The 248464-nt window shown below is 45.2% G+C and overlaps 7 protein-coding genes and 1 long non-coding RNA gene across 17 annotated transcripts; 5 read left to right on the top strand and 3 right to left on the bottom strand.

Moving 5' to 3' along the window:
• The first annotated feature begins 2924 nt into the window (after positions 1-2924).
• Serpina6 (serpin family A member 6) lies at positions 2925-13145 on the top strand. Its single transcript, NM_001009663.1, is given in 5 exon segments — positions 2925-2977; positions 5462-6068; positions 7989-8259; positions 11068-11212; positions 12761-13145. Coding segments are annotated over 4 exon segments (1191 nt in total). The 5' UTR covers positions 2925-2977; positions 5462-5479; the 3' UTR covers positions 12947-13145.
• Positions 13146-28578: 15433 nt separating this feature from the next.
• On the top strand, positions 28579-37022 carry Serpina10 (serpin family A member 10). Its single transcript, NM_133617.2, is given in 5 exon segments — positions 28579-28666; positions 30993-31725; positions 33041-33314; positions 35423-35573; positions 36671-37022. Coding segments are annotated over 4 exon segments (1311 nt in total). The 5' UTR covers positions 28579-28666; positions 30993-31031; the 3' UTR covers positions 36863-37022.
• A 2097-nt stretch (positions 37023-39119) lies between these two features.
• Positions 39120-129737, bottom strand: Ppp4r4 (protein phosphatase 4, regulatory subunit 4). Of its 4 annotated transcripts, XR_015622111.1 has the most exons (26): positions 129436-129737; positions 128030-128103; positions 101689-101791; positions 77669-77816; positions 77186-77259; positions 75024-75130; positions 71445-71552; positions 67810-67931; positions 66220-66342; positions 64914-65083; positions 64494-64613; positions 61291-61368; positions 60577-60660; positions 59150-59332; positions 56419-56524; positions 54912-55059; positions 52281-52425; positions 51361-51402; positions 51203-51277; positions 49569-49638; positions 48533-48619; positions 47586-47679; positions 45522-45592; positions 42545-42698; positions 40600-40774; positions 39120-40116 (listed from the first exon to the last, which is right to left on the bottom strand). XR_015622111.1 is itself a non-coding variant. In NM_001414974.1 (25 exon segments), coding segments are annotated over 25 exon segments (2634 nt in total). In that variant the 5' UTR covers positions 129559-129737; the 3' UTR covers positions 39120-40749.
• Positions 129738-129971: 234 nt separating this feature from the next.
• On the top strand, positions 129972-151883 carry LOC108351293 (uncharacterized). The gene is made up of 8 exons (XR_015623322.1): positions 129972-130076; positions 134166-134328; positions 134440-134599; positions 140140-140198; positions 141139-141703; positions 143817-143977; positions 144461-144595; positions 149941-151883. It is a non-coding gene; the product is annotated as an uncharacterized LOC108351293 (long non-coding RNA).
• Positions 151884-192382: 40499 nt separating this feature from the next.
• Ifi27l2a (interferon, alpha-inducible protein 27 like 2A) lies at positions 192383-193869 on the top strand. Its single transcript, NM_206846.2, has 4 exons — positions 192383-192432; positions 192542-192571; positions 193075-193236; positions 193661-193869. Exons 1-4 carry the CDS (start codon positions 192426-192428, stop codon positions 193747-193749), a joined length of 288 nt encoding a protein of 95 aa, NP_996728.1. The 5' UTR covers positions 192383-192425; the 3' UTR covers positions 193750-193869.
• A 1874-nt stretch (positions 193870-195743) lies between these two features.
• Ifi27 (interferon, alpha-inducible protein 27) lies at positions 195744-202233 on the bottom strand. 2 transcript variants are annotated; one of them, NM_203410.2, is given in 6 exon segments: positions 195744-196025; positions 196425-196586; positions 198286-198315; positions 200159-200290; positions 201006-201157; positions 202162-202233. In NM_203410.2, coding segments are annotated over 5 exon segments (549 nt in total). In that variant the 5' UTR covers positions 201124-201157; positions 202162-202233; the 3' UTR covers positions 195744-195918.
• Positions 202234-210760: 8527 nt separating this feature from the next.
• Positions 210761-228050, top strand: Ddx24 (DEAD-box helicase 24). 4 transcript variants are annotated; one of them, XM_087554152.1, is made up of 10 exons: positions 210761-210812; positions 211068-211226; positions 212140-212862; positions 216856-217362; positions 218106-218259; positions 218517-219032; positions 220050-220125; positions 224887-225075; positions 226066-226195; positions 227572-228050. In XM_087554152.1, the coding sequence occupies exons 3-10, from the start codon at positions 212145-212147 to the stop codon at positions 227835-227837; spliced, it is 2556 nt and encodes an 851-aa protein (XP_087410278.1). In that variant the 5' UTR covers positions 210761-210812; positions 211068-211226; positions 212140-212144; the 3' UTR covers positions 227838-228050.
• A 1113-nt stretch (positions 228051-229163) lies between these two features.
• Otub2 (OTU deubiquitinase, ubiquitin aldehyde binding 2) lies at positions 229164-247712 on the bottom strand. 3 transcript variants are annotated; one of them, NM_001401354.1, is given in 7 exon segments: positions 229164-231262; positions 232042-232236; positions 232569-232653; positions 234523-234641; positions 235284-235379; positions 242379-242696; positions 247513-247712. In NM_001401354.1, coding segments are annotated over 7 exon segments (1023 nt in total). In that variant the 5' UTR covers positions 247516-247712; the 3' UTR covers positions 229164-231055.
• Between the last annotated feature and the right edge of the window lie 752 nt (positions 247713-248464).

Genomic DNA, 248464 nt, shown 5'->3' with positions numbered 1-248464 from the left:
GGAAAGCCGTGGAGAGTAAAGCAAAATAAGTGGCCTTCCCATGATAGCTGATGGGGGCTTGAGGAGTACCTGGTTCAGTATTTGCCCCAAAGCCTGAGATCAAGAGTAAGAACAGGTGGCCCCAGTGGCTATAAATAACAGGAAAGGACATAGGTGGGTCTCATGGCCCAAAAGACAGGTTGTAGTGTCAGTGACACCACAGCCCAGGTTCCATATTCTCAATTCAGGATTTAAGAGAAGTGTTAGAAGCCCTCTGGAGAGCACCCAGCCTCCCTATGTCACCCACACACTGACACATGGCACTGGTTGACATCTGTATTTGCCAACATAGCTCATGACTCCTTGGGTAAATAGCCAGATTGGGGAAGGCCAGCCAAATGACTCCTGTGAAAAATGATCACAGTAGTCTTTGGCTTGACATGATCTTTCCCATGCCAGGCAAGGCCTGGGCCCAGTTTTTCTGAACATGAGATTCCAAAGAGCACTGCTGTTGTGTGACTTTTCCTGAGGAAAAGTCCCACTGTGACAGATCCAAGAAAATATTCCAAGGCCCATTTAGTCAATCAGCAAGTTTACTGGGCCTACTCACGGGAGCTGGGGTGACTCAAATCAACCCTGTCAACAAAGTTCCTACACTAGCATGCATGGTGGGTCACAATGAAAGACTCCTTGGAGCTCTGGAATGAGGAGACTTACATGGTGCTCAGTCTGTGGAAGAGTCTCCTCTACCCAGTAATTGTTACCAGTTATATAACCTTGAGACGGGGCCTTGTGAATCTTGTAACTTTCAGGAGTTTCCTGAGCCCTGTGAGTTCTCTGTTGACTTCCTGAGTCTTTCGTGATTCTCTCCACCTGGCTGACCCTCACATCATCCACATGGTACTGGTTTTTACAGATATGGAGAATACAAGAGTTACAGGTTCACTTAGGCATCTGCACACATTCCTACAGAAGGCAGTGGGAACAAATTCCCACAAAAGAGCCCCTGGGATGGTTAATAATGAGTGAACTGTAGGTGTAACATTTGAGCATCGGTGGATATCCCAGGATGCCAAAGATACCAGGAATTGGGAATGTTCAGAAACATGCCAAGGAAAGTCATAGAAAATGAGCAAACCAATGAGACGGGTTGTATGGGCTGCAAACACCAGCCTGTGGAAGCAGAGTGGCTCAGGCCTGTTGGGAGTGCACACCAGGATATCACCCAGCTGACTCTGCCTCCCCAGTGCCAGAATTGAAGGAGCACACCCCCACACTCAGTTAACTGTGAATAATACTTAATCTACAAATTAGAATGAGATAAATCCTTGGCTATCAAGTCCAAAATGGGATTACAAAATAGAAAGCTTAAAAAGAGTAACAATTGGCAGCAGCTCTCTGCTCCCAGACCCGGTGAGAGAGAGACCCAACCGCCTGGTCAGGTGGGCACTCCTGAGGCTGCAGAGCGGAAGAGACCACCAACACTGCTCACCCCTGCCCACATCCCTGGCCCAAGAGGAAACTGTATAAGGCCTCTGGGCTCCCGTGGGGGAGGGCCCAGGAGCGGCAGGACCCCTGCCAGAGACACCGCCGGACCCTGAAGGAAAAAGAGTAACAATTAACAAAACTAGGGTGCCCAAACTTCCAGGCATGACCTCCAACCTTTCTTCTTTCCCATGGGAGCAGCTTCCTTCATTCTCAACTGGAAGTGGTGCTGCTGTCAACCAAGCACAGAGCTCTGAGCTTTGGGCTTGGGGCTCTGGGCTCCAGGCTTCAGGCTCAGGGTTTGGGGCACAGGGCTCGGTACTTGGGGCCGGGGGCTCAGAGCTGAGGGTGGGGAATCACAGAGGCACATTCCTTTGAACACTGTGGCTGGTCCAGGGATAGACAAATAGTCCTATCCATTGTCCTCTGAGGGAATGAAAGAAACTCTGAGGCAGTCAATCAATCAACCAACCAATCAATACATTTTCCTTCGCTGTTAGCCTGTGAGGTTCTCGAGACCATATCAGTTGGGGCTCCGGAAGACTCTTTCTCCCCAAGGAATGACAGGAAGTAGTAGAATGAATGTGGAAGTACTGCGGAATGAGAGAGAAGCAAATGAACGCCATAGCGACGGACTGGAGACCCTGCAACCCTTCCCACTCTTTGGGAGTCCTATTCATGAAGAAAGACAAACAACCACAAATGATATTTCTTGTAACTTTGATGCATGTGTCGATCTGGGGAATAAAACACTTGGGTGGGAGGAAGGGTGCTGGGCTTGAGGATGGAAATGTTTGCAGGGCAGCTCACTTCATCTGCAACCCTTCTCAATTTCCTTATTTAAAGACGAGATGCTGCTGAGGTATGTAGCTCAGTGGCAGAGTCCTTGACCAGCATGCATAAGGTTCAGCCCCTGGGAGCTACAGAAAAAATCAAATTAAAACCAAAAACAAAACTAGGTCAAGTCAGTCTCATAAGGAAGGGAGATAGTAGCAGTCTGATCACTGAATCATTGGGAGGCCTGAGATAGCCCAGGGAAAGTCCTTGCATGGCCACACATTCATTCATGCCTCTCTGTTTCTCCCACCCTTGCCTGATTCTTCCCCTCCTGGTGCCAGGCACCTCGCTCCCCACAGAGTCCATGCCATGGTGCTTCTTAACGACACCAATGAGTCCCCTGCCAGGTGGCACAGGGCAACCACAAATACTGACGCAACTCCAGCCACACTTTGATATTAAAAATAAAACTAGGGGACAGGATGCAGTGTCAAGTTAATTTGCAGAATTGCATGTTTACCCTCACTTTTTATAAAGCCTCCCATTGGTTGATGCTCAGGGGGTGGGGACCACCAAATGGTGAAGGCCACTGCCCCTCTCCTCTAACCATTAACCAGCAAGATACCAGCAAACAAGATTTAGTAGGAGTCTCCCCGAAGCCTTACTGTACGTGTGCTAGGATTCCTGGGCAGCAAAGCACAACCAGAAGGAACAGCCGGAGCCCACAGCAGCAGACGTGAGTCACCCCTGAGAGCAAGCACTCTGTGCCTCTTGCTCCTGCCATGATCCCCACCTCGACATCTGCTGCACTCCAGAACACAGCCATGCCTGTGGCTTGCTTGAGATTTTAATAGATGAGCATGATGGGCAGCTAGTTATGGCATGAGGCAACCATGTGGAAGACTTCTCAGATCCCACAGTCAGTGGTTCAGCCACTGGGGTTTGAGTTCCCCTGGACTCCTTACCTTGCAGGAGGCTGTCACCTGTTGCCTGATGGAGCGGCCTTAGCATCCAGGAATGGGAGGAAATCTCAGACCTCAGATGGATTAGTGCCAGGTAGCACTATTGGGTGGGGTCGTAGTGCACAGCTGGTATACACAGGGACACTCTAAAGAGTGCCCACACACCCTCTGCCATAACTCCTCATTTGGTAACTTATAGTGGGGGTGATGCAGCTGGAAGGAGAAGGACCTGCTTCACTCTGCATCATAACAAAAGCTATGATGCCTAAATCCCTTCCTGGTCCCAGACACAGAGGAGTGGCAAGGAAGATATTACTAGAAACACATGACCCTTAGCCTTTTGTGTTGGCTGGCCTTAAAGAGTCACCTTGCTGGCCAAGTGGTTTTCATAGAGAAAGTAAGAGGTGTGGCTCTGAGGACAGCCAGTCCTACACGGAAGCTCTGCTTCACCCAGCTCTACAATGAGGTCTAGGATGACTCCCAAATGAGTCTGTGTAAGTCATACACTGATGATGGCCACTCCAGGCATTCATAACAGTCTTGTGCAGCAGGGGGATTTAATCTCCATCCTGCAGATCTGACAGAGGGAGAGTGAGGCACACAGTTGCACCCAGAAACAGCAGGAAGAGAAAGAAGGTCCAGTCTACTGTTGACTGGGGTCCTTCCCCAAAGGGGATTCATAGACAGGTATGACCCAGTGCTGAAACCAAGATGTCCCTGTATAGAACACAAGAATGGGGACAGAGAGAAGGGGTGGAGAACGGCTTCCTGGAAGCAATGACCAAGCACCTGAGTCTCAAAGACCAAGAGGGAATGAGCCAGGGAAGAGAAGGAAGGGATGGGCCTAGAGTAGAGCCACAGGAAGCAGAGTCAGAAGAGGGCCATCTTTACCTCCAGGTTTCAGGCCAGGCCAGAGATCAGCAAACACTAGGGGATTGTAGTGATCTGCCCTGCCTTGCCTGCCCTGTCCTGCCCTAACCTCTGACCTGGTTTGCAACAGAGTAAGAATGGGGGAGGGGGCTGTGACACTCAGCAGTGCTGCAGCCAGATGGCGAGCAGTCCAACATAAGAGTAAAGGAATGGGTCATGAGGACCTCTAGCCCCCATCAGTTAGGGTGAGTCCCATAGGGGTACTGGGGGACTCCTGTAAACTCAGCTTCTGCACAGTGTCCTGCCCTGACCTCTCCTCAGTCACAGATGCTATCTTTCTGGATTGGGTAACCCTCAAAACACTGATGTCTAATTTTGATCCATGGCTCATCTTGTCTGAAAACTTCACCAAGGGATGTGTGTTCCGACCAAGTCCACTAGCCCTTGCCTCTTCTTTGGGTCTGACTCTCCTACATCCTACATCCTTCTCATCTTGACGTGCTCTGTAAAAAATAAAAAAGATACTTCATGTAGAGGCTGCTTCGTGTAGCCAGTGGGTGCACAGGAGTAGGGCCATCTACTGAAGCCTGGCTAGTCTCTCAGGAGTGGCATTACTAAAGAGAACTGATTCTCCCTATCCCAGATGCCACCAACGCAGAGCCTGGTTTGCTCATAGATGAGCATGACTCTCAAGCCTACCTTGTCAGAGAAGCTTCTTTTTTGCCGTATACAGTGGTTAACACAGAGGCCATCAAGTCAACATCAAAGGCTTTTAAAACCCACATAGAATGTTAAAGGGTGGGTTTGCACAGTAAACATTCCAATGGCCCCTAGCTTGCTGACTTGTCTGCACCCTGCCCTTTGGTGGCTTCCTTTATCACTCCATCAGCTTCCAGTTGATGTCCAGTGACTTTTCACTCTGACCTGGAGTCCAAAGGAAACCCATTTTGCAGAATTTAGTAATGTGCAAACTATGTGTGGTTTGGCAAGCGCTCTGTTTTGAAGGAAAACTTGGTCAGACATAGATCCTCTATCCTTGATTAACCTTCTTTTTTTTCCCTTGAATGTTGAATATGTGATTTGTGTAGGTACCTTAACCTGTGAGAGTTTCTGACTGCCTAGAGATGAATTAATGAAGTTTATTTTGTGGGTTTAAAAAAAAAACTTGCATGAGAATATAGGCAAAATGCTTGGGGGGTGTTAGGCATTTAGCAACCACACTGAGTCAAACACATCTTCAAATGAGGATCCTGAAGCCCAGAGCTCTGGGTTGCCTGGGTCACAGCCAATGTGAAGGAAGGATAGGGACAAAGTGGGCCTTTCACAGCGCCTTGTGCCCCTGACTGTATGACTGTCATAGCATCTAACAAGCACTGTTGATTTGGCAGGGCCTGGTCAACTGAACAATGTCACTCGCCCTGTATACCTGCCTCCTCTGGCTCTGCACCAGTGGCCTCTGGACTGCCCAAGCCAGCACTAATGAGAGTTCAAATTCTCACCGAGGCCTGGCTCCCACCAATGTTGACTTTGCCTTCAACTTGTACCAACGCCTAGTGGCCCTAAATCCAGACAAGAACACCTTAATCTCCCCAGTGAGCATCTCCATGGCTCTGGCCATGGTATCCCTTGGCTCTGCCCAGACTCAGTCTCTCCAGAGTCTAGGCTTCAACCTCACAGAGACCTCTGAAGCTGAGATCCACCAGAGTTTCCAGTACCTCAATTACCTTCTCAAGCAGTCCGATACTGGCTTAGAGATGAACATGGGCAATGCCATGTTCCTCCTCCAGAAGCTGAAGCTGAAGGACTCGTTCTTAGCAGACGTCAAACAATACTATGAGTCAGAGGCCTTGGCCATCGATTTTGAGGACTGGACTAAAGCCAGCCAACAGATCAACCAGCATGTCAAGGATAAGACACAGGGGAAAATTGAGCATGTGTTCTCAGACCTGGATAGTCCAGCCTCCTTCATCCTGGTCAACTACATCTTCCTCAGAGGTACTGCTCTCCCCTGCTTATCATGCTAAGTTCCCTCTACTGCAGATTTCTCTAGAATCCCCAAAGCCATCCCACTCAAAATGGCCTAGAGCTCTCAGCCATCTCTGACCAGGTCCTACCCCCTAACAAATGCCAGTCTCTACCAGGTTGGAACTAGGATCTCCACAGGACTGTTCTTGAACACTTCTTAAAAGCACTGCTAAAATTATAGATTCTAGAACTCATGATAGACCTCCTGGAATGAAACCTCTACAGGACAACCAAGAAGGTGTCATCACTGTGTGCCCCTCCACCAATCTAATGTTGCTTTGGAGACACCTCATCCCCGAGAATCAAATATGTAAGTCTTGTATAGTACAGATTCTCAGGGGAAGGTGATGATGCTTCCTCCTTCCCAGGGACATTAGGCAACCTTGGGGGAACAGTTTTTTTTGTCACAACGAGGGGTGAGATAGGATGAGCTATTTGTGTCCAATAAGTAGAGACCAAAAAGGCTGCTGAACATGGCCACTCACAATACTAACCATAATGTACACAAACACAGGTACACATACGCACATATGCACGCACAAGCAAACATACAGAGACCACACGCAAATACACAAACAGATACACACAGCCCCCACACCCCCATGGTGCCATGATCCCTAAATATTCAGACTATCAAGGTTGAAAGCCTTGGTCTAAAATCTTCTACTTTTTCTGTCTTCTCAGAGTTGTGCCTCAGCTCTTTTCTTCCTCTAAGTTCTCAAGACATAGCAAACACACACACACACACACCCCACACACACACACATACACACACAACACTGATATACAATCACATACACACACAATACTGATATACAAACACATACAGACCATACATATACACACATACAAATACACAAACACATACATACCTCTCTCTCTCTCTCTCTCTCTCTCTCTCTCTCTCTCTCTCTCTCTCTCTCTCTCCAATATCAAATTCCTCCCCTGTCCTTGCGCATCTTGCCTCCACCAGAGCCCACAAGAGCCTCCCAATACAGTGCTATGACAAGTTATGGCAGAAAAATAGCTGTATGCATTTGTTAGCTGACAACCATGGAAATCAGGAAAATGGAATGGGTCACTCTGTGAGGAACTAGCTCCTGACAGAAGAAGCTGAGGGGGAAGTGCTGCCATCAGACAAGTTTTGACTCCTTCTAAGAAGCAGCATTCTTTCTGACAGAACTGACCAGTACTACCACAAGCAAACAGGCTGGATGGTGACCCCACCAGCTGAGGGTAACAGGGGACTGAGAGCCTGATGGCATTCTGTATCCCAACTCTATGCTCAGGAAGCCTCACTGTCTGCTCTCTTTCCAAGCGGCAGAGGCATGAGCCTCCTCCAGGAATGGGCCACACTGTCAAGGTGGCTCATTTCTCCCCAAACCAGCTCCTCTCTCTTCCCACCAGAGACCCTGAGTTCACAGCTTGAGTTCTAGGACCACTAGAATTTTCAGCACTGAGGCCTACTTCTGACCCAGAGGCTCAGGCAAGCATCTAGCTTAAGTGGGACATATCCTAAATCCGAGAGACCCAAAGCTGTTTTTTCTCTTCCCTCGCCCCTGGTCCCTAACCTCCTGGGTTTGGTAACCAGTCTCAAGCAGAGCTAATCCTCAGCCATCCAAGAGGCAGGGGAAAGAACAGCCCAGCTTCCTGCTGCTGCTCCACTTGGTTGCTTGTAGAACAGGCATTAAGCCCCTGGAGAATAATCAAAACTCTGGAAATCTGGAGCTATTCTTGGCACACTGCAGGTGGCTGCATAGCTGGTTCCTACAGAAACAGTTGATGAGCTGTTGCCCCAGAAGAGGGTATCCAAGGATTATTTTTAATTTCACAGTCCACAAACCTAATCATTGATATCCACCTCATTTCTTCTCTCTCACATCTTTCCAGGCATATGGGAACTTCCCTTCAGCCCAGAAAATACTAGAGAGGAGGACTTCTATGTGAATGAGACAAGCACCGTGAAGGTGCCCATGATGGTCCAGTCAGGCAGCATTGGTTACTTTCGTGACTCAGTCTTCCCCTGCCAGCTGATACAGATGGACTATGTGGGAAATGGAACTGCCTTCTTCATTCTTCCAGACCAGGGCCAGATGGACACTGTCATCGCTGCACTTAGTCGGGACACAATTGATAGGTGGGGCAAGCTTATGACCCCAAGGTAAGCCCTGCAGCCAGCTTATGTGTTTCTGTGTGTGTTTCTGGGAAATGAGGCAGGTAGAGTTTTCTTCTCTTCAATATACACCCACACACGCACACTCGGGTCTTACTTTTCCCATAGGCTGTGAGGTTCTCTAGCCCAGAAGTTATACTTATGATTCCTCTATCCAGAGGTAACTTGGGACATGCCACAAATCCAGTCGTACTTTCTTGTGAATTTTATAGCCATACCCATCTTGAATATTGTATTTTTATATCAATTCCTTATAGAGGGAGCTCACCAAACACTAATCTCCCATTTTTTTTTATTTTCTTGGCTGGCTTTACTATAAAAGTAAGCCTCAGTGTAGATCTTTGGAGCTTCTGTAAAATACAATGCAATTGGCATTTGCATCCTGGGCAATGAACCATAGTGGAAAAACTCATGGAGAAACAAATGTTTAGGTGCCCAGTGCGAGCATGATGCTCTAGCTGCATTTCTTTCTTAAGAAAATGTCTTGTAAATGAGTTTATACTTTTATGTCTGGACCCTGTGGTGTGTATGATCTTACCTCAAGGTATGGCTCCTATTTCATTTTTAAAATTCAGTACTCAAAATTAAACCAAGGGTCTCTCTTTTCTAGACTTACTACTGCACTTTATCTCCAATAACCCCCTTTTAAAGGCAAAGTTTACCCAGACCGGCTATCAACTCATTCTGTGCCTCAAGCAGGCTCTGACACATCAAACTCCTGCTCTGGGGTCTGGAGTTGCTAAGATTACAAGATTGTGACATAAAGTCCAGGTTCATTTCTTTGTAATTATACAAATATCTTTAACAATCATACCCTTCCCTCCTTGTTCACAACTTTTAACATGCTCTTTTTCTGACCAGATTGTATATATTTTTTAGATCTTTCCACTCTGTTCTTTTGTTCCTGATCTCACTGTAAATCTGCACCCCCTGACACCTGTGCCCAAAAAAAAGGGCATCCAGCAGAACCCATGACCTGACTGCAGAGTTACCTTGAAATGTCCAGTGCTATGTGATTTTGTTCATCATCTTTAAATGCATGCAAGTCTCAAGGCATGAACAAAGAGTGGATTGCCAGAATGTAACATGAACATCCTTTTGTCCTGTTCCCCACTCCGCTCTTGTTCCCACTTGAAACTCAAACAGGAGCACTCTTTACTCTCTATATAGATATGATTCATTCTGATCTTCTGAGATCCTACTCTAATCACATGTTAAGCTCCTTTCTATAGACTTGTAGAGTTTCTGTAGCCCATATCTCCAAACATTTCCAAATTCCTCAAGCCAGTTCTCAAGGCTTCTAAACACATTTTCAAGTATTCACAGAAATCACCCCATTCCTGATACCAATTTTTTGTGTTGGTTTTTTTCTATCAATACTAGAGAGAAACATTAAAAAAGATGGAAAGATGTGTTTTTGTCTTCTGTTTCAGAGGCTTCAGTCCATAATAACTTGGCTGTTGTTTTTGGGCCCATCTGTGGTGAAGCAGAGCACTGGCTCCCTTTTGCCCCTTTTGTTCAGTCAAGACACCCAACCCTCACTTAAGATTAGTCATCCATCTATAATTAAACCTCTCTGGAAACACCATCACAGATGCACCCAAAAGTGTGTCTCCTAGGAGATTCTAAAATCCACAATGAAGAATAATCATTACAAGTTCATCTCTTGACAACTTAATACTCAAAACACCATTTTTAAACTATTAAATCCTATTACTGGCCCCCATAAGTGCATAACTATCCCATAATGCAAAATGAATTTAATACTTCTTTAAAAATTCAATAGGTTTAATATTATTGACACTGCTCAAAAGTCAAAAGTTTCTTTGAGACTTGATGCAGTTGATACAATGATCTTGACTGTAAGTCCTTGTAAAATTAAGAAACCAGTTTACATACTTCTAATAAACAACATTACGGAGTAAAATTTCCAATGACAAAAGTCTGGATTGGGAGAGGAGAGATAGAACAAAGCAAGACTGAAATTCAGAAAGACAAAAACAATATCCTGCAATTTTATGTCTGGCATCTAGATCTCTTGGTGGCATGACCTAGGCCCCGACAGCTTTGGGTAGCCCCATTTTCTCACGTTTTCTGTCTAAAGATGATGAAGTCTCTCTCGGGATGATTCCACTCTGTGCCTAAAGTTTCCTTGGCAGTTATCCCAAGGTCATATCATTTTCAACATTCTGGGATCTACATTGTTTGGTCTCAGAGACTTTCTGGAAACTTAGTGCCAGCCTCTATGACCCTTCGATTTTGCATCTCTCATGCTACCAAATTCTACAATGTGGATGATGTCAAGTTCTGCTGTCTGGTTGAAATGCTACCCCTTGAACCACAGACATGTGCCTTTGTGTCTGATACTTAAAAGATACTTTCCTAGGCAGTTATTTTCTTACAGGTATCTTGAAAACTCTATTACTTCAGGTGCTATCTTTTCAAATGATAATTTAGAGCTCTTGATGAGTGAGTGGAAATTTGCACTCAAGGCTCTTTTCTATTATCCCAGTGAAGAGTTCCTGGTTTCTCATTAATAACATTAATCTTTTTAACAAAAATATGGTCACTTTATCTAAACCCATCCTATCCCCAAGTTTAACCAGGATAAGCTATTTTCATTGCCAAACTATCTATTCTCCACACCTTTCTGTTCTGATTTTCTGATATTCCTCCCTGTAAATCTGAATAAATTCAGCAAGTAATAACAATGCCACAATTTAAATAATGTTTTCTTGAAAGGAATCATCCAGGGAATACCTTTCCCTCTAACTTCTTTTACTTCACCCTGAACAGGCAGGTGAACCTATACATCCCGAAATTCTCCATGTCTGATACCTATGACCTTAAAGACGTGCTGGAAGACCTGAACATTAAGGACTTGCTCACCAACCAATCAGATTTCTCAGGCAACACCAAAGATGTTCCCTTGACATTAACGGTAAGTGTCTTGGGAGCCTTTCTCCAAAATCTACACTAAAAATCTTAATAGCAAGCAATACAGCCTATTTATTAAAGATCCCATAGGTCCCAAATGACAAACCCCAGGTTCAAGCCCCTTCAAGCACAGTTCAGTAAACAGGGGCTCAGCAAGAAAATAACCACACAGAAAGCTAATGACTAGTGAGGGTCATAGACATCTTGGCTACCATGGGATGGGTGGCTACCCATCCCATGAAGCCTCACAGAGGATGAACAATGGAAAACAAAGTTGTCATGATGGAAGTGAGAGCAGCCCCTGGCAAAAAGAAGTAGAAGACAGGGTGGAGGTCTCATTGACATCACACCAGGCCTTCTACTCAATTTCATGTTTCAGTTTTCAGCTTGATGTTCTGAATTCATAACTTTGTTCAGGACATTTTGATTGAATATCTACTATGTACCTGTGCTAGGATCTGGATCTGTTTCCGTTACTCAGATGTGGTCACTGTCCTCCAAACACAAGGGTTCAGGGTGCATGAAAACATTACTTAATGATCTATGAGTTCAATTAATGTGTTGTGTGAATGGGAAAGTCCTTGAGAAGACTCAGCCACACAAAAGTCTCCTTTTTATCATTAATTTATTTAAAAAAAAGACAAGAAGGGGTACTTTTCAGTATAACTGCATAGTAGTGTTGAAGAATTGACTTTTCTAAGCCCTAAAGGACATTGATTAGTGATGGGAGCTTTAAGTTCATATTCAAGGGTAATACACATTGTCCCAGTACTCAGAGGGATCCTTAACTTAGGGTGAAGAGCTCAAAGTGCTCACAGAGTTAGCAGAAAAACAATCATTGGCAGCAGCAAGAACAGTGGAATGCTTGACCTTCGACCTGTCAACTCAAAAATCTCAAGTCCTTAAGAGCTACTGCAGAGATGCATTCCAATCATGGCTCAGCTTCTGCCTGGCTGCAGGAGCCCATCCCAGAGAGATTCTGAGCCCCTCAGACTTGCTGTGAAATGAAGTTGATGAGAGAGTTTCCCCACAGGGGGTACAAAGAATACATTGACTGTCATCCATTGTTTAGTTATCAGGGTAGGATCTGTCCCAGGATTTCTAAACCAGCTGTTGACCATTTGGCTGTCTTCGGACTTCTATAGAATGCTAATCATTAAAATGAACACCCCAACAACCAGGGCTTTACATTTCTGCTTCAATCTAGGCTTTCCTAAGCCAAGTAGGCACAAGCACATCAGACAAGATCCACTCTGCTGTTTGCATAGCAGATTAGACAGAGTGCCATCTCTTAAAGCCCTGGGTCTGGTAAGAAGAGCCCAAGACTTGCTCTGACCTCATGTGGTGGGTGTCACCTGCCATTCCAGCGGAGAGAAAGTTGGGTGCAGTCTGAGGTCAGAGCTGCTGTTTTGCTACAGAGCACACACATGATGTTTTGAGCACTTTGGCTATTTCACCTTCCATGGAACACACAGTGCCCCTGTGATGGGATGTGAGCAGCTCCTGCCTCCTACCAGGGATTTACTTCCTGCCTTTGGTGTGTTTCTCACAGATGGTCCACAAGGCCATGCTACAACTGGATGAAGGGAATGTGTTGCCTAATTCTACCAACGGGGCTCCCCTACACCTGCGCTCTGAACCACTTGACATCAAGTTCAACAAGCCCTTCATCCTCCTGCTCTTTGACAAGTTCACATGGAGCAGCCTGATGATGAGCCAAGTGGTCAATCCAGCCTAAGAACGTGTCCTGAGAAGCCTTGGTGCCATCTGACTTTGAGGGATGGAAGCCTTTCCCCAGTCTTCTCAGGGTCTCCCCAACCCAATCTACTTTTAGATAACTAGCAATGAGTAGCCCTTGTTGCCACTCTCAAGACAAAGTCACTTGAGAAGGGAGCACTGAGAAAGAGGTAACAGTTATTAAAGGATGTTTTTGCAAACTCTGGTGTCCCCTTTCTTGATTTAAATATAGGCAGTGCCTTATCACTGTCTTCACATGGGGGAAGAGCAGAAAACTCTCTAGGGTGTCTAGGGTCTTTCACTTCTCTAGGGTCTAGGGCACTAATCCTATTCATGAAGGTTCCACCCATTTGACCTAATGTGACTCCCTGATAGGTTTCAAATGCTAGCTATCAAAATGAATCAGTAAGACATTAAGTTCATAACATATAGTCCTACCACAAGAGAGGTGAGTCCAGCCAACAAAGCCACCTCTCATTCTGATAGGAACCACACATGGGCATGGGCATCTTCGATCTCAGTCACAGGTCCATTGTGTAGTACGTGGCTTCAGAGGGGGACTGGACTGAGACAGAGCCCAGCCAGGTCACAGAGTGCTCATAAGATGAAACCAGAATAGTGTGGTTGTCTTTAGAAAGTTTGGGGAAGAGGGGCTGGCAACTTTTAGACGCACAGTGGAAGGGTCATGGTGGCACGGACCGAGTTGACAGAGAAGAAAGCAACAGATGTGTGGTATCAATTCTAATACTTGATGGTTCTCTTACTAGAAAAATCAACACACACACACACACACACACACACACACACACACACACACAGATGCAAACTCCCAAGACTTGGGCCAGCCATGCTGAGGCAGTTCCCCTGCCTCTACCCAGAGTGCCTCATGTTACCCTGAGCAGAAAACGGTTTCTGCCCCACCATGGTTACAGTTTTCTTTTGTTTTTATTTTTGTTTTTGTTTCTCTTCATTTTTTGCAAGCCAAAGAATAACCAAACTAAGTTCATAATCCCAACCATTCTTAAACATGTGTGGGTTGCATGTGTGATATTGTTTCAGAATATGCATTTTTTATAAGTGAAAATTGAGCACGAATCAAGAGTGTCATTTGAAATCAATAGGGGAAATATTTTATTAAGCCATATATTGTTTGGGAACCAGTAGAGACCGAAGGAAGGGTGTGATTCTTCTCATCCTTGAAACAATTCCAGGTGAATCAAAGATTTGAGCACCAAAGTTGAAATCATTAAATCATGAAGTATACAGTTTTAAAACAAACCTCAAAAGGATGAAGTATACTTAAAACTGGAATTTCTGAAGAGAGGGTTGCTGCATTGAACTTCATAAATGAAGCTAACTGGGTTTAAAAGACAAATGAGGGAGGGATAAAAACATAAGAGTTAATTTCTCTACCTTGTCGCTTAATATTTTAAAATGCCAGGAGGAGGTTGTGTTTGGTTGGGGACAATGGTGGCTGATTGAATATTTTTTTGTATATATCTTCCTGGGATACTATAAAACCAATACTGTAATGATAAAACTCCCTGTCATTCAGGCTTCCACATAGCAATATCATCTGAAATTGGAGCCACAAGAGAGGGTGGATGCAGGAGACAAAAAAAAACAGTGGAGAAAATATCCTAGCATTATTGGAATGTGGGGTAGGTAGACTATGGAGCTGAGTTGGTAGGAACAGTCACTGGAGGTATGTCATTGGGTGCTACACCGTTACCCTAGCCACTTCCTCTAGTCTGTTTCTCTGTTTCCTGTCCACCATAAGGTAAGCAGTCACCTCCTTCACAAGTCTCTACACAATAGAGTAACCTATAAATTTGCTGGGTTTGATCATTACATGATGGTTAGGTCCACATTGGTAAATTCAAGGATACTTAGAATATCAAGCTAAAAACTAGAACTCTTGAAAACTATATATAAAGAAAGATGTCTTTAAAGTTCTGGGAGTGAAGGAGGGCAGTGATAACAGTTTTCAGAAAGAAGAAGAAAAAAAAACCCTTCATAAATGAAGAGGCCCAGAGAGACAAATCAGCAGTTAAGAGCACTGGCTGCTTTTCCAGAAGAACTGGGTTCATGTCCCAGCACCACCCTGTCAGCTGCTCTCTAACTCCAGTTTCAGGGGATAAACGCCCTCTTCTTGACTGTGTGGGTACTGCACACACATGGTGCACAAATATGCAGGCAACACATCAATACACATAAAATAAAAAAACATGTGACAGCATGAATGTTGGAAGACAAAAGATAAAACATATTATGGTTATTAAATATATTTTAGAGTAGTTATTTGGGCAGGAAGATGATTCCAGGTGGGAACTTGGACCTGTATGAGAGAAGGAAAAGCATCAGAGATGTAAATCTGTGGGCAAAGGGGGAAATGTTTCAAAGGTGTCTTTAAATTGTTGTAACAGAAACCATAACAATTTGGCATGCAAATTATTAATTTATTGCTCGCCAGCTGTAAGTCCTTCCATCATCACTGTTCTGCAAATCTAAGTGCATTTTTAATGCTTCTGCATCCCACGCTGGGCACAATGCCGGCTTTTGTCAGTAGAGGGTACCAGAGAGACATTGTGGAATGAAATGGCTTATTCACTTTCCTGGTTCAGACCAAATAAGTGAGACAGAGCAGATGATAATTAGAGACAGACAAACACACACAGAGAGAGAGAGAGAGAGAGAGAGAGAGAGAGAGAGAGAGAGAGAGAGAGAGAGAGAGAGAGAATAGATTCTAGAGATACAGAATATAGTCAGAAAGATGGATATGTAGCTATATAGATGTAGTCAGATGATGGAAATATGTACCCTGAAAAATAATAGCTGAAAGATTAATTTTCTCAACTATATATCTTGAATGCCCAAGTAGACACTCATGCATACCTGATTCTTAAAGCCAGAATCTTTCTTACATTAAATTGAATCTTACTAAAGCAAAACTTAAGAAAAAAATACTGATTATATCCACTGTCATCACACTGTACTGGGATTATTTATCAGATGAGGCGATTAATTAAAGATAAGAAAGTAAAACTGGGGTGGGGGGGGGATAAAACTTTAAGCCTTTTCGTGCTGTGGCCATAGCCTGCATTGCTAAATAGACCAAACGATGCCAAAGTCTATATAAAAACTACACAGGAAAACCAATGATCACACAAACTCAGTAAACGGATTCATCAAGATGTCGGGTTATAATTAGCACAAAATGACACTCTCCATATTCATAAGTAACTGCCAAACAAGCCATTCAATGCCAGAGCAAAGCCAGCATAGCCTAAAAGATACAGCAACATGGGAATGAGTGTGAAAATGCTCCAAACCCACACTGAGTAAAGCAAGATGCCCCTTAAATCTACAACGTTAGATGGGAACAAGTGGAGAGTTACCCCTTCCTGAGTGAGACATACTGTTTTCTCTAATGTAATATATTAACTTACTGGGTTCCAGTAAAGATACCAACAAGTTTTCTCATTGATCTGACAATACGATATCAAAATCTAATTAGAAAATGCCCAAGGATTCCAGGACAACAGTAATTTGGAAAAGCTACAGGATCAGGAAGAAGGGGAGAGGATATTGCGACAGAGAGATAGTGGAGGGCACAGACTTCGTAGGCAAAATGCTGGTACATGAACACAGGCAGACTGATGGTGTAGGATAAGAACTTTAGAAATGGGATGAGGGACAATCGACCCAAGCAGAGTGTGGATGGAAAACCAAACAAATAAAGGAAAACTGCTGCTTTGTAAGATAATTTTAAAATGTTTAAATTTTGATTATAAAGTCTAGCTCACTGATTTACTGTGATTAATACATCATTTAATATGATTGATAATTAAAGGGGAAAGATATAAAGTCTGAAAATGACCCAAGCACAAATGATAATAATATTATTTGATAATGAATGGCTTAAATAACAGGGACAACTGAATAACCATTTGAATCAGGGACAGGGATGGGGAGAGCAGACCTTGATCTATTCAACATGTGAGATATCATACAGGAATAAAAAGGGTGGCTTGGAAGCGGGTGACAGTGTTTCTGATCCCTGCATGAATGAGGCTGTATGCCTTGGTGAGATAGGAAAGGTACGTGTGCGTCTGTCCTCAAGAGTATTCTGGTGTGAACTGTGAGTTCAAAAATCACAAGTGGGGATCCCAGCCATGTCCCCACTTGCATCTTACTTCTGTGACCGTGTACCTGGAGTCCATGAAGGCCACTGTAAACTCAACTTTGATGAATGTGCCAGTCAGCCCCCTCTCCATGGAGGTCTATGTGTGGATGGAAGAAACAGCTCCAACTGTGCCTGCATTGGGTAGTGGAGTCACCGGGACACACTGTGAGACTTTGATGCCTCATTGTTGGTCAGAGCCTTGTCACAACGATACAACATGTGAAGACACTGTTGGCAGCTATATTTGTCACTGCTAGCCTGGACACCCTGTGTGACATGGACATAAATGAATGCAGTAGCAGCCTCTGACGATTTGGGGGAGGAATGTGTAGAGCTGTCCTCAGATGATCAATAAGGACATATTGTAGGTCTGCTTTCCTCCTTCAACCACGTTGGGGCCTCAGGCTATGTTTGTATCTGTCAGCCTGGATTCACAAACAATAGCCTAAACGGTCCTCTGAGAGACTCCACCCAACAGCTGACCTAAACAAATGCAGATGCCCACAGCCAAACATATGACCGAGCTCTTGTGGAAGAGTTAGGAGAAGGATTGAGATACCAGAAGAGGGTGGGTACTCCACAGGAATACCAACAGGGTCAACTAACCTGGACCCTTGAGGGCTCCCAGAGACTGAACCACCAACCAAAGAGCATCCATGGGCTGGACCACCCCTGGGGTGCATGTACAGATGTGCAGCTTTATCTTCATGAGGATCACCCAACAACTGGAGTTGGGGCTTACCCTGACCGGCCTCAGTGAGAGAGGATGTGCCTAGTCCTGCAGTGACTTTAGGTGCCAAGATAGGTTGGTGCCTAGGAGGAACCCCTCCCCTCTTCTCAGAGGTAAAGGAGGGGGGTGGTGGGGGACAGGCTGTGGTGGGGGACATAAAGAGGGGAGCGACAATAGGGATGTAAAGTGGACAAATTAATGGAAAAAAGAATAAAAAGGATCAGAGATCTAAATGTAACAAGTGTGAAAAGGAGAACATCCTTGTGTTCCCGCTCTGATAAGAGGGTATCCTGAGATACGGGAGCCCAGGAACCACACAGTTCTGATAAGCCTCCTCAGCAGAGCATTGTAGCTCCCAGAAGGAGAGAATCCCTACCTGAGCTAAGGAGTTCAGGGGCCTCAGCCGTGCTCCTTTTCTCTGTGACTTCTTCCAATGAGAGAGTCACATCAGGCAGGAATCTGGTGAAAGAGATTTATTGGAGGGACCAGGCTGTGGAGGGACGAACCCAGGAATGGCTGTCTGTTGCTCCCAGGGAGCAGACAGCAGGGAATTGGACAAAGGGGCGGTGCTTATGTAGGATTACTTAGAGAGTGAAGCTTCTCAAGACAGGGTGAGGATTTGTGGGATTTCAAGTCCTGAGCTTGAGTGCACTCAGGGATTGGTGGTTCTTCCTGCTCAGGAATTGGTGGGTTTCCTGTTCAGGGATTGGTGGGTTTTCCTGCTCAGAGTTTTCCTGGGTTTTTTTTCCCTTCCCCTTTTCCCTGTATCAGGCCCATGGATTAGGGTGAGAAGTCTTCCTGGCCACAGCCTGCTTTTGCTGAGTGCCATTTCTGCAGGACTGCTAAGGGTGTTGGGGGGTTTGAGGGGTGGGGACATGCAGAGGATGTGCAGCCATTGTGGACAACTCCTGTGGGGAAGCTCCTATAGTGGTGTTTCATGAAAGCTGTAGGCTGAGGCAGGAAAGAAGATTTCACCACTGTAGACAGCTCCTCATACTGGCGGTAGGCTGAGACAAGAAAGATGTTACCACTGTGGACAGCTCCTGAGGGGCAGCTCCCACTGAGGCAGAAGAAGGTGGTGAGCCACTGTGGACAACTGCACTGTGGAGCCTCCTGTGACAACTGCAGGCTGAAGAGACACTGTGATGCCTCCATTTTGAACAGCTCCCGTCAGACATTTTAACTGAGGCGGCCATAGGCAGGAGTGGGAAGGAGAGGCCTACAGCTCAGGGACTACAGTCCCTCCTACACTCATTTGTTTCAACATGATCCTGAGCTGTTGGTGCCATGGGGGAGGGAGGTTCAGAGGAACCCATCGAAGTATAAGACCAAGTTCGTGGGTGAAGTCTATGACAGACATGCCTTTGAAGATTAGAGCCAGGTTTTCCAAGATTTGGAGAGCTTGTGCTACAAACTCCCCTATAGCAGGACTTTCTGGATCAACCAGGAGTTTCAATAATGACACAAAGGCTTTTTAATATTTTAAAGCTTAGGCCTTTTAGCTAGGACAGTCTCCCAGCCAGCAATCTAGCTTAACCCAACTAATCCTGGCACTACATGCTACCATGTGGCTAGCTCTACCTCTGTGTTCTGCTCTGGTCCTCTGGTCCATCCATTCTCCTCAGAGTCTGCTGTCAAATCTCCTGCTTCTGCTTTCTCTCTTTGTGGCATTTTCCCTGCCCGGAAAGTCTGTCGCCCACTTCCTGCTTCAGTTACATACTATCAGATCTTTATTACACCCGTCATTAGTGAAAGAACCTCTGAACAATTCTACATTGCCTTCATGCAAGCGAAGAAGGAAGAATATTTACAAAATAGAAAATCCAGTGATGGGCCATAGATATGGCAATGCCAGAGTCCTGCCAGTACTCAATCTCTGCAGAATCGACAATTGAAAATACAGAGACACTCCTTTACACAACGTGAAGAAAAGGTTACCCCAACACTCCTCACTGCCATAAACACTACACAGAGGTGCTGTCCTCACTATGAAAGCTTGAAACTTGGACCCAAAATAAATGTTTTCTGTACATTGCTTCTCTCTGCTATTTTGTCATTGTGATGAAAGAAAGCCACTAGTGCAGAAAACTGGGACCAAGAAGTAGGGACCATTGCTCTGCTAAGTCTGGCCATGTACTGCAGCCTTTGGAACAGAAAGGTAGAAGAGTTTGTGCTGGGGCCTAGCCCCAGCGGGGGTCCTCTTTCTTGTCAGTTTGTCTTATAAAATTTGGGGGTAAGACTTTGTCTTATAAGATATTTAGGGTTGCTGTATAATAATAAAAAGTTTACTTATCTAAGTAAGTTACTATGATACTGTAGCTGACCCACCTTCTGTGTTCCTCTGAGGCCAAAAACTGCATTTTCTGGCAGTTAGCACCTCATCCTTAAACAGCAGGAGATAAAGGCTAGAGCCTTTTCCCTTTTGTCCAGATGCCTCTTGTTTGTGGGGCTAGGGAGGCATTTGGAGCAATAAACTTCTATTGAACCAAAATAAGAGAATAACACTTGCAGAAGGAAAAACTTTTACATAGGCAAATATGCATAAACTCACATAAGTTCATATACAGATTCACAAATGTATATTTATATATTTCCACTCACACAGTAGGGCTCAGCTTGCATACATTCTTACAATTACATTCTTACCCACACACATGCATGCTTACATATGCATATGGAGCAAAAGACCAAGCACCAGTGCAGAAAAAACCTCACTCATTCTGGATGAAAAATGTGCTTGAATCTTTATTTGCTTTGTTCCTTTAATAAGACTAAGCCTGACTTGTTATTAAGAAAAGACCTGTTCTGTCCCATAGTAAGAAGCCCGCCTGCTCCTTCTGCTCTCTCTGCAGTGTTTTCTTTTTTCTTCTTTCCTTCTGCAGTCTTCACATTGCTCTCTTAGTATCTTTTGTTTCCTTAAAGTCTCTACGTTATTCCACTTTGCATTCTCCTTCTTATCTTGCTCTCTCCTCCTGCTCTGATGTCACAATAATGCTCTTAACGCCTTTTCTCCCAATGCTATGCCTATACTTCTAAGTTCTTAAGTTCGGTTCTGTCTAAAAACTTCTCCTCAGCTCAGTTCTGACTCTTCTCTTTGTCCTCAGTACTTAAATATTTTTCAGAATACATGATCACATGTTAAAAAGTGCATCGGGGTTGGAGATTTAGCTCAGTGGTAGAGCGCTTGCCTAGCAAGCGCAAGGCCCTGGATTCAGTCCCCAGCTCCGAAAAAAAAAAGTGCATCACAAGTTCACTCAAAAATCAAACCATAAATTGAAATAGAAGTTTACAACAGAGAGTGTATACATGCATATCCACTAGGAGTAATTATCTGGCTAAACACCCATCACCTGTCACAACTCCACAGGTTCACAGAAGGTTTAAAACCATAACTAAGTCATTAGTGAAGTTTTGTATAGATAAACCCAGTCAATATTTTGTCTTCTGTTCTAGCACCTATAATAAATTGTTAGTTCCCTTTTTATGACCATTGGTTAATTGTTTTACAACCTCTTGGAATGTGCTCTGAGTAGGAGAAAGTCTGGTTACCATCTAAGAGCAATTAACTGGTGATACTTAGAAGGCTGACAGAGTTCTACATTGTAATTTTGACTATCAGAAAAGGGGCTAATAGCAGTCCCACTATCATAGAGTTTAATAATCACTGATATGATCTTAGGAATTCCTATAGGATCATCATTAAGACTTAAGAAGTCACCTATTTGTCTATATGGCATCACAAGACAGTACATCTTCATAGATCTGCAGAGATCTGCTCCAAAGGGGTGACCAAATTCTTAATCATTATTATATATGTTTAATAACAGGAAAAGCAGACATATATTAATAGCAGATATCTTTCCTAAAATGAATCCTTTGCAGCCTTACTAATAAGGGCAAACCTGTCACAGATTATATAATAATCCAAAGCAGGCCATCTCAGGATGATCACCTGCTAGTTATTAGCTTGTCCCATTATGGCTCCTGACATGTATGGTGCTATGGGTAAAGGGAGCCCTAGAGTGTTGTACATACAATGTTAAGGCCATTGTGGCAGGACTCATGAAAGTAAGAATGCCGAAACCATATGAACAGCAGAAACTGTGTTCATGGTTTCCAGGTGGGAATAGGGGTCCTATTGGGAATTGTAAGCCACTCATCGTGAATTTTAACAAAGAATCTGGCTATGTTCTACCCATGTCAGGAAGATTTGAGTCAAGAACTTTAAAAAACATACAGATTTGTTTGGCAGGTGAAATGTCAAGACAGTGCAACATTCAGACCACGGTTGTTACTTACCCCATTTGTAGTGATAATTCAGAGTGAAACGTAGAGCAGAAAGGGAGTAGGTTTGATGCTATAGACAAGGTGAGTGTAGAGAAAAGAGCTGCAATTGTTAGTGATGGGCATAATTGAAAGGCAGTCATGCACTGTGCCACAAGAAAGAAATGTGTCCTGAGAGGGATACAGCCCTCCATGCCAGGATCCCGGTGTGAAAATGCAAAGTCATTAGAAATACCTTCCTTTAAAAAGGCAGCAATTAAGAGGATTGAGCCTCCAGAGCACACGGCTCAAACAGAGGCACCTAGATGGGTCTTCTTTCCAGGTTAGATCACACAGAAACTTAGAGTGCTGCAGCCATGGCTCAGGGTTAGAGATGGGGTGGCTACTTGGGGAGGGCAGGCTACTCCCCAAGATGAACACAGAGCTTGATGCCATCCGACTTCTGCATGAAGATTTCAAGGGTTAGGGGATAATGGAGATCTGTGTCAAGGCTCCAGAGAAAAACCATAGACCAGATAACATGGAACAGAGCTGGATTTCATGTATGGAGAGATGTGCTTAGGTAAAAACTAAGTTTCAGTGGAGACCCCCCCCCCAAGGAAGGCCATGTGTGCCACAGGGAGCAGAGATGCAGGAGTGGAAGTGACCATGCCCTTTGGAGTCTACACAATGTCACCACTTGTCACAGCTGGTTTTGGGTCCTTACTGTGGCACAATCTTTCCTGTTACTCTCTTTTGGAATGGGGACGTTTACTCTGTGCTGCTATACACTGTAGGTGTAATACTCGTGATATTATAGGGGCTCACTGCTAAAAGTTTGCTTTGAGTCTCGGAAGGGACTTTTGAGTTTTTGGACCTTTGAACAATGTTGGAAACTTTTAAGACTTTGGGGACCAGTAAAATGAATGTTGCATTATCAGATTTCCATACGCCACAGCAAGGGCATGGTTTGGATGTAAAATATCCCCCCTTAGACTCATATGTTTAAACACATGGTACCCGATTGATGGCACTGTTGAGGGAGATTATGGTCCCTTAGGAACATGGAACCTGGTTCATGGATGTAGAACACTTAGGGACCGACCTTTAAGGACCATAGCTGGGCCCCATTTCTGATTTTGTTCTCTGTTACTGGATTCACCAAGATGTGGGGAGTCTTTAACACATGCTTCTAGCACCAGGAACTCTGCTACATCTTCCCTGCCTGCCATAAAGGATAGAAATTGTGAGCCAAAATGTCTTTCCTTCCTTAGATAGCTTCAATTGGGTAATTTTTCAAATGAGAAAGTTAACTGAGAGATTAGTTTATAATCATAATTTCTTTATAAGTATATAATTACTTTCTAATATAACATATAATTTATTTATATATAACAATTTAATTTAATTTAAATGAGCAGAAAGTCATGAACACAAACAAATATAGGTTTGGCAATCAAACCCTTGGACATATGCTCAACTTCACTTAAAAACCGCCAAGTAAAACTACACTGAAATCCCATTTGCAAACTACTAGGTTGGCAGAAATGTGAGTGTGAGGTGTTGGAGCCTGAGTCTGGAACCGTCCTTCTCACAAACTGTGGTAGATGCCAGACTTTCCCTGCGAAGGGAATTTAGCAATATACTTGGTGTTTGCTTTCTATGACTGATGTAACCAATTACCATACAGCAAGTAGCTTCAAACAACAGAAATTAAAATCATGCAGTTTCAGAGGGCTAAGTCCACAAGCAAGGTTGTCCATGCACTGTCTCCCTCCTAGCTTAGTGAGTGTCAGCAACCCTTGCATTCCTTGGCTGCGGATGTATTTCTGCATCCATCTTTATGTGGCCTTTCCCTCTAATCTTTCTCTACCTCAATCTCCCCCTGCCTTTCTCCTATGAGAACTTTCACAGTGGGAGACAAGGCCCTCTTCATTGGAGCAGTCTCTTCCTCCCATTCTTAACTACACCTACAAAGACTATTTAATCAAATTCTGCCACATTTACATGCTCTGAGACTTATCTCTCAGAATATATTTTGGACCATTCCCAATCACAAGTCTCCTTATCATCACATTTAATGAAAAGTTCTTTTTTAAAAGATGTGTTTATTTTATGTGTATGAGTTAACACTCATACACATAAACTGGATGCATGTGCACCACATTCATGCCTGCTGCCCAGGGAGGTCAGAAGAGGGTGTTAGATTTCCTGGAACTAGAGTTAACAGATGGCTGTGAGCCACCATGTGGGGGCTGGGAGCTAAACCTAGATCCTCTACAAAAGCAGCTAGAACTCTCAAGTGTGCACGCACGTGCGTGCGTGCGTGTGTGTGTGTTCATGTGCACACCAATCCCAAGGCATGTACTGTATTTCTCTTAAGCTTCTCTCCCATTTATTGTTCATGCTTAAACCTACATCAAAACCTCTTCTTACTCAACTCCAACTTTATTATAAAACGAACAAAAACCTTAGGATTTTAAGCATTTACCTTTGATCCAAAAGCCCTGCCCTGAGAAATGTATGCTAATGACATACATCTGGCACTTTAAAAAACAATCTCCCTAAAGTATTTTGTAATTGCAAAACATTAAAAACTTACTTAAAAGCCCAAACAGAAACTTGGTTGAGCAAACCCTAGAGGACTGAGAGGTCATATAAAGAAGCAGTAATCCCTCTGGGCATCATGATTTCATAAGGAAGAAATAAGGACGTACAAACACATGTTTGTTCTCATATAAAGAAATGCAAGAAGAAGGAACTGAAAAGAAAGTGGTTAAATAATGCACAAGAGATGGGGAGGGTTAAATGGGGGTAGCAGGGATGTTAGGGGTGGTGGGTTTCTTCTCGCATCGTTTTATATGACTTAGACTTTGGGAATAATAGTAACATCTTGCATACTCAACAATGCAATTAAGATGACAAAATTCTCAAAGCCATCTGAAAAGAAAAACAAAGGAGGATCCGCACATTTCAGAAAGGGAACAACACAGAAGGGAAGAAAAAGAATTGAGCCAAGGATCTTTGGGACATGATGTTTGGACCATATGCTCCCCCTTTAAAGGAGAAAACACTGCCAAGAAACCTCCAAGTTTTCTTTGCAGATCTGCCTTTCATACTGGGGTAAGCATATGACATTATGATATTATTTATATGTCTTGTGGGGCTGAGAGAGGAAGGGAAATGCAAACATGGAGCAGGAGAGTAAGGAAGAGTGCTGGGGACAGAGCTCAGCAGGAGAGTGCTTGCCTAGGATGTGTGAGGACCTGCATTCAATCCCAGCAAGAAAGAAACCCAGAGGAAAAGGAGGTGGAAACAGAGAAAGACAGAGGAGACAAAGCCACTGAGACAGTGACAGAAGAGAGAGACAAGTAAAGACGAAGGAGACAGAGTGGCAGGGAAGGAAGGAGAGGGGTGGTAAGGATAGACTAAGAAAGAGGAGAGGAGAGGAGGGGAGGTCATGGAAGGAGGGGAGAGGAAGGAAGAGAAAGGAAGATGAAGAATGGTCCTATACATGAATTGGAGACATAAACGTGTGGCTTAGAGAACACATGAAGACATGAAGACATAGTACATGAAGACATAGTTTAAAAAAAAAACAGCATTGAAAAGCATTGAATATACTTGAGATTCATTGAATATACTTGAGAATCCATGAATCTTTTTTAATAGTGCTAATAAATAGACAGACTTATTTTACATATATTAAATAGATGGAAAGAGTTGCATGAATATATATGTGAAAGGGTATGGGAGAATGAAGCAACGGACTGTGTATCCTGTAAAGATGAGGCAATCAACAACCTTTCTATGAACTCAGCTTGGTATGGGGACATCCATCCTGAGCTGCAACTACTACGATTGCTCCAGCATGATCCTAATTAGTTTTCCTACGTAGTTTCCCAGATACCTATAAATAGACCAACCATTCGCATGTAAGAGCCTTAGTTTAAGACATCATTCTAGCACAGTGAAGACACTCATCCTAGCAACCAAGAAGGCCCATGTTTAGTCCCAGTAATGGAATGCACTTGGACCCGATACTACCAGGGTCATGCTTCTGTCAGTAAGTCCACAAAAAACACACTTTATGTCAAATATCTGATCTAGGTTTTTCCAGAAATATCTTTCAGATCCCTATCCTTACTGTTCTTTACTTACTTTCATCTCTCCTCCAAGAAACAGAAAAATCCTGTGGTCAAATCAAGAGATCACCCACAAAGACCCCAAATATCTCAGATAATTGGTGTTGATTTCTGTGGTTCTCCACATTCCTGTGATAACTATTCTTTAGAGGATGATGTAGGCAAGAATGAAGAATGAGAATAAATGGGAATTTTGTCACACCCCAAAGGTAGAATTTAGGAGTTTGCTATTCCATTAGTCATGGCCAGGGCTTGAGTTCGACACGGTAGCAAACTCTACTGGACTTGCTGTTTGCTTTGGAAAAATGTGATTACATTGGAATGTGGAAAATGGGCTTGTATCCATCCTGTAGGTGAAGCTTGCCTGCTCTTTCAATATGGGTCAGATAAGAATAGATGAGAAATGCCTCAATGGTTAAGAGTGACTGCTCTTCCAGAGGTTCTGAGTTCAATTCCCAGCAACCATATGGTGGCTCACAACCATCTGTAATGGTATCTGATGTGCTCCTCTGGTGTGTCTGAAGATAGCGACCATGTATTTATATATATATATATATATATATATATATATATATATATATATAATAAATCTTTTAAAAAAGGATAGAGGTCACTCACTTGACAGAGCTCTAGACCTGTCAACAGCAGTGTCCTACTTCTCTGGATAACTACCTCCCCACACTGAGGCAAACTAACCAATAACAAAGCAATTGTACAGGCTGGTTTTATGTGTCAATTTGACACAAGCTGGAGTTATCACAGAGAAAGGAGTCTCCCTTGAGGAAATGCCTCCGTGAGATCCAGCTGTAAGGCATTTTCTCAATTAGTGATCAAGGTGGGAGGACCCAGCCCATTGTGGGTGGGTGGTGCTGTCCCCGGGCTGGTGATCCTGGGTTCTATAAGAGAGAAGGTTGAGCAAGCCATGAGGAGCAAGCCAGTAAGCAGTACCACTCCATGGCTTCTACATCACTTCCTGTCTCCAAGTTTCTCCCCTGTGTGAGTTCCAGTCCTGACTTCCTTTGGTGATGAACAGCAATGTGGAAGTGTAAACTGAGTAAACCCTTTCCTCGCCAACTTGCTTCTTGGTCATGATGTTTCATGATGTGTTGTGCAGGAATACAAACCTAAGACAGCAATGTTATGATCTTTAATAAAATATACTAATCCACATCAATGTTGTGGTTTGAAGAACTGAAAATGCCTTGGGAGTCCTTGGTCCAGGTGAGATGTGTCAGCTAGCCACCTCTACCCATGAGAAGCAGCCTGCCAGCTGGTGATCACCTGCCTGCTGTATAAAAACCACTCCTAGGTCTGCTTTCTAGTAAGGTGGCTCTCAGGATGACAGGCCACAAACTTCCTGTCAGCCAGTGCATTGCTTAATGGAGTTCTTCCCCAGTGGCTACCCTCCTGTCCAACCACTGGTCCTCCATCATGAGATGAGCAAATGGTCACACCTGCTAGCACAGATATCCTGGAATGGCACTGTATTTTAAGACATGTTGTTGTTGTTGTTGTTGTTGTTGTTGTTGTTGCTGTTGTTGTCGTTTGCCTTCATATTATAGTTGGAATATTATTATTGTTTATCTGTTTTGTTATTTGAGAAATCCTTTTATTTATTTTCTCAGATAGGGTCCTATGTAACCAGCCTGGCCTTAAACTTGCTATGTAGCCAAGGACGACCTTGAGCTTCTGATCCTCCTGCCCCCACCTCCACAGTACTGGGATTACAACTGTGCTCCACTGTGCTTTATTTTATGCAATGCTGGGGACCAAATCCTGGGAACACTCAACAGAGCTATAACCCTAACCCCTATCAATGTGTTTTTGATTCTGTGGGTAAGCTGTATTAATTTTGTCTCACTTCAAGGATAGGAAGGGACACATAGCAAGATTTACATATGACAACCTAGTAGGTCTGAAAAGTTGTGTCTTACAGGATGCCTTCCAACTTTGAGTGCTTGAGAAGGTAGTACATTGACCTTGTGGCAGGGCTTGTATTGTAAGACGTGACCCAGCAGGAATCCAGTATCCACCACTGGGCTGACAGTTCCTTGCGGACAAGAGAGTAGGTCTTAAATGCTACCCAAACCCCTTTATGGTCCCCAGAAGCAGCCATGAAGCCCACCAAAATTCTAGGACCTTTACCCCCCACCCCAGTGAGAGTGAGCCTCTTGTGAGTTCTGGTTATAGTTGGGGCCACAGAACAAGCCTAGGGAATACCAGAAGTTCTTTGGTTTTCCAGAAACTCAGTCACATCCCAGCAGGGTGTTAATCAGTAACAGTTCCAAAAGGCCCACACTTTGGATTAACAAATATTTACTGAAGGCTTCAGACTGCAAAACGTATGCTTACTTCTTTGCTCTGAATGATCTTCTCTACACCAGAGGTCCGGAACTGGTAAGTGCTGGTGGATGGTAGGGGGCCCTCTAGAGTGTCTAATAGGGAGGGGTGGGGAGAAGAGCCATTCTTACTGTCTCCCAGTGGGCTTCAGCGGGGAGTGTGGTGGAGTGGGGGAGTTTCATCTAAACTCCAAAGGACTGTACTTTGAAGTTGGGCTCCGGGTAGCATAAAAGGCATGTTAGCCATAGATAGATGGCCAGGGAAGGGCTCTGAAGGCTTGGTATTTATTTGCCTGCCCCAGCTCACTGCCCAGGCAAATGAGCCAGGGCTGGAGAGAGGCAAGGGGTGTACTGTTCTACACACATGCTCAGGGCTGAGAGTCAGGTAGAGGCCCCATTTCCTGTCCATTTCATAGCCCATTTCAAACTGTGTGTGACACCTAATGGTGCCCCAGGTCCCAGGAGCACTCTGTGTATATTGTGGATGGTTCCCATGATAATCAATGGCCAAAAAGGACAGGTTACATTGTTCAATAAGTGGGTGTAGTAACGACCAGATGTTACAGAGCTACTTCAGGAGACTTAGTTCTAGGAAAGGGGAACATTGTGCTGGTGTGTTGGGAAATTTTCTGATGGCTGAGGCAGTAAGAAATAACTATGGAATTGGAACTAATCTGAGGGCTTAATTTACAAGGCAGAGCTAAATGCCATGACAGAATTCTCATGGGCAGCTCAGGCCATTGGGATGAAATAGCCAATTCTGGAAGTTTAACACGTGTTTTCACAGTTCTGGAGGCCCTAGGTGAGGGCTAGCATGGTTGGGCTGCAGTGAAGGCCTACCTCCTGGTTTGCAGGTAGTGAGTGGTCTTCTCAGTGTTCTTGGTGAAGAGAGGGAGGTTCTGGTGTCTCTTCCTCTTTTTAAGGACACTAAATTCCTCACAATCTCCCCACAATTCAGACTTCATTTAGTTATTTTTCAAAGGCCCCACCTTGTCATACCCTTACCTTGGAGGATATGGCCTAGGTTTCGAGTTCTGAAGGATGTCCATTTAAAAATTGAAGGTATGGTACTGGAGATGTTTTGTACCTAGAAAGAGGTAATGACCCAACACTTACACCAATGTGGTGACCTACCAAGGGATCTTGTCATTGTGACTGGGAAGCAATTCCTAAATGGTGACATTTGGTAAACCCAGCAGGGTCTTTAAAGCTAGAAGGTGGGGACCATGGATTCTTTGGGGCCATTTAGCAAAGCAAGGGCCAGGGCTTGTGTCCTGGGGCTGTTTGTGGTTTGTGACAGGTACAGAAGAGGGACTGGGGAGCAGTTGGAGAGCTTCTTGTCACATTTTAACTTAGGGTCCAATGGTTAGAATGAGGAGGAGCTCTGCTGATAGGAGCTATCATGAATCTCTAACACCTATGACTTGAGCATCTTGCCATCCAGGCTTTCCTACTGTCCAGTGGATAGTGAGCTATTGGGGACATCTTAGTGGCATACCCAGTCAGCCTCTAGGACACTGGTAATATTGCTATGAGCACAACGTAATGGCACAGCCCCAGAGCAGGTTTTGTATCTGAGTGTGCAGAGAGTCCTCAAGAGAGGAAGGGACAGAGAGTCAGAGGAAGGAGTGTGGGGCTGGAAAGCCACTGCCAGGGCAGGGGTACACTCCCGCAGCCTGGGGAACTGGGGTATGGCCAACCCGTGTATGCCATCACAGGACAATAAGACTGGGTAACTTGAGTCCAGGTCTTGTGTAGAAAAAGAATCAGCCGTGTTTCCTGCAGCCATCTGGAAGCTGTGGGTAGAGGAATGAGAGGAGACCTATCAGGAACTGTGTAAGGAGACGCAGGAAAGGAGAGGGTTAAATCGAAAACTGTGTGGGGAAGCCTCCTTTTCTTTGCTGGATTCCCTCTTGGACCCTACAAATCCCTAGTCAAAGGTGTCACACATCAAGGTCAGGTGACTCAGCATGGAGGAGCTGTTTGATATGCCTAATGGCCAAATAGAGGAAAAGCTTGAAGCAGATCAGGAAATGGCCCCAACTCCTACCTGCTCCTGCTCTATATCTGGGCCTGCCAGAGGAAAGCAAAGAGACAGAAACTAGGGGAGGGACCTCAAGCTGCTTGAGGACCTGCTCAAGAAGATGGGACCTGGAGGAAGTCTTGTAAAATGCCCCCCTCCCCAAACCAGGTGAATGAATACACCACCTTTATGGTCCAGGTCAGCCTAGGGTATAGCTAACCAGCAATAAAACCACAGGATCCCAGACTTTACTTGGTAGAAGGAAGAAGGGTCACGGGAGAAATGTTTTCCTGGCAAAGACATTTGATTCAGTGTTGAGATATTCTTTATTCTCATCCATTCATTCTTTCTCTCTGCCTAGGATGAAGGGAAGTGGCCCCTGGCCTCCACAGCTGACCACATGAGGGTGGTTTCTAGCCTCTTTCTTCCTGTGCTCCTTGCAGAGGTGTGGCTGGTGAGCAGTTTCAATCTCAGCTCCCATTCACCAGAGGCTCCCATTCGCCTGGTGTCTCAGGATTACGAGAATCAAACTTGGGAAGAGTACGAATGGGCTGATCCCAGGGATGATAATGAATACTGGCTAAGGGCCAGCCAGCAACTCTCCAATGAGACTTCAAGCTTTGGGTTCAGCCTGCTTCGAAAGATCTCCATGAGGCACGATGGCAATGTGATCTTCTCACCATTTGGCCTGTCTGTGGCTATGGTGAACTTGATGCTGGGGGCCAAGGGAGAGACCAAAGTGCAGGTAGAAAATGGGCTCAACCTACAGGCCCTGAGCCAGGCAGGACCCCTGATCCTTCCAGCCCTCTTCAAGAGAGTCAAAGAGACCTTTTCCAGCAACAAGAAATTGGGCCTCACCCAGGGTAGCTTTGCCTTCATCCACAAGGACTTTGAAATTAAAAAGACCTATTTCAATCTATCCACAATGTATTTTGATACAGAGTACGTGCCTACAAATTTTCGAAATTCTTCACAAGCCAGAGGGCTCATGAACCATTACATTAACAAAGAGACTGAGGGGAAAATCCCCAAGCTTTTTGATGAGATTAATCCTGAAACAAAGTTAATTCTGGTGGACTACATCTTGTTCAAAGGTATTTTGAATCTTCTGTTGCCTCAAAGCCAAAAGAATCTGACTCTATTTCCCCCCTTTCTTCTTCTGGTCAGTGTAGTTAGTACTAAAGGATGTTCTGCAAACAAGGTCCCTGTTTTACACGTTCAGTATACATTGAGGAGGGACCAATGCTGTCCCTGAGGTCCCCACTCTCACCACCTGCAGACCTGCAGGCCTCAGTTTCCATAGCTCTCCTGCCTAGTTTTCATCTAATGTTTGGAAGAGGTCACACGGGGCTATTAAACGAGCAGCTTATGATCAGCAAGACTCATGCTGCATCTGGGCTCCCCATTCCCTGCTTTTGTGATCTGGGGCAAAAATCTCTGCCCTTGGATGTATTGTTGCTGCCATTATTATAGTGGGCGGGTTTGTGCATGTGAGTGCAGATATACCAGGAGGTCAGAAGTACTGGATCCTTCTTGAACTGGAGTTGTGAGCCACCCAACATGGGTGTGGAAAACAAACGAGTCCTCTGTACAAGTATGAGCTTTTATCTGCAAGCCATCTCTTCAGTCCCTTGGTCTTGGAAGTTTTATGTAAAAATCGGGACTCTCACTTGCTATAGTCACAGAGCTATAAGAGCTGACATATGCAAGGTACTATCCACCACAGGAAGGAACGGGTTGCATATTCCTTCTTTCTGGCAGTCAATGCAGCAAGCAGAGTAGGGACACTGCTTCCTTTAAGGGGATAAAGGTGAAGGTTGGGGAAGCTAGTTTGAACACGCTCACACAATGACTGGCAGAGGCCAAATGCCAAGGGAGATCCCATGATTTTTGTAATCCCAATTTCTTCCAGCTCTAACAAAGTATGGAGTGGATGAATCTGGAGCTTATGGCTATACCAGGAGATTCACAAAGCCTCAGGTAGAAGGACCATTTGCAGACACTCAGAAACATGTTCAGTATAGAGTCATGTAGTGGCTGGCCTCACTTGCTTCCAAATCCACATAAAGTCCTGCTGAGCTGGCCACACCCCCATACCTGTAAAGTGTATGTTTGCATATGGTCATGTTGGGGCCATGTGATAGCTAGGGGTCCCTCATGCACCAGGTATTGGAAGCCATCCTCCAGGAAATGAGCAAGTTTTGGTTCTGTGATGGGTCACAGGTAGAACTGAAGTTTGGTCTTTGAGGAATTGGATGCCTGAGCTGTGGTCCATGCAAACTTGAAAAAGGAATGGCACTCTCAGTTGGGAATAAAGGGGGCAGGATATTCTCTCCCTTACCACTTGTGCAAGACCAATGTGTTCTGTGGAGGCTTGTTTCTACAGGGGCTCTCTTCTGACTTGTTCAGGCAAGTGGCTGACTCCATTTGACCCCATCTTCACTGAGGCTGACACTTTCCACCTGGACAAATACAAGGCAGTTAAGGTGCCCATGATGTACCGGGAAGGGAACTTTGCCTCTACCTTTGATAAGAAGTTCCGTTGTCACATCCTCAAACTGCCCTACCAAGGAAATGCCACCATGCTAGTGGTCCTTATGGAGAAATCGGGTGACCACTTGGCCCTGGAGGACTACTTGACCACAGACCTCGTGGAGATGTGGCTCCAGGATATGAAAACCAGGTATGACACTTCCCCTGCCATCCTCATCAACACTCCCAACTAATTTTACCTAATGCCTCATGGCTTCCTGCCCATGCTCCCCACTGATTGCCAAGGTCCTGTTTTACTGTATCCTGAGCATCAATCCAGGTTAAGTCTAGCTTTATTGTTCTAATGAACAACAGTTGTTCAGATATAACAGTTTGTCCATTGATACCTGTTGATACCATGGCTACAACAGTAAACAAGCCGGGCAAAGGGAGACACACAACACTGTAAGAGGAAAAAGCACTTCTGCAGGTGCAGGCCAAAGCCAGGGATATTCTTCTCTGGTGATGAGGGGTGAATTTCACTGGGCTGTCTGAAGAGAAGAGTGTTTAGAGGCAGCTTTGGGATAGAGCATGGCTGGAGGCTTTAACAAACAGAAAAGTGGCCAGTGTGACTGCATCCATGCAGAAGAGGTGAGAGGATTCAGGGACAGCCACCCCAGAACCAAAGGTCATGGGCTTTACCTGCAGGAGATGGAGAGCCACAGAGGCTTCTGATCAGAGGCTCAAGGAGACCTGATTAATGTATCATACAAGGTCCTGTGCTAAGAGCAGGCACAAATAAGGACCATGAAGAAGCTAGTCAGATGGGTGACAGACAACTTCAAGATGCTGCCATTTGGACTATGGTGGGAGCAGGTGAGGTGACAAGATGTAGACAAGACTCTGGATCTGTCAGGAAGTAAGAAGTAACAAATATGACCAGATATGGAATGGGATGCAGAGCAAATAAAAGTGTAAATAGAAACAGATCCAAAGAGCTATCTGTCAGTTAACAGTAGCTGTAGTTTTGGGCCTCAGTATCTCAATGGTAAGCATATCACTAAGAATGTGAAAGGAACAGGTCTTATAGTGGGTTCAGAGCTCAGTCCTAACATCTGAACTAGAAATGTCTCCATAAGCTCCACAAGAAAGAGGCCAGGCCAGGGCAAAGCCAGAGTCTGACTCTAAGAGTGACGGGTGTATGACTGGGGGTTAGTACCGTGAAAGCAGGTACATGGGAGCCTGAACATGGGAGACCCTGTGAGGAGAGAAGAAATGGAAGGGCAGGGTAAGAACTTAGGTGTTTGCTGGAAGTCAGTCCACCTGCTGGAGCACAAGGCAGGCAGCTCCAATAAGAATCTTGTGGCTGTGCCTTTTGAGTCGTGCCACTCCAGCACTGGTAGAGAGGGAACTCAACTGAAGGGCCTGGCTACAGTTTTCACTTTCATTTTTCTGTCATTTTTTAAAGCCTTTCAGCATTAGCAAAGGAATGGAATGTAAACCCTAACAAATATTTACTGAGTGAATACACCTACGAACTAAAACTTAGGGCATTTCATATCCTCAGTTTTTTCCAGCATGAAGCCCAGCCCAACTACACAACAGGGAGAGAAGTGGGCAAGGGTATGTTTATGAAATAGCTGCTGTGTATCAGGCATTATTCTGCACACCTTTCATACGTCAGTCACTCTTTGCAAAAACTCTGACATTGGTACATGTATTTTTGACTACTCTTTACAGAGTGAGAAAACTGAAAATTAAGATTAATTTGATTCAATTAGTGGCTTTCATGCTTTTTTTATTTCCGAGCCACAAAATTCATCTTTCCAAATCTCATATTCTCAGAGAACTCATAACAGATAAAATAAACATCTCAGAGTCTCCCTGGCTAAGAAAACAGGGTTGTGGAAAGCTCTCTTTGCTTCCCTTGTCTGCCCATTCCCCAAGTTCTCTGGAAATATCAAGGTCCAGGGTGCTGGGCTGGGAACAGCATCCCTTAGCAGTCAGCTGGGATGCAGGGAGCACCTAGGGAGTTGGTTAGGGTTGTCGTTTTGAAACATACAGAACTGAACATGGAGTCTGGCAGTCTTTACTAAGGGATTTGGGGAAGAGAGCTGATAAAGTAGCTCACTGGCATTAACACAGTGGTGCTTCAAAACCCAGAAGTACTTTCTCTGAGATAGAACACTATGAAAGGACCCCATGAACTATACACCATCAAGCAAAGGAAATAATCTTAGAGGAAGGAAGAAAAGAGAACACGTCCTTAGCAGCAGCCCCAGCCATTTCACCATCATCTGTCCTGTCCTTGTGCCACAGAAAAATGGAGGTCTTCTTTCCCAAGTTCAAGCTGAACCAGAGGTATGAGATGCATGAGCTGCTCAAGCAGGTGGGAATTAGGAGGATCTTCTCCACCTCAGCTGACCTCAGCGAACTCTCAGCCGTGGCACGAAATCTTCAGGTGTCCAAGGCAAGTCGTCAGGGACCATGCTGGGGCCCAGTCTGCAGCTCACAATGTCACTAAAACCAACAAATACTTTGCAAAGCACATTGCTGTGATTAAATGACTAGCTGTAGCAGAGAATGTTACTCCAGAATTAACGACTTCAAGTAGTACCCAAGCTGAGGGTTCCAAGGACCTCAAGCCATGCTACTCAAACACCCTTTTAACTAGGTTCTCGTTGGAAGCGCTTCACCCCTCCTCCCTCCCAAGGCTTAGGGAAACATCTGTCCCTCATACAGACTGGCTTACCACCCATCAGTACCTTGGTTGAATATTGAAAAGACTCATGAAATTATACCATCTTTAGCATGAAAGAACCCCCGAGTCGTCACCTGGTCACCCTCATTCCTTGTGATGGACACTCCGCTTCCTCTATGATTAGCTTCAGAGGACCCTATTCCTCCCAGCATGTCTCCCCTCCCCTTCCGGTTCTTCAGACGGAGAACCTATCCATCCCTTCTTGGTTCTTGCAGCACATCTGTGCACTGGAGTAAAAGAGCATTCCTGGCCTGGATTCATTACAGCTCTCTCTTCCACCATTGCAATCCAGAGGGTTGACGTTTCCCCATACAATTGTTAATTCTGAGAGATTTAGGATGGTATTCTATGTGAACTGGAGCCATTATGGTAAGCTTGGCTTGAGTAAAGGCAACCAGGTAACCACAGACCCTTAGGCTGACCCTAAAAATGCCTCAGAGAAATACCAGACAGCTTAAAGTGCCTTCAAAAGCCAACAGTTCAACTCAAGAATCAGCATCACAAAGTACATGTTCAATAAATACTTACTAGATGCCTGCATATAGAGATCTGCCAGCCAGGTTCCCTGGTTCTAAGCCCAGGATGCATTGTCCACAGCCCGCAGCACCACTTCCCATAGCCTCCTGGTATAGTTTGGATTTCTGAGGCACTCTCTGGTGCAGTCTTATGCACCGCCTAGCACAGATGGGCTGCCACTGTGAACCGCAGGAGCATGGCTGGGTAGGCAGAGCTACTGTGGAAAATTTTTGTCAGTTCTCCCTTCCCATTGCCACACAAACGTTCATCCATGTCCGTTCTCTTTCTAGGTCGTACAACAGTCAGTGCTTGAGGTGGATGAAAGGGGAACTGAGGTGGTGTCAGGGACGGTGTCAGAGATCACCGCTTACTGCATGCCTCCTGTCATCAAAGTGGACCGGCCTTTTCACTTCATCATCTACGAGGAGATGTCCCGGATGCTCCTATTTCTTGGCAGGGTGGTGAACCCGACAGTCCTGTGACTCGGGCATGTAGGACCTCGGCCACCACAGGTGCTGAGCCAGAGGTGTCTGAATCACAAGACGCTGTTGGTAGACGGTAAAGGATGCATTCTCTGTACCCAGCCAGTTTGCTATGGCTGTTGTCTGATTAACACTGAAATTAAAATGACTCATACTTTAAGGGGATGTGTGTGCAATCTGTCTGGCATTGTAAACTTGCTCCTGAGAGCCCAAGACCAGCTGGGGAGAGTCTCTCCCTTTCTCTGCCTCTCGCATGCCTGGACTGACAGCAGTCAGTAGGACAGCAGGTGTGGGTCAAAGGCTCTGGGGAGAACATGCACATTCTCCTATGAGCATGCTTCTCCCACTCTAGATCCTTCTCTTGCAAAGTATGTGTTTTATTTAAGTCTGTCTCAGACTTTCTTTCTCCTCTCTCTGTCTCTCTCTCCTCTGTCTGTCTTTCTCACTCCCCTCTCCCTACTCCACTCCTCTTCCCCCCAACCCCTACCTCTGCAAGGGCCTATAACATAGACTTGGCTGGTCTAGAATTCTATGTAGACCAAGTTAGCCTTGAACTCACAGAAATCCACCTGCCTCTGCCTCTCTGCCTCTGCCTCTCTGCCTCTGCCTCTCTGCCTCTGCCTCCTGGGTGCTAGATTAAAGATGTGCACCACCATGCTCAGCTTTGTGTGTGTGTGTGTGTGTGTGTGTGTGTGTGTGTGTGTGTGTGTGCGTGCGTGTGTGTGTGTGTGTGTGTCTGGCCCAATGGCAATCAACTCTGTGATCATGCAGTAGTCACATGGCTCTGTCACAGGAACCACAGATCACCCAGTTCAATGACTTCATTTTATAAGGATGTGGCTGGAACAAAGGCCACATCCGGATTTCCATGAGTGACAGGCACTTTCTTCCTCTGTGCACTCTTTTCCTCATAAGAGTTTATACGTGAACATATAAATACATACACTAACAATGACCTTTATAATCACTTTGGTATAGAGATGAACACAGTCTCAATTACATTCATCGTTGCCAACAAAAACTATGCCTTGCTCATTGCTGATTAAGAAAATACCTTTGTGGGTCTCAATAGCATGAAGGGTCTTGACTGTATATAGTGCAGGGAGTACAGGGCCCACTGCACATGTATGTCTAACCTTAGATCTCAATGGCAATAAAACACCAGTCCAAGGCCAATCAGTGTGACCAGGGTGAGCCAATCCTTCCTTCTTATTCTGGTCCGAGGCCTTGGTGCTCTATCTTCCTTTCCTAAAGAATCTGTCAGGAACTGCTGAGCTGTCCTTTGCCTCAGTCACCCACTGTGCTTAAACAAAAGGAAGCATGGACTCTGTCCCAGTGTGAAAGGAAAACGAAGACACCTCTACAGCCTTCTGGGCAGCCATGTTCTAGCTTATAGAAATAAGGCAGTGCTTTAGGAGGGAGTCAGCAATCGGTAGTCATCAGAGGCCAACCAATCAGCCGGGCTGACTCAATGCTTAGCTGTAACTGTATCAGATGGTTAATATATACGCACACAGAAGACTGGTGTACTGATTAGTTACTTGGTGACAACCAGAGGACCATGAGTAGGAGGTTCTGTCAAATCAGTCTAAGCCAGACTTCCCCACCTCAGTCTCGGCATTAATTCTCTTGGAGTTATTCCAGGGCATTAACGGATGCTCATTTAGGACCAGACAACTCTGGGGCCTAGGAAGAGAGATCGAGGATGGCTCTAGCTGCCATTCGGGACACTTGTGCTCAGTTATTAGACATGTTTGTGGGAAAACAGTACAAAGAGAAAAAAATTAGCGATCTATTTTGTATATGAATGTTTTGTCTGCATGTTCATCTGTACACCAGAAGAGGACATTGGATCCCACAGGACAACAGTTACAGATGGTTGTGAGCCACCATGTGGGTGATAGGAATTGAACTCAGGACCAGAAAGAGGAATTTGAAAAGACAGTTCTGGCCCTTTTCTCATTTCTAGATGAAATCTAGAAAAGGAAGCCTATGGCTCTACTATACATAAATAGACACGGCCAAACCCAGTGATAGGCAGGCCACCACTGCTGCAGATGGAGCACAGCACTCTGTCATGCACCTAGTTAAAGGAAGATTAAGTCTTTGGACAAAGTGAAGATATGAGTAGATACGTGTTCCTATCCACCACTCATTTGCTTTTTAATCTTCCTGCTTATCTGTCTCTGGGGTATAATTTTAACAAAGATTCAAAAAAATTTTAAAGTAATACTTGTGAAAAAAATACTTCCAAAAGTAATTTTGAATGACTGTTTTAATTGAGAGTTTAATGACTAAGCAATTGACTTCCAACTTTATAAGCAGTGGTGACTAGTCTGTCAGGTCACTTTCCTTTATCCCACATATATAACAGGAATATGAAAAGCTTATAAGTAGTAAGTGTATTATTTAACAATCAAATTGAAACTCTCCATTGTGTCTAATGTAAACAGAATCAATGCCGCCGGCATGGTGAACTAGAATACTGGAAAACTGACATAGCCTCGCTGCCCCTTGTGCACAATGAATTCTCCAGAACACAACAGATTCAAGTCCATATGTCTAACACTAGCAGGAGACACAAACTACTTAAACTGAATTTCCTTAGGCAGGACAGTCAAGTTTCTCAGGGCTCCTGGGCTTTCACTTCTGACTGTCCCTGATAAAAGGCACTGAGTCCCTGAACAGTGCCCCAGAGAGGCCATGGGGAAAGAAGGGGTGACAAAGAACAAAGAAGCAATAAGTGACTGTCCCTGAGTCATTTACAGTTGATCCATTATCCTCCACCAACTCATTACTTAAAGATGAACTGCCTTTTCTTTATAGAGTAGGGACTGTAGGAAAGTATTTAAAACTTTTCTCACAAGTACAGGTATCACATTAACCTCTGCTTTATTTTAAATAAGCTCATTATCCACTTCACATTATAAAAAGTAACCACGCACACGTATGCATTCACAAATTAGATCATCTTTATCATACATCAATATATCTTTAAAAAACAAGTATTTCTGTTATCAATATAGATATATGCTGATTGCACTTGAAATAGAGAAGCTGACAATAGCTTCATACATTCTATCTCAGGAAATGACATTTTAAAGTTAAGGACAATATATGTTCCACAGGCAAATTTTGATGGAAGTATTAGCATCCGTACAAATGGGTACTGCTGACATGGCGTGAGCATGATAGCTTGGAATAACAGCTGATTCCAACTGGATTCACCATTTGACATTAAGGACAGATACAATCTAAAATGTAAACAAAGCATTTATAAAAGAAATTCTAGGAATTAAGGAAATCATCATCTATCATTTTAAAGGTATTTGTAGCTAGAGTTTTCCTGAATCTCTGCAGATTTTCATTGCTGAATCTAGACTGGGGCCATCCAGGTGCTGACACCATCGCAGAATCCCAGGACCCATAGGACCACAGACAGCTGCTCCGGTTGACCTTTCTGCTCTGCCTAGAGAGCTCACAGGAAATACAGTGCCTTCCTTACCTCCTGTGTCCTAGCCCAAGTAGTTACCAGGCAGTCGATTTAGACAAGCAGGCTAATTTAGACTGCTATGGAATGTCTAAATGCTACAACTTTGCATAACAAAAGCCAGCCTCTCACTTAAAGACAGGCTCGGCTCTAACAGTCCAGCAGGCAGTACACACCTCAAGTTGGAGCTCATTACCCTGCACTGGAACACTGGGATTCAGAGCCTTCATTAAAACCCTTGTCATACCTCCTAGGGAAATCTAATTCCAAATAGGGTAAGTTTCACATCAGCTGCACCATATTCCTTCCTCCCTTCCACACTTTAACAAGCCTGGCCGTCGCTGTAGCTCTTCCACCGTCTCCGCTGACTGCTTGACTCCTTCACCAAGCAGTTGACTTAAGAATTGGACTTTCTGGATTTTCTAATAAAAGAAGGAAACAAGAGGAAGAAGAGAAGGGAAGGAAATAGAGAAGGAGAAAGAGGCCAAAAAGGGAACATAGAACAATTACTCATATCAAGTAAATAATGGAAACATGCTCCTCTGAGTAAGACTACAGGACGATAATTCTTACAGAGAGGAGACTAACTACACATCAAGGAAGACTCAGAAGCTCATCCTGGGCATATCTAATGGCATCCCCTTTAATCACACAACTTTCCATACATGTTCAACTTTGTATACACAGGGAATTACTCAGGTTTATCAACTGTCCACCCCATATTTCCTTTATGACACCCTGCTTGTCAATAGTCAAAGCGGCATTTGGAAAAGCAGGTGAATGGGCTGCACAGATTCTTTTCTTTAAGAAGTATAACCTAAGGTAACACTTTCTGCAAGCACTTCATAGGCCTATTTTAAACAAAGAGGACTTCGTCTTTCTAATTTGCAATTGACAGTCTCTAAACTGTGACTAATTCTTCACTGAAAATAGACCAGTGTAGAAACCCACCACCCGTCCAATGAACGGGCAGCTTAGACCATGTGTGGGACAGCAGGTGCTGCCCAGGCAGCATGAGAAGGAGTGGCTGTGAGCGCTGGCAAGCCTTCCTTCAGACCGCTGGGAAAGGTACAAACTCTATGTGCACCCTTACTGGTCGTTACTCTAGATTCATTTCGGTAACTATCAAAAGGAGAAAATTCAATCTGCAAAAGGGAAAGATGTGTCCAGCAAGGTAAGAACAGATACGGCATCTGAAATGAAGGAGAGCTGCCGTAAAAGCAAAACCAGTTTAACGATGCTCCCATGTTCCTCAGGAGAAGGCCATGGCTGTACAAGAGCATCTAGAGTGACAGAAAGATTCCAGGCTCCAGAACTGAGAGGCCCACGGCTCCTAGAGATGCTTGGGCTTTCTTGGAAAGAGCACCCATCAAGCTGGCCGGCACTGAGTATCTGAATCTTCCTTCCGTCCTAGGGGTATCTGCACCACTTTATCCCAGTCTCCTGAGCTCCTTAAAATCGTTAGCTTTGAATTCTGTACATGTAGCCCAGGTTACAGCAAGAGGGTCTCAAGTTCTAGGCCAGAGTGGGCTACATGGTGAGCCCCATCTCGAAAGCAGAAAGAAAGGAGGAGAGGGAGGGAGGGAGGGGGGGGAGGGAGGGAGGGAAAGCTCATGAGTTTAGTGGCATAGGGTCAGAAGGAAATATGGGTCTCCGAAGCTTCCCTGTGGTCTGAATGAGTGCTCTGTGCAAAAACTGGGACTAAAGCTGGGACTACAGCCTGGCTGCCCTTGGAACGCCATCGTGATGATTTTCCGGATATCACATTCTTTTAAGTGTTCAAAAAATAGTAATTCAAACAAGATGCAAATAGCACACAGAAAGAAATCATGGGAGAAGAAAATAGGCCCTTCATATCTTCAACTTCAAAGCATAAGTTTTGACAACAAACATTTCCAGCTCACTGAGCCCACACTTCAGGGTTCTGTGCTGTTGTGGAATTTCAAAGCGGCAACAGCTGCGTCCACCTGGTAAGGCGATCGGATACTACGGTTAGGTATTTACATACCTAGTAGACAGTGTGTCGGTCACACATTCCATAGGACCTCTTACACACACCGACATAGTGAAAATTTGCCCTAGAACTAGCATCTCCCTGCTAGAGACATTTTCAGTTGTTTGAAGTGTGGCAGAGGGAAGGAAGGTGCCCTGAGCCAAACAGCACACTCAGTGGTGGGTCACCTGGTACTCACAAGGTAGCCTTCCGGGGCTGGGCATCTTTACTTCCACTACTCTTTGGATCAGCTGTGTTACCTGGCCCACGGGAAGTGCTGGGCAAGACAGGGTTAGGAGAAAAGTTAGCCGGAACGGAAACACTACTGGTATTGCGAGTCCGGAATGAGTCATCTGAAAATGGAGAGGCAGAGGTGTTGGCACACTCAGAAAGATGTTCACCAAGGAGAGAACACCCCAGACAGTGGACATTTTTCTTGTAAGTCAGTGTTATAGAGGTATAGTTTATACACAGTAAAGTGCACTGCACTAAGATTCGCCATGTGTATGATCCACTGCCATTACCACAATTAAGACGTGAAAGCAAGTCATCACCAAACGTCTCCTGGACCTGTCAGTCACTCTTCCTCCAGCTCCCAGTCTACAGACCTCCAATTTCTCTCATTAAAGATTAGCTTGTACTTTCTAGAATTTTACATAAAAAGATTCATACAGAATATACCATCTTATTTTTTTCATATGATCAGAAAAATTGAAATCATCCATATAGGAATATTAGTGCTTCATAACTGGTACTATGTGGATGGCCTAACATTTCTCCTAAATGTTCACTGACAGACATCTAGATAATTCAAGTTATTGACTATGATAAATAAAACCGCTGTGAACATTTGTATGTGAACCCGTGCCTGGCTGTTTTATATTTCTCAGTGAATGCTTGGGAATAGATGTGCTGGTTTCAGTGTGTAACTTCAGATGGAGTTGCCGACACACTGTCTGTCTCCTACTAAAGCTCTCTGTGAATGGAAGCCTGAAGTGCAGGCTCCATCCTCGGACTTGGCATTATAAGCATTTGAATTTCAGACATGTTAGTGAGCAACAAGCAGGACAGCATTTTCCTCATTGCTGCTGCTTTGTTTTGTTTTGTTTTGTTTTGATACAGGGTCTCCCAGCCAAGGATGAACTTAACTCCTGATCCTACTGCCTCCCACTCCTGAGTGCTAGGACTGTGGGCATACACTGTTATGTTCCATTTCCTCACTGCTTTGCATTGATCTTCCCTAATGACTGGCGATGCTAAACATCCTTTCATACACTTATACCTTTACCTTCCTTAAAAGTTCACATTCAAATCTTTTGTCCTTTTTAAGCTTAGCTGCCTAGGCTTAGACTCCTCAGGGCAGTCTGAAACAAGTCCTCTTCAGATCAGGCACAGCATGTATTTTCTTCCACTCCAGGTCTTCACTTGTGTTTTTCTATGACCCTATCTCAAAATCCCGAGCTTTAAATTCCAACACAATATACTATGTCACTACTATTCTGCTATGGTTAATATAAACATCTACCTGCTCCAAAATTACAGACTTCCTTCCATATCTTCTTCAAAAATTTGTAATGTTACCTTTTCTGCTTAAGTTTACATTTTGAGTTAATTATTTCTATATAAGGTGAGATATGAATTGAGGTTGAAGTTTGGGTTTTCTTTAATAACAAGTACTCAATTGGTCTAGTGCCATTTTTTTAATGCATTACCAGACATGGTAATGACATCATTAACTCCCATGATGAATGCACTTCTGTCTGATTTCCAGTGATATTCATGGTCTACCATGTTGATTTCTGTGTCTGGATATCAATGCTTTAATTATAGAAAGTGTCTATTCTGAAAATAAAAAGTTTGCAAACTATCTTGTATGTTATACATAGTTATAAGAATAAAATAAACATAGTAAAAAGGGAAGACAGAATACTCAAAATAAAATGTAGCTAAGCTCTTTAAGATTTCAGGTCCTATAAAATTAAAGGCCACTATTATCTATTGTAACATTTACCAATCATTATTATAGCACTTAACCAATATTTCCAATTTACAAAATTAGAAAGCCACAAGTAATTTTTAGTAATATATTCTAGTTTTTTCTATGAATAATCTGTCTTCTACTGTAAAACCCACAAGTCAGCAAACTTTGAAACAAACACCTGCACAGGTGGTTAAGTTTATCCAGCATGCAAAGCCTGTGGCTGCCATCACACTGCAGTGGCAGAGTTGGGTGACTGTGACTAGCCCACAGTGTCTAGAACATTTACAACCTGGTCATTATATGGATCTTCTGGCCCTTGGAACAAACTTCTAGGACAATAAGATAGTAAGTGAATTCTGCTCAATCAACTTCTTTAGAAATCACTGAATGTCTTCAGCAAGCATGTAGACCATGGTCAAGCAACCATACCATAAGTCCTTCTCCTCTCTTTATAAGTGCCACGCTCTAAGTCTTGACATAGTTAAGTATTTCTTCAATTGCTGTGTTACAGTAGCATTAAAGGCCCATTAAGAGAAAATGGTTGCCTCCTACCTAAAAGAATGGTATTTACCTCTGGATGGAAGCATACCACTGTCTGCTCAACCACAACTCAGGAAACCATGCTTAAAGAGGTTTGAAGAATAATTAGCCTTACATGAGATGACATAGTTTTCTTCCCAGAATTCCTTCCCCTAGGACAGTCCCTGAAAGGCCTTCTGCAGTTCTATTGGATCTGCTAACTCCCTGTTCCTGACACAGAAAGGCATAACTTTCCTTGTCTTCTCTCGTCTCTTTTAGATGCTAGCCAGAGCCTAAAAGTGCTTTCTCTGGTGCTTTGGATTCCCTTATTCTTTCTCACTTCTGCTGCACTGGCTTAACTCAGACTGCATGACTTTGTCCTTTTCTCATCTCCTTTTCTCCTGGCAGCTGTTAAGATTTACAACTTGCCTATCCTGTTGTTTTTCTCTTAAATTCTGATAAAACTCCCCTCAAGGTTCAAGTTTGCTTATAGATTCTTTTATTAAATAGACTAGGAACCCCAGTGTCCCCAGTGACAGGAATAGTTTAATTGCTTAAAGACTTGATGAAGACACGTGTTTAAGAAAAACATCACATCTAGAATTAGAGAGACAAGTTGCTTAGAGAGAGTAATAGCTTATTAAAATAGCCATTTTATGTTTACACTGCTGCTTACCAGTTAGTGACAGCATGGCGGTCCTCACCAGCCCTGAGACAGAAGACGAGTGTGCTAAGGTGGAACTTTTACTAAAAAGCAACATGACTCAGTTAGAACACAACCACAGTTTTCAATCTTAGTCACCTAATACTTGGGGGTTTTAATCTTGTTTTGTAAATGCTCTTCTTTCCCTCCTCCTCCTCCTCCCCCTCCTCTTCTTCCTCTTCTTCCTCCTCCTCCTCCTCCTCCCCCTGCTCCTCCTCCTCCTCCTCTCTTTCCTTTTTCTCTTCTTCTTTTGAAACCTGTCTTTTCTGAGCAAGGAGCTTGTCAATAGTAAACAGCACCCCTGCGTGCCTTGCTTCAGGTTCAGAATCCAGGGTTCTGCCTTGGACTCCTTGTGTGCACACACTTCCTTTCATGATGGACTGTGATGGGACTGGAAGTGGGATGAGCCCTTTCCTCTCCAGTTGGCTTCGGGTCGTGACCCTGAGACAGCCGTACACTGTGCTGTCTAATCTCAAGCTCAACCATGCCCAAACTGTGAGGCCAAAGTGGACCTTTTATCTTTATAATTTGATGACACCATGCACTTTGTTATAGTAACTGGAAGTTGACTATAATAACATGTAATATTAATGTATTCACCTTTGTACAAATATAGTTATAAAATACAAGTTTAAAAACAAAAAATAAAAAAAGAAACCTGCTTTTTGTGTTTGCTTTTTTTTCTTGCATTCATGCTTCAAAACACACACCTTTTCTACAATGTAAAAGCATTCCCTTTGCTTCTTCAAAACTACAGATTTTCTTTTGATGCTCAGCTTACTGTGATGTCAAAAGCTAGAGCTAAAAGTCTAGATTAAGGTATAACTGATAACAGAAAAAACATTTTCTTCAATGTGTTATCTTGAGAAATTTAAAGGCATTTGTGTTTTCCTTTTAATATAAAATATTTATTAATTGAGAACTTCATACAATGTATCTTGTTGGTTTGGTTTGGGTTTTGGTTTTAGAAACAGGGTTTCTCTATGTAGCCTTGGATGTCCTAGAATTCACTCTGTAGACCAGGCTGGCCTTAAACTCACTGATCTGCCTGTCTCTGTCTCCAAGTTCTGTATTAAAGACATGTGCAACCGCTGCCCAGTTTATAGAATGCATTTTGACCATATTTCCCCCTTACACTCCTCCTTCTAACTCTTCCTAGATCAACCCTGACCTATCTCCTCACAGTCTCCCAACTTCATGTCCTCCTTAAAAAACAAAAACAAAGCAGACAAACAAAACCTAACCCCAACAACCTACCAAGGACAACCTGTGCTGCCCAGAGGTGTGGGGCCATCCACCAGAACAGAGCTGACCCACCCAGGGCCTCGACCTTAAAGAACAGAGATTCTGCTCCCGGAGAAGCCAGGAGCTGTCAGGAGCTCTCAGTTAGGGGTAGGGACTCCATGCTAGAACTCAGACTAGCTTGATCTTATATACCGGTCTTGTGCAGGAATCTCCTGTTTTCTTAAAACGGCTTTGCTTTCCCAAGGACCTATAGCTCTAAACGCTACATGCACACAACACAAACAGCAACAGTGGCAGCCAATCATGCTGCTTCGCTTCTAACCACTCCCTGTCAACTGGACTGAGGCTCTAAATGGAAAGCAAATCCGCATCTGCTGTCAGAGCCCTGTCTGGGCCGCCGCACTGGACGAGCATGCCCATGGCTCCTCTACATGGAGAATGATATGAAGCACACCCACGTGCAGCCTGTGGCAAACAGAGCATGCTCACAACCATCTGGAGTTAAGAGGTGTGCACAGTAGATCCCTCCCTTCTCATACATGGTGGGTAGAGTCTATAATGTTATCATACATCACGGTAATAGTCTACTGGCAATACAAAGGTACCTATTTTTAATGAATATTAAACACCTTCTATTTTTAATGTGATCATCTTTACAGAAGTGACAAATTGTTAGCCCATAAAAAATTCAAAATTAAATCTGATTATAGTGATATTAGTATTTCATGTAAATAAATATGATGACCACAAAAGAACAACTCTAGTTAAGAATAACCAGCTGCCAGCACATACCTAACACACTTGTCTAAGGTGCCATATTTTGCATGAAAAGCTTGATTATTAAAAGATTGGCTTCGAGTCAATTTGGATTTCTTGATTTCTTTGCCTAGAGTAAAACAGAAAGAAGAAAATTCAGTTTTCTTTAGCTGTTCCAACCCCAAAGTCCTCCTCAGGATACACCATTTCTAGAAAAGTCCAGAAGGATCAGTTTGGCCTCCTCAGTCTGAGCGGACTAGAATTACTGTCATTCAACCTACCCATTAAGGATAAATGAAAAATTAGCTGGAAATGGCTAAGAACTCATTCACAGTGGAAAGTGTAAATGGCTTGGTGGGAAAGAAGATACTCTACACAGACATTTCTGTCCCACCCTTTGACCGTCACAATATTGAAACAGTGGGCCTCAAGGAACTAGAATGCTCTCAGGAATTTCATGCAGGGAGAAGAGTGAGCCTGAATTCTGGGAAGCAGAGGGGATTTTTTTCTCCTGCAAAGAGATTTGCAATCTATCAGATGAGATGGCAGGAGAGACAATGTGTCAGTGGAGGACAGGGCTGCACCTTGACCTTGACCACCCTGATATGCATAACTACAGACCTCAACCTCATCACAGTACCCTGAAAGTGCATTTAGCAGTGAGGGGAGGGAGTGGCGTCATGGAATCTTTGCTCCTCTTCCCAATATAGCCGCATTGAATAAGTCTCCATTTTTGTTTTCACTATCAAGAACATAAAAGAATACCCTTAAAACATGTATCCAATTTGTCTTTAAAAAATTTATGAGTCACTTAGTGGTGGCAAATGCCTTTAATCCAAGTACTCAGAAGGCAGAGGCAGGTGGATCTCTGTGAGTTCGAGGCTAATCTGGTCTACAGAGTGAGTTCCAGGACAGCCAAGGCTACATGGAGAAACCCTGCCTCGAAAAAAAAAGTATGAATCATAATACAGAATGTTTCTTACTTGTTGACGGGGTGCTAGAAGAGGGTCCAGGAACAGAAATGGCCGCATTCTTGGACAGGCTCTGTGTTGGTGTCCTGGAGTCTCTGCCTAAAATAAACTTTTAAGTTGTACAATTTCATCTGACTTCTATACAATCATTATGTCTACTCACCAGCACGATTTTCCAAATGCTCTTACTTTATATACTTCCACATTTCAGCCTCTGCTGTTTAAGACCGACTCCACAAGCTCACAGCTGACATTCACATTAGGCGTCCCTTCCAGAGGCTCTGAGCCTTACATTAGTATCATTATCATTATTACTATTATTAGCCTCCTGTTGTTATTATTATTTTATATTTTCCTAATACCTATACCACATTAACCAGCCAATTCTCAAAAATAATGTTTAAAAAGAAGTGTAAGAAAAGTAATATTCCCTGCCAAATTAAAACTTAGCATAGTCTTTCAATATACAAAGACACAAATGTCACTGTGGCATTGGTAATTCCAAGGCCAAAAGAATGGAATCCATCTTTGGGTAGAACCTGGGTCTGCTCCCTTAGGAGTTAATCCAGTCGGGCTGCTCAGGAACCAACTTACTTCAGAAGACAGATTTGCCTTGATAAAGAGATGGGAGGAATAACTATCTCTTTAATGATATTTCCCTCCCAGATTCCTGGCTTCTGTGCAATTGCTTACAAAGAGCTGCAGGCATAGTTTCAAATGTCTGCTTTTCCTATTGCTTTCCTCAGCATGGTTTCCCTAAAGCTTTGGGCTTCATTCTCTCTCAAAGCTCCCACCTTACGGGCTCCCTCTACCCTGTGGTCACCTCCATTCCAGCTGAACTCTTTTCTTCTTTTCCATCTTCCACTCCAAGATTAACAGCTTGTCTGACCCAGGGTTTTTCTTTTAAATACCAATAAAGTTACTCTCAAGCTTCGATTTGCATGCATTCTTAAATTCCTCTGCTGAAACGACTGAGACCCCCAAGCAGGGCCCTGACTTCCCCAGGTATGTTTAACCCTGAAGCATAGTGGGGAGACAGAGCACTCACGTTTCTTCTCAAAGCTTTTGTCGCTGGTCAACCTCCCGTCATTCTGATGCTTCTCCTTCTCTAGCTGTTCCTGTTGGGACACAGCACTGTGTTACAGGTGCAGCTTGGAAGCTTGCTCTGGAGAAAATGACTCTCCGCTTTAGAGATACAAATATACATCACAAAAAATAACCCTTTAAAATGGATTTTCTCTTTTGTGCTTGTGTTAACGAATTCAGTTTTGCTTTGTTTCTGTGGCCCTTTTACATCACAGAATATTGCCCTTGGAAGTTTGTCCAGCTAAAACAGTGACTCTGGCATCGCTCTATAATGAGCATTTTTTCCCCAAGGTGTTTGGTTTTTCTCATCAACAGAGAGTAAAACTGTGGTTATTTAACCATGCCTATTTCAATTCTATTCAGCAAATGACAAAACATTTTTCTTTACAAAGTCTGAGAGGAAAGAGAAGTCTGCCAAACACATTTAAAATATTTAAGTTTGATATGTAGAAAACCACTTAAGTCTGGCATTTTCACACTGAAGATGCTGCAAGGCTGACTGACCGTCAGCTTGTGAGTGTGTGGAACACTGCAGATGAGAGCCCAACAGCCTGGACCAGCTTCAGTCCTTCATACGGGTATCTACTGTCCACCTCTGGATTTGTTCTAACATCTTTTAACTATTAGGCAAACCTTTGAAATATATTTTTGGGAACTAGAGAGATTGCTCAGTTGCTAAGAACAAGTAATGCTCTACCAGAGGACCCATGCTGCATGAATAACAATCATCTGTAACAAGTTCTAGGGGATCTGACTCCTTTCTCACATACATAACACATAACTAAAAATAAAACAGGATTGTCTTTTTAGTGGATGGATACTGAGATGGATGCTGAGGATGAATAGATACTGAGGTGGATACTGAGGTGGATGCTGAGGTGGATACTAAAGTGGATGCTGAGGATGGATTCTGAGGTGGATACTGAGGTGGATACTGAGGTGGATGCTGAGGATGAATAGATACTGAGGTGGATACTGAGGTGGATGCTGAGGTGGATACTGAGATGGATGCTGAGGATGAATAGATACTGAGGTGGATGCTGAGGTGGATGCTGAGGTGGATGCTAAGGTGGATACTAAAGTGGATGCTGAGGATGGATTCTGAGGTGGATGCTGAGGATGGATGCTGAGGGTGGATACTGAGGTGGATACTGAGGTGGATGCTGAGGATGGATACTGAGGTGGATACTGAGGTGGATGCTGAGGTGGATGCTGAGGTGGATACTGAGGTGGATGCTGAGGTGGATGCTGAGGTGGATGCTGAGGTGGATGCTGAGGTGGATGCTGAGGTGGATGCTGAGGTGGATGCTGAGGTGGATGCTGAGGATGGATTGCCAGGGACAGGAGGGAATGTCTCAACTAGGACTCAATACATGTGATTACTTACACACTAGTTTCACTTAAGAAACTTATTTTGCTAAACACTCTCAAGTGTAATTTTTCTTCTAATTTATAAAAAATAAAACTTCAGAAAATCGAGGCTTTTCTTTAGCCTTTTAGGAAATGTGGAACAACATAAAATTGAAATAAATTAGGTTATTACAAAGCTCAGCTATTGCTAAGTGGAAAGGCCTGTGTCCATGGGAAACAACATACCATTTCCAAAAACAGCAGTTCCTCTCTTTCTTTCTCTTGATCCAACAAATCGTTCTCATAATTTTTTTTCTGGAACTGTGTAAAATTTAAAATGACACTGTCAGTCATTAGTGACAACTTCTTGTTGATGTAAATGTCTCTTAACAGCGTGTACTTACCATATCCATAGACATTTCCATTCTGTCCAACTCTAATACTGTCTACAAGGAAAGAGGTCAGAAATTACACAGATTCAACAGTAAGAAAATGCAACCAACCAATTATGTCAAAAAGGCGCTTCCTTTCCCAAGGAGTTCAAAGGGAAGAGTTAACACTATGATATTAATAAACTAATCTGTTACCACCAATAAACATTCAAAACTGTTTCAAAGTCACACCCATTCATACCTTTTTATCCATCATATAACAGTATCAGTTACATATTAACTATAGCTTTTGAAGGCTAAAGCCTTTTTAAGGTTTGATATCACTAACCCAAATTCTTTACTATCTTAGTTTTCCCAAATTTCCACTCAACCCACATAACAGGCCTGTATGCTAGAGCAAAGTCACATAGCCTAAATGAGGACGTTTGGAAAGAGCTGGGCTGAGGTGAGGCCGGCTCTCCATGGTGGGGTCTGATACCAATCAGCTTGTCCCCGAGCAGCCAGTGTCTAGATCTAACCCTTCAAAGTCAGAGACAACTGAATCCACTCTTACAGGGCCTTCGCACACTCCTCCAGATAACATGACGTCTCTAATTTTCCTGTCAGTAAAATTTCCTAATTTTACCTGACTGTGATCACTTATAATAAGACCTAGGAAAAGAGGTATTAGTCATCATCTAAGCCAAGGTCACAAACACCTCGCAGTCGCTCAGTTCTCCCACAGGGAACTCCTGAGTGACAAAAACTGACTGCCCTTTAGAAATAAATGCCCATTGAAGGAACTGCTGTGCTAACAGCAGCAAACACACACCCTGCTGTCTATTCATTCTGTCTGCACTTGAAAAGCTTGGTACCCTATCAGGCTAAGGAAGGGAAGCTGAGGTTACCTGCTATGCTTTGAGACACATTAACTCAGCAGGAGAGACACTCACTTTTTTCACAATGGCCAGAACATCTTTATCTTTTTCTTGACACAGGAGTTTTCTCACACACATTTCTAACTGCTGGAGGAGATGCATATCTGCAGGTATCTTCAGAGCGGACTTCACTTTGGGCAGCAGGTAGCAAAGTTTCATTCTGTAGTGACAGCAAGTTTAATAACTAAGAGTAATGGGGATGTGCCTCAGTTCGCCTGCCCATGCATCAGGTATGCTCGGAGTGCCTACTGTTTATAAGGCATCCATTATTTTGGATGCCAAGACACAGAATGGAATCAAACCAACAAAACCCTCTGTCCCTCAGGGGTTTGCATTCTAGTATGAGGCATGGAAGACAGAATGCATGGATAAAGACAATGTCCGCCAGGAGTGGTGGAAGGTGGTGTTGGAGAAGTCAGTAACGTTTTCACTGAACAGATGGTAATCTAGGAAAGACCTAGGAAATCAGGAAGCAAGCCACTCAAGCGTCTGAAAAGCATTGTGGCCATCATGGAAGGCTTGCCTAGTGATACTCTGAATTAGCAAACTAGCTTTGAGGTAGAGTAGAGCAAAGATGAGCTTAGGAGGAGACCTGACTGGTGACGGGGCCTGTGACACTGCGTGGAGCCAGGCATCTATTTCAAATGCCCTGAACGCACTGGAGGGTCTGAGCCCAGGAGTAAAATGATCCAACCTAACTTTCCTAATCACCATGTGCTGCTTTGCCATTAGACCAGAAGTGGTTAAGAAACAATAGAGAAGTCCCCAACAAGAGCTGACAGCACTCTGGGCCAGAAGCAGCAGCAGCAGGTACCCAGAGAAGCCTGCAGTCTGCATGTATTCTGTGAGCTGCAGTGTGGCCTCAGAGATTGCAGTTGGGATGGGGGAGAAAACAGGGTTTAGGATTTGGCTTAAGCAGGGGGAAGATGAACCAGCAGCTTCCTGAGATGCAGAGGACTGCAAAAGGAAGACAAAACAGACCCAGCACTGAATGCCAGACAGATTAAGTCTGGGAGGCCCATTAGAACTTCAATGGGGATTAGAAATCTGCAGCTGGCTCAGGAAGCCTGTCCAGGTGGATGTCCTTGCAAGAGATAAGGTGAGGAAGGCTTGCAGCTGACAGTTTAGGCCTAGGATGAAGACACTTAGCATAGGGGCAGTGAGAGAGGAGGAGAATGGGAAACATCTAAGGTACCGCCACTGTGCAGATCAGCTGGGTAAAGAAGAAACCGGGAGGCTCAGGGAGGAGAACAGAGAACCCGGACTGAAGAACAGAATCCCGGGGAAGGACGGCTGCCACTGAGGTGCTCTGCTTTGATAAACACCAACTCTGCCTCTTTTTAGGCCAGTTCTGGAAAGGGATGCCTTACAGCCCCTGCAGTCATTCCCTCATCATGTGCTCTCCGGGTTAATGCTCTGTATTGCTTTTGCAAACCTTGAGGCACCTACATCCCATTCCAAGGGTTGCCAGGATGCTGTCTGCAGGCCTTCAGGTGAGAGCACTGCCTACACAATAGCCCTTGGCTCTGTGCATCTGAAGAGGTGAAGAAGCTGTCTCTGGGATTCTCAACATTAAACACCAAGGGCTCTAACTCACTCACTGCTCAGCACAGATAGAGGGGACGCTTTAACTAAGAACTCTCAAGTCCTCTCCAGAAAACTTCCTTCACTCTGGCCACGGAAGAAAAGGTTCCTCTGAATAGCAACAGGATTTTCCCAGCCTGGACGGTGTCTAAACTCAGTAAATTAAATGTTAAACCATTCACCTGAGAAGCACACAAAGCATAAATCACTCTTTATCACCTAAAGTATGTCTAGAAAACATTGATTCGTGGGCACACAAGATTATAAAGTTCTTGAAATTAGGGACTAGAGCTTTTGGTAAACAAGACTTTTAAGGCTCTTATCATACAGATGACATTTGCTGAGCCAGGCTGGCAGGCTGGCCTTGACTTGTGCTTGCTCAGCCCAGTAAGCTAAAAGATCTCAGATATCAGTGAAGAGAGTGACTCTGTCTCCCAAGACTATTTACTAACCAAGCCATGAAGCCAACTGAGATGTCCATCAACAGACAATTGGGTGAAGAGAACATGGTATATAAATACATTGAGTATTCAGCGCTAACAGAAAATGGAACACTGCTGCAACCCAGATGAACAGGAAGGCATTCCCTACAGTGAAATAAATATTGCCCGTTCCTTTTGAGATGTGGAAGCCAAAAAGGTGAGCAATGGAACGGTGCTTCTTAGCAGTAGAAGGACGGTTGGAAGGAGGCAGGCGAAGAACACCAAAAGCCGGTTAATATAGGAGGAATGCCTTGCACTCTGACTACAGCTCACAACAACTTACTGTACATTTTATAAATAACTAGAAGACCAGGCTGAAGGCTGTGGGCACATAGAAATGACAAATAGTTGAGGAAATGAAAATGCTAACTACCTAGATTTTATTGTTACATCTAATACCCAAATTATTAAATTATCATGCTATACCCCATACTTGTATGACTATTAAGTTAAGCTTCAAAAATAACAGAGAGCAAGCATCAATTCCTCACTTGATTAACTAAGAAAAAGGGTTTGCAAATGTTTACCACAATAGAAATGAGAAATGCAACATTTTCAAACCTTGAAAAGTGATACGTACCTCACATTTGCCACTGGGTCATGTGTTAGTTCAATAACAGGTAGAAAGAAATATTTGCAGAAAAATGATCTGGAAAATATCTCTATGATAAATTCACAGGTATCCAAAAAGCGAAGTCTATTCCAATAACTTTTTCCTTGACCCAACTCTACAAACAACAAAAATACCATAATACAGTATTTCCTACATGAAATTATATATTACAAAACGAAACACCAAAAATGTATGTAAAGTTTAATTCTATCTGCAATCTATTTAACAAATATAATCAATAAGAGAAAAATAGTCATTATGTGCTCTAGATTTGTAGACTACAATATTTACATGTCAAAAACTAGGAAGTGGTGTTACTATACAAAACACCAAGAACCACTTTGGGATGACCTGTGATGACTGAATGATGAGGTCACTATGAATGGCCGCCACCTACATGCTAAGGACCCTGTACACACACCGTTTTTATACCTGGAAAACAGGATGATGGGATGCATACTCTTGGACTAATTCAAACGCAGGCTCTCCAAGCCTTTTAAAATTAAACTAGTTATTCTCTTTTTGTTTCCTTAAAGGTGTCTGAAGTGGAGAAGTCATATGTAAACACAATTACTATAGGTCAGTATTCAAAGCATAATTTTCTCATTTTTACATAAATGAGCAAAGGCAATGTTCTTAATACTTAAGACCAAACAGAATCTTTAAAAATCAAACAACGTACTCTGAATGGAAGACCCTTCTCATGCAAAAGGAAAACAGAACTAAATCAGGTCATGGGAAGAAAAAGCAAAACATACTGAGCCTAACTGTTCTTAAATAGAATTTCATAAAATACTCTTTCACCTGAAATGTGGTATTTCTTGATTAAAATGATAAATTATAGTAGTTAGGAAGTCTGGATAATAGTTTTATTAAAAACCAATTAAGCATAATTGTAGTCAAAGCCAAGTAGTCAGTGACTAATAAGCTCACTAGACAAATGTATATATTTGCTACCAGATTAACACCTTAAAGATTTTTGCCATTATTTTAGCCCTTAACAAATCACAATAAGTTTGCATGTGTTGACCTAGTTTCTAAACCACTACAGCTCACTAGAGTCACACCATTCTGCTAACCAATGCTGTTAACACCATTCAGTAAAAAATTATAAGCCTACATTTTATTCATTCAATACATACTGAGAACAGCATTGTATAATAAATTATTAGATTTATGAATGCTATTTCACCAAGGTAGAAATTAGCCTTTCAACTTACATTTACGTATTTTAATTTCTCAAGTGTTGGAATTCATAAAAGGCCACTCTGGTTAAATATTATTTTCATCTATGAAATTTTGACATAAAGATTTCCAAGACAAATACAAATTAAACTTCAAAATTCAAATAAAAGCACACACCAGATTTTTACCAACATCAGTCCAATTTTGCTTCAAAAAATTACATACAATGCATTAAAGATCTAATTAAGGTCAATTATTTTAGTAACTTTTTTCCAAAATCATTGCTTACGTTCAATTAACTTTTGAATGACTTCATGCCTCTGCTCTTGTTTGCGATTATATCGTAGAAAAATGCACAGAGTTCGTGCTGCGGCTCTTTGGACAGGTAAGACGTTCTTAAATAAATAAAACAAGAAGGATAATCATCACCCTAAGGTATGTTCTCAACAATTACTCCCTGCCAAACCAATATCAAGCAATTGCTAAATGAGACATGTTCACTATCCTGAGCTCACACCCTTCTGGAAGGATCTCTACTACTTAATGTTACTATCACCTGGGTACATAAAATATCCTCTGACAGGCTAATCCTGCACAGTCACATCCAGGTGACTGGTGTTTGACTATCATTTCCCTGCTACCTCATCTTCAGTGACATGTTCCTCAGAAATATTAATGATTTCCACATATCTGACAAACATTCTGATGAACATAGCACATGTCAGTTACATCACCAGAACCGTGTAACCTCTAAAGTAGAAATGTAGAAATCCATGTTCAGATTGACTACTGAGGAATTTAGGGACTGGTATATCTAGGACTAGAGACTAAATGTCTAGGATAATGTTCTTCACTGAGGGATCTCCAGCTCCCATGCCTATGCAAAAGCTGTCAAAGGCAAAGGCCCAGAACTCTACACAATGGTTAACATTAGAGAGTGTCATCACACAGAGCAAAGGGACCCCAGCTGGCTGACAGGTAGCTCCAATGTTCCAAACCCTCTCTTCAGATTCCCATCACACCACTACACAGAACTTTAAATTGAACCAGCTACCTGTACTGGAAATTAGAGAGGAAGTCTTAATACCATAAAAGAAAACTCTTTAAACCAGATATACCCTGACCACTGTAATTCATGTACACCATCCTGCCTGACTTATCTACATTATAATTCTCCATTCACCGAATGTCCAGACTACCACAGTGGGACCCTGAACAGCTGTGTGACACTGAGACAGTGGTGCTGGCTGTGTCCTTCTCCACCTACACATGTGTCCGTCCTACTGGGCACCATGCTATACTGGGCACCATGCTATATGATATTGTTAACTGTTGGATACAAAAGGAAGGTGTTTTCTAAGGTTTAGAAATGAAAATTTAAGACCTGTACATAAGCAGAAACATAATAGAGCTTAAATGAATTCCAGATAATGAACTAAATAAAAGCCTATTCCTCTCTTCTTCAGTTTATTATAGTATGACAGAATTTCAAATATATATATACAAGATGCATGAAAATACCCTTAGTTTGTACCTCATGTAATATGTCTATAATGCAAGACAAATATTCATTTAGGACAGAAATCAATGAAAAGGGCCTCTGAACAGCATCCATGAGTTATCTTCTGACTACTACATATATGTCATGATACCTGTATACCCTCACACATACATATACAATAGATGGATGGATGGATGGATGGATAGACAGACATACAGATAGAAGCACAAAACTAACAAGGAGTTATTATTGTCAAGTCACTTTTTAAGATTATTATACATAGGGTATACCCTTCGATTCCTCAGATTTCCATTGGTACGTGTGATGAGCTTGTTGGGTGGTAGGTAATATTGTGTGCTTCCTATTTTTTAAGCTAAAAAGAATAGCATTAATATTTTTCTACTTTCTAAATCTTTGAAGCTAACACTTCTTTAGAATTTTAAATGAAGGTATCCTCATTTCCCTTTTATGAAAGTGAAGATGCTCCTGCTAAGACTGTAACATAGAAACATGGTGTGTTTGTTTGTTTTTCCTGTTACAGGAAATGGATGACCTTATGCATGCTCTTCAAGGACCTTATTGCTAAGCTACATCCCCACTAGCTGCAGCTTTAAAGAAATTTACAAACTTCAATAGGATGCCACCGTGAATATACAGTGAACTTTAGGCTAAACAGACAGGTGCATTTCTCAGCCTCTCATGGGTCCTCCACTTCAGAGAGGCTGCAGCTCACTGCTCAGTGAGTGTGGGAAGCGAGTCTGGAAGTGAGGAGAACTGTGAGGTTCTTATAAAAGGTGGATAACTTCACGAGGTTCCAGTTAGCTATCTAGAAAGCAAGCTGTTCCTCCTCTCCTTCAGCAAGAGGCTCTACACCAAGGCTTGCATGCTTCCAATGTAACTGCCCTCAGGGACTATAACAGACACAGTCCAGACTAAGGGGGCTGCAGGGAGCCTTGGGAATAAAGGCCTGACAGATGTGAGATGCTGACGTGGGGACAGCAGGAGAAACAGCAGTTGACATTACAGAGTCCTGTCAATCTTTCTCTCCAGTGAACTGAAACATGTCTGAGGTAAAAGGGCAGGAACTGTATCTAGTAGGTTGAGAACTTGCCTAGCATGCATGAACCCTGAGTTCAATCCACAGCACCACAGAAATCAAGAATGGTGCCACACACCTATAGCCTCAGAGTTGGAGAGACAGAGGCAGGAGAACCAGAAGTTCAATGCCATCTTCATCTATTGGTAATTTGAGGGCAGGCTGGGTTATGCACACACCACTTCTCAAACCAACACAAAGTCTGAGGCAAGTTTATCCTGGCAGAGTACTTGCAATCTTGGTCACACCTCCCTCCACTGAAGAGCGAAGGGCAATCAGAGGACACTTGACTCTCTTCCTCGGGACCTGGGGGAAAGCCACCCTTTCAAGCTGATAGGAATTGACTTTCTTGAAAAACTAAAGAATTTGGTAATGACAAAGTAATCCCCAATTTCAAAACAATCAGGGGACTTCAGGGCTCACATTGGTCATCATGATGGTGAACATTCTTTGTAAGAAACGGTAATAAATCTGATCGCTCGATATGATGTGAGGCAGGCAGGTGTATTTCTGCAGCAGCTTCTCATGGGTCCTCCACTTCAGAGAGGCTGCAGCTCGCTGCTCAGCGGCCGTGAGTGCTGGAATCAAGTCTGGCAGTGAGGAGAACTGTGAAGAAACCCAAGGAAAGAGCAGACGGTGACTAAGGTCATCAACTGCAGCCTGAACCACCCCCACGGAAGGACTTCAGAGTTTAGAAGGCGTGTCAGTTGTCACCGAGTGGCAATTAGCAGGCACAATCAAACATTTTGTAAAAATGCTTGAGTAAAATTTATAGCACCAGGAAATGAAATCCCTAGAGTCTGGACTTGTTCTTCTTCCTGACAGGTTGGCCATCAGGTTGGTTACCAAGGCAACTATTCTAACTAGCTCAAAATTTCTTACATTTCACTCTGGCCAAGCTTGGCCTTCTGATTCTTACCCATTGTCCTATTTGTTATCCTCATAATAATTATTAATACTGAAAGTATGAATCCAAATTCCAAAGACATTAACAAGAACTGTGGGAGTTGGCACTACTATGTAACTGGAGAGGGCAACTCGTGCTGGCAGCCTTCATGGGCACAGGCTGTAGGAGTATTGTAAAGACAGTATGTTCAATGGTTAGAAACGCTGGGTCTAAAAAGGGCCTCCTTTAGAGCTTTTCAAATAATCTACACCAGTCTACTGTCACCTATACAGCAGAAGTGCAGGAAACAGCCCAAGGAGAAAAGAACTTGGAAGAAATCATTCCTATGTCACTTCACCATCTGGGAAAATACAGGTATGAGCTGCCTATGACTTTTAGGCCTCCAAATTCCTTAATAACAGTACAGAAATTGGGACTTTAAGATGTTTTCAATCAATTGTCAGTATCTCATGGGAATCCTGTCAAATATGGCTCAGAGCTGGGATGTAGCCAGTCCTTCCTTTTCATAGCATAACTAACTCATGTAAACGTCTATATATCTGTTGTTTAATTGTATGCATATGTGTGGCGGGGAGTACATGAGTTCAGTGCCAAAGGCAGCCATAAGAGGCATTAGATTGCTCTGGAGACGGGCACTGGTGGTTGTGCACTGTGTAATAAAAAAGCTGGGATGGAACCCAGGTCCTTCCTTATAAGACTGGTAGAGCTTTTAGCTGCTAAGCCATCTCTCTAGACCCCTCATGTACATTTTAAAGCTGAATGGAGATGCGCTGGCTGCATCCCTGCATCCTCACAAATGCACAGAGGGCTGGACACTGACCAGCACAAGGGCAAGAACTATGTTAACATTTCTCACACCTTCTTCTGCTGTTCCCTCACAACCACCATGCCGAGTAAGATAACAAACCTCCTAAGATAACATCTCTTGAAAGATGGGATTTACCTTATTTTCCTGAACACTGTTTTCTCCACCAGTAGACATAAGTTCCAAGATTTCTGGGAGGTGATTTATAAGAGCATCTAGTACCTTTTAAAGAGATATTATATTCATAATGGTTATTATCTTCTAAATTAGTTAACTCCACAAATCAATTTATATATAAGTATTGCTGAGCAAACAGCATTTTGGGTGTTCCTTTTTTTTCTTTTGTAGAAAATCAGTGTAGCTTCTACTTGTCTAAATTGGAGAAAGCTAACATATTTAGAACGGCCTTCCCACTTTGGAAAGGAGTGTACATCCGGGGATGTAGCTAAACTTCCAGGGCTAAGAGTCACTCTGGCGAATAGAAGGTGCCAAACATAGCATCATGTGGAAGAGTTTCAAAATGTTCATGAGTGTACGTGTAGATAAAATATACTCTAAAAACAGATACTCTCAAAACGATGCTGGGCAAAAGTCCAAAATGCTACACGATTACAGGGTGTAAAACCTGTAATAGAAAAAGGCAACCTGACTGGAAAACCAAAAACGGAACAAAGACCAACAGTGATTTAACTGAAGCGTCTCTTTTGTCTACTTGTGGGCACTTCTGATTTTCCTTAATAAACAATACACACCTTCATTCCTAATTTCTAAGATCTTCCCAATGGCACAGTGACACAGGTACTGATAGAATTTGGCTTAACATAAAAGAAGTAGAGTGGGAACTTATGTTACCTCCAGTGACTCATCTTGTAACAATGTTATCAGTTCCTTGTGTATTAAATGTACTCCAGAATTCAGAAGTTTAGATACCTAAAACACAACAATGAAAATCTCTCAGATTTGAGACTATATAATATTAAAATACATGTTAACTACATTCTTATTAAACACTTCTAAAATAGAAATAAGTAACAACATAACTATAAAATTAATTTCTAGTTAGTTTAACTGCATGGATGTGTTTGCTGCCATGCTGGCGTGTGTGGGCACAGGGTGAGACTGTGAGAGGGGAGGGCTAGTACAAAGGATGGGTTCCCAGGGCTAGGACTTCTGCATCAGCTCCTAACAACCCATGGAAGACCCTCATTCAGAATGTAAAGTCTTAGAGCTCTCAAAGGGGCGGGCCTTAAAGAATACCTGAGGCCTACAGGCTTTTCTTCCCACTCAAGCTTCTCAAAGCAGAACTGCACTGCACTGAAAGGCCTTGGTGACACTGGGTGTAGTAACTCCCAAAAAGGAAAGATGGTTTTCCTCATCAACATCAGAGCCCGTCCTCAGTCTGAGAGAAACTGACAGGGACTGAGCAGGTCTACATCGATGCTTTTGGTATGGCTCCTCTAACCAAACTTAGAGCCCACAAAGATGAGCTCACCAGTTTGTATGTAACCTTTTAAAGGGTGGGAAAGGAAGATATAACATACTGAGTTTGAGTCAAGTTTTGTTTCCAGGGGTTGAGGTAGGAAGATTAAAGTATTTTGAATAAAGTATTTTGAAATTTTCCACTTTGGGTTGTTTCAAGTTGCTAGAAATATTTTCAAAATGACATTTTCTGAAAAATCAGAATAAAGTTATAATATAGTAATTATCAAATCTAGTATTAATACTAGATTAGAAAACTTGTAAGCACAGTGGTGAGTTTTCATTATTTAAAGAGCAAAATAAGCCGTTTGGAGATCTGAACATTAGGTATGACTGTGAGAACATGACAACCAGATATCCATAGAATACAGGAAGCAGTCATCTCCACAGGGACTCCTATACAGGAATGCTGATGCGCATGCGCGTGTGTGTGTGTGTGTGTGTGTGTGTGTGTGTGTGTGTGTGTGTGTGTGTGTCTTGTCTTAAACAAAATAAAACTAAACTCAAAGATTAAACGAAGGAGGTAAGAGACAACCTAAATGAACGAATACCCTGCAGGGTCCAACAGGAAGTCTCCTTCCTCCTCTAAAAGTAAACTTTTATGGGTCAGTTTACAGAGGATACAACTGTGCAACAGTGGGATTGCTTTAAATAACTGTCATTTAAGTGGAATATTCCCTATACTCTAGTGTAGAAATATACTCCATCAATGTCAGAAAGTTTAATTTTTAAATTTTTTCACTGGTATGCATGTTTGCATGTATTTGGGCATGTGCATATGCATATTCACATGTATATGGGTACATGAAGTTGATGCTGTGTCTTTCTTGGTCACTCTCCACTTTATATATCAAATGTCTCTCCCTTAAATCTAGAGCTGCTCCAGATTCAGCTAGTTTAGCCAGCTAGCTGGCTCTGGAGATGGCCTATGTCTACCTCCTGAGGGCATGCCATGCCTACCTAGATTTGCATGGGAACTGAACTCTAGTCCTCACACTTCTGCACTTTACCCACTGAGCCATCTCCCTAGCCCTGGAAAGGTGACATTTTAAAGAAGCAAAGAATATGACTCAACAGCCCAAAGCATCTTAAATAATATTTATAACGATGTTATTAATGTCTTACACTTTCTCAGTTAATCTAGTAGTGCCTTGACATGGAATACAGTACAAGAGAGATGATGAACCATTCCCATTGACAATAAGAATTTACTGTAGGATTTATAAGGAAAGAAAATATTTTATCGTATCAATTATAGAGAGTCTGTCATGTGACTACTTTGAATGGACAAGTTATTGCTTATATATTGTGATAGTTAATACTGGTTGTCAATGTGACAGGATCTAGACTAATTTAGCAGACAAACTTCACTGTACCTCTGTGAGGGAATTTCTAGATTGGATTAACTGAGGTGGGAAGGCCCACCCTGTCTTAGCTTCAGTGGTCTACTTCCTCAGTATAGAGTCACCATGAAAGAGGAAGCCCAGCTAAGGAACTGCTAGATCAGACAGGCCTATGTCTGTGGAGCCTTGTCTTGATTGATAACTGACATAATAGGGCCCGGCCCACTGTGGGCAGCACCGCTGCTAGGCAGGTGGGCCTGAACTGGAAAAGACAGCTAGCTGAGAGAAGCACAGAGCAAGCATGTGAAGCAGCATTCCTCCATACTTTCTGCTTCGAGCACCTATCTGAGCTCCTGCCCTAACTTCCCTCAAATGTGGGCCACGATCTTGAGTGTGAGCCTCATCAAACCCGTCTCTCCCACAAGTTGCTTTGGGTCATGGTACTTAATAGAGCAACAGAGAAGAAAACTAGGACACACTCTGGGGGTAGCACTGTTCCATGGCCTGGGGTCCCTGACTAAATAAATGAGGAGCTGACAGCAGCACTCACTGCTCTCTGCTCCCGGCTGTGGCCAGCTGCCTTCTGTTCCTGCCACCAGGCCTTCCCCGCCATGATGGACTGTGCCTCAACAGTGAGCTAAGGTAAAACTTTTCTTACTTTTGTCATGTGCTTGGCAACTGTTACATGCATGTGTTTTTACTGTTTTTCTTAGAAACGGGTCCCTAATTTCAACTTCGAAGATGAAAAGTTAATCATGTTTACCATAAAAGTCTGTTTCTGTACATAGATTATAGAAAGCTGTACGGCTGAAGCTAACAGCTATGCTCATCAAATCTCACTCGCAGTAACAGCAGTAAGCGCAAACAATTTGTTACTCAATTTTCCACCTACCCCAAAACTACTTAAACATAGGGCAAAGTATAAATATAACAAATCATTTTAAATTATAACTATCATAATGTCTGGCTTAAAGTAAATGTTTAGTTTAAGTATGCTGAAAATAGGTTAATGAGTAAATGAATATAATGTATTTATGTAAATGGATTTTGTAAACACACTAAAAAGAGAATTATGGGAATTCAAAAACAAGACTTAAAACTACAACATGAAAGAGATATGGAGTCTCGATCTTATAACAAGTCTGTAAACACATTATAGAGAATATTAAAACAGTACCTACAAAACACAGAGAGAATGAACAGGCGCAGCAGGAAGTTCATTCTTAGACTTACTTCATAAAAGCAAATAGCAATAGTGTATCTGACTGGTACTTCAGGGTCATGGCAAAGGCAGAAGAATGTAGAATAGAGTTCCATGTGGAAGTTTTTAGGATCAACAAAAACAATCATGGCCTAGTGGAGGTGGAAGGAGATGAATGGGAAGGAGAGAAAAACATGCATCAATACCTAGTATTAATCATCTCACTAACACGGAAATCACATTGTATTAAGCATATTTATAAAATATTGTTTCTAAAACACAAATGCATAAATATAATTCTAATCTATACACAAAGAGAAACGTAAGTTGCACCAATACTCCACAGTTAGACACAGTGCTACACACAAGTCAGAGATGCCAACATTTGCTGTGCTCTACTCATGTGTCAATGCCATAGCAAAACAACCAATAGCATACAGGTATTTTATTACCGGAAAATTGTAAGCACAGTTCTTTCGTACTGAAGTGTATTTCTTCTCCTGCTCTACGATTTGGGATGGAATCTGGCTTTCATTGTGGCCATTTTCTTGTTGCAAACCCAGTGTACAAAGTTTCTTATAAAATTCCAAAAATCTCAAGTGCTGATCTGGAGTGAAAATTCCTAAAACAAATGTAAAACCTGAGTCCAGCATTTCAATTGCAAACAAAAGAAATTTTTAAAGAAGCTTGGAGTACAATAAAAATGTTTAGAACAAAGTTTTAAAGCAAAATGGCTACAGATGGCTGCTTCATAGTCACAACAGGGAGCAAACTAGTACTCAGAGGAGAGCTGGCAGGCCACACATCGCCACCTTGTGCTGACTTTAATAACTTATACCAAGGTTTTGTTTTTTTTGAAGGGAAATAGAGGAAGAGTTGATCTGGGGGACAGGGGAGGGGAAGGGAAAGGACTGGGAAGATAGAGGGAGAAGAAACTGTGGTTGGGATGTAATGTATGAGAGAAGAATAAACGTTAAAAATAAATAATAAATAATATTTTAATTTTAAAAATACGAACTATAGAACACAGGAATGGTGTCTCCATTAGTTCTACAACTGGTGGAGAACTAAGATACTATCATCATCAGGACCATTCTTATAATACTACTGTGCACTTATGGTACATGTTTTAAAGTCTTGCAAGAAAACATGCACATGTATCTACAGAGACGGAGCTAAAGAACCTAGCCTGGAAGATGTCAAAGTGATCAAAAGTACTATTCCTCAACAGAATTGTTCCACATCCATCACTGTCTCGGATCTGGGGATTTAGTGGACACTGTAAAACATTTTCCAATGTCCAGATGTCTGCAATCCACATGAAGAATGTTACTGTGCTAGATACAAGCTTAATTCTTACATGATCCCAAAAAGCTAAGAATATGCTCAAACAACATGACTCCTGAGTTCTAGTCTACATGCTAAACTGAATTAATTACTCACATGCCATGTTTATCATTTGAGAAATGGTTTTTAAAGTTATTCTCACTGCATACAAAGAGCTAACATCCTGAACTTCTATTAGCACACGGCATCTTAAATATACAAACTGCCCAGAAATTCTGTGGGCTGCACTTACTGTCTTTTCAAATAAGGTGCCATCCATAAAAACATCGTTTCTAAATGTGCTTTAAGTTGCCAAGTTCTAAGTTCTCCTAAGGCTGCACACTGGAGAGCAAGTGCTACCGGAAAAGAGCTGACTGAAATGAGTAGGGAAAAAGAGAAGAGCAGCTGTCTCGCAGCCCCCAGGTAACATACCATAGAGTCCATGGCATAGCTTTCCTAAATGAAACGATAAAGAAATCAGAATTGATTCGTCTGCTTTGAAAGACTTTTCACAGAATGATTTCACCAAGGGAAGTATAGTTTGACTTCTGTCATCTGGGGAACAAAACAAAACAGTACAGAGTTTAGAGGCAGTTGTCGACCTTACCATGTGGAAAATAAGACACATACAAGTCCCCGCTACCCCCCAAAAAAGTCTCTGCTAGACTAACAACAGAAATACCTGACCAAGGTGACAGGGGGACTGGAGACAAGGGGTGAGGTGACCAGAAACTGCACAGGACCACAGGGGAATGTACATAGGGTCCCCACAAACAGACAACTAGGTGAAAGGGGTCTTGAGTCCGAATAACCAGGAGAATTCTAATATTTAAGTAGTTAGATAGCAAGCCCCGGGAACTTCCAGGTCTCTCTTACAGTCCTCCCATGCCACATTGTAACTTTAATTTTTTTTTTAATCAAAGTCAACTTGAAATCTAGCCTGTCTACTTAATTTCACTGTTGTTACTTCCTAGATGGTCTTTAAAGGTTGACCAATTCTTTAAGTACAGGCATCTACTTAGACCATATGCTTTTGACAGGATAACAATATTTAAGTCTTCTAGATAACTCATGAAAACTCCCACAGTAGCTTAAGCCAGCAGACATGCGTCAGAGAGGTGAAAGGCTCTAACAGAGACATGGGGTCATGCTTTTATGACTGTATTACCATCACAATTCAGGGCCTTATCGCCAGGAGTTATTAAAGGAAACCCATACAATAGTTAGTGATTAACAGAGCAGGCATTATATGACGTGAGAGAAACATCACTATATGAAGAATAAAAATGTTGTTAAAACTTGAAGAACAACCCAGCAAAGAAACCTGTGGTTATTGTATTACCTCAATGACCATTCTGAAATATTTACACAGAATTCTCATCTATACCACAGTAATCTTCCAAAAGCCCTATTTCAGATCGAATGTTGATAGCCCCTGTGAGCCCAACCCTACAGTTACGCAGGTGACTTTCACACCTCAGTGCTGACAAAACATCTCCTGATGAACTTCTGGTCCAGAGCTGGCATCAATCTAGGCCTGGGTACATGCTTAGTGGAGCAATGCGCTGTGCTGTGCCTTGGTTTGGATAAGAACAAGAAATACTTTCTCACACATTCTCCACTGGGTGATCTACTCCAAATTTCTCCTCCAATGGCATTAAACTATTACTAAGAAAGAACTCTCTTAGACATGTTATAGTCATGTCCTAGTCAAGTAGAAATGTTATAGTCAGGACTTAACATCAGTTAGCTGAGGAAATTAAGTTATGGGATACTTCCCAAGCCAAATTCTTCACCTTCTACCCCTGTCAGTTATGTTCTGAGGAGAGAAATGAGAAGTAGGAAGCACACGGCAGCTCTAGGTTCGTGGATGGTAAGAGCAGAAGCACACAAAACATTAAAGAGGAACGCCCGTAACGCTCTACACTTGGCAGAAAAATCTCAAGCAGCCTTTGCTCCTTACGAGTAATGGAAAACATGAAAAACTGCCTTTCAGAGATGAAGATGCACACACAGATTTACCTGTATCAAACATGTCAAGCATGTTAACCAAGGTTTCAAAAGCAGCAAGCCGCACACTGCCACTCTCATCCCTAGAGAGTTCTATTAATTCGGGAAGCACCACATTCTTTGTCAGTTCTGTCCTGCACAATAAGCAGTAGAAGAAAATAAGTCAGAGCAGCAAACCCGCAGCCAGAGTCTAACGAAAAAGGCTGAACAGCCCAGTCGGTCCCAGTGCCCTGCTCCCATCCCCACGCATGCCAACTGGTGAGGAAGGCAGCCATGGGCATAAGGAATACAGGGTGGATATGGGAGGAGTAATAGGGGGTTAGGAGGCATATAATTAAAATACATTGTATGAAAGTCTCAAAGATTTAAAAATATTTAAGAAATACCACTAATAATTTTATAACAAATCAGCTCTAATTTCTCCTGTGAACTACTGCTAACTATAGAAATTTTAATAACTAGGGTACTGTATTACACTTTATATAATTATATAATTTTCTATTTTAAATAAATTTCAGGAAATGATCCAGTTAGTTAAGAAAAAATATTATCAGTATTTGAAGAAATTTAAGCAAAATCATTTGATTTAAAATTTGAGACGTTATTTTTCTAATTAATCTGAAGTGCATACGACATTACTAAAATAATTAGTTTCCATACAAAAGAATGGTAGATAACACTGGATATTCAATCTAAAAGAAGAAGGGATGATAAATGTTTTTATAGAATAACAACGCATAGAACCTAGTCATAAGCACTCCATCTCTACTGATGATGAGGGCCATATTGATGAAAGGGAGCCTTCGGATACAGCCTTTGTTGCATACAATACAGAAGACAGCATAAATTATACTCTGCATAGTACAACAGAGTTTAAAACAAAACAATAAAACAACTCAATAGCAGAGGCAGAAGGAACTCTGAGTTCACGGCCAACCCGGTCTATAAAGTAAATCCCATGCCAGCCAGGGTTGCACAGACTCTGTCTTGATAAAAATAAATAAATAAATAAATAAATAAATAAATGAATGAATGAATGAATGAATGAACGAACGAACGAACGAACGAATAAGTCTTTAAAAAAATTTAAAGCTAGGTGAATCTCAGAGTTTAAGCCTGGTCTATACAGTAAATTCCAGGCCAGCAAAGATTACATAATGAGGCCCTGTCCAAAAAAAAAAAAGGTGGGGTGGGGGGAGCAAACAATACTTCAACAGAAAATTGTCCCCTCAGTTTCCTCACTTGAATGAAGTTTACTACTGTGGTCTCTAGAACTACTGTGTTTGTTGTATGACGTGGACATCATCAAAACCTCAGCAGGACATGCACAAGACAGCTCTCCCCACCACAGTCTAACAGCACACCTCCGAGCAGTTTATACACTGATCTTCCTCTTCTGAGCTCAGAGAGTCATTTCTACAACTATTCACTATGCACTAGAATTTCTCTATCCTATATTAATTTTTAAAAGTTTTTTTAAAAAATATTTCTTTCTTATTTATTTAGTATACCTCATACAGCTTTCTGCCTGCATGTATGCCTGCAAGCCAGAAGAGGGCATCAGATCTCATTACAGATGGTTGTGAGCCACTATGTGGTTGCTGGAAATTGAACTCAGGACCTCTGGAAGAGTAGACAGTATTCTTACCCTCTGAGCCATCTCTCCAGCCCTAAAATTCTTAATTTGAATTTTATTTGAACTTTTAGTCTCACAGGGATTTTTGTTTGTTTGTCTCAAGAATGTCTCTTCATTAAATCTTCAATCACACTGTATTAGTGAGAATTTAAATAATTTTAAATATTAAGTAGATAATTATTTACTCTTTTGATTATTATAAGGAGACAATGGGAACTTTAGAACACAGGTCATGTTGGGAGATTGTAGACACGGGAGACCTTCTCTGGATGCAGACAGCACCTTCTTCCTCATTTTTGCTTCCTGGTCAAGAGGTGATGGCTTTGCTCCACCACGTGTGCTGCCTCCCAGAGGCCCAAAAGTAAGAGATCATCAGCCCCCAAATAAAGCTTTCTCTCCATAAGCTGTCACAGCATCTGTTACAATAACAGAAAGCTGACTGACACTTCCAGCTACGAGGTACCATTACTTTTCCGTTACCATACCGTGAAAAGTCCCACCATTATATTTGTAATAGGACAAGAGAACTCAACACTAAATAAATGTGCACGTATGATCAAGCAAATTGGTTTAAATGTATTTCTAACCTACTGAAAGCTGAGTATATTCTCTGTAATTTTATTTTCATAAATTAATCCTTAAGAAATAATCCTGAATTAATTAGGGAAGACTAATTTGAACATGATGATGGAGTGGTTTTTGAATGTTTGGTCCCCAGTTGGAAGGATTAGGAGGTGGGCCTTGTTGAAATAGCTGTAGCCCTGTTTGGGAGGGTGTGTCACTAGGGTTAGACTTTAAAGTTTAAAAGGCCACTCCCCCGTGTGTGTGTGTGTGTGTGTGTGTGTGTGTGTGTGTGTGTGTGTCTACTCTCCCCTCTTTCTTTATGCTGATTGAAATATAAAGCTGTCACCTAGTACTCCAGAGCTATTCTTGTCTGCTTCCTACCAAAATGACTATGAACTAACCCTCTAACACTGTAAGCAAGCCTCCAATCACTTCCTCCCTTTGTAAGTTCCCTTGCTCATAGTAACAGAGCAGTAACTAAAACACTTGGCTTTCCCATTTTAAACAGTAAAGATTAAAACAAAAAGTAAATGAATAGGTATCCATCTTTCTGAAGTGAGTAAGTAGTACACCGTCCAATCAAATTTTGGCTCTGACTAATATGCATGGCCTAGATGGGACTGAGGTAATTATAGTCCACAGTGATCCAAAAGAGTCACAAAGCATCGGGAGGACCTTCCAGGAAAATAGTTCTGAGATCACAACATAAGAACTGGTTAGCAGACACAGCACATGGTCCATGACTATGTCCTGGGTCTGTTAGTGACATTCCACAGTCATCACGGTCATAAGTTCACTGTCCCTGTACTCTCTACTAAACATAAGACACACCAATCTCCTGCTTTAGAACCCTTAAAACAAAAACCACTTCCCAAGATGATTTTTAGAGATCTCATTTAATACTATACTTGCCCTCTAACCTCGGATCTGGTTTTAGGCAGAATGTAGTAGACTGCCTGTCCTATGCTTCTGCTTCCTGAACTGTATGTCCCCAGTGGGCAAGAAGAGCCACAAATCCAGGCATACACAGAGCCTGGAATTGCATAGGGATACAACAAGACTTCAGTAACAGCAAATCCACCTAGAACACCTACAAATATAGCCAGAATGTGGTCAACCAAAAGAAATGTTCAGCTATAATCCAGGTGTGGTTTCTCCTGGGCCATGGTCCCTTCGTGAATCTGGTTGCTGAGAACTATGACTGAGTAACCAGGATGAGAAAGAAAGAAACTGGCATTAATTGAATGTCTACTGCCATGCTTAATATGTCCCCCTTTATCTCTTACCGTAGACACATCAGGAGAGGCCTGCAGGAGAGGCCTGCTATGATCACCTGGGGACAGCACATGAAGAATCACAGACTTACATGAAATGCATGAGCAGGCTATGCACCTGTCGCACTCGGGCAATTCGACTGAGCGGCGTAAGGACTTGGAAGTACACTTACCCAATGCCCTGAGCTATATTTTCTAACTGCCGACACATACAAGATCGAACTTCATATTCCACATCTTGACAGAGTGATTTTACCAGGGGAAGTATTTCTCTTTTAATGCTGAGGAAGACAGATTAAAAAAAAAGAAATGTGTAAATGGATGCACATTTTAGACTAATATTTTCAAAATTCCCAAAATCTCATTATAAGAGAGAGAAAGAACATCTTTGAATTTTTAGATTTGAATGTTTAATGTGGCATGAAGCTTGAAAGGGCACATGAGATGGAGAGAGAGGCCTTGAGGGATGGGATAGTAGAATATGATATGAGAGTAGCATGGGGGCTGGAGAGCTGGCTCAGTGGTTAAGAGCACTGACTGCTCTTCCAGAGGTCCTGAGTTCAAATCCCAGCAACCACATGGTGGCTCCCAACCATCTGTAATGAGATCCGATGCCCTCTTCTAGTGTGTCTGAAGACAGCGACAGTGTACTCACATACATAAAATAAATAAATAAACCTTTTTTTTTTAAGTTCATAGGAAGGGATATGGAGGCAAAGTTTGGAGCAGAGACTGAAGGAACGGCCATTCAGAGCCTGACCCACAGGTGGCCCATATATATATATATACAGCCACCAAAACTAGATAAGATTGATGAAGCTAAGAAGGGCATGCTTAAAGGAACCAGATATAGATTTCTCCTGAGAGACACAGCCAGAGCATGTCAAATACAGAGGCGAATGCTAGCAGCAAACCACTGAACTGAGAATGGGACCCTGGTTGGAGGAATGAGAGAAAGCCTTAAAAGAGCTGAAGGGGCTTGCAACCCCATAAGAACAACAATATCAACCAACCAGAGCTCCCAGGGACTAAACCACTACCCAAAGACTATACATGAATTGACCCAGGGCTCCAACTGCATATGTAGCAGAGGATGGCCTTGTTCAGCACCAATGGAAGGGGAAGCCTTTGGTCCTGCCAAGGCTGGATCCCTAGTGCAGGGGAATGTCAGGGGGGCGGTAAGGGGGGTGGTTGGGTGGGGAACACCCTTATAGAAAAAGGGGAGGGGGGATAGGAGGTTTGTGTCCAGGAAACTAGGAAAGGGAATAACATTTGAAATGTAAATTTAAAAAATCCAATTTAAAAAAAAAAGATCATGGGAGATATTGATGAAAGGTTTAAGCATAGATTGGGACAGGGAATGGGAGGAGAGGTGAGATGAAAGGTAGGAACAGTGGTGTGAATAAGATAGAACCCCTCATATATTTAAAAGCTTAGTTTTCAGGGAATGGCTCTGCTTGAAAAAGATTAGGAGGCATGGCTTTGTTGAAGGAAGTATGCCATTGGGGGTGTGCTGCTTTGTGATTCCAAATTCCCAAGCCGAGCCCAGCCAGTCAGTCAGTCAGTCAGTCAGTCAGTGCCTGCCTGCCCCCCCCTGTGTGTGTGTGTGTGTGTGTGTGTGTGTGTGTGTGTGTGTGTGTGTCTGTCTCTGTCTCTCTCTATCTCTCCTTCCTCCTGCTGCTGCTGCTGCTGCTGCTGCTGCTGTTGCTTGGAGACCCAGATGGAGAACTCTTCAGCTATTTCTCTAGCACCATGTCTGCCTGCATGCTGCCATGTTTCCCACTACTATGATAATGGACTGAACGTCTGAACTGTAAGCCAGCCCCAGCTGAATGCTGTTTTCTATAAGAGTTGGGAAGATGTCACCACATCTCTTCACAGCAACAGAACACTTACTGAGTAGGTTAACCCAACTAAGGGCGTGTGGAAAAGCTTTAGGAAAACCATTCATCAGGTGATTTTTAAGATACATGTTTTTATAAAGGAGTTTGAATGGCAGTACCCTGCAAGGGTACACAACACTCTTTTCCTTAGAAGATATGGGTTATTAAATAAAAACCTTACTACCAGATGTGTGATGTTTCCCTATTACTGATCTTGTTCTTGGCTGCCCATATAACTATATAGTAAGACACTATCACTTAAGACACTACATACTTTGGTTGTTCTATAGGTTATAGAGAAATCAAGTCAGCACTGACCTGAAGACTTCTACCCTGCTGGCCAGTTTTCATGGTGCCAGAAGAGGCAATGTGAACAACCAGTGGGAAAAGTTATCAGCACCATTCCCCAGTGCTGCTTTTGCATGTAGCAATACTGACTGACAATGAGGCAAGATGTGACGTCTGTGCAATGGTGGCGAGACTGTTCTGGAGGTAATAAACTGCTCTCTGATTGGGTGTTAGTGCTATGCCATAGGAGGAAATCCATGCCTCTTACTGTAAATCTTGTCAAAAACCCACAGCTGGGAGGCTACAGGCCATAGGCAGAACCTTAGGGCAGTTACTCTGCTAAATGCACAGCTGTCGGACTGCCTTCTAAGCATTTACGTTTGTGCCTACAGAGCAGTGCTGCTCTCAGCTGAGAGAGATGCTTCTTTCAGCAGTGGGAGAGCCAGTGTGAGAGAGTCACATCTGGTCAAAGGGCTGAGAGAGAGTAAGCACCCACTGAGTATTCAACCATATATCAGACAGCCCTACAAGGGTCAGGAAACACTGCGAAAGGGAAGGCAGACAGAAGGTAAGAAACAGAAGAGGGAGAGGCATGCTCTGAATTTACAGTAACTTCAGTTACTGGCAGAAGAACAAGCCAGGCAACATCCCAGCAATAACAGGAGAGGGACACATGAGATTCCACCCTGAGTTGAGAAGTTACTGGCAAAGGTCATGGGGTCATTTTCTTCAAGGTGGGTAGACAGGTTGCCCACATCCATGTGCATGTAGGCAGCACTAATTAGACATGGTAGACATGGAAGAAAAAGAGGAATCAAAGTGAGAAGGGGAAGGATCTGGAAGGGAATGATAAAGGGACATTCAGGTTAGCTATATCAACATGGATTATACATATGTGCTGTATATACATTTGTGTGTATGTACATGTTCAAATAATATGCTCATGTATGTATATATAGATATAGATATAGATATCATGACTTAGCTTATTACCCTAATATTCTTGAACATAAGATTTCACAGTTTATATTGCATTTTTACATAATTTGGGTGTTATCATCAGTTACGTGTAACACATGTATGACAGTATTTGTTAAAAGTAATGGTTAACTTTGTACGGCAGTTAAATACGCATAGTTAACTCAGAACGCTGTAGCACTGCAGGAGCAGGCGTTTGCTTTGAGACTCTCATGTTATATCCCACCATATGTACCGTGAGCAGCATGGGCAGCAGACACACTGTGGTATGAGATTATCCAAAATACAGAGTTCAGAGCAGTGGTGTAAGAAAGCAGAAATCCTATCTTCATGTCAAGTCTGTCAATTATGGAAGTCCCAAGACAACCATGGTATGTATTGGGAAGACTAAGATGGGAGCTAGAGGATGATTTAGCTCGACCTTGAAACCCCATGAAACTGAGAAGAAATGCTTCCAGTAGACTCTTGTCTGAGACGTCTGTACAGCTGCAATGGCTAAGGTTGTGAGTGTGTGGAATAATGCAACAGTAACCATTGCTAACATAGCTTTATGTGTTTTAAATCAATTTGATAAAAGAAACACAATTACGTACAAATACTCACCTATGGGCATCAAATTTGTTGGTTAGTTTTCCTAAAATCTTACAGCTAACTAAACGCGACTGGACAGTCTGGGAAAGCTGTGCCTTGGACACAAGTGGATTCAGAATCTAAAAGGGAACGATTGAGAGATAAACGGATGGACAGAGAATTAGACACTCCCGTTGCTAACAACAACGGCTTCAAACAATATTTTCATTTTCAAACTTTGTTAAAGAGCATGAATTACAACTGAGGGACATGATCACTCTTAACTGAGGTCATCTCTGCCTTCTCGGCTGAGGCACAAATGACAAAGCAACTGAAACCAACTAGAAACAAAGCACGAGGTAAAGCTCCTGGGCGAGCTCTGCACCGATCTGAGTGCAGAGGAAGGATCATTTTGAAATACACATTTTCAACAGAGAAAGACAAACTGGCCACCAGATACTCTGAACTTTGTTTCACATGGAATTTTAAATTTATTCTGACAATATGGGAAAAATGTTTAGGAAATTCAGTTTTTTGGACAAAAAGACCAGAGTCTGGTGCTGTATTAGTCATCTTCTAGGCACTAAAATACCCAACAGCATGGCACACTGCAAAGAATTACAAATAGTGGTCTGTCGTTCTCATACTCATTCTTTAATTTTTAACATTGCTATTTCTCATGCCAACAATTGTATGAAAGGTCACATGCTAAAGATGCCAAGCACTCTTGAGTAGCGATTGCTCCATTCATGTTCACACCACTCTTCAAATTCAAAAACGCTGGAACACCCTGTGCACTGTGCTCGGCTGCTCACTCTACGGGGTGTTTAGATGCCTGCCATCGGGCACAACACATTACTGGATAACAGGTGCCGGCTTACAGAGAGTATTCTGGTACTGTGACAGAACGGCAAACTAGAGTGTGGACAAAGACACAAGGAGATCTGTGGAGGACATTTCAATGAATAACTTCTTACCATGTTTACAAAGAAATACATACAAGGAGAGTGTTCAAAGAATGCAAAGTTATTTCATTAGAAGACAGATTTGCTGGTTTTTCTAGTCTGTCATCTTGATTTATAATAAAAATTTTCAAGAGTAAAAATGAACCACATTGAAAATTGAAAGGCAAATGCCGTTGGGGATTTAGCTCAGTGGTAGAGCACTAGCCTAGCAAGCACAAGGCCCTGGGTTCGGTCCCCAGCTCCGAAAAAAAAAAAAAGGAAAAAAAAACAAAAAAACAAAAACACAGAAAGGCAAATGCCACCTGGGACTAATTTTTATACAAATAGATAGAAATGTAACAAGGACGGCAGAGAGGTGGTGTATATAAATGGTGCCTACAGGACAGGATCAGATAATTTCTAAATAAATGCAACCAATTACATATATGAAAAAATAGTCAACAGTATAATTTGAAATTTCCAGTTAAAATGCATTCATGCATTCAGTCTACCAAATTAAATTGGAACATCATTTTTATTGTTGACTTTAAGGCAGTCGCACACGACCCAGGATAAACTGGAATTCACAGTGTAGCCAAGGACCTTGCAGTCTCCTCCCTTCAGCTTCTGAGTGCCAGGGTTACAGTCAGATGACCCCATGCCTGGCTAATGGCATCCTGGGATCAAACCCAGGCTTTAGAGCCTGCTGACCAAGCTCTCTACCAGCTGAGCCACATCCCAGCGGAACACCACTGTTAATAAAAACTCGGAGAACTGTATTTCACAGATTTAGGGAAGAGCTTAAGAATATTAATGTCCCCTCACCGGGGGACACCACTTTTATAAATGCTACAATTACAGAACACCTGAAAAGCTCTACAGAGATGCTGTATTTTGATAATAAAAGAGAAGGCCAAAAATTGCTTCCAGCATCTAATAAGTAAATAACTTGCAACTACACACATGAAAATGATGCTGAGTGAAAAGTGTCCATGTTCCAACTCAGTATAATTCCTGGTGTGGCAAGCAGCAACCACAGAGGGAAAGCTGAAGGACAGAGCTCAGGAACAACTTAAAACCAGCCAATTACACAAGTAGACGTCGTCTTTCTTCCTTACAGTTTCTGAATTACTTACGTTTTCTGCAATGAGTATGTGTTGCTTTCACAATGGAAAACAACCTTATTTCTTTAAAAAAAAATTGCAACACAACTTACTATTTACAAAAAGCAAAAAAGGGACACAGAATTACCTCATGCCTCAGGGTTTCTTTTGGCAATAATTCTACTGCAGAGAGAAGTGTTTCCAGCCACGCATTGCTGACACCTAATGGGCATAGATGCAACACACTGGGTCAAACATCTCAGGGACAAACATTCTCAACTCGTCCATCAACAGCTGCAATGCCATTTTATAAAAAGTAAGGATTATTGTTTACTAGTCTAAGATATGTTCTACAGCTTTTGTCTTGAATAACTTTAGAAAATTATAAATGCTGAAAAGTAATTTGAGGAAGGGATATGCTATTCTTACTGTATGATAATCCCACGAGCGTAAATGTGAAGGAAACATCTAAGGGAAGAAAGGTCTGGAGGAAGCACTCCTATGCTCTCTCTCCCGGGGATCTTTCCTACAGGACCTCAGCCCTTCTCATCAGGCCCACAGGAGGCAAATGAACCACAGCCCCTCGCCAGGTAACATAAACAAGAATGTAACTGAGCATGCTGGGCCCAACCTGTATCCCTGTGCTCCAGGTGCAGGAGAATGACTTGCAGGAAGGAGTGTGCAAACGTGTGGACTGACATTGATTCTTCCTGAAGGATGGTCAGGAAGGACACTGCAGCCGTTATCTGCATTTCCACGCTTGCAACATGCAGGACTTCCTGTGTGAGCAGAAAGAGTTTGCTATTTACAGAAATGAGAGGTCGGAAGAGTAATGCTGTAACAGCCAAGGTTACAAAAACCAAACGGCAGACACACTAAATACAACCTTTAAAGATACAAACTTCTTAAAAGAACCATATTAATCTGTCCCTAATATTTAACTCATTAGATGATACATTTCTTAGGAAATTTTAAATGTTTGAAGAATTTATATGATAAGTAACATTCTCTGCTTCACTGGCTAAAAATGATAAACCCTGTGTAAACCTTTAAAGACCAGTGTAGGTGGTTTTGGTGGACTTGAACTTTTACATTGCTAATGGTAATATGCGGGTGTCATCCTACTGAGCCCAACAATGTCAAATCTCAATCACTTGTATTTTCATTTCCTGAATTTCTGTTTCAAAAGTAAACACCATAAGGGCTGGAGAGATGACTCAGTGCTTAAGAGCTTGTACTGCTTTGGCAGAAGACCTGAGTTCAAATCCCAGCACCCAGGTCAGTCAGCTCTCACCTGCCTGTGAGTCCAGCTCCAAGGATCCGACGGACCCTTCTTGCCTCTCTAGGTAACCTCACTCATATGCACACAACCCATCACAGATTCTCACAGGCACAATAATTAAAAGTGGAAAAATCTAAAATAAATAAATAAGCATTATACATTCTAATATGAAAAGGAAAACACTCAAGAATATGCAAATGGGGCTGGAGAGATGGCTCAGCGGTTAAGAGCACCCGACTGCTCTTCCAGAGGTCATGAGTTCAATTCCCAGCAACCACATGGTGGCTCACAACCATCTGTAAAGAGATCCGATGCCCTCTTCTGGTGTATCTGAAGACAGCTACAGTGTACTTATATATAATAAATAAATAAATCTAAAAAAAAAAAAAAAAAAAAGAATATGCAAATGGCCAAGTGTGGTATATATCTTTCATTCTAGCAATCGGGAGGCAGAGGTAGGTGGATCTCTGTGAGTTCCAGGCCAGCCTGATCTACATAGGGTTTTAGGCCAGCCATAGCTACACAATGATAACCCTCTCTCAAAAGAAAAAAAAAAAGGGGGTTGGGGATTTAGCTCAGTGGTAGAGCGCTTGCCTAGCAAGCACAAGGCCCTGGGTTCGGTCCCCAGCTCCGAAAAAAAAGAAAAGAAAAAAAAGTGTAATGCAGTTTCTTGATATAACTGATAATAGAATAAATTACCATGAAATAAACAATTTAAAATTTTCTTAAACATAAGAATGTTTTTAAACAATAAATTACACTCATCACATTTAAAGAATTTGAACATGCATATTCAAATTTAAAGCCTACATTACCTATATTAAAATATACACTTTAAATACATCAAAGACTAAAACATAACCTAAATAAGCTTCTTCAAATATCAAGATGACCATAATTCTCTCTAGAAGCCTGTTGATTTTAGGGATGAATGTACAATGTGAAGGCAAAACACAATTTTTTGCTCAATTATGGAAATAGTGAGAATTTCCCTTATATGTCAATTTGTTACTGACAAAGCAAAGTTATCAGAGCATCAGGATACTTATGCCATGGTTTCATTTTTTGATTTTGGGAAGACTAACCTTTCTGGCATTATTTCATTATATAATAAAAGTAAATTACAACATGATCATCATACAAATTTAAATCATTTAAACAGCTTTTATTTACACAATTTACCAACTTACTAGCAATGACCATTTAAATAATGGCACTGTTCATCCAGTATCTTCCTCTATACTGCTCTTGAGTTTGTAGAAGGAACAGCACCTTGCCATATCTTCTCTGGTCTCTTCCTAAACTGTAGTCAAGACCCCCTCTTTGGAGGTGAGTAACCCTTTCTCAGGAGCCATAACGTAAGGTCATCAGAAGTATCAGATATTTACACTCTGATACATAGCAGTAGCAAAAGTACAGTCATGAAGTAGCAACAAAAATAATTTTATGATTGGGGTCAGCACATGAGGGACTGTGTTAAAGAATCACAGCATCAGCAAGGTCGGGAACCACTGTCCTAAGAACCTATGCTTCCCGTCATCCTCCTCATCTCTCTTAGTAAATGACAGCAATGACATTTGTCTTTATAACTTCTTAGTTTGCAAACTTCAGGCTCATCCTTTGCTTCTCTAATTCCCTCACCCAGTGCATCTAAAGGGCCTAACTTCAAAACAGATCTGTAATCTGACTGCTTGTAACCTCTCCCACTATGACCCTAGTCCAACCCATCTTCAATTATTCAAATAACCTTTATCTTGTGATCCATCATTGTCCCCCTCATCCTCCACTAGGTGGCCAGAGAGATTCTCAAGTATTAGCTCAGATCCCCCTACGGCTTTCCTTCTCACTGGAGGTCTAAGTTGTTTTGGTGACATACAAGACCTGCTCACAAATCCTGCTTTGTCCAGATTTCCACATGGTGGCTCCCTGAGCTCTCTTAAGTCTGGACTCTGATATCATTTTTAAAATAAGTCTTCCCTGACAGTCCTATCTCAAACCACTTTGAAAGTTCTACATTCTATTCTTTAAAGAACACACCTATGGGGTTGGGGATTTAGCTCAGTGGGAGAGCGCTTGCCTAGGAAGCGCAAGGCCCTGGGTTCGGTCCCCAGCTCCGAAAAAAAGAAAAAAAAAGAGTAAAGAAAAAGAACACACCTATGAATATGTGAATGTCATGTTCCCTAACACACATCAGCTCCTGGAGAGGCTGAACACAGCACAGTCCCTTGGTTATGGTCTATCTCCCCCACAGGAGGATACTTTTTATGAGAACTTGTCTGTTAGTCCACTGTGACTCTGACTACTCATCATGCATTCAGGATGGAACTTTCTGCTCCTGGTGTTCTCTCTTATGTACTTTCAACAGCTCCTAAAAGGTGGAGTCAGGAAATTCTGAGGGAGGTCCTAAATGTCAGGGTTTGGCAGAATCAGACAAAACTCAAGGCCAAGCATATAGGTGCACATTCTCAATCTTCCTTCAGTTCTGTCCTTACAAAGCTGGGCCTGATGTGCTCAACTCCAACACCTGTTATGACAATTTATATACTGTACCATGTTCCTGCTTCACTTACATACTGTACCATATTCCTGCTTCACTTATATACTGTACCGTATTCCCGCTTCACTTGGTAAGACAGTTGCTGGTCATTAGAGCAGGTACCACTCCTAATGGTCTAGCAAAAGTACACCATTAGGTGAAGTGTTTCGTTGCTGGCCACTGAGCTAATGCCCTACAACCTATTACCTGCTATGAACAAAGCACTCCTGTACACTGACAGCTTTCTCAAGACCCTGTATGTCCAATCACCATTAGGACATGGCTCACAACAGCTCTAAATAGCCCCATGGGGCAGTGCCCTTTGCTGTGGCAAATGTTTATGCAATATGGTTAATTCCCATAAAAAACACAACTTATTTGTGTGGCTGTTTTGTTAAAAGCTTTTATAACACACGCACACACAAAATTATCTATGTGTGTTTCTCAACTAACCATCAACTGTGAGGCTTAAAGGCTTTGGCTGAGAGAAAAAAGGGCACATTAATGCAGAGGTTAGAATTATTCTCTGAAACCAACCTTCCTATCACCCTTGTTTGCTATTTCAAGAATAAACATCATCCCAGACTAACAATTTTGGATCTGGAGAACACATTAAAAAAAAAAAAAACAAATGTGGCCAATATACAGACTTACAGGTTTCAAAAGCATAGCTTTTATTTAAAAACAGAAAAGACCTTAGAAATATTATATATATACATATATATACACACATATATATAAAATCAAATAAATTATGAGAGTCACAGTACATTCCAGTTCACATGGTCTTCCAAGAGCGGCTTTCTGGCCACTGAAATCATTACATCCTGGGTTTGCAGAGAGAAAACCTCCATGGAAAGCAGAACAAGAAGAGCTCCAGCTTTGTCTTCTTACTCTATGACTTGTAGCAACTATTTTGCATTTAATTTTCGAAAAATCCTCGTCTTATCAGGATTTAGATTTTTCTCTTGTGCTGACTTCAATATCTGGGACTGTTAAGAAACCAGCACAGACTAAGAGATTTCATCTCTGCTTTTTTTATTTTTTAAAAAGGAACCAGTTAATTTCTAAACATATTTTTCAGAAATGTACTAGAATAAATTTCCTATTTACCAATAAGTGCTTTCCTCTAGAGTCACACCCTCTGGACAAACACATGTGGAATGCATATACTCCTGGAATAAATATGTGTGTCCTCATAGTGTGTCCCCATTGGCTTCAGTGCACGCCTAAAGCCAGTTGCCATTCCTATTCTATAGCTACTATTGCTTGGCAGACAGCCCAGCCTAAACTCTTTGGAAATGAAATGAGATACTGCATTAACTAGTTTAAACTAGTTCTACTGAAGAAGGGAAGTGTGCTAGGCATATCTGGAATCCACTCTAGTTAGTATGTCAAACCATGTGCTGCTTCCCTTGTAGAGGGAGAGAGAATGATCCCTAGAGAACCTGCATTACCTCTCTTCACAATGTGCACAGAGAGAAGCATCATGTAACTACTGGCTTATTCCTAATGAGCAAATATCCAAGGTCCCATGTTCTAAGATTATGAGGTAAGATTGAAAAGTTCATTACATTACTGATTGTTTTTAACTTAGGTTATAGGAACTTAAATATTTGGGGAATTAAGTGTAGTCAATGTAGAAAATTTTCAGTAATTAGCCGTAGGTGACAGCTCTTTTATTATAGATTATAACATTTACAAAAGACTGTCTGGGCTACCAGCAAACACTTAAGACATGCCAACTCTAGCATGCCTGTAACAGTTTCCTGCCATACCCCATTCTCTTCCTCATCCCATCCCAGAAGGAAGATGGAGAGGAGACCTGGCTAAGAACAGCAAATCAGGCAGAGAGGGAAATGCACTGCAGGCTGTGAGCCAGAATAATGAAGAGGTGCACGCAGCCCTTCTTTAAATCTGCACTTCAGTGACTAAGGCGGAGGGGGATGAGGGTGTACACAAACAACATCCCAAGAACTTTTCTGTGAAGGACATAGCAATGGTCACCCTTACACTATTGGAAATGAGGGAAAAAATGTCCTGTCTTGCAAAATTACAGGGCCACCAAAAAAAGAAAAACAGGAAAAAAAGAGGAAGAGGAAGAGGAAGAAGAGGAGACAGAATCATGGATTTTATAGTTTCTGTTTAAAATACAAAGTAACAATTTAACACTTTATAAAGAATGTATTTATGAAAGAAATAACAACTTAATAGATTTTGTAGCTATAATAGCCATCTTAAGTTATCCATAAAGTATTTAATTAGTTAAGTATTTTGTGGAGAAAAACAATAAACCATTTTCTTTAGCAAATAGTAGTAATAGAACACCTAGTGACTTCTATAAATAAAGAGAAATAGCATTTTCCTAAGAGTCATAGTTTTTCTAACCTAAACTCTCTCTAAAGTTGTCTTAGAATCATTTATGTTTTAATTTCTATGAATAATTTTATTATTAATCTGCCACTGAGAGAAATGAAGTTAACAAGCATGTTGAAAATCATCAATAAACAAAAGATAATAACACTAGGGCAAGGCGTGCATAAATCTGCCTCAAAGTGGGGGAGGGGCAAACACAGATAACTGAACACACACACACACACACACACACACACACATACACGTGTGCATTCTCATTCATTCCTCCCCCTCTCTCTCTTCCCTCCCCCCTGAAAAAAAAACTCACATAAGAAAAACAAAACAATCAAAATCTCACAATGCTGGTTGGGCAGCATCTGAGCTTCTGAGAGGTGAAGGCTCCAAATCCCAGGCCAATACAAAAATGAACGACAACAAACTAGTTGGGCATAGTGGAGGCAGAGGGGGTGAAGTCACCCTCGGCAACTAAGTGAAGGCCAGCCTGGGTCACATGAGTCTCCTCAAAAAAGAAGAAAGCTGCAACCAAGCGTTTGCAGGTTGGGGAGTCAGATGTGGCCCTGTGGGTCTGCAGAACACTCTCCCTAAGTATTCGTGAATCCTTGAAAACCGGTTCATTGAATTCCATACCATCTCCACCTTGGTACCCAGTCATCCAGGTAGAGACCTAGAGCTGCACGAAGTGTAGGGCAGTGTGAGGTGTCTAGTGTTCTTGGAGGACTCAGTCAGGCCCTGTGCTCCCAGCCCCAGTAAAGGCAGCTGTGCTTTCTAAGCAGTGAGGAGGATGCCTCTGCAGACGGCAAGAGGCCCAGCCCTCCATTCTTACTACAGGTGTGATGGTGAACAATGTGTTTAGGATACATTTACAGTGCTAAGCTCGCAAAATCAAAATTGTTTTTAGTTTATATAAGCCATGAGGAAGTTGCTCCTACTATAGAGTATGCCCTGTCCGCTGGCTCAAGACAAACCACTTTCTGTGCAGTTGGGCTACTCCTAAAAATTTAATGATTGTTGCAAAATATTTCCCTACCTCAGCTATTCCTACATGGTAATGAGTCACAAGATTAAACAGGCTAATTGCTGGGTTCTGCTTACGTATTAAACACTTGCTTAGATGGCCAAGGCACCTGCTGGATGTCTGTTATAAAATCAAGCCTAACCTGCATCCAGACAGGATATGAGTTAATTTGGGTACCCAAAATTATAAATGTCATTTTGTCACCCCACGCCACCTCTTTAAAATCCTTTAGTTAACAGTAGCCAGGATGTGCCTACAGAACTCTCTCTGGTTTAGTCCTGGTCAGTCTCTTTTTAATAAAAATCATCTAATTTACTGAAACCAAAACTTAAGTCAGATCAGTGAATCTCTGAATGGCCGGGAGACCCACAACACAGGCACTGGCAGTCAAACACTTTAGAGAGTAGAACACCATGCTGAGTCAGGTAGAGTAGGGCGCATGCTCACAGATATGCTTCCGTTCCTGTTTGTGTCTGTGCCAACAGAACCAAGTCTCAAGTTGCTCCTTCAGATTGAATTTGATGGCCAGGACCTTGCAAACCTCAGGGTCAGGGTAGGGCTCCATCTTGAAGTGAGGGAGCAGAGATATTGAAGCTTTGTGAGTACGTACGGTGACTAAACCACACGGGACCACAGTCGGTAGGAAGATCAACTTTACTTAGGGTGACTGAAGGCTTATAAAGTTTTGGGGGTGAGGAGAGAGACATCCAGAATGGGCAGAGGCCATTGGTTGTGGGTTTAGGGTACGTGGAATGCCTCATTAGCATGGAGAAGCATTTCAGCAAACTCAGGTGCTGGCTGAACAGGTTTTGCACGAGAAAGGAAATTGACCCTATAATCCAACTGAGGCCAGGTGACATTCCTTAGGTATATAGGGGACTTACAATTCCTCAGTGTCCGAGAAGGAGAACCCCCACCAAAGAAGGACGTCTCCCATACTGCACTGGGCCGACATTATCAGGTCATGGTGGACTTCAACCTTAATTGACATTATCAGGTCATGGTGGACTTCAACCTTAATTAGCAGAGTTTTTCCACAGTGAAGTGCTGCTCCCTGCTGTACCTGTGGTGCTAAGTCAGGATCAGGAGGGCAGAGTGAGGATCAGGAGGGCAGAGTGAGGATCAGGAGGGCAGATTGAGGATCAGGAGGGCAGAGTGAGGATTAGGAGGGCAGAGCTAGGATCAGGAGGGCAGAGTGAGGATCAGGAGGGCAGAGTGAGGATCAGGAGGGCAGAGTGAGGATCAGGAGGGCAGATTGAGGATCAGGAGGGCAGAGTGAGGATTAGGAGGGCAGAGCTAGGATCAGGAGGGCAGGGTGAGGATCAAGAGGGCAGAGGATCAGGAGGGCAGAGTGAGGATCAGGAGGGCAGAGTGAGGATCAGGAGGGCAGAGTGAGGATCAGGAGGGCAGAGTGAGGATCAGGAGGGCAGAGTGAGGATCAGGAGGGCAGAGTCGGGATCAGGAGGGCAGAGCTAGGATCAGGAGGGCAAAGTCAGGATCAGGAGGGCAGAGCTAGGATCAGGAGGGCAGAGTCAGGATCAGGAGGGCAGAGTGAGGATCAGGAGGGCAGAGTGAGGATCAGGAGGGCAGAGTGAGGATCAGGAGGGCAGAGTGAGGATCAGGAGGGCAGAGTCAGGATCAGGAGGGCAGAGTGAGGATCAGGAGGGCAGAGTGAGGATCAGGAGGGCAGAGTCAGGATCAGGAGGGCAGAGTGAGGATCAGGAGGGCAGAGTGAGGATCAGGAGGGCAGAGCTAAGATCAGGAGGGCAGAGCTAGGATCAGGAGGGCAGAGTCAGGATCAGGAGGGCAGAGCTAGGATCAGGAGGGCAGAGTCAGGATCAGGAGGGCAGAGTGAGGATCAGGAGGGCAGAGTGAGGATCAGGAGGGCAGAGTGAGGATCAGGAGGGCAGAGTGAGGATCAGGAGGGCAGAGTCAGGATCAGGAGGGCAGAGTGAGGATCAGGAGGGCAGAGTGAGGATCAGGAGGGCAGAGTGAGGATCAGGAGGGCAGAGTGAGGATCAGGAGGGCAGAGTGAGGATCAGGAGGGCAGAGTGAGGATCAGGAGGGCAGAGCTAGGATCAGGAGGGCAGAGCTAGGATCAGGAGGGCAGAGTGAGGATCAGGAGGGCAGAGTGAGGATCAGGAGGGCAGAGTGAGGATCAGGAGGGCAGAGTGAGGATCAGGAGGGCAGAGCTAGGATCAGGAGGGCAGAGCTAGGATCAGGAGGGCAGAGTCAGGATCAGGAGGGCAGAGCTAGGATCAGGAGGGCAGAGCTAGGATCAGGAGGGCAGAGTGAGGATCAGGAGGGCAGAGTGAGGATCAGGAGGGCAGAGTGAGGATCAGGAGGGCAGAGTGAGGATCAGGAGGGCAGAGCTAGGATCAGGAGGGCAGAGCTAGGATCAGGAGGGCAGAGTCAGGATCAGGAGGGCTGAGCTAGGATCAGGAGGGCTGAGCTAGGATCAGGAGGGCAGAGTCAGGATCAGGAGGGCAGAGTGAGGATCAGGAGGGCAGAGTGAGGATCAGGAGGGCAGAGTGAGGATCAGGAGGGCAGAGCTAGGATCAGGAGGGCAGAGCTAGGATCAGGAGGGCAGAGCTAGGATCAGGAGGGCAGAGTCAGGATCAGGAGGGCAGAGTGAGGATCAGGAGGGCAGAGTGAGGATCAGGAGGGCAGAGTGAGGATCAGGAGGGCAGAGCTAGGATCAGGAGGGCAGAGTCAGGATCAGGAGGGCAGAGTGAGGATCAGGAGGGCAGAGTGAGGATCAGGAGGGCAGAGTGAGGATCAGGAGGGCAGAGTGAGGATCAGGAGGGCAGAGTGAGGATCAGGAGGGCAGAGTGAGGATCAGGAGGGCAGAGCTAGGATCAGGAGGGCAGAGCTAGGATCAGGAGGGCAGAGTGAGGATCAGGAGGGCAGAGTGAGGATCAGGAGGGCAGAGTGAGGATCAGGAGGGCAGAGTGAGGATCAGGAGGGCAGAGCTAGGATCAGGAGGGCAGAGCTAGGATCAGGAGGGCAGAGTGAGGATCAGGAGGGCAGAGCTAGGATCAGGAGGGCAGAGCTAGGATCAGGAGGGCAGAGTGAGGATCAGGAGGGCAGAGTGAGGATCAGGAGGGCAGAGTCAGGATCAGGAGGGCAGAGTGAGGATCAGGAGGGCAGAGCTAGGATCAGGAGGGCAGAGCTAGGATCAGGAGGGCAGAGTCAGGATCAGGAGGGCTGAGCTAGGATCAGGAGGGCTGAGCTAGGATCAGGAGGGCAGAGTCAGGATCAGGAGGGCAGAGTGAGGATCAGGAGGGCAGAGTGAGGATCAGGAGGGCAGAGTGAGGATCAGGAGGGCAGAGTGAGGATCAGGAGGGCAGAGCTAGGATCAGGAGGGCAGAGCTAGGATCAGGAGGGCAGAGCTAGGATCAGGAGGGCAGAGTGAGGATCAGGAGGGCAGAGTGAGGATCAGGAGGGCAGAGTGAGGATCAGGAGGGCAGAGTGAGGATCAGGAGGGCAGAGCTAGGATCAGGAGGGCAGAGCTAGGATCAGGAGGGCAGAGTCAGGATCAGGAGGGCAGAGCTAGGATCAGGAGGGCTGAGCTAGGATCAGGAGGGCAGAGTGAGGATCAGGAGGGCAGAGTGAGGATCAGGAGGGCAGAGTGAGGATCAGGAGGGCAGAGCTAGGATCAGGAGGGCAGAGTGAGGATCAGGAAGGCAGAGTCAGGATCAGGAGGGCAGAGTGAGGATCAGGAGGGCAGAGCTAGGATGCACGAAGGCAGAGAACACTGAGACACTGCCATCTTGACTACCTCATTTCCTCTCAGATCAGTTGTTTTCAAGAATCAAATTCCTAAGCTGACAGAATTTTAATTTCATTCACATTTGTTAAGAACCAGAATCAGACTCTGAGTAGTTGGGAAAAGTAAAGGATCTGGTTATTGCCCTTTGGATGACTCTTGTTCAGACATTTGAACACTCAAGAAATAGCTAGCTAATCGTGTTCAAGGTCTATGCTGATTGCTAGAGACTTAGCAATCATCCAAATAGCAGTGTACCTTACATTTCCATAATAATGCTAATTCCACCACTAAAATTGTGCGAAGAGCTAAGGATGAGAGGTTCAAGTTACCGGGAGAGCCCTAGAGATAATATCGGAGGAGTCAGAGAAAGCTCTCCTGAGATATAACAGCCTGTGTAAAGAAAAAGGAAAACCTACTCAGAGGGTGGCACAGCGGGAGGCAGGAAAACAAAAGCTTGGGAAAGAGCAGCCCCTGCCGGCAGCACCAGGGAGTGTGAAGAAACTTGCCAAAGAAAAGGACTGAAAAAGCAATCTATGTGCCTGGAGCCAGGAGGTGGGTTTGCTTCGGGGTGAACGGGCAGCTCAGTGAGGAAAGGCCCCAGAGCTTTAAACAGAAGACACACAGCTCTAGATGCTTCAGAATGCCCTGCCCTACTAAGAGTTGAAAGAGAATGGGAAGTAGAGAGACAGCACACTAGAAGAGGAAAGCAAGCACTAGGACAGCTTTGAAAAGCACTGTGTTTTCCAGAGCAAACCTTCGCAGCCCCGGGGACCAGCATGGGCACAGTGTGGCTGGAAGTGGACACATTCAAGAAGTATTTATGACATAAAATAAATAGACTACACAGAGACTAATGATATAAGAACCAAAGGTACCTGGATAACTCTTAAGCCAGTAGAACCCTGAAACACCTTAGGATAGAGGAGGGAGAAAGAAACCCAGGTGCTGGGAGAAATGCCAAGCCTGGTTATCTGTGTTTGATTCCACAAGACGCACATGGCAGGAAGAGAGAGCTGACTCCTGCCAACTGGCCACCCTACCTTTTCCCTCAGCTCGCTCGCTCTCTCATACACACACACCGTGACATGCACCTAAATGCACACACATAAAATAAATAAATGTAAAACAACAAAAAGAAATTTCACAAGCTCAGTTCTAGGTCTGCTGACTTTGGAAAGGCTTTGAGACATGAATAGATCTCCCAAACAATGCACTATATAGACAGACAGGTTTCATCTAGTATCCCAGTTAGATTTTTATCAATTTGATACGAGCTAGAGCTATCTGGGGAAAGGAACTTCAGTTGACAAAACGCCTTCATCAAATTACCTGCAGGCAAACCTGTAGGGCATTTTCTTGATTAATGATTGGTGTGGGATTAATGACTCATGGGAGGGGGCACCTCTGGGTAGGCATCCCTAGCTGGTATAACGAGGCAGACTGAGCAAGCCATAAAAAGTAAGCTGGTAAGCTGGTGAGCTGGTGAGCTGGTGAGCTGGTGAGCTGGTGAGCTGGTAAGCAGTGTTCCTCCTGAGCTTCTGCTGTCATTCCTGCCTCCAGGTTCCTGCCCAGGTTTCCCTCAGTGGACTATAACCCAAGATACGAAAGCCAAATAAACCCTTTCCTCCCCAGGAAGCTTTTGGTCATGGTGTCTCATCACAGCAATAAAAGACAAAAGGAGAACAGTAAGTGACTTCATAGAGATGAACTGAAAGGCATGGATTTGTAAGATTTTTCTAAAGAGAAAATAGAGTTAAAGGGGAGAACTGCTACTGCAAACACAATTTCACTTCAACAAAAAAAAGGGAGTTTAGGAGCAGAGTTGAGCTGGAGAGATGGCTCAGTGGCTAAGAACACTAGCTGCCCTTGCAGAGGACCCAAGTCCCATTCCCAGAGCCCACATGGTGGCTCAGGCCTACTTGTAACCTCCTCTGACCTCCAAGAATCCAGTCCCCTCCTCTGACCTCCGAGAGTACCAGGCAAGCACCTGGTGCACATGCATACATGCAGACAAAACATTCATACACATACAATAAATAAGTAAATCTAAATACATGCTTACATAAGGAGATTTGTCACACATCTTTGTCAGAATGTTAATCATAGGTTCTGAGGTGCTCCTATCATTAGAAAAGAATTAACTGGCCTGTGTGAGTAAACAGGGGACTGCAGGAATGTACAGGGAGCTATGCATATCTAAAACCTATGCAGTTGCACAAACAAATATTTAAAGTTAACACCCTGAGGGTCATCACCTGGAGAGATGTAACACTAGTCTGGCTCCCAACGCTCACATCCAGTCCCAGGGGATCTGCCATGTCCCCTCTGGCACCTACACACACATTCACACACCTACACACACACACATATAAATAAAAATAAGTCTCAGTGCTAACATTCTGAAATTAAAACAAGGAAAAATAAGAACTTCTTTTTGATAATGGCAGATGGGGTAATTTCATCAATATTCCAACAAGGATCATTTTAAAAATCTAGACAAAAGTATGAAAACTGTCTCCATGAAAACACATAGAAATGAACAAGATAGTGAAAAGGTATCCACTAGGCCTGGAGAAACCATGCAAGTACAGACAAGCAAGCGTGTAATTCTGACTGTGCTTCTCTTCAGTCATTGCTGGTTCTAGATGAGGGTCTTCACAGGCTAGTAGCTCAAGAGACGGAGGCTGCGCTGGCAGACTTTCAGAGGCCTTGGGAGCTCAGCCATTGGAGAGGAGCACTCTAGCACCAGCCAGTCTTCTTGCTCTTGGATAAAATGCCTGAAGCAACTCAACAGGGGGCTCCCGGCTTCAGTCAGCAGGCAGCTGGCTACATTTCCTGTGCTGAGCAGAACACTAAGGCAGAGAGGGTGGAGTGGCCAGGCAAGAGGTAAGAGCTGCCCACTTGTAACTGACAAAAAGAGAGGGAGTTGGTGTCTAAGTTTCCTCAGAGTCTGAAACATTCCATGGGGCAAAGATGCTCCTTCAGCAGGAAGGCAAATAACTCCAAATTGCTTCAGGAAGTGCCTGTGACTGACCAGATTCACTAGGTCTCTCCCTCCCAGAGAATACAACCAATAAAGCTGCACGAGTGACAAAGAAACTCTGAGACCAACTAGCTTCCTGAGAGAAGCAGAGACCGGCCAAGCTACCCAAAGAGGTTTAGACCAGAATCCCTTGGAAAGGATGCTTTCTCCAGCCTGTTGGACTGCCTGGGAGCTGTGCAGTTGCTCCGGGATCCTAGCTCTGGGCCTGCAGCTGTCTTTGAGTCATTTCTGCTGCCATAGTTAAGCCCTCACCCGCGCTCCTGGAAACAACCCCATTAAACTCACGGGCTCATCAGGCTGGAGTTTAGTGGTGTCTTTACTTTGGTCTTGTGGGGTGAGTAGACATTTCTGTTGTATCTCCTCAGAAATATGCTTGTCACAAAACTGAGTGCCTAGTCTCATTGTATCTTTGTATGCCCTGGTGTGTCCCTGATACCACAGGGAGGCCTGTTCTTTTCTGAGGGGAACTGAGGAGTGGATCTGGGGTTGAGGGGAGGTAGAGGGTGGGACTGAGAAGAGTGGAAGGAGGGAAAACTAAGATTGAGACGTATTCTGTGAGAGAATGAGGAAAAGAATTTCCACACAAAGTTCTAATATATTTAAGTGGATTGTAGATTTACAAAAGATAAGTAGAATTTCCAGATCAGAAAAATACAGAAATCAAAATTAAAATTAGGTTAGACACAAACAAGTGACCTGAACAATGGGTCAGGACTAAACACTCAACATAAATCACAAAGGAAAATTGAGAGAAGAGGTAAAAGACAAAAAAAAAAAAAAAATAATAAGTTCTAATTATATGAGAAATGGGAAGCCTGGAAGGAAAGAGGTAGAAGCACATTTGAAAATTTAAAAAATGATAGCTCAGGAGTTTCCAAACTAGCAACATAAAACAAGCCACAAAGTAGAGAAGTGAGTAAGCCTAGTAAGTCTTTAAAATCCTGTGCCAAATGAAATACACATACAGTGAGCTCCTTATCCAGGTACGGTGGTGCAGACCTACAACACCAGCACCAAGGAATCGGAAGCACAAAATCACAAGTTCAAGGCCAGCCTAGAATACACAGTGAAACCCTGTTTCATAAAAGCCAAAGTATTATCCACTGCCTATGCTGCTACAATTTAATTACCAGTGCCCTGTGAGTGGCTATTTCAGTTGTTTTCAGCATCCGCTGCAACTAATCATGAATTTCAATGCCTTCATGGCCGAGTCTCCATACAAGCGTGTGTGCCAGTCTTACTCCACACCAGGGAAGCAGCTGAGTGGCATAGTAAGCGTGATTAATTTGTTGAGAAACTCAGTCTTCCCGTAGTTTCCTCATTTCTCCTTCCCACCAGCAGTGTGTTCCTAACCAGAAGTTGGGTTCTTGTCTCTACATCCTATTTCCTGCTCCTTTCCTTCTGGCTACTCTCAAGACTGTCCCATTTGCCATTACCTTAGCAGTTTTATCAATATGTTCCTGGAAAAGAGAGAGAGAGAGAGAGAGAGAGAGAGAGAGAGAGAGAGAGAGAGAGAGAGAGCGAGAGCGCACATGTACACAGGAATATGTGCATTTGTGTGTGTTTCTCCTGCATTCTCTTGTCTTTCATTAATTTCAGAAGTCTTGGCCATAATATCTTCTATTTCCTCTTTTCTCTGAGACTCAACCTGTTTACTAGATCACTTTATACAGTCTCAGAACCACTGGAGTTCTCTCTCGTTCTGCACCCGCTGTCTTTGTTGGCGGCCTGTTTCACTTCTTCCTTCCAGCTCACAAATCACCCTCACCCAGTTGTGTCCATAGTCCCCATAAGCACACGATTCACGTCTAGCGCTACTCTTTTACTTCTGGCATTTTTATTTGACTATTTTAGAATAGCTCTCTGTTGAAATCCCTATGTATTCATGCATATCATTTTCTACCAGATTTGTAGCAAGTTAATCACAAGTATTTAATTTACCTATCTCATACTTCTTGGATCATCATTGATACCTGGTCATTTCCCTCTTTATTTTGAGATTTAGCAATGTTTTATTCAATACTAGTTATTCACTGAAGACAGAGGAAACAGCTCTGAGACGGACATGTGGTTCTACGCAGGTTATGGGGGGAAGGACAATAAACCTACTCAGGATCTCACCCAGGTTTAAGCTTTACTGTTGCTATGGTAACCTCCATGGCACCACTAGCTTTAGATTCCTCCAACAGTGGGCCACTGTTACTTTGTGTTTAGCCAGCAGCCTGAAATGTGGAAGGTTTTCCTCCCTGAATCCACAGCACTCTCAAGCCAGGGTTTCTCCTCACACTCTATCTTCCCTGTTAATAAAGCACTGTTGCTTACAGCTGCGTGTTAGGCTAGTGGGGGCATAAGAGACGTGCATCCCTTGATTCTGTGCCATGTTAGTCAGGACCCTGGAGTCCAGACTGCAGTGATGGAGCTTTTCCAGTGTCCCATGGCTAGTTCTTGGAGCAGAGTAGCTTTTGACAGTGTCAAACTTGTTGCCTCTCCCTTTGGCAGATCTTTCTGCTTTATTTGGGTGCAGTCTTGGCTCTAACGTCTCCTGCCCCTCTCAAGGGCAAGAGACTTATGTTCCCTCCGTATTCCAGAAGCAGTCACCAGTGCGCTGCCCTGACCTGTCCGTTCTTCTCCAGAAGAGGCTGCTGTTTCTTCTGCTACTCCCACAGAAACAGTGGATCTTCTGTTCCAGAAGCAGCAGGTTCTACTCCTTCCTCTTCAAGCCTTTGCTTTAACGAAGAGAAGGTTCTGGGGCAGTAGGCACAGTTGCTTCCTTGCCTCGGTCGAAGTTAATCACCATCATACCTACAGCACCAAGGAGGGCTCTCTTCATTCTATTGCTCTGTCCCAAACAGAGGACACCTATAGGTGGCACTGCTGAGCACAAAGTTGCAAGTTACCCCAACCTGATACAGACTGTCCTGCAACCTGTAAAATTCTATTAAAAGCGTAGCCATCTTCAGATATGGTGGCACATTTGAACTGGTGCTCAGAAAGTAGCGACTGGGATTGTGAGAGGAAGCCTCACCAGAGCGACAGAGTCTGCAGTAAAGCAAACCAGCCAGTGCGACAGTCTGCAGTAAAGCAAACCAACAGTGTAGAGACATCCGAGACTCAGCATCATCTCGCTCTTGAGCGTCAGCTCCTGGGGCAGCCTCGTGATTACCTGACAGGTTCTAGAAGGATATGAGTGTGTGGATTTAGAGGCTAACCTAGTTTTAGAAACCAGTTTTGAGCCCAGGTAACTTTTTTTTATTCTTTTAAGCTCAACTGCACATTTAAAAGAATTTCAGAAGATTCAGTTCACTTTTATCACAGGCGGGATGGATGGTAAAATGACTGAGAAGCAAATATAAGAACACTGCTAAAGAGTTTTATGAAGCACAAATCAAACTTTAGATCTGGTAAAAAGAATATTAAATACTGAATATGGTGACACATGTCTGTAATTCTGACACCTGGGAGGCTGGGACACAAGGATCCTCTGACCACCCCTCAATGTGTAGTTTCCATAGGACTTTATTATTATAAATAATTAGTAATGCCAATCTATTTCATCCTTAAATATAAACAAACATAAGATACAAAACCACAATCAGACACTAAACTTGAATGACTATGGTTAACAACAATTTGTTTTGCACTATAAAACAAAAAGAGCAGTCTCCACTGTGCGTTCCTGCTCTAATTCCTCCGGTTGGAGCTGTGTCCATTTTCTCTCCTGGAGAACTGGGAGACTGTTCTATAACTCTATACCTCTAGACCAGAAAGCTTTCCGCACCATTGATTCTTACCCTGATGCTGGAAACCTCCATTAACCTTATACCACTGTGGGGAATCTTCCCCCTCTCCTCTTTCCCTGCCTGCAATCAGAATGTCAGCCAATGGAATGGTATGCTCCACCACAGGCTGTCTGTGACCTGCAGGGGTCCGGGGACATCATGCTCTTCTTAAGATGTATAATTATGTTGCTTTCATGAAACCTTTATGCTTTTCTCAGAATTTAAACTGTTATCTCAGAAAATGTCAACTATGGTGAGGAAGAGAGGAACGTCTCCGAGATGCAAACCAAAGGAGAAAGGAATCTGTATCGCTCACTCACACTCATCCACCCCTTAGTTAAGGGATATTAAGTTTATTTTTCAGAGCACCATCAAAATCAATTATATTCTTTCATGCTCCTTAGAAACCTAACAATACAGCCCAACATTGCGAGTAAGTTCCATGTCAGCTTTCAGTGAGTGCAAATGTCAGACAGCGCTGACAGTTGCTGGACAATGTACTAAGGCATGAAGCACAGCACCTGCCCCACAGTGAGTGATCCTCACATCACTGTCCATTCAACTGTGCCACTTCCAACGAGACTTTAAAATGCATGCAGTGTTTCATTCACAAACGTCTTTATTTGCAGAGTGAATGCTTTCTATTCAAATTTCAAAATGAGATCATTTAAGAATCTGTCTGTATTCAGTATAAAATGCTGCATTCTTCACACTGGAAGATATTTCTGGTATTTTCTTACTGTGTCAACTCAGGAGAATAATGTCATAAACAGTACTAAAAGTGGATGTGGTAGATTTTTGCTGAATCAAAATATTGCTATATCACATCGACCAACTTTAAATAATCAAATTTCATATTGGTTTGATAGCCTGCGTTTCTGTTGTCTTCTTTCTATTGTGTCCTTCATCTTCCCCGCCCACCCCTGTGAAGTGTCTCTGAGAGCACAGGTCAGTGTTACAGATGGCACCGACGATGACTCACTCCAGAAGGCCAGTGAGTCAGGCCAGTGTTTCGATGCATCACAGTCTCAGGTAGACGCTGACTCTCTCAGAACATTAAGTTCAATCAACAGTCTTCCCAAAGTTGCCTGTGAGTGCCTGTTATTTCCAAACGCCATTCCAGGCTCTGAGCATAGAATGACAAGCCAAGTGACAAAGACTTCTGCCTTTATGGAAAAGGGAAAGATTGTAGGTGCCAAGGTCCAAAAGGACATGGTAGGCAGCTTTACTCTATCTGAAATGAAAAGTGATCTGTTTCAGTTTCCGTGCAGCGTCTATTACAAATTAACAGAAGCTGGATGCATTAAGGTGACAGAAATGTACTCTCCCATAGTTCTAGGAGGCAGATGTGCTAAAAGCAGCGTTACTCAGACCAAGGTGATCAGTGCCACATTCCCACCACAGGCTTCTGGCTATTGTGCTGTCCCTTCCAGGCTTCCCCCATCTTTCTCTGTCTTCACTGCTGTCTTTCCCACCCCATCTTCTGTCTTCTACTAGAAGACATGTGTTGGCATTTGGGCCCCATCTAAATGATCCAAGACCATCTATCTCCAGATCCATGATTTAAGCACATTTTGAAATTAGCTTGTTCTACAATAAAGTAGAATTTACAGTTTCCCAGGTTCAGAGCTTGATTCTTAGAGATAAAGGGAGGGTAAGTGAAGGGGACAGCATTCTGTCACTTCATTTCACCATTTAAGTAATAATTTTCACACACAAGGTTGGTATTTCTTAAAGCCCTCTCTGGGTGAGTGGCTTCTAGGTGGCAAAGTAGAAGCAATTGGTCCCGTGTGCAGCTGATGTAGTAACCAGACAAGGTGGCAAGGGCTGAGGAGTGAATTATACATTAAAGATCTGCAATCAGATCAGCCAATCATGAGGCTGACGAACTGCTATGGGCAGGTTGGTTAACTAGGGTCTCTTCCTCTGTGGGATGTGTCACAGAACCATTGTCTTGGCTCAGAGATTAAATCCATAAAACATCCAATAGCTGACCCCTATAGGACCTGAGTAAATACTCACTATAGTGATTCACTGTGCCTGACACTGCACATTTTCTGCTGAATGATAATATTATGTCATATACTTGGAACAAAATTTAAGAAAATGAACAAGTAAATGAATTAAAAAATTCAAGGAACAAGAAGAACTGCTTGGTGCTGTATTACAATGGAGTCCATTATACTGTGTTAGGCAAGTCCTTCATCTGTGATTTTATAAAGGAATACAGAGTTTAATAAAAATTCCTTCACTTCCAGAGAGCATAAGCCCAAGTTCAATATTAAAATTTAACATCTCAGAATTCAATGTATTAAGTTGTAGAAAATTACTAGATCAAATAATGACCATAGGATTAAATTATATAACAAGACTAAAATAACTATATCTTGAAGTATTATCATATTTATAGGACTTAAATTAGAAATCAAAACTTATTTTCTTTCTTGATTCTCACTTAAATTCTACCTTGAGAAGTACACAACACGTTGTCCATCCATCTACTTTGGATCTAGTTTTGAAAGGAAATTTTGTAAATATAATGAAATTAGTACAATTATAATCCTAATTTCTATATTTTACTTATTTTGTTTGTAGATTTAATTTTTAAGTATGTATGATTGTGTATGTGTATCTGTGTGGACGTGTTTGTATCTGTGTATGTGTACATGTGTGTATGTGTATGTGTGTGTGTGTGTGTGTGTGTGTGTGTGTGTGTGTGTGTATGTGTGTGTATGCATGTATGAACACATGAGAGTTCAATGCCTACAGAGGCCAGAAGAGGGCATTAGTTTCCCTGGAGCTGGAACAGTGGTCATAAACTCCCTTTTCTGGTGGCTGGGAGCTGAGCTCGGGTTTCCGTCCCTAACTGCTGAGCCATCTCTCCAGCATCTCGCCTGCTGCTTTAAGGTCAACGTTTCTTCATCTCAGCTAGATGTGCCTCACACCTTTGATCCCAGCCACTGGGAGGCAGAAGCAGAAGGAGTATTTTGAGTCTGAGGATAGCCTGATCTACATAGAAAATCCTAGGACAGCCAGGACTACTTAGAGAGACCTTCCCTCAAACAAACAAACAAAAGAAAGAAAAGAAAAGGCCAAATTCCTTCATTTTCAAAACAGTGGAAACAGGTTGCCTCATTTAAAAAAAATTTTAATTAAGACCAGTAGTAAGGATAAAATGCAAATGTAGTAAACAAACAAGGTCATCACCAGTATAATTTTATAACATGCATGACCAGCAAAATGCCCCATATCTCTTTCCTCGTGTTCTTTTAGGTGAAGCAAAGTAAGGGATGAGCTCTGAAAGCTGGTTAGGCTGGAGTCGCAAATGTGATAATGCCCTGGGAATAGTTACCTTCTGCATGATATACTCACTGCTTGTATTCTTAGGTTCTCTCAAAGTGAATCATGGAAGACCAACATTAGCAAGTGCTCAGATTACTACTGCCTGTGCGTTCAACGGACCATCTCACACTCTGAAAACCACCCAGATGCCCACACCAACCATCTGGATGCTGCTCCCCACTCCAACCCGATTGGAATTCATCCATTCCAATCCATTAAGGAATCCTGTTCATTCTAATAAGTGTATCTGAGACATCGATGCACACCACTCTATTGCTTTAGTTCACCATGTTAATCCAGCCTACCACCGACTCTTAGAGTCTTCTGACTAGAGCTTCCTGACTGACCCATTCTAGTCTACACACTAATCAAATGGCCACGAGATATGAACAAACAGTAGCTCTGATGCTCAAAGTCTCCAATAGCTTTCCACTGTCCTCAAATCCAATGTCACTGCCATTACTCCAGCCTGGTCTCTGTTCATACCCCACCCTTCCCACGAGCCCCAACCACACTTACCAAGTGCTTGCATCTCAGGGCACCTGCTGCTGCTTGGCACAGAGTTGCTAAGAAGCTCTCCTTGCCTTCCAGTGCATAGAAGGTCTCCTGTTAGCTTTACTACTTTGTCTCAGTGTCCGTTTGTTTGTCTTACACTCATCAGTTAGCACGAATCACGAGTGAGAGTCAGCCTTTTGTTTGATGACTTGTTAGTCTGGTCACCACCACACTGCAGCCTCTGAGAGAACAAGTCCCCTGTCTTTATTCACCTCTACTTCAGTCTTTACAGCTGTGCTCACACCTGGCCAGCAGTGCTCAGTTAATAAACACAAGAGACCATAAACGTCATCATTACTAAGTGCTCGCTCACTCACTCCAGCATACAACGTGGCTTTACCTCAAAATTAACTAAGAAATCAGCAGGATAGCAAGGCGAACAGAGTGGCTATGAGAAAAATGTTCTCTCAGCTTATCACCGGGAAGTAATCACTGGAAGAAGCCAGGCTGACCTGAAAAAGTGCCAGCCTGAAGAACCAGTAAGTCTTGATGCTCTCTGAGCACAGCAGTTTCAAAATCATTCGCAAACAGGCAAAGTCTCACGGGTGAAAATGCACTGATGAACATTGGCCCTCTTTGATTGTGTGTGAAGCTGTCTACAAAAGCACTGTCCTCGCTGTTACCCATTTAAGTCTATCTTCTCTGCTTCACGCAAATGCTCCTATGCAGAGCACAGAGTGCTCCACCACACGCCAGGGCCCCTGCACCCATCTGCATGGCTTGTGGACTTTCCTGGCGTGGCGCCCCTCCCACCTGAGACCCTCCTACCTTTTCTGTAACTCCTTCAAATAGTGTGGGCAGGAGAGATGAAGGCCCCAACCAATGGTTGCCTGCTACTTAACCTTAAGAGAGAATAAAAAGCTGGGGCGGTAGCTTAGCTGCAGAGTGCTTCCTGGCTTGTCCAGAGGCCCAGGCTTGAACCCCATAACCTGGGAATGACGATGTAATCTTCTAATACTAGTACTTGGGAGGTGGAGGCAGGAGGATCAGCAGAAGTTCAGGGTCATCTTCAGTTAGTTACAGACTGAGTTCCACACCAGCCTGGGTTACATAAGACCCTGACACACATACATACATACATACATACATACATACATACATACATACATACATGAAAATCATTCAGTAATTTAAATGTTTTCTTAAAACAAATTCATTAATGAGCATTAGTTTTGAACAATCATTAATGTTCTGTGTTAAAACTATTTCTTCAGCTGGGCATGATGGCACGCACCTTTAATGTCAGTACTCAGTAGGGAAAAGCAGATGGAATTAGAAGTCAGCCTGGTCTACAAAGAGAGTTCTAGGACAGCCAGGGCTACACAGAGAAACCCTGTCTCAAGAAACAAAAATATCTTGCATAACTCAAGCACACCTTATAGTCTCAGAAGATACATTTGAGACTGTATAAATACATTGTCTAAATGAAATGAATGCATATTCTTTTTTTAAGGGGAGGTGCTTTGGTGCTGGTGACTGAATTGAGCCGAGAGCCTCACATATGCAAGTTTCTTAGGAGTTACTCAATTGCCTAATATGAGCACAATAGTAAAATTTTGGCAGAACCTCTAAAGGTTGCTGCTGTCTACTTCACATCCTGTATTCTTGTTTTTATGTCTGAATGCTGGGTGCTGGAGAGATGGCTCAGCAACTACGAGTTACTGGCTGCTCTTCCAAAGGACCTGGATTCAATTCCCTGAAGCCATGTGGCAGCTTAAAACTAGAACTCCAGTCTCGGGATCCTAATAATAACCTCCGCTGACCTCTTTGGGAGCCAGGCATTCACTTTGGACAATCAATCTGCTCTCTGTGGACCAGACTCAGCCAGCTCAACACAATATGCAGAATGTTTGATTTTTTCTTTTACTTTAAACTTAACTTTCTTACCTATATTAACTCCCTAGCCAAGATGATTTTACCATTTAACTGATACCTCTGGCTGTCATGATAACAATGTTGGGTCAGTTAACACCACCAAAATCGAATGTATAACTAGACATGATCTATATAAGCTTACTCACTTCAAAACTGGGCATGATTCTGGGAAAAGAGACATAACAAAGCTTAATACACTCACGAATCACCATGGCACCCAATAATACCTCATATTGTCTCATAGAAGTGTGGGCTTCTTATAAACAGGACAGCATTTGGGACCACACCACATATCATGCCAAAAAGTAAACATCAAAGATATTCTAATGATTATGTTTTTAAATATGTAGAAATTAATTTGTAAACAGTTATAACCAAATAGAAAACTGGGGGCAAGTACACAAAGCTCATTCCTAGCCAGTATTATCTCCAATTGCAGGCAACCTCTGACCCCATCAGTGGTTATGATGCAGGAGAACTCAGCACAAAGACTGCTGTCTGGATTGCTCACCAAATCCTTGTTTAAAAACACTGTTCTCTGCACACAGGTACAAATAAATAATAAATATTGGTCATTAAATATCTACCCTGAATTATTAATAACCGATGGGCATTATGTACTTAGAGAAGAAATGTGATAGTAGAGAAAACACTTACGTTCAGAGCAAGAAGCTAGTTCTGAAAAAATTTAAGGAGGAATAAAAATAAACTAAAATAACACCCTTCATACGATGTCTTCAGAAGTCACCACAGGTCATGCAGGATCCTAGTTAAGCTATTACTGGTAATACAGACATAAATTATTGTGGTAACTTTTGAAAAGAAATAGCAAATGATATACCTATAATTTTATAGATAGTTACATTTTAAGCTATTAAAAATCTACCTTGTACAACTAATTTTCCTAAATATTTTTATCATAATTCAGATACACATAATAACATGTCTTCTACTCCATTAGTAGATAGAAGCGATCAGCAATGAAAGCTCTGGAATTTTCCTCCCAGTATTGACAAACATTATTGCTATTGAGGTGGGGGAACAAGAAATTGAAATCTTATTTCATACCAACTTACTCTGACTTTGGGTAAGACTCTCCGAAGTGTCTCGGTAGGATTCTGTCGCATCAAAAATGGAAGATTTGCAATCACACTTGCTCCTTGGATATCTTGACCAGCACTTACAAGGAAAATGCAAATTTTTAAATTTAAAATTAGGAGCTAAATTTTTAATTTAATGGGTTAATTTGAAAAATGACTGCTTTTAATGACTTCCTTACAGTGTTTTAAACATATTGTTGATATATAAAAATAAAACAGAAATAAAATGTTGTTAAATCTTATAATCAATACATGCAGACATTACAGTTTATACACATGTCATTAAGTGTTAGCAATCTTACTAATACCTTAAAATTCTCTTACACTTTTCTCTGAAATCTGACAGTTTGCTCTACTTTATAAAATATATATAAATAATATTTATAAATTTTATTATAAATAATAAAAATGCATTATGGCAAAATAGTAAAATAATAATCACAGCAACAGTTATAATAACATAGGTTAAAAACACGATTTTGAGTACACTGTAATGATTTGTGTAAACTGGCTCCATTAACTGCAAGAAAGTTCTAAAAGATACACTCAATTCTCTAACAGGCCACTCGGACATTTTATATAATACCTTTTTGGTGTAACATGCATTGAGGCTTTGTTCCCAAAATAACCTTTGTGGTATTCTAGAGGCCTAAATACTTTGGAAAAGTATTCTAATTCTTCTGGGAAAAAAAACATTTCCATGAACTACAAACACTTTTTTAAAGTACAGCCTGAGCAACACCAGTTTTGCAAGCATGTCAAGTGCTGGAGAGAAATCCCATCTTAAATGTTGGTGGTGCTACATTTAGTTACATACTTTTAATGAATTTAAATTATTTTTACTGCTATTCAAATAGAACTGTGATCATATGAAGGAGAATGGCACCATGGGCTCATATATTTGAATACTTGGTCCCCAGTTGGTGAAGCTATTTGGGAAAGATGTGGCCTCATTGGAGGTGTGTCACTGGAGGTGGGCTTTGAGTTTCAAAGGAGCCATTCTGAGTCTCCCTCTCTCTGCCTCGAGGTTGTGTTTCTAGTAAGCTCTCAGCTACTGTTCCAGCACTGTGTGCCTGCCTGCTCCCCTGCTCCCCACCGTGATGGTGATGGCCTCCGAAACTGGAAACTCTTTTACAGTGTTTTATCATAGCAACCGAAAAGTAACTGCAACAAGACTTATTCATGGTTTATGAGATGTATGTGAGCTTAAATATAAGGTGTTCACATAGATTTCTAGGTAATATTTTGTTTCTTCAGAGTTGTGCAGATTTGTCATAAGAAGCATGTTCTAGTTATGAGGAAACTGCCTGCCAGGGAGCAAGTCTTGGCCTGAGGCAGCATGGAGACCACAGAATACAGGGTGTCACAATCATTCCACTGCTCTTATCTTTATAACAAACCATTTAAAGACAACATGAAGAAAGAAAAGAGAGTTGCATGAATTAGGGAGCTATGCTAACCTAGGAAGATGGCCAGAAGGTGGAAACTAAAGTTCAAAACACATTACTTGTCAGAGGTTGAAAGGTAATGCCTAAAATACACCTGCATCCTACCCCTGGAGTGTGGGGTGCTAATGTTCAGAAGGGTCCTGAGGGAAAGAGAGCATCCTAGATTACTTAGGTCTGGTAACATGAGTGGACAGCAGACTGATGACATCACAGGCCAGGGCTATGCTGACACTCACTGCAGTGTCCATGAAAAAGGCCAAAAATGGATGTCTCCCTAGAATTCCTCCACCTAGAATTCTTGATTTGGGGCTTCTGGTCTACAGAACTACAAAAACAATAGACATTGTTTCAGGTTACCCAGTTTCTGATAATATCAGTCACATGGACAAATACACAACTATTGTGATTTAAGTGTGAATATAGGCCTGTGTGCTTGAACACTTGGACCTCAAAGGCAAAACATCCATGTTCAACACTGCCAAGGATAACAGAAAGGGTAACTATAACCTACTATTTGTCAACAAAAGAAAATTAAGGAAATGTATAAAATACAAAAGGATCGTAAGTCATTATTAATTATGAAAACATAGAACTGAGGAGATAAAATTCAGCAGAATATTGGAAAATGACTCAGTTAGAAAAGATGTGAATGAAACAGTCATTGCTAAAGAAAAAAGAGAAAATTTAAATATAACAGGAAAACAGGAAAAAGGATATGAGAAAAGTAACACCAAAGAAGGACAACAAAGATACAACACGCTGGCCGGAAGAGTCCAAGGACGAGCATCAAGCGAGGGATCTCATTTTTAAGTTAAAAATGGTTTAAAAAAGACTGGTCCCGGGGTTGGGGATTTGGCTCAGTGGTAGAGCGCTTGCCTAGCAAACGCAAGGCCCTGGGTTCGGTCCTGGGCTCCGAAAAAAAGAATAGGAAAAAAAAAAAAAAAAAAGACTGGTCCCCACAGGCTAGTATATTTGACTGCTTAGCCACCAGGAAGCCAGGCTCAGTGTGTGTGTGTGTGTGTGTGTGTGTGTGTGTGTGTGTGTGTGTGTGTGTGTGTGTGTGAGTTGTCTCTGTCTCTCCCGACCTTCCTATCTAAGGATCAGTCTGTAGTTTTAGCTACGTTTCTAGCACCGCACCTACCTGCCACCATGCTCCCTGCCGTGATATAAAGAACTAAGCCTCTGAAATTGTAAGCCGGCCCCAATTAAAGGTTTTCTTCTATAAGAGTTGCTTTGGTTGTTGTGTCACAGTAATGGAACACTGGCTAAGACACTGGCACTGGGCCTAAATAAGACTGGCCCCAACAACAAAGAGCTGTGGGTGAGAAGGGGCTCACAAGGCCACACCCACCACTTACTGCTAGCAACTAACATTCTGAGAGGAGGGAGGTGCAGTATCGAGCTGTGTACCCACTTTTGAGCCCAGGAGGCTCTGATGGGTAGTTCAAACCCATTGTCACACAGACCTTACAGATTAAACCCAATGGGACACAAAGGACACAAGTCATGAACATGAATGGAAAACGTTTGTATGGAGAAGGGAGAGTGAGTAATCAGAGAACACTATACACCATGTATGAAATGGTAAAGAAAACATTATTTTTAAAACAGACTGGCAAAATGGCTCAAAGGTAACAGTGCCATTCAATTCCTGGAACCTATATACAGGTGAAGGGAGAAAACCAACTCCACAAAGTTGTCCTCTGACTCTACATACATAAGTACATATTTAAATTAAATAATGAGCTATCTTTTAGTTCATTAGTTAACAGCACTTGCCATTCTCTCGGAGGTCCGAGTTAAAACGCCCAGCACCCACTACCACATGGTAGTCCTATCTGCAACTCCAGTTCCAAGGGATCTGAGCTCTCTTCTGACCTTCACAGGCACTAAGCTCACACGTGGTACACAAATATACACACAGGTAAAACACTCAGACATACAAATTTTAAAATAATTTTTCTAAAATTAGAAGAAAATGAAAGAACATACCGCATTCTAATAAATCAATCCAGTACAATCACCACTTAGATAAACTGTTGAACTTAAAATTATTTGGGTATCCAAATAAAATGAGCAAGTTACTTCAAGAGAAAATCATGCTGCCACTGATTTTGATACAATATTAACAAAGCAGTAATGATTCAGAGACTGACACTGCTTACTACACATAGGAATAAAGAGGCAAAAAAGTGAACCTAAACCATAATTCTCAAAATTGCTAACAAATACAAAAAATAGATTTCTATAATCAATTAATAACCCAGTTCTTCTCTTACCAGGAAGAAAAAAAAATATGGCATGGATAACACAGAGAGCACCATCAGTAAATAGCGAACCATGCTAACCCGCGGTCCAGTTGTCAGTGAACTCCCCATCCCTACCCACTTGTTTGGGGTCCATAGACAGTGCATAAAGACATCTCTCACCATCACAGTATACTGTCACCCAGCAGATAGAACCCAGGATGCTGCTAAACATCCTGCAGTGTACAGGACAACTCCCCACAGTGAAGAACATCCCTGTCTCAACGACAAAAATCCCCCAAGAAGCTCTGCCTGAGGCAGGGCAGCTGTTAGCTGAGCAAGGTGAGCACCAGGGCCACAGCGGCCATTTTCTACTTCAGCTTCATGCTCAGCTTAGGAGAAACCCAAGGGTCCCGACGTCAAGAGATACATGCAGTTGGGAACTCAGCATGATACAGAAGTGGCTCTCACGCTTAGCATGTTTGAGAATCTCCTTGGAGCACTTGGAAAAACTAAACCCAACCTCCAGAATCTGGTTTCATAGATTTGCTGAAGCCTAAGGGTTTGATTTCCCTCAGGTGCCCAGTGATTCTGCTGCTGTGGTCTGGACCTTGGGAGCCACCATGGTAGATCTTTCTTTAAATAAAAAATTAATTCTAGAAAGTGTATTGGTTAGTTTTTTGTCAAACTAGAATTGTCTGAGGAAAAGATCCTCAAATGAGGAAATGTCTCCATCGGGTTGCCTGTAGGCAAGTCTGTGGGATGTTTTCTCAGTTAATGACTGAGATAACAGGGTCAGGATCACTAGAAAGGTGCCGCCCCTGGGCAGGCTGGGGAAGCCATGAGGAGCAGTCCAGTAAGCAGCATCCCTCCATGGCCTCTGCTTCAGCTTCTGCCTCTATGCTCTTGCCCTGACTTCCCTGCAAAATGGACTAAAAGGCTTTTCCTCCCTGGATACTTTTGACTATGATGTTTATCAGAGCAAACCACCTAGGACCGGAAGGTAGACACCTGCCGAGTCACCACAACTTGTAGACTGAGTGAAATGAGCCATAAGCACAGCTGTTTGCCCGGTGAAGAAGCCTATCCAGTACAAGTCCCCCACCACCACCACCTCATCTGTCCTGAGAAATGATGTCATAACAAGGAGCACAACCAACAGCAGCACAAGCAGAGGGACTACAGTCTCTGCTGGCTACTTTTACGTCAACTTGATACACAAACTAAGTATCTGAAAGGACTGAGCCCCTATTGAGAAAAGACCTCCATAAGATCCAGCTGTAAGCAAGCCTTAGGGCACTTTCTTAATTAATGACTGATTGATCAGGAAGCACCCACCACATTTCAGATGCTACCATCCCTGGGCTGGTGGTCCTGGGCTCTATAAGAAAGCAGGCTGAGCAAGCCATGAGGAGCAAGCCAGTAAGCAGCATTCATTCATAGCCTCTCCATCCAGTGCCTGCCTCCAGGCTCCTGCCCTGCTTGAGTTCCTCTCTTGACTTCCTTTTATGTGATTGGAGGTATAAGCTGAATAAACCCTTTCCTCCCCGGTTGCTTTGGTTATGGTGTTTCATCACAGCAATAACAACCATAGTTAAGTCACTCTGATTAAATGCACATTAGAGGAAAGTGTGAGGAACAATCTGGAAAAGGGTTGCCAATAGGACAAAAGAGACATAAAGAACAGTAGACCTGTCTGCTAAAGTGGAAAGCTGAACTGGAATTTTTCAAGGCTGTGAGCCTTTGATTACCCTCTGCTGACTTTGGTCACAGTCAGGATAAACATAACAATCACGTGTGGTTAATACTTATCTGTACTACCACCACTGAGTGGAAGGGACCCAGAACAATATTCTATGAAAAAAGTTACTTAATGCACATATGCAATCTTTAAATAGTTATCTGATTATTCTTACCCTTTTTATTTAAACAAATTACATTTCTAAGACTTCAAAACCTCCAGCTTTCTATTGAAAGCCAGGCATGAAGAATACTCCTGGGTTGCCCCATGGCTCCTTCTGGCTAGTCTCCTGGCATGCTTCTCTTTAGGATGCTCACTCACTCAGAAACACGGTGCAAACGATTCACTCTAAAGCCACACAGCAAGCCGTTTCTCAACCACTGAAAAGAACTGGGTTAATCATCTCACTTGTACACCAAAGGTTAAAAAAAGGAAGAGGAGAAAATATAAAACTAAATAAATGGATTTAGGACAGCTAGCTTTCAAATTCTCAATTAGTGTTACTAATTATTTGCTTTCCCCTGGGAGATACACCTATTTTAAAATGCCTTTTCGATGATACATTAAGCCAGGCATCTGTTACTATGATAAAGTTTGGTTGTCACTGCTGCCACTCCCTCTGCTGTGACAGTAAACACCATTCAGGGGACAGGGACCAACTGGCCGTTTCCAACCTCCTCTCCTCTAGGGTGTTCGGCCCAGATCTTGTACTTTCCACACCTGGCACACAGGCACACGGTAAACCTTTATTTACCTCTACTTCACGCCAGCCTTCCACGTCTGTTGTCAAAGGCTGGATCTTTTAACCACGTCCAGAACCTTAAACTCTGTGAGCTCCCTTGCTGACCAGAACCCTTGACTTTGCATTTTTTCCAAGAATGAAACCAGTTCCACTCTCACTACAATCCCAGTCCCTCAGCTCTGGACTCTCCAGTTTCTAACATTAACATTCCCCCTGGTTTTCTTTCTTCTGTGCCAACCTTACCCTCATAACTATGTCAGTTACACTTTCACCAAATCATTATTTCTTTGCCCCCCCATAACAAGATAAAATAATGTCTTGTATACTACATGCCAGGCCTGTGCTAATAAACATCTGACTTACTGCACAGTGGCTAATTCTCTCAACAATTAGTTAGATACTATCACCGGCTACATCCTATTTTCTCTTTAGAAAGATAAAGGGTCTAAAGTGATCCATCCTGTACAACTCAAAATATACGCTGTCAATCACTATACTATACACTGTACACTACACACTACACAGCCTCTGCTGTGTTTGAATGTGTGGATGTACACCATCTCATGTTGGGACCCCTGGTCCCAGATGGGATGCTATTTGGGGAGGTCTCAGAACACTTAGGAAATGGAGCCATGTTGGCAGATGTGGAACACTAGGGGCCAGTATTCTAAATTCTGGTCTAGCTACCTCTGCTCACATCTGCTACTGTGGCATAGCATGGCACAAGTTCTCCCACCCACGCATGAAGCCGCCCTACTCTACTCCTCCATCATCCCTGTGAACCATGAGTCAAATTCTCCCTTCACTGAGTCACTTCTATGAGGCATTTGTCGGAGCCACAAGAAAAGTAACTAATACAAACTAAATGGATAACCGGGATCAAGCCTTTCCTGCCACTGTACTCATCCACTCTGGCTCCTAACCTAAGCTATGCAGCCCACTCCTATGGAACAATACACAAAGTGATAATCAATTTGAGACAGTCAAGGAAGGAAGGTTGATGTGTATGTCTGAGAGAGGAGAGCAGGACATGGTAGCACATACCTATAACCTCAAGCAACAGAGAGAATGAGAAGGATAGAAGTTCAGGGCTAGCCTGGGCTATACAATGAGACTCTATCAAGAAAGACAAGGGGCGAAGGGAAGGAGGGAGGGGGGAAGGGAGAGAGGAGGGAAATTGAAAAAGACTCTCTAGTCTCTCAAAATGAGGCTACGTGCTGTAGTTTATGAAACCCTTGTCCAATCCCATCAAGTGACAAAAGGCCAAGAAAGAGATAGGGATGTAGCTCAATGGCAGATTGTTTGCCTAGCACATAAGGAACCCTGGGTTTGATCGACAGCAATTACAGTGAATCTATATCCTTAAAATATTGTGACTACTCTAGGACCTTGCTCCAACCATCTAAAAGCTCAAAATTCAGCAAGAAGACGGGTTCCCATGATAGGAAGATGAGCTACATAGCATAAAGTCCTCTCCTGTCCTGGCCTGAACAGTCTACATAGTTTCCTTAATCCTAACCAGTTACTAAAGAGAGAGAAGTGCAGTAGATGGTACCCACAAAAGATAGGCCGACCTGTCACTACTGCATCTGAGAACCTCACTAGTACTATTTGATTGACAATGCTTGGGGTTTAAATGGCCTGTGCTCCCTACAGAGCCAAGGGGACCTTGCAAGTGGCTCTCTCTCACTCAAGATCAAACACAGCACAGAAATCATTGACACTGTGTTTGAATTTATGAAGAAGTGGGTGCCAAACAGGCCTTGCTTTGTGATCATAACAATAACTATACTCCATATAGTTATTTATTTCTTTATTCATCAAAATCAACATTAAATCTTCAAAACATTGTTTTAGAAGATTTATAAAGTCAGAGAACCATCAAACCTGCTTATAATCACCATCATACATCTTTTAAGAAAACTAATGCAAGTGTAAAAAAATTAACACGGAGGGCCTCGCTTACTACATGAGGCAAAGCACAATCCATACAGTATTTCATTAATCTTTACATTATAGAAGAAATATATTTCTATAGCTTAAAATTGAGTAAACTGAGACCCAGGGAGGAAACAATGGCTTGCTCAAAGTTATCAATTAGTAAAAATTACAGAAGGATTTCATCCTACAATTTCTAAGTCCATAATACTTAGCAAATCTCCTCAGATCACAGTGCCATAACAAGAGACAGATTAACAGTCAACATTAAAAAAAAGAAGGGAGGGAGGGAGGGAGGGAGGGAGGGAGGGAGGGAGGGAGGGAGTTCTCTGGGCTGGAGACATAGTTCAATGGGAAGGACTTGCCTAGCACTGAGTTTGATCCTCATTGCCACTGAAAAAGGAAATCTCTATGTTGAAACTGCCACAAGAGTTGTCAGATGCTTGTTTGATAGCATCAATGCTTGTAAAAACTACTTTACTGTGAGTCCTGATATGTGCCCTCTACTATCAAAATGCTATGTTTGTGGCTGGGGGCGGGGGGGTGTTTGCTGTAAAGAGCCAAAACCCTCAGCTTTACTAAACATTAAACAGCCTCTGGTTGTGGGAAGGCCTCCAACTACCTAAAATTGAGCTGCTTCTCTATCTTCCTCTTTTTACAGAGGTACAAACAGATCTCTGACTCTTAAACATACATCTTGGAGTTAGCTTCCCTCTCCTCACACTTCATAAGAAACCTCACAGCACTCCACAGCAGGACAAAATCTCTACTTGCCCTGGAGTAGAACTAGATACCCAGCACACCTGACGTATCATTAAATTTTATTTTTGTGTAATTTACTTTGATTTTTTCCGTTTTATAATTCCATGGTAAGATTATTTTTGGTGTTAGCATTGATGTTTTATTAGACATAGACATAAGGGCTGGAGAGATGGCTCAGCCGTTAAAGGCTAGGCTCACAACCAAATATATAGACATAGACATAAAATAAGTACTATTAAATTTTTGTTACATATATATGTATGTATGTATTGATAATCACACACACAAACATGCACTCGTATATAGCCAATCACAATTTAAAATGCATTCCTGTTGGTGAGCACACAGGCAGAAAAGATTAATAATGAGGATAAAAGTTCTATGGGTTCTGCAGACTGATGGGAAGTCATGGAGGACTGCTTTCACCCTGAGCAAGTGGTAGTGCTGAAAGGCACAAAGGTCTGCAAAATACAAAGGTTTCTGGAAGCTCGTTCTCTGTTAGGCTTTTAAAACAACTGTATGATTTCCCCATTAACTAAAAACTTTGGAAAGAAAATCTTTTCAAAATGCATCTAAAACATAGTTTTGATACGTCACGGCACAGCAGGAGGGATAGATTATCCAAGATGATTTAAGAGAGACACTCAGAAGGGAAAATGAAATGGCAAACAACACTTGTGAAGCCTGGCATCAGAGGAAAGGTGTGATAAGCAGCTACTGCAGGAAAAGGAGAAGACCCAATTACCCAGCCTTCAGAAGACAAGTAGACTGACGGGGTCAATCCTGCAGGAAATATTTATCCAGAACTGCTGGGCACCAGGCACTGTTCTCAATCCTCCAGCACAATCTAATAATAGACTTTGTCAGGCAGCAATTAGTGGCTGGCACTTCAGAGGACTGATGGGAAAGGAAGAGCACACAATTGAAATGATTTAAAAGGGTAGTCGGGCTTCAATAACAAATGAACATATTTAGATTAAAAAGTGGTGAATGCGGGGCTGGGGATTTAGCTCAGTGGTAGAGCGCTTACCTAGGAAGCGCAAGGCCCTGGGTTCGGTCCCCAGCTCCGAAAAAAAAAAAAAAAAAAAAAAAAAAGAACCAAAAAGTGGTGAATGCAATTTCACATTTGAAAGGCCAACAAGATATTCTAAAGGAGACATCTTGTAGAAGTAGCTCGACCTGACGCTCAGGGGGAAAAAGTCAGGGGCAGCTACCTACAGTCCAGATTTGGAGACAATACCATGGAAACAATGACCAAACTCCAGAGTGAACAGCATGAGCCACACAGAGAGTCCAATAACACACAACACTCCCTGCCTCTTCATATGGCTGGGAAGTAAGACTCTGAGTTGGAAGAAATGAAGGACAAACAAATCAGTTATAACACATAAAGGGATCTTGAGTCAACTAAGTGAGTGTGCAAAAGCTGTGTGGAACACTGACTCCTTCTCCCATCAGGAGAAGAGACACAAAGGGACCCAAGCCTTCACTTTAGACTGTAAAGAATGTGAATTCCCTTTACTGTGCAGATACCCAAAAGAATCAAAGTCAGCTACTGTGGAGACCAGCAAACCTATAGTTAAGGATGCACTGCTAACAATGCCCGAGTTACAGACTCAGCCTAGGCTCCCTTCAGTGAATGAGAATGAAACCTATGCATGTGTGCATGTACATGTGTTTATGTTTGTATGATACACACACACACACACACACACACACACAAAGACAAAGAAAGATGAAAGTATGTTGTTTTCAGGAAAACTGAAGGAACGAGAAATCATCCTCTTAGTGAAATAAAAAGTTCTGCAAGTGTCTCTCATATGGAATCTAGGAGATGGGAACACCTGAAAATAAGAGTAATGTTATTAGGGATATGCATGGACAAAGCGGGGACAGGACAAGAAAAAGTAACAGGAAAATATAAAAGTACATTCTATCCATGTACAGAAAACCCCTCATTTGGTAAAATCAACATAGGCTGACTTTTAAAAGAATGTCAGTTTCATACAGTCACTATTGTAAGCCTCTTTCAATGCTTTTTCCAAGGTTTTTTTTTTAATTTTTATTTTATATATATGTTTTCTATGCATGTGTGCAGTGCCAAAAGAGGGCTTTGAACACTATGACTGCCCTGAGGAGACCCCACTCCAACTGTGAGGAACACCTCAGCTTTGCTACAGTCCTCACTTCTGTTTCAGGAGGCTTTCCTCAGGAACAAGCACTCCAGACAACATCCAGTGGCCGTAAGGCTCAGCGAAAGAGGTGACTTACTCCACCCTGCAGCTAACCTCAGGTGGGATGTCTTGGAAGGGAGCACCTCCTCACTGACCCATCGAAAGGCCTGTGGTTGGAGTACAGGGAAAGCAGGCACAGTGAAGTAAGACTGTGATTGGTGAATGGTTGCTCACAAGCATGCCAGGCCCCTGTGACTGTCCACAGCATGCTGCTTTTAACTCTGCAGAATGACTCCAGTGGCTTCTCTCTGCTGCACTGCCCTCTGCACTGCAGCACTGGACTCCAAGAAAGGTTTGTCCCAAATGGACTTTTACTGCCTGGTTAAAGTTTTTACTACAGGTAGAACAGACTGAGCAGGTAATACCAAAAATGGATGAAACCTTGAGCTTTCAGCCCCAAGAACCCTGTAGCAGCAACTAAAACTTGCTGCAGAGTGACTTGTTCATTCGGCACTTAGAAGGTGGCTTAGGAGTTCCAGACTAAGGAATGCGATAATGAAGGACTGCAGAATGAGAGAGACCGCAGAACGCAGACAGTTGCTGAAAGAGCATCCATCGTGCCAAGGGTTAAGAAGCAAAGACACAACAGCACCCCAAGCTCAAAGGCTGCAAGACCAGCAGGTGGGTACAAGAAGCCACAGGCACTCACAGCCCAAAGCAGTAAGCCACTGACCTGGGCACCAAGCTAAAACAAGCCTTTCTGGTCTAGAAAACTTGGAGCCATGAGTCCCTAGTTCTCAAGGCCAGAGGGCTATGGCTTCTAGGTTCACAAGCCTGGCCAGCAAGCCTCTGGAGCTCAAGAGCTCAGGATGTCACACTATGGGCGCCGCTCCTCTCACCTACTCCTGATATCTACCCAAAGAGATCAAAGAGCCTTTCAGCCAGCCATCTGTAACACGAAAGACAGGATACAGCAGGACAGGATAGAATGTGGGAGTTAAACAAGGACTTAGAAATACAAAGAACCTCCCTCATGACCTTCACTTTGTGACAATAAAGAAAGCAACCAGGATACTCGTTCAAAGCCATCCAACTATCGGGGTAAAAGAAAAATCTCCATAAAGCAAGAACCCGATTAAACAGTTATGTATTGGTCCTCTAGGACCTTACGTGAGTTCCCAAGTAACTCTTCACTTCATTTCACACGTGCATATTTTCCTTAAGAGAGTCAATTTTCCTCTTGCTGTTCCTCATAGTAAATAAGTATTTTAGGTAATTCTGCCATTTCTTTTAATAATATATAAAGTACTAGCATTAAAGGTAACGTATAAAAAGGGGATTTTAAGCTTCACTGAGGCATAACTGACAAAATTTATATATATTCAAGACATAAAACACAGTGAGGTCTTACCTTTTGTAAGGTAAATTGACAACTTACAATCACACGCACACGCACATGCAGACACACACACACACACACACACGTAGTCATCAGGATGCTTTGAGAACTATACACACTGTGCAGTGGTTACCAGAAAAGACTAATTAGCATATCTATTAGCTCACAGATGTTCTGTAGCAAGGATTCAGTAGAGTTGCATAAAGACCTTTGTGCTACCAAGGGACCACACATATGACAGTGGTCCAGTAAGATCACATGGTCTATTTCTGCAGCCATCTTAATTTTTATAAGGGACAGAAAAGAAAAAAAAAAACTAAATACAAAGCAAGGAGAAGGAAAGAAATAGCAGAAAGTAGAGCCAAAGTCAGTAAGGCTGAGAACAACAAAGTCTTCATTAGAATGGCTGTCAAGTCAAAAGCTGGTTGATACAGCCACAGCTAAACTGACCAAGGAAAAGCACCAATCACAGAAACCATAGAGACTGCTGTACAGGTCACAAACCCTGAGAGAGCAATACGGACACCAGCAGAGCATAACCCAATTCTCATAACTCAGACAAAGTACAGTAAGAACTTAACAAACTACCAAAGTCCACTGAAGAAGAAACAGATGGTGCAAACAGTCCTACATCTATTTGAGCCGTCTAGAGGTTTTACTAAGAACTTTCAAAACATTTCACCACTAGGTGGCTTAATTTATAAAATCTACATTTGAGGCAAGAGCACCATTTCTATAAAACTGCATCCAGAAGTAGGAGCCCCATCTCAACATACTTTCTGAATGTTACAGCACACACGTAGGCCAAGATCACAAGAAGGGAGAACTACAGGCCATGGCTCTCCTTAACATGGATGAAGAGTCCAGGAGCTGGGAGATGGCTAAGTTGGGAAAGTGCTTGCTTGCAAGCAAGAGGATGTGAGTTTGGCCTCAGACCACATAAAAGCTGGGACCAGCAGCACATGTCTGGGGAAGTGGGTACGGGAAAGTCTGGGGCTCATGCTCAGTCCAGCCAAATCTACAAGCTCTGTGTTTAGTGAGAGACTCTATCTCAAAAACTAAGATGGAAAAAAAATTAAGAAAGATACCCTCAACCTCTGCCTCCACATGCATGCACACATACATACACATATATGGACACAGAGAATAGAGAAAGGTCCTAAAAAGGCATTAACAAATGAAGTCCAGAAGCATCTGACACACCGTCATGATATGTTGGATCTCCTGAGCATGCATATTGAAAGCCATCTCCTTCCATCATCACAGGCATAACAAGAGGCATCTTCCCCCACAGTGTGACCAAGCCGCCCTTTCGGCGAATCCTTTTCCTCTTTGAAACTATCCAGTTTTCAAGCAAATATAAATCATAGTTTTGTGCTAGCTAATTGGGACAGGAGGCTGAACAATCCTTTCACACAGGTCACCTAAGAGCATCAGAAAACAGATACTTACATTATGATTCATAACAGTAGCAAAATTACAGTTATTAAATAAAAATGAAAATAATTTTATGGCTGGGGCTCACACAACATGAGGAACTATATTAAAGGGTTTCAGCATTAGGAAGGTTGAGAACCTCTGAGCTAAGATTTATCTGAAAGGAGGGACCCTCAATTGAGAAAATGCCTCCATAAGATCTGGGTATAGGACATTTTCTTAATCCATGATTGATGGAGGAGAGCCCAGCCCACTGTGGGTGGGGCCATCCCTGGGCTGGTGGTCCTGGGTTCTAAAAGAAAGAAGGCTGAGCAAGCCAGGGGAAGCAAGCCAACAAGCAGCATCTACTGCAGGCTCTCTGCACCAGCTCCTGCCTCAGAGCTGTTGTTGCTCTGCCGGAGGTCCTGCCCTCAGTGTTTTTAATGATGACCTATTCTATGGAAATGGGAGTGAAATAAACCCTTTCATCCCCAAGCTGCTTTTGGTCCTGGGGTTTCATCACAGCAGTAGGCATTTGTAATAAGTGAACATACTTTATAAACAGTAATTAGAGATCTTCCAATGTCACTTTAAAGCAAATCCAGTTTATAGCACATTACAGAAGGACTTCAGTGAAGGGCTGGAGAGCTGGCTTGGTGGTTACAAGTATTGACTGTTCTTTCAGAGGGCCTAGGTTCAATTCCTAGCACTCACACACAGCTCACAACCATCTGTAACTCCAGTTCTTGGACATCAAATGCCCTCTTCTGGCCTCTAAGGTACCAGGTATGCACATATTTCACAGACATACATGCAGGCAAAATGCAGTCTCAATTTTACGCTTAAATCTATAAACATCTGTATGCTACCTAGAACTCATTCTGCCCCAAATACTGCTAAAAAAAAATGCAGCTACAATTTGTAAAACTCTTTAGAAAGAATTTAAAATTTTTAACTTCAAAAGCTATTTTTTCCAGGTTAGTAAAATGATATATCTGTGGTTTGATTATATTCCATAATCCAATCCATAATGAAGCACAGCCACTTTCTGAGTTATGAATAACGACCTTAAACATGACCTTTTTATTTTATTTTTGAAATTATAATTAAAACATTTCTCCCTTTTCCTCCCTCCAAACCCTCCCTTATGCCCCTTCCCATTCTCCTTGAAATCCACGGCCTCTTTTTTCATTGATTGTCCTTGCACATTCTGTGTATGTATTCCTAAACATAACCTGCTCAGTCCACACCACGTCATTTGTATGTCTTTTCAGGGTTGACAATATGGCACTGGACAACCCACTGTCGTGCTCTTCCCTGGGGAAAACCACCTCTGCTGCTCCCAGCCTTCCTCAGGTGCCTATAGTTCTCTGTGTAGGTTGAGGCTTGCCCTTTGGCTCTGAGGCTAACCATCTTAAAGTTTAACCCACAATGGTCTCTACTAGCAACACCTAGTGGTTGAAATGTGAAACTGCTGTTCAATCTCATCTCCGAAACAAAAGGACAGGTTCTCTCAGACACAGCAGCTGAAAGGCTTGGATGACAGAACATAAGCCAATTACCTGATTTTACAATAGCAAACTGCCCTTTACTTAGGCCATATTGAAGAAACATTGAGACCTGTTCTTACTTGTAGCATTTACAAACTCTAACTGAAAATGGAGCATAGATCTAAAATGCAAAAGCTAAACTCTTAAAAACTTAAAAAAAAAAAAAAGTAAAAATATCTTGGCGACCTGTTAGGCAAAGACCCCCTATAAATAAGACATAGAAAGTACTAACTATGAAGGAAAAACATCAATTAACCATGTCTCATCAAAATTAAAAGGTTTTTCTTTTCCAAAGATAAGCCACCACCTGGAAGAAAGTATTTGGAAAGGCTATCCAACAATGAGCCAAGACTCAGACACATCACCAAGAAAGACTGCTCATGGCTGCTTCATAAACAAACATGACCTCCACTGGCCATTGGCAAACCCAAACTAGGACTAAATGAAATATCATGTAATGAATATAATGAAATACCATTACACACACACTAGCATGGCTTAAATGTAAGAGTCTGCTCATACAGAGTGACATCAAATAGAGCCTTTGGCTATTTCATAAAATGTAAATGTAGATCCTGCATTCAACCTGGTCAGAGTCCACTTCTAGAACTCGCTTTATCGACCAGGCTGGCCTCTAACTCACAGAGATCAACCTGTCTCTGCCTCCCAAATGCTGGGATTAAAGGCATGTGCTACCACAACCACATCACACCACATACTTCTGAACGTTTAATAGTGAGCAAGGAAAGCACGCGTGCGCGCGCGTGCACATACACACACACACACACACACACACACACACACACACACACACACTCGAAACAGAGTCTCATGTATTTCAACCTAACCTCAAATTCACTATGTAGTTGAGGCTGTCCTTGAACTCCTGAACCTCCCTCCTGTTTTTACCTACTGCATGGTAGGACCACAGCATGTGCTACCACACTCAGTTCACATAAAGATTTGTAAATTAATGTTTACAGTCACCTAATTTTCAATACTCAAACGCTACACAAATTTCCCAAACTACCCAAAACCACCCGAATGTTCAGCAACTGATAAGTAGATAAACAAAATATCTCCCATCCATAAAGTGGGCTAATCATGCACGAATTTCAACAAAATTATACTGAATAAAACTGTACCAAAAAAGAACATCATCTTCACTATTCATGTCCCTTAAACTGAACATAGTTCACAGACACACATGCAGGCAAAATGCCCATGCCTTAAAATAAAAATCTCAAAGAGGTTAAGAACGTCTGTGATAGTTTTCACTCTGTCAGGGTTTCTTATACTTAAATCTATAAACATCTGTATGCTACCAAGAACTCACTCTGCTCTTAAATCCCTTACACTGAAAACCAACCTACAGTAATAGAAACCAGGTCCACAATTGTCCTGAGTCGGAGGTAGCACTGCGACACAGGTAGAAAGGATAAAGTAAATACTCACGGGATTCCTCTCTGGAAATACGTATAGCTTACTGGATGTCAATTACATCTCAATAAAGCTATAAAAATGAAAAATATATACTTCCAATGACTCATGGCATTCCATTCTAAAGTACTTACCCAAGAGCTACGAAAACACATGTGCACATTCTAGAACAAGTAAGGCTGATCACCAGTCATAAAAACCATCAATGGCTGCCTAGGTCGGGGAAGGGATTAACTGAGAAAGGACACCAGTGTGCATGGTCTATATGCTGACTGAAATGCTGGCCGTACAGGGACCTACTCTTCTTTCTTTCTTTCTTTCTTTCTTTTAATTATTATTATTAATCTTTTTTTACAGTTTAGCCATTGTGTTCAGTCCTCCAACAGTTCCTCATCCCATTCCTCCTCCCCTGTCTCCAAGTGGATGTCCCCATACCTCTATGCCCCGCATACCCCACACCAGATCCCCCCATTCCCTGGGGCCTCAAGTCTGTCAAGGGTTAGGTGCATCTTCTCTCATGGAGGCCAGACCAGGCAGTCCTCTGCTGTGTATGTGTCTGAGGCCAAGAACCAGCTGGTGTATGCTGCCTGGTTGGTGGCTCAGTGACTGAGAGATCTCGGGGTCCAGGTTGGTTGAAACTGCTGGTCTTCCTATGGGATCACCCTCCTCCTCAGCTTCTTCTGCCCTTTCCCTAATTCAAACACTGGGGTCCCCAGCTTCTGTCTATTGTGTGGGTAGAAGTATCTGCTTCTGTCTCAGTCTGCTGCTGTGATCTACTTTTCAAAATCATCAAACTGTATGTTTAACTTATTTGAAGTATATCACAATATAGTAATTTTCATAAAATTGTAGGAGGGATGGATAGTGCAACTTAGAAATCCAGAGAAAAAAAGTCTCACTACATAATGGTTTTGCATGGAAATTTTCCTCTACATCAAAAGTAAAAGAAGTATGTTGTGCCCTGAAAACAGGTGATTTAAAAGACAGTAAAAAAGGGGTTGGGGATTTAGCTCAGTGGTAGAGCGCTTGCCTAGCAAGCATAAGGCCCTGGGTTCAGTCCCCAGCTCCGAAAAAAAGAAAAAAAAAGACAGTAAAAAAAATCACCTTTTACTGAACACACAATTCTGTATCAAGCCAGTGCCACATACACATATATTTCCTCTAATCTTTTCTCCTATCCTACAACAAAGGTATTCGTATTGCTACTTAGAATAGGTGTATTCTGGTCTGAGAATTAGACTGCGCTTGGGCTCAGAGAAGGAACACAGCCTATCCGAGTTCTATCACAGTGAATGAGTGAGCCTCAGTCTCCACATAGTACTAACTCGATAAAATACTTGTGAATCAGGATGACTACTATGTCATTAAAAAATCTGTAAAATCTGTTTGCTTCCTAAACCATGACTTCCCTGAACACAGGTACGGTAGTACACCCCATTCTTTTCTTAAGAGGAGCCTGGCATGGAATGCTTGATAAATATTTGGTACATTTCCATTTAAATTTCTAAGATTCGTTATAAACTGACTACTAGCTACTCTATAATCTGTTCCCCTTATTAACATCTCTGATTGGAGGAAGCTCACATCATGAGGCACATGATCGACAAGGGCAGACATAAGTCATCCAACAATTCTGATAGAATTACCATACACCAGTCATAGAAGGATAAGGCAGAAAGAGAGAGACTATGAAAACCTGAGCTCAGCAATTTTTCCCTGACTCCTACTTCTGGTGGCCAGCATGGGCCATGAAAGATTCTGTACTAACTTAATGTCCATGTCAAAGATGAACAGATTTCAATGATTACTAGAGTGTTCAATGGTTTCACTGCCTTCATTTAGCCCCAATTTGATGACAACTATGATTTTTATCACTTATTATAGTAAATGCTAATTCTTGATGTAAACACTAACAAACCACTATTAATTTCAACTTAGGGCTTCAAGCTAAAGAACACAATTCCAAATGTTCACTGGAAACCCAATAGGTTACTCTTAGGATAAAATTCAATCCTTACCTATACCTGAAAGGTATGTATGGAGTGAAAATAAATACATGTATGTAAAACTTACATATATTTATTACAGCTACATTATATGACTTAGCCTATGCAGTATTCAAATGTATAAAATCTTTATTTTAAATAATTCAATGATGTTTTATTACAGAAATTTTAAGTATTTTAATGAGTAACCAAATAGCAGTAGTTACAAGATGAAAACTCACCCAGGCCTCTCATAGTAGCATCATGCTTTTAAACTCCAGGCCCTCCCAATGACATTATATGGGTCACTTTTACAATGATGAAAATAGTCCATTTTTTATTTTTAAGCTTTTCAGGCAGATCCCATGAGACTGCTCTGTTTTCTGATTCACAGAGAGCACTTCCTGAAGCTTCAGTATGTAGGAAAAAAGGAAGCAGATGCCTCCCGTGGTTGTCCTCAGAACAGAGGACCAGGAAAGGGGATGAAAAATTGTCTTCAAGCCTCTTATATTCGGAGACCTAGAACTTTTCCAATACAGGGAACTCACAGTTTGCCAGGAACTAAAATCGCTTGCCCTTAGCAATGGTGGAAGACAAGCAGCTGAGCTCCACCTATAATTCTTTCTTAATACAGAAAACAATGGTCCTAGCCAAACAATGAATATGCAGTCCTAAAACTTCTAGGTAAAAGGGCAAATGAGCTGGACATCAATTTCACAGCGGATATAACCTCAGCACTTTTAAAAATAGAACTTCTTGGAACCATTCAAAGTATGGGGACCTGGAGTGGAACTTTCAGAAAAAAAGCAAAGAACTCCAACACTCACTTTGCTTCTCTTTCTGAAACAAATACACAAAGCATCTCATGTCCTATAACCTGAAGTTTCATTATATAAGAAAAAAGAAAGCAGATGCCTGCTGTGGTTGTCCTCAGAACAGAAGACAAGGAAAGGAGATGGAACCCTTCTAACCACAGCCTAGGCAGAACAGACACCAGGTTTAAGAGCATACAGAAACTCTCCTGTAGGGAAAGAAGAGAAGCTGGCAGATATGAGAAAGTCAGGACAAAGGACAGAAACATCCAAAGCTGTTAACTTGACAGGTCGTTGCTGCTGTGCTAGAAAGCTTGTCATTTTTGTTCCCTAAAAATATGCAGACTGGGACACTTATACACTGCTGACAGAAAGAGAGACTGATAACAGCACTTCAGAGACCATTACACAGCTCTTTCAAGCTGGACATTGGAGTATGCTACCAATTAATTCTATTTCTAGAAAAGAAACATCTATTTACTAACACATTGGTATATAATGCTTACAGCAGCATTCTGCATAAAAACCCCAAACTAGAAGCCAGGTAAACATCCACCACGGGCATCCTAGTTGTGATTGCTCTTATAAGAATACCATACAGCAATGAAAACAGACTACTAACAAACTATCTATTGCTTCTTGAATCAATATGATTAAAGCTCTATGTAATGTTGAGCAAAGGAGACCAGACGCACACGCACACATGCGCGCGCACACACACACACACAGAGGGAGGGGAATGGAATGAGTACACGGAAGGCTACTGGATAACTCAATAAATAATGTTCTCTTTCTTGATACAGATGCTAGTTCCTTAACTACTTGACATTTATGAAAGTTCAAGAAGCTATATATTTATGACCTGTGAACATTTCTGTGTATATTCAAAGCTTGCTTTAGAGGACGAAACACACACACACACACACACACACACACAGACACACACACACACACACACACACACACACCTTTAAATTAGATCCCAAATTCATTAATTTTACTTTAAGTATTTAGAGGGTAGAAAGAACAAACTGCACTGTAGGATTTCAGCATGGGACCATAAGTCCCAAAAACAGCACTAAAAAGCAGAAGGTCTCAAAACCAGAAGCCACAACAATAGTGAAAATCAGAGCTATGTGAGGGAGGGGAAGCTCTTTAAAACACAAGCATGCAGTGGAGTTTTATACAATGTTTACTTTCAGATATCAAGAACAGGTATTGAGTAAAATAGATATCCAAACTAGATGAGAGAAAGCACGTCATTGGTGCTGCCCTGCCTACACTGGGGTCTTGAACACAGAGTGAGGTGGAGTTCTTACTGGGAACCACAACTTACTGCCCTGCGTTCATTGCCCTTGAACCTCCTTGGTTCAAGCTAGAGTACAAAATGTTTGAAAACTCACAGCGCAAAGTGGAAAATACTTTGCAGAGACTTTAAAAGTAAGCAACACAACAAGATGGGCTAGGTGCTCTATCCAGTGACCACGTTCAATACAAGATATCAATAGCGCAATGCTAAGACAGGGCATCATTTGCAAAATATCTATAAATCTGCAAGCCAATCTAACAGTCACTCAGTTGAAAATGCTTTCATGGGGTCTGGTCTCTGAGTAAGTACTATCAGCAAAGGAAGCTAACAGGTATCTGTTACAAATTGCAGTTGACGACTATTTATACTTTATTAAATTATTAAGAAAAAGCAACAGCACTATCCTCTTCAAGACTTTGAAGCCTCTGAGTGGTGGGGAAACAGGGTGAGCAGAAAACGGAGACGGAGGCTAGAGTTAACTGGGCACCCCAGTGCCTGGTGCTCCCCTAATTCACATTTCTGAGAAACGGGAATATTTCCACTTTACAAATGAAAAGCATCAGAGATCTAAAACCCTAGTATAAATACAAAAGTAATCAATATAGAGTAGTATATATGCTGATCCTACTGCCCATTACACACACACACACACACACACACACACACACACACACACAATCACAATCACAAGTTGCTCAATCCCCTCTAGGGTTTTAGTCGTCTTAAATACTCGTCCTTGTGTTAGGAGGTGCATATATTCATATCAGAGCACAAATAAGAAAGAACGAAAAACAGAACACGGCCTGTCCTTCAAAAGTATGAGATCTGTCAGAAACAATGTGCACAAGTTAAGGAGTGTGAAGGCATACCGTCTCTCTTTAGGGATGCTGGCACTAAAACTGTAGGGGAGTTGAGAGCCACTTCGGCAACAGGGAAGGCCTCAAACTAGGTGCAAGATTGTGTCTGGATCCTGGGATGGTCAATGTTAGACAGGTCTGACAAAGGAAAGGCACACGGATCTAAGCGACAGTAACCAGCATTACTGTTCCAAAAGGTCCTGACCCAAGTAGAAACAGCTCAAATGTCCATCCACTGATGAACAAATCAAGAAAACATGTGGTACAATAGTCCCTCCTTACCCAAGATATTTCTTTCTGGATTTTGTTATTCACTCTCAATACTATCAAGTTATCAAATGGAAGATTCTAGAAATAAAATATTCATAAATTGTAAATCACATGACATTTCTGCAAGAATGATTCAATTTCTCTTTTTGAAATGCCCTCCAGTACACGTGTGTGTGTGTGTGTGTGTGTGTGTGTGTGTGTGTGTGTGTGTTTTAGTAATGGCCAAAGCATTGGCAATTTGGATATGCCAGAAAGAAGCCATGAAGTGCTTCCTTTAAGGGAGAAGGTGAACTTCTCAACAAGAAGACAAAAGAAAAGAGGGTTGGGGATTTAGCTCAGTGGTGGAGCGCTTGCCTAGGAAGTGCAAGGCCCTGGGTTCGGTCCCCAGCTCCGAAAAAAAAGAACCAAAAAAAAAAAAAAAAGAAAGAAAAAGAAAAGCTGTATACTAAAATTGCTAAAACATAAGGTAGAAAAGAAAGTTCTATAAAATGGTAAATAAAGAAAATGAGATTTGAGCTTATTTTGCTGTCTAATCTCAAACTACAAGAGTTCTAGCATGTTATATGCCTAGTAACCATGGAAGATGTGTTAACTATCAGGACTCAGTATTCTGCAGTTTCAGCATCCAGTAAGGGGTTCCGAAGCATATGCCCTGTAGATAGCAGGGAACTACCATATGCACATGCAATAGAACACTATTTATCAATAAAAAGAAATGCAGTAATGATGATCTATCACGAACCTTGGGTATATTTTTCTAAGTAAAAGAAGTGAAATGCAGATGGTACATCATGTGCCATTCCATTTCTAGGAATGCCAGAAGAAGCAGGTCCATGGGGACAGAGAGCAAGTGGCTCCCCAAAGCTGGAAGGACCCAGACATGAGATGTAGCTACAAGCCTTATGGGGAGACAAAAATGTTCAAAATTGATAGTGCCGTTAGACGCACAGTTCTGTGAATACAAGAAAAATGCTAACTATTCGCTTTAAAAGAAAGCATCTGAAACAAGAAACACAGTTCGGTAAAGCCATTTTAAAAAGTGAGGAACGACCAAGATTACCACAATACACAGCCAAAGGAGTCACACCGGCCAAGCATTTTAAATGCCTTAAAGGTCTGGGGTTATCTAGAAAACAATTAGAGGTATGTGAGTGAGAGTTTACTTAGTGAAAATACAATATGCATACTAAAGACTCTTCTCCAATAAAATTATTCACAAATTTTTGAGCACATTCCTAAAATACATGCCAAAATCACACAGAAGAGAGAGAACAGGAGAAAGATGCTGTGATCTGAGTTTGACTGAGACGCAAGCCGTGACTATTGAGAAAGCTGTTTTGCTTTGGTGCTAAACGCCACAGATGGGTCTACCAGCATCATGTTTATGAAAGACTCAGAGTCATCTGTGTTAAATCTTCAAGCATTGTAATGTTCTAAACTTTCTGCTAAAATGACAATGATAACTGACCTGTCATGCTTACAGGCCAAAGTAAAAGACAGTGTATTCATTCGTCATTGGATAGTGGATTCGACTGAAGTGCTATGAGAACCTCCATTAATGTAAAGCTTTGCCTACCGATGCTAATACATTTGGCTGAATTATAATGTAGTATTATTAATATTCCAAGAATTGGAGGATGAAAGATGGCTCCGTGGATAAGAGTATTTCCTGTTTTTCCAGAGAACTGGGGCTCCAGTTCCAAGGGATTCAATGCCTTCTTCAGGCACTGACTGCACATGGTGCCCAGACACACATACAGGAAAAACATCCATATTTTAAAGGGTTCTAATAGTTTTCACACAGTAAGAGAACTAAAGAACCAAAATCTAACACACAAACGTAGAAAATACACATGTCCAACACAAGGACAGGTAAAGCGCTCAAAATTGAACCTGAAATTCACCTACACAGGAAAAAGACAGAAGTCCCTATTAGGCTCTAGAATATTGAGAACTAGTTTTTAAAGGAATAAATTATTTAAAATAAGAGGCTCACTCTAAGAGAGCAGATAAAAAGGAAACTTTAACGAAGACTGTGAATATATCTATGAGACAACCCAGTCTCCTCCCCTGAATCCTGGAGAAGAAAGAATCCTTCTGGCAATCCTGCCATAATCCCTCTAGAGACCAGCTAGAAAGAGGAACTCCTGCCCCCAGGAGGTGGGAAGAGGGCAGCAATACAAAAGGAGAATTTAGCAGGCTAACCCACGCACAAGAGCCTCCTTACAGGTAGGTAAATCGGAAGAAGCTAAAGGAGAGGGATCTCTTTTTAAACTCTCTTCTCTGAAGAGTAGGTGGGGTGGGAGGGAAGGTTAACCCGGCCTTTGTAAAGTTCTAGAACTAAGGGGAACATACATTCGATATCTGTATAAAAGAAAAACAACTTAGTTGTCTCTAACCAACAGTAAAAGCAAAGTGAAAACCTTTAAAAAAGGGGGGGGGAGGGGGGGGGGAGGGGAGGGTTATCAATGACATCTAGAATGAGGTGTCTGCTGTCAGCTTAAGTAGAGCAAGACTCTCTGTTTCCTGACACTAAGCCAGGGTTTGCACGACAAGAAAACAAAGCACGCCGTAGGGATAGCAGGACTTGCTTTCTCATCATTAACTGCTCCATATCAAGAGAAACTTATCCAGTATTCTTCAACTGTCTGTTCATTTGCAGAAGATTTATGATGAAAGCCAATCGGCAGGACAGGTCTCACTATGAAGCACTGGCTGCCTTGGTATTTCCTATGTAGCCCAGGCTGTCTCTGAACTCCCAGCAATTCTTCTGCATCAGCTTTGGGATAACAGGTGTACCCACCAAGCCCACCTTCACTTTGTTTTGCTTGCTTATCTGTTGGTTTATCTGTTTGGTTTGGGTTTGGTTTGGTATAATTGCTGAAGACCATGATCAACAGGGTCCAAATGGAAAGTACATTGATACACGGTGAGAAGAGAAATTCAAGGTGCCACCAGTTAGATAAAGAATAATTAAGAAAAGTCCTGAAGAGAGGCTGAGGATAACCTAGTGGTAAACACTTTGCTTAACATAGACAAGGCACTGAATTTGAGGAAGAGGCCGAAGAATCGTAAAGAAGGAATTTTTTTATGTAATCATTCAATGAATACCATGAAACCAGAAATATGATCTATAATCTATAATCAAGAACAGAATAAGAAGATAGACAGCAGCTGAAGCTAGTAAAGCAGACCTAAGCAAAGGAGACAGACATTGTAGGAGGTAACACCAGTCTTCAAAATCTGATTCCAAACAGTGAAGACTAATTTACCAAAAGAAAATATATATATATATATACATATATGTATGTATATATATGTGTGTGTGTGTATATATATATATATATATATATATATATATATAGAGAGAGAGAGAGAGAGAGAGAGAGAGAGAGACCATACATATCCAGGTAAAAAGAATTCTTAAATATATACAAAATGCCTGTGAAATTTTCTATTTCTGAAGATTTTCATCAATATATTTACCTTTTAAAATGATTCAAAACATTTGTATTACTGTGTATACATACACATACATATCCGCACATAAAGTTGATTCTAGCAAGGTATTTAAGGTCTTTAAGTTAGGAGGGTAAAAACAGCTGCCCCCCCCACGCCCAGCATCCAAATGGAGACCTTTGTGACTGGTATAACGTAGAATCATCAGAAGCATATGCATAACCATTTGTCTTAAGCTATTCTGTGGAGCCTATGAGATGGTCTGAAACTTAAGAGAGTAGACTCAATTTTTTTAAAAAAAGCTTGCAAGCAATATAAATCTCACGTGGTAAAAGCAATATAAACTATATTCTGAGCAAAAATTCATATTTTTGAAATTTTTTCTATATAGTACTGCATACAATATTCATTCTCAACAATAAACTTAAAAATTAATCACTGGGTACCCTTAAATCTTCTCTATCCTTACTGAGCAAGTTGGAGAGTAATTTCAAAAGGATGTGATTCAATTCAAACCACTGCTGTTCTCCAGTCCCTCCTCCAGGGCAATGTTCTTTAAATTAGATATGTTATTTGATTTCAGTTCTCAGATTCATAAGCCCAAACCTAATGAAATTCATAACATAATTGCGATGCACGCAGATGTACTCTGGTGGAGGGGAACAGTCGATCTAAATACCGTCAGCAATTGAAACTTGACATTTCAGAAACAGTTCGTGTTTGCCCAATAGGCAAAGGGCAGCACTTTGAAAGGAAGACCGAGACATACCTGAGCAGATAAACAGCCCTGTCAATATCACTGAGGTCTTCATCAACAGTCAATCTTTCTATTTCTTCTGGTGTCTGTCAAGTATAAAATGCAAATTAGGCACACAAGCATTTGGTCACTGCTGCCTCCCAAAGACCCTTGACGACCCTATCAGTGAAAAGGCTTCACAATGACAGCAAAGACAACTAATCTTATGAGTCTTCTACACTAAATCAAACACAGATCTCCAGTTGGGTGCTGAGGGTGGGGGTGCGGGGATTATCTTTACTCTTCTAAGGTACAGACTGTAGGACCTCAATGGAATCAACTTCATATGCATACATATCACGTGTGAACATATATACCTATATATTCACTTTTTTTTTTTTTATCTCCAACACAATTCCCCAAACCGCTACAGCATTTTCCACACCAAGAGATGCTTTGAAAGGGGGCTGAATGGGACAGAAACGGACAAGCTTTGTAGTTCCTGTTGGGAACCGAATGAATTCAGTCTGAAAGGGAACCAAAGGTTCTAGAAACGTAATAAGCGACTAGCTAGAAAGGTAGGGAAGAGGACCGACCAAAAAACTAGGTCTGCTATCTGTGAGGGTGAGGGTTGGAGCCTCAGAAGTCTAGAAGAATGACTCTGCGAGGTCGGGGATCTAGTGGAGTTCGGGGACAAGCAGAAGGTTGACTCCCCTCAAGGGGGCTGGGGAGCAGGGTCCTGCCTTCACTCCTGGGGGGCTTGGTGGAAAAGGATGCATGGTGACTCAGGATGGGAGAAAAGGGTTGAGAGAGGCTTTGAAACCCTGAACTAGGACGACTCTGGGAAGGGTGCCTCTCCTTGGGAGGTGAGGGAGGCCATGCTGCACAGGGAGACTCAAGCTTGATCTTATGCAGAGGTGTGGGGGAGGACCGTGAAAGGATGGGACCTGAGACGTCCGGGCGAAAGATGGAACTAAGGCTGTGTGAAACCAAGGATGGACCAGCGACCAGAACCTGGGACGGCACCACCGGCTGAGAAGCCGGCTGCGGAGGCTGGCCCTGAGAACAGCGGCTTGGCCGTTCGTGGGGGAGGCCAGAGCGGGGTGGGGCGCAGGGCTGGCCGCAGTCGGGGACTAAGTCGGGGGACCCGGCTGAGTCCAGTCAGGGGCAGGCTGATTTCAGTTCGGAGAAGGGATGGCCGTAGTCAAGGGACCCAGCTGGCTCCAGTCAGAGGAAGGGACTAGCCTCAGTCAGGAGACAGGGCTAGCTCTAGTCAGGTAAGGGACAGGTTCCAGTCGGGGGTCAGGGACAGGCCGACCCTTGGCAGGGAATGAAGCTCGGAAGCGGCTGCGGTGACAACGGCGACTGGTGCTGGAGCGCCGAAGGGCAGTCGGACCGGCGGGCAGCCCTGAGGGGTAGCGTCTCTCGGTCCCGCGCACCTTGAGGCTCCGGCGGACCGGCCTCTCGATGATGGTGAGTTCCTGCAGGTCCTCCATGTAGCCGAACAGGCTGTTCTGCCCGAAATCCATCGCGACGCCGGCGTCGGGCGGCGGCGGATGCATGGACCGCCGAGGGGCTCCCTCGCCGGACGGCCCGAGCGGCCCCGGGATGCCGGACGCGCGCAGCCCCGCGCCGCCCACCAGAAGGACTCTCTGGTCCCGCTCTCGGCCGCGGGGAAGCAGAGCAAGAGGCCGCAGGCGGCGAGAGCACGAGCGCGGCGGGAGCCGGAGCGCAGCGCACCGAGGGGGCGGGGCGGGTTGAGGGGGCGGGGCGCGCGGAGGGGGCGGGGCCAGAACAGGGAGCCACCTCAGCGGCCGCCTCGGCCCCGCCCCCACTCCGCCCGGGGGCTTTGCGCGCGGTAGGACGCAACTGCCGCGCAACGACGCGCCCGGGTTCGGCTCCCCGGTCCCTCGTCCCGCCCCTATAGGGCGAGCCCCGCCCCTCAGCGCGTGCGCAAAGTTCTTCGCGTCACCCAGGCGACCAGGAGGCGGGCTGGGGGCGGGAAATGGGCGCGGGCAGGCTGAGCCAATGAGAGTGAAGCGGGGGAAGTGTGCGGTGTGCTGGACTCTCTTGCACCTGTGTGAGTAACTTTCTGGTCATTTGATGGCTGCTCTGCTCTGCTGGCCTGCCGCATTTGCAGACAACCTTCTGCTAACTCAACTCCCGGCCTAGGGAACCCTCAAGTGACCAAATCAAGCCGGTTAGTGCTTAGTGTGTGCCTGAGGACAGGAGACAGGTGTATGGGAATACAGTCCTGCAGTGCTGTGTTGGAGGAAGAGGAAAACGTGGACCCATGATGAGTGCAGCTCTTTTTAGAGGACTGGGAGGTAGTGCTTAGCACAGTGGGTAGAAAGACATGAAAGACTTTGGTGGAGCAGTTGACTCGACTCACTTAGATATGGTTCTAGTCAAAATAAGGCAGGAAGAGTTGGAGAGATGGCCCAGTTGTTAAAAACACTGGCTCCTCTTCCAGAGGACACAGGTTCAATACCTAGCACTCACGTGGTGACTAGTAACCTTCTGAAACTATAAGACTATATATATATATATGTGTGTGTGTGTGTGTGTGTGTGTGTGTGTGTGTGTGTGTGTATTCATATTCAAGATGGCTCAGTAGGTAAAGGAACTTGTTGCCAGTCCATCCATTGGACACATTTAGTGAAAGGAAAGAATTGAGTCCTCCAAGTTGTCCTATGACCCCTTCACACTCACTACATCTTACATGCACACACACACATACACACACACACACACACACACACACACACACACACGCACGCACAACAGAAGAGATGACTCAGAGTAAGAAATGAATTCAGATCCCAGTACCCACATTTAAAAAAGAGCCAGCATGAGCCTGTAACCCCACATGAGGGGCTGGAGACAAAGGATCCTAGGAGCTTGCAATCTGCCTTCAGCTTCAGTGTGAGACCCTATCTTGACAGAGAAAATCAGGACAAGACACTGGAGAGCTTCCTCTCGCTTCCTCACGAAACAGACTGTTAGCTCTCAAAGCCAGGACAAATGGCTAAGGTGTGTATTTGACATATCCAAGTGGACCTGGCCACCAAGTTCTCCCAGCATCCCTCATTTCCTACCTGTTAGAGGGTATGGCTGGCATAACCCACCCTCTACCCTGAAATCTCCAGCCCAGGGGCTGCCTGCCCTTCCCCCAGAGGCTTTTCCCTATATAATCCAGAAATCTTAGTTACCCTCCCTATTTGTATGTTTGACCTCCTGGCAGCTGTACCTGGTTCCGTCTTCCCTTCCCCAAACCCCTCTCCCTTCTCCTCACATGGCACAGCTCCACTTGCTCATGTCCACTCTGGACTGTCCCCCAAGGTCCCTGCCTCTGGCCATGCTCTCCTACAGAGCTAGCATAAACTTTCTCTTCCACCATACTTAGTAGCAGTCATGGCCTTTCCTTCCTATTTCTTGTATACAACACATGCATGTGTACTTGTGAGCATGCACGCTCACACACACACGAGTGCACACAGGGATATACACATGGGAATAGAAGGGAAGAAGAGTAAGTTATGCTATTCATGCTCTCCACCTCATGGGTCAGCATGGATCTGCCTATAGTCCATGCTCTCACCCCACTTACTCACACACACTTCCTTGTGTTTAAAATATGCCCCAGTATATGAGTATATGTACACATCTCAAAATAAATCAATGTTTTTGGTTCGTGTGTTTGCTTTTATTTAAACAACGAGTGGTGGTATGGTAAGAATGCATTCTGTTGCTTAATTTTTCCTTGGTTTAATAGTTCAGAAGTTGTATTAGTTTCCCATCACTGTGCCAAGATACTGGACAGAATCAGTGTAAAAAAGAAAGAATCATTTGGCTCATGATTCCTAATTTTATGTCCATAGTCGTTTAGCCCAATTTCAGTGAACACAGCTATGGCAGCCCATCATGATGGGAACTTGTGACAGAACACGGTTTACCTCATGACCACAGAAAGGGTGGGTTGCCCAGAGGTCCCAAGAGCATACCCTCAGTGACCTAACTTGTTCCTGACATCTCCAGATAGCACCATGTCTGCTAACCAAGTTTTTAAGACATGGCCTTTAGGGGAGATTTAAGATATGACCTATAACAGGGCTGTAGCTTGTCACGTGGCTCTGTACACCAGTAAGACATTAACCCTGCCACTGATCAACTCTGTTTCTGTCTTAGTTAGGGTTTTATTGCTGTAAAGAAACACCATGATCATGGCAACTCTTAGAAAGGAAGATATTTAACTAAGGCTGGCTTACAGTTTCAGAGGTTAGTCTGTTATCATTATGGTGAAAAACATGGCAGCAGGCAAGCAGATGTGGTACTGGAGAAGGAGCTGAGAGGTCTACAACTTGATTATAGGCAGCAGGAGACTGACTGTACCACACTGGGCATAGCTTGAACATAGGAGATCTCAAAGTCTGCCCCTCGAGTGATATACTTCCTCTAACAAGGCCACACCTACACCAACAAGGCCACACCTCCTAATAGTACCATTCCCTGTGACCAAGCAATCAAACCCTGTCTATGGGGGCCATACCTATTCAAACCATCACAAGTTGTATGCTCAACACTATCATCAAGTCCTCAAAAATGAACACAGACAGTGCTAGGGTGGGCATTAGATAGGCCTGCTCCTTGAAGACCTTCAGCGAGAAATGGCTGGGTCCTAAAGTCTCTAGGGCTTGCCTTCACTGTCCGGCGATTGTCTCAGATGGTTTTTATCCACTTACAGTCTAACCAGTGGTGCATAAATGAAGAATACATTCCTATGTCCTCAGGCCACATGCTGACACATGCTATTACCTGAGGGCTGGTTTGTGTTAGAGAGGAATGTCGCTTTCATTGGCTTGTGTTTTTCTTGATGAGTTGATGTGCTGACCACTTTCTACATATTTAACCGCTAAGATTTTCCCCTTCTGAGACATGCCTATTTATGTCCTTTGCCTGGTTTTTCTGCTTTCCTATTACCTTTCTAAGTAAATTGTAGGACTTTCTTATGTTCCAAATAATGATTCGTTAGTTTTAAACACCATAAATAGCTGTTCCGATCCTTTGGTGCCTATTCGTTCTGTCCTTGCTACCCTACAACTAATGAGGATGTTTCTTTTGAAATAGCCAAATACATGAAGGTTTAGATGTATGATGGATATTCTTAGTTGTCAAGTTAACAATGGCTAGAATTAACTAAAACTCAAAAATAAAGGGGCAGACCTGTGAAGGGTTTTTACCTAACTTCAACCGGGAAGCTTCTAGTCCAGAGCTTTGAGGTAGGAAGACACATCTCTAATCCATATCCTATGAGCTTGGAAAACCCACCTCTAATCTGGGCCACAACTTTTCCTAGAATTCTAGATAAGGACGTAGAAGAAGGAAGCTCAAAATTTTAGCATATATTGATAACCAGCTGAGGCATGCAGCCTCATGGGCTGAACAATGACTGATTTTTGGACCTTTCGTTCATAGGCAGCCAATGTTGGATTAGCTGGACCACAGCCTGGAAGTCATCCTAATAAATCCCTTTTCTATATATACAGATTCATTCTATAGTTCTGTTACCCTAAAGAACCCTGACTAGTCCAGGGAGTATATTTGAAGGGGAATCTTTTTAAGAATTGTAGCTAGGTGTGCTGACATAGGCCTTCAATCCCAGCACTCACAAGGCAGATCCCAGTGAGTTTGAAACCAGCCTGGTCTATATACCCAGTTACGAGGCAATCAGGGTTAGGATATAGCTACATACTGAGATTCTCTCACTCTCTCAAAACAAAAACAAACAAAAAAAGCAAACAAGCAAAACAAAAGAATAATCGTTTCTCACCCAAAACCAAATGAATTATTCCCCTACCCGTTGTTCTATCTGGCTTCACATCTGCACCTCCCATGATTAGGTTTTACGGCATCTGGGGGTCACCTCAGTGTGTAATATTAATAGGGATGTGATAATACTGTCTCTATTTAGTGAGCCAATTTCCAGCAGCACCTAACAACACATCTTCCCCCACCAATACGCGCTTGCGTCTCTGTGCTATGACAAGTACTCACAGGCATACACATTTGTTTCTAGCTCTTCTTGCTGGTCTTTTAATCTACATATTTTAGGCCAGTGCTATGTTAATTGAACTACATTTTTGTTTGTATCTTGGCTTGCTTGCTTTAGATAGGGTCTTCTGAGCCAAGGTTGGCTTCAATCTCATTATGTAGTCAACGATGGCTTTGACTTCTGATCCTCCTACCTCTACATCTCGAGTTCTGGACTTAACACATGTATCCTGCCACTCCTGGTGTGCTGCTGGAGATTATACCCAGGACTTGATGCACAGGCAAGTACTTAGCCAACTTCCTTACTTCCTCAGCCTGTGATTACATTTCTATGCCTTACGTATGCAGTAGCTCCCCCTCCCCAGCTACAATGTTATTTTTCATGGTTTCAGTTACTGCCCAGCATCTGTGGTCCATCCGGAGCAGAGATCACCTCATGCTATTCCATTCCATCCTACCTGAGGCAGAGCACGAGTCATCGCCATGCTCAGCGTTTCCATATGATATATTCCACTCACCCGTCAGTCACTTGGAAGCCATTTTGGTTATCAGGTATACCGTTAGAATACCACAGTACTTGTTTTACACTACATTTACTTTACTTGATATAGTTCCATTTTATTATCAGTTCCTACTGTGACTCTCTTACAGTATCTAATTTATAAATTAAACTATCATGGGTACGTATTTATAAAGAGAAACAGAATATACAGATTTGGATATTTATATTAGGTTTCAGGCATCTGCTAGGCACCTTGAAATCTATCCCCTTTGTATAGAAGCGGGGAATAACGTCCATCTACACATCCGACTGAAGTGGAAACGTAAGGTTCCTTTGGAAAGCCAGTAGTGTTGGATGGCGTTTTGTCGGGGCACACATGTGAAGGAGTGTTTTCCTGAAGCAGACACAGGTGAAAGGATGTTTTGCTAAAGTAAGCATGTAAAAGGACACATCATGAAGGATTCCTCACTAATGACACACATGTACTGGTTCACCTTACCTTACATTGCATTGCTGAGCTCTGTTGGTCATGACTCCATAAAGAGAAATGCACCAAAAACTTTTGGCCACGTGGCTTCTTGCCACTTCCTCAGACTAGGGCCAACTGACAAAGTATGTCAGCTGACACAGACTCACACGGTGAGGCAAGACCTGTGGGAGGACATGTGAGCTTTAGAGGGAGTATGAAGAAGGCTCAGCAGACAGTGACAGAGGCTTGCCTGCACAGCCAGCTTTGCAATGTTTTGTTGCTCTTGAGCCTTCACCTATCTTCACTTCATTGAGAGAGGCACGGCAGAGAACTTCTCCTGGCATCTCTGATGGTCATGGTCCCTCCTGCTGACTGGTGCTGACTCAGCGGAGGTCTGGCTGTTTCTGCTAGGTCATGCCACCGCTGCTGATACAACGTTTGCTATCCCAACACTACTGAACTGGAGTGCTGCTATATTCAGGAAGTGTTTGGGAATGGGTCAGCTGTCACTGCTGATTTCCTGGCAATGCAGATTGGATTTGCTCTAAAGAACAATTCCTAAACAGGTCCACTTCTTTCGTATCCTAATAACCTTTCTTTTCCGCTACCTCTGGTGTATGGTGGGCTGCAAGGGAGGTTAAAACGTCTAAAAATTCATATTAAAGGTGGGTCTTTGAAAAATCTAAACCTATATCTGATAGATTATACCTCTCCCCATCCTTTACTTTTCCTTTTTCAGTGTTTCTCTGAAACTCAAAACAAAAATAACAGGTGGCGAGCCCACAGCTAAAAATCATGGCCTTGGGTTCCGCACTGCACAAAGAGGAGTCAAGGGGCAATGGAAGTGTGACGGCATGAGGATCGAGAAAAGGCAAAGTCATGAGGAGCAAAGCCCATGTAGCGTCCCTTGGCTGTTAACTTCTGAAAATAACCCCCTTTCCTTCGATGCATTACTGAAACTAATTATTACTTAGGGACCTTACCCTGCTCCGGCTAAGGAGTATTGCATATTTGGACTCTATCACAGCACCATCTAAGATTCGGTGACAGTATTCACTGCACACTTCTAATATTGGCGATTAGAAGGCAGGAGGTTGGTGCAAAGAAATGCTCGATTCGATGACTGGAATCTGTAAGTGCTCTAATGGCCATCCTGGGATGGAAGGCGCCTGGTTGCCGGGAAACCCAAGTTTTTGTCTCTGCCGGGGACACCTGGAGGATAAGTTCTCTGAGTGCCATTCTTCTTTCCTGCCCTGATTTCACACATGACTCATTGTGCCCTCAGAGCAGGCCAGTGGAGCACAGAAAAGATATTCTGCTGTTACCATTTGACCAGACATGAAATTGAAGCTCAGAAAGTTGTGTAGTTTGGGCAAAAACACACAGCTAAGGAAAATTAGCCATGGCCACTTCATCTGCTCATTTAATAGTAGCGTGAGGCTAAGCACAAGGACTTTGGAATTCAGCTGCCTAAACTTTGTTCAGAGTTCAGGTACTTCCCATTATCCTATGTAATGTCACTGTCCTTGAGTACAGCTAAGCTAAGACTAATAGTATGCAAGGAAGTTGGGAGGCGGCTCAGTGTGTAAAGAGACTGCAGTGCATGTGTGATGAGGATCTGACTTTGAATCCCCACAAACAATGCAAAAACTGGGTGTAGCGGCACATGACTGTAACCTCTGCTGGGGAGAGGACAGAGTAGGCAGACCATGAGAGGATCTATGAGCAGCCAGTAATCCCCAGGTTCTGTAAGAGACCGTCTCCAAACTAAGGTTCAAAGTACAAAAGAAAGACTCCCCACCGTTGACACCCTTCACCCATAACTGCATGAGAGAACAACCCACACACATGTACATATAACCAAATGCACACATATACACACAGTAATATTGACATTTGGAGCTAGAAACATGGCTCAGCAGTTAAGAGAACAATACAGCTTTTCCAGAAGACTTAAGTACAGTTCCAACCACCACAGTCTGTAATCCTAGCCTCAGGGCATCTGACACTCTCTTCTGGACTTCCTAGGCACCTATGTGAGTACACACATGCGCGCGCACACACACACACACACACACACACACAGAGAGAGAGAGAGAGAGAGAGAGAGGGAGGGAGAGAGAGAGAGAGAGTTAAAGATAACAATAACAACAACAATAATGTTTACTTCCAAAAGCTATAAAAATAAATAAATAAATGAAATAATATGTATTCAATTCTTGAAAAATTTCCCAGAGCCAGGAGGTGGGTGGCACATATCTTTAAACTCAGCACTCAGGAGGCAGAAGCAGGCAGATCTCTGTGAGTTCTAGGCCAGCCTTGTCTACAGAGTGAGTTCCAGGATATCTAGGGCTACATAGAGAGTCTCAAACAAAAAACAAACAAAAAAAAATGAACAATTAAAAAAAAAAACAACTTCCCAGCATAAGAGCCTACTGTTACTATTATTGCTAGCAGACTAGGGGCCATCTGGATTCAGGTTCAGAAAAGAGTCAATAAATTATAATGAACTTATTGATTTCTGTGGGAGTTAAAGCAATGCTTCCTCAAAGACATTCCTGACCTAATTCCCTGAGCCTGTGAATGATGTCTGCATGGAAAGTGGACTTTGAGGTGACCGATTTATGGTGTAAGGTGATCTTCCAGTTTCTTCTCAATTGTTTGTCAGAGTAGGCCCTAGTCAAGTCATAGAACCTTTTGCATGGAAGAGAGGCAGACTTCCACAGTCCAGGCAGAGTTCGTCCACACGAGGAGGACTAGGCTAGCCACTGTGCACATTCAAAAACGAAGGGACTGAGAGATGATGATCTGTTGAAGTCTGAAAGGGGTGGCAAGTCGCCCAAACCTTGAAATTTCTCCCCTACATCTCCAGATGACAAGCAGGCCTTATTGACACCTCAGATTCAGCCCAGTAGGAACTACTTCAGACATCTACCTTCCAGACTGTGAAAGGACAAAACTGCTGCTTCTGCCACCAGGTTTGGTGGTAACTTGTTACAGCAGCAATAGGAAGAGCACAATAATGACCACCTTGTTACTGCCTTGTTATGACCACCTTGTTACACTTTGTTACATCTTGTTATGACCACCTTGTTACACCTTCTTATGACCACCTTGTTACACCTTCTTATGAGCACCTTGTTACACTTTGTTATGAGCACCTTGTTACACTTTGTTATGATCACCTTGTTACTACCTGGTGACCACCTTGTTATGACCACTTGGCAACCTTGTCTTTGTTTCAGGAGGTTGTTATGACCAACTTGTTATACTTATGTTCTGCTTCTGTAACCCTGCCTATTTTCCTGCCAGTATTTTCCCGTTTGAAAACCCTCTACTCTGAAGCTATAAAACCCCTTTTTCCCCACCGCATCAAACACTGATCTCTTGAATCCTGCCTTGAGGGAAAGACGAACCATGTACACAAATTTTAAAAAGCTTACTTTAATTAACTTGGCTATAATTCAGGATGATTATCTTTCCACTCATATCTCTGGGATTAACAAACCATGTACAGAAGAATTGCCTGTAAACCATAAAAAAGGAGCCCAATGCCAATTCTTCATCATTAACAAGGGCTGGGAGATGGCTCTGCTGGGAAAATGCTTCCTGTGGAAGTGTGAAAACTGGAGTTTAGATCTCCAGCACCACGTAAAAGCCAGGCTCCATGGAACACATCTGTAATCCCAGCACCAAGAGAGCTGGGATGGCAGATTCATGGTGTTCTCTGGCCAGCCAAGATAGCCAAATTGAGGAGTCCAAGTGAGAGAATCTGTCTCAAAATACAAGGTGGAGGAAAATACCCAACATTGACCTCCATCCCCCATACATGAATGCATATAAACCTGCACACATATGTGTACATGCCCATGGACATATATGCACATATACCACATACAAAATAAATTGACCATACCTTAATAATTAAGCTCAACATTCATTAACAAAATGAGACAAACCCACTAAGTAGGCTAAAGTCATGGAGATGACAAACGAGGATAGCTACTTACTCTGACTGAAGTGCAAACTGGTCTAACCACTTTGGAAAAGAATTTGCTACTTGCTTGTTAAATAAGATATGTTGCTTCTTCAAGGCATAAACATTCTTCCGAGCATATGTTCTGGGAAATTCTTGCTCATTTTCATATAGAGATACATACAAGAAAATTCACAGCAGTACAGACTGTAGCGAAAACCTGGAAACAACCCCAACAACAATCAACAGACAAATGGATAAATTAACAACTTTAGGCCCAAAAGTGAGAAACTGGGAATGAAAATGAATGGCTCTATCACTCACAAAGATAAATTTTATCACTCACAAAGACAGATTCTATGAACATGTCGAACCACAGATATAAGTTGCCAAAGATTTTCTATGCCATGACACCATTACATAGTGTTCTAAAACACTAATGTAGATAATATAGATATGGTTAAAACGACCCCCAATGGTGAGATGATATACAAAATGTACAAAATGCAATCTGTTGTTTAGCCTTAGCAGTGAATTGTAATCAGAGTGGGACCCACAGAGGCATTGGAATGTGCTTGTTTGTTTTGTTTTGTTTTGTTTTGTTTTTTGTTTTTTACAAAGTAAGCGAAGTGTTTATTCTATCTTTATTTAAAATGCATGTACTTGGGGAGGTGGTGGCACACTCCTACACACCTTGAATCCTAGCACTCAGGAGGCAGAGGAAGGTGGATCTCTTGAGTTTTAGGCCAGCTTACAGAGTTCCAGAACAGCCAGGACTATGCAGAGAAATTGTATTGAAAAACAAAATAAGTGTGTACTTGTTTCATGTAATTTATGTATGAGTTCATATTTTAGATATTTTAATTTAAAAATTATTTTCTTTTATAAATATAGGTGTTTAGGGTTCTCTAGAGTCACAGAACTTATGGAATGAATATATATATATATATATATATATATATATATATATATATATATTCATACAATGGACAGTTGGTTGCTCAGTCCTAAGAAGTTAGGTGTTTCAACTGGTCTTCTGTATAAGTTGAAATCCTAAAGAGGTAGATTCCAACAGATGTGCTGGCAAGTAAGTGCAAACAGGCAAAGAAGAACGAACCCTTCCTTCTTCAATTATTCTTGTGTAGGTCTCCAGTAGAAGGTATGGCCCAGATTAAAGGTATGTCTCAAGATCTGGATTAAAGAGGTATGTCTTCCAGCCCCAAGATCTGGATCAAAAGCTCATGTCTACCAGCCTCGAGATGTGGGTCACAGGTGTGCCCTCCATTTCTGGATTATAGTTCATTCCAGATACAGTCAGGTTGACAACCAAGAATAGCCATCACAATAGGTATTTTACCCTCATATGTGTTTGTGCACCACTTGCATGTCTATGTCCTCAGAGGCCAGAATTGGACATCAGATGTTACAGTGTAAGCCACCATGTGGGTGATGGGAACCAGACTCAGGAACATTCAGGAATCAAACACTGGCTGGAAGCACAGCCAGTGCTCCTAACTGCTGAATCACCTCTCCTGCCCCGGATTCACTTCTTTTATTATATGTGTATGTCTGTGTGTGGGTCCGTACATATGAGTACAATGTCTGTGGCGTCCATAGGAGGGAGTCCATTCCCTGGAGTTGGAGGGACAGGCTACTGTGAGCTTCCTAAAATGCAGACTGAGAACCATGTATTAATTGCTGATCCACCTATCCAGACCATAGTTTAGATTTGTTTAGATTAGGGCAATTATTTGATTTCTAGTTACAATTTAGCCATTCTGTTCAAAAATATGTCTGGAATTGTTCTAGGAGAAGGTGTCATGGTTTGGACTATGAATTGTCTACCAAAACCCACGTGTTGAAGACTCGGTTCCCCAAACAGCTAGTGATTCCCATCACTAAAGGGTGGTCAGGAGGGTTCTGTGATAATCAGATAGATTCCTAACTCATTGATGATTCATAATTTGGTGGGAGGACTTCATTGGGGATGTGTCTTTGGAAGGTATATCTTCTCTCTGACCCCTTCCAGTCTCCTTCTGCTCCCCAGCCTTCCCCAGATCCATACTGACTAGGCCAGTGGGCCACACACTGGGACCTCTGACACCAGGAGCCAAACAACACTCTTAATCTTGTTTTTCTTTGAGATGTTTTGTCAACAGTAGCAAAAAGTGACCGACATACTAGGGATGGCTAGCAACAAACAGCCGGAGTATACCATCAAGGGGCGCACAGACCAGCAAGCACACAGAAGACACAGTCAACAACCATCCAATGCTTAATTACATCCAGGCATCTGTAAAGGGAAAGACGCATATGGTGGGGGTATCCCACCTCCTGCTGCATAAGTAAAAACTGAACCTTTGTTGTATTGTATCACTGAGATGTCATTGTTCCCTTGACACACATGCCAAGACTGTGGGGCTGCAGTGTGACAGGAGGGACCATGGATTAGTTACTTTTCCATCACCATAATCAGCATTCCCCGAAGACACTGTTGGAGAGAGACAGCATTTATTTTGACTCATGGTTTCAGAGGTTTTTCAGTCCATCATGGTGCTTCCTATGATGATGTGACCAGTCCATGACAACAGGAGCCTACAGGCAGAAGCTGTTGATGATGTATCAGAATGCAGAGAGCAAACCAGGAAGGAGGCAGAAATCACATGACCCACTCAAGGACCTGCTGCAAGTGATCTACTTCCGGGTCAGGTAGGCACCTCCCATCAAGTGGAAAGGTATTCAAAACCTGAGCCGTAGGGGAGGGACATTTCAGATGTAAATCCAAACACAGCAGGTTGGAGCAGAGCTATCGAGATAAACTTGTGGCCTGGGAGAGAAGTCTCTGTGCTGGCAGAATAGAGGTGGAGTGGTAGACATCTGGGAGGTAGAAGCACTCTGAGTGACTTGAGTTTCTGGCTTGTATAGCTGGATATCCACCCACCACTCATTCTTTGTTTTACTTAATGACTCAGTGGGTGATTGACACTCCATCCACTACTGGCAGATGCCCATAAGCGAGTTGTCCCCATTTCTTCTTCAACTTAGAAACTGAGAGAACTGAATGGGTTCCCCGTGAACTCAAGCTCACAATCTGCCCAGAAGTTTGTCCACTGGTAAGGGACCTCCTCTCTGGGAGAGAGGAGAGAAAAAGTAGGGAGTCAGGGAAAGAGAAAATAACAAGAAGTCGTACACACGGACCTTGTGCCCATCCAGCCTGAGCCACTTTAATTTCTCACCTGGATCAACAAAGAGGACCTCAGCTTCTGCCCTTTCTCAACTCGGCCAGAGCGAATCTGCTAATGCAGCAGTCAGTCAGGCACAGACTATGTATAATTCAGGGTTTCTCAACCTATGCACCTTCACCACGTGGGCCAGCATCATGGGTGAGGGGAAAGAAATGCTGTCCTTGGATGTTTAGCAGCATCTCAAACCTGTGCCTGCTACAGCCACTGTCACACTCAAGGCCTCCTCATCTGTGACAAGGAGAATGGGCAGCAAACACGCCAAATACTCTTTACTCCAGGCAGTCCTGAAATGCCTTCTCCTCCTTGCAGAGGGACAATTCATGAGCGCCCTCTCTTCTCTGATTCCGCCCCTCCCCCACCTCACCCACTCAGCTTCCTTCCTGCGGGCTGACCCTCCGCCTAGCCCTCTAGCTCATGAGCTGGGGTCTCAGTCTGAGCTGAGGGCCCTGCTGCTCTTGCTTAGGGAGGATGCCCCGCCCTAAGATTTCCAAAGAACTCCCTCCATCAGTAACTTTGGCTTTTGGCTTAAACGTTACCTTCTCGGTGACGCCAACTCAAGGCGCCTCTTAGGAAATTAAAATCTCAGTGCGTTCATTTGCTAGGATGGAATGAGTCAGCGCGGGTTGGGTGAGTTAAAGCAAGGAGTGGGTTTTTACACAGATCTGGAAGCTAGAAGTACAAAGTCGAGGCGCCTGCAGACCTGGTTTCTCCTAAGGCTCTCATCAGCCGAAGCCCTTGCTTGTCCTTGCTGGGTGTACAGGCATCCCAGTTTGTCCGTCCCAATTCCCTCTTCTGTCCAGGACACTCTTTAACCTAGTCACCCAGAGTTCCAGGGCTCTCTGAGATCTTAGGGTGTTAAGCTTGCACTTGGGAACTTTAGGGGTGTTACCTTCGGCCCGGGACACTCCAATGGATCAGCAATGATCAAGCTGGCATTCTGAATAGTTTACCTTTTCATCCAGATTATGGTGTCTTTCTCTTCCAGGTCTCCACCAGAATATCATATTCCATAAAGCCAGGGATTTTTGTCAATCGTATTCACTGCTACATTCACAGTGCCTATTAGCACATGGCAAACACTTGTTAGAAGTGTTACAGACAGGAGCAAGAACTGCTTCTCCACATACCAGCTGCACCCTTGGGAAAGATCACTTCTCTATTCCTCAGCTCCCTCTCTCAGGCTAAGACAACCCAGAGCATGAACTCTGGTCTATTAGCATAGGGATGCTAACTTCTAGGTTCTCAAGAAAACCCTGTGAGAGAAAAGTTTCCTTTCAACTGCTTCTAAGGGAGGCACAATTCCAGAACATCAAGGTGAGGGAGCAGGAAGTGAGGTAAAGGTAGCTGAGAAGTGAGAAGGGGTTGTGGGGAGGTAGTGTCCAGACAACTGGCCCCCACTCCCTTTCAAAGCCAGGTCACACAGAACTTCTCCAGACAGGCCTCACAGAAAGCACTGGCCTGAGAACAGCCTAAGGCAAGAGGGCTCCCTCCAGCCTTGTGCCTCCCATTAGCTAGAAGTAGCCGCAGGAGAGTTAATGCCCTTGCAGCATAAAGGTCTCAGCTGGTTCTTTAAACAGCCTGGAAGGGAGCCAGACCCTTGGCCCTCTGGAGGAAGGCTTCGTCCCAGTCTGGAAGCAGTAGAGCCTGCAGAGGTTGGCCCTAGGCTGCCATGAGCGAAGGAAGAAGGGTTGAAAAGAGCCAGTTCTTGTTGCCTGTGGACTGGAAAGACCCCAGCCAGGTGAGCCCGCCAAGAACGTGTCCAAAGCGGGATAAGTGAGGGAAGCTGCCAGATTGTGGAGAACAAAGGTTCAGGTAGAGCTGGCCAAAAGTCTCCAATGGTGAAAGGGGGCTTAGTAGCCCAGTAAAAACATGCATAGGTCATCAGAGCCAGGGGACCTGGGTTTACCTTTGACAGCCCGGACAGACCATGCCTGTGCTCTGCAGCCAGACCTAGTGGAACCGTTCTAGGCCTATGTCCAGGTATGTGTGGACACCATGGACAGGCTGAAGGCCCAGCTGGGACCAACTCCATAGTAATGATGCAGTGGGAGCCCAGATCCCGCCCCTCCTCCCCCTCCCATGCTACCCAGCCTCCCACCAGCTCATCACTTTGTACACCCTTCCTCAACTCCCACCACCCCCAAAGCTGTCTCCTCAGCTAGAGGAGGGCGTTGCCTGCCACCACTCCCCTTTTGGAGGGCATTTTTTTTTTCCTGTGCAGGTTGCCACCTTGGACCATGCTTCCCCTTCAGGGCAGACCTCTCCCTCCAGTCTCCGCCCAGTGTCTCCTGGGAAGCCGTACTAGCAGATCGCACCACTTGAGCGTTGGGAAGGCTGTCTGCGGAACTGTGCCGGGGTGAGACTGTTGCTGCTGGCTGCCTGCAGAGGTAGCAGGAGGCTGATTATAGGGCTGGGTCCCTTGGCCCTGGCTGTGGGTGCAAGAAGCTGCCTGTGACGCTTAGCTGTCAAGGTGGGGGTGACGGTTGCCCTGGTGACTGGGCTGGGAAGTGGGCTGGCTTTGTAGGCACAAATGCTGAGAAGAAAATATAATAAGCCCAGCTAGAGTTGCCCCCCCTCCATCTTCCTTTCTTTTCTTTTTATTGATCAGAACATCATTTGGTGGGAACCTTACCATTGCAAACAAAAAATGACCGCCTGCATTTGGACCAATGCCTTGCACTTCTCTGTGAAAACTCCATTCTTCTGTCCCCTCCTTCTGAGTCCACTGAGCTAGCCCAACTAGTTAGCCCTACAACGATGGTTAGGTCACTTCTGTTCTCTAAGCCACACAGGGATGAAGTGACCCTGCTGACTCGTTTCATGTTCAGTTCCCGGGCCCCACCTCCAGACAGTGATCCAGTTAGAAACCCAATGCTGGGAATCCGCATTTTAGCCTTTTTGCCTGCAACGCCCTCGAGCACACTGCACCTGCATTTCTGAGCCATCAAGCACGGAGAGCTACGTTAGGATCAATTAGGACAGTTGCTCTGGGGTCCGCCTGAACCTCCTATCATCTAGAACAGTCAATCACACAGAGGATTAGACAAGATGAAGCCACAAGCTGAGCCCAGCGCCTGACACTCAACCCGCAGCGACTCTACTATCCCGCTCCCTGTCCCATCTGCTTGCTGTCCTCCAGCCAAATCTCAGGTCTGGGGAAATGATGCACCTTAGCAGTGTGCAGAGTCATCAGACGAGCAGGCAGGCAACAGGGGAAGCAGCTCTAACAGCTGGGCTCCACACCAGAGCTCCAGCTCTCCCTAAGCTGTTACCATGGTGAGCAAAGCCACGACAACTCGTGTGTGTGTGTGTGTGTGTGTGTGTGTGTGTGTGTGTGTGTGTGTGTGGTGGAGTAACCTTCTTCCACCCTCAGAGGGCTGTAAAAAGTCATTTTACAGAATATAAAGAGGTTGGAAGCTTCCTTCCCACCCACACTGCACCCACAACCACCATTCAGGATACAGTAAATGACAAGGATTTGGCTGAATCATTCTGCAGAGTTCCAGGGCCTGACACAGTGCCTGGCATACACCAAGCCCTCAATAAATACTGGCTGAGTGGATCAATCAAAGGCAGAGCTGCTTCTCCCAAACCTCTTAATCAAGACTGAGTTTCATTTAAGAGACAGAAAGAACGTAATTAGGCCCCGTTATGATTTGCATTTGAAAGGCCCCTCTCCCAAAAGATCACCCATGGAAGGCTTGGTCTTCTGTGAAAAGATCAGAGAGATGTGGTTCTGGGGAAGTGAGTCAGACCTTGAGTACACTGATGAGTTCATAGTCTGATAGCATTACTGAGAGGTAGTAGAGACAAGGAAGGGAGCTGGGTTAGAGGTAGTTGTAGGCAATGATCTTGAGTAATCTACCTTCTCAGTTCCTTCACCCTCTCTGCTGCCTGACTGCCATGCAGTGAGCACCTTTGCTCTGCTGTGCCCTGTTGCCATGACACTCAAGCTTCAGCACCTCAGGATGGAGATAACAGAACCAGTCACCCATAGTCTCAAAAGTCTCTGGTACTGAGGTCTCCATTACCCACTTCCTTACGCCGTTTTTCTCAGGCATTCCCAAATTGAAACACTCCTATTGTTTCTAGGGATTTTCCCCTGGCTTTCTTCCTTACCAGTCCCTTTGGACAGGTAATAGTTTAACCCTTTATATAGCTGTTAATCCCTGGGCATTAATACTAGCTCCCTGCCCCCCACCCAGGAAAGCCTAAGATGTGCAGACACATCCTACCGGTCAAGCTCCAAACTTTCAGTTTTGCTTGCCTCCATAAATTTGTTCAGGCGAACCCCTGTGGGCCAGAATAGTTATTAATATATCAAACAACATAATGAAAAAAAATTAATGTTTTCCCTTGCAAGGGACTTCTTTCCCCAACCATGAACCTTTCACACTTCTTCTGTCTCTAACCCCTTCTCTCTTGAGGACTGCCTAGCCCTTCCCCACCCTCTCAGACATAACAGAATGGGTAAAACTCAAGTTTGCTGAACACTGCAACTGACCAACCAACCTTACATAAGAAAAAAAAAATAATTAAAACACTTGGCTCTGACAACATTAAAAATTTATCCACAGAATTATCATGTCTATTCTTTGGCATCAATTCACAAGACCTGCCCTTGAGAAGTAGCCTTTGGGCCAGATATAGTAGTGCATGCCTTTAATCCCAGCACTCAGGAGGAGGAAACGGGCAAGTCTCTAATACTAGTTCAGCACTAGCCTAGCCAACGTAGCGAGCTCTGCATAAACTGATGGCATGGCTGCTCTGTGGTATGATTAGGGGGAAGGTTTTTGCTGTAGACATGAAAGTCAGAACAACCAGAGGCATCTGGAAGACTCCAGACCAGGGAAGGAAGTAGACTGACCATGGCCAGCAAACCGGACATGGCCAGGGTTGTTTGCAAGAGAGGAGAGGAGAACAGAGGCTGGAGAATAGAGAAGCACGGTGAGGGAGACAGGTCTAGCATAGAGCGCAATGAACATCCGGGTTATACAAGTGATCATCCGGGTTATACAAGTGACCATCCGGGTTATACAAGTGAACATCCGGTCATAGGAAGGGCTGTGAGTAGCTGGGGGAGGGAAGCCATGAGCCGGAGTGAGTTTAGGGCAGAGGAGGTGAGAAGAGCTAGGAGTCTAGCATGGGCTTTGAAATTTACGGAAGGAATTGTGATACGGAGGATTTGATATACTGATTGGTGCCACAGGTAGCCATATCCCTTTGGCCAGAGGTAAGGAAATGACCCACTTTAGTAGACAGGAACCAATTTCACTGGTTCCTGAGAAATCCTAGCTTTTACCTAACTGCCAGAAATCTTCCTACAGTCCCGATTGAGCTCATTTCTGGCCTTTTGGGGTTTGGGGAGTTGGAGTTTCCTTTGGACCTGACAAGTTCCAGGCCGATCAGGACTAGAGGGAGAGAGAGAGAGAGAGAGAGAGAGAGAGAGAGAGACCCTGTTGACCCTGTTTCCATACCAGAGCAGCAGCAGAGGATGGGGGGAAGGGAGAGGGATGCTAATTAGTTCATCAATCAGACAGGTCCAGAATACATGGATGTATTTGAGCTAAGAGATGTTATGATCATCTTGTCTTTCTGCCTCGAGGGTCCTGCTGTTCTTAATCTCAACTTTGAGCCTGCGTATTGGCCTATTCGGACCTGGGGCATTTGTGTAAGCAGAGAAGATAGGGCCCTGTGTGTGTTCCAGACAGATACCTCAAGGCCACCTGGGGTGGAGAGAGTCAGTGCAAATACAATAAAACCACGTAGAAAGTATGTATCCACCCTCTAAAAAGGACTGGATTTTTCACTAACTTTATTTATTCAATTCGTGTGTGTGTGTGTGTGTGTGTGTGTGTGTGTGCATGTTCACATGTTTAGAGATATAACTGTCTGTGCATGTAGAGATCAAAGGTTAATGGACACTGTCCTCCTAGATCTCCCTCCACTTTATACGTTGAGGCAGGGTCTCTGACTTGAGCTCATTGCTACCAATAGTGTAGCTAGTTAGCCAGCTTGGGATCCCCAGTCTCTACTTCTCCCCGAAGGCTAGGACCACAGGCTTACGTGCCCATACATCATTTACAAGGCTTCTGGGGATCCAAAGTCAGGTTCTCACAATTAGACAACAAGCATTTCACCGCCTGAGCCTGAGCTGTTCTGTAAGCTGAAGGGCTCAGCAGGGGAAAGCACTCACTCAGCAGCTTCCCAGCCCCTGCTCCCTTGTGTTTGAAGGGCCAGCTTCTGAATGCACGTCTCAAAACACCTCAGAAGCAAACCCACGTGAGCCAGGCTCCCATTCAGCATGAAACAGACTGAGCCAGTATGTGAATGCCTGCCTCCTCTGTGTTTTCTCTGCCTGCCTCTGAGAGGCTCCGGAGAGCCGGTGCCATCATGGCGTCTGTCTTGGCACAAGGAACACAAAGGCAGTTCCATCACCACCTGTTCCACTGCAACGCACGCTAGCAACACTTACTAAAGGCACACGCCTGACTCACACCGCCACAGTTTGAAAAGAGGGGGCAGCGCCACTCCTCTCCCTGTGTCACCACAGTAATTACAGAGAACAATGATTTGAACAATGAGAACTTATAATTCTCTAGCAAGAGGCAAAAAGTAGTGTCGTTTACAGAAAAATAATCTCCTGAGTATCAGGTAACAGAAACCGGCGTATTCCGCCTTGGTCTGTATGGTGGCTATGAATCCGACGGGATCTCTCATTCACTGACTAATTCATCCAGCACACACTATTAGAGCCCCCGTGACGAGGCAGGCAGAGCAGACACTACAGCCTACAATCTAGCTTCATTTCTTCTCACCCCTTCAACCAGAAGGAGGGCCTGCTGGAACAGTAGCCATTCCCTGCTGGGCTTTGAGATGGTGGAGACAGATATAGACATCCAGGAACCCCATCTTTGAGGTGTCACAGTTCAAGCCTCAAACCAGCAACCTCACAGGAACCTGGAACAGAGTGGGCAGACCTGGGGTCGAGGAAGAACTGCGATTGTATAGAAAGGGAGATGTATCTTCTCTAATGTATGTGCTCTAATGGGGTGCATATATGTGTGCGGGTACACGTGCATACATGCTTGGGTGTAAGTGGAAGCCAGAGGGCAACCTCAGGTGCTGTCTTTAAGAACCCCATGCATCTCTATGAGACCTGGTCTCTCACTGGCCTGGAGTTCACCAACCAGCTTGGTTGGCTGGCCAAGAAGCTCCAAGGATTCACATCCTTGGATGTGTGTCATCACATCCGGCTTTAAGTATATGTATATATTTAAATACACACACACACACACACACACACACACACACACACACACATGTAAATGCAGGTGCTTACAGTGGCCAGAGGTTTCAGGTGCTCCTGGAGCTAGAGTTACAGGTGGCTATGTGTCACCCAGTGTAGGTGTCGTCCTCAGCAAGAACAGTATGGACTCTTAACCACCGAGTCACCTCCCAACCCCACCCTGCCTACTTTAAATGTGGGTTCTAGTATGCAAAGCCAGATCCTCATGCTTGAAGGCAAGCACTAGACTAATTGCTTCCCATCCCCAAATATGCTTTTTAACATAATGATCGGGACAAGGGTAGAGGGCGGTCTTCAGGGACCACAGTTGGACCAGGTAGCTGTCCATCAAATACAGGCTGCCCAATCATGACTTGGGCACCTGCCTTCTCCTTTCTGTAACTCTACTGCAGGAGGTCAAATGAAAATGGAGTTTGAGTCAAGCAACAGAAAACACAGGGGATGGATGGACTTAGAAGCCAAGGCTGACTTTAAACTCTCCCATGCTACTACAGGAGACTGGCTACGAACCCAGCACAATATCAAAAAGCAAGCATGCACAGATAAGACTCTCATAAAATGAGCTCAGGCCTATGAAGCAGTTTCAGGAATACAACAGCCTCTCCGACTTTGCCTTGCCACTTGACTACTGTGTGTTCTGTGGAGAAACCACTCCGTGCTGAACGGAGCAGCCTTCTACCTCCAGCAGTGACTCTTGTCCTTCTCACACACAGCCCGGATGAAAACACAACCTGCTTCACACAGCTTGTTTGTTGCTAAGTAACCACTTCTTCCTGGTATGAGTGTGTGACCACCCTTTCTTACTGCAACTTAATTGCGTGACCTTAACACTGGAGAATGGAATTGGAATGGGGCGGGCGTGGGGGTGGGGCTTCATTTCTCATCACCTACACTGTCTGTTATTGTCCATGACCCTGAAGAACATTTCCTGGGAAAAGGTGAAAAAAGGGAGGGGCAGAGGAAGAACTGAGAACACGAGGGAGGTAGGAGGAAGTCTAATCTCCACCCAGCCACCCCAGAGACCTCCTGGTGACTGCATGAGCCAGAGAGCAGACAACAACCTTCTGTCCCCTTTCTCCTTCAAACACTGCTAACCCACGGGTCAAGCATGAGCATAGGCTTTGAAGCCAGGAATAGTCACCTCAACCCTTGCCACAGTCCCAAGGGACACAGAGGCCACCAGCAATACGGCAGCAATCTCCTCTTTCAAGAGCAAGAGAGAGATAAGTAAGAGTTTCCTCTTAGGAGCTCTGTCTCACATTCACTATGTCCCTGAAGCTGGGGTCTATGAGGCTATTGGTGACTGATGTTTCCCAGAATTCCATAGTCATGCAGGAACCTGTCACTTCTCTCAGGAAATCGAATGGTCTGCCCCTAGATCACTATAAGTTATCCACTACCACCAGCTTTATAGAGGCATGATCAAGAAATAAAGGTGTGTGTGGGCTGGGGGCATGGCTCAGCTCAGAGAGAGCTCTTGCATCTCGTGTGTGAGGATCTACATGCTTGTAATCGCAGCACCAGCAAGATGGGAGACAGCGACAAGGAAGATCCTGGAAGTTCCCTACTCGGTGACGTTCCAGACCAATGAAAGACTGTGTCTCAAACAAAAGAGCTAACACCTAAGGTCATGCCCCTGACCTCCACGCATGTGTCATGCATGTGCACACTGAACGCACATTTACCCCTCCCACACCCACACATGCACCCTCATCTGCATATTCCCACAAGACCGCATGCAGTTAAGGTGTACATGTTTTGCTCAGCATTCTCTACACTCAGTCTGTTTAACACATCTGTGACCTAGCTATGTGTGTGTGTGAGATAATACCTCACACCTACTCCCTTAACACATAACAATGATGTAACCCTGCATTAGTAATAAGTGTGGTCACTTTGCTGTACACTGGTTCTCCAGAAGCCAGTCATCTCAGAACTGCAAGTCCTCCTGTGTTACCCTTGGATGAACGTCTCCCCCACTTACCTTACCTCTGATCCTTAATAATTATCCTTCTGCTCTATCCTGAGGCTCTGACGTTTTCAGATTCCACTTCTACAAGGAGATCGTATGCCCCGTGCATTACTCAGTCTTCCCATTGCTGTGACAGAGGTAATTTAAGGAGGGGGAGGGGCATTCTGCTTTAAGAAGATGTGTAGGGAGGGCTGGAGAGATGGCTCAGTGGTTAAGAGTATCCGACTGCTCTTCCAGAGGTCCTGAGTTCAATTCCCAGCAACCACATGGTGGCTCACAACCATCTGTAAAGAGATCCGATGCCCTCTTCTGGTGTATCTGAAGACAGCTACAGTGTACTTATATATAATACATAAATAAATCTAAAAAAAAAGGAAAAGAAGATGTGTAGGCTATCATCACAGGGAAGGCGCTGCAGCAGGCATGGGAGGCAGCTGGCCACGTTTCGTCTTCCACTCAGAGGCAGAGGGTAGACGTAGACATAGTGCCAGGCTGTAACGCTTCAAGGCCTGCCCCCAGTGGCCCGCTTTCTCCAATGAGGCTCCATCTCCTGGAGGTCCTACGGCCTTCCAGAACAGCACCACTGCCTGGGAATCGAGTGTCCAGGCGCAGGAGCCTGTGGGGAAAGTTCACATTCAAGACAGCAACATCCTGATCTATTAGTCAATCGTTTTCAACCCCTCCATCCCAGCAATGTTGATCAGTTTCAGCTCCCAGGTCTGAGAGACGTCTCATTACACACCTATTCCTGAATAAAATAGAAGGATCCTTGACAGGGCGACACCCTGGGGTCAACAGCTATGATCTCTCCACTTAGCAGCCCAGACTTGGTGTCGATGGCCTTCTTCCCTGTACTGAACACAACATCTCCTGTGGCCAGACATATTAATAACAACCACTGGCTTTTTCTATTGCCTGTTCAGGCATCTCAGCAACCTGCCCCCCAGTAAACATGTAAATTTAATCTGACAACTTTGTTAGAGCAAAAGCAAACAGACACCACATTAAAACTGTCTTCCACGTTCTCACTTTGTCTCAGGGGAGAAAATCCTCCACTGTTCTGCATCTAAACTGGGTGAACACATACAAGATGTGTGCACAAGCACACACACACACACACACACACACACACACACACACACGTGTACTTGCACACACACAGAAGGGGGAGGCTTTAGTTGTGGGCATGTATTTCCCAGTTAAGTAATAGCAGTGTCCATTAAACTCACTAAGTCAGAGAAGAGAGCAGGCCCACAGCCCCAGCTGTGTGTTAGCTGTGATTTCAAGATTGGCCCTCTGTGTTCACACGTGTCCGACGCTGCAGGAAAACTCAGGCAATGCCAGTGTTCCCAAGCCACTTGTCATGAGGAGCTCACTTAACTCTGTTGCTCTCAATGCCTGGTCTGGGCGGCACACTGTGTACCTTGGATTTTAATCTTCCCTAATCACTGCTGTCATTTTTCTGCTCAAGAACTTGAACTGCTATCCAGTTCTAACAGAAACCAATCCAGAGACTCTCCCCAGGCCTTACATGGCCAAGTCCCTCCCAGACTTAGAGGCCCTAATGGGGATGTGCTTTCCCAAGTGATGGTATCCACACAATTCCTGCATCTGCCATTTGCTTTGTGTAGCCTCTCCACGAATGAACATTTTCTGTCTGCCAATGGCCACTAGAGCTGCTCCCTCAAAACGCAAAGCACTGTTTTCCTCAATGTCTCACACCCTCGCCCTACCTCTCTAGCAATTTGAATAGTCTGCCCCCTCCTGTCTTCCATAATTTTAAGGTCTTTGTTTCCAATGTGGACTGCAACGCAACAGGAAGTATATTGTGTCGGGCACCAAGTCTTAACTTTGTCACCTCCTAACTGTGTGACTTTGGTAAAGTTCTTTAATCTCCCTGGGCCTCAGTTTCCTCATCCATAAGAAGTGGACAATGATGTCTACCTCGAAGGTGTGTGGTGGTTAGTGAAGGAACTGGGCACAGGTGCCCCTGGTGCACACATAGGAACTCAGTGATGGCGGCCACCACAAGTGCTCCTGACCTCTGAGTGTCCTTTTCTGGACAAAGAGAGTGAAGTCAGCCAGCTGCCGCTTTCCCTCTTCTAGCAGTGACATCCTTCCTCCTCTACCCAGGCCTGTCTGAACATGCCAGCCCTTCCCACCCCCAGCCTCCCTCCAGGTACACACACTGCCACTAGTTACTATTTGGTCCTGAGATTTATTGCTCCTTTTGTTCCAGAGTGCTGATTGTTCCTCCTCTGAGCCCCATCCGGGCATTTCTTGTACATACGTCCTCTACTAGTCACTTCCACAGGACCCAACCAGAAGCCACCATCCCCTGCAAGTCCTCCCTGGTCCTTTCAGCAAAACCTGCCTTGCATGCTCTCACCCCTCTCTGCACACACACTCTTCTCAGCCTTGTCCGGAAGCCTGTGAGAGCCTCAGAGTTGATCCACTGGGAGGGGCAAGCCCTGAAGAAGAGCTGGTTTTTAGCTTCCCTGTCACTCCAGACTGGGCCTTTAACAGATTCTAGACCCTACATGGGGTCTGCTCTCTGGCCTCTGACTTCCTAGTTGGTTCAGCTGAGGATAAAAGAGAAAAACTGACAAGAGGCTGGGGGAAGTGGGGGCAGTGTGACCAGGACACTGTTCCCCCTAGGCCTTCAGGTCAGAGTCCTCAGTCAGAGACTCCATCTTCCCAGCACTCTTTCTAGTAGCTCCTCTCATCCCCAGGATGCCTGGTGCTGTCCTGAGGGATGGTTCATGGCTTCCCTTCACCTGATCTCACTTCTACGAACGTTCCTTTCACCCGATAATTTCCAAAGATGGCAATGTCAGCTTCTCTTGCCAGTCCTTGACTGACACGGCTCTCCCCCATATTACATAAGAAAGCTTTGCGTAGACAAAAGGTCACGGTTCCCTCGGGTTCTCAGATCTCCCAGGGATCCTTCTGGATGTTTCTGTTTGGTTTGGTTTCGTTTTAAGATCATTTTAAATAGAGATTCTGACACTTGTAGTGTCATTGGCAGGAATTAACTGTAAAACATTTGAAACTATTAAATATTTATCCTCAAGGTTCCTGGAAAATGAACCAGGGTGGCTGGGACGCAGGGATGCAGTAGTCCTCTGGCCACACAGTGCCAAAAGCAAAAGCAAATAAAAGGGCCCTGGGTGAGGGGTGGCTGAGAAGACTTTGCAAGGAGCCTTTAAGGCTTGGCTGTCACAGCAGGGCAGGCATCCCTATGACCAATCCCTAGGTGGTGGTTGTCCTGTCCTCTCTTCAGAACCATAGTGCCCTCCTCAAGGCTCTCAAGGTCTAGCTGCTTTGAACAGCCAAGGCAAGTATGTGGAAGACAGTCTTACCACACAACTGGTCATCAGCCAGGCCCAGACCTTGACTGTGGCAACGCCAAGCCAGTATTGATTTAATTTATTTAAATTTTCATTACATTTATTTATTGTGCATACATGTGCGCATGTGTGTGCGTACACATGAATCGTGACGTGGCAAGACACTGCAGAGAGCTCCCTCCATTTTGTGTCCTTGCTGAGACCATTCCAATTTTAACTAAAATTTAATCCCTTTGTTGGAGGATCCCATATGGAAAAGTTCCCAACGCTGTTCTATGAACCAAAGGTCAGGATGTTTTAACTAATGGTTCTCAGCTTCTGTGAAACTGTTGGCTTGTGCAGACCTCCCCTTGTAAAGCCAGGTACCAGGACGTAGTAAGTTTTGCCTTTAAAAGCTGCTTGGTCTGAGTGCTGGGGGCTACACTTAGGTCCTAAACCCCTGAATATAGTCCCAGCTGGTTGGAATAAAGACTTTCAATTGGCTATAAACTGTGTCCGAGTGGTCATCTCTGGTGAACTCCCAGTAACAGCATGTGGAGATCAATAGACAACTTTCAAAAGTTGGTTTTCAGCCTGGAGGTCCAGCACTTGAGAAGCGGAAGTAAGCAAATCTCTGAGCTTGAGGCTAGCCTGGTCTACATGCAAACTCCAACCACGGCTACACAAAGAACAAACGCTGTCCCAAAAAGGAAAAAGAACAAACAAAAGTTGGTTGGCAGCAATCACTTTTACCCACAAAGTCATCTCACTGGTCCTTGATTTGGCTTTAATAATTTATTTTTATTGTTTGTGCATTGGTGTTTCCCTACATGTGTATCTGTGAGAGGGTGTCAGAATCCCAGGAACAAAAGGTGCCCGTGCTCCTGAGGTTACGCAGAGCAGGGCTGAGAGAGGCTAATCCAGTAATGTGCTGTGGGTTCTGTTATCTAAGGGCTCTGACGGGGAAGCCGCAGGGGGAAATTTTCACAAGAGAAACACAGAGTGCTATTACCCACAAAGACAATAAAAAAGAAAAGAAAAAAAGAAAACACTCTCCAGGCCAGCAAGAGAGCTCAGAAAGAAAAAAATGTAAATACCCTGGTTTTTAAAAAAATACACAATGCCGAGCCCAGGATCTGTTTTATAGACAGGAAGAGATGAACCAGTTTACCAGAAAAGATGATAAGAGCTTGCACGCACAGCTCATCCCTTCATTCAATCTAACAAACACAAGGCAGATAGAAATGCTCAATAGAGACCCAAGAAAGAATCTGTCCCACACAGGGACTGAACGGGGTGCCAGCCTGCTGCAATGCGCTGACCCCTAACCCCCAGGGCCATGTCCAAGACTTGGCCTTCTTTCAAGTGTACCCCCTTGTGTTAGTCAGAAGTTGCCATGACGAAGTAACTCTGAGACAATCAAATTAAAAAGGAAATATTTTTGGGGGCTCATCATTTCAATCGTTTAAGCCCATGTTGCTTTGGGTATATGGCAGGAGCTAAGAAGGTTGGAGAAAGTTGGGGCCCCATATCACCTTCAAGAGCATTATCCCTCTAAGGGCATTATCTAGAGCTTCTACCAGCTCTCAATATTGCCGTAAGTTGGGGACCAAACTATACCACATGGGCCTTCGGTAGCCATTGATGGTAGCACTCCTGGATAGAAACCTTATAGATCTCTCCCTGGTCTCTTAACTCTAGATCCCCTTTGAACTAGTTAAGAAAAGTCAGACAAGATCGGTCCATGAGAAGGTGAAGAAGTAAAGCCAGGTGGATGGCTTAAGACTACAGTTCAGGGGCCCGAACTGTGACTTCATGGCTACCTACAATAAGCAGGAAAGTCTGGGCCAGCATCCTCAGCCTTGGGACCTGCACTCCTATCCCTGGACCTCTGCTCCCCAGCTAGTCTGCCATGTTACCAACCTTCCAACCTAGACACTCTCAGCTGCCTGGGGGTTTAGCTGTCACCCGGTGTTTTTCTTCCTTCTTTCCTTCCCTGAGATGTAAACCTTGACAAAGGAACACACAGCCCTTTGTCAAAGGCTAGCAGCGTTTGCAGATAAAAGCTCAGGTCCTGCCTCATTGGAAATGTAGAAGCTGAGCACCTGGCTTCAACCTGGCCCCTTTTTTGACTACGTTCAGTGTGCTTGGCCCAGCCCACAGTTCTCCTACAAGGAGTCTGTCATTTCTACCACCAAAGAGCTCCTGGCAGATCGCAGCAGCCTCTGTTCTCTCACTGTATCATCTATCTGGTCCACTTTCACTGCCAAGGACAGCCCTCCGCGTGCACTCGATCCGGCTCAGGAAAACAGTAAGCTTTGCCCTCTAGGATGTGTGTGTTCTCCACCTCCAGACATTTGCAATGTCTCCAAGGGTTCTTTAAAAAAAACAAAAACCGGGGTGTCTCACTAGGTCAGGAACAGTGGAACCTCAGAATAATAGAGCAATTGTCACGATCTCAAAGCTGCTTCTCAGAGGTAGGCTTCAAGTGACATTAAACACTTGGGATGGTTTGCAACAGCAACAGGATCTGGCAGTCTGGGCCCCCACACTTTATGGGTCTTTGCAGGGAGAGCAGTATGATGGGCCAGGCCCAAGAAACGTAATCATTTGCCTATATTTGCCTACGCTCACTCCTGAATGTTGCTTGTTTACCAGGGGGCTTCAACCGAGGTTGAACTCTCTGGGCTTTGGCCAACCTTCTCATAAAATATTAATGTGGATATGGCTCAGTTGGTAAAGTGCTTCCATGGTATGCACAAAGCCCGGGGGAAACTGGACACAGTGGCTTATACCTTGTAGTCTTAGTAGTCTGGAGGAGGCGGCAGAAAAACCAGAAGTTCAAGGTCACCTTCAGCTACATAGCAAGTTTGAAGCCAGCCTAGGACACACCAGACCCTGTCTTAGTTATTTTGCTACTAGGGTGACAAAGTACCACGACCAAAGTAGCCCATAGAAGAAAGAGTCTACTGGGGCTTAGAGCTTCACAGGGTAAATCTATAGCCATCACGGCATGGTGGCATGGGAGCAGGCAGGTGCGGCCCTAGAGCTTTGGCCGAGAGCTTACTTGTTGAGACAGTAACCATGAGGCAGAGAAAGAGAGCTGACTGGAAATGATGTGGGCTTTTGAAACCTCAGAGCCCTCCCCCAATAGCACACTTCCTTCAACAAGGCCACACCTCCTAATCCTTCCTAAACAGTTTCACCAACTGGGGACCAAGAATTCAAATATATGAGCCTATGGAGGCCACTTTCATTCAAATCACCACAGAACCTGTCTCAAAATAAAAAAGAAGACAAGACACAAATGCATTCACTCCCACTGAATTACAGTAAGAACCAAGAACAATTAGGTTTTAACATGTATTTTTAAAAAAATAAATAAATAGATAAAACAACACATACTTGCTAGGCAAAGTAATAAACTTCTTAGACTTTGTGAGACCTGCAGAATCCAGGATTCAGTGGTTAAAAGAATTTGCTGTGCAGCAAACCCAGGTTTGGTTGCTACCATCCACACAGCTGTCCCAGTACCCAAAGCCTTCCTCTGCCCTCTGCTGGCACTGCACATATATGGTATTCATATATACACACAGGCAAAATATTCACAAACATAAAATAACAATAAATAAATCTTTAAAAATTAACGGTACAAAAAGAAAAGAGATGTAAAATCCCAGCCCCTAGTCCCCCACTACTGGTTCAGAATCTGCACTTCCTCCCAACTTGTGTGAGGAGTACCACAGTTTGCAAACATACATAGCTACGGGCAAGAAACTGAGGTTTGAAGCCTCGAGCTCTTAGTTTGAATTCAGCTCCTCCATAGAAGACCTTCATGGGCTTCGCTGACCACCGGAGGCTCCGTTTCCTTAAGCACAAACAGACCAGGTTGCCCGAGGATGAGCTTGTAGAACACAGCCTTTTGGAGAAGGAAAAGCGAGAGGTGGAGAGAGCTGGCGGTGGCCAGACAGGAAATGGATACAGAAGAGATGAGATGGTGGAGGAGATCCGAAATAGATCGGGGCTTCCTGCTGCCAAACCTGCTGGCCTCCACGCTGACCCTTCCCAGTCACCAGAACTCCTTGGCACAGACTCTGAAGTCAACTGCTGGCCTGATTCCACAGAAGAGGCAAGCGCCTGGCCCCCAGACTTCAGGGTGGCACTGGAAGAGCTGGAGAGCTCTCCCACTGTCCCAGGCCACAGAGTGTCTCCCATACGGTGGCTGGAGACCCAGAAATCGAGTCAGTAAGAGGAAGGGGGAGACGGAGCAGCGGATCCTCCCAGGTACAGAGCTGCGGACAGACACATTGATTGACTGACACAGGACACACGCAGCACACCTACTCTTCCGCCAAGCACTCTCCTTCCTGTGGCCTAAAGAAAAGGGTACTTGGATGATCTGTGTTCCCAAATTCTCCAGCAGTGCTGGGAAGTGTCCTCCACAAGAATCCACTCAAGTGACTACCAACGGGGAGGGGGGGGGGTGAGAATGCCGTTGTAAATTGCAGGGATGGAAGCGTTCACTGCATTTCAAGGCTTAAAAATGCCAGCTCAATGGGGCTGCCTGCGGCAAGCATCGCAGAGATGATGTGTGAAGCCCTCTTGGCACAGGCTCGCGTGTCGGCTCCAGATGGACCAAAAGCCTCACTCTGACCCAAAAGCCCCTTCCCCAGCCTTGGCCTTGCCCTGACAGCTGCTGCTTAATGGATGTTTCTAATGGATGGTTCACGTCCACGGTGGTAGAGCCCACCTTGAAAGCCTAACTCCTGACTGCCGCTGTTCTCAGAAAATGCCCTCTGACCTTCACAAGGTCTGTGGTTAGCTTGGCCTTCGGAACTTTCCAAAGCTGAAGGAAGTCATTTTTTTTTTTTTTTTTTGGTTCTTTTTTTCGGAGCTGGGGACCGAACCCAGGGCCTTGCGCTCTACCACTGAGCTAAATCCCCAGCCCCTGAAGGAAGTCATGTTAAAGGTGCCCTCTCTTGACAGTCGTTTTTTACTTAAGGTACTTTTCCTTTTTTAAATTAAGTTGTTTTTTTATTATCATTATTATTTTTATATTAGCATAGAAAGTAATGGGTCTCGTTATGACGTTTAATTCTTTTCTTTCCTTTTTTAAAATTAAAATTTAAGAATAGTGTCTCCCTTTTTTCCTTACTCCACCACCCCCTTAAACACACACACACACACACACACACACACACACACGAGAGGGGGAGGTCAGAGACTGACTGACTGACTGACTGACTGACTGACTTGACTGATTAACAAGATGGCGCAGGTAAAGTTGTTTGCCAATAAGCCTGACCTGAGTCAGATCACCAGGATACAGTCAGTAAAATGAGAAAACTGGCTCCTGCTAGTTTTCTTCTGACCCCTTCCCCCCCAAACACATACACACACACACACACACACACACACACACACACACACACACACACACACACACACACTTTAAAGGTAAAACTTGTAAATAAAAAGTTAAGATAATGAGTGTGAGCGCTTCCAGGCCCATTCAGCCAGCATCCTACAGCATTAGTCAGACTAAAGCAGAGGGGGCTTTGAAGGGACATGATTGATAACAGGAATTTTCCTCACAGGCGCCTGCCTTGCCCTAGTGGCTAATGTGAAGAGGCTGTGTTTGTCCCTCTGTCAGAACTATTATCTGGCTAGAACACAGGAAGCAGAGTCACCTCAGCAGAGCCACAGAACATCTGTGAGCATTGGGACTGCTGAAGCCACCACAGCTAGACCCTGATCGCCTGAACCTTAGCCTGGCCAGGCTCAGCCGAGAGACTCTTTATCAAGTGGCATCCTTGTGGCTGCCACAGTCTGAAACACTGTAGGTCCCTGTGAGAAAAAAGATGGAAGAATTATGGAGGGAGGAAAGGAAGCCAGGACAGAGAGCCAAGGAGAGTGCCTCAGACATCTCTGCTCCCTGCCTGGATCCAGTCCGTGGACCCAAGAGGGTGGAGTTGGGAAAGAGTGCCCCCACTTACTCCTGGAGCCAAGTATCACTTTCCTCTCAGGAAGGCTGGGACAGCAGGTTGCCGGATTTTGGCAGAGGAGTGGAAGCATCAGGGTAGGTGGCTGTGCAGTGAGGGACTGCTCCACTATGGTGCAAATGAGGGCTTGTGGCTCGGGGTTCACTTTCCATGACAGCGTCTTTTATAGGCTAATAAAGTGGGGAAACGGGTCACCACTGACTATTCCAGGTCACCTGGTACCCACCCAGCGCTGTTTCACCGATTCTGGGGAAGGCCCATGGAACAGGTTCCGAGTCACAGTGGATGCAAAATGGCGGAGTATCCGTGAATGGTAGCCGAATGAGCAAATAATCACAGAGCAGATGTGGGTTCTAATAACCCAACAGCATCCTGAGAGATTCCCCGGCCACCGAAAGCGCCACATGACTCTTGAGGATAGAGGGGACACAAAAGGGAGCCTTCAAACAAGCCAGTCTCCTTAGTCCAAAGGCGAGGGAGATGCCTCCTGCCCCCAGGGAACACCAGGGTGTACGGAGGGAACACAGGCAGGACTTTTCTCCCAAGGCAGGGAAGCCCAGTCTGGTGACCAATAAGCCACGATTCTCTGATGTTGGACTACCCACAGTGCGTTTGTTGTGGGGTGTGTGTGTGTGTCTGTGTGTCTGTATATGTGTGTAGGTCTGTGTCTGTGTGTGTATGTGTGTGTCTGCGTGTGTCTGTGTATGTGTACATCTGTGTGTGTGTATATGTGTGTATGTCGGTGTGTGTGTGTGTGTCTGTGTGTCTATGTGTCTGTGTGTGTCTGTATATGTGTGTAGGTCTGTGTATGTGTGTGTGTCTGTGTGTGTGCAGTGTGCATGTGTGTATATGTACATCTGTGTGTCTGTGTATGTGTGTATGTCTCTGTGTGTGTCTGTGTATGTGTACATCTGTGTGTGTATATGTGTGTATGTCGGTGTGTGTGTCTGTGTGTGTGCAGTGTGCATGTGTGTATATGTACATCTGTGTGTCTGTGTATGTGTGTATGTCTGTCTGTGGGCGTGTGTGTGTGTGTGTGTGTGTGTAGGCTAGAGGACACCTCTTGGGTGTTGTTTCTCAGGTGTCATCCACTTGTTTTTAGTTTGTTTGTTTTAGTTTGTTTGATTTTGGTTTTTCAAGGCAGGGCTTCTCCGTGTAGCCCTGGCCATCCTGGAACTTGCTCTGTACAAACCAGGCTGGCCTCAAACTCACAGACCCACTTGCCTTGGCCTCCTGAGCGCTGGGATAAAAAAGGCTTGGGCCCTCTGCCTGGCATTGTTTTATTTTTCACACATTGTCTCTCATTAGCCTGAAACTCTGCAAGGAAGCTAGGAGGGTAGGGCCCTGTCTGTCTCCACCTCTGATAAGCCATGTGTATATCTTCATACCTGGCTTTTTTGTGTGGGTTTTGGTTTTCCTGTTTATAACCTGAGCACTTTACCAACAGAGTCGTCTCCCCGGTCCTATTGTGGTTGACAATGCTTCTTCCTGTAAGACTTCTCCTCAAAATTCAGAAAATCTGGTTCTTAGAGGCCCCACATCCCACGGGGCAGAATGTTCCTTAACACAGGACAGAGGCAGCTCTTCAGGCTGCCAGGGCCCTCCCCAACCCCCTCTGCCAGAATCCAGACTTGCAAAACACAGCTTCTCGATATGCAAATCCCTCGCGCCCCCCCCCCAAAGTGGGACAATGACATCACACGGAGAGAGGGGGTTGGAGTTGTGGGTTTGAGAACAGCTTCCCATGATTGACCACTGACTGAGTAGAAGCCTCCAGCCTCCCCCTCTTCCTCCTGCCTCAGCTTCCCCTGGAGTTCCTCCCCCTAAGCACAAGTACCTAGCTCTCAGTCTCATGGGGAAAGAAGAGAAGCTCAGGAAACAACCAGAGTGGCCGGAACCCAAACCAGCCAGTTCTGACTGAGGTTCTATTTTTCCAGGAAGCATACACCAAAGCAAGCTGCAGCCCTAGCTATCTTGACAGCCCAAGCTGCAGGTCAAGCTATCTTGACCTGATAGCTTCTGTTGTTTGAATGCATCCACACACTCCATTGCAGATGCCCAGCAACCCTGGGGAGCTTTTGCAGTCTGAGTCCCAGATGGGTCTTCCCAAGATGAGCCGGCAACCCGTGGCCTAGCTATTCTCTGAAAAGTAAGATCATAACACCAGCTTAAACCATTTTAGTGCCCATTCTCCGGATATGATGTGGCCCACCATGCTTTCCTGACCAATCAGAGCCTCACTTTATGCCCTGGCCACACTTGCTACTGCCCTTTAAACCCATCTCCCCAGGGCGTTTGTGCCTGCTGTTCTCTCCATTGAATGTTCTACCTTAACATGTTCTATGGCTCCCTATGCCTCTGTAGTCCCTTCAGGTTCTGACTCAAGGTTGGCTTAGGTGAGAAGCCTTCTTGACCTGATAGCTTCTGTGGTTTGAATATGTCTTCTCCAAGAATCAGCCAGCTGCTGCCACTGTGATAGCATTAAGGGATGGGCCCTTCTATAGGCAACTGGGACAGGGGGACTCCTCTGTGGTGAATGGCACGGTGAGGTGTCTTTCGGAAAGGGCTCAATGGAGTTGTTGGACTCCCCTGCGTTTCTGCCTTCCACCACAAGGTGGCAGTGTTCCCCCTCTAAGCTACAGACTTCAGGCACTAAATGTTGGTGGGCTCCAACTTGGACTTCAGACTACCCAGGTAGAGAAATCAATTTCTCTTCCTTATACCAGGCTCGGGTATTTTGTGACAGCAGCTCACACTGCAGCAGACATAGTCTTCTTCCTCGGCTTCCCTTGAGAGCCCTGGCACCGTCTGGCAGGTTGTGTTTTTGTTTGCTGGTTTAATGACCGTCTCCCAGACGTGACAGCAAAGATTTCACTTTCTCCGCTGCTCTTTTCTCTACATCTGGAGCAGCATTTTACATATAGAAAGTCTCAGTAAGTGTTTTCTGACTGAATATATGAATGAATGAATGAATGAGGTACTAAGAGTGGCCACTAAGAAGAGCTTTGTTAGGGCTCTGGTGGCCTGAGATGCTCACAGAATCGTTAATACAGTTGAGGAGCCACACTTGTTACTTTTCTCATTGCTATAACAAGATGTCTGACAACGGGAACGTAAGGAAGGAAGGGTTTAGCTTGGCCCACAAGCTAAGGGCGCAGCCCATCATGGTTGCTGGTCACATGGTATCCACAATCAGGAAACAGACTGACGAATGCCAGTCTTCAGCTCATGTTCTCTTCTTTTGGGATCCAGGCCGTAAGAGGATGACATCACCACGTCAGAGCTTGTCACACATTTCTAGAAACTTTCACAGGCATGTGCAAGAAAAGGGGGGAGGGAGAGGGAGAGACAGAGAGAGAGAGACAGAGAGAGAGAGGGAGGGAGGGAGAGAGAGACAGACAGAGAGAGAGGGGGGAGGGAGGGAGGGAGGGAGAGAGAGAGAGAGGGAGGGAGGGAGGGAGAGAGAGAGAGAGAGAGGGAGGGAGAGATGGAGGGAGGGAGGGAGAGAGAGAAAGAGTCTCCTAGGTGACTTCAATCCAGTCAAGTTGACCATAAAGATGATGAACCACTGGGAGCCCCAAGCTGTTCACTGCCACCCCTTAGGGCTGACTAGCAATGAGAAGGCGGAAAGGGGTCTCTCGGCACTCTGGCTTTCTCTGGGAATGTTTGCGGCCTTTCTTCCTCAGAGGATCATCTTTCTCCCTCACTGATCCCATGTTCAGTGCAGACTGTGGCTGTTCCTCTGCAATGTGTGATCCATCACAGATCCAGCTAGCTGGTGACTGACTGCCTCTGTCATTTCTTTCCTTCCAAATTCCCAGGGAAAGAACTGAAAGGTAGAAGTTTTAAGGTTGCCCCCCTAGACAAAAGTTTAGGGCAAAAGAAAGAAACTGGTCGGGCCCTGGAACTGCAATTACACCAGCTGGTTCGGCAACTCTCTCCCAGGAACTAACTGACCATAAAGTTAGATTAAAATCTTAAAAGAACTAATCTTGAGAAACAGGAAGCTTCTCCTTATGATTTTTCACTAATATTCTCGATATTTTCCAATGACGCCCTCCCCACCCCCTTGGGTTGTTGTTTCTTCCTTTAAATACCTCTTCTCCCAGCCACTCAGGGTCGAACTCCTCTGCCCCTGGGTGGGATACGAGTCTCAACCCCAGTGCACTGGTTCCTATCAATAAGCCTCGTGTTTTTACAGCAAGGACAGTCTCTCGTGAGTTCTTGGGTGGCCACATCATCCTGAAACTTGAGCGAGGGTCTCCCCGCTCCAGGGGTCTTTCAGAACCTTGGTTGGAGGGGATTTTCTGAGTTCCCACCCATGTGGTCTGATACACTCACAGTATGGTTTCCAGAACTCTGAACCAAACAGGGAGAGAAACACAGGTAGGGATGCTGTGAGAACTGAGAAACTTCTTACAGGAACATATACGTCATTCTGCAAGGGCTGAAATTTCTGCCCTCTGGGTAGAAATAGATATTCCAAAGAACACAGCTACCATTGCAACCATTTCAGTCTGAAGACAAACCTGGTCAGCCTTTACAACAGCCTCACCTCACCCAACCAACCTGGACAATTGTCTAACCCATCGTTGCTGTGCTTGCAGTTCCAAATATGGACACAAGAGGGCGCATCAGTACAAGAAGCAAATTCTCCCAACCATACAACTTGGGCCGCTATTAGCTGCAAGACTCCAACCCCTTAGGGGTTAAGTAATCTGTAGGACTGGCAGAGGCCATTAGCCTAGCACCTAACACACACACACACACACACACACACACACACACACACACACACACTCATAAACACAACATGCACATATACATATGTGCACACACAAATATAACACATACAAACATTAACACACAAACTCATGCACATACACATACATATGCACACACAAACACACCACATACAGGCATGCATACACACACACACACACACACACAAACAAAAGCATAACCATAGAAACACACACATATACATACATGTACACATACAAACACACCACACACAAACATGCTCACACACAAACACACAAACACAAGCACACATACATACATGCATATACACAAACACACATTTTTTTTTCATCTTGTTTTAAGACAGGACCTCACTCTGCAGATGGGCTGGCCACAAGACCAGAGTCTTCCTGTGGCCATTTCCTGCATGGGAGGATTCGGGCCCACACTACCCCACCTGTCTCTTTAATACTTTCTAGATTTCTAGTTCTGATGTCTTTGTGGAGTATATGCCTTATAAACCATGTTTTAAAAAAAAAACCCACCTCACCCTTTTCTTGATAATGCCACTTAATGAACAAAGGTTTTTGATTTATTTTGTTTTTAATTATTTAGATTTATTTCCGTGTGCATGAGTGGAGTGTTTTGTCTGTGTGCGTGTATGTATGTGCACCTGCTGAGTGCCCAGGGACGATTGTGAACCACCATGTGATGCTGGGAACCAAACCCATGACTTCTGCAAGAGCAATAAATGCTCTTGACGACTGGGCCACCTCTCCAACCCCTTGTTTTGACTTTGGACAAGCAATTTCTTTCTTTCTTTCTTTCTTTCTTTCTTTCTTTCTTTCTTTCTTTCTTTTTTTTTTTTTGTTGTTCTTTTTTTTCTGGATCTGGGGACCGAACCCAGAGCCTTGCACTTCCTAGGCAAGCGCTCTACCACTGAGCTAAATCCCCAACCCCGGACAAGCAATTTCTTATTTTCTGTCAAGGGCCCAGAACCAGCTGGGTGGCCTGCACCTATGTTTCAAAAACAAAACATTTCCCAAAACTTTCATTTTTTTAAATGGACTCTCTCTCTCTCTCTCTCTCTCTCTCTCTCACACACACACACACACACACACACACACACAGAGGAAAAAGTCAACTTATCCCCATTTGTTTTGTGTGTAATTGTGTCTATGTGTGGGGGTGGGGTGAGGTGCTGGTGCCAGCAAAGCTCAGAAGAGGGGATTGGATCTCTTGGAGCTGGGGTTGCAGGCCATTATAAACTGTCTGATGTGGAGCTGGGAACCAAACTTAGTCCTAGGCAAAAACACTGTGTACAGCTCTTAATTGCTGAACCGTCTCCAACCCCCTTGAGTTTTTAATAGAGACATAATAATTACACATGCAGAAACCTATGTAAATGTATACAGATTATGCACAAACATCTGGAAACATTTTTTTTTTTTGGTTCTTTTTTTCGGAGCTGGGGACCGAACCCAGGGCCTTGCACTTCCTAGGTAAGCGCTCTACCACTGAGCTAAATCCCCAGCCCCTGGAAACATTTTTATAAAGCCATAGGTTCCATGTCTCAGAAGGCTGCTTCCTGTTCTCTCCGCCATCACTTCTCTTCCCCTCCCTTCCCCTTCCTTCCCCTCCCTTCACCTCCCTCCCCCCCTTCCCCTCGCTTCCTGGGGTGACCATTGTTCTTGGCTTCTGTGCTCTGTCCCCTGGCTTCCTTGTCTACTCTGCTGATGGCAGTTTAATGGCTCTGTCTTCCCCAGCGTGTGGCTCTTTGGGGCTCCCTTGCCCATATCTTATAATCACTTGTCTAGTCGTGTGTCCTTGGAGGCTTTGGTTGGGTCCTCCGTGTTAGCAGACTCAGTTTGTGTAGGACCCAGGTCGACAAACCTGGTGAAAGGCCCTATGTAGAGATGAATGCCACTGGCTTAGGGCTGAGTTCACTCTCCATACAGATGCAGCACGGTTGTGGGCCCTCTTTAGACTTTTGGTCTTAGACATCCTGCTTCTGCACTGTAAGAAGTCGCTGCTCTTCATGAGCCAGCTGGTCCCAGGTATTTTCCAGCAGGAAGGGACAGAGACAGGGGCCTCTTGTGTGCATGTTACTTTATAGAGAGAACACCACAGTCCAGAGCTAGGAGACTGTCCCCAAAGTCTCTGAGCTACACTGGACTCTGGTCTTTCTCCCTTCCAAGCCGTAGACCTGAAGTTTCCTAGAAACTACCAGCAACCCAGTAAACTGTGAAAAGGGCTCGTCCTAACCCAGCGTGCAAACCTGGAAGCTCCTAGTTTTATGTCTTCAGATTAGAATCCCACTCAAACACCCCTAGAGATGGCTGCCCTATATTATCATTAGCGAAAAAAAGAGAGAAAAGGGTTTAGCAACTTCTTAAGTAATTTCAGAACCACTGAACTGGTAGGGTGACAGCTGGAGAGACACCCCAGTGTGCCTTCCTACTGCATGCCTTTTCTGACTACCTCTTTCAACTCCTGCTAAAAATCTGATTTAATAAAACAAAAAAAAACCCTTTTCATTACTATATTTTCTACACACATTCCCCTTGCAGAACTCCTCCCAGATTCTGCCCTCCCCCTCAATTCCAGGCCCTTTCTGTTATCCGAGTGTTCGTCTTATCTGTTCACTGGAGATTTTTAATCTGTCAAGTCTGACTGTCATCCTCTGGGACTGCTCAGATTACAGAACCTTCGAGTTGAATTCTGGTTCCTTTGACCAACCCCAGCCACCCGGCTGCCTTCTGGAGATGAAAAAACTAGCAGCAGAGACTCTCTAGTTTTCTCAAACTCAAGCGTGCTACTTCTCTAGAAGTCCTCCCTGTGAGAGACAAACTAAAAACCTGATGTTAGGGGCAGAAGCAAGTGGTGATATCATTGCCCCCAGGCCAGTGGGCAGATGGGAAACAGTCAACCTTGTGTTGGTGAGCGTGAAGAGGTTTAGTTTATGATGCCGTTCTTTTTTTTTTTTTAAGATTTATTCATTTATTATATATAAGTACACTGTAGCTGTCCTCAGACACACCAGAAGAGGGCATCAGATCTCATTACAGATGGTTGTAAGCCACCATGTGGTTGCTGGAAATTGAACTCAGGACCCCTGGAAGAACAGTAGGTGCTCTTAACCACTGAGCCATCTCTCCAGCCCTATGATGCCGTTCTTAACTCTACAAATCTACATTAAACTTCATGTAGTTGGATTTTGTATGTGGACACTCTCAGTTCCCAATATTGTATATTACCCAAAATGTTGAAAGTTGTGTTGCTAACAAAACTCAAAGACCCTATTATGTTTTCTTTGTGTAAGTGGGAGCAGCAAAACTCCCAAACCAAAAAGGTTTACTGGGGACAAACTTGCAGACTGTGTCACTAGAGCAGCAACCTAGCCAGGGATATATGTAAGTTTTTACAGAGATCCTTCCCTGGGGACTTCCGGGGCATGGAGGGGAGAGTTGGAGAGTGTTGACAGGACAGCCCTGGCCTTAGAGGAGATAAGGAGTCAGAGAGGGGAGGGAGGGAGGGAGTCAGGTGCTAAGGTCAGGGGAATCTCTCTACTGACTAGCAACCAGGCACTTTGTTTATACAAGTTCCCAGAACAAAGTCTTTTAATGAGCATAAAATATTAACACCATTTACTGTATGTTTTGTCGTGTATGCTACAAGCTAGGGAAAGTTTACTTTAGTCAATCTAACTTACTGAGTGTTACTTGTTCAGGAGTGTGCCCTGTACGTACGGACCCCTTATCTTTAAACTAAGTTTATAGAGAGACCTTTAAACCTATAATAAAAAGAAACCTTGAATCCATTACCTATTCTCCGGGCCAGTTAGAGTTTGTCAATTGTCTGTTTACCCTGTGTCAATTATTCTGTTTGAGTTAGTTGGGGGGACAGGAGAGGACCCTGTTGTGATAGAATTGCAAATCTCAGCACACCAAGATAGACCACACCAGGCCAATGTAGTTCCTCATAAGAGAGGTTTATTGCGCACGGGGGTGGGGGTGGGGTGGGGAGGAGGGGTAATAGAGACAAAGGGGGGAAAGAGAGAGAAGAAAGGGTGAAGGTCATGAAGGGTCTGCCTTTTATTTAGGCTGTAATGTAACCACTCTCAGGTTTGGGAGGTAAACCAAATGGACGCTGGGAAGGTATGACCATTGCCATGGCAACAGAAGCACAGGTCCCTGTCGCCTGTGTCACCATGGCTGGGTTCAGAGGTGATCTGCAAGCCGGTTCCTGTTACCAACACACCCCACGCAGGTTTCTGGAGTAACAGCCTCCTCTAGGTATGTCCTTATTGGTGCTCAGTGACCTCCAGGGCACAAAGAAGACTTCCAAACAGTGGTCAGGAAGTCCCCAAGAACGCAACACGCAGAGACCAAACCCCCAAAGCTAGAGAATGAGGGACAGCTATGGTAGCAATCTGCTCAGCTTTGCCGGAACTGTCAAGCAGCAAGGCCGCCTCCACGACTCTACAGGACAATGTTTCCAGTGGGTCCGGTTGTCCCAGATCCTGAAAGCTGAAGGGCAGATGCCTTCCTCTCGGATTTGTTTTCCTGCCTTGGAGAGAACAGGGTCCCCAGGACGTGTCTGCTGCTGCAATCGGCCAGTTTATGCGTAGATATCCTTTTGCCTGTGGCAGATGATGACTTTTTAGAAAAACAAGGATTAGCTGATAAGAGTTCCCCTCACCCCCCAAGTCAGGGGATTTCCGAGAAACTCTGGCCTTAGGTTTCGGTTTCCCAGGACAACTCTGCAGCCGTTGCTAAGGTTACTTCCAGCTGTCTCCTCTTAAGGGCCTGCTTTGGGACCTTGGCTGTCCCTTTCTGTTTAGAACACACCCACTGACCTTAAGAACCAGAATTGTTTTGTACCAGGAAAGTGAACCAAGGGGCAGGGGGACCATGATTTGACCTGGACTTTGGACTACTTGCTAAGCAACAGTATAGACTGAAAGGAATTGACCCCATTGCTTCACTTGCTCCGAGAGAGAATCATATGGATATAAAAACTATCCCACGAGGGGAGTCTTGAGGCTGTGCTCCCTGGATGCTGGGTAGACACTCTCCTATACCCATGAGACCCTCCTCCTGGAGATATTCGTGTTCTACACAGAAGCAAAGATAACTTTCCAGAGGAGTGTCTGCAGACATCTTCATGGGGACTCTTTCCCTGACTGTTGGGGGGGAGGTGCAGTAAGACTTGAAATGAGTCTTAACTACTGGGAGACACCCCACCCCCCAAGTGAGATATGAGAATGGAGTTCAATGCAAACGCAAGACGTTTACTTTTCCTGCTTGTCGGGGTCGACCTTCAATCAGCCCCTTGTGGCCAGTGACTAGAAGGTGACCCCGAATGGCTATAAGCAGTTTTTATACTTTTTAGGGGTACAGGTTACAACAGCAACCTGTTAAGTTTACAGTTTAAACTTATTGGCTAAGCATATTGACCTTTGGACCTATTGACTAGCAAGCATATGACATGCATTCGAGCTCTATCTGGGACCGGAGGGCCAGGTGACTATCAGTACACTCTGTAGTTTTTCAAGAATGTCCCTGCTCCTCCCAAGAGCTGTGGGTGGAGAATGGAACTTGGCCTAATCTTGACCTGAGGCAGTGGGTGTAAGGTTGGCAAAAGCCCTTAGAGTCCTTCACAGGAACCCCATAATCTACCTACTTTCTACCAGGCCAAGCTTCTTAATAGCTCTTACACTTCAGTAAGAACTAGGGTCCTTCAGTGCCAGAGTCCCTGTTGAGAAACAAGGCTATGACAAGGCCTCGTGGGAGGAGGTGGAGTTAGGTCAGCTAGGGAGCAAAGCCCTCAGAGGGCCATCTAGCTAGACATACTATCCCTATTGCCAAAGCCAAGTCCATGTCTTCACTGGTCAGAAAAAAAAACCCAAAACCAGAAAAACCCAAGGACAGGTTGTTGGGGCCAAGTATAAAGATTAGGAAAGCCAGCAAACCAAGACGGAGGTGATCACCACAGTAAAGACCATCTGAACCCAGAAACCTCCAGCTCCCCTCAGTAATCAGAAATGACCCCTGGGGACACTGGTGACCAGCAACCATACCCCAAACTTTCAGAGGTAGCATCTATGGCAAAGCCAAGAGGGTAATACTACAGTGAGATGTCCCGGAACTGGCGTTCCTAATGGTTGTGAGCCATTGTACTGGTGCTGGGGACCAAGCCTGAGTTCTCTGCAAAAACAGCAAGTGCTCTTCACATCTGAGCCGTCTCATCATCCTGTCCATGACTTTAAAATGTCAGTTCAGAGGAGGGAAGCTAGAGTTCCTTTTGTCTGCCCTTCCAGTGGGCGTGGTCTATGGTGTCTCCCGACCTGGAGTGTTTTGAGCTTGAGGGCTCTTTCCTCCTGTCAGCCGGCATCCCAAGGTCAGCACAGGGCCAGGTAAGCTCTTACAAAGACCTCTGAGCCCTTGTTTCTACATATGGCACAGAAACCAGTGCATCGGAAAAGGGGGTCTCGTCTTAGTCATCCTTGAATGGTCTCTCTGAAGTGTGGTGGCCAAAGACCCTAAGCACACAGTGTCCCACACCCTACACAGGCTATCGTTCCTGGAATAGACAGTGTTTGAAGGCTCTTTACTCCCTGCTCAGAGACGGCCCTTCACATGCAGGGTCTACAGCACAGGCTTTTAAGGTGAGGTGGTGAAACACCACCACCTGCAGACAGCCACCAGTGACAGTCACGGCTTGCTGCAGGATGGCGGGGAAGGGCCTCCCTGAGTGCAGCAATTGTGGTCAGTGCTCAGAACTCTTTGGAGCCAACACTAGGGGTGCATACAAGTGACAGGTTTTTCCAACAAGCTGATTAGCATCCTAAACCTAGAAACTGCTTAGGGAAGTTATTCTGTCAGTGAATCAGCGCTATCCTGGGGTTCACACCCTTGAGATCCTGGAACCCTGGGAGGCTCAGGCAGGATGGCTGGCTGAGTTAAAGGCCAACCTGAGCTACCATTGTTGAGAGACTGTCTAGAAACAAAAAAACAACAAAATAGCCAAAACCAAAACACCCAAATCCAGAAAAGAAAATAGAGACCTTCACACATCCATAGGAATGTCACTCTAGTAAAGAGGACAAAAACTCTTCACCACGAGCACTTGATTCCTCAGTCCCAGTCCCTCCATGCAATCATGAGAAATACATAAGTTCCCATGTGTAGGTTTATTGTGGGGTCCTGCGTCCACTCCACCACAGGGCTTCGGCAGCTCGGGGAGGCAGGTCACTGGTACCCCAGCTATCTCAGGGTGAGTGTCAAGCTGTAGGACAGCCTCAGGACACCACTCTGGGGTTAGGGAAGCACAGTCTGAGAGCAGGACACAGCTGGAGCTGGCTTAGGGGGCCAGGCTGTCTGGTACTGTTGTGGTGAATATTAAAATTGGTACCTTTCATCCCTCGGTGGTGCCAGCACCTTTCCCTAGCACCAGCACCGTTCCACATTGGCACTGCAGAGCATCTATATTTCATCAGTGGCCAGTTCCAGCATGTCACCATGTCACCCTTACATGATGGCCCCAAGTACTCTCAGACCCAGGTGGTCCACAAGCCATTCAAGGTGCCACGCTGGTCCCTAGAGTTAGTTCCGGTACCAGAGGGCCATATGGAGCTAACCATAATTTATCTCTGGTTAGTCTCTCCCAGTGGCCTTCTACCAGCCTCAGAGGACTCTGGTTCCAGCTACCCAGTAAAATCAGGACTCTAGAAGTCCAGCATGGAGCTGGCCTATCATGGCTCCGTGCCACGGACCCTGCCCACATCCCCACAACCATCCCTTGGTAGTTAAGGTATAAACTCCCAACTATCCGGTGAAATTACGACTCAATAAGCTATAATTTATCAATCAGATTTATGTGCTAAATTCTCAATCCACAATACACCCAGCACAATAAACTCACAACCAATCAATAAAGATATAAACCGCCCACCTAGATAAGATAAACTGACCTATAGAAATCCGTCCCTTAAGAAATATATATAACTACCTAGGGCCATTTAAGAACCACACGGTTCTGGGTCGTCCTTCTCTGTCTCCATCTTGATTCTCCCACTTTCCCTTCTCTTGCCTTATAAAAACTTTGTCCCTGCCTTACTTATTTACTGTCCAGTCATGGCCTTGACCTAACTTGTACCAGCCCTCATCTGCATATACACATCAACCTAAAGGGTTCTCAGGCTCTTGGGCATCCAGGTGCCACTGGAGTGCAGCAAAGAGCTGAGAATAGGGACCGGCGGGCTGGATCTAGCCCGGGGCTCAAGGGAAAAAGGGGGACTCCGGCTGGTCCCTCAGGGATAGTCCTTGGTTTGGTGGTGGTGGCTGGGAGCACAGGGAGGCTTTCTTCAGGAGATTAGACGGTGGCTCTGTAGGTGAAGGGCTTCTCTACGGCTCCTTCACAGCAGATCCTGATGAAAAGAGACAGTCCATGGCTTTAAGTCATTTATTGTCATGATGAAAAGTGGAGGAGTAAAACCGTACCCCAACTTCTCAGGGGTGTGTCAGACTAAGATTGATGGCCACAAATCTATGGAGGGCTGTGGCTTGTGACTGGGCCTGGTTTCCTAGGAGTCACGCAAAATGCCTACCATTCCTTTCAGGGTCACTGGGGTTTCAAGCCTCTTTGGGGAACCAGGGTGCCTTTCACTGTCCCACATCTCCCTCCTTTTACTTTAAAAGATGGGTCACCGGAGTGACTGTCATTTGTAGTGACAATTTTGGGTGGGGTGGAGGTATCAAAAGAAAACACTATACAGGCTGGAGGGGTAGCACAACTAAGCCAGAGGAGTAAGGAGGAGTGAGGGTAGAGATTAGGAAGACAAAGGATTATTGAACCAAGTAAATACTCCATGGGTTATACAGTTTGAGGGTATTAACATTGGTTTTTTTTTTTTTTTTTTTTGGTTCTTTTTTTTCAGAGCTGGGGACCGAACCCAGGGCCTCGCGCTTCCTAGGTAAGCGCTCTACCACTGAGCTAAATCCCCAGCCCCAACATTGGTTTTAAACATTTGGTTAGTCTAACTAGACATGGTTTTCCTTACTATCATGTGACTTTCCCAAAGTTCAGTAGCCATTTGGCTTTGGCAAGAGAGTTCATCTGTAGCTGGAAGCTCTCAAGTCTGTCCTCTGTGGGTCTCAGCATATCTCAGGGAGTCTTCAGTCAGATGAGGTTGTTTCAGGCAGGTCTGAGGAGATGGTGTTCAGTCTCGGCTGGTTCTGTGGGAGCAGCACTGTAGATAAACCTATAGAGTAATCACAACAGAGGAGCAGCACCCCAGCAGGGGGATGCCTACATAGGGTGGGTATCGTGGGTCAAGCCTGTGTTGGTTTGCTTGGGAGCACATCATGGTCTGCTGTTATGATCCTAGAACAGCAAGGGTGTTGGAGGAATTTAGCCTGGAAGGCATCCTTTAAGTCTGGTCTGGATGGCTGAGGAAGAAAATATTGTGTTAGTTGTGCATTTGGGATAGACAGTAACAGTTTGTCTATAAAAGGAAATTGGTTGTTAGTTAAGGATTAAATAATGGTTATCAGTACAGTTGGTTTGACCTGTGGGAGTAGATTAGAGGACTTTTGTAACTTCAAAGAAATCTTAAAACAAATGGAAAACTTTTTGGACATAAGTCACGAATGCTAGGGAGAAAATACACATTTAAACAAAGAAGCATGAAAATTTTGGCTTGAAGCACGAGCACGGTCTTAGGTGTTCCTGTTAGGGAAAACAAGCATTTTAACAAAGTTTGAAAACTTTCTTGGTTTTTCAGGTGTTTTTCCATTGTCGGCCTAGATGTAGGGGGAGGGGCCTGTTCTGTGGTGCTGTGGCTGCTGTGGCTGCTGGGGCTCTGAACTCTAACAGACAAGGTCCCCTTTGTTTTCCCCTTTTGTTTTTTCTAACCTGATAGAACCTAAATGTAGGGGGGAAGGAGATGAAAGGCCAACTTCTCCATTATTATGAGGTACCTAAAAGGTCTGCTGGTCAATGTGAGAGGGCTAGGGTGGGTGGATCTAGCTCTTGGGTCTGCAGGGGACCTCAGGGAACCTCAAGTTGGGCCCCAGCAGACTGCTGCCCCTGGGGCTAGAAACACAGCTCTGTGAATGCTGCTGTTCACTCCCTCTGGTCCTAACTGTGCCATCAAGCCTCTGTGCTTCCTCCGAGCTTTTCTTACTTTAGCCTCTTGCTGCTATGGGAAGAGGCAGCAACATTGCATTGATTGTTAAGCCAGGAATTGACAAGTTAAGTGTTCCAAGGCAACTAAGGATCGCTCTTAAACACAAGCTGGTTAAGGACCAGCTCAGACCTTTAAGATAATGGGAATTTAGAAGTTGTTCAAGGTCTGGGGGCTCACCTGATTCGTCCCTACCCCAACCCTGAAGGTCCTGGTTTTCTTGTCACCTGGGAAAGGCTGGCCTAACCTTCTGGCACCAGGCACAGTCCTGGTCCTCATACTACCTCAGAAGGCCTAGCAGCACTGCAGATATGCAGCTTCAGCTCAGGACATTCATGGTGGGCTTAGAGGTTCAGGCTTACCAGGGCTCCTGGTGTGGTAGTTACAGAGCTGTGGGTGTGAGCTGTGGCACACCTGGTGGGAGTACTTGTCCTCTTACCTGAAAGGAGACTCAGGAGCAGCCTTCATCCTTCAAGGGTCAGACTCTGTTGTGGTCATTCTGGAAGGAAAGCGGTCCCTCCCATACCTACTTACTCCCAGAGACCCAACTGAGGCCAAAGGCCCCCTTTTAGGTACTCCTTGTACCCGGGGGTAGGGGGAACTGCTCAGTAGATACATGTGGTCCAGCTCTGCAGACCTGCTGCTTCTCCAGGTGGCTCTTTGGGCTGTGAGCCTTAAACAGGGTTACTCTATGAAGTCTTCAGAAAGGGCCAACCCCTGGCAGGGACAATGGGTTGCATAGGACCAGATAGGAACACTCTGAATGTTCCAAGGCATGCTCTGAATCCCCAATGCTGGCCCTCACAAAAATTGATCAGTCTTGGCCTAGAGTCTCCCCCAACAAAAAGTACTTAGGTGGGTGCAGGCGCCTGTAAGGAAGACAGGGAGTTGCTAAAGTCGAGGTTCTCTCCACACAGGACACAGCAGGGCAAATAAACACAGAGGCCCAGGAATCGAGACCTGAATGCCAGGGTAGATACCTGAACAGGACTCTGTGCAGACATAGCAGCTGACGGAAGAGAACCTGGAGATGAATCTGTGATACCTCAGAATTTGGGCTCCAAGGAGATCACCACAGAAGGCCTTCCTGGAAGAGATGGCTGTTAGCCTATCTGTTATGTCTCCCCCAAGTCTTGACAACATCAGGCAGGGTTCAGAGTAAATTAGGATAGGAAAGTTCCAGAACTACGCCTCTGGCACAGCCATGGTTGGCAGGACACTGGAAATCAGAGGGGGAGATCCTGATATGGAAGGAGTGCTAAGGAGGAGGGGGAGAGAGTCCAAGGAGATGGTGACCTGGGCTTGGCTCAGGGTAGCAGCTTCTCTACGGAAGTGGTAGAAGGCGTCAGAATGGGCATTCTCTAACTGCACCAGTCTCAAACTAAAGCTTGGCTGGATATAACCCTCTTTGACTTCAAGGAAGGAGCAGTGGGGGGGGGGGGGGGTTTCACAGTCCTCAATCCGGTCAGCCCCACTGCCCAGTGCTGCTTCAACCAACCATAGCTTCCTGCTGCTAGACTGAAGAGGTGCATTGAATTAAGGCTTGGGTCTGGCAAAGCAGCCCCTCCCCTCAAACATCAGAGCATCCCCTGACAGAATGCAGGGTGCAGGGGACTGAGGAGAATGGCAGGAGCAGGAAGGATAGAGGAGGGGGGATGGGTAGAGAGGAGGCAGCTTACTGAGAGCTAAAGGTAACAAAAGAAAGGGGTAACAAGACCCCATGATGTGACCTTGAGTAAGACCTTGGCCCCTGAGCCTCAGTTTCCCATCACAATAGGAGGGGAGCCCTACAGGTCAGTCTACCTTTACTCTGCCTAGACCCCGCCCTCAGTGTAGGGACAAGGAGAACTCCAGACTCACACCATCCCCACTAAATCCACTAGTTATAAATCTTACACTTCCTCAAGCTGTAGTAATCCCCATTCATAAAATCATTTTTCTTGCCACTTTAAAACAGTAATTTTGCTATGGTTATGAGTCACATAATGTAAATAGCTGATATGCAGCCCCTGTGAAAGGGTCCTTAGGTCCCCAGATGAGTCACAGCCTGAGAACCACAGATAGAGAATCACTGCTCTAATCCAAGGCTCACAGTCTACACGACAGGCTTTTTTCATCTGGTCATGGTGCTGGGACCTAGGGAAGCCATGAATGCCTCAGACAGGCTGACCCTCCTTCCTCTTCACCCCTGCCATCAAGCAGAGGTCTGAGCACACAGGCATTTGGGAGCATGTTTCTCTCCACAAGAATTCATGTGGGGTCTCCCTAAGCCTTCAAGGGTTGCAGGCTTGGCGATGAGCATCCCCGCTCACAAGAGTTGTGACATTAGGGATAAAGGTCACGGGCTGGGCTTTGAGGACGAGGGCTGACCCATGGTCTGAGTAGGAGCTAGAGAGTAAGCTTCACCTCTATTCTGATACTTCACCCCCTCCCCAACACACACACTCCTCTCCTCTTCAGTACAAACTTACCAGTAAGGATCCAGAGGCCTTCGGGGTCAGCCCGGGGACTTGAGGTAGAAACCATTCAAGAGAGTGCTTTGAGTCCACAGAGAAGTGCTGTGTTGAGAAGGACAGGATAGGACCCTAACAGGATGGGTAGGGCAGGGGACCTTCTATAGGATGCAGGGGCGGGAGAGCCTCTTGGCTCCATGGGCAGGGGCACAGGACTTGTCAAACATAAAAATACTGGCTCAACAGCTTCAGGCAGGTCCTTGCTTCTAAGTGCCCAAATGATAACAGAGGGGTGGGATGAGTCCTACTGGGAAGGGAGGGGGGACCATCTACAAGGTACAGGGGTGGGGAGACCTGTCGGTCTCATGGGTAAGGGGTCTGGGACATGCAAGGTTGCCACAGCTGCTGTTCTGCAGAGGTAAGCAGCTGGATAGTTTAACAGAACTAGAGGCCAGTATTTATTTTTTAAATGAGCAGCATCAAATTGGGAGACCTGTGGACTCTTGAGCTCTTGAGTAGATGAGGGGGGCCCAGGGTTGTCCAAGAAGGCTCTGTAGATGATCCCTGTGGTGAATCCAGCCCCAACACTGTGAATCACAAGTCAATCGAAAATGGCAGTGGAGCGGATGTAGTGACCAGCTGAGGAGCTAAGCATCTAAGTGAGCTTCCTGAAACCAATCCCAGAAACAAACTCATCTATCTAATAATGTACCTATCACTTCAGATGGGGAAACTGAGGCTGAGAGAGGGGAGGAGGGAACAGAGGGGATGGGGTAGAGCAAAAGAGGGAGGGAGGAGGAAGGGAAAGCAAGGGGTTGGGGAGGAAGGGGGGTTTACTCAAGGTCACAGCCACCCAGAAACCAAGGAAGCTGCAGAAGGAATGGTATGTAGGAGATAGAAACTCTAAGAAGGGGGAAGAAATGTTGGTTAGTGGTCCATCCTGCCCCAGGCGAGTTAGCTATTCTTGGATAGAAAGCCCAAAATGCAGTGTTCCTAGCTCCTCAGAGGCCTGCTTGCCTGCCTACCTCCTACCACTGGCCATGCTGAATCCCAGGTCCCAGCCTCAGCCAAGGCTGTCTGGATTCAGGTCTTCCCTGAGACTCTTGGCGGATCCCCAGTCTGGAAAGAACTGGTTAGCCTGGAGCCAGGCTCCAGCCAGCTGCCCATGGTAAGATACCTCACCTGCTTGAGCAGAGGCTACAGATGGAGCTGTCCAGCAGGTGGAAGCTAGAAATGGTGGAACACCTCAGGAGAGGGCAGCTTAGAGTCCCTGGGAGACTGAGCAGGGAAGAGCCTGCAAGAACCCTGGGGCAGGTCCCCAGGTGAGGCTGGAGGCCAAGGGAGCAGGGGAGGGGGCAGTACTCAATGAGCTCCTTTTTCCAGCCAGCCTTGGGAGCTCTAGTGAGCAGCTGATGCCCAAGAACAGCAGCAAACCGACCTCCTGGTGATCAAGGTGGTGTGGAAACAGTGGAGCCCCGAGAATCCTTAGCCATGGCCCAGCGCTCAGGAGTCCACAGCTGTGGGCTGTAAGGACAAAATCAGATAAAGGAGATGGACCTAGATGGTCCAGGACAGGGAAGCTGGAGCCTACACAGGAAGGCACAGTCACAGGCCGGCTGTTATGTCCCACTCTGGAAGCAGAAAAACTGAGGCAGTTTGCGTGAGGTGGAGGACACTGTGCTCCCAACATGGGGAGGGTTGTTCCGGCTGCTCTCACCACACACAGCACATTGTGAGAAGGGAGCAAGATGTTCTGTAGGATCAGGGACCTTCAACTGAAAGGTGTGGTCATAACTCAAGTGGGCCATGTAGGAGACTCCTTCCTTCTGGGCTGGCTTAGACTTGAGATGGAGAGAACCTTGGAAGACACTGAGGGAGAGGGCCAGTGACAGGGAATGGGGTTTGTAGGAGCTGGACCAGGGAGCTGACACCATCTGAGGCACCTATGCTACAATTGAAGGGTTGGCCCTAAAAATAGTCTAAACTTACCAGGCCCATAGGCAGACATTAGGACTTCACAGACAAGGAAGGACCAGTGCTTCTCAGGGGTTCATTCAGGTATCTCCTTCCGAACCAAAAAGAGCAGAGACTCGCCATCTGAACAGTCATCCCTGGCCCATGAGACAACAGTACCATATTCGAGGAGGAACGAGCTGCCTAGGGTTAGCTTCCTACCAGCTCTCCATACCCTGCAGCATGAGAGGGGCTGGGGGACACGGGTGACAGAAGCAGACATTCCGGCGCTCTTCTGGTCACACCTTAGGTATGTGGGTTCCTGACCTCCAGCTCCAGAGATTCGAGAAACCTGAATGGCAGAAGGACCTGATCCCTTGGGTCACATAGAAACATCAAAGGCTGAAGCACAGAGAAGCCCACGTGGTCGCCAGGGCACAAATAGAAACCAGTCACAATGTGACATCCAAGCTATAAACAGGATGGCCTCTCAGTATTCCAAACCCCTAGTTCTAGGTTTTACCAGAGAGTCTCAAGGCAGATGAGGTCCAGGCAAAGTCTAGACCAGGTTTAATGTATGAGAAGAGCAGTCCCCAGGACTGTCTGCCCCAGAACTGCTCCCCAGGAGTATCCCTCCACCAGGAAGTCCCCTCCCAAGACTGACCCAAAGCGGTGTGTACGGCAGACTGCCAACATCTCACCAGAGGTTCATCCACCTAGTCATATGGCGGGAACACTCTCAGTCAGTAAGGATTCAAATACGTGCCCTGAGGATTCTTATATCATGCCTCAGCCATGAGTGGATTCACGTGGGAATAGTTCCACCTCTCAGTCAGAATGCACACAGCTTAGAGAGTTCAAGAGTGGGAGGACCAGCAGCTGGGGAAAGTTTCTGCCTAAAGGGGTAGAACCTGAGCCAGGTCTGTAACTGGGATGACCAGAGACAGGTGGGGAGCAGAGCTACATGTGTCTTGACAGAAGTGGGTCTAACCCTAGGCCACGCGCCTCTCTACAGCTGCCCTACCTTTTCCTGACCTCTAAGACTCCTTAATGCTTGTCTCTTGAATCTCACATCACAGAGTCTGCCTGGAGATTCTGGGTGGCCCTTCTCTCTGAGTCCTGTCTCTCTTAGACATCGACAGGTTCTACCTGCTAATTCTGTACCTGCTAATTCTACATCCATGTATTTGCTCGGCTCCATGTGTGCTTGTAAGAGATCTTAGTATAGTTCTCTTTTTCTGAAATGCTGGTGTCTGGAAATGGGTGTCAGGCTCATGCTGACAGCATGGCATGAACTAGAAACATTCTCTCTCGTTTTCTAAAAGAGCTCACATAGAGCAAGTAGAAGAGTTCTTCCCTAAGTGTATGGTACATTTCATGTGTTCATCTCCCGGGGCTCAGAATTTCCTTTGCCAAGCACAATTTAATTATGAATTAAATTTCCCTAGTGCACATAGCTGGGAGACACCATTGGGCATCCTGTGCCAGACTGCATGGAGACGGAAGGCTTGAGCCTCAACAGACTCACTGAATTCAGGTTTTCCGTCTCCCTCAGTCAGGCTGATAACGTCTCAATGAATTTTTCCATTTTTTTAATATCATCAACTTTCATATCATCATGCCATCATAATACCATTATGCCATCCCTTCCTTATCCTGCTTATTGTTGTGGGGACTGATTTTATTCTTGATGGTGGCTTATTCATAACTGCTATTAATACTTAACGTACTTTACTTTTCCCAGTATCCTTTTCTATTTTCCTTCCCTGTGTGCGTATCTCTTTGACTTAAAATCTCACCTCCTGGATAGTCTCCAGTTTCCTCATTTCCATATGAAACAATCCACAGATATTGACAGATATTGAAAGCCACCCTGATGAAGCCAATTTAAAGCATGTGAATTCTTTACTTTTGATCAGCAACCAAAAGTTGATCTGAGCCTGCCTCAGAACCTCTCAGGGGCTACCACGTTCTTAAGGCAAAATTGATGATCGCCTCGGGGTTAGCTAAGAGTCATGGTCATGTCTCGACTTTCGTTTTGAGAGAAGGTGATTATTTCCAACACAACATGACTTTTTTTTTATTCAGATCTTTTTCAGCTATCATAGTTTATGTTTAGGTTGTATAAACATTGATTATTCAATACACTGGATCATGGTCAGAGTAATGGAAATCCCAAATGTGTTGCCAAGGCAGAGGTGTCTGTCAGGGTACACAGAGTCAAGGACTGTGTTAGCAAACACAGAATGAGTCAGGACAAGATAAAGTTGGCTCCGTCTCTTCACGTAGAGGTAGTAGTTGTAGCTTTCCTTCCCCTCTGGCTTCCAATCTCTCTAACCAATACATTTACACATTCCTTTTATTAGGTTCAACAGAAAAGTCAAGTTTTCAATAATTCAGCCATGTAGATCATTGGTGAAACTTTCCATCAAGTGTTACTTTCCCTCTTGTTCTTCTATCTTATAATTTTCTTTCAATAGATGCAGGCGGTCAGTGCTAAGAAGGAATTAATCATCCCTGAACTCAAGCAGTATTACAGAGCAATAGTGATAAAAACTGCATGGTATTGGTACAGAGACAGACAGATAGACCAATGGAATAGAATTGAAGACCCAGAAATGAACCCACACACCTATGGGCACTTGATTTTTGACAAAGGAGCCAAAACCATCCAATGGAAAAAAGATAGCATTTTCAGCAAATGGTGCTGGTTCAACTGGAGGTCAACATGTAGAAGAATGCAGATCGATCCATGCTTATCACCCTGTACAAAGCTTAAGTCCAAGTGGATCAGGGACCTCCACATCAAACCAGACACACTCAAACTAATAGAAGAAAAACTAGGGAAGCATCTGGAACACATGGGCACTGGAAAAAATTTCCTGAACAAAACACCAATCAATGGCTTATGCTCTAAGATCAAGAATCGACAAATGGGATCTCATAAAACTGCAAAGCTTCTGTAAGGCAAAGGACACTGTGGTTAGGACAAAACGGCAACCAACAGATTGGGAAAAGATCTTTACCAATCCTACAACAGATAGAGGCCTTATATCCAAAATATACAAAGAACTCAAGAAGTTAGACCACAGGGAGACAAATAACCCTATTAAAAAATGGGGCTCAGAGCTAAACAAAGAATTCACAGCTGAGGAATCCCGAATGGCTGAGAAACACCTAAAGAAATGTTCAACATCTTTAGTCATACGGGAAATGCAAATCAAAACAACCCTGAGATTTCACCTCACACCAGTGAGAATGGCTAAGATCAAAAACTCAGGGGACAACAGATGCTGGCGAGGATGTGGAGAAAAAGGAACACTCCTCCATTGTTGGTGGGATTGCAAACTGGTACAACCATTCTGGAAATCAGTCTGGAGGATCCTCAGAAAATTGGACATTGAACTGCCTGAGGATCCAGCTATACCTCTCTTGGGCATATACCCAAAAGATGCCCCAACATATAAAAAAGACACGTGCTCCACTATGTTCATTGCAGCCTTATTTATAATAGCCAGAAGCTGGAAAGAACCCAGATGCCCTTCAACAGAGGAATGGATACAGAAAATGTGGTACATCTACACAATGGAATATTACTCAGCTATCAAAAACAACGACTTTATGAAATTCGTAGGCAAATGGCTGGAACTGGAAAATATCATCCTGAGTGAGCTAACCCAAACACAGAAAGACATACATGGTATGCACTCACTGATAAGTGGCTATTAGCCCAAATGCTTGAATTACCCTAAATGCCTAGAACAAATGAAACTCAAGACAGATGATCAAAATGTGAATGGTTCACTCCTTCTTTAAAAGGGGAACAAGAATACCCTTGGCAGGGAAGAGAGAGGCAAAGATTAAAACAGAGACTGAAGGAACACCCATTCAGAGTCTGCCCCACATGTGGCCCATGCATATACAGCCATCCAATTAGACAAGATGGATGAAGCAAAGAAGTGCAGGCCGACAGGAGCCGGATGTAGATCGCTCCTGAGAGACACAGTCAGAATACAGCAAATACAGAGGCGAATGCCTGCAGCAAACCACTGAACTGAGAATAGGACCCCCGTTGAAGGAATCAGAGAAAGAACTGGAAGATCTTGAAGGGGCTCGAGACCCCATATGTACAACAATGCTAAGCAACCAGAGCTTCCAGGGACTAAGCCACTACCTAAAGACTATATACATGGACTGACCCTGGACTCTGACCTCATAGGTAGCAATGCATATCCTAGTAAGAGCACCAGTGGAAGGGGAAGCCCTGGGTCCTGCTAAGACTGAACCCCCAGTGAACTAGACTGTTGGGGGGAGGGGGACAATGGGGGGAGGGTGGGGAGGGGAACACCAATAAGAAAGGGGATGGGGAGGGGGATGTTTGCCCGGAAACTGGGAAAGGGAATAACACTCGAAATGTATATAAGAAATACTCAAGTTAATAATTAAAAAAAAAAAAAAGAAGGAATTAATCCTCCAGTGTTGGGTGTCTCAGATCTCTCATTCAGGGCTCTTTGCAGGCTTTGAAGTAGGATTGAAGGCAGATTCAATGGCTCAGCAGATAAGGACACGGACCCCAAGCTGATATACAGGTGCTACCCATTGTATGGTTGCATGCACATAGAATTTTCCTGAAAGAAAAAAAATGCCCTCTAGCCAGAGAGGTCAAGACTGTATATTAGTCTCTCTCCCACTGTCTCACACACACACACACACACACACACACACACACACACACACGTATACACATTTATGACATACATACACATGTATATGTATATATTTGTTCGTTATACCCATACACGTTCAGAAAGTTCTCTGCCTGTCAGGGTCTGAGAGTTACTGAAGAATGATAATTCCAGTAGCTTGCTCCCCCGGCTCCTGCTCCACGGAGTGTAATCCTAGCAGTACTGAGGGATCTCCGAAGCAGAACATTGCCTGGGATTGGGCCTTTGCCTTGGTACATCTGCCTGTCAGTTGCCCATGGTGCTGTAAATACCCTAGGAAACTGAACTGTTCACCGCGCTGAACTTGACAAGACCATGCTCTGATCTGTCAAATCACAGTCTGTATGGGGTGAATAGGTATGTATTGATTGTGCCCCTAGAAAAGTCACATGACACCAAGTAAAGCAGAATTTCATTTTTTATTTTATTCGTATGGGTATTTGGCCTACATGTATGTCTGGTACCCTGCAGGCCAGAAGAGAGCATCAGATTCCCTGGAATTAGAGTTAGAGAAGATTATGAGCTGTTGTGCAGGTGCTGGGAATTGAACCAGGTCCCCTGAAAGAGCAGCCAATATCTTTAACTGATGAGTTATCCATATGGCCCCATTACAACAGATCTTTTAACTTCATGTTTTAAAAAGTGTGTCCTTGGGTTGGGGATTTAGCTCAGTGGTAAAGCACTTGCCTAGCAAGCGCAAGGCCCTGGGTTCAGTCTCCAGCTCTGGGAAAAAAAAAAAAAAGTGTGTCCTTGGACTATCACAGGAAATGTCAAACCTGGTATCCTGGTACTCACGCACACACAAACACACCCAAATATATACATACATACACATGCATATGTATATATTTGTTTGTCTCGCGCCCAACGTCTCGCCAGCAAGAACGACGCATGGCAATAGGATTCTTCTGCGAACAAGCCTTTATTGTACAGCTCTCTTGAACAGGGACAGGGGACCCGGAGGGAGGGAAAGGCACTGCTTATATATGCTTAGGAGACTTGTGTCGCTACCCGATTGGTGCAAGCCCCAAGGCCCAATTTGCATGCCCCGAGAGTGGGCTGTGACGTGCTTGGCTCATGCGCACTGCATCCTTTGGGATGGACAACAGCTGTGCCCTGTTGACTCACTCACAGGAAATCGGCCCCACGTTGGGCACGGTACGGGGGGGGGGGCTACTAACAGACAACAGCTGTGCCCTGTTGACTCACTCACAGGAAATCAGCACCATCTTTGGGCGAGGTACGGGTGGCTACCAACATTTGTTCATTATACCCATACACATATACACACATACATGTGTATGGATACACATAGACTCCCTCCACACACACACACTAGTATATGAGTTTGTGCGGGGAAAATGAAACATAAAACGAATCATAAAGATCGCTTAATAAACTGGTGGAAGAACGGGGTAAGACATGAAGAACTGTGTGAAAAGCATTTTTCGTGAGCCAAATTAAATGCCAATGACAAGAGCACCGCCTTGAAGAACTGACTAGAAAAGAAGTTACGATGTACCTGACAGCTAGCAGGAACAGTTTTTCTTTTTTTTAATTAGGAGCCAAAATAATAGAGTAAGATTATTTTCAGTTTGAAAACTTATTATAAATATTTCTGGGTTAAAACAACAACAACAACAAAGAAGTAACAACAAAAATAACCCAAGTGGGGCCTGGGGACACACACTGATAATTTCAGCACACCTAAGGCTGACAAAGGATGATCTCAATTCCCAAGATAGCCTGGGCTACATTGCAAAATGCTGCCTAAAAACCAAACAAGACAACCACCACAACAAAAACAGACAATGACAACTGGAAACTAAGTTGGTACCATGTATGTCGTTGGATTAAGGCTATTCATGTATGAATGAAAGACCCCCCCCCATGAGTCTTAACTCAGAGCTGCAACAGGCTTGAACGAGCCCAGGCACGCCCAGATACCTAGGGCCGAGTCACCGTTAAAACTAACAGACCATAAAAGGAAAGGAATACAGAACAGACTAGGAGTACCGGATCTGACTCACAGGCCACCTGGCAGGAAGGGATAAGCCCCTAGCCCCCGACATTCAGGACGTCCCAGCCCGCACGTACTCGTACTCTCTTACCACATTACAACCTCATTCGAATATGATTCAAACCTGCCAATGTGTGTAGCCATACCTTATTATCTCATCATGTGAAATAACCAATCATATGTGAACATGTCTATATGCCTCGTTTAAATCCACCAATCCCCATAACTATGCATCTGCTTCTGTACGCCCGCTTCTGCTTCCCCAAACCCTATAAAATCCCCATGCTGGAGCTGCTGGGCGCGCAAGTCCTCCGAAGAGACTGTGTGCCCGCAGGCACCTGTGTTTTCCAATAAACCCTCTTGCTGATTGCATCCGAGTGGCCTCGGCTTGGTCATTGGGCGCTTGGGTCTCCTCCTGAGGGAAAAGGTCCTCTCCGGAGGTCTTTCATGGTGAACACAGACAAATACGTCAGCTTTAACAGTTTTACTTCCATGTATACATGTGTATGTGCTTCATGTGTGCCAGTGCCTGAAGGGGACAAACATGGTGGTCAGATCCCCTGAAGCAGGAGGTACAGGGTGAGATGCCTGCCACAGGTGCTGTGTTTTATAAAAAGATAAGGAGAGAAAGAATATGCTTAGTGGACGAGTAGTCAGGTGTGGGGGAAGGGGGTGTCTCTGCGGGCCCAGGATGAGGCATCCGTTCCCCCTGAGGGACCATCCACAGGGGTGGTATGGTACAGAATAGAGTTTACTCATGAGGAGGGGAGTTGAGAAAAAGGCACAGAGAGGAGAGAGAGAGAGAGAGAGAGAGAGAGAGAGAGAGAGAGAGAGAGAGAAAGAGAGAGAGAGAGAATGAGAATAGAGGAGTAGAGGCCAGCCATGAGCATGTGGAGAGAGGGGGGGAGCAGAGTAAGGGAACAAGAGTAGGAGAAGGGGGAGGGGGAGCAACCCTTTTATAGTGATCAGCACACCTGGCTGTTTCCAGGCAACTGTGGGGCGGAGCCTAGACTAAATGCTGGCAACAGGTGCTGAAAGCTCAGCTCAGAGTCTCCAGATGAGCAAGAATTCCACACCTCCCATCTCTCCAGCCCCCAAGGAAACCGATTTCTGTAGAAAACAGGTACAAGAATAAGAAAAAATGGGCTGAAGAAAGAGCTCAGTGGCTGAAAGCACATATTAGGGTTCCTCTTGCACACAACCTGGTGTCAATTCCCAGCACCTACATCAAGCAGCTCAAAACTGCCTAGAACGCCAGCTTCATGGAACTGACACCTCTCTCTCATCTATATGAAAACGCCCACACATGCACACTGAAAAGATAACTCACAAAGTAAGTTCAGAAGGAATCCAATACAGTTTAAGAACTGTTTAATCTCACTAGGAGTAAACAGAAACGTAACTCTAGTAAGAGTTGGGATTGGCGTCGATTTCTTAAGTTCACCATGCTTGGGATGGACCCCAAGACCTTAACGGACTTAAGTGAGTAATATTGAGCCAACAGTAATTTGTAGGCATAATGTTTGTGACCACAATAAAAAGATTATCCTTGTCTTAGTTGAGTGATGACTTCTCTCTCCGATGTCTGGTTTCAGTCCTGACATGGCATTGTACTGCTTATTCTGAGTAACTCCTGCCTCACTGTTGTGTCAGCATTGTTCCCCATTGATTCTTTGACAAGTCAATAAAAGCTGATCAGCCAATGGATTGGACAGAGGAAGGTAGCGTCATCTTGTAGTGGGTCCAAGAGGCCTCACTGGAAACGCACCTGGAGCAGAGAGGGGCCAATCAATACTAAAATTGCAAGTATGGAATTTTAATTGGTAGGTGGACAGATTAGCTCAGAGGAATAGAATAGATTAAGAAAAGCTCAACTCGGGGTTGGGGATTTAGCTCAGTGGTAGAGCGCTTGCCTAGCAAGCGCAAGGCCCTGGGTTCGGTCCCCAGCTCCGACAAAAAGAAAAAAGGAAAAAAAAAAAAAGAAAGAAAGAAAGAAATGCTCAACTCTGGGCTGGAGAGATGGCTCAGCCCTTAAAGGATAGGCTCACAACCAAAAAATATAAGAAATGCTCTGGTCCTGTACTGTAAAGCTTATCAAATCCATCTTGTAGGTATGCATCAGTTTTATTTGATGACAAAGCCAATTGGTGGTAAGGAACAGAGGACAAAAGGCCTTCCACACACTTGTAGAAGAGTGTAAATGTGGCAATTTGAAAGAGAATGGCCCCCATAGGTGCATATATTTGAATATTTGTTTCCCAGACAGTGGAACTGTTTGGGAAGGATTAGGAGACAAGGCCCTGTTGGAGGAGGTGCATTACTGGAGATGGGCTGTGAAGCCAAGTTAGTTCCCCCTCTCTGCCTCCTGCTTGTGGACCATACTTAAGCTCTCAGTTGTTGCTCTAATGCCATGCCTGCCTGACTAACTGCATATGTACCTGCCTGTTGTCATGTCTGCTGCCAAGATGGTCCTTAACTCATCTCTGAAACTATAATTCCAATGAACTCTGCCTTCTATAAATTGCCTTGGTGATGGTGTTTCTTCTCAGAAATAGGAAAGCAAGTCATACAAAAGTTGGTATCAGAACCTGGCTTCTTGTTCTGACAGCCTAGATGAGCTGTCTTGGGAGAAATATTTGAGACTTTGGCCTAGGAAAGCACTTAAATGCTCTACTGCAGTAGGAGCCTGGAAGACAGTAGTGCTGATGTGGATTGTCGAGACGAGGCTCAAGAGATTTGGAGGGGAGGATATTAAGAGGTGGGATGGAGGCCATTTCTGTGATCTTATGCCAAAGGATGTAAGCATTTTTCCCCCTTGTCCTAAGAGTATTCCTAAGGCCAAACCTGGAAAGTTCTGGACTAATATCACTGGCAGAGGAGATTTCAAGACAGCCTAATGTTGACCCTGTTGCATGATTACCAGTGCTCATTCTACTGTGTGTCTACAGGGGAAAAGAGCAAGCCAGTAAGCAGCACTCCTCCATGGCCTCTGCATCAGTTTCACCATCAGGTTCCTGCCCTCCTCGAGTTCCGGTCCTGACTTCCTCTGTGGTGAACTGTGATGCGGAAGTATGAGTGAAATCAACCCTTTCCTCCTCCCCAGGTGTCTGTCCATCATTGCGTTTTATCGTGCGGCAATAGGAACCCCTAAGACAGAAATTTACCACACTTTCTGCAGAACAAGGGTACTAAGATACGGATTCCCTAGAGGGGAACAACTGGTGCACCACGGTAGTGTCAGCAATTCGGCCTGGCCAACTTACAAAAGCCAGTGCTAGGATTCACATGCTTAAAGGAGAGGCTGGGACAGTAAGGTAGAAGATGTGCAATGTGCAGAGTTTAAGGTGGTAAAGGTGGGTAGTCTGGAAGGACAAGTGAATGGAGACCAAATGGGAATCAGTGGGGGAGGGGGAGACTCGGGGAGATGAGACAATGTAGGGGAGAAGTCATGGAAGTTTCTAGATCCGAGCCAATGTTTGATTTGAAGAGTTAAATTTCAAAAAGTTAGTCATAAACAAGGTCCGGATGTACCTGAGGGAGACTATAGGGCTTGCCGGACCATTTGGAGCCACCCCCTCCCCTTCCTTCACTCCCTAGAGGTGAGTCATCCCCCTGCTGAGTGTGATGGATCATCCCACCCCACATTGCTGAGCGGCTAGGTAGCACATACTCTTTGCTGATGTAACTCCACGCCAAAAGTAACTACACCATTTGAATTAGCCAATCCTGTGTAACCGCGCGAAATTCCCTGGCTTTCCCTATATAAACCCCCACCTTTAGAGGCTCGTGGCTGTCGGCCCTCTATCTCCTTCGTGAGAGGTGTGGCATGTCGGCCCGAGACCTCTGTGTCGGCCCGAGATCTCGAGATCTCGAGATCTCGTTAATAAAGCTGCCTTTTTGTTATCACTTCATGAATGGCTTCTCGAGCTTCCTGGGGCATGCCGCCATCCCGAGACTGGAGTGAGAGTCCCAATTTGGGGTTCTTTCTTTTGTTCTTTCAGATTAAGTAACTACATTTCGTCTAAAGTTAGAGAAGCTCGCACTAAAAGTGTGACACCTTTTTTTAAGTTATGCCTCAGTAAACTTGATGCCTAGGAACAGCCCACACAGGTCTAAAAAGCCGGTTGAGTGGGAGGAGGTGCTTGCCAAACGGCTCCACGGGGTGGTCAGACTGGGTCTGCAGCTTTTAATTTTCCAAAGCCTACTTTTCACGATGGTTCTTAAATGCTTTGACCTCCCTTCTAGTGAAAGAAAGGATACAGGGGACGTGGACCTGTTTAGAAATGGTTCTTTTGGAGCACATCCCATCTGTGTTGTCAGGAAGTCAGCAGCTCAGCTCGCAGGTCCACAGCTGCAGCTCAGTACACTATCAAACACTTGACGTAATATTGACTCCAGGTCAATAGTGTCAGGATGGCAGCAGTGGTGGCACAACCTAGCAGAGACAGTCAGGCCTCAGCCGAGTCAGCACAACTGAGCAGGAGGGTTTCAGACCAGCAGGGATGCCAGGAGAAGTTCTCTGCTGTGCCTCCATAATGAGGTGAAGATCAGCGAAGACGCTAGACCGAGAAGCATTGCACACTTAGCAGCCCTTAAAAAAGCTATTCAGTGTCCCTGTCTATACAATGTCTGTACCCAACCTCAAGTCTTTGGAACCATCGGGCAAATCCTTATTAATACACAAATACCTGGCTACTGCCAACCAAAAAGGGGGATACTGGTAGCACGCCAGGCCTATGACAGAGGCTCCTCCACTGGCTTCATCCTTCCCACTTAATGTCCTCATGAATATATATGTATGTGTATGTGCCTGTGTGTGTGTATGTGTATATGCATGCTTGTTTTAAATGCATATGTATTTTTAAGTGGCTTAACTTATGACTGTTACTGCAAAAATCTCATCCAAACTCTACTGTGTGGGACGTGGCATTTTGGGTAAACTTCTCTGGTCATACAGCCAAGGCTCTAGAATAAACGGTCACCCTCTTTCAGGTGAGAGTAGTGACTTTTGTGCCCACATTCTTCCTGCTGAGTTGTGAAGGTATGGGCGTGTTGTTTGTTTCAGTTTCCATTTAGCAGCACACAGCTGTTTCCCTCTCTCTCTCTCTCTCTCTCTCTCTCTCTCTCTCTCTCTCTCTCTCTCTCTCTCTCTCGTGTGTGTGTGTGTGTGTGTGTGTGTGTGTGTGTGTGTGTGTGTGTGAGAGAGAGAGAGAGAGAGAGAGAGAGAGAGAGATCAGGCAGGAGGTAAACAGATAAGTGGAGGGCAGGTGCTTAAACTTCCTATTGATTTCAAACCTCCAAGAGGAAGCTGACTTTTTTTTCTTTTACAGCCCCTCCCCCCTCCCCCAAGCTGACTCATTTCAAGGGGCGGACCATGACCCTATTGGTTCACAGGCAAGAGTTTCTCCTGCTTGCCTCAGATTTAAGTCACTGTCTAAGTAAGCAGTGTGTTGTCTACCAGAACTACTCGCCTGCTACCAGGACAGCTCATCATGTGGGGTTAGTTGCCCCTGGGTGGACTGGGAACTGGCCTGCCTGACCCAAACCCGCCAAGAACTCACTGCCATCAACAAATTCTAACCTTCTCTACCTCCCTATCTCTCCCTAGGAGAAATGTTGGGCGCTGCTATAGGAGGAGGTTTGTTTCTTGCTCCAGCTGGTGAGGGGGTGGGGGGTGTGCTTTGAGGTGGGTGCCACTCCCAGCACTTGTCTGCTGCCGCAATCTGGGGCTGTCTGGGTGCAGGGCAGGGGCTGGGGCTGTGCTACCCTTACTCCAGGGATGAGCTTAAGGTTTCCTGTGCAGCTGCTCCTCCGGGCCTTATAGATAATGAGCAGAAAAGTAGATGAATGTGGTGAAGGCTGTGACGGGGAGCTGATGAGACCTGCCGGCTTGTTTTCCCCTCACACCCACAGGCCCAGTGAAGGATGATGCTTTTCAAGTGTCACTGCCAGACAAGACCATGGCTCTGTCACATCCTCCACTGATCTCTTTGCCTCCACCAGGCTCCCTGCCCCTCCCTTCCTCTTTACCTTGGGACCCCTTTCCATGCTCCTTAGAATAGAAAGACCGCAGAAACAGTCAAAGCATTCACGGGTGGGTCATTTCCCTGAGCCTCCCTCACCGAGCTCCTCTCCCTGCAGTTGTGGCTGTGGCAGCTGCACCCGTCGTCCTGTCTGCCGTGGGCTTCACTGGGTCAGGCATTGCAGCTGCATCCATAGCGGCCAAGATGATGTCTGCTGCAGCAGTTGCCAACGGGGGCGGAGTCGCAGCAGGAAGCCTGGTAGCCACACTACAGTCAATAGGTAAGTGTCAGGCCAGGCAAGTTGACCCGAGGCTAAGCCAAGGACTGTAACTGCCTTCCTATCCCTACAGTCCCACCTTCTTATGTGTTCTCCTTCTGTTCCTACCTTCTGGTTCATTCTGAGTGAGGTGGGGGTGTGGCTCGGGGGTGAGGGGTGCTCATTGGTAGAGCCGGAAGGAGCCTGGTGAATGTTACTGGGTTCTGAATCTTTACTACCTGGCTGTCTTTCTCTACTGAGTCTTTTCTGTCATGCTATGTCGGGGTGGGGGTGGGGGTTGGGGGCTTCCTGCATCTGGCTTTACCCACATCTATCGTCTCCTCTGGTCTATCTCTGTCTAGAGCATAGACCCGGGGTTCAGACAAAAAGAGGTGGGTTGTCTCTAAGCTTCAGGCCACTGCCTGTCACTGCCTTGTCTTCTTCCCAGGTGTACTTGGACTCTCCACATCAACCAACATCATCTTGGGGTCTGTTGGGGCAGCCATAGGAGCTGCCGGAGCCTCAGAAGTCTCCTAAGCACAGGAGCCTCCAATGCAAGATTTGATCTTAGGAGGTGACATCTCCACCAGTTTAACCCTCGATGAAGTCAGAGAATGACGGAAAAATAAAGGTGGTTTGTTGGTGTGGCTCTTTGAATCATGTTGTGGCCTGATAGTTTCATGTCTTCAGGCTTTCCTGCCAGCCTCAGCCTGGAGATCAGAGGGAGGGGACAGGTTGGCCAGCACACAGTTAGCAGGCAGGGTTTTATGTGGTCCCTGCAGTAGTGGAAATCTGTGTGGAGTGGGGGCTTTTTGGAGTATTCATGGACCACACTTTATCCATTATTCAAGGTCAAGTTGACAAGAGGATTCTGTCATGAGGCAAAGGTGAGAGGTAGCCAGGACCATTGACCTGAGAACTCTGAGTCCTTCCTCATCAACGGCTCTGGATGTCCAGGGCTATGAGCAGCCTATAACTACCCCACTGTACTTCTGAGAGGCTGACAGGAAACCACCAGGGAGTTAATTCACTGGGCTCAGCAAATGCACTGGTACCTCAGGAAGGAGAGGGAGTCAGAAACAGTCACCACCATTTGTAATGGCTATGCCATGGAAAGGAGACACAGATTCCTGCCTTACGTTCTAGAACTCTGACTGCACCTTCACTCAAGGCTGACAGGCATCACCCATGTGTGATGTATTATGCAGTGCTAGATAGGGTCCACACTGACACCTTGAAGTCTTGAGGCAGGAGGATACATTTGAGCAATCTCTATTAGTTCAGTTCCATTTATATCCTCAAACCCTTCTAACTTCCTAAGTTTCTTTCTAAAATTTGGGGGTGCCTGAATGACAAAATCAATGTTGGTTGCTAGCTGGCTTTCTGGTGTTTGGGTGCAATGGAGTGAACAAGGGATTAGGTTTACACGAGCGTTCTGGGAGCCCAGTGTGGGACTCCTGGGACTCTTAGGGTTTTCCTAGCAGCTGTTTTCAATCCTTGTAGAAGGGCTTGGCAAGACCTGTTTAGAGCCCCCTTATCCTGGGCAGCATTCACGGCTCCGTCGGCTCACACAGATTAAACCCATTCTAACTGGGCTGCACTGTCTGGCAGTGATATTTTGCCAGGCCCAAGAGTGGTTTGTGCTTGGGATCTGTGGGCATTCATTCTAAGCCAGCTGGTGGGTATAAAAACCTCTCTTGAGGAGACGGATGAGGGTCTAAGGATTTTCAGAGAATGGTGGGTTTATATGGATCACTGCTTGAAAAGGTGACATAAATCCAGAAAGGGAGAGTGGGACCCTTTGGGTCTTAGGACACTGCTGTGGTGGCTGCTTTCTTAGAGGGAGAATGAAGACTATGTCTGTCCCAGGGAAATCCCTCCCAGAGCCCCCGAAGCTAGAGCCACTCTGCATGTGAGGAGTGTAGGTGGGTCCCAATGGGAAGACTATCTCTTCTCCCCTAATTCACATGACTGTTAAATTATTTCTTCTCTTCAAGCACAGCCTAAGGGGAAATTCAATTTTCTTAGTCGGGCTGTGGAACAGAAGTACAGGCAGAGATTTTGCAGTGCTTTGGGCCGCCATGTGTCTCAGACAAAGGTTTTGATCCAGGTCACCAGCAATAATCCCTGAATACATAGTGGGGGTGTTGCGGGGGGGGGGGCTATAAATGCAAACCAGGCTCTGGCTTTGAGATGAGTGGCTCAAAGGGTGCCATGAAAAATTCCTCACGGGAATTGAGCAAACCCCATCCTGGCTGGCATCCGAGAGGTCAGTGAGGTCAACTCCTCATTTAGGGAGGGGCATAAGAAGGAGGTGACATTCTCAGGGTTATGGATCAGTAGCAGGGCAAAGAGCAGCTTCTGTTATGACATTTAGATTCACTACAGCTGAGCACACACCTACACCATGTAGGTCTGAGACAAGATGGCAGCAGGAAGGGTTGAGCCTGACCCACCCCCAAGCCCAGGTAGCAGAGAGCTCAGGTTCCCTACTTTTACTGTGCAAGCATCACACAGGAAGGGAAACAAGATTGGCAAGCACTTGGTTTTATTTCTTATTTCCACGTAGGCAATCTGTGATAGTAAATTGTCCCCTGGGGCTAATTAATCCCTCTCCGGATTAGACAAGCTGAGTGGCGACACCTCTGTTCCCATGTCTGCCTCCTCTCTTGCCATGTCAGCCACCTTGGTTTCCAAGTACAATTATCAGAGGAAGGAGTACAAATGCTTACAGACACCCATCACACTGGCCACAACGGCAGACCCTGTAGAGCCCACGAGGACCTTAGATGTCATGGAGAGTCCAGCAGCTCCTGGGAAGACACAGACGATGAGCAATAGGAGAAGGGGTGAAACTTTGAGGTCAGAAGGGGTCAGAGTTGCCAGGACCATTCAGGATGGTCTGAGACACAGGGTCTCCACCTTACCCCCGCTACCTCCCAAAGCATCTAGGATCCATGTCTAGCATTGTTATTTCGCAGGGGAAACTCCATACACTGACACTAGGTAATAGTCCAGCTGGGTAACATTCCCCTCGGCAGGGAAAAGGCTGAACCTAAGGGGTGGATTAAACCCGGGTAAACCATCCTGCAACCCTCCTCTCCCTCCTCCATCCCCCCCCCCCGCCCTGGTAAACACCAGAAAGAAGGGAAAGACAAAACAGAGTGGGCCGTGACCTCTCCTCCCTCTGGTCCTCCAGCCAAAACACTTACCAGCAGACTGCAGAGTGGCCACCAGGCCACCAGCTGGGACTCCGCCCCCATTAGCAATGGCTGACACAGACATCAGCTTGGCTGCTAGAGAGGAGGCTGCAATGCCTGACCCAGTGAAGCCCACGGCACTCAGCACAGGTGGAACCGCAGCTACTGTCATGGCTGTGGGAAGAGGAGTTATGTCAAGTGGGCTTGGGAAGAAAGATCCCCCACCCAATATCCTTGGGTAAACCTGGAGGACTTCCTGGTGTCTAGAGAGGGAGAGCATGGGCAGAGGGGACTGAGCCAGGGCATCTCCTCTCCCCTGTAACTCCTCCTCAGGAGAAGCCTAGAGAGCAAAAGGGAAGGGCAAGGCAAGAGGCACTCTCTGAATTCGAGTGCTAGTAGTCAGGATGCAGGGAACGCAGGAGGAGAGCAGATCTGTGTCATTCATTGAGGATTGAGTTCTTGCCTGGCTATGATTGGCAGCAAGACCTTCAAAAAGGCTGATTGTTGGGTTCAGTGTCTGTCTTGGTCGAATGCTGGGATAAGAGAGCAGCCCTGAGTAAGTGTTTCTACAGGAGAGAGTCTTGCCCAGGCATACATGGACCCTAACTGGAGTGACTGGAGGAGGCATCCCACAGTCCTGCTGGGTCCTCACCGGCATGTCAGAAGCCATCAAGCTGATGGTGCAGGCAGAGTGTTGGCCTGGGTAACTGCTGCTTGTCTGGTCAGGCATTTTAAGCTGTTACTAGGAAACTTGCTCCTTGCAGTTAGTACTGTTGCAAGGGAACTTTGTCCTATGCTGTTCGTACCGTTACTAGGAAACTTTCTCATGCCCGATTGACTGCGTATTCTGTAATGTTTTGTGCTTCGGTGTTCTTAGGAACCAATCACGATAGATGCCAGTTAGAACTCCTTTGTCTATGTGGTCTCAATAGCTGCAGCCTGAGCCAATGTACAGCTTACTTTTTGCACCTGTGTATGATCCTTTCTAGATTTTCTCAATTTAAGTTGCCCTGTGTACAGACCTCCACATAAAAGGAATGTCTAAACCAATATAAGAAGCCGACTGGAACAAGACCACCACCTTGAGTAGGGGTCAAATAATGTTTTACGTTCCAAGTCTTTCCTGAGAATTGACATCCTACTTGGTAGAAGAAGCATGACCGTGGGTAACTGGTGTCCTGGATGACAGGCTAAGACATGACTGTTAGGCAAGGCCAGATTCCTCCCACAGTTGACTGTCCATAGCCAATGGGAAAAGGATAAATGTACAATAAAGACAAGTCCCTAAGGAAGACCCCTAGCTCTAAATCCTGATTGGTGAAATAACGTGGCGCAGATGTTTGTGGACTTCCGTCTGAAGAGCTCTGTAGGATTATGGCTTAGGGTAGCAGTCAGCTCCTGAGTCTGGTCTGAGGCCATGATCGATCAATCAGTCCTGGGGTGAATGCTCAACACACTAGCCTTCTCTGACTGAGATCAGTGGTCATGTGGTATTTCAGGCGACTCCTGGACCCCAACACACAGTCAATCTTTGTACATTCCAAGTTCCTTTCCCCTTCCTAGAGCCCCCTTGGTAAATACTATATGGGGTAAACAGTCCCAATTTTCTCTGTTAGGAGCGCAAAAGAATTCAAACCATGCACCAGGTCACAGGAGGTGGGCACCGGAGGAAGATATGGCCTCTCCTGCCTCTACACCACTACACTCCTTCCTTTTCTCTACTTCCTTCTTTCAGCCAGTTCCCTCATCCCATCTCCACCTTTGCCCCACTAACTCCGGGGAAGCCTACTGGGACAAGATGGAGTGTTTCCTGGCTCCATGCTTACAGGGAGAGTAGGAGGGGAACCTACACCCATTCCATGACATCACTTACCTCCCCCAAGCATGGCGACAGCAGTCTTGACTAGAAAGGAAAAAAAAAATCCTGTGAGAACAGTCACTGTCCCCTACCCTATCTAGCTCACAGGGAAGAATGAGCCCTGTATGTCCTTCCCTAAGAGAGAGACCCAGCACATATCTCTGCCCTGAGCAGGTCCTGACCGCTTGCCTCTAGAGAACTCAAGATGCTTCAGATAGATCTTGCATTGTCCTTCCTTCATCTGCCTGTTTGCTGTTTTGTGGAGAAGTCTGAAGTTACTTTTCTTCTCTCCCTACCATAGCATGGTCCTTTCAAACAAAGCAAAATAAACAAACAAACAAAAACAAACAAAAAAGCGGGAGGCTTGGGGTACAGGTTGGTAGTAGGATGACTGCCCTGGCTTCTCTGAACAAAAGGAAAAAGAACAGTAGTCATGTAGGTATAGCTAGAAAGCATATGTAGCCTCCCAGGGAGTACAGAGTACTTGCACTGTAATTTAGAACTGGAACCTTGACTGATGTAGGGATGGTGACAGGGTACAGGCAGCAGGCAGGTAGTCATGATGCTTTTGAAACTCAATCCCTACCCCCAGTGACACATCTTCTCCAATAAGGCCACACCTCCTAATCCTTCCTAAGCAGGCCCACCAACTAGGGGCCAAGCATTCAAATATCCAAGCTTCGAGAACCATTTTCAGTCAAACCACAGTAGCTAACATGATGGATTCTTTCCCTCAAGATAGGACTGCTAGTTGATTTGAAGTAGGGTCAGTGTTTGCCAGACGAATTCCTTGGCCCCACACAAGGCAGTATAACACATGGGCTCAGTTCCCAACAGTGTGAGCCATTTAGGATCCTGAACTCTACAGTCATTGGGGCCACATTGAATTCTCTGAGGTTCAAAGGGTCAGAAGTTCAAAGGTAACCTGGAGAATTCAGCCAGGTCTTCAGTGGCCTCGGGTAAAAGGTAGGGGAATGAAAACCAGACTTGCCCAAATCAGGTGCTGAGTGGACAGAGGTTAGAAGACATTGACTGCTCACTGGTACTGGCTGACAAGCAGGAGAGCAGGTTACCAGTCTGTCTGGGGACTGTTTGCATACGGAGACAAGAAGGTCCTCCCCTAAAAAGGGGTGTTATCTGTCTGTTTGCCAGCATGCTGGACGCCATTGATGACCACAGGGAGGGCCTAGACTCTTGTGGGTCCTCAGAACTTCTGCCCTGGGCCTCTTCCCACCATCAGTCCCACACACATGTTGATTGTACAACTCTGAATTTCTTTTCTATTTATTGTCCCTGGCAGAAGGAAAAGCCCTACAATCCCTCCTGCCCAGGAACTTGGAAGAGTGGTTCACACTGGTCAATGAAGAGTAAGATTGACAGGTATGGTGGTGTCAACACTTTGAGCAGTCAGAAATTTGTCAAAAAGATTGTCCCAAGCTTAAGGTCAATTGTCGTGGGCTATATCCATAGTGCTCTCTGAGCTAGCCTGGGCTATAGATTGAGTCCTCATTCTAAGAGAGGGGGAAGGAGAGGGGAGAAGGAGGGAGGAGGGTGAGAGGGAGAGGGAGAGTGAGAGGGAGAGAGGGAGGGAGGGAGAGGGAGAGAGAGAAGAAGACACAGAGAGAGAATATGAATATGTTACCTTCCTTCCTCTGAGGCCATTAGAAAAACTTAAGGAACTAACCAATGTAATAGGCTAGCAATTAAGAAGGCATTAAAATTCTACTCACTAACATTCTATTGATCTTATCTTACCTCCTCTGGTAAATTCCCTATACATCTGAATACTTGACAAGCACAAAGGAATGTGAGAGGTGGCTTGTCATAGTTCTCCATGTAGACCTGGGTCCCAAGTAGGATTGTCAGATGGACATGCAGGGACAGTTACCTCCAATGGGGCAAACAGCCAAGGCGGAGGCAGGGAGGCTGGATAAAACGGTGCCAGCCTTCAGTGCTCCCAATGCAGATCCAAGTGCAGAAGCTCCAGATCCCAGTGCAGTCTGGGCTAACAAGTTGAGCCCTAGAGGGTGAAAACATAGATCAGAGAGGGGTCAGAAGCCCCATTCAAACCCTCATGAAGAAACTGCTGTGGGGGGCTGAGTGTGTCTGCCCTGGGTGACAGAAAGGAAAAGAAGCTACACAAAGATTCTGTATACATTTAGAAGGCCTGATCCTTTATTCTCTTCCAGAAACAGTGGTGGGTTTTTAAGAGCCGCGTTCTCGGTGTGAGGAAAGCATCGGGAGGACCTAACGTTATCCATTGAGAATGTTGTATCCATTGCCCCTTCAGTCAGGCAAATGATAAAGAAAATCTTCACAGCAGGCTGGAAATTTGGGGCTGAGAGGGAAGATTTGTGCAGGGAATAAAATAAATAAAAACAGAGAGGCCTTCACAAGGAGGAAGGAAAGAACTTTAAGTCCATACCACGGCTTGTACACCCAGCAGGACCAACAGTTCCACAAAAGGTGAACTCTGGTGGGGAGTCCAGGAGAACAGATGGGAGGGACCCAGCTCCAGACCCCAGGCCAAAGTCTCAGAGGAGGACCCTATGAAGCATGTAGGTCTGAGTTTTCAGGGCCTCAGAGCCAGCCTCATACACTAGTCTGGTCTCCCTCAGACCTTTCTCAGAGACAAGACTGTGTTGGATGTGAGACAGTGGGCAGCTCTGAGGTCAGGATGCCGCATGCTCCATAACTGCCCCCTCCCAGTCCACTTTCCACCCGTGGCCACTCACCCTGTGAGCTAGCTAGGATGGTGCTGGATACTGCCCCTCCGGCTTTGACCACGGCCACTGAAGATGCCACCTTGGAGGCAATAGAAGCCACCAGCGTACCTGTGCCAGACAATGCCATGGGGACCGGTGTGCGTTCCAGATAGGAGCCAAACCTACGAAAAGAAGTGGAGCTTTGATGAGGAGATTGGAGACCAGGAGCTCCAACTTGGAAACACTGAATGGCTCCAGGCTGGGTAGAGAGGCCACTCAGAGGTGGCAGGAAGCAGTGGGCTTGGCCCCAGCCTTAAGGCGCAAGATCCCATTCAGTGAATGTGATTTCCTCCAGGGCAGAAGGCTCCATAGCAAAGACATTAGGGCACCAAACTGGCCACACCCAGCTGCTTACAAAAGGCAGGCTCTGACTACATTACTTACACTTAGAGCTCACTTCACCTAACCTCTAGGCTGCAGGGTCTAGTGGGGCCTGGGGTCCCTTCCTTCTAGGAACCCACCTCCTGTTTGGAGGAGACTGAGGTGGATATTTTACATATCAAAGCAGACCCTGCCTCCAGGTTCTCCCAGTACCCCTCAGTTCCTCGATGGCATACCCTGCCCCAAATCCTGAACTGTCCAGCCCGGAGGCTGGGCTGCTCCTCCCCCAGGTTTCTTCCCTGTATAATTCAGACACTTTGGTGGCTAATTGTCTCTTCCTCAACTTCCTTTCTCTCTCGGTGCATGCACATTTTTCTCTGTCTCATCCCCCTCCCCCATAGTGACTTCCCTGAGCTTGGTCCTTGTGGCCAGTGATCTTGCCTGAGAGCAGCTTCCCCATAGACCTGCCTGTATATAATCTAATCTGGCTTGAATTGTCTCATTTTGCCAGCTCAGGAAAGATAACCTATCACCTTTAAAGATAGGTGCCGCTGTGAGAGCTAGAGGACTTCAGAGAGAGACTGTACATTGGCCTCCCCTTCAGCCTCTGGGGATTTTTGCCTCCTAGGTCTAGGGTCATCTGAATAGGGTCTCTGTGCTGGCCCTACCTGCTGAAGATTTCCTGTGAAGATCCCGACACACACCCCCACCCTCACCACAACCAGAGCTGGATTTTGGATTTGTTTCTGCAAAATCCAGTTCTTCTCAGAGTGGAAAAAATCCACTGTGGTTGAAGAAGACATACCCAGTGATGTAAGTGAGAGGATGAGATAGGTTTTGGTGTCCCAGTTCCCTCCAGGCCTTAGAAGTCCACTCTGGGTGAAGATACACCTCGTGACTGAAGACAGCCAATGAGGTAAGTTTCCATTTCCCCAGCTCTCTTCAAGCAAGACAAATCCATTCTGAGGGAAGATACGCCCAGTGATGGAAGGCAGCCAAGGAGAGGTTTCCTTTTCCCCTGCTCTCTCTAAATCCTGTTTGGTTTGGAAAGAATGGCTCATCATTCTTTTACTGAGTGCTAATGTGTTTGCAATGTATTATGAAATATACCCGCGATTTTTTTCCCCTTCCAATGACAGTGCTGCAGGAGAAACCTGAAGTAATAAAAGTGAGGCTATAAACATTTATTAATAATGTTGCTTAGGAAATATTAAGTTACGCAAAGTGCAATGTCTCCAATATGAAAGGAATGTAAGTGGAATATAACTAGGTTTCTTATACACTATGGAAAATAAAATTTTGTACCATGATTGAAGTTTAGGTTGCTGAGAAAGTTTTTGTATTGTTCACCAAGAATGAACTCAAATCAGGCTCCATTCCCACAATAACAGGGGACAGCCCTGACTCAAAACCAGAACTTAGTTCCCTCCCCATATCAAAGAACAGGCTCTGAAGTGCATCTGGGAGAGGGGGTCCATTTCAAGGTCACAACCACCTTTAGGTCCTGTTGTGTCATGAAGCCCCCTCACCTCTTATCAAGAAAGGCTGGGTTGCAAACATTCAAAAGGAACAACACTGGTTTAATAATTCTGATAATACATTTGCTGTGAAAATCCATCTGCTCAAGCTGCCTGACTTTCAGTCTCCTGTCTTTGTTTAACTGTTCTAAGTGTACCCTGGGGCTGGGACTGAAAGAGACTGAAGGGTGACTGTTCCTGTGGAGAACTAAGCCTACAGTATAAATAAGGTAGTAAAATGTATTTGTGCCAGCTCCTCTTTGTGCATTAACCAGAGCCCATTGTTCTTAACACTGCTACTACAACTAGTAGAAGTCCTAATGGGGAGCCTTTTCCCTTAAAAAAAATTAGATTTATTTTTACTATGTTATGAGCATGAGTGTTGTGTCTGGATGTATATCTGTGCACATTTGTGCTTGGTGCTGGAAAAGGCAGTGAGTACCATGTGCATTCTGTGCAACAAGAAGTACTTTTGACCACTGAGCCAACTCTCCGATCCACCTTTTCTTTTCTAATCTCCAAGTGTGTGGATGTTTTTCTCACTGGGAAGGCATATAATTGCTATAACCACAGAATATTCAAATAGAACAATACAGGAGTTTATCAAGGCAAAGAGCTTTGTCCTTCTCAGCTTCTCCCAATCAGAGGCAAACATACATCCAATCAGGAGAAGCATACATCCAATCAGGAGAAGCATACAACCAATCAGGGGAAGCATACAACCAATCAGGGGAAGCATACAACCAGTCAGAGGAAGCATACAACCAATCAGGGCAAGCATACAACCAGTCAGGGCAAGCATACAACCAATCAGGGCAAGCATGCTTCCTGACCTCCTTTCTGTCTATGTTCTTCCTGCCTAACTTGGATCAAGCACATGCTAGGACAGCTAGCATTGTTTACTGAAGTGAAAGCACATGTGGCTTATAATCTTCCATAAACATCAACCCCAGGCCTTCCAGGAAGTTGTCTGACCTTGGACAAGTGGAACTTATAGATGGCAGGATAATTTGATATCATATCATATACCATATCATATATATGATACAATATATTATATATCTCTGAAGAACAGTAGTTTAAACTTAAAACAGAACTTTAGCTCTTACAAGGGTTATGTCAATTAAAAAATGTTGAAAAATTGGTAGAATAAATGCGCATTAGCCAAGGCCAGCCTTAAAATAAGTATGCCTCTGAGGATGGTCCTGAGTCTCCTGCTTCCACTTGGACAGTGCTGGGTTACATGCATTTTTCACCATGCCTGGTTTCTTCCATACTGGGGATAAAAATCCAAGGCTCTGTGTACACTAGGCAAGCATTCTACCACCGAAATGCATCCCCAGCCTAGAGGTGTGTTTCTGTAGTATTATTTTTCTAAGCATTAGATTATTTGGATTTGTTTCTTTATTGTTTCGATTTTCCCTTTGAAACAGAATCTCTCTACATAGCCCCAGCTGTACTGGGAATCACTGTATAGACCAGGCTGGTCTCCAACTCCTAGAGATCCACCTGCTTCTGCCTCTGCAATGCTGAGGTTAAAGTTGTGCATCACCATGCCTGGCCTGATGCATTTGATTGGACAGTTAGAAGAAGCAATGGGTATGGTCATGTACCCCAGACATCCCAGCACTTGTCGACATGTAGCCTGATGTCATAGGGGTCTGAGACAATCTGGCTTTAATGTCATGGTTACATATCAGACGCCAAAGTTAGTGATGCATCTTGGTGGTAGATTGCTAACCTTGCATGACAGGGTTTATCCTCAGCATTGGGTGTCAGGAGCCATAATGGGACAAGCTAATAACTAGCAGGTGATCTCCCTGAAATGGCCTGCTTTGGATTATTATATAATCTGTGACAGATTCGCTCTTATTCAGCAAGGCTGTAAGGGATTCATTTTAGGAAAGATTCCTGCTATTAAAATGTTTTTCCTGTTGTTATTATTAAACACATATAACAATCATTAAATAATAGCACACCCCTTTGGAGCAGACCCCTGCAGATCTATGAAGATGTACTGTCTGGTAGTGATGCTATATAGACAAATAGATGACTTCTTAAGTCTTAATGATGATCCTATAAGAATTCATAAAATTATATCAATGATTATTAAGCTCTTTATAGTGGGACTGCTATTAAGTCTTTTTCTGATAGTAAAAACTGCAGTGACAACTCTGCCAGTCTCCCAGGTATCACCAGTTAATTGCTCTTAGATGTTAACCAGACTCTCTCCTACTCAGAACACATTCCAAGAGGTTGTAAAAACAATTAACCAAAGGTCATAAAAAGGGAACTAACAATTTATTATAGGTGCTAGGACAGAAGATAAAATATTGACTTGGTTTATCTATAAAAAACTTCACTAATAACTTAGTTATTGTTTTAAACCTTGGGTTGGGGATTTAGCTCAGTGGTAGAGCACTTGCAAGGCCCTGGGTTCGGTACCCAGCTCCAAAAAGAAAAAAAAAAAAGTAAACCTTCTGTGAACCTGTGGAGCTGAGACAGGTGATAGATGCTTAGCCAGATAATTACTCCTAACGGATATGCATGTAAACATTCTCTATTATAACGTTCTATTTCAATTTATGACTTGACTTTTTATGTGAACTTGTGATGAACTCTGTAACATGTGATCATGTGTTCTGAATGATGTTTAAATGCTGAGGACAAAGAGAAGAGTCAGAACTGAGCTGAGAAGAACGGAGCTGAGAGAGGAACTGAGCTGAGGAGAAGTTTTTAGACAGAACTGAACTCAGGAAGAACTTGGAAGTATAGGCATAGCATTGGGAGAAAAGGCGTTGAGAGTAAGAGCATTATTGGGACATCAGAGCAGGAAGAGAGAGCAAGATCAGAAGGAGAATCAAAAGGAGTGGAATAACTTAGAGACTTAAAATACTAAGAGAGCAATATGCAGAATACAGAGGAAAAGAGGAAAAGGAAGAAACTGAAGAGAGCAGAAGGAGCAGGAAGGTTTTTCCTTACCATGGGAGGTCCTGTCTTAATAGCAAGACAGTCTTAGTATTATTAAAGGAACAAGCCTTTTCTCTTACAAACTTGAGTTTAGTTCATTTCGCATTAAAAGGGCAGAAACGTTTTCCTCCTCTATGCAATAAAGATTGGAGCTCATCTTTCATCCAGAATGAGTGAGTTCTTTCTGCACCAATGCTTGGTCTTTTGCTCCATATGCATACGTAAGTATGGATGTGTGTGTAAGGATGTAGTTGTGAGAATGTATGTAAGTTAGACCCAACTGATTTGAGTGGGAATGAATAAATATACATTTGTGAATCTATATATGAACCTATATAAGCTTATGAATATTTGCCTATGTAAAAGTTTTTCCTTCTGCAAGTGCTATTCGCTTCTCTTGGTTCAACAGAAGTTTATTACTCCAAACTTCCCCCTAGCCTGACAAGCAAGAGGCATAGGGACAAAGGAAAAAGGATCTATCAATCAATCTTCTGCTTTATCTCCTGCTGTTTTAGAATGAGGTACTAAATGCCAGAGACTGCAGTTTCTGGCCTCGGGTAGGTTACAGTAGCAGAGCCTAGTGACTTCGACATAGATAAGTAAATCAGCTACAGTAACATAGTAACGCAGACTTAGATAAGTAAACTTATTATTACACAGCAACCCTAAGTATCTCGTAGGACAAAGTCTTACCCCCTTCCCCTGCCCCGTATTTCATAAGACAAAGTCTTACCTTCTGCCGACAATCTTCCCCCTTTGCTGCCTCAAGAAGAACCAATGAGAAAAAAAGACCCATGGCCGGGGCTAGCCCCAGGCAATTGGGAAGACAGAGAGGAATTCTGTAATGAGAGTTCCAGAATTTTATACGCCTGTCATTACAAAAGCAGATGAATAGGGACAGGATTCCAATCTGTAAGCCACATTTTATCCAGAGATGTGAAGATAGTAGAGAGTAGCAGGTTGACATAAAAAGAAAACGACTCATTTATTCATTTTATATGCAGAGGTTTTTAGTGTGTGTACGTCTGGTGCCCATGGAGGTCAGAACATGGCACTGGATCCCCCAGAGCTGGAATTACAGTTGTTTGTAAGTTGCCCTATGGATGCTGGCAAGTGAACCCAGGTCTTCTAGAAGAATAGCTAATACTCTGAACGACTGAGGCATCTCTCCCACCTCCAGCAGGTTGACAATTTAAAAGAAAAAATCAAATGTTCAACTACCAAAACCTGGAGCTGGGAGTTGGCCCAGTGGTTAAAGATCTAGCAGTGCAAGTGTGAGCATTGGAGTTGGGAACAGCACTCAGGTAAAAGTCAGCCATGTGTGGCAACCTCTTGTAGTTCCAACACTTGAAGGCATAGATTAGAAGTCCCCAGAGTCATCTGAGAAGCCAAATTGGTGGGCTCTGTATTCAACCAAAGACCCTGCCTCAAAACTTATAGTGGAAGATACTTACCCTGGTCAACTTTGGTTTCTCATATACACATGTGAGCTTTTATGTCTGCACAAGTACACACACGCACGCACACACACACACACACACACACACACACACACACACACACACACACACCTGTCGAATATTTAATATCTTATCTCCAGTCAGAAACAGCCAATACAGCTTCAAAGGGGAGGTGGGAGGGAGCAGGAAGGGCTGGAACAAAGACAGTCCATCAGTTTGGAGTCATGGCCCTAGGGTCAGATGGCCAGTCACAATCTAAGACTTGTGAGGTCCATTGTCTCTCTCATCCCTCATCCTCATGCTGGACTCCATGGATGTTTGGGCTCAGACTTTGAAATGCTAAAATTCATTAGTGTCTACTGGTGTCAGCTTGATAGTCCTCAAGGGGCATCAGGCCTGGGAGAGGTTAACATAAGATAAATAAGCCATCGACAGTATGTACATGTCAAACTAATATCAACATACACACGCAGCTTTCCTTTCACAATATGAAACACAAATAATTGGGTTTTTCTTTTCTTTGTTGTTTTTATATTTTGCTTCCCCCCCCCGCCCCCAGAAAAGTTTTCTCCGTGTAGCCCTACTGCACTGGAATGGACTCTGCAGACTTACCCATCCCTGGCTTTGAACTTAGAGATCCACCTGTCTTTGCCTCTTCCACTGCTGAGATTAAAGGTATGTACCTCCCCCCAATGCGTGACTTCAAATATGTTTTTCTAATACAAAATATTAATGTGCTGGGGGCCCATTCTTCTTGTCTGCTGTAATTTTTCTGTAGATGCTGTTTCTAGGTATGCTGAAACACAGAAACCTTGAACAATGGCCAATGCTAAACACCTCAAAGGCTTTCATAAAAACTCTACAAAGGCCTCAGAGATGATTCAGGAGTTAGGCACACTGGCACTGGCTACTCTTCAAGAGGACCCAAGGTCAATTCCCAGCACACACAGATGCCATCGAAAACCAGGCATACATGTGGTACATTTATACACAAAAAAGTAATGAGTAAAACCTTTAAAAGACTCTTTTAAAAAGTGTTCTTTTCTGGTTGAAACTGAGATATTTTTCTGGTGGATTTGAGGTTTGTGATGTCTAATGAAATTGTGGGGAGTGAACCGCACTGTCTGCCAGGAGTCCATTGCACAGAGAACAGGAAGTGGCTACGTGGCCTGTAATGTTCAGTTGCAGCACTTGACAAGGTGGTTGAAGACTTCCTGGGTAATCTGCCCTCTGCAGTCAACCTCCCACAGCTATTTTCTGTAGCTCCTTATGGCTTTCCAGTGGCTGTCCTTTCCTCACATGCACCACGTGAGGGTCGTTTTGGGTTTGGGTATTTGTTGTTTCATGAGACAATGTTGCAATCCTTCCTGCTTTCACCTTCTCAGTGAGGGGAGGAGAGCTGCATGCCCTGAAACCTGTCTCTCATTCCTTAAGTAGATTTGAACTTTTTTCTTTCCTTTCTTTGTGAAACTTTAAATCTACAGGACTGAGGAGATAAGTCAGCAGACAAAGCGCCCAATGTACAAGCATAATGGACCTAGAGTTCAGGAGGATACTGGGTGGGTATGGTAGCCTACCTTTAATTCCAGCCCTCAGATGGAGAAGACAGGAAACCTCAGAGAAAAATAGTTAACCATGGGAGCCTATACTAAAGAACTCCAGCGTGATTTAAGAGAGAGACTGCACCTCAAAGCAATAAGGCGGAAGAGACTTAACCTCAGGCCTCCACTCTTGCGCACACATGTGCACCCACACTTTCTCATGAATTCACATGAAAAATGAAAATAATTTATTTTAGTGGACACATAAAACTCACAATTGTGCACATCTGCAGTGCTCATCGTGGTGTGGTAACATTCATGTAGACTGTATTATGTTTCCATTAGCTATTCACGCCTACGACCACAGGCATTTACCATTTTTAAGGGAAAATATTAAAACTCAGTTGTAGCGACGTTTTGAAAATAAAGGGAATGACTATTATTTGTAGACACTGTGGTGCAGTTCATACTGGAACCTCTCACTTCTGGTTAGAACAAGTACCTGCCCCTTCTCTTCTCTCCTCATCCTCCCCGGTCCCTGACTTCCATAGCTGTTTAGTGCATTACCAACATTGTCAGGGTCCGCAGGAGTCCTGTACCATGTTGGTGTCCATACAAATTAAGTACCATTTTTCTGCCCAGACTTACTAGACTTGATATTGTGATCTCTGGTTGTATCCACATTCTAGCAGAAGTTCTCAGTTTTGATTTTTTTTGGGGGGTGGGGGGGTTGAACAAATACTATTCTACTCTGCTTGAGCACCACATTCCCTGAATGAATCCACTCATTGGCTGATGGCTCTGTTCATTTCTTGGCTATCTTGAAGTGTTTGATGCATGCAGGACTGTGGGTCTCTTTTCGACAGACTTCACTTGTTTTGGATATATTCCTGGTCACAGGCATACATTCTGAGCAGATGGTAGTTCTAGTTTCTCACTCTTCAGGAATTTCCATGATGGCTGTACTTAGTTACATCCCACAACGATGTGCCAGGCTTCGTTCCCTGTCCCAACAGCCCCCTAGCCAACACTCATGTCTGTCAGCACTGGTCAGCATTCTCACTGCAGTGAGGCCATGTCTACCTGTGGCTCTAGTTTCCATTATCCTATTGACTAGAGGCTCACTGAGCATCTTTTCTTGTACCTTTTGAGAAATGCTTATTTAGGTTTATTGCCCATTTTGTTAAAAGTGTCCTTTTGCTATCGATTTCTGAATGCTTTTTCCTGCCTAGTTAACCACATTCTGATGTGTAGTTTACAGGATTTCCTTCACTCTAAGGTCCCGGAATTTGCTCTCTAGACCAGACTGGCTTCGAACTTAAGTGATCTTCCTGCCTCCCAAGTGCTGGGACTAAAGGCATGTGCCATCACTATCTGGCTCCTATTCTGTTTTCTTATTCTTGTGTATCCTCATAGCCCTTAAGAAACTTGTTAATTTAATCTAATTAATGTTTAAGCCTATTTTGTCCGGGTCTAAAAGTTGCGTTTGAGACAGGCAGTTCCATCTTGACCAGTTCTGTGAGGTAGGAAGGCACTACCGAACCGGAGAACATGGCCCTTCAATACAGGCTTGGGTGGTTTGTAAATTAGATAAAGAAATGTTTTAAGGCTCCAGGTAGTCAGTTACTCAATAACATGCTATTGCACGCAAACCAGACCAAGATTACGCGGACACTTGCGCTCCCTAGTGTCGAGGAAACAGCTCCGAAACACTGCCAAGGCCATAAACAGGAAGCGTATCCTAGGCTACGCAGGGCACCCTAGCCCAGCCCTCCAGGTTCCGGCCCAAGTCCTGTGGGAGTGCCAATCAGATAGACGCTTCCGCACAAAGGCGGGACTTCCTTCTGCAACGCGCACGCGTGCAAGGAGCCCCGCCCCGGAACTGTGCTCCGGAACTGCAGTGCAGAAGCTGCTGCAGTTCCGGGTCGGGTTGGCGCAGGCGGTCTGGCGTGTGAGGATACTGCCGCGGTGAGTGTTCTTTGTGGATCCGGAGCTGGCAGGCCTTGGCTAGCTGCGGATGTTTCCCCATTGTCTCCGAAGCATAGTGCCTCACAGGTGTCTCTACAGCCTTGGTTCCCGATGGCTCACGCCTTCTCTTAAGCATCAAGGCCCAGCAACCTCCCTTGAAGTCTCTATCGGCTATAGTGCCCGTGGGACTCTTGGAAGCGGTACAGGTCACTCCCAGCGCCCTATTTCTAGTGACGTTCCCGTTCTCTCGTCAAGGTGTGTCCGAGGTGCGGTGGGGGTCGGGGGTCGCTTTGCGTCCCATACCAGAGACTGCTGGGCGATCCTTGCCTGCGAGTCAACGTGCCTCCACACAGACGCCATGTTAAGTGATTTTTGATGTACGTCACTATTTCGTATTCTTCAATGACAACCCAGGTGGGATAAATATCTCATTATCCTCAAATTGTAGTTAAGGAAACTGAGGCACAGAGATGTTCAGCAAACACTCAGAGTTGGCAAGTCCAGGATCCAGATTTGAATCGAGTTTTACCTAATGCTCTCCACAATATTCTTTTTCATATAAAGAGGGCCAATGTGAAGCCACTTTCACTCAGATGAGTCATGCATAGAGTCATGCATAACTGCCTTCCAGACTTTAAAGACAGGGTCTTGTGTAGCCAAGGCTGGCTTTGAGCTCCTGATCTTCCTACTTCCGTTTCCGAGGGCTGGATACCCACTATATACGGTTTTACACAGTGCTGGGGCTGGAACCTAGACTTCCCGGGTTTTAACCTATCTGGCGAAGGCCAGAATAGAAATGGGACTTCTCTGGTTCTACTAGGGAAGAAAGCACAGTGCACTTGTTTAAAAAAAAAAAAACCACACTCTCTCAGACTCTTACTCCGTGTTCAAAATGACTTCTGTAGTAACTAACTGGTCAAGCATCATCCTATCTCTTCTTACTTTCAATTATTTTGTGTACAGTTTAAAATTACATATTATTAGATAGTACCACACCCCTCTCATTTAAAAAGATTATAACACTAAATTCTGAGAGGAGTAGGGAGTGTGGTTGAAGGTTGCAACAAGTTAAGTGTTGGAGCTAGGATCAGAACCAGAGTTAGCTCATGTATCTTTTTACTCTGTTGCCTGCGTCCCATCTGTTCCAAGCCCAACTACCTATTCTGTGAGTGGGTTTCATTTTCTGCATGAGAACATCTTCTCTATGCAGGGTAAACCATCTTCATGTCCTCAACTGTTTGCAGGGTTGAGTACATTTTAGGAAAGTGTGTGTTGCCCTTGAACCTGTGCTCCACAGTCACTAACCCAAAAGAGCATTTCTTTTCAGCAACCATGAAGTTGAAGGAGACAAAATCGAAGCCCAAGTCAGCAAGCCGTGGCGCATTTCAGAGGAAGGGCATCAAGGTTGTGGGGAAATGGAAGCAAGTGACGATCGACCCAAATCTGTTTGCAGATGGACAGATGGATGACTTGGTGTGCTTTGAGGAACTGACAGATTACCGCTTAGTCAAGAATCCCTCCCGTTTGTTCTCAGATGAGACGACCAAGAAGAGAAAGGCCCAGGCTGTGTCTGAAGAGGAAGAAGAGGAGGAGGGAGAGTCCAGCTCCCCAAAGAAAAAGATCAAATTGAAGAAGCAGAGAGATGCAATCCTCGTTGCTGAAGGCAGCGCTGCCCAGGATGAATGTGAAGGGAAAGCTTCTGAGCCAGGGGCTCAGGGAGAAATCACTGTGTGTTCTGATCAGAAGGTAGGAGGAGCCACATCGGAAAGCCTGGCACAGACTGTTCCAAGAAAGAAGAAAAACAAAGGGAAAAAAAAATTAGACACTTTTCAGAGCACTGCCCCCAAAGTGCCCAAAAAAGCTAAGACGTGGATGCCTGAGGTGCAAGACCAGAAGGCAGACGTGTCGGCCTGGAGGGACCTGTTTGTACCCAAGGCTGTTCTCCGAGCTCTCAGCTTTCTAGGTTTCTCTGCACCCACCCCAATCCAAGCGCTGACTTTGGCCCCTGCCATCCGTGACAAACTGGACATCCTTGGAGCTGCTGAGACAGGTAAGGGATGCTCTGTCTGCCCTAGGTAGAGCTCCTGGAGCCAGCCTTTGGTTGCTCATAGGCTGGGAAACTAGGAGAGGGGATTGTTGGGAATGTGGCCACAAAAGCCACGGAAGGTGTTAGAACCATTCAGCTCCGGGCTGAAATCTGTCCTGCTTGAATCTGGTACTCCGCTCTGTTTCTGAGGCCCAAGGTGAGATGGAGGTGAGAACACTACTTTGTGTCTGCACAGCTGGACCGCGTCAGATTGAGAGTGTTCTCTCACAACTCTACCGAGAGTTTTTAAAATCAAAAATGCATGTCAGAGTTTTTACACATGTTCATATTGTATGTATTGAGGTATGTAGGTTTTTGGTTTTAGTCTGCTGATAAAGCAAATTACATTGATTTCCAAAAGTGAGAACCAGACTTTCCTCACACATAGTGAGCTTGTCACAGTGTGTTTATACATCACTGGCTTTGGTCAAGTGCGGCTGTGGCATTAGAATAGTCATCTGTAGTTTTCTTGTAGTGTTGGCATTAAACTGGTCTCATTAACTTGAAGTGTTGTCGTTTCAGTTATCAGAGTGGGTTTAAATAATTGGTGTTTTCCTCAGCCTTAAATATTTGTTAGAGTTCACCTGGACTTGCTCTTTCCTATCCAGGAAGGTTTTTAAATACGGAATTAAATTTTAAAATAAGAGCATTGTTTTCTTTTAGTCATTTCCCCCTGAGTGATTCTTTTCCACTTAAAATATTATCCAACTTTTTGTTTCATGTGGCTGACAATCTGTTAGCAGGTTTATATATTAAACATGAGGGGTAGGATCCAAGTCTATATATGCAATTCATGTATTTCATACACTCCTTAAACAGAAAGCCTGCAGGTCTTGGTGGCACTAAGAATGTATAAAAATTTTTAGCATTTGGGAATTTGGATGTTTGGGTTGTGGTACTCAACTTGAATTAGGAACTTTTTGAAAACAAAAACCATGAAGGTTAGTGCCTTTAAGAAGCAGAAGGGTCTGTGAGTTTGAAGTCAACCTGGTCTACAGAACAAGTTCCAATCCAGCCAGGGAGATGTAGACCCAGTCTCAAAACAACAGAAAACAAGATGTTTGTAACTACAATGCACTTCTGATAGAACAGGTTCTCTTGAGGTTTTACCAAGCCAACTATTTCTCTACCTCAACTGGAGTCAGATGTCCTATAATGCAGCTCTCTTCTGACATACCTGGAATGAAAGTCATTCCCCTGTAAGCTCTGTTCCGAGTCTTAACAAGACTACTTCCTTATTGAGCATCCCCTAGTCCTGATTTATTCAGCTTCAGATTAAGGAGCCCATGTTACCCCCCACCCCCAAGGGTTTAATACTTTTCTCAATGACTCCCAGACTTCATGGAGAAGTGTTTACAGGCTTAAAGGCTATATAACTTGGGAATAGCCTGGTAGAGATTGACAGGGCTAAACATTGAGGCTAGTAAGAGGGCAAAGGGCTTCTGTGCACCCATTCTGGGCATGTCACCTTTTTATGCAGTCTCGAGCCTGGAAGCTTTTTAAATTGTTTGTAGTGTTATAGGGCTTCCATTATATGAGCATGATTGATAAAAACCTCCATCTTTGGAGATTGATCTTCAGTCCCTCTCTCTGGTGGTCAGGAGGGGTGTGTGTGTGTGTGTGTCTGTGTGTCTGTACGTGCATGCGCGCGTGTGTGCATGCATGCGGGCAGAAATTCCAGCCCTGCAGCCACCAGTTCCTATCTTGCAGTTTTCTGGAGACAATTAGTCTTTAGCTCACAGTCTAATTAATTTACAAAAAGACCCTTTTGAGCGTCTGTGTCTTACACCAGGAATGTAGAGGAAAACTAAATACCACAACTAAATATACATATCAAAAAGTGCCAAGGGTTTCATTTCAGAACTGCGAATGAGACCCAGTATACACTCAAGGCACTGTCTGGCTCCTCTCTTGTAGCCAGGCCTTTGCTGTGTCTTTCAGTGTTTGCTTTAGGGTCACAGACTACGTCACAAGTTGTACATATGCATCTACTGTAGTTTACCCTCGAGTGATACAGTGCCTCATGTGTGGCATGAGAACCTCTCAAGGGCTAATTTCCATCTCCCCTTCCTTGGTGCTTTTTGTTTTGTATTTCTGTTTTTGTGATGGAAATTCTAAAATATGCTTTTACTGTTTTGCTGTAAGCAATTTTTTTTAAAGAGGTTTAAAAAGAAAACAGTTTCTTTTGTTTTTGTAACTTCTGATACACTTCAGTTCCTATGTGGATGGATATTTCCATGGCTGAATGATATTTTTCCTAAACCACCATCTTTTGTCTGCCTGGAAGACTTCGGCTTGCATTCTTTATAGCACAAAAGTAGCCTTTGTTTTGTATTTTGTCTTAAAGGAATTTTTTCTAGATAGTTCTGATTGTCAGTTTTACTTTTCTGAGATTGTTAAATACGGATGCTGTTATGTTTCGGCTTTTACTGTCTTTTTTTCCCTTAAATTTTCCAGGTGTTTTGTGGTTTTTTGTTTGTTTGTTTGTTTGTTTGTTTGAGCTCTTTCTTCTAATGCTTTGCTTGTTTGGTTATTTTTCACTTAGAACTGTCATTTTCTTTGAAAACTTCATAAAAGTTTTTTCTCCCTTTTTTCAAAGTTTTAAAAAACATTTATTTCTGTATGTGTATACATTGATGTATAAGTTTGTGCAAGCCAAGGCCTGTTTATAGAGGCCAGAGGACAACTTGTGGGAGTCAGTTCATAACTCCCACCATGTTGATCTTGGGAGTGGCCTCAGGTGCTCAGACTTAAGTGGCACTGGCTGAGCTGAGCCGTCTCACTGGCCCATTTGGCCCGTCCCCATCGGAGCTCTCCTAAGCTAATGGCTGGGACTGTTTTTCTTCCAGAGCTGGTGCATTGACTTTGTCTGGGGCATTCTTACCTGGCAACTTCAGTATCCAGGAAGGACACCTTTCAGGTCCCCTAGAAGATCCCCCAAACACAGATGAGATAGATACTGCTGAACCCTGTTTGTATTGTTTCCCCTGAACATTTATAGATTGAATGTGTTTATATCTTGAGCATTCATGCTCCATGGTCATACTTTCTGCAGATTGATATAACAGCAAAACTAACATAAACTTCTTTACAATTTCATGGAAAGAACATTCATTCATATTGTAGATCTTAGTAACCAATTCATGACTTTTTTTTCTCTAAGTTCGAGAATTTCGAGAAAAACACTTTACAGCTTCTCTCTAGCCTGTCTGAGTTGAGTTGCTCATTGGGGTAACTACTCTCAGGTGGTAGGACCAGTAGATAAAGTAAGAGCTACCTGAACATAAGCAGGGCGCATAGTCTGATAATATTCATGGGTGGGTAACATTTATAGTGGGAAATCACTGGACAGAAGGAAGACTCCTGTCTTGTGTAGATGGCGCCAGGCAGTGTTCGAGTCCCCTTACTATTTGGAGTGATATATGGCTTAAAACTTTTGAAATCCTTATTTATGGGATTATCAGTTTAATAACTTCTTGGACCATAAGTGACCATGAGTAGCTGAAATGCAGAAAGTAAAATGAGTTAAGGAGAAAATCTCTACTTCTAATTCCTGGGTTGACCCTTAGGTGTTGTGGGCTCCATTATGCCTTCAGAGGTCAGTTTGAAAACACTCACGCATAAAGTCAAACATGTTTAGATTTCTGAAAAGAGTGATTTATTTTATTCCTTCCTTCACTGAAAAGGGTCTTAGGGATATGTGCTGTACAGATTCTCCACAGGACAAGACTGACCCTTCAGGCTTTTATGGTTTCCTCACTTTGGTGTCTCTGGTGACTTCACACTGCACCATGCGTGCTATCCCTGTGCTGGAGGACCTGTGTAGAGTGCTGGTGCTTTGGGTCAGTCAGGGAGGCACGTGACTCTTTGAGGTTTCCTTATTTCTATGCAAAGGCAGGAACTTCAAACAATGACTTGCGCATCATGGATTTCTGTTGGTCTTGCTTTACTTCTCAGGAAGCGGGAAAACGCTGGCTTTTGCCATCCCGATGATTCACTCAGTGTTGCAGTGGCATAAGATGAAGGCTCCACCCATCCCAAGTAGCGCTGGAGTGCCACCGAGGTTAGGAGCTGCAGCCCATCGTGGCTCACCTTGCAAGGATGGAGCGAAGTCTGGAGTATTGCCTGAAGAGGCCACAATTGAGACTGAAGCACAGCCCAGTGACTCTGGGGTCCAGGCCACAGCCAAGGCTGGCGCTTCTGCTGCCTCAGCCCAGGCAGGGCTCTTCTGTGATGATGATGCTGGTGAAGGGCCTTCTTCCTTAGTCGAGGAAAAGCAAAGTAAGGACAGAGAAGAAAAGTTGGATGAAGAGCAGGCTGGAAAGTTAAAGCAGGAGTTGTGTGACCAAATTGCTGTTTATAAAGTACACCCAAGGCGCCCTCTGCTCGGACTGGTCCTGACTCCTACCCGAGAGCTGGCTGTCCAGGTCAGACAACACATTGATGCTGTGGCCAAGTTTACAGGTGAGATTTAGTTTCACTTAGTAACTGTTTCTAAGCAGGTCTCTGAATGCCAGATGACAAGAGTAAGAGTTGTGGCTCCTGTCCTAGGGGAGCGTTCTCATCTGCTGGACTATTAAGTCCTTTAGAAATCAGTCGATAGGTGTTTAATTTCCTCAAGGGGACCAGATCTATAACATGTTTGTGAGTAGCCGGACCTTTTAAGAACAAAAGGTCCCTGCTTTGAGATAGAAGCATAATTCTGTTCCTCAGGGAAAGGTTTTCACAGTGTGGTGTTTATCGTAACTAGAGCCACATTGCAGGGCTGAGTTCTTCAAGCCCAGCGTACTTGCTCAGTGCCTCAGCTGTGTTAGCATGTGAGTTCACTTCTATCCAACGGCTCCAGAGCGATTCTCTCTTAGAGAGAAGACACACCAGACCCTAAAGGGCTCCTTATAGCGTGTCACATCATAAACATCCTTCCCAGCATTCTGGTCCAACACTGCTCACCTTCAGAGCTCTGGAAATAAGTGACGAGGTTCAAATGCAGCCTTTCTGTTGTGGTTAAGGAGAGAATGGGAAGAAATGGCAAAGTAGACAGGGTCCAGACCACAAAGTGCAGACTACTTGGTAAGCCTCTAAAAGGCAGGACAGGCCAACTGTGGCAGCATTTCCTTGGCATAGAAAGCTGTGCTGGGTAGTGCGTGCTGATCCATAGGATGAGCAGCCAGAGGGAATGACAGTATCTGTTGGTTTCTGTCCTGTAGGGATCAATACAGCAATTTTAGTCGGTGGAATGTCCACACAGAAACAGCAAAGGATGCTGAACCGCCATCCTGAGATTGTGATCGCCACCCCTGGTCGGCTCTGGGAGTTAATCAAAGAAAAACACCCTCATTTGAGTAACCTTCGGCAGCTCAGGTGAGAGGTGGCCCCTCCCCCTTCCCCCTTAACCATCTCTGAAGTAAGCCTGAGGTGGCTGCATGGTTGGTGTGTGCAATGCTTTCTCACTATTACAGAATCTTGTGGCCATCCGGGCCCTCTTCTCAAAAACTGAGCATGCATGAGAAAAGTTAATGGGTGCCTAGAGGTGATGGCAGGGTGCTGTGTGCACCACGGATGAAAACATGCAAGTGGGGTGGAAGCAGGATGTCTTATAGAGGTTTCCTTCCCTGCAGGTGCCTGGTCATAGATGAGGCTGATCGGATGGTTGAGAAAGACCATTTTGCTGAACTCTCTCAGCTGCTAGAGATGCTAAATGACTCCCAGTACAACCCCAATCGCCAAACTCTTGTTTTTTCTGCCACACTAACCTTGGTACACCAAGCTCCTGCACGAATCCTTCATAAGAAACACGTGAAGAAAATGGATAAAACTGCCAAACTTGACCTTCTCATGCAGAAGATTGGCATGCGTGGCAAACCGAAAGTCATTGACCTCACAAGGAATGAGGGCACAGTGGAGACGCTGACGGAGACCAAGATCCACTGCGAGACAGATGAGAAAGACTTGTATCTCTACTATTTTCTCATGCAGTACCCAGGTCGTAGCCTGGTATTTGCCAACAGCATCTCTTGCATCAAACGCCTCTCTGGGCTCCTCAAGGTCTTGGATATCATGCCACTGACCCTGCATGCCTGCATGCACCAGAAGCAAAGGCTCAGAAACCTGGAGCAGTTTGCTCGGCTGGAAGAGTAAGTGAAGTCTGTCTCCAGAGGCCTTGAACCATGAGCCACTGTGCTCAGGAGGGCAGTGGGGCAGGGAACTAGGGATTCCACCTTCTGTCATAGGTACCCTAGCAGCACAAGGCAGGCTAGCTCTTTTTTCCTTAATTTTATCTCTGTATTTGGCAAAGTCATTCATTCATTGCGTTTTTTTGCTATTAATGTTGTTACAGAGACTTCCAGTAATTAGACAATGAACGAAGTCCTGGGCATCCCCTTAACTTTTAGCATCCTTGGAAGCAACAGAATAGGTTGTGATTGAGAGAGCACAGCCTCCAGAACCAGAGTATCTGAGAGCAGATCCTGACCCCTTCACTTCCTCGCTGGTCAAGATAGCCAGCATGCCTGTGCTTCACTGCCTCACATGTAGGGTGACAGGCGTGGGGTTGCAAGAATGGAGTGACTGGGAGCAGTGCAGGGAAAGTGTGGGCAGTGCCTGCCAGGGTGGCCTTCCGTAACCACAGTGACCCACTACTGCTTATTTCCGTTGCTCTTCTCACTTCGTTAGATGATCAGATGACTCCTACAACATGGAAATGACAGGCTGGGTCTCAGATTTCTGTCAGACTCCAGAGCCCATGGCTCATCTCTTCATGTTTGTCCATCTGCCTGTGAACCAGTGGTGCAGGGAGTGGGCATATGGTGTCTGTCTAGGAAGAGTGAGGCAGTCTCTCAGGATGGCGGAGAATAGCGAGAAGGTATTAGGAGACAAGGACGGTGACCCAGAATGGATATGGCTTCACTTCATTCACAGCACAGAACACAGCATGTGCTTGAGACAGTAAGACCCAGATTTGGGGTCCTGATTTCACAACAGACTAGCCATGTTCACACCATGGAAAGTGAATCTCTCAGTCTCGGGTTCTTGATTGTAGAAGTGAGATACTAGTATTACCTGGTAGGGCTGTAGTGTGGAGAGCTTAGCAGGTGCTGAGCTGACTGATAACTACTGTTATTTATAATTATGGTGTGCTTATTTCCACACAGCTGTGTTCTCTTGGCAACAGACGTGGCAGCTCGGGGTCTGGATATTCCTAAAGTTCAGCATGTCATCCATTACCAGGTACAGCTCTTGGTGTTAATGCTACACACACACACCCCTGCATCCCATCCCCTGTCACACACACACCCCTGCTCCTCATCCCCTGTCCCACCCCTGCAGTGAATGAGGAAATGTTAAAGCAGAAGTCGAGCAGAGGGGAGGAATATTCCTCCTCAGGTTCCTTGTAACAGGTTCTCATTAGCATCAGTGCTCACTGTTACTGCTCTTCAGATACTTGGTGAGAGCCTTATCAAGTAGCCTTTCTCTTCAGGCTACTCGATATCGACAGATGAAAGTGTGAGCTTAGTGTTTTCTGTCACTATGACAGAATGCCTTAAACATGGTAATTTTTAAAGAGGGTGTGCCTATTGATTCTGGGGCTGCAAAATCCAAGGGCGTGTCACCAGCATCCGCTCAGCTTCTGTGGGAGCCTTGGTGGAAGGACAAGCAGGAGGTAAGCAGGAGGGAGACAGCCTTGGCGTGTGTCTCATGCCAGTCCAGACCCTGGAGAGCAAGAACTCTAGTTCTCTTTCTGTCCCATCCACAGACACCTCCCACTAGGCCCCTCCCAACACTGCTGTACTTGTAACACCAAAGAATTTAGCTTCAGCATGAGTTTTGGTGGGGATAGACCACAGCGACATAATTTTGGCTTAGGATTTTTAATAATTTTAGTTTTTATTGAAAATGGATTTTTTTTATACACTATATTCTGATCACAGTTCCTCTCCCCCAGGTCATCCCAGATCTTCCCCACCTCCCATCTTCCTTACCCACCCACATCTGTACTTTTTCTTTCTCTCTCTTTACAAAATAGGCAACTGAAACAAAGCAAAGCAAAGCAAACAAGCCAGAGTCCAACTGAAAATACAAGAGACACACAGATACAAAGGCACACACTCCCATACACAAAATCCCAGAAAACCACAGAATCAGAAACCATAATATATAAACAAAAACCTGTAAAGGGAAGGAGGGGAGCATTTTAAGACCAAAAAAGAAGAAGAAGAAGAAGAGGAAATCTCTGAAAATACTGTCAAGTTCATTTTGTGTTGGCCGTGTACTGCGGGGCCTGGGGCCGTGTACTGCGGGGCCTGGGGCCTGACCCTAAGCGTGGTTTGTATACCCAGTGAGACTGCTGGAGAAAACTAACTTTTCTTATGCCAGGGGTTGTCAATCGAAGACAGATAGCCTCCGGGTTGGGGATGGGGGCTTGTATTCACCCCTCTTCTCGGCCCTAGGGCCCTTGGCTTAGATCTTAGATCTGTGCGGACCCTGTGCATGCTGCTTCGGTCTCTGAGTTCACACGTGTGTCGGTCCTGTTGTGTCAGGAAGGCCTCATTTCCTTGTGTCTTCCATACCTGCTGACTTGTACAGTCTTTCCACTTTTCCTCTTCCACAATGTTTCCTGAGCCCTGAGAGGAGGAATTTGATGGAGACATCTCACTAAGACTTAATGTTCCAGTGTCCAGTTGTGTGTCTGTATTTGTTCCCATCTGCTTCAGGAGAAAGCTTCTTATTGATGATAGCTGAGCAAGACACTGCTCTGTGAGTACAGGAGGAGGATGCTATTAAAGAGCCATTTAGCTGCTGTGTTCCTTTAACAGAACAGTAGTATTTGGTTTGCCCCTGGGTATGTGTCAGTTTCTTGGCTGCCTAGCAGTGTCAGACATGGGTTCTGTCTCAAGGTGTGGGCCTTGATTCCAGTCCCATACGGCCAGTCACTCCCACAGTGTTTGTGCCACTCTTGCAGGTCACCATGGTAGATGGAGGGGTTGGTAGCTGGGTTGCTATTTACCTTTTTCTTCTGGTAACATGCAGAGTACTTTCTCATACTGTGGACATTAGTCCACATAGCACTGGTACATAGGGATTCGAGTAGTTCTAGGAAGGTTCTAGGTAGGCAGCACCTCCACTTCTCCATGTTCAGTGAATTCTGTAGGTGTGGCCTTCAGCAGAAGGGCTTTACCGTCAGCTTGTGGAGAGCAACAGTTAGTCTTGGCAATACCCTGGAGTTTTTTTGGGGTGTGTATGTGCAGGGGGGTCTGTAGGACTCCTCACACACAGCTGTGTGTTAAATGGCTGCTGTGCAGTTCAAGGGCAGTGAACTTAAGACTGCCCTTGGCTAAATCCTGGCTGTGTGACCTTCAATAAATAGTTTGTATCCCTTGGTTTTCTCATTTTGTAAATGACAGGGTTGTGCATCTCTGGGTTAGTAGGGCACAAAGGTAAAGAGCTTGGGCAGCCAGTTGGAAACACTGACTACATGTTCCAGGTCAGTAGTAGCAGTAACGTTAGTGATTGTGACAAACCAACAGTACCATGTAGTTGTAGCTGGGAGCGTGGGCTCCAGATCCTGCTGCCAGGAATTGAGCACCACTCTGATGCTTTAGTGTCCATAGCTTTGGGCAGGTGAGAGCCCTCCCCCACTGAGGGCATGCCCGCTGAGGTATGGTTTCACATATTTACATCTGCTTTGCATCCTCCTAAATATTCATAAGGGATGCTGTGACTATCACCAGAAACTGGCAGTCAGATTTAAAACACAGAGGCCCCTTCACACCCTGAAATATGTTCTAGCAACTGGTTAAGGTGGTGAGTGGGGCTGCAGACCATCTCACGGCTGGGAAGGAGGTTCTGACACTTGGACTCCATCTTTGGCTCTCCACACACACAGGTACTTGGGACCATTCATTTCTGTATGTCACCTGTAGGCTGGAAGCGGCACCCACTCCTGCCCTGAGGGTTGTTTTGAGAGCTGAGTTGAGTGAATGGTGACACCTGACATTGTAAGTGTGGAAAGTCCGGCTTCTAGTAGGATGTTTTTAGTGCTTTTCATCTTTAATTTCGTTGCATTTAAAAATCTTTTGAGGGTGTAGATTTCAGAGTAGCACATTTCTGTGATAGAGGGACTGGGTCTGCTGTAGATGTCATCACCACACAGTACAGTCCCAGCCCTAAGAATTCACCACATCCTGTAGAGGAGCAATGAGATGTGGCCCCCACCATAACATGAGGCAGGAGATATTAGAAAATTACCACATGTGATACAATTTGAGAGGGCGCTGAGTGCTTTCTAGAAGATGCTGGCATTCTGGGATGGAGAGGTTGGGACATGCAGAGGGGGACAGGTAATGTATGGAGGGAGCATGCTTGGGGTATGTCTTAGGGCTCTGCTGCTATGCTACATACCATGACCAAAAGCAACTTGGGAAGGAAAGGTTTGTTTGACCTTACAGCTTATGTCTGCATGAAGGGAAGTCGGTGCAGGAACTGAAGATGAGACCACAGAGGAGTGCTGCTTACTGCCTTGTTCCTCATGGGTTACTCAGTTTGCTTAATACAACCCAGGCCCTCCTGTCCAAGGGGCATTGCCACAGTGATTTCACTGAGGCTGGGTCCTGTTCCATCTGCCATAAATGGAGAAAATGCCCACAGGCTTATCTATAGGCCGCTCATTCTGATGGCAGCATTTCTCATCAAATTGAGAAAACCTAGCAAGCACAGGGTTACTTAGCCTGGGGAGAGCACAGGACTTGGTTGGGAAGGGAGTAGGTGAGTAGTTTCTGAGCCTGCAGAGTAAGCTGGGAGCAGGTGGCTGCAGCTAGAGAGTCATGGGAAGGAGCTGGCCCTTGATGAAGAATGGCAAATCTCATTTCTAGAATCATGGTAAACGGTTCGTAGTGTTACTGAGCCTGCTGCACTTCATTAGTGGTGGTGGTTACAGGAGTCAGGGAAGAGGGCACAGGTACCCATGTCACGTGCTTGTGGACAGCACACCTGCTATACAGGTCATCCTGGGTTAACGTGGTCATGGAGTTGGATAACCTAGAGGAAGTGGTGGATCTGAGTGTTCTGTAGTTTCCGCGTCTATAATATGTAGACAGTGATGAAGTATTTCATATGACTAGGATAATAGTCTTTATCACACTTCTGTTGCTGTGGTAAAACAGTGTGATCAGGGTGCTTAGAGAAGAATCGACTTATTTAGCTCACGGTTCCACAGGGTTCCAGAGGGTGTGAGCTCATGACGGGGAGTGGAGCTAACAGGTGGGAGTGGGTGGAGCAGCAGCTGCGAGCTCAGCTGGAAATAGGAAGCAGAGAGCGAGTGCTGGAAATAGGAAGCAGAGAGCGAGTGCTGGAAATAGGAAGCAGAGAGCGAGTGCTGGAAATAGGAAGCAGAGAGCGAGTGCTGGAAATGGTATCCAGCTTTTGTGAGCTCAAAGCCTGGCCTCCAGTGACAACTTCTTCAGCAAGGTGATGCCTCCTAGGCCTCAAAAACACAGTTGCCAGTTGGGGACCAAGTGTTCAAATACCTGAAACTTAACAGAGAACTTCTCATTCAAACGAACACATACGAAGTATTTTGTGATTGGTTGGCTTAAAGCAGCCACTCAGTAACTGTTGGTTATAAATGTACCATCACTGGTCATGCCGAGCTGAGGAGTCTGTGGGGTTTCCAAGTGGAGACTGAAGTAGATGGTATTGGTCACAAGGGGAGTGAGAGTGGAGAAGACAAGAAAAACAATCAGATTGAGTATGAAGAGCTGGACCATTTTGGAGGCCATGGGGGTGGGGTAGAACCTGTACAGTGGGTAGACTGTCGACTTAAGCACAGTCTGAGTGTCAGCATGTACGGGTAAATTTTCTGTCCCTCCGAGAACAGAGCCAGTTTTGGGTGTGCCCTGAGGGAAAGAGCAGTGTTAGGCACTGTCTGTCTGCGTGCTGACCCTTGTTGGGCACTGTCTGTCTGCGTGCTGACCCTTGTTGCTGCTTTGGCAGGTGCCTCGCACCTCGGAGATTTATATCCACCGAAGCGGTCGGACGGCTCGTGCTACCAGTGAAGGCCTCAGCTTGATGCTGATTGGGCCTGAGGATGTGATCAACTTCAAGAAGATTTACAAAACTCTCAAGAAAGATGAGGACATCCCACTGTTCCCAGTGCAGTCAAAGTACATGGACATGGTCAAGGTAAACATATTAAATTCCAGTGCACCGCCTCCTCACAGAGCACCTTACCCTAGGGAACTGAGAAATGGTTCTGCCAGTGGCTAGACAGTGGCTTTTGTTAAAAGGCTGGAAGTGCCAGCTCTGGGAGAAAGTCAGAAAGGGGGAGTGACTAGAAAAGTCTGCGTTTTGCCCCTCATTCACTTTGATATCTGGTCCTGAAATCTCCACCTGCTTCTGCTCCAGAGCTCAGCCACAGAGACATCTGTCAGGGAGCTGTGAACAGGGAGGTGAATGCTGAAGGCCTGGTGCTCCCTGAAGCAGGGACCGTAAGGCTCAGGAGCATCCACTGTGATGTCTGAGTACCCCGGGCCCCAGTGTATTAGGGTGTAATATGGGGTGTTTTCCCGAGGCTCACCAGTGTGTGTGTAGGGTAAGCCCCCAGCACAGTGAGGTGTCTGTGAAGCATGGGCCCAATAGGTGTGTGGTTATGATGTGGGGAGCAGAGCCTTCGTTCTACTGCAGAGATGAGGGTGAAGAGAAGATGGGAGATACGGGCATTGAGGGCGTGAAAACAAGGGGCGATTTAAGGGTATGTGAGCACTTTGGCATGAATGTTGGTTGTGTGAGGATTTAGATGGGGCTGGTAGAGAGCGGGATTGTAGAGAATTCCTGGTAAGGCTCCTGGAAGTCACCCCACTTCCATGCTTATTCCCACTACACACGGTCTCTCCGTGTCAGGATAAGCACAGCGTCGTCACTGCAGTGGGACCTCAACACCCATGAGAAAGGACTGAGGAAAGGGGAGACAAGCTCACTGGGACAGAGCTCTAAGGAGGTGCAGGCGGGCTTCTGTGGTCGTGATGGTCACCTGGGCTGTTAGCAAGGGTTTGTAGGATCTGTGTTGGTTCTCACTGCTCACTGGCCACATTGCAGTTTAAAAACTGCTTCAGTAAGCTTGCTGAGAGGCCCAGCCCCTTATCACATGACTCTTTTGTGTCACTGCCCCCTCAGGAGCGGATCCGTCTAGCCCGGCAGATTGAAAAAGCTGAATACCGGAACTTCCAGGCTTGTTTGCACAACTCATGGATCGAGCAAGCAGCGGCGGCCCTGGAGATTGAACTAGAAGAAGAGATGTACAAAGGTGCCTGCCTGGGCGGGTGTTTGTTTCCCCCTTTCCTTTACCTGGTTCACCCCGGTAAGCTACTGGAGTCAGGCTCCCTTTTCTTATGGCTGCTTATTTTGTATGGGCCAGATGCCTTGGCCTCTCTTGTCTGACTGCCTCATATGGGCGGCCCTTGGACTCCATGACTAGGGGTAGATCACAAGCAGAGTATCCTTGTTAATGCAGCCTGTCCTTTTACTGTATGATTAGCCTTTGCTGTGCCTCTTCCTTCCCTCATCTATAAGACAGGTAAGAAACTCCCTACCTCCTGACAAGGTTGAGTAAAGGAAACTAAACTGGATGCACTTATGCTTGAAAAATAGGAGGCATTGACACTGCTAAGTAGTTACTTATGGTCGTTAATGTTGAGCAGCACAGCACCTTCGTGTCCCATCTAACTTCTTCAGTTGCTTGGCATGAATTTAGTAGGAGCTACTGTCCTTTTACATGAGGGATAAAGAGGGATAAATTAATAAAAACTACAGAGAGCCAGGCAGTGGTAGACTTGCCTTTAACCCCAGCAGAGGCAGGTACATCTCTGTGAGTTCAAGGCCAGCCAGGGCTACATAGAGAAACTTATCTCAAAAAAAACAAAAAACAAAGCAAAAGGCTCACAGAGAAAAGGAATTTGTACATCAGAATAGCTCTACTGCCAGGCATTGCCTAAATCCTCTTCTGTCTGTGGGCCAGAAGCCAAGGAAGAGAATAGAGGTGAGGGGCTGCATGGCCCTGCATAGCAGAGCTGAAAACTGCATCTGGGCCTATGACAGCATTTATGGCTGGTACCCCTTCTTCCACACCAGCAGGGCAGTTCAACTGAGGTGTTGACTTCTCAGTACCCAGTGAGCAAGTTCTCAGGCAGACTGCTGCTCAGTGTAGGAGCCAGGAGTTGCCAATAGTGTGCTTCTCCTTGGAGCTCAAGCTGGAGCTCAAGTAGAGATGTGAGCCCCTACCTTTCCTTGCTGAGGTCAGGCTTGGGTGGGGTTGGGCTGTGTCCACCTCTGTGTGCACTTACAGCATTGGTGGGCTACCGTCTCCCTAGGAATTTGTGGTCAGCCTACCCCAGGTAGCAGTGTGTGGCTACAGAAGTAGGACAGTAGACTTCAATCAGATGTGAGTTCTGATCTCTGACACTTCGCTCTGTGACTGTTATGGGACTCTAAGCCTGAGTTGCCTTACCTGTAAATGGAGGAGTTTCTGTCTTTACTGGTTTCCTGAACTGTGAAGGACGGTGGTCTACTGTATCCCTCCTAAACAGGAGTTATCCACTTATGGTCTGAACTCTCAAGACAGCACAGCTTAATTTAAAGAAAATATTTGTGTGTAAACATGGTCTTATACTTGTGTGTCTCAAGGAGGAAAAGCTGACCAGCAAGAGGAGCGCCGGCGGCAGAAGCAGATGAAGATTCTGAAGCAGGAGCTACGCCATCTGCTCTCCCAGCCACTCTTTCAGGAGAACCTGAAGACCAGGTACCCCACACAGTCTGGCAGGCCGCCTCAGCCTGTGGTGGCCCCCAGGAATGTCGAGTCTGCACTGAGCTGCCTCTCCAGGCAAAAGAGGAGGAGAAAGAAGCCAAAAGAACACCAGGCACCACCACAGCCAAGTTCTAGCACAAGCTAACTACCTGGTCAGTGTAGTGACTGTTGAGTGACATCCTTCCGTTGTCTGTGAAGGCCTCCCCTCCCTACCCTTCACACCACCATCCACCTGGGCAGACCTCCTGCACACTGTTGTGGAGTGAGTGTGGTAGGCAGCGCCGTGTCTGTATCAGTGTGCGCAGGCTTCTTGCGGTCCCCTTATTTCCCACATTAAACAAAGGAGGAGTCAGAGTCATCCTGAGGGTGTTATGGTTTATCATCGGCTGAGATTTCCCCTGGGCGGACAGAATGCTGTTTTCTTGATAAGGAAATGGTGTCATGGGCCCCTGGCCATGAGTCCCTGTATCACAGTGCTGTCAGGTCTTCTGCACATGTCCCTGTCCTTCACAGCATACTACCAGCTCCTGTGCTCTGTCACACTGCCCTCTGCAGCTTACCTAAGCTGTCCTGGAAGATGGACAGGGAACATCTTGTTGACCGCCCTCAACTCACAGATCTGCAGGGATTTGGCCCAAGCTCCTGGACATGAATCCATGTGGTCTTTTGTATAACAGATTCTCTGTCTGTTCTGGACTCCCTGCCTCACAGTGCTGGCCACGATTGCTCCAGAGCTTCAGAACCAGAGGCCTCCAGTCTTACACTGGGGCCTAGTGTGCACATGGTGCTAGTGTACATACAGTGCAGGAACAGCCACCCATGCTGCCCAGCTCATGGTCAGTCTGGCTGTGTAACTCACTTATGCCTGGGAGAAGCTCCGTTCGGCCTGGACTTTGAGACAGGTTCATGGGCCTGCTTCCGATGTTTGCTTTGAGGATTCCTGTGGACTTAAATACAATACTCAGGCATGCCTGGATATCTTAATAGCTAAGAAATACGGTGTCCCTCAACTCTCAGCAAGGTTGGGAGGTGGCCATGAGGCTTGGATTCTGGTGTCACTGCTGATTGAGGTCCTGGCATTAAGATACTTTCTAACCCTCTGTGCCTCATTGCTAGGCACTCTCACTGGTTATCCGTATCGCCAACCCCCACCCCCGCCCCTTTTAACTTAATATGGTATGTGAGGGAGGACGGAGGCTGCTCAAACATGGAAATAATTAGTCTCCCCTGCCACCCTCACCTGGTTCTGGGGATCTGGGTTGCCAGGCTCGGGTGCCAGCTGAGTTGATAAGCAGAAAATGGGGTCACTGTTCAGACCCCATCTGTGCCCTCTAGTATGATGAGGCTCTGGTCAAGTGTGCATAGCTCACCAAGTCTACTTTTAAATGAAGGACTAGTCTACTCATGAGTGGCCTGTGGGAAGATGGTGGTGGTCTTACATAACCAGTTACCCAACATGAAGAAGCCAGACTGAAAGTTGTTCATAGAAACAGTTTTAATGGTAGGAAGATGCTTTCACTTAAGGGAAGCTCACTGAACCCAAGCCCTTAGACCCGGTTCACTTGCAGGTGCCATGCTTCTTTGCTTCAGAGCTGAAAGGGTTTGGCCAAGATCACACAGTTGAACGTGGGCAGCTGGTGCCAGCACTTCCGTCTGCTCTCAGAGGGCGGAGAGCAGGTGCCCCACTCTGCGCTGCCCCACTGGCTGCTCTGGGAGAGGAGGAATTGGAAGCATTTCGAGGATGAACTCAGCACCTGCGCTCCCCTGCCTCCTCTACCAAGAGCTGGCAGACTTGTGCTGTAACCTAGCCTTGCTATGCTCAGCCAGGTTTTAGCGTTTTCCCAAGCCCATCCCCTGTCCCCAGACCCATTGGAACTCGCATCCATCAGTCAGGTTTCCTGTGCTCACACCATTAAGCCTGGAAGTGGAGATTAATGGAAGTGGAGACTAATGGCTGAAGACAGTCATGGGGATAGGTGCCCACCTTTGTAGGGTACCTATCAGAGGTACCCACATCAGACTGCGACACTGAACACATCAAAAGATGAAGGGCAGATTTACACTCCTGTGCCAGCGATAGACTCACTTAGCTGGAGCCTTTGGGTCTAAATGTTGGCAGAGGTCCCACACTGCACAAACATCTAGGTGCTTTCAGCTTTCCTCGAACAAAAGGACAGGTGTCTAAGCTGTGTAGACTCAGGTCAAGATCCTGCGCCCAGCCCTGTGTGCAGGCTGTCAGCAGACCCTCACAGTAGCACCAATTGTCTAATTCCTGCAGAGTGCAGCAGGAGGGAAGCCCTGTAACCAAGGAAAGGTTGTCCCATGGTTGTCCTACATAGGAGGGTGTGGCTAGCAACAGCTGGGTGGGTCCTCAGGTGGACTCCTAAAGGTCTTCGGGCAGCAAGGCAAGGCAAGGGGCTATTAAGGGGTACACACACAGGAGGAAACATCCCTGCTGCCCATGTCTATGGCTTGTTTGTCCTTCCCTGCCCAGCTGCCTATGAAGCTGGCCTGGACAAAACCAGAGATCCTTGGGAAACCTGTCCTCAGCCCTTCTAGGTTCTGTGCTGCACATACCCAGCCGATCACCTAGGCCCTACTCCTAGAATTCACTGGGGAGGATGGGTAGCCATAGCCCTTTGGTCCCAGACATGGACCCACTGAATTAGGCACAAGCCATTGTCCTCAGCAAGCCTTATTCAGCTGGGGTTGACAGAACCCTGAAGGGCCTGTCCTCCAGAGTCAGGAGTTCTGGTCCTGAGGTAGAGGACCTCACAACTGGAGCGTCATGCTGAAGGCTAATGTCCTTCTCTGGACGGTGGTAAGTCTTTTTTCTCTCTCCTTCAGTGGATAGGCAAGTATACCACCATGAACGAAAGTATACACACCCTCACATTCAGACAGTTCGCCATGACCCATCCACATAGCCGGGCTGGACTCTTCATAGGTCTGGTAAGTCACCTCAACACGACAGCTGGCCTAAGCTTGTCTTCCCTATGAGGGCCACTGCCCTGGGTGAGGACAAGCCCGATATCCCCATTTTCACACAGCAGCATATCAGCACTGTCAGGAACCTCTGCCAGATAAATAGGTCCAACGAGGTTCTTGAAGTAAATGGGTACAGAGACAGGGTTTCTGGCCTTCTGGTCCAGAGTTAGCAGGCATTATATATCTATCAAAATAAATACTAAAATTCCTATTAAGTCATCACAGTCCATAGTGGGCACAGGTCTCAGTTCAGTGGCTTTACCCAAAAGGCTATATGTTTTTTAGTTGTCTAAATCACTTAAAAAGTTGCCAAGGCAGAAATGTTCCATTCAGAGTGCAGTCCATTAGATGACAGGCTCTGGCATGGCCTAATAATCAGTGTTTTTCAGCTGCATAAAGGATGTTGTAGTGGGATGTTTTATAGAGCAGATAAACGGAAGGGGTGGCAGCCTCGGGGAACACGTGGTGGTTCAGAGCTGTGTCCATCTCATCCACATACTCCACCTGCAGAGCGATGTTGAGGGCCTGCGACAGGGCTGTGATCTGCACATGGTCACACTCCATGGCCATGGGCTCTACTTCCTAGAAAGCCAAAAGAAAATACTCAGGAGGGAGGCCAGGGCAAGGGGGCACGTGCAGCCCTTGCTCCCAGCATCACTGTCACCCCTTCTGTGCAAGGGTGGTGATGCCCACCTGTCACGGCAGCAACACAGCCAGACACTACTGGGGTTGCAGAAAATGAAGCGAAACCATTTTTATTCCAGACCCTTGACAGAGTGTGCAAGAGAAATCTTTCAGGCTGGCATCAAAAACTTAGGACTAAAAGGACCCTGGTGTCAGAGGCTTCCAAGCGTAAGCCTGCAGAGGCTGAGCCTGGTGTGAGTCCTGATGCTGCATAAACAACAGAGAGGCAGAGACTGTGGCAGGCCAGTGTGTGCATCCCACAGACGGTGGCTGCTCGTGTGCCTATGGAAACCGCCATTTAAGTTAGGGCCCAGTACCTCCCAATTAAGACAAAAAATCCAGATAGCCATATGAAAATTGTCCATTTCCTAACATGGGGACCACTCCTTCAGATAAACATTACATCTGAAACAAGAGCCCATCCTAAGACAAATGTGACAGGAACTGTTACTGTGCATGCAGCAGCATAAGTCGAGCGATCCCAGAGATTCCTTGGGATTACACACAGCCAGAGCTCAGGCCAATCAAGGAAGATGTCTCCAGTGGGCTCACCTTGCTAACTGGCATTGTAAGGGTGTTCTTGTGGGCAGAGACAGTGGACCTGGAGTGTGTAAGGGACAGACAAGCAAAGCCCAGGATGGGAGGTACATCGCCAAGGAGGACCCCTAGGGACCTACGTGAGTGCAGAAGTCTTTGATGTCCATCTCCTCATCGATGAAATGTCGGAAGAAGTCAGCTCGGTTCCTGATGAAGGCTGATGTGAGGAGGCGTAAGAACTGCACTATTCGATCCGAGGAGCTCTGGTCGTTGAACACCTTCAGCAGGCTGGACACTGAGCTGTCCTTCTCTACCAGCTCTACCACACTGTAAAACTTCACATCACCCCGCCGCCATCAGGGCAGACCCGGCTAGCACCTGCCTCCAACACCCCACAGGACCCCTCATTTTGAGACTGCAAGTGAGTATTGGTGTTGAAGCCCAGAGGTACATCTAGGGCCCTGGTATGGAGTTGAGTCCCCTTCCACCATACATTCAGAAGGGCAGGAGGCTGACAGTCCTCCGAACTGAGGTCCCCTGTATTCATATATCCCCATAAGTAGAAAATGACCCTGCCCTGTCCCAGCCCCAACCGCACAGCTGTCCCATCTGCTCTGCCCATGTGGAGGGCCTTGGTCCTCAGCCAGTGTGACCCAGGGGAACTCACAGCATTAAAGAAGTTTCTGAACTTATGTTCCTCAAAGCCAGCAGCCAAAAGGTCGTTTGGGGTCTGTAGCACACGCTCTTTGAACCTGGAGGGAAGGAGACCTGATGGTCACAGGGGAAACACAGGGTGCATGCTGCTGTGACGGGGCAACTGCCAAGTCTACACCAGCATCTCAGAAGCACTTCCACATGTGCTGCCTTCCCATTTCTCAGATGAAACTGGGGCAGTCACAACATTCTCCCCCAGATATGACAATTCCCTTTTTTTTTTTTTTTTTGGAGCTGGGGACTGAACCCAGGGCCTTGCGCTTCCTAGGCAAGCGTTCTACCACTGAGCTAAATCCCCAACCCCGACAATTCCCTTTCAAAAGCTTCTTCCTTATCCCTGTGGACCTCCAGAGTGACAACACTCCTCCCACGTCACAAGTTTGCTGGCCTCTGCCCATGACACTGCTCACTGGGAAGTGTCTCCCTCATCTTCAGCCCAGGTTGGCAGTCCATCCACAGCCAACCCCCATTTGTGCTTTACCTGGGCAGGGCCTGTTAGGGCCTCAGGATACCCCTCTTTGAGAGCTGCCAGTGTGTGGACTACTTTAAACTAATGAACTGTTATTTCAAAGACTTTTACCTGCCGGGATTTAGCATCCCTTACTAAAACCCCAGTACAAGGAACTAAATCATACTGAAAACCAGATGGAGATGGCTCATTGTTAAGGAACACTTGTTCTTGCAGAGGATCCAAGTTTGATTCCAAGCACGAGTTCACAACCATCTGTAATTCCAGTTCCAGAAGATCAAATGCCCTCTTCTGGCACCGAGGACACATACACACATGCAGGCAAACACTCATACAATAAGTAAATGTAATTTTGAAAATAATACTCAGAGCCCAATTTCCTGTTTAGTACTCACTATGCTTCTAAGTGGCCAGGGAATGTTACACACCTGAGGTGGGAGTGCCATGGGCCCCAGCATGTGCTTCTGTCCCTCAGATCTCTGCTGCTGGCTGCTTCTGTGGGGTAGCCAGTAATCCAGTAATCCGTCCTAATACCAGCTCACCTATCCTGTCAGGCCTCCCTGCTCTCAACCCCAGCTTCATGACTGTTAATCCACATCCCTGCAATACAAGGCCCATCCTGACACAGGCCACGGGGCCCTCACGAGCGTGGTGAGACACCTGACCTGGCCACCAAGCAGCTCTTCGTGAACCTCAGGACCAGCCTGGCACTGGGCTGTCCCCACTCTCTATCGGGGTCAAGGGCCAGCAAGAGGGCTTGGTAATGTGGCTGCCCCTCCATGCAGTGGAAGGGAAGAGAAGATTCCTAAAGTTATCTGCTGGTCTCTCTGCACACACCACAGTGTGCTCTGTCACACACACACACACACACACACACACACACACACACACACACACACACACACACACACACACACGAACATGACCAAGGCCAGCAGGGACAAGCTTCCTCCTTTTGTATTCTTTTTCTTTCTCTTCTTTTCTTCTTTTCTTTTTCCTCCTCCTCTTCCTCCTTCTCCTCCTCCTGCTCCTCCTCCTTCCTCTCTCTCTCTCTCTCTCTCTCTCTCTCTCTCTCTCCCCCCCCCCGTCTCTCTCTTTCTTTCTTCCTTTTCCTCTTCTCCCTCTTCCTTTTCTTTCTCTTCTCCTTCCTTCTCTCTACCTCCTCCTCTTTCTTGTGTTGGTGTTTAAAACAGGGTTTGACTGAGTGCCACCACGTCTGTTTGTCATTGTGCAGTAAATGCAGTAAATACCAAGTGCCCACCCAGTGTTGGTGAACCAAGCCTTCAGGCAATGCTGGAGGAAGTGTCAAACAGATACAGACACCTTCCTGAGCCTCTGGGCTGCCATCAACACTGGCACAGTGGCCAGCTCTCAGCTCCCCTGCTACACAAGCCGGCTCTAACAGAGAAGCAGAAGAGTCTACACAGGCCCCACTCACTTGAGGATCTCTCTGCCCTTGCCCAGCAAAGACTCCAGGTAGGAATAGCCCAAGGCCCTGTAGAAGCAGTTCCCGTCTCCTTTGGTCTTTCGGATTGAGGTGAATCTTTTGCTGAGTTCCTAAGGGGAGAGGAGGACACATGGACCTCAGCAGCAGCAACACTGGTGTGGGTCAGTCACTGGCCTGGCCACAGCTCCCTCCCACCAGGGTTCCCACCCTCATCCATCCCACAGATACACAAATACACTGCGGTGTCAGACACAGAGGATGTCAGTTCCTGGGCACCAGCCAGCCTCCAGTTGGGGGAGGTACCACAGAATTAGATGATGGTGACAGAGATTGAGGACATGATTGGGGTGTCCTGGGCCAGAGACAAACATACCAGACTCTGGCAGTCAGGGAAGGCTTCCTGGAGGAAGCTGGCAGTTGAGTGGGGTGGGTGATAGGGAGGCTGCAGAACACTAGGCAACCTCGGCAGTTCTCTAAAGGTTTCTCAGGGGTGTGGGGAGTGCCGGACCACACCAGAGAGGAGTCAAGCAAGTGAATCCAGTGCTACACTGGTGCTCAGCTTTAAAATGTGTGGTGTTCCCACAAAGAGAGGCTTTCTGAGGCAAATGCACAATGTCAGAATGGTCTAAGTGTGTTTCAGTTTGCACAGGAACCTGGCCCAAACTCCACGCTGACCAGAAGCTGCCCCCTTCTCTACTCCCGACCCCAGCCCTCTTTGTTTAGGCTCTTGGCCCCTCTGCCCTCTGCCCCACCTGGATTTTCCTCTGGTAAATCCTGTTTTCAGGATGATCCCGAAGAATAGATAGAATGTCACATTTTTCTGATATTAGGTTGAAAGATGTTTCACTCTGAAAGAGAAAGAAGAGATGCTGAGCTGGCTTCAAAGACACCTGCAGCGCTCACGGAGCTGATGGCCTCTGAACAACCAACGGGGTACACAATCTAGAACATGACCTGTTCTCTCAAGGGAAGTGTAAGCCTTTGACCAGGACAATAAGGACTGGCACCAGCATGAGGTAACCTGGCTACAAAGAACTAACCTTATAGCTTACTAACCGGTTCATTTCAATATATTTAATACCTCAGACTTAATAAATCTCTATGCTGGAGTATGCTCCTGCCTCTTCATTCATTCATTCATTCATTCATTCATTCATTCATTCTTTTCTTTACTCACCCGAGTCCCCCAGTTCCTTAACATGCAGCCTGTGCCAAGCCTAACATCACCACATGCTGGCAATACAGGGGTATTCCCATCCCTACACAAAAGCCAGTGATACCACAGGGTGAAGGTTAGCTATGGGGTGACCCTGTGTGGCACTGGGGGTGTGTGTGTGAGGGTTCAGGGAAAGGGTAACAATCTGAGTTTACACAAGGGCTGAGGCATTGAGGACATCTTCCCATATTGCCTACCAGTGTAACCCAGCTCTGAATCAAGGCCAGAACCAAGTCTGAGCCATGGTCTCTTAAGTCCTTACAAAAGCAGGTGGGAGACGACAGAGGATGCCATGGATGGAGGAGTGGTAGTCACCTCCCCACCTCTGCTCCTTTACTAAGCTTGGGGTGAGAGTGCTCAGGGCTGGGGCTCAGCCAACTGGCCATGTACCCTCACCACCAGCCACCAGGAATGGTGCTCTCCTCAGAGCAAACCTCAAAGTGTCGGGCTGCAGGGCGGTGGTGGCACACACCTTTAATCCCAGCACTCAGGAGGCAGAGGTAAGCGGATCTCTGAGTTCAAGGCCAGCCTGATCTACAAAGCAAGTTCCAGGACAGTCAGGGCTACATAGAGAAGCCCTGTCTCAAAACAAACAAACAAACAAACAAACAAACAAACAAACAAACATTCCAGGGCTGGTGAGATGTCTCAGATTGCTAACAAGCCTGACCACCTGAGGCTGATCCAGGATCCCACATCGGGGAAAGGGAGAACCAACTCTCACAAGCTGTCTTCTAACCGTGTAAGTGGTTTGTACACACACACACACACACACACACACACACACACACACACACACACAGAGAGAGAGAGAGAGAGAGAGAGAGAGAGAGAGAGAGAGAGAGAGAGAGAGAGAGAGAGATTGCTCTTTAAGTGCTTTTTGACTCATATAAAGGATTTTCCAGCTTAAAATAAGGTTTCTGTGGCTGAGGACAGGACTCTGTAAATACACCACTTGTCTTTTAAGTGTGAGGATCAGAGTTCAGATCCCCAGAGTACGTATTCAGGCTAGATGAGGAACCTGCTTCTGATCCCAGCTCTCAAAGGATTGGTAGGTACAGGGGATCCTTGGGACAAGCTGACAAACTAATTACCCAAATTGGCGTATTCTAGGCCCATAACAAAGCCTGCTGGGGCTTCTGGGAAAGCTTTTGGTTTGGGATGAAAGAGCAGAGATGCTGATGCAATGTCTACCTTACAGCAGCCACTCTGTGACCAGAGGTTGAAAGCCAACATAGGGAGGATGGTTCGATGATCTGCTGCTACTCTAAGCCCAATCAATGTGTGACATGGGTGATGGGTGCCATCACTGGGCACTACTGTGTGCCAAGATCGGGAGCAGAGGTTCACATGGCCCCATTATCTCAATTATCATAACACTCTTATGAGGTGGCGATTATTATACCCACCGCCAAGGTCAGGTTGTGTGAGCTAGGAAGTGATTCCTGCAGGTCCCTGTGAAGTTCAGACACACCAAACTGCTGGGTATGCACACAGCCCAGATGCCAGAGTTCTCAAAGGACTCAGCTGCTACAGCACAAAGAACTGTCCTATCCGGGGCAGTGTGTGGCCTTCTAATCCAGAGGCTGGGTCCAACTTCTCGCTTCTGCAGCACCCCAAGAGACACTGTTCAACCCACCCCACCCCACTTCCTGATGGGAGTTCAGTGTGTCCAAGAGCCTGGACAGTGTGTGATGCTTACTGCAGAGTGTCAAGGGACAGTTCTCAAGTGACTCCGGGCACAGCCATTGAAAGGTATCAGCAGGCTGAGGGTGTGGCTGAACAGTGGGTGAGCTGCTCTGGCATGTGCAAGGCCCTGGGTTCATTCCTAGCTCTGCAAGGCAAACAAAGACAGGAGAGCAGGGCCCACTGCCAGAGGGGGAGACAGCCCCTCCTCCACCTGCTTTGAGCCTTCTACCCGTGCCAAGAAGGTACCAACTTCTTCCTTATGTTCTTCCTTCCCATTTCCTAGTTGTCTCCCTTTCAGAGTTTCACAGACCTCAGGCTCATAGCTTGGATAGGCTCCATTCCATTTGCAGGTTTAGAAAAACCTTAGGCCAAGATAACTTTGTTGACTTCATAGATGTGTATGTATGTTTAGAATATAGACACATGTATATATAAACATACATTCATATATTTAAATATATATGTAAAATAATTATGTATAGAATATATTTAATATATTAATAATAACTATACATATAGCTATATATATAACTATATATATATTGTTCAGAATGATGGAAGTGTGACATCATTTATATAACACACAGCTGCTGGTGTGTGGTTAAGTCTGCTAACACTGTGTTGAAGACACAAATCCCCATGGGGCGGTATCGTTCTGAACAGCCCTCTCCACACCCTGTGTGCATGGCAAGGTAACCCATGGGCCCCTTGCCTGGCAAGTGGCCACATGTTCTGCTCAACCAAACGCCTTCTTGCTCCCTTGTTAATTCATTCATGTCTTGCTATCCGCTTCATGACCGTTTATAGAAGTATTTTTACAGGTGGATGACTTAGAACAGTGCATGGGGTTTTCCAACAACAGGCTACAGAGCACGACGCCCCGACTGTATCTGGTGAACCTGCACTCAATCCTGGCCCCAAACAAACACCAGCAATAAAGATGCCAGGGGTATAGGGGACACAGAAGGATGCCCAGCCAGCAGCCATATTTACTTGACCGTTTCTGAGTAGGCATCAGGGAGCAGGGGAAGAGGAACTCCACTCATCCTCAGAGAGGAGTCCTGAGGGGCGAGGCACTACACCAGGGCCTGTATCTGCCCGGTGGAGTAGGGAAGCTTGCTGCCATGGGCAGATTCTCTGTAGCTATCTGCAGTCACACAGAAAAACAGCATCAGGACTGGCTGCGAGCTGTTGAGCCGCGCTCTTCTCAATCTCAGAGTGTGTCCCAAGTGTATCTCATGTGTCCCTAAGCTGCGTTGTGTCCCCAACACCCTGCCCTTCGCTCGTGCCCCGACCTTCAAGGTCCATGTGGCGTTTCTTTTGAAATGTATGTCTTTAAAGAGCATGGTGGTAAAATGTACGTAACTCGAAACATACCATTTCAGCCATTTTTATGCCCATGGCTCTGCTGCCTTAGGTACCTCCCTCTTCTCCCCTCCCTATCTTTGGAATCCACCTCTGTGCTACAGATAAGATGTATTTTCCAAATGTTTTTAAAAATGGAGTTGTTATATGTTTTAAATTTACACACACACACACACACATATATACATATATATATGTATATATCACTATGTCATACACACACACACACACACACACACACACACACACAACTTTACTGGATACTATTTAAAAACTGGCCCTAGCTGGCTATGGTGACCATAGCCTGTAATCCTATTGCCCAGGAGGCTGAGGCAGGGGGATGGTGAAATTGAGGCTAGTATAGGCTACACTGCAAGACTACCTCAAGGGAAGGGTAGAGGAGAGGGAGGGAGTAAGGAAGGTAGATGGATCTTGGGGTTAGCATCTGGTGTCCCTCCAAGTGTATTTGTGGACACTCTAGTGACAGGCTGGTTTCCACCCTGGCACTGGAAGTCCCTGAAACACCCGAGTCCCCACCCAAACGCACACCGGCATTCCTGGGTGACACTAGCCTCAAGATCCAGGAAGAAGCTAGGAGCAGTATCAGTCCACTGGTCCGTGACATCTGGAACGATGCTCTGGGTTGTGACCTTGGCTAACATTAATTAGTGTTTGCTTTTAAAGCCCTGGCTCAAGACTTCCAGGTTGTTCTGGAGCCAAGGAACACAGACAGGTCATGCCTGACTGTCCTGTCAGACCTCACCAGGCCACAGCAAAGACACCGGCTCTTTAATTGCTGGCTTGCAAATAGAGGATGATTAATTGAGCTGGGCAGGCAGCACCAAGTACACTTGGAGGGACACCAGATGCCCAGGCACCTGGGCAACTGATTTAGCAGTGGAGGGGAGAGGTGTGTTTCACAGACCAAACCCATGGCCAGGCCTCAGCTCACACCCCTCTCTGCCAGCCATTCTGCTGTGCATCTGAGCATGCCCACATCCCAGACCCAGCAGGCGGGCCATCTTTCTCTGGGCAGGTTGAACAGGGTTTGACTCACCAGCCAGGCCCCAACATCACTGCTCACCACCCAGCCTGACCTCAGGTACCTGGGAAATACCAAGCAGGTTCAGAGCCTCAACCTCTCCTTTAGGAAGGTCGCCTCCTTGCCAGAGGCCACCCAGAGTTGAACCCTGGCCCTACCTGCTCACCCGGAGTCCCCACAGGCACTAGAAGGAGTGCGCTTTGAAGTGCCTACTTGGGGACTGGGAAGATATGGAATGGGTAAAGAATTCACCGCGTAAGCATGAGGCCCCGAATTCTGTAACACAGCAGTTGTGTAACCTGCATCCGCCGTGCTCCTGTGCCTCAGCACTGGCAGGAAGACGTAGAGACGGTGACAGGACGGATGACTTGCCCAGTCCAGCCAGCAAGCGAGCTTCGGGTTCAGTGGGGAGACCCCATCTCAGAAATCAGGAGTTGGGGAGAGGCCTCAGTGAGCAAGGCACTTGCTACTCAGGACGACAAGAGTTCAGGTCCCCCCGACTGACACGTGGCAGCTACCTGCAATCTCAGCCCTCAGGAGGCAGAGGCAGGATCCCTGCAGCAAGCTGGCTACCCTAGAATCGACAAACTCCAGGCTCAGTGAGAGACCCTGTCTAAGTAAGCAGGGATCGAGGAAAACACCCAGTGTCAGCTTTCCGGCATCTGTGTGCAAGAACACATACGTGCATGCAAATCCACATACACATGTGCCCAGGCACTTATGAAGCAGGTTCATATGCACACTACACATCCATGCATATGTTATTTTTTTTTTAAAGAAAAATAGAGGAAGGTATCTGATGTCAATGTCTGGCCTCCACATTCGTGTGCACAGGTTGGTACAATCCTCTATCACGAACATATACATACACAGGGATACACCACACACATAACCAAACCTCTCTCTGTCCTCTCTCTCTTTCCATATATATACATATATATATATATACACATATGCATGTGTACATATATGAACATATATTTGTATATATGAATATTCATATATGGATCTTCATATGTGTGTATATATGAATACACATGTGGAGTGTTCAAACGTCCATTATTAATGAGGTGACTTAATTCAAAGATCACTGAAGCCATGGGTGCAGGGAGACCTATCTCCCTGGAGGACCCATTCCTGCTCCAACACCTGGGGACAACTGTGGTGTCACAGAACATCACCATTTGGCTTCTTTGCAACTGGAAGTCAGAATTCAGTCTCCTCCATCTAAGGCCAGCTATGGACAGGCTGTGCTTTCAAGGCCTCCTGGGCTCTGGCAATGCAGGCTGCTTTTCTCAGTTCCTAAAGGCTTCCTAGGCACTGCCTGGCTTCCATCCTTGGGACCTATGCGGTGGAAGGAGAGAACTGATTCCTGAAAGTTGCCCTCTGACCTCCACACATACTCCGTGCATGCCTGCACCACACACACACCCCGACACACACACAAATAAATCCACACTAAAGGCTGTCTAGCTTCCCTGATGGATAGCCCCCCTTGCACCTTGTAACCTTTCTTTCCAGGGTCCCCTTCCCTTCCCCTTCCTCCCTCTTGTAGGGACCCTAGTGGTGACCTCTCTGTGCCATCCTTGATAAGGAAGGGTAATCTTCCACTTCAGCCCCTTAACTGAACCACACCACCTGTGGTAATGTATTCACAGTCACTAGGGAACGGGATATACTAATCTTTGCTGACAATCACTCAGCATACTTCATGACCCTTCTCTGTAGGGGCCCCAACACCTTATCTTCCTTGCTGACTGTTTTCAGAGCTCCTGAAGCTGGGCTCTGCCTCCCTCAGATAACGTGAACTTGGGTAACATCTTTGAGCAGTCCACCTCCAGCCTCACCTCTCCTTAGGACTCCAGCCTCAAACAGCTGGCAACCTCTCAGACATCCAAACAGCCCCTTCTGATTCATTACTCTGTGGCCTCATCTGTCTCCACCAGGCTTCTCTAGCCCCTTGGATACTCCTCCACCCACCAGAGTGCACCCCCACCAGAGTGCACTCCCAAACCCAGGAGCCCTCTTCCATTGCCTCGTCCTGCTCCACTAGCTCCTGGGTCTGGCCTGAGAGCCCTCACCTTCTCCCACGAGGAGGGCACAATGCACCCTGCCCAACTGACCTCGGGGCTTCCTCTCCCATCAGCCCCACATTCTCTCTGAGCAGTCAGCACAGGCTACTTAACAAGCAGGGTCTTTCCTCAGTACTCTCTGCTGGGTTTAGATGTTTGCTTAACTGCCAGTGTCACAGTATCAAAAGGCAGCATTCTGCCTTCATGACCAGACTAACATTGTGCTCATGAATTGTATCCAGTGTTGGCTCAGTTTCCCTAGCCCCAACCCCTTCTGCCAAGCGTTGCCTTCCCTCACGGTAAGGAAGCAGGAAGCCCAGGGCCTGATGCTGGCACCTCATTTTAGGGCTTCCCAAGATCTGAGCCCGATAAAGCCGTTTGGTATAAATGGCCCACTGATAACCTATTACCACAATACAACCAGGCTAAGACATAGGTAGGAGGCAGGAGCTCCTGCTAATACCTGCAGATGTGAAGGCTTCGGGGCCGGGGAGTGGCTACAGCCGGGACACTTCCCAGGCGGATGCTGGAGCAACCTTCGAAGCTGTGAACAGACCACGAAGGGCGATTTTGGTGTGGGTAAGACAGGACGGAGAGCGGACCGTAAAGTGGGGGTCTTCCCAGAAGATTCTGTGCGAGAACGCCGGCAGGAGCTGGCACAGAAAAGGCCGTGAGGATGTAGCCTGAAGTGGAAGTGGGGAGTGAAGTCCTGGAGACTGGAAGGAAGGGCCATCTCCTCAAGTGTCAAAGAACGTGGCCGCAGGGTGTCCTTGCCCCAGGTCTACATGGGAAAACAGAACTTAAGAACAATGAAGGACCTGGGTGGCAGAAGCCTAAGGCGTGGGTTCCTGTAACTTCATCTAGTAAAACGTGAGAGGAGAGACACGGTGTGGGTAAAGACGGGGTTCATGAGTGAAGAAAACGAAGGTTTTGGAAAACTCACAGCCTGACTAAGTAAAGGAGTGACAAAGCATCTTTACACCAAGGGTGTGGCCCACCGGGTAAAGGGAATAACACAAAAGGGAGCTTGGTGTCACTCAGGGAGTCGGGGTAGAAGACCCCCCCATCCCCCAGCATGGCATGGATCCATTGGGTGGCTTTGCCTAGAGAGCACTTTCCAGGGAGCCTCTGAAGTGTTCCCACACGTCAGGGCGGCAGGCCACCTGGGTGACCAGCTGTGGCAGGCCCTGGGAAGGGCTGCTATTCTAGTGGCCAAAGCTGTGGTCTCCAAGTGGAGAGTCCACATGGGCAGGCCCTAGGCCAGCAGAATGACAGTGGGGGTGCGGTACACAGCGTTGGGGCCCAGAGTAAGCAGACACAGTCTCCACTAGGGTGACACCCAAGGGGATGTAGTATGGCTGATGAGAACTGCTGCCCAGGCTGAGCCCAGTAAATTCCAGAGTGGGCAGTTCCAACAGCCACCTGAGTGGCAAGGACGCAGTGCAGACTCAACGATTATTCTGAAAGGTGATCTGCTGAATTGGGTGTCAGACTCACATATGATGACTGACTCCTTATTTCTGGCCAACTTCCCACTCTGGGGACTGGAGGGTCTGTCTCAGGTCTGCCCACCATCATGCTTGGGGTGGCGGGTAATTTTCAGAACTCAAAGGCCCTTGGCTGGCAGGACAGAGACTGGCCAGGGTCTCACCTCTGCCTGGCTCATCTATGCCACAGCTCTGAAGAACTCCTGGGATAGAATGGATGCATCTTGTATGTGAAAAAACCGTGTGTGTGTGTGTGTGTGTGTGTGTGTGTGTGTGTGTGTGTGTGTGTGTGCGTGTGTAGGGGGGATGAGTAGAAAGCTATGGTTTGAATGTTCTCTCCAAACCAATGTGTAATTCAGCTGCCGATGTTGTGACAGTTTTTCAGAGGTCACTAGGTCTGGGGTCTCCCCTCTCATGAAATGATTAACACAGCCAGGGAAGGGTTTCCTTAGACCACTCTCTCCTCCTACCATACTGTGACCCAGCAAGAAGACATGTGGGCCCTCACCAGAGGCTAGCACCTTGATGAACTTCCCAGCTGCCTGCAGAACCAGAAGCCAATAAATGCCTGCTTATTACAAGTCACCCACTCTGTGACATTGTGAAACCTCTTAGGCCCTACACCGGCTTGCTTGCTCCATTTTTGACAGCAACCTCCCCTCTGGCCCTCGTACACCTAGGTGTACCAGTCACAGTAGCTGCCCTGTTCCTCCAACAGGACACACACTCTACCTCAGGGTCTTTGCTCCTTCTGCTTCTTCTGTCTCGAGGTTCTGCCTCTTTACATGGCTTGGGAGATGCCACCTCAGAAGAGAAGCCTCCCTGCCCTCCCCCACCATTCTATCTACTTATCTTGCTCGTTCGAGACAGGATCTGACAGGTGGGCTCACTGGCTGGTGTGTGCCCCTCCACTCCCATGTCAACTCCACAAGGGTAGGGGCCGGTCATCTGTCACTGCCAGATCTCCATGTTCAGGAATGTTGGAATGCATTCTAAAAATGTATCCCGAGTGCTTCAAACCGAACTACTGAAGCCGGAGCTCTGGGCCTCAGAATGATTTTTCTTTTTTAATTTTGGAATAGGGACATCGGTGATATAATTAGTTAAGATGAGGTCACAATGGAGCAGGCTAGGCCACCAGCCCCATGACTGGTTTCCTTATTAAAAGAGGACTATAAACACACGCACAGAAGAGAGCCATCTGTGGAGGAGTTCCAACGTCATAAGGCAGGCTACTGCGGGAAGCTTGGGGAAGCTGGGGGTAGAACATTCCTAAGCACCTTCAGAGGGACTCTGCCCCTCCCTGCACATTCACCTGAGACCTCAGCCTCCAGACTCATCGGAAAAGCAGTCCCTGTGGATCTGGCCCACGGAAGGGTTTTGTTGCAGTAGCACCGGCAAGCATGCTGAATGAGCGAGCCTCCCTCTCCCTCCAGCTGGCCACCCACAACCCAGCATCAGACAGACAGAGCTAGCAACCATTCCATATTCGTCAAAAATGCTAACAGTTCCCTCATGTACAGACAACCCAAACTAAACAGCCCGCCCCCCATGCAAAGCCCTGATCCTGTCCCCTGTCCCAGATTCACTGCCCTGGGCTCCCCCCAGCCTCCCCCAATCTTACTCTTCCCAGGATGCCCACACTTGACCATGTCCCAAGGCAATCTCCCTGCTACCTGCAATGTACTCTTTGCCAGTCCTTCCTGAATGTTCCTATACAACCTTGAGCACCAGCTTTTTCCTACGGGTGAAGGGTACCGTGCTCCTCTGTGCAAGGCCCCTGTTGGGCTCTCAGGCCATCTCAGTAATTCAGGAGCTGTGACCCAGCCCAAGAGCATGAACTCCGGGAGAGGGCAGGTGTCGTTCTTTCTTATCACTGCCCCAAAATAGGCTGGGGATGCCAGCGTTGGTTTCTTTAATGCACGAGAGAAGAAGGCAGACAGGAACGGGTGCCCGGACTGCCTATACTCACACTCACTCATCCCCAAGAGCAAACGCACACATAGTGAGGGTGAGCCCCTCACTGTCTGCAGCCCTGACTCCCAAGGACTCCATGGCTTCTGTCTGGCACTGACATGGAAACAGAGGAAGATTCTGTCAGTCCTAAGACTGCATCTACCACCCATGCCATGTAACCTCAGCCAACATTTAAACGCATTAAACACATTACAGGTAAATGAGCCATGGGCCTCAGGACTTAACAAGGTGGCGAATACACAGTGGGTGTATAATAAACACAATGTAAACAGCATCTAGTTCTGTCCTCGTGACTCCCAGGCAGATGTCCTATTTGGTGGGTTTTAACTATTATCTCTCTCTCTTCTCTCTTTCCTCTCCTCTCTCTTTCCTCTCCTCTCTCTTTCCTCTCTTCTCCTGTTCCCCTTCCCTCTCCAAGGCACCCAAACTCCCCAGAGGGAAGTTGCTTTGGGTCCCAGCTGCTGGTCTCCTGGGTTCAGGTCAGATCCAGCTATTCAGTAAGGGACACAAGTTGGGGTCCCAGTCCCTACTGCACTGGTCTGCTATCTGCTACCCACCATTGGTGGCCAGAAGCTACACAGCCTCCTCCATCCTCCATCCTCTCTCCATTCTGCGTGGCTAAAACTGTCATTTCAACAGCCCGATTCTCTGGCAGGTAATGCAGAAATACCTGGGCCGCTTTCCAAGAGCAGCAGAGCAAGTAAACCCTTGGGTTACCAAGAACAAGCAGGAAACTAGTGCTTACAGTCCGTCCCCAGTTTTGAGTTACACACACACACACAGACACACAGACACACACACAGACACACACACACGGACACACACAGAGAGATACACACACACACACACACACACACACACTGCACCCCTCCCCCACAGGGCAGGAGAATGACTTGTAAGAAGATACCCTGGCTGTCTATCCATACCAGCACAGGTTTGACTCTGGCCCTAGCCTCACAGTGTCCCGAAGTAGTGACCCAAATGTGGGAGGAGGGGCAAGCACAAAGAACCAGGCACCTGCACCACCCAATCTCTGGATTTCAAACACCCTAGTTGAAAACCACATCCACCACCACCACCACCACCCATGCCACTCCCTCCCCCCCCATCTCCCCACCCCTGCACTCCCTGCCACCCCCCACCCCAACTCCTCATAATAACCATTGGGATAGCCCAGACTTAAGTAGACTGGAGTGTAGCTTAGCAGTCAAGCCTTATCTAGCATGCATGAAAAACGGTTCAAAACCCAGCATCACCAAACAAAACAGAAAGAGCAGGCAATCCCAGAACTAAGTGACCCCAAGTTGACCAGTAGCACTAGATGGTCAGGCTCCCTGGAGCCCTTTGCTGGAAGTTGAATAACATAGGCTAACCAGCATATCCAATCCCCTGTAGGAGGCCTGACCCCATGGCAACCTGGAGGGTAGGCTGATGCAACACAGAACACTGGACCAGGGGCTTGGGTCCAAGTCCTAGCTGTTGCACCACCACAATCCCTACCAGCTTTCTTTTCTCCCTGTCTGGCCTCAGTTTCCCCACTTGCCCAAGCCCTGGGTTTGACCGGGTTTGACCAGCCCAGGTTTTCTTGGGTCTCCTCTGTTAGGAAGTTCTTCTAAATCACTTTGCCTGGACTCCTAACTCATCTTTCACAACCGGGGGCTGCCTCTTCATGTGTCCTGACTCTACAGACCTGTTGCCATTAGGAAACTGAGTTTACATCAAGGAGTATTAAGGCTTGCCCGGGTGGTCGGATCGTTCGTCCCTGGGGACAACTGGCTGGGGTATGGTCTGTCTGTGGTGGCTAAGTCTGTGATGGGTGGACTGCAAGCTGTCTACACGAGTGCTACTTAACAAAGAGTAGAGACCACAACCCTAGAGGTATCCCATTCCTTCCCAGTCAGGCATAAGCATCAGGACTTAAAGGAGGTGTCTGGGGACCACCTAGAGTGGCCACGAGGCAGCAGGGCTCAGCCTGGGCTGGATCTTCTGGCTGTGGGTCCCCGAAGGGATAGCGCGGCGGGCGCACTCCGATGTTCACCATCCCGAGGGTGGAAAGGGCTAAAGCCTCGCGCCCGACCGCGCGCACGCACACGCGCCCTGGCGGCGCCCCCTCCCCGTCCCGCCACCACTGACCATAGTGACCGGAGCCGTCGGGCCACGTCTCGCTCCAGCGAGGAGCGAGCGGGTGCCAGGGGAGGCGCTGGGCGGCTCCGCCGTTGGGTCGGGCGGCGCGGGCCTCGCGGGTGTGGGGTGAGTGCAGAATACACCCGACCGCCCCTCAGACCGGAGCGCAGACCTCCACTGTGTCCCAGCAAGACGCACGGCCCGCGATTGACGTCGGAGGCCCGCAATCAGAAGCCCGGACGCGGGACGTCACAGAAAGTGGGTGGGACTGCACTCGCCTTCGGCCTATGTTTTGGGGCCCGTTTGACAGGAGGCCGCCCTCCTTTTAAAGACACAGAGTGCTTTTAGCTAGCAAAGGAGTTAGCCCAATCCAGAAAGCAGGTCAGGTTTGCAAAGACAGAAGGACTTTTAACTAAAACTGCAAATTGAAGGCATCTGGAAGATTAGATGGCCCTCGTTAATTAATCAACGAGTTCACATACATAAGTGTATTTCTTTCAAGATCAGAAGACACGCGCTTAGGAAATACGCGCCCAGTGTCAGACATTTAAGTTACCTGCCGGCTGCTGTCTAGCAACAAATAATATTTTACTTCTTTGTAACTCATGAATCAGACAGGCATTCAGGTAATATCTGTTGAATGGATGAACGTTCGAGATGGTTGAGCGTGGCTCTGTGGCTGTAGGGGTGTGTAGAAAACACAATACTGAACCAGGTGTAGGTGAGTCACCCTGTATACAAGCTCATAATTACTGGACATCAAAGAGGAAATATTATTAAAAGGTTTGTTTGTCAGCCCTTGACCCCTGAAGGAGTTATTTTGAGTGCTGTGTGGGGCTCCTGTATATAGCACATAACTATTTTAGTAGGTTCTGGGACTTAGATGGTTCTACTTCACTTCGGTGTAAAAAACGATAATGTTGGATAGACACTGTTTGGCTCTTTTCCTGAGCTAATGACA

Source organism: Rattus norvegicus, chromosome 6 (genome assembly GCF_021556685.1).
Source record: "Rattus norvegicus strain SHRSP/BbbUtx chromosome 6, alternate assembly SHRSP_T2T, whole genome shotgun sequence".
Taxonomy (NCBI): Eukaryota; Metazoa; Chordata; class Mammalia; order Rodentia; family Muridae; genus Rattus; species Rattus norvegicus.
This window is presented reverse-complemented; position numbering and strand designations above follow the sequence as displayed.

Bases quoted from the DNA above. Each gene is read 5' to 3' on its own strand.
- Ifi27l2a (NM_206846.2), top strand. The intron at 192,572-193,074 runs GTTTGTTTCTTG...CTCTCCCTGCAG, and splicing joins GGGCGCTGCTATAGGAGGAG to TTGTGGCTGTGGCAGCTGCA. The intron at 193,237-193,660 runs GTAAGTGTCAGG...TCTTCTTCCCAG, and splicing joins AGCCACACTACAGTCAATAG to GTGTACTTGGACTCTCCACA.
- Ppp4r4 (XM_087554344.1), bottom strand. From the start codon at position 77,789: ATGCAGATAACGGCTGCAGTGTCCTTCCTGACCATCCTTCAGGAAGAA. The intron at 55,060-56,418 runs GTAAGCAATGAT...TGTTGTTTGTAG, and splicing joins CATTCAAAAGTTAATTGAAC to AGTTGGGTCAAGGAAAAAGT. The intron at 45,593-47,585 runs GTATGTGCTGGC...GTTGCTTTTTAG, and splicing joins ACCTTAGACAAGTGTGTTAG to TAAAAGTTCCACCTTAGCAC.
- Ddx24 (XM_087554152.1), top strand. From the start codon at position 212,145: ATGAAGTTGAAGGAGACAAAATCGAAGCCCAAGTCAGCAAGCCGTGGC. The intron at 217,363-218,105 runs GTGAGATTTAGT...TCTGTCCTGTAG, and splicing joins TGCTGTGGCCAAGTTTACAG to GGATCAATACAGCAATTTTA. The intron at 225,076-226,065 runs GTAAACATATTA...CTGCCCCCTCAG, and splicing joins AGTACATGGACATGGTCAAG to GAGCGGATCCGTCTAGCCCG.